The sequence below is a fragment of the Meleagris gallopavo genome, chromosome 15 (genome assembly GCF_905368555.1).
Source record: "Meleagris gallopavo chromosome 15, MGAL_WU_HG_1.1, whole genome shotgun sequence".
NCBI classification, from domain to species: domain Eukaryota; kingdom Metazoa; phylum Chordata; class Aves; order Galliformes; family Phasianidae; genus Meleagris; species Meleagris gallopavo.
In genome coordinates this window covers 7,652-289,151 of record NC_139418.1, presented here as the reverse complement: position 1 = coordinate 289,151, position 281,500 = coordinate 7,652, and the positions used below count along the sequence as shown (strand labels likewise).

Here is a 281,500-nt window from a genome sequence, read left to right as displayed (position 1 = left end):
CTTTGCAGGTGGATTAGCACCTTTGATGTACCATGCTGCTCACACGTATCACAAAAACGCAGATTCTGTGCATACTGTTTTCAGTTTGGCAGAGATGTCAAAATGTCCTCACCACCAGTAATTAGATACACATCCATGCAGGTCTCCTTTACAGGGCTAGAATTGTGTTGACTCCAAAAGAGGTACCTAGAATACCAAGTCTGCTAAGGGGCTTTCTGGGGGAGCTGCAGGGCTTGCCCTGGCTGCTTGCTCTCTCAGAGAGATGGAGAAACCAGAGATTGGTAACAAATGAGCTCTGGGGAGCTGAGCTTTGCGGGGATGCTGATCTCATAGGAGGCAGTAAGTTTAAAGCCACCAGAAAGAAGTGGATATTTTCAAAAGCATAACAGTGAAATTTGTTTCTCCGAAGTGTAGAATTTTTGTTTGCCAAAATGGACAGGTTAAAAAAAACACTTGCCAGTACACAAAGCATTATGCTTCTATCTGCACCATTTGCCTGTGTTAGTCAAAGATTGCAGATGCAGAAAGACTTAAGATTTTAAGAAATGTGCTTCTTATGTATAAACCTTCCCTCCCACCCTGTGTCTGTGTTTGTATGTGGCTCTCTACATCATAGAATCGTAGAATGGCTTAGGTTGAAGATGACTGAGCTCCAGCCCCTTACTGTGGGCAGGGTTGACAATCACTGGATGAGGCTGCCTGGGGCACATATGTGTGCATGTACACACTGTATTCGTTACATACTCATATTTGTTACATACTCATAGTTCAGCTTTATTTATTTTTTTCTCCCTTCTTCTCAGCCCTTAAGGGAGCCAGAATGTGGCCTCCTGGGGCACAGTAAGCTGCCTGCTTACAAATCCTGCCCTTCTGTTAGGATAGGGTAATTAGTGTTTGCTCGGCAGCACGGAACAAAAGTTCAAGGAGAGCTTAGGGAAATGTAATGGTATATTAGCAAGCTTATCTCTTAAAAAGTAGTTGGGGGGGGGGGAGGGGGAAGAGAAAGAATAGGGTTGTGTGCATCTGAAGAAAACGGTAAAACTCGTGATGTCTTGGTACAGCAGCAGCAGTCAGGGCACGTGCTTAATGGCATCTGAGAGTTCTGAGTTTGTTGGATTTAGTGCTAAGCTCAAGTTTCACATCAAGCAAGGCTACAGCACAGCCCTGGCTCTACCTGCTGGGACTTCCTGGTGTGCTGTGAACACCAATGGCTTCACTTGACATGCTGGCCTCTTTCTTTACAGCTTTGTCTTCAAAGTGCTTATTGGGAAACCTACAATTATGACTCCTGATGCAAACTCTCAGCAGTTAGTCCTGGTTGCAGCTTCCATGGAATTTAGGGTGAGAGCCCACAGCAATGCATGATAATACACTTGAGTAGGAGCTCAAGTATGTCTCTGAAAGGTATCTGCTTAATGATTTAAGGCTCTGCCTTGCTAACACATACCCTGGTGAGTGAATAGGGCTATTAGGCATGTAAATTTGTGTGTGGGTTCATGAAAATGGAGGAAAAGTAAATATTATCTTGCAATTTGAAATGGGCAAATAGAGAAGAGTAACCAGTAATGGAAGCGGGGATGAGGAAAATGTATTCCAGAAAATGTACCTTGGACAAATTCCCTTGCAGGAACGTGACTGCTGGAGCTTGGTAGTGATGGCTACAGCCAGCTGGGCCCTGGGGGCATCACGGTCTGAGTGCTACCCCAGAATGCTGCATGTGTTTCCAGGGTGCCAGGCTGCATGTGGGAGCAAGCTGTAGGGCTGTGGGCCACAGCAGGCTTCCCCTGGGCCTCCGCTGCTGTTGCAAACACACAAAGCCACGAGGGCAACTGCTGTCCTGCTTCGTGCAGCCATAGAATTGCAGGCCCCTGCTCTGAGCACAGGGGCAGCTCTGTGTTCCCATGGCTGGCTTGGCCATGGGGCACCAAGTGGTGCCATGCTGGTATCTCCCTGCTTCTACTCACACATACTTGCTCCAGCCTTGTTCTTCCGCTGGAACTTTCGTTTGGCCACTCGTTTGGGCTGTTTCTAAGTTAGTTGGACATTAGTGGTCTTTGTGAACCAGTTCTCTAGTGTGTTGCACCTGAGTGAGCTGTAGGACATGCTGCCTGCCTTTGACCTGGTTTGTGAAGGGAGAACTTCCTTGCTGTGTGGTTGGGGGAGCTACTGAAACCAGGAAGGCACCTTAGCACAGGGCACTGGGGTCACTTATGTTTCTCAAGCAGAAAGAGGTCTCAGGAACCTTGTGTACGGGATGTCTTGCTCAGTCATGCTATTTGGAGGCTAACTGAAGTTGCATCATTGTGGTGGCAGCCTTGTCTTCTGATGGCTGTGACTTGAGTAATGCAATGGATAGTTTTTATGAACTTCAAGTCCCTGAAGTGTTTTTAATGTTGCTTTTTGAATGAGAGTGAGCCCAGGGTCCTGATTGTTTGTGACTGCTTAATGGATTGGTTGCAGAGAGCTGGAAGGAGCAGGTGATGTGCTGGGTTATGCAGTCATCAGGAAACTCTTCATACACAGCCTTGTTCCAGGGTGAACCTGGATGCTAGTAACAGTTAGCAGACACGTAATGTTCTGTTCCTGAATGAAGCACTCTTCTGCTGGAGATGAGGCTACCTAGTGTGTGTCCTGGATGGGCTGCTTTTCTGTACGCTTTTCTGTTTTAATATTGACAGAAACATGAAGTAATCGCTTTTAAACATCCCCTAAAAGCAGTTTAGTCATGAGGGGAAGCAGGAGGCATTTTCTTGATAGTAGCAGATTTCTTTGTGTGATTGGCTAATGTGTGACTGGAAATGGGCAAGCCTCTCTCCTTGCTGCTGTGAACTGATGTCACTTAAAAGAAACCACTTCAACTCAAGCTCTGTCCCTGTGATGGGGTTAAAAATCAGTTTGCTGGTTGAGCAGGTGCTCTCAGGTCTGTTATGTCAAACTCTGGTCCACTGGAGAGCAGTCTGAAATGGAGTCTGTATGCTGGGGTGAAAGCAAACCAACTCTTCTGTTTGTTTTCCTTTTTCTACAGGACAGATTCTGCATCCCAAATGAACTACGAAAATCCTCCACCTTACCCTGGCCCAGGCCCGTCGGCCCCTTACCCACCCTATGCCCCACAGCCGGGTGGCCCTCCTGGCCCCTACCCCGGCTATCCACCCGGGCCCACGGGGCCGTACCCACCAGGCCAGCCAGGCTATCAAGGTTATCCGCAGTATGGATGGCAAAATGCACCTCCGCCTCCAGGACCAGTGTATGCAGATGGGCCTAAAAACACAGGTATGCCTAGCAGCAGTGGTGCAGGGTGATTGTGACCCTTTCCATCTTACAGATGCATGACCTTGAAGTAGTGTGGTTACCAGCTTTTGGTGGAGATGGAAACCTGTTTGAGGGAGGTATTCTGATTATATCTTGTTTTACTGCTATCTTTTGCTGCCAAGCCTCTAATAGTTCTCTGATTCTTTGAAGATACTGCTGAAGGTTCTTTATGCTGATCCCTCCAGAGAATCGTTGCACTGACATTATTGTACACGCATTTTGCTGGCTCTAGGTTTCCCACAACTCTTCTGCCTGTCTTTGGATTGATAAAAGTTTAGCTGAAGGCTGTAAAGCTAGAGCTGTTGATATTCAAATGTGCAGTACTTAATCAATTAACATCTGTCCATTTTCTTGAGCCTAGACATAGCTGTCCAAGTTATCTTGTATGCCATTGAAATAATTCCTGGATTTCTGTGTGTTTTGCTGAAGCTATAATTTTTTTTGTTGTTGTTTTCCCTTTTTTGGGGGAGGAGGGGATGTGCAGAACAAAACCAGCAGGTTTCTAGATAAGGGAAGGAGGACAATGTAACTTACCTTGGTAGGTAGCTGGTCCTTCTGTGTGCCACTTCCTCTCAATATAGCATGTTGATTTAATGTGGATGCTTGTAGCTCTCTTGGGGCTCACTGCAGTGCCTGGTGCAGGCTTGAATTGTCAGAGTAGGGCCACGAAGACAAAGAAGGGACTGCATCATCTTTTGTATGAGGAGAGGCTGGAGGAGCTGGGACCCTTCAGCCTGGGGAAAAGAAGGCTCAGGGAGATCTCCTCAGTGCCTGTAAGTTTCTGAAGGGAGGTGCTGAGAGAATGGGTCTAGGCTCTGTCATAGCAGCTCTACTGTCTGGTTTCATCAGTGATAATGGTTCTAATCCAGGCACCATCTATACCTTTGCTGCAGTGGATACTACAGACAGGCCTGAGCTGCTGAGAAGAGCCTTAAGTACCTACAGCTGCCTTGGGATGCTGGAGGATGCGGCCAGAGCTGCTGACATGTCTGCTCTGTGGGAATGGGTGTGGGCATCTCAGAAGTGCTGTCCAGGCAGCTACGGTTGAGGTGGGAGCTGCCCTCAGGAAGAATAGACAGAGGCTCTGCGTGTGCTGGAGGTGTCTGTTGTGGTCACAGGAGGTCTAACTCAGGAGTGGAAAGAAAACTAACACTTATGTCAAACCTAAGTCAGTTCAGGTACTGCTGATGTAAAGACTGGGGCTGATAGAGTGGGAATTGGAGCTGATGTCAGCTGGTGGATTGTCAGGGCTCAGAAAATTCCTCTGAAGCCTTCTCTGCTATGTGAGGCTGTCCTTAGCTGTTATTTATTGAGGTCGTTCTCCATGTATTGTCCCACACCACTGGGGCTGTGTGTGCTACTACTTGAAGCCTTCTCAGGATTGGAGTCCATATGCTTCTGCTGTGTTTTTGAGACAACTGTCTTCTCTGCCCTGCTACTTTACCTCTGTGTGATACTCTGACTGAACAGTGCACTGCAACAAAGTATGTTCAAGGCCCTTGTTATATGGGAAACTGGAACTTGAGATAGTTCCAAGTAGTTTTTCCGCTGTGGTGAATCCAGAGTCGACACACATAGGTAGACAGACTGAACTGTGAAGAGATATTTTCAAGAACCTGTTTTTTCAGCGTTCTTGATTATTGGCCTCAGTGATGACGGCATGTACTCAGCTTTCTCTACAGAAGTTTCCTTCTCCAATGGTCTGCGTCAGACTGAGGAGGCAGCAGCATGGAGATGCTTCCTACTGCTGCTGCCACATGTACTTGAAGTGTAACCAGGATTTTCCCTGGGAAATGCACCTTGTTTGCAGTGGCTAAGAGCCATGTCTGGGTGCGTTCTCAGGGAAAAACTTCCTAGTCTCCCAAGCAGAAAACTTGCTTTGCTTACTGCAAGTAGCACTTTGCTGCTATAGTCACAGAGGGATGCTCTGGCAGGAGCTGCAGGGGGAGGTGTCCTGTTGCTTTGGCAGATCTGCTGCTTTGAATGCTGAAAGGATCCTGTATCAGACTCAGTCAGGAAACTGCACTGAAAACTATTTTGTTCAGGTCTCTCTCTGACTCAGGCACCTTTTGACCAGCACAAAAAACTGTCTGGGAAGTTGCAGAGGACCAGCAGTGAAATATTTGTCCAGCAAGAGCCAAGGCTTATGCTGCAGAAGGCACAGTTTTGTGCTAAACTTCAGCAAACACAGCTGCTGTTCTGCATGTTAACCCACAAACCAATCATCTAGGAGATTTTGTTTCAGAATTGGCTTCCTGTAGTCATGTGGTCTCTAGGATAAACTTGGAAGTTGGTGTCTTGTGTTGCTTTTCCTGAATTAAATGTAATCATATAATGGCTGAGACCTCTGGAGGTCATCGAGTCCCTCCCCCTTGTAGTAGGTTTGGCTGAGACAGAGGTATCAGCCTTTGTGGAAACTCGCAATGCTGTGCTTTGGGTATGTGAGAAAAGTGACAGCACAGTAATGCTGGTGCAGAGCAGTGCTTGCACTGAGTCAGGGGCAGTTCTGCTCCTTGAGCCACCCTGTCAGCGTGGTGCTGGGAGGCAGCGCTGACCTAAACTGGCCAAAGGGAAGTTCCACGCCTTATGGTGTCACCATCAGTAATAAAAGCTGGGGAGGAGGAAGGAGAGAGGGCTGTTTGGAGTGCTGGTGCTTTTTTCCTAACAGTTGCACACAAGAGTCCTGCTTCACTGGCAGTGGTGAATGTCTGCCTGCTGTTGGAAGCAGTGAATGAGTTCTTTGTGTCCCACTCGAGCATGCAGCTATTGCTTTACCCAGCAAACTGCCTGTATCTACACCAGGAGTTCTCACCTGTACCTTTGCAGTTCTCTCCCCCACCCCATCTGGGGACAGTAAGCAAGCAGCCGTGTGCTGCGGGCTGCTGCTGGCTGATACACAGCAGCTCTGCTTGAGTAGGGCGTCCCATGGCAAGGTACAAAGATGTTGCAATTAAAAGGCTTTAATGACAACAAGCCGCAAAAATGTAAGGCTGCTACCCTCCATTAAGTTCTTATTGCTGACTCATGACTGACATTAAACAAAAGCAGGACTAAGTGTGTTTTGCATCCAGAGTTTTCCATACAATTCCTAGCACCTGTATGCATGCTGCCTGTGTCTCCTGTAATGTGTTAACCTCCCATATTATAAGGAAGGAGCACGTCATTTTGTATCTGGGGGTGATATCCAGATGTCAAAAAGGCAGACTTCACAGTAACTGCTATGGTCACTGAGTATTTTGCTGAGTTACCAAAGAAAAACAAAAGCAAATTGTAGAAGAGATGTCAAGAGTGAGGATGAAACTTTCAGACAAGATTGTACAAAAAAGAGTGATGGGGGAGTTGTTGTTTTTATGCCTCATGTGTAGGTAAGCAGATGCACAGAGTTGGATTAGAGAACCTTCTAAGCTGAGGAGCTCACAGTTCAGATTGCATATCAACAGCAGAATTTATCAGTAGGTTTGTGAAGGTAAGAGGAACTTCTGAGTTTGTTGCTCTTGATGCAGTAAACGTGCCTGAAGAAGTGATTCTGAAAAAGCCTTTAAGATTGAATATTTGTGAGAGAGAAGTTTCACTGGAGCCTTCTGCTTATTTTTAACCACTTGTAAATATAAATATAAACCCCACAAACTAAGTTCATGTCAGTGAGGATTTTTTAAATAAAAATAAGCCTTTTACTTTTAACTAGGAGCCAAGTATTTCTAGCATGTGGGATGCGTGTGCACTCTTCAGCATATTTTTGTTTCCCTAAAACATGCAGGAGCCCCACATGCTGGAGCAGTGCACTTTGGTTTCTGGAGCAAAGCAGTCATGCTGTGTATCACAGTATTGACACATTTTTTTTTTGCTTGATTTTTGCTTCTTCCTGGCACTGCTTTCATCAAAGTGTGGTTTTATTGCATGTGTCGCTGTTGTAACTCTCAGCACTTTGTGGTTCTGTGTGTTCCACAGAGCAGGCAAAAAAAAAAAATAAAATGAAGGGCAATTCCTCAGTGGAATACATTGTTTGCTTATGTAAAAGAACATTTATAAAGGTGTAAAATGAAGTCAAGGCTATAACCCTTTTTTTTTTTTTTTTTTTTTTCTTCTGCCAAATCTCCTCCTCTTCCTTGATTCCTCTCCTGAGCCCCCGTTGTTCTTCTTCCCAACCAGCCCATCAAACACAAGGCAGACCTATGTTCTGTGAAAGCTTCATAGAAGTCTTCTGAGAGAGTTCTCGGTGGGGCTTCCCTTAATGGCTGCCTCCAGCAGCATATCATATAGAACTGATAGCCTGAAAAAAGCTTTTTCAGATTTTTAAGATTTTTAAAGATCCATTACACTGATGCTGTAAATCTGAACCTCTTATGGCAAAAACTGTCACTGTAACTGAATCAAGAGGTTGCAGGCTGGTCTGGTGTGGTGTGATGTGGCTGCTCAGCTCCAGCAGTGTTCCCAGGCAGGTCTCAGGAGGGCTGCTGTGTGCTATTTTGCCACCTGAGTGCACATTCTGCTCCCCTACCTGAGTTTTCTTAAGCTACTCTAAATCATATGCTAGGATTCACTTATTTACACTGAGAACTAGGAAACCTGTTCTGCTTAATGTTCATGCTTAAAGGTATTGTACTGTGTGGGCTGTGTGGGTAGGCTCTTCTGCTGTGCTGATGTGGAGAAGCAGTCAATTATCCAGCTTCAGTGGATCCACAGGCAGAAATAATAACTGTCGAGGCACTTTGAATCTGGATGTTTTCCTTCTGGTATTCATATGTAGGCTATCACATATACATGCTGTCAGAATCAGATGGTAAAGCAGCATTTCTGTGGTGGCAGTCTCCAATGGAACACCTGTGTCACTCAAGGGCTCATGGTTGGCTTGGCTTTTGGATGGGACCTACACAACTTGATTTCTAGCTGTAGAGGTGCTTTTGGACTTCTGGAGCAGCCGTCCTATCCTATTTCCCCACCAGTATTTTAATTGCAGCATTAATTCAGTGTCAGCCAGTGCATGGGAACGGGCGATGACCAGCAGGTGTTTCTAGTTAGAGGTGTGGTGTAGTACTATTATTGATGATGTGCTTTAAAAAGAAGCATAATAGGGCAAAGTACGAATGACATCCTTTGTTCATAGCTGTGAAGGCACTGTTTGATGTTAGCCATTTGCTCAGCTCTCATCTTTTTACTTGTTTTCCCCATTGATCCATAATGCTGTGTTGGGTGTAGGAGCCAGGCTCTGGCAGCAGCCCACCTTCCTGCTGGCAAACAGAGCTCAGCACTGCATTTCACCTATTGCATACACAGGGAAATAGGATTTCTGCAAGTTGATGAGCAGCAGTGGTGCTTGGGACTATAAGAGCAGCAGGCTCAGTGATGTAGCCTGCCTCCTAATGTTTGGCCAGCTGCAAGAGCATACAGGCCAAATTGTGCGTTCTTCCTCTTTGCTTGTCTCAGTGCTGAGAGGAAGGAGCTGCAGTTTCTCCAGCTCACCCTCCAGATGCCTTTCGGTTCCGTCATCCCCAGAATAAGTTTCCTTAGAAGGCAATGTGAGCAGCTCCTCAGGCTTTCTCTCTGCATCCATCATAGAATGGCCTGGGTTGAAAAGGCCCACAGTGTTCATCTGGTTCCAACCCCCTGCTACGTGCAGGTTGCCAACCAGCAGCCCGGGCTGCCCAGAGCCACATCCAGCCTGGCCTTGAATGCCTCCAGGGATGGGGCATCCACAACCTCCTTGGGCAACTTGTTCCAGTGCCTCACCACCCTCTGGGTGGAAAAACTTCCTCCTAATTTCTAACCTAAACCTCCCCTGTCTCAGTTTAAAACCATTCCTCCTTGTCCTATCACCATCCACCGTTGTAAACAGCCATTCCCCTTCCACGTTATATGCTCCCTTCAAGAACTGGAAGGCTGCAATCAGGTCTCCTTGTAGCCTTCTGTTCTCCAAGCTAAACAAGCCCGGTTCCCTCAACCTTTGCTCATAGGAGAGCTGCTTCAGCCCTCTGATCATCTTGGTGCCCTCCTTTGGACCCGCTCCCAGAGCTCCACGTCCTTCCTGCACTGGGGGCCCCAGGCCTGGACGCAGCGCTGCAGATGGGGCCTCAAAGAGCCAAGTAGAGGGGGACAATCAGCTCCCTCTCCCTGCTGGCCACCCCTTTTTTCATGCAGCCCAGAACAGAGTCTGCCTTCCGGGCTGCAAGCGCACACTGCTGGCTCATGTCCAGCTTTTCGTCTACCACGACCCCCAAGTCCTTCTCTGCAGGGCTGCTCTTAAGGAGATCTTCCCCCAGTTTGTATAAATACCTGGGATTGCCCAAACCCAATTGCAGCACCCTGCACTTGGCCTTATTGAACCTCATTAGGTTTTCATGGGCCCACTTCTCCAGCCTGTCCAGGTCCCTCTGGATGGCTTCCCTTCCCTCCAATGGATCGACTGCGCCGCTCAGCTTGGTGACATCTGCAAACTTGCTGAGGGGGCACTCGATGCCATTGTCTGTCATTGATGAAGATGTTGAAGAGCACCAGTCCCAAGACCGACCCCTGAGGGGCACCGCTTGTGACACCTGCAGATGTACAAAGGCTTTGCAGAAGTCCAGGTAGATGACATCCACCACCCTTCCCCCGTCCACCGAAGCCGTCACTCCATCACAGAGGGGCACCAGATTGGCACGATCTGCCCTTGGTGAAGCCATGCTGGCTGTCTCCAATCACCTCTTTGTCTCGTATGCGCCTTAACATAGCTTCTAGGAAGATCTGCTCCATGATTTTCCCAGGCACAGAAGTGAGGCTCACCAGCCTGCAGTTCCCTGGGTCTTCCTTTCTCCCTTTCTTAAAAATGGGATAACGTTTCCCTTTTTCCAGTCACCGGGGACTTCACCAGACAGCCATGATTTTTCAAATACGATAGAGAGCAGCTCGGCAACCACACCAGCCATCTCTTTCAGAACCCTGGGATGGATATCATCCAGCCCCATGGACTTAAGCATGTTCAATTTCACGAGGAGGGCTCTGACTTGTTCCACTGTCACAGTGGGACAGAAACCACTTCCCACACCCTCACTTAAAGGCTCACGGTCTTGGCAGACACGGGAAGCCTGACCACTTGTGAAGACTAAGGCAAAGCACTCACTGAGCACCTCAGCTTTTTCTATGTCTGACGAAGCCAGCTCCCCATTACCTTTCATCCGAGGGGGAACACTCTCCTTGGCCTGTCTTCTCCTGCCCATGTACCTGCAGAGCCCCTTCTGGTTATCTTTCACATCCCTCATCAAGTTCAGCTCCATCTGTGCCTTGGCTTTCCTAATCCTATCTCTACGCGCATGGACAACAGCCCTGTATTCCTCCCAGGATACACAAGCCTGCTTCCACTTTCTATACATTTCCCTCTTTTCTCTCAGTTTAAGCTGCGGGTCCTTGCACAGCCACCACGGTCGCCTGCCTCCCCTGCTCGACTTCTTCTGCTGGGGGATGAAGAGCCGTGCGCTCTCAGAAGGGTGTCCTTAAAAAGCTGCCAGCTCTGCTCTGTGCCCATGCCCTTAAGAACAGTTTCCCAGGGGATCCCACTCAGCAGTTCCTTGAGCAGCCAGAAGTTTGCTCTCCTAAAGCACAGGGTCCTAACTCTGCTTTCTGGCAGGCCCGCATTCCTCAAGATCACAGGCCCCACCAAGGCACGGTCACTGCAGCCCAGGCCGCCTCCAGTCTTAACCTCTCTGATGCTCTGCATTAGTGAACACCAGGCCTAGTGAGGCTTCACCTCGGGTTGGTCCATTGACTACCTGGACCAGGAAGTTGTCCTCAACAGCCTCTCCAGGAATCTCCTGGATTGTCTGCCATCCGCCACACTGCTATCCCAGCAGCTATCGGGTGGCTGAAATCCCCCATCAGGAAAAGAGCCCGCGAGCACCACACCTCCCGCAGCTGAAGCAAGAAGGTCTCATCAACAGGCTCCTCCTGACCAGGTGGCCTGTAGCAGACCCCAGCCACCACATGCCCTCTGTGGACTGATCCTTGATTTTTACCCACAAGCTCTTGACCTGATCCTGGCTGTTCCTCAGACACAGCCCTTCACAATTCATCTGCTTCCTAACATAGAGGGAAACTCCGTCACCCCTCCTACCATCCCTTCTGTCCCATCCAAGCAGGCTGCTGTGGTTCTCAGTTTAACTGTTGCTGTGCCTTCCAGCCCTGTCTCCAGACAGATGGTATCCTGGCAAAAAATGGTCAGTTGCGATCTGTTGGCAGGTGTTCTGGTCTCTGCTTCTCTTAGAGCAGTGTGCTTTGAAAGTCAATGTCGTCTCTCCCCCAGCCCTGCTGTGTGATGCCTCTTCCAAGTGCCCATAACACCCCTGGCACAAGCTGCTTGCTGGCATGCAGTGCTGTCCTGGGGCTGATGGCTGAGCTGCTCCAACCTGAACCGCAGCTCCAGGCCAGAACTTGGTTAAATGGGGATGGTTTTCAATGACAGTGGTAGCCCAAGCAGGAACGTGCTGTTCTTACCTCTGCAATTGGTGTGCTGGAAAATTCATCCTGGCTTTGACTACATTAGGATTTCTCAATGAAAATAAACGTTAGAAGGAGTTCTCAACTTATGTAGGTGTGGGAGATGTCTCTGTGTCAGTATTTATTGGAATCTGGCAGAAAACTACAGGGTCTGAAGCCCAGATTTGTTGTACCTTTGAACTGGGGGTGGAGGTTTTTTTTTTTTGTTTTTTGTTTGTTTGTTTGCTTTTAATATTTATTTTATTTTTATCTGAACTTCCTGAGTGCATTCTGTGTGACAAGTCTGTGGTGCTTTGGGGAGCTGGTTGGTGCCTGCTGGCCTCCTGCAGAGCCTGGATACCTGCTGCCAAAATAGTACTCTGCTCCTGGGTGGTACCTGTAGCCCTGCTTGTCAGAGCTGTGGAACCCTTCCTGGTGCAGTGTGGTTCCAGTGGGTTCTCGCTTGGTGTGCTGTGTAGTCATTGTCCTGCAGTGTGTGGCCTGTGCAGCTCCCTGACAGCTCAACCAGCAGCTCTCAGGGTGACTGCAAGGAGTTTTTAGGTTTGCAGGAAGGAGGAGAGACTTTCCTGTTCTGGTGGATGTGGTCACCTGGTGGGGCGAGCTTGCAGTGATGTGGGGATGTGTCACTGTGCTCAGTAGCTCACGCAGTACTTGACATGTGCTCAAGGAGCAGAGCTGCTTGGGCTCAGAGCTGGGGTCTGGGAAACTTTCTTGAGCATTCTGCAACTTTGGAAGCTTTTTGGCTTGAAAATTATATTTCCATCTGACTCTGACAGATGTTGAGTCTGCTAGGGCATTGCTTGATATCGGAATATGATGAAGGTAAAGAGAGCACATATACAGTGAAAGCCTGTGGTCAGGATGGAGCTGGGGGATCAGGGAATGTGATGTGACAGGCATGGAGCTGTTGAGCACGTGTCCACAGAAAAGGAGCACAGAAAGGAGGAGAATGCCGAAAGGTGCTCTGTGCCCAAGGAGCTGCTGGACATCATGTATGTGCCCCAGCTCTGCCCAGGAGGCCTCGTAGGCATGGGAGGAGGTGTGGGGTGGAATAGAGCCCTGGTTGAGCCACGTGCCAGTTCTGACTGGAGGCCTAGGACCCATTTCCCAGGGTGCAGCCCCTTCTTCTGTGCTTGGTGCCAGCATGGGATTTTCTGCAGGATATGCTGCAGCCTGGGAGCTCTGGTTGGGTCTTCCTTACTATGGAGCGCGCATCCTAAGGGGTGGCCCAGGAACATGGGATTTCTGGTCACTGCCCCCTCTGCATCCCTGGCTGCTGGTAGTGCCCCTGTGCTAACCTCCTCTGTTCTGTCTCCGTCTGGAATGGAAGGACTTTGAGAAGACTTCAGTACCAATGTGCTGAAGGCTTATGCGGACGCACAGACAGTAATGATGAGCTGCAGCCAGTGATTAGCCATCAGAAATCAGTTAAAATAGTGTTGCTTTTCACTGACTGTCTGAACAAGCAAAAATAAAGCTCTTGGTGCAGAAGCAGCTTGTGACAAAGCTGCTTTAATCACAAATCTTATTGGTCCATTTTCTACCGAATGTTTTCTTTTCCCAGAGGAGAAAACAGTGGCACTAATGAATGCTTCTGCTCCGAGCAGCTGTTGCTATGGCAAGCAGCTGTGCAGATAGTGTTGGAGATTTGCAATCTGCAGCAGCAGTGGTCAGTAACTGCTGGTTGACACTTCCTCTTGGAGCGCTCCCGGCGTCGCCTGGTGCGTGCAGCAGCTCAGGGCTGAGCGGTCTGCATTGCAGCCGTGGCTGGAGCTGAAGAAGCAGCACCTCAGTTCTCCCTGGCAGCCGTGCTCATGGTTGCCTGAAATGGGGTTTGCTGAGTGCCCGGGTGCTGTGCCGGAAATACCTCAACAAGGGCTGGGGCCTCAGGGGCATGCGGCAGCGTCTGTAAGGGCTCGTGGTCCTCCCGGCTCTCCAAGGGGCTCTACGTGCTGGTGAGTTGGCACCTTAGCAGAGCGGCAGTGTCTGCGGCAGCAAGGTCTGGGTGTGTTAGCACAGCTTGTGTCACCACACCTCAGTACATGTAGGTTCCCTGAAGCGCTGGGGTAAGGAGCACCAGAGCTTAAGGTCACGGTTTTGGTTTATGCCAAACTGGGTGAAAAGCACTGCTGGCACCTTTCCGTTCTGGAGCTAATGATTAACGTATCAATGAGGTATGAGCAGAAAGAAAGTGTGTGTGCTTAAGATAAAGGAGACTGTACATGAAATAACAAGGTATTGTAGTATTTGTTCTAAAAACAGAGTGGGAGGTATTTGCATTGGGCTACGCAGACTGGTACTGCATGATTACAGGGAGCGCTGCCACTTCGGGCAAGCATGATTCATCGTGATCTGCAGTCGCTGATTAGAAGATAGGAGGTTCTGCTCAGTTCTTACTTGGTCCCATCCCATTCTACAGAGAGCAGTAGAAATGGAAAAATTTGAGCCTTTGAAAATCAGACAACCCCCTAGAAAAGAACGGAAAAAAAACAACTTCAGTGCCTCTGAAAACAGTCACTTCTGTCTGTGCTGTCAGTTGGACCTCCATGAGTCCCAGAGCACTCATGGGCTTATAAGTGGGAAGGACTTTGGTGCTGTGTGGGAGATCCTTGGGTGTCTGACCTTGGGCAATTATTATTGGGCATGAAGGGGCTCATGAAGTCCCATAAGGTGTGCCACAGCCAGCTGGCTGAAGCTGGGAGGCATTCCACTTTCTGACATAAAGCATATAGAAACAGCTGGTCCCTAGCTGACATTTTTGGGGTTCGGTTTTTGTCAGCAGTTCTTGCAGCAGCAGACCTGCTCCCTGCTAAGAGGCAGAGTAATAGGAGTGCTGGGAAGCCACTGGCTGATGTCATCCGGGAGGGCATCAATTGGCTTGTGTCACTAACGTCCTGGTTTGGGTATGGGTTTGTTACACTGCCTTGTGAGTACCCTGCTTATAGATGATCTTATGCATTGAAAGTAGCACCAATGCACAGTCCTGGAGGAGCGAGGCTATAAGGCATGCTTCTGCCTTTCTTTCTTTCTTTCACTGTGTCTTAGTGCTTTGAAGCTGATGTTCAGCTGCTCAGTGCCCAAAATCATTGAACTGGTATTTCTAGCTCAGTGAGAGACTTTGCTGGGAATGGTTTATCTACTCTTCTGTTGAACTGTTTTTTGCTCCATGCATGTTGACAGCTGCAAGTGAATAATGAGCCAGCCTTTACCCAAAGAGTGAGCCCTGCTCCCAGCTGGTTGCTGAGAAAAAGCTCCTTAACATCAGTGCATACAGCATGGTTGAAGTCTCTCCAGCTGCCCACCTGCTGCCAGCTTTATGCCCACCACTCCAGCAGCTGCCAGAGCTGACTTGCAGGGATGGGAGCAGAGAGGTACTGACCTACTTGTGCTGAGCAACAGCATCCATCTAGGGTTGCCAACACATCCTCCTGCCCTGTGTGCAGTGCAGATCTGGTTGTCTCGGTGCAGCATGGCCCTCTGCTCTGGGTACGTCACCCATCCTGCTCTGAAGCAGGAGAGCTTGAGCTGCACTGTGCAGCATGCCAGCCTCCAGCACTGCCTCTGCTCGCAGCAGTAGGAGCTGCTTCAGGAGCTTCACAAGCAGCCTGGGAGACGTGGCTGCAGGTTCCAAGAGACGGCAGGAGCTGAGGACTGTCCTTTTCCATGGGGTTTTCCTTTCTGGCAAGGAGCTCTTGCCCTTCCTATGTGCCCTTCAGCAGGCAGCGTGTGCTGCTCAAAAATGGCATGTCATCTTTTTGTACTGGGTTGCTTGATAAGTGTTTTGTCTTTGCTCACTGTAATGGAACCCTTCTCAGAGGAAACAAAGGCACCAAAAGTTCAGACCTTGTGAATCTGCCACGGGGAAAAAAAAAAAAAAAGAAAAAAGCTTGAAGGCTTTTCCCAGCGTGAAACTCAGCTCCTTCCTTCAGTCCCTCCAAGCTGAACTTGTTCAGCTGCTCTCCTTACTGAATGGCTTGGTCCTGCGGCAGTGTCAATACAAAGGCACTGTGTGGAGCAGGGTTCACCACCATCACAGCTCTTAGGCCAGGCCTTTAGAGGGGATGTGCATGTGGTCCACCCTTTTAAAGGAGTGGAAGAGGGTTCCTGGAGAAGGCCCGGGGTGCTGGGCTCAGGTGTCCTTGCCCTGGTTCTGCTCTGTGCTGCAGTGGAGGGGGCTGCCTACCCCTGGCAGCACAGCCCCAGCCCCACGTGCAGCCTCCCCTCGCTGGGCCCACGGCTGCACGCTGCCTGGGCACCTCACCCTGAGGGACAGAGGTGTGTGCGTGAGCTCCGCAGGGGTGGGCAGGATCACAGGCAGGCACTGTTCCTGGAGGAGCACGGCACTTGGCACATCATGCCAGCACAGCACATGGCTGCCTCAAGAAGAAATGTGCTTTCACCCTGCCATTGCTGGGCCAAGAGCACCTTTTGGTGGAACTGGATGCTCATATGTAGCTGTAAAGTCATGGAAAGAGGAGCAGAATGGACCGTAGTGCTTTGGCTGAGATGTGTGGGGGCTCTGCTGGAGCTTGGCTGTGCTGTGTCTGCATGGCAGGAGATGCTTCCTCTGTTATTGCATCTGGTGAGAGGGGGGATGCCTGAGGCTGGGGCCTGAGGCTGTACCCTGAGGGTAAATATCTGGGATTTTTTCCTGGGTTCTGCTGCTCTGTGCCCCACCTGTGAAGTACAGTGGTAGCAAGATGGAGTATCACCAGGCTGACAAGGCGCACCTTTTCCTGCCCAGACCTCTGCTTGTCAGCTCCATGTGTTCAGCCACCTGGAGTGCTGGCTGCCTGTATGTTTCATGCAGAACATAACAAACAGACTCAAGAAGTTATGTGCCTGCCTTCAAATTGTGCTGTGGTTTCAGGCGTGATCTCCAAGCTCAGTGAAGAGGAACCGAAAGGAAACAACCTGACTTAATGTTTCCAGTAAAGACAAATGCAAGTGCCCTATAACTATGCAAATTGGTGTCCTCTGGTCCTTGTCAACTTGTACTAAAATCGTATTTTAAATTTCTTTTCTTTTTTTTTTTTTTTAATTTCTGCTTGTGTATGAAAGTGACCCAGTGACAAGGAACCCACCTGCATTTTTTTTGAAGTCTTCTTACTCCATTCCTAGGGCTTTTGCCTCCTTGTATGAGTGGAGGTGGCAAAGTTCTGTGATGGATTCACTGCAGGGCACAGCTGAGTGCAGCAGTGAGGCTGGTGGCACCTCTGAGAAAATGCACTTAAGGCAGCTCCTGCTGCTCTCAGCACTGTTTGCTGGGAGCACTGACACAGCCACCTGCTCCATCCCCCTTCATAACAACCGATACGGAAACGAACAGGACCAGAGCACTTCAAGTGCATGCAGGATGGGGATTGAGCAAGCCACGTTCAGAGTGCAGTTGCAGGGCTACAGTCTTGTTGACATGCAGTGATTTAACACTGATGGGCAGCTAAGGACCACCATACCACTCTGACTCCCCCTCTTCAGAAGGTGGAAAATATAATGGAAAAAAGGCTCATAGGTTAAGATAAGGACAGGGAGTTCACTGACCAGTTATTGCCATAGGAAAAGCAGACTCAGCATAAGGGAGATTAATGTAATTATTGCCTATTGATAACAGACTAGAGCAGTGTGAACTAAAAGCAAACTAAAACACCTTACTCCCATCCACAATCTTCTACCTCTTCTTCTGAGTAGTGCAGAAGAATCAGGAGGGGGGTTGTGGGCAGCCCAGAACACTTAAGTCTCTACCAATTTCTCTGCCCCTGCTGCACATGGACATCTGCTCTGCACGGTGCCTGTGGGCTGCAGGGGACAGCCTGCTCTGCCGTGGCCACCTCTGCTCTGTGCCCTGCAGCACATCCTGCCCTCCTCCTGCCCTGACCTGTGTGTCTGCAGGGCTGTTTCCCCCACATTTCCCATTCCCTCTTCCTCAAATACCACTGCTCAGAAGTCTTTTTCCCTTCCTTAAGTCTGCCTTCCCCAGTCTCACTCATGCTGCAGCTCTGGCAGTGTCTGGTCCCTCTGGGAGCAGCAAGAGCTCTGCTCTGACGTGTGGCAGTGCTGGGCTCTGCAGCCCCCCACTACCAAACATTGCCATGGTGCTCACGGGGACGTGGTGGGGTGGCTGCTGTGGCTGAGGCTGGTGCGTTGCCATGGAAGGACGGGGACTCTTTAGGAAGGACAGGCTGCAAAAGTGGAAGTTTCCCTTTATGTGAGAGAACAGGTGAAGTGCATGGAGGTCTGCCTGGACATGGGATGAACAGCCAGACAAGAGTTTATGGGTTAGGACTAAAGGGAAAATAGAGATAGGTGACATTATAGCGGGTGTCTACTATGAGTCACCTGACTGCGTAAAACAAGCTGATGAGGCCCTCTATTGACAGATAGGAGCAGCCTCATGTTCACCAGCTCTGCTCCTTGTGGGGACTTCAACCACTCCAATACCTGCTGGAAGAAGCAAGCAATCCGGTTCCTGAAATGCACTAATGATAAGGTCCTTCTCCAGATGACAGGAGCCGATGGGGAGAGATGATCTGATGGATGGCAGCTGCCATGTTCCTAACATGTTCCTAACATGTTTTGTTAGGAACATAAAGGTCAAATGCAGCCTTGGTTACAGTGACTGTGAGATGATGGAGTTCATGTTCCTTAGATCAGGGAGAGTGGTGCACAGTAAACTCACAACCCTGGGTGTCTGGGTAGCAGACTTGGGCCTCTTTGAGGATCTGCTTAGAAGAGTCTGCTTGGATAAGGCCATAGAAGGAAGAGGGACCCAAGAAAGCTGGTTCATGTTTGAGGGTCACCTTCTCCAAGCTCAAAAGTGATCCATCCCTAAGAATAGGAAGAAGTGCCAGGAAGGCTACACAGATGAACAAAGAGTCATAGAAGAAAGAACGAAGAACCTGGGAGGAACAATGAGACACTGTCTGAGCACCCAGGGATGAAGTTAGGAAAGCTAAAGCCCTAACAGAGATGAATCTGGACAGGGATATCGAGAAGGGCTCCTCCAAGAACATCATAATGAAAGGAAGAGTAAGGAAAATATTGTGTCCCCATGCAGAGAGCCCTGGGCAGGCCAGAGCCATGGGCTGCCACAAACCTCCTGCAGCTCAGGAAGGGGGAGGGCAGAGCCCTGCCCTGGGGGAAACAAGCCCAGGCCCCAGGACACGGTGGGGCACCCCGCTGGAAGCAGCCTGGCAGGAAAGGCCTGGGGGTGCGGGAGGACCCTGAGGTGAATACAAGTCAACAGTGTGCCTGTGCTGCAAAGGCCAGCGGTGTCCTGGGCTGCCTTAGGCCTGGTGTTGCCAGCAGGGGAGGGAGGTGGTCCTGCCCCTCTGCTCAGCTCTTGTGAGGCCACAGTTGGAGAGCTGGCTCCAGTTTTGGGCTCCGCAGGACAGATGTGAAGCTACTGGAGAGAGGCTAACGAACGGCCGTGAGGGTGATGAAGGGCTGGAGCACTTCCCCTATACGGAAAGTCTGAGAGATGGGATGGTTGATCCTGGAAAAGAGATGGCTCCGAGGGATCTCATCACTGTCTATAAACACCTGAAGGCAGGTTCAGAGAGGACAGAGCCAGGACAAGAGACAGTGGGCACAAACAGAAGGTTCCTTCTGGCTACTGTAGAACACTTCTGTACTGCAAAGGCAAGTTCGGTACTGGCACAGGTTGGCCAGAGGCTGCAGTGTTCTCCTTGGAGCTATGCAGAAGCTGCCTATGTGTGGCCCTGGGCACCTGACCAGAGTTTCCCTGCCTGAGCCGAGGATGGAGCAGATGGAGCTGGAGGTCCCTGCTGGCCACAGCCACCTGTGGCTCTGTAGGGATAGGGAAGCACCCCCAGCTCCCCATTTGCACAAGCAGTTACACAGCTTGCACCTCCTGGCAGGAGCAGGGGAAGGTGCAGGGAGGCTGAAGAGCAAAGTGAAGGGGGAACTGCTGTGTGGTGACAGCAGCTGCCCTTCACCATCGGTGTCTCTGAGCAGGGAAGAGGAGGCAGAGGGGTCAGTGATAATGAGCTGGGGAGAGGGAGGAAAGGTGTTGGGTTTATGTTTGTCTTTCTCATTACCCAGATTTACTTTAATTGATGTTCAATTAATTTTTCCTATCCCTGTTTCTGAGCTGGAGGCTCCTCCCAAGCCTTGGCTCCCTGCCACAGAACGATGTAGGCCACCTCTGGGTGCCGGGGCCATTTGCGCATCGACTGACGGCTCTTCTGTCCCTGCAGTGTACGTCGTGGAGGAAAGGCGGAGGGACGACTCGGGTGAGAGCGCCTGCCTGACGGCATGCTGGACCGCACTCTGCTGCTGCTGCCTCTGGGACATGCTGACCTGAGCCACCAGAGCCGCCATACCTCTTACGAGTGCTATGCAGTCTCCCCACTCCTTTCCTGACTCCTTTCTGTTACTGTAATCAACGCTCTGCTTTGCACAGCCAAGAGTTCCTGTCTGTCAGTCCTAGCGCCTTGTTGGGGTGGGGGGGGGTGCACTCCTTCATTTTAGTAAAGGAAAATCCCTTTTTAACATTTCTAAAACTTTTGTTGTAACTTTGAAGAATGTGCTCATGGTGTATTTCAGCCAAAGGCATTCTGATGAAATGTGTATTTATCAGTTGAAATTTTCCTAGTCCTAGAAATGAAGATATACGCAATAATTAAAGCCAACAGTTGATTTTATTCGCTAAGTCCCAATTGTTTCAATAAATCTGTCCCGTAGAGGGTGTGCTTTCCCCATCGCTGTCTCTTCTCAGCCTCCTGCGTGCTCTGACTGCAGTGCAGCAATGCTGGACTCGGCTTCGAGCAGTTCTGCTGCAGAAATATGTGCCTCTGCCCCTTGCTGGGGCCTGGCATACGGTGTCTGGCACTGCTGCTCCCAGCATCTGTGGGGTTTCTGCAGAAATCTCTTGCATAAGCTGTGGCAGCACAGTGAAAGCAGCCAGGGTGGGAAGGAGGAGGATGGAGTGCCTGCTTCTGACAGCAGGGCTGCCCCATCAAGCCCTCTGCTTCCTCAGGGCCACTCCTGCTATGGGATGCTAAGAGGGTGAAGATAATTTTGGAAGGGCCCCTGCTGGGACCTGGGACCCTCGGACAGGTCCTGGAAAGACAGAGAGCTGAGAGGAGGCAGCACCTGCAGCTCCTGGCTGTGTGCTGATCCATCATGTGCTCCATCGTGGCACTGCTGCAGAGTCTTGGCTGCAGTAGGGGTAAATAAGTGGGTAAGAAACAAAGGATTAATGTAGTGCTAAGAAGCTGCCTGATATGATGGGGAGAAATCGGGCTGACAGTGCTAGAGAAGAGAGGGCTTCATCAGGACTGCAGCAAGCAGGTCAGAGCCTTCCCTTGTGTTGTGCCGGGCCAGCACTGGGCCTGGGCACTGGGGAGAAGCTCAACCCCAGCTCTGTGCAGAGCTCCCCTGCCCAGACCAGGTCTGCTCTGTGCCCAGGGTCAACACAGATGAGCACCTGAACAAGGGTGCTCATGATGCACCCACCCCATCACATCTGTGTGGGGCTGCCAAGCAGCACACCAGTAGCCAGCTGATGCTCGCGGGCAGCAGTGCTGGATGTGGGCTGGAGGTGGGATGCAGCAGACACAAATGCACACACACGTATGCACAGACACCAACAGGAGTGGCCCATACCACACACAAGTGCCAGCAGCAGCACTGGGCTGTCTCACACTTACTGCACAGGGTGGACGGCCAGTGCCCAGCCATGGTGCTAAGGCAGGCAGCGTTATGCCTGTCAAGTGCAGCTCAGCCACTGTGACATCCCAACAAGCTGCTGGTGGGAAACCACTGAAAAATCCCATTAACAGCAGCCAGGAGTAGGGAGAAGTGGGAGGCGCTGGTGCAAGCTTGCTTTGATTACAGTGTCCACCAATGGGGGAGCAAGCAAAGTAGGATGTCCCCAAGGGCACCCACCCCAACTCCTGCCCCTCCTTTATTCCTCAAAACTCAGCAAGGAAGGCAGCTGCCATATGACAGGGGCAGCCGGCAGACACAACGAGCCAACATGGGCTTTGCAGCAGGGTTTATTAGATCTGCCAGGTAACATCCATCACAGCACAGCTGTCAGCATCACCCAGAGAGCAGCACAGGTCCACCCATGGCCCAACAGGAACTCTCATCTACTGCGCTCTCCGGGCCATCAGCATCTCCCTAATGTTATCTTCTGCTTCCTTCACGCTCCGCTCCAGGTAGGACTTCTTCTGCTGCAAGGCAGAAACCCAGGGAAGAGTTGATGTCTGGCCTGGCACCGGCAGCAGTAAGCATATCCAGGGCAGAGCCCCAGCACTGCTGGGGGTGCAGGACGCGGTGCTTCCCCAGGAGGGAAGTCATTCCCAGATGCATTCTGGAAGTGTCAGCATTTTGCCTTTCTGGCTGGGCAGTGGTCACATACACTGAATTTTGTTCCCTCTGAAACCTCCTCAGAGTTGCTCGGCTGCATCAACAGCAGAGCTACAAAGGGTCTGCTAAATTAACTGCAGCAATAAAGAAAAGGAAATGAGATCCCATCATGTTTGGAGCCCAGAGGTAAATTTATGTACCACAACTTGTGCTGTCATCAGAGCCACTGAAACCCCTTCACACTTGGGTTAAGAAGGTTCTTTCCCAGCTGGGCATCCTCAGAAACCAGACCCTCCTTTCTATCTGCTGCGTGTTCAGAAATCCCCTGCTGTCACCACAGAACGTGTGTGTTTCTTTAATCATCTCTCATTATCCCAGGCTTGCCAGGGAAGCAGACCGAAGCTGTGCATCCTAAGATAGGAATTCAACAGGCAGCATTTTTTCCTGCTAGTCTGGGTTCTCCTAGGTGACTGGAAAATCTGCACTTGGCTCTCCTGACTATTTTCTCTGGGTCTCCAAACAACAGACACAACAGTCTCTCATGGGTGCCAGGCCTGCAGAATGCAATTCTGTCCCCATGCTGTCCCAGAGCTGCCCCTGGTGCAGGGCACGCCAGTGCCTGATGCTTTAGCAGAGCCCACTGGAAACCACTGTGGGCCATGAACACAAGGCAGCCCTGCCCATGGCTCAAGGGCTGTCCCCATGAACGCAGTGCAGCCCCATACTGGAGGGCACCAGCAGGGTGATCCTTACCACCACAGGAGGTGGGCCTCAGCCTGGGGCATCACAGAACCATTTGTGTTGGAAGGGACCCCCAAAGACCATCCAGTTCATCCCCTGCAGTGCACAGGGACACCCACAGCTCCATCAGTGCTCACAGCCCATCCGATCTGACCTTGGCTGTCTGCAGCGACTGGGCACTGCCACCTCTCTGGGTACCCTGTGCCAGTGCCTCCCTGCCCGTACTGTAATGAACTTTTTCCTTATATCTGTCTAAATCTTCTAGTTTGAAACCATTTCCCCTTGTCCTAACACAGCAGTCCCTGCTAAAGAGTCTGTCCCCTTCCTTCTTACAGCCCCTTCAAATACTGAAAGGCCGCTCTCAGTTCCCCCAGAGCCTTCTCTTCTCCATCTGCACAGCCTCAGCTCTCAGTCTATCCTCCTAGGGAGGTGTTCCATCCCTCCTCTGGACATGCTCCAACAGCTCCATGTCTCTCCTGTGCTAAGGACTCCCTGACTGGATGCAGCACTCCAGGTCAGGTCTCACAGTGCAGAGCAGAGGGGCAGATCCCCTCCCTCGCCCTGCTGGCCACACTGCTTTGGATGCACCCAGGGCATGGTTTGCTCCCTGGGCTGCAAGGGCACATCTCCATTGAACCACTTCCCAATCACAGGCAGAGGAACCCAGTACGATATGAATGACCTCCAAATTCCACTGGCACTAAGAAGAGCTGCACTGCTCCCAGCACTTCCCAGGTACAGGAGGGTGCTGTTAGGGGCACTCACCGCCAGCGTCACTTCTCTGGAGCAGAGCAGCAGCAGGGCTCAGGTATAGTGTGGGTACTGGGTGATGTGGCCACCAGAAGCTGGTGCTGGCCTGTGCTCATGGCACCTAGCTGCTGGTGGAAGGCCAGGTGGGCTGGACATGTGCCAAGGGACAGTGACTGTCAGCAGCAAAGGGTGATAAAAAATGCCAAGTGGGTGCTCTGCTGATGGTCTCAACACTGTGAGAATGCTGGGTGCTGGGGTGTGTGACATAGAAGCAAACCCATTCACACATGGTGCAGTCCTGCTGCCATCCGCACTCCCATAGATGACCCACTGCAACTCTTCCATACACCCGCCTGAAATTCCCATCCCGTGAGGACATCCCTTCCGCTCCCATTTCTGAACACTGAAGAACTTTCATTTAAACAGTAAAGGTTGTTAACAACAGCTAGGGCTAGGGGGTACAGTAAAGGGCTCCTTGTCTCCCTGATGTGGTCCCAGACACGTGGGATGCCTCTTTGCCTCTTTCTACAAGAGCTGCTTTTCAGGAAACTGCTGGGAGGCGGCCCAGCGTGGGTCCCTGCTCAGATGCCTTGCCGGCGCTGATGCACAAGCAGGGCAGGACATCCCCAGCCACCGCTGTTCCCATGCTGCTCTGCATGATGCTGAGGGACTTCACGTCTGGGGACAGGAACTCCAGCCCCTCCTCCCCAGGCATGAGGGGCTTGGGCAGGGACCAGGCTCGGCACACTGCTGCTGTGAGGACGGTGCCCATGTGGATCCTTATGCAGCGTTGTGCTGCTGGGGACACTGGCAGCTCTGAGCAGGCCAGGATTTGTATTTCCAAGATGTGTGGCAGAAGCAAAGTGTTCCTTCCTGTGGAGCTGTAGCATGGCTTCTGCTTAGGTAACTACAGGAGAGGGAGCAGGAACTTGCACTGATCCCCTTCTCACCACAATTACCGGGGTCTAGACAGGAAACTCAGCGTGTCTGATGCTCTTTCCCAGGGAGCAGTGCTGTGAGCCAGTGGGGCTGACACATCCCCACCCATCCAGGCCGCTCTGTGGGGCTGGCAGCACAGCTCTGAAGTCATCCTTGAGCCCGTTCCAGCCTGCTGGGCTGCTGGTAGCCACTAGCTGTGCAAGGAATGCCCTCTGCGGCCTCCCAGACTCCACCTCTGCAATTCCTGCACCTGATATTGCCTGGCATTAAAGGAATGATGGAACTGCACACTTGGAGGCATTAAATGCATTGGCTTTTTGGAAGCACTTTCTCCAGCTCGGCTCTCTGTCAGCTGCTCTCCGCTCCCAAAGATTCAGAACACTGCCTTGCTGCTGTGATCACCATTTCTAGCATCTCTCACGCAGGGAGGAATAACCTGAGGCTACAGCCTCAGAAGAAGCCTTTGCTGCAGGAGGAGCAGGAGGCAGCCCAGAAGGCAATTGAATGCACTCAGAGACATAACAGGATTTGCAGCAACAAATTTCCAAAAGGGCAGCATGCTCAATACTGAATACTGAAAAGCATACTGAAATCCAACCAGCTGCCTTGCTCCTGAACAGGACAAACTCCTGCACCTGCACCTCAGAGGCTGTCACCCATCAGATTCCATCTCAGCCACTCCTTGCAGAGACAGCCGCATCAACTCCTCCTACTCAGCTGCTCCCCTGCACAGGAAGGGCACTGCCACCCACGCTGGAACATGTGAGACAGCCCTGCTGCCACTGCAGTTAGCAAGGCCCAGGCTATGTGGAGAGCAGTTGACAGAGAGCAGAGTTGGAGAAAGCCAGTGCAGTTAATGCTTCCAAGTGTGCAGTTTCATAATTTCTTTACACTAATTCTATAGCCAACAAGTTCTCTTTCCCAGCCAGGAAACTGGCAGCAAAGTAAACCACAGACTTGCTGATGTCTCCAAAAGCTAGCCCTAAAAAATATTTTTACTTAAATCTGCCTTCTGGAACCACTAACAGCTCCCTGGCACCAAGAAAGAGGGTCAGAACCCACAGCCAAGATCTGCTCTCCAGACAGCAGAACACATCCCTCCTACTCCTGAAGCTGTTTGCAGGGTCAGTCCTCCCTGCATCTCTCAGTACCCCTGCAGCCATGCTGGGGCTCTCCTGGGCTGCCCCCAGGCCTGGCCCTGCTCACTCCAGCCCTCCAGTTCTTGGGAGCCTTCCCCATCTCAAGGCACTCCTGCAGCCCTCCTAGACTCTGTGTATGGGGCAAGCGGCAGGAATGGCACATGCCAACCTGGCACAATGCACCCAGTGCCTGGAGCATCAGAATGCCCAGCCTTGGTTGGGAGTTGGAGGAGATAGCACCCTCAAGGCTCCACTCACTGCACCACAGGGGCAGGTCTGTGCCCAGGTGCTTGTGCACACAATGAAAGCAATGCCCTAAGTACTTCCAGTTGTCACTACCCTGTGTCACAGCTTGAACTTTGCTCCCTGTTGCAGGTAACCTCCCACAATCTGCTCCCTGATCAGCTCCACACTATGTGCTCTCAGCAGCTGCTGCGGAAATTCTGGATTTAGTGCAAATACACCTGCAGGTCACAGCTCTGAGAAACAGCCACTGTGGTTAGCAGATGTAGGCAGTGACCTCCTGACACTGCATAAACCTCCCACCTCCACTGCTATTGCATCACGTTGAGAGCAGCAGCCAGGCTTTGTCCACGATGACACATCCAGACTGTGCATTCCTCTCAGATTAAAGAGCCAGCATCCACAGATTCCACAGCAAGAAAAAAAACATTCATCAGCTCCTTGTGGATCAGATTCAGATGATCAAAGCACCATATTCACACAGCACTATGTTTGGGGCATTTGGACTGCACTATGCCTAGAACTCACAAGTGCTACTCTTTTTCAAACAGCAGCTTATCATTCAATTTCTGCTTTTTTTGCTCTTTAAATTTTACTTCTGTCTCCTTACCTCAGCTTGTAAATTAGTGGCCTGCAGCCAGAAGTATGAGGTGCCTAAACTCAAACATCTCCCAGCAAATTGAAGGATCTAGCAATGGAATGATATTGGACAATCCAAAGCTCTGAGCAGTGGGTGACACACCAGAAGGCTGCGCTGCCATGCAGTGGGATCTGGACAGGCTGAAAGTTGGGTGGGGAGAAAAATTATGAGGTTCACCAAGGACAAGTATGGCCCTACACTAGTACAGGTTAGGGGTTGAGCTGTTGCAGAGGAGTTCTGCAGAGAAGGACCCGGTGTTCTGGTAGCCAACAGGGGGCCATGAGCCAGCAGTGTGCCCTTGTGACCAAGAAGGCCAATGGTATCCTGGAGTACATTAGAAAGAACGTGGCAGGCAGGACAAGGAAGGTGATCCTCCCCCTCTACTCTGCCCTGAGGAGGCCACATCTGGAGCACTGTGTCCAGTTCTGGGCTCTCCAGTTGAAAAGAGATGGAGAGCTGCTGGAGAAAGCCCAGCAGAGGGCCACATGATGATCAGGGTCTCAGCAAGAAGAGGAGGCTGAGGAGGGATCTTATCAGAGTTTATAAACATCTAAAGGGCGGGGGCAGGCTCTTTTCAGTGGTGCCCAGCAACGGGACAAGGGGCAATGGGCTCAAACTGAAAGGCAGAAGTTCCACCTGGACAGGAGAAAGAACTTCTTTGAGAATGACAGAGCACTGGGACAGGCAGCCCAGAGCGGTGATGGAGTCTCCTTCACTGGAGAGACTCAGAACCCACTGGATGCTCTCCTGTATAACCCACTGTCAGGAGCCCGCTTTAGGTCAGAAGATGAGCTCCAGAGGCCTTTTCCAACACACATGGCTCTGTGGATGTGCATTCTCACATTGTTTTTTTGTTGTTGTTGTTGTTTTTTATTATTTTTTTTACACTCCTTTCCTACAACTCCCAACGTGTGAGGATGATGCATGCTTAGGTCCCTACCAGAGCCCTCTGTGGCACACCCCTCCCACACACAGAAGATTGCTGTGGAAGAATGCCCTGGAGTCTTCAGACATGATGCAGTGCCTCAAATAGGTGCCCTGATATAACTCATCTTGTGACAGTCTCAATAAACGTGCTAGCTTAGTTTCACTATCCCTAAAGTTAAATCAGGTCATTTTTGGCATTCCTAGCGGTCTCTGTGTGCACACTCTTTGGGAAAGTGATAAGCAAATCCCATGATAGAGCAGGGAATGCACCCTCAGCTGCAGAAAGTCCTTCTCCAGAGGAACATGGGCTGTCGTAGGATTAGGCCACAGCACACAACTCTCCTGCCCAGGGTCTCACTGTGCCCAATGAGATTTCCACTTGAAACTCCTCCATGGTAAGGAGGATCTCCTGAACAGCACTCAGCCATTCTGCAGCAGGAGACACAAACAGTCCATGGGCAGCACAGGGGGCAGCCCCATGCCTCCCCGGCCTCACGCTGCAGCGTGGTGTGGCATACTGACACCAGGAATGACACAGCAACCACCAAATATTTAGATGCACTTCAGACTTTCCAAGCAGCAGGGCTATTGCTCTCAGGAAGTTGTCTGTAGTTTGCTTAAGAGTGAACTGCAATAGGAAAGGACCATAGCTGGTTCCTGACGACAGCCACTGACAGCAGCATGATGATGCCACCCACCAAGGAGGAGAAGCAATGATTCATGTCCTTGGGTTTTCCCTCACTTATTCTTTCCACAAGGCAATGGGGACACTCAATCACTTTCAAGCCATCTGAACTAGAGAGAGGCAGCACAGTCTGCCTCAGTTAGGAAGGAGATCTAGAATCATAGAACTGTTTGTGTTGGAAGGGACCTCCAGAGGCCGTCCAGTCCAAGCCCTGCAGTGCACAGGGACACCACAGCTCCATCAGTGCCCACAGCCCATCCCGTCTGACCCTGGCTGCCTGCAGGGACGGGGCACCGCCACCTCTCTGTGCACCCCGTGCCTCACCGCTCTCAGTATAAAAAACTGTTTCCTTATAGCTAATCTAAGTCTCCCCTCTTTTAGTTTGAAACCATTTCCCTCATCTTGTCACAGCAGTCCCTGCTAAGAAGTCTGTCCCCTTCCTTCTTACAGCCCCTTCAGATACTAGAAGTCCACTTTCACCTTCCCTTCTCCATCCACACAGCCCCAGCTCTCAGCCTGTCCTCACAGGGAGGTGCTCCATCCTGGGAGCATTTTTGGACCATCCTCTGGATGTGCTCCAACAGCTCCATGTCTCTCCTGTGCTGAGCACTCCGTATCCGGATTCAGCACTGCAGGTGAGGTCTCACAGCACAGAGCAGAGGAGCAGATCCTCTCCCTCGTCCTGCTGGCTGCCGCTTTGGATGTGCCCAGGGTATGGTTTGCTCTCTGGGTTGCAAGGGCACAGTGGTGGCTCATGTCCAACTACCATCCAGCAGTCCCCCAAAGTCCTTCTTAGCAGGGCTGTGCTCTATCCTTTTGTCCCCCAACTTGTACTGATAGCAAAGAGTGCTGGCACCAAGGTACCGACTGTGCACTCAGCTTTGTTGAACTTTGTGAGGTTCACCTGGGCCCACTGCTCAGCTTAAGAAATACTGGTGCAAACCTGCCCCCATCCTGTGCTGGTCCTACCTACTGCACTGCCAACAGGGCTTCCAACATCATCTCTGCAGTGCTTGGAGGTGCATGTGCTGCAGGAAAGCATTCACCATTTCCCAGTGTGGTACCAAGGGAGGCAGCTCTCCAAGAGAAGGGGCAAGGTAACGGGCAGGGGAACAAATCTGCCAAGGAGCCTTCTGCAACTGAGCCAAGGCACACCACACATAACTGTCACACCAGCCACACGGCAGCACGTTTAATTAGAGGTGGAGACCAGTGCTTTCTGTGACCGGGAAATGATGGATTGTTCCAGTGAACTTGTGCACCCTACCCCAGTGGTGGCTACCAGGGAAAGCTGATGAGAACGTTTCAGTAGGTGGCAGCAGAAATATATTTGCAGTGTAGACTCCTATTGGAACACTCCTTCTTGGAAAAAAACATCCTTCTAGAGGACAGCTCTCAGAAATGTTGCTTGAAGCCCGATACCACACTCCTGGCAGCCTCACAACAGTAGTCACGTCATATACAGAGAACTGGGGAAGAAACTCACCCCAGAGCTGAAATCCCCACATTCAGCCTGGGAGGAAATGTGCTTCTTGCAAAACATGGTAAGTTCCTTCACTCAGTGCTTCAGTTTCTACATTCCTGCAGAGCCAGCGCAGCAGATGAGAGCACCTGCTAGCACCACGGCTGTTGTAAAAACCAAACCACATCTCCATCTAGCTCTTACAGTTCGGGCCCGAGGAGGCTATTTTTGAAGAAAAACTACATCTGTAGAGGTAGAAGACTCAGAAAGTCAGCAACCAGAAGAAATGAATGCCTGACTAGCCAGCCCTCCCCCAGCCAATGCCCGTGGGCTCATGGGCAAAAGGGAGAACACGGCCACGTCTCCCCAGGAGCATGCTTTCGGGCAGAGCAGTGCAGCGACCCGATGCAGCACGAGGCCAGCAGGAAGTCGTGACAGCCTCCCGCATACCTGGTGAGCAAGGTGTGGCTCCACAAAGCTGACTCAGGGCTGGGTCAGGCCTCCCACACGCATCAGCACGCTTTCCAAATAATCGCTTCCTGTTCTCTCTGGGCGAGACAGAAGAGATGGGGGCGGCAGGTACGTGTAATCCCCCTGCCCAGAGCCCTGGAATCACCAGGCACAAAGGGCAGCAAGGAGCGACTGCTTGGGGCCGGGTGACTCAGGCAGGCACAGCGGCGCTGGGTCTGTGACTAACTATTACTCATGCAAGGAGGAATTTGGAGAGGGACCCACATCCAGCACCGCTCGTTGCTTTGGTTATTTCCACAGCCCTAAGTACAAAGAAGAGCTTTGACAATGAATCAGACCCTGGTTTAAAATGACAAAGAAAGACTTATCAGTTTGGTGCTCAAATGATTTCAACGTATTTGTAAGAGCAGCTCAATGCTAAGCAGAGGAAACAAGAAACATTTTCAGACCCTGATGACAAAATGCATGCTCCTGGACAGACATTTAGACAGCGGAAGAAGTGTTTTTTTTTATTAGTGCATAATGTTCTTCACTTTCCCCTGACTGACAAAGGAATGCCAAAGCACTGCTTTGAAAAGCTTTTTCCATTAGATTTGTGTGTCAGATCAAAACCAAAAATCCCAAAGTAAGCTCTGGGATAAAACTTATTTTGAAAGTGTCTCTGTAACAAAGTTCTGAAGGATTTTAAAGGAAGCAATCAACATATTATTATCCTGCCTTTATAATCTACAATTATCCAACAAAAAAATAAAGGCAGGAATAGCAGAGAGAAAAAAAAGCTGTCAAATCCCAGTTCCCCCTTCGTGAGGCCTTTGCCCTTTCATCTAGTTTGTGTGCTTACTTTGCAGTCATGTCGTGCAATGAAGGGTAACACAATTACTAATTAGCTCATTCCTTGCAAAATTTGGGAAGGTTGAAAACTTTGTGCTGTGAATGACTGCTGCAAATGAAAACTCCAGTCCTGTGTGCATCATACACACGACACTATAAATTCAGGTCGTTCTACCCAAATGAGCATCACCTACAATCATGCTTCACAGAAATGGGATGAGGAGCTTTCATAAGCCATTCTGCATCTGAACTGGTGGGAGATCCTTTCTGAGAGCTGGGAATTCCCTTTAAATGTGATTATTTTCCTTCTCCTCCTTCTGTGAGGTTAAAACTTGGCATTTTGCAACTGGTGACTTCTGCACTACTTAACATATGACCAACTTGTTAAGCAAGTTTCAGAGCAGAGCACATATCTATCTGATCTTTATCTAACAAATCTAGCATAGAGATGTGGACCAGTATAAAAAAAATACAATTTCTTCCTTGCAATTACTGAAAAGTATTTGTTCCCTTGTAAAGCTACAGGACACGAACTGCACACAACCAATTTTCATTTACCTGAGAGTGAAATTATGTGATCTGGATAGAAGGAAAACAGCACAAAATACATGTAAGGTAGGCTGTAAGAAAGCAACCCTCTTACTGCCTTCTTCACTTTTCACAAACAACCTTTAAGATGGACTGTGAAGCTTTAAAGAAAGAAGTCATCAGATCCATCCAGAGCCTTGGAAGCAAGGGGTAAGCATGCTGCTCAGGCTTCCGCCAGCAGAGTCAATCCAAGGGACAGAAAGAACTAGAGCAGCATTACCCATACCCAATATTTACCTTAAATTTGTATGGCACCAATCCAGCGTCAGAGGACTTCTCCATTAAGAAGGTTCTGTCCCAAGAGCATTAGCTCCAACACTCTCAACCTTTTCATCATTATAAAATATTTAAGGTTTGTTTTGTTCATTATTCAGGGTATTTCCCTTTTCAAAGGAGAAGAAAAGTTCTCCTCTGCTATAAGACAGCTAGACCTACAGGAAAAAAAACAAATGAGCTTCAGTATTGCCTTCTTCACAACAAGCCTGCTGGTGGAGAACAGATGCATGCCAACAGCTCTGCCTATGCTCTGCTCTCCTATGGGAGCTGTGGATGCCCCCATGCTGATAACAAGCTACCTCTGGAAGCTTTCATCCTGGGCCCAAGGCCTCTTCAAGGCCAGGGAGAGCTAATGAAGCTCCTGAGCATAATTCAAGCCGCTGGATGAGCAACAAAGACAGAAGCGTGACAGCCTTCCTTGGAGGAGATGAGGCCATAATGCCATAAAGACTGAGACCAAGACAGAGTCTGACATCTTCTATATGCATACTTAGGGCTGTCCTTAGAAGCCAGGGGCTGCCGTGACAACACATTTAAATCATGTCCTGAGCACATGGATATATGCCAGCAATGCAGTGGAGAAAAACTCTTCCAAAGTAAAATCTGCTCTAGGCTAAATCATAGAGGGCTATTCTTCAAGCTTTCCCCCTACAAGCCAAATACAAGCATTCTTTATTTTCCCCTGTTTATTTAAGAAGCACACCACACATTCCTAGGCGCTGGCCTATCCATTCCAACTATGGGATGAGATCTCCTGTGCTGCAAATCTCAGGAAGAAATTGGCCAAACAACTGCTACCTTCTGCTGGTCGCCAGTGGTCTGCAGGACATCCCACACATCTCAAGAGACTTGTTTGCACATCATTAAAGCTACCCTCTGAATTGGCCTCCACATGGACAGTTTCAGCACAAAAACCAAAGGATTGTCCAGAGAACTGCCACAGAGTAGGCCATGCCTACACTGAGAGTACAAAGCACCAGCTCTCAGACTCTGGCACTGCTCCCCAGACACACCTCACCCGCTTCAGCCTTAGCTGCCCCAGGGAAGGAAAACTGTCCTGTGGCAGCCAGCAGACACCCTGCTTGCTCAGCAAGAACAGGGGTGCAGCCATCGCACCACAGAGTTGCAGTGAGGCCGTTCCAAAGCCCCCAGAAAGCATCACAGAACGGACAGCTGGAGTGCGAGCAGGTTCATGTGCAGACAAACCAGGGAAGACCCACTGCTACATCTGACATCCAAGCATCTCAAAGTACCACAATTCAGTGGCATCTTAGCTTGAGCATGATGCAGCCCTGCCAAACCTGACCAGTCTTTAAACAAAAGGCAGTTTTTTTCCCCAATCATGAACAAGGGTTAAGAAGCTTTCTGCGTGGGATGGGACAACTGAACACTGCACTTAGACTCAGAAATTCTTTTGGGGTCCCTACACTTGGGTATGCCTTCCCTCATATTATTTTCAACTTCAGACAGAAAGAGAAGAAACCAACCTACCCTTTGGCCCCATAGCATTAAACATTCAGACTTTATGTACAAGTGCATAAAGAACTGCATGGGATATAGGTGCGCAGCGATGCCCTGGGCAGAGCTCAAAATCAAATCCAATTCCCCAAGAAAGCTGCAGGTTACTTTTGCCCTTTGCAAGAAGGAGCTAAATTCAGTGGCACAGTCAACAACATGGCCCAGCACAGCCTCCCCCTTATTTGTTATTTTTAGAAATTTAGTCTGACAACGCCTGACGACTAAACTGAATAATTTAAGCTGAATATAGCAGGAGAGAGAAGGATTATCAGATATTATCAGAGAAAACACACAGCAATAATCGCTTTCTCCACCCCTAATGAAGAATCAATTTTCCATGTCTTTGTAGTATCAGAGTTTGTTCTTTTTAAAATGCCACATTTAAAAACAGAATCCATCTAGCCCTACAATGGAAACGGATAACATTTCCTGAAACAAAGCATTGTTCCACCCCTCACATATCATGTTTCCTTAAAAACAAGGGAAGAAAAACATTACTTGGTTTTTCTCTTAATATTGCACAAACATTGCTGAGCTAAAAAGAGTCAGTGCTCATCCCTTTAGAATGCTTTCAAAATAGATTTACACATACCCTTTGCACTGTGAAACACAACAAGAATTTGATATTATCAGGACTGGAAAAATCCAATAGCTACGCTTAGGCAGGATGCTTCCCATGTGATGGCATGGACTCATACACTCAGCCTCTGTAAGAGCCACGAAGGTTTTGGTAAGCTTCACTGGCACAGCCTGTAAGCAAACGTGCATTTTGTAAGCAAGCCTAAACAGTCTCTTTGGATTCCAAGGATTACACACAAAGTGTGAAGTTAAGTTTGCTAAATGCATGCATATACACATTTACATCTCCTTTAAAAGAAGGATAAAACTATTTTGTGTGCTGACAGACTATGTCTGCCTCCTTGTTTGTACATATCTACACCCTTTTGGGTTTTCAGAGCCATGCTCACATAGTTCCACTCACAGAGGACATGGAGTGCATATTCCAGCAAAGCTTTATTTTCACAGCCCTGTACAAAGCCAGCCCTAGCTGTCCTCACTGTTTTGCTGTGTGGTGAGCAGCAGGGACAACCAGGCTAGCAGTGTCACAGCCCACTCCTGATGCTGAAACAATGCAGGTCTTCAACAACAGGCAAACACAACAGAGGGGAGTAAAGGAAAGAGAATAACTGCAATCATTGTCAGAGGATAGAGAAACAAAACTTCTGAAAGAAGAGGCAAAACCCCTTCCTGCTTTCAAAGTTCATTTTGACAACTGTGAGTGTCAGGAAACCCAGCTCACACCTCCAAAGCAGATGAAAGCCCACATTTTCACAAACTGCCAGAGCTCAGGAGTTCTCCTTGCTGTACAGCTGAGAAGAATTCAGCTGTGAACCCAAACTTTATGCTGCACTCCTCTAGAATTGGACTGAGCTACCACTGACAGCATATCTGAAATTCAGGTTTGTATCAAAAATGAACATTTCATTGTACCTTGGCAACAGCTCTGTAACTGCACTGTGCAATTGCCTCCAGCTCATGCTGTGAGAGCAACTAAGTGAGTCGCACTCGATAACAGAGGGTTACTCTGCTTAATTCAATTGTGCAAAGTGTAGTAAGGTATTACTTATGATGAATAATAAGGTAGTTAATGTGAAAAATAGCTTTAATTTTTTTTTTCCAGTTTTAACAACTGATGAAGGGATATTTTAACCTGGTTGTCTTGGTGTTATATTTATTTTACAAGGATGTAGTGGGAGCACAAGGTCACAAAACTTCACATTCTTTTCTCCTGTCACAACTTGTTTTCAGAAGGGCAAAATCCTCTACTCCCATAAGTGGACTCAGGTATTTCCCTTGAAAATCTTACTTTTCAGCAACTGTCAATCTAATCCTCTTCCTTAGGGAATCTCAAGTCCAAGGAATATCCTTCACACGAAACTGCCAGACATCTGGAAACCAGTTAAAAGGTGGACTTGAATGTTCATTTAAAAGAAACTGTCAAATGTTTCAGCAATGTGAGCCTTACTTTCTATAGTTAAACAGAAAAACAATCAACGTGGCAACCACCTCCCCAGTCCTTCCACCTTTTGAGACAATTGCTGGGAACTGCAATTCAGTGGCCATAACCATAGACCTGAGGCAACAGGGAGCTACAAAACAGTAAAAACACATCTGTGAAGCAACCACCTCCAAGGCTGAGTGCAAGGATGGCAAAGGTTATAATCTGGGGGGGTGAATTCCATCCATTCCGCTGAAGTCAGCAATCTGAAAGTTCAGGAGGTAAGATTATTCTCCATCAGGAACAGGAATAAACTGAGATGCACAGCTGAAGGTTACAGTAGCCAAAACTGTCAAACACACTCCAATCAGTTCCAAATGCAGGCACACTGCAATGAAGTTCCATAACTTCTATAACTTTTTGCTCAAGGCCACTGTTTTCAGGGATGGTCCCAGAGTAGCCAGGATACAATCACATTTAACCATGTAAGCATAAAAAGGACTGTGCCCTGTCTGCACGAATACTAGCTGACATATACAGCCTATCCATGGAGTACTTACTTTCCCTGCGTAGAAAAGTTTCTGGTGGCCAGATACACAAAACCCCTTATTACCTGATACAGAAAATATGGCAGGTAACACAACCTGCAAGTTCCCATGGTAAAATGTGTTTTAAGAAGAAATTAAAAAAAAAACACAACTTGACTTTTGCTGTAGTGTAAGTGGGAAACAATAGAGACTGCACAGTCCTGTCTGAACACTACTTCCTATTGCTGCTTGTCCCTGCTTTCCTGGTCTGCACACTCACCTTCTCCAAAACATTAACAGATTAGTTAATGAGTAAATTCAATCTTTCCTTGTTGTCATTCCCAAAAGCTAAGGAACACGGTTATGTATTAATTCTATTTCAGGAGCATTAAGAAAAAAAAATACTAATGGCCTTTGAAGAAGTCCAAGAAATCTAAACACCTTCTCCAAAGAACTGTAAAGTGTACACGGGGCCACTAGAAGATACTCAAGATTCAGACGATAGCTTGTTCAAACAGCTAGAACTTGCATGGACACTACTTTGTGTGTCTCAGGTATTCTTCTCTGCCTCAATCAGCACTCCCTCCATAGGAACACAGGAGTACTCTGATTACATCATTACAGTCCATCCTCTCTAGGATCCAGCCTTCAACAGCAGCCATAAGTCAGCCATAAGTAGATGTCTAGGGCAGAGTTTAAGAACAGGGTAAGCATATATGGTACTTCCTCCTAATACTTTCCCAGATTCCAGACATTTTTAGCTCACAGGCTTCCTGAATAGGATGCAATTTCTACATATTTGGAAATGCTCGATGGATTTCTCTTCCTTGAATTTATGCAATTATCCTGCCCCAACATAAACTTTTAATACTCAGAGCAAAGAGCTTCCCATCATTTATCTGCTGCAAGTAACCTCTAAACATCCTCTAAATACTTTTAAAGCTAGCTCCTACTAATTTCACTTGAACCCCACACATCCAGTTTTCATATCAGGACACAGAAAGAACAATCAGTCCCTACCTGCTTTCTTAACATTCATGAAGTTCGTAGACCTAGCAAAGAAACCAAGGCACACAAATTACTTGCAACAGCCCTCATGTTCCTCTGCAGTTATAATCCTTGAGAATGTATCACATAAAAATAAGCGATGTAACAAACAGTACCTTGTTGACCTTCAAAGTTCTGTTTTCATCACCTTTACTGGCCAAAAACTTACCTCTAATTCCTTAATTTTCTCTTCTGCTATTCTCTGCTTCTCTAAAAGCTGATTATGAATGACTCCTTTAGACTGAAGAATAAACCTACAAGCAAAAAAGAGACAAAATCTGTTGAATTTTGCTTAAAAAAAAAAAATCTAGCCATTGTACACTTAGCTGCACACCAAGTTAAACTGCAATGACCTCTGAGAAATATTCATTCTCATCCATGTTCTAGACAGAGACAGAAGAACAAACCATGATGGATTGCCCAAGAGGCTCAGAAAAATCAGCTGGAAAACACTTGCTGCCCACTACTAAAAATTCATTGTTATTTAATGCCTTCAAATAAAAATTTCCACTGTTAAAGGCTCCACATTTCCTTTCCATTCATCAACTCTGAAACATTTACCAATCTTCCACCTTTAGATCTATCTTAACATTCAAAAAAATACATACAGGAGGCCGGATGGCAAACAACACAACAGCAGAACTGTCATGTCACCAGTCTGGCCTCCCAGGTTTGCTTGCTGATTTCATCCATTATAATGCAGGAAGAAAATAAATGCTCACAGGTTGCCCTCTACAATTCAGTGTCCTGGATATTCCAAAAGCAATTCTGGAACACACCCAGCAAAGGAAGTCCTTCTTATCAAATAACATTCAAAGAGATCTTCAGCAATGACAGCATAATAGTATGGAAATGCAGTCAAGGAGGATTCTTTCAATGGTTAAAAGTCACACATCACTGCAAGCTAAGCAAACCTGTACCATGGAAACAGAGGCCACACGCACACTACTCTACAAGGCCAAGTGCTTCCAGAGGACACAGGGAGCCATGTCCACCTGCCTTTAAGTTTTCACAGCTCCTGCTGCTCCGGGCTTGGCTTTAACATGCACCTCACTGAACTCCAAATTTGCTTGTTTTCTAAATTCTGAGTTGTTTGTTTCGTTTTTTTTGTTTGTTTGTTTTTGTTTTTGTTTTGTTTTAAACAGGGTAGGAAACTGTTGTTTAACTGAAATTGCGGCCACCGGTTTCCATTTTTCTGTTTATTTGTTTTTTTTAATTGCACAAGGGCTTTGAAAGATGCCTCTATAAATTTTCGGTGTTCTGTAAGCCAGCATGTAAAAGCCACCAACCTGCTCAGAAGAATCAACACCAATCAAAGCAGCTCACAAGCACATGGCTCTGAAATCCCACAAATAAGTAAAGAACAACTAAGCTCAGACGAATGTTAGGAACCTTCCTTAGTTGCCTCTCATCCTTCCAGACACAAGGAACGAACAAGACACACATCAGCCCCTTCCCTTCTTAGAAAGTCCCCCAGGGGATTTAGAAGGAGTCTCCGTGGGTCATACCAATGAGGTCAAGGTCTGCCCCAGCACTATAGAGCGTCTGGGACAACGCCATGCTGCCAGGTGACAGGAGCACGTGCTTGGACAGTTACCGTGAACAGCTTCAGACAGTGCAGAATCAGAATGCATTCCTCGCCTACTGCAACGAAGCCTGCAACCAATGTGCAGTGCCATCTCCAATGACAAATGATATTATTAACAGGTTTGCTCAGGGCCTGCAAGATGTTCTTTAAGCACAGATGGAATCCACTCCGCTTGGCTTGAAATTCAGCCTACTCTGCACCAGCAACACAACAGCCAAAATGAAAACTATGTGCCAGATCCATTCCTGAAATGCATTGGAATGGAACTGTGGTTAATTACAGCAGACTGTAAATTAAGACTCTTCAGTGCTGCTATTAGCTGTGCTTAGCAATCACTTCCTCCTCCTCTCCTTCCTTTCCCTTGTTCCACTCCACCTTGTCTTTTCTACAGGAATTTCTGCTAGGTCTTCTACTTTGGAGTTCTCTCAAATCTTTCCTCATTCTTTTCCAGTCTCAACTAGAATCATCTTGGCTGTCATACTCATCCCTATTCTTTACAACACAGCACACTCATGCTCTCTCCTCCCTCAACTCCCCACTTAAGGCAGCGATTGCATTTCCAGCTCCCAGCACACACCATCCTACAGACAGAACACGAGGATCTTGTTCAGCTCTTTGAAAGTCCCATCCACAACCACCCTTCTGTCAGAAGCAAACCCTGCAGCCAGGCAGATGGGAGATGCTTTTCAGAATAATCACTGCATCATCACATCAATGCTCCTACACTGCATCTGCATACTGGATAAAAGAAACATGGAAAGAAATATGAGATTTCACATCCCCCACGTGTTTTGGGATGAAGACAACATTGTGCTTCGCTCCTGCAGAAGCTGTCATTAGTGAAAAAAGCAAAGCTGCAAGGTGTGGCCTCAGAATTTCCTGCCACAAGGTCATCAAGCCCTCAAAATAATGCTCACAGGTACTGCCCCACATCTGTCCAAGGCCACATTCTCAAAGCTGAAGCTGCAAAGCCGTATCCACAATTAAACATTTAAGTCTATGGCTTCACTTTCCAATGTAGTGAAGACTGAAAAGCTTTAAGCTTCGGATACACACCTCACAAACACCTCAGCCAAAGTTTTTACCTTAGGAAGTAGCATGGCTTAAGAAGTAACTGAAATAGCATGGAATTTCTGTTCAGTAGGTAAGAAGTGCCACAGGGCACTGTAATTAAGTGAGCTACATCACTGAAAGGCTTCCTGCACAGACCACTCTGCCTGGCCCATCCGAAGAGGCTCCACACTCATACCTTGGGCACAAACTGTTAAGTATGGGCATTCCACAGAAGACAACTAGCACAACTCTTGCAGATAGCCGCAGCCAGCCATGTCCTGCAGAAATTAAGCTCTTCTTGCTTACATACAGACACTTTGCAGCACATACCAGCAGGCCTGCCAGACATGAAACCTATGCTATCCAACGTGAAACACTGATTCAGAATGACAGTGTCACTGAATGCTTTAATTACAAAACTTAACAAATAAACACCCCACGTGAGCTTTTTTGCTGCTGTTAAAAAATACCAGAAATGCCCTATCACTGGATGGGGCCCTGGGCAGCCTGCTCTGGTGGTTGGCAACCCTGCCTGTGGCAGAGGAGTTGAAAAGCAATGATCTTTAAGGCCTTTCCAACCCAAGCCATTCCATGCTTTGGATCAAAACAAACAGATTTGTCCAGTCAAAGTTGCTCACTCATTTAAAAGGGAACAGCAGCATCAGAGCAGAATATGCCCTATTCCAGATGCTTAGCAGTTTACCCAGTACTTACATACACAAAGCTACAAAAGAAAAGTGACAGAGGACTGGGGTCCTTGAGGACAGCAATGACCAGCCAGCTCTGGGCTGCCAACAAGAACAGCTCTAGAACACAGCCACGTATTTTTGAACCGGCAGCATCTACGTGGCCTGACATCCCAGCAACTGCAGGTTCTTAAAGAGCAACATGAGGAATAGAAATAGAGCATAAGGGAACTGAAAGAGAAACCTCACTTTAAATATTCCCAATTGCTTCTGTTCTTTTCCTTGCAGTTCTCTGCTAGCTCCACAACAGGTTTTTTGTTTCTCTAAGACAGAGCAAGTGATTTATAATACTGAGTTGCTTGCTTCCTTATGAAGAGATCTTTTCCTCCAATTTTGAATTTCTAAATCTCATGCCCCACTTGGTCAGTATTTACATAGCACTCGCTCATACTCTGGCCAAAATGGTCTTCAGGCTCCAGTTACACTGTTCAGTGATGCTGTTAACTTCATCTGCCACACATACACACCCATCAAGCGATGTTCATACTATGTAAGTAATTCCATGACTCAGTTTGTTTGCACCAAAATGTACTGTTGACTTTAAAACACAGTATTAGATATTGAAATATTCATCTGTTAATGAATGAGGTTATGGAGATGTTTATTCAGCACACACCAGCCTTCACTATGACATAGAACGTATTAAAGTTATTAGATGTGGAGTAACAGTGATGTTCATGGCAAAGGTTTTCCATTAACAACATTTCCAATTACTTGCAACCTTAGTCAGCTTCAGCTTTCTTGTCTGGAACTCCTGGTGGTGGGCACCTGGCCCAACGGTGAGCACCTCCCCCCTTCTGCTCTGCTTAGGTAACAGTTCAGGTATTTCTGAGGGAGGACAGAAGGTGGCAGTCCACAGGTGCAAGTTTTTGGAGAGGCATTTTTAGAGGTAGGAAAGCTCTGAAACTATTTTAATTAATGGCAGATCCAGAAATCCACTTGTTCTGGCTTCCAGCTCACAGACATGGTGATTACAACATCAGCTTTAAAGCCCCCTTTGGATTTGGGAAACTCTTTGTATCCTAGTGTAAGTTTAATGCAGAAAATTGTCAACTTTGTACAAATTCATAGTATTATTTTACCATACTTGTATTTCTAGAGGAATCTAACATGCCTTGTTGTAGCACAGCTCAGTTGTTTGTACATAATACCCTTCTCCTTGAAGCCAAGCATTTTCATTAGACGACTCCATGAGAAAAGTTGGACTAAGCCCAGTCATGCCCTTATCTATTTAAAGATGCTTTTTAATTCTGAACTTGCACTGCTGTTCAAGCTCTGAGCATACTCAGTAAGGGATTAATGCATTTTAAGTACTGTTCAAAGCCAATTGGAATAGAGGCTTCCAATGAGCTGATCCCAAGCAATCTAGCTTGATTGAGCAGGAGCCGGCTGTTCACAATTGCAAGCACCCAGAAGTCTCCTTTTGCTCTCCCAGGGTCTGCATCTGCTTCTACAAATAATTCCTTGATTCCTTATTCCACAACAACATGCAGCTCATAACAGGCACTGATGGACCGCAGCAAATTCCAGTTTAGCCACCCTAGATGAGTTAGCCAGTTCCAAACAAGACAAGCAAGCAATATTAAAAAAGGAAAACTATGACTAATTATAGTCTGTGCTGCCACCCTTCACGTCCAAGGGTTTTGCATTTTTCAGTCTGATTTTGCATTTCCCATTCACCATATCATAACCTTTAAGCAGAGCTCACGTGGGTCAAGGTGGTTGAGGCTTTTCCTCCATTTGCCATTATTTCAGCAGCCCCTCATCTCACTGGGTCACCCAATATAGCTCAGTGTAGCTGCCCTCCTCCTCCCTGCCAGAGCAGCACATACCTTACAGCAAAACAAGTCCTGCAGCTTATATTGGGAGGGTTATATATGAACACACTCTAGAAGCAGCCATTTATAGTTCACGTGTCATTTTACCACTGCACCCAGAGCAGTGCACCCGCGTGAGCCTGGCGACATGGGGAGGGGGGTTAGCAGCATGGGCAGCATGCCAAAAGGAGTCTTATGTAGGCCACAACAAGGGGAACTTTTACTCAGATGAACATTAGTAAGCCATAAACCTATTTACCTTAAGGAGCTAAAGGAAAAGAAGAGCAACGCCAAGCTGTGGCTGCCTCTGAGCTGCTGAGCCTGCCCAGCGCTCACAGCCACCTTGCTGCAAGATGATGTTCTGCTCTGATCCCCAGGCTGTATGCTCATGCAAACTGCATTCATTTTTTTTTTTTTTGGGGGGGGGGGAAGGGGGTGGAGCTGAGATCTGTCAATAGCTACAGGGTATTACATTACCTCAAACGAAGATAGTAACACAGCTTGCAAGCAGCAGTTTCTGCATTGCCAGACACTTAACTAGATGGTAGAATTATACCATTGTTCATATTTGGTTCTTTTAAAAAACTGAAATTGGGAATATATCTTTGAGTGTGCATTAAATATAGCACAACCCAAAATAACAAACCAGTACCGTAGTACCGTGGTCAGCTTTTAAAGGACTTCATCCATTCTTTTTGAAGGCTCAAGAGAGATAAATGGAATTAAAGGAAAAAAAAAAAAAAAAAAAAGAAAGCAACCAACTCCTTCTCATTATACAGGAATGGAGAACATCTGAGATTCAAACCATGTGTGGTAAACAGCACGAGCATGACAGACTGCAGCTTGTGGAGGTGAAAACTCCACCAATGGTTTTCCCTCATTACAACCCTGGTTTTGTGACTTTATCTTCTAGGTTTGTTTTATAGTCATTTTTTGTTTGTTTGTTTTGCTATGCAGCAATGATGCCCTATAGCTTGTTGAAGCAAAAGCTCAAGCTAGCACAGAATTTCAAACAATTTTTTCTGCAGTGTATTTTCCACTAATCTTCAAAGTTGGAAACTGCAGGAAATAGAAACAATTCCCCCGGTTAACCAATCCTAAATACGTTTCTATTTAAAAAAAAAAAAAAAAAAGTTATTCTACTGGTAAAACTTCAGTGATCTGAAAAGTGAGGCTTGTATTAGTAAATAAATAAATAAATAAATAAATAATCAATCAAACAAACAAGTGACATGGACGTACTGCTATATTCTGACATGCAAACTTCTGCTCGATAGCAGCTCTTCATGAAAAGCTTTCACAGGAAAATAAGAAAGTCAAGATGCATCTCTCTTGAAAAGCAAATTCATCTTCAGATGCAGGGGAAAAAAAATCTCTCTCTCCTCCCGGTCTACCCAAACCAGAAGTGAAAACATGGGCAGAAACAGAATAAACCACTGAAATGCTGAAGTGAGAAGGAAGACCCAGCTATCAATTCATGGTTCTTAAATAAAACAGCCTTCACTCCTGCATGCCATGAATCCCACTATAAAAACAACAGAACATCAAAGAAACCAAAACAGCAAGCATCACAGAAGTGGGTGTAAGATAACTGTTTCAGTCAGAAAAAGTCAAGCATTACATTCACACAGAGATATTTCTGGTGCTAGATTTACATTAGTTAGCCCCACTCACTGTTTTCTCCTAATCATTAGAATATACTTTTTTTGAATTAACATTCAGTCTTTTTTTGGTCCAGAAACGCTGTTTTGGAAAAATTCTTCCTTCCTAGAAAGCCTTTCACTCCTTCCCTCCCCCTGCTCCATCTCCAACTGGCTGAAACATTCCATCAATTCAGCAAATAGTTCTGCAGAAAACAAGAATAAAAATTCAAGACAGTATTTACAGAATTTCTGAGTTAAGGACTTTGCTTCGTAGCACTGCAGAACAGTAGGGTGGGGAGGGCCTTTACAGCCCCCCAGCTCAGGGCCCGTCCATGGCCTGGGGCAGCACAGCTGCAGCACACACTGCTGCCTCAACCTCACATCCAGCTTCTCACCCACCAGAACCTCTAAGTCCCTCTCTGCAGGGCTGCTCTCAAGAAGTTCTTCTCCCAGTAGCAGTGTCTCTTGCTGTGTCTCTGTACTAAACTTATGTAAAATACAATCTCATTGCACATCACTGGCTCCCTACTAGTTTACTTTACTGTTTTAACATAGGCCTCCTCCTCTCCAATGTTAAGCAAGACTAGAAACGTAGGTCAGAGCACATTCAGACCTCGACTTCCTGTGTGTATTAAGACAACTGCAAACAAATTTTATATGCATATCAGACTGGGACCCGGTTCTGGGCATCTTCACCCACCAGCTGTGGGCCCAAAACGTTGGGCTACTTCATCATAGTTAGCGATAACACATTCAGAATAGCATTCCCAGGTTCACAGGGATACACAGGGACTCTTTGGTCCACTACTTTGGCCATTCTCACTTGCCAGAGGAAAGCCAAATTCAAGTCCATACACTAAAAAGGAGAAACAGTGCTATAGTCTAAAAGAAAGGCTATCATGCTGAGTATTTTCCCTGGGCATCCAGCCTTTGATTTCATTGTTTCCCATAGGGAATGGAGGAAAAGGCTCAAAGTGCAGTACTTGAAATCCACTAGATGTTAATGTTCCTTGGTACATCAAAATACCAAGCTGACATTTAATGTGCAAAAGTAAGACAGTCAAGATCCATGACTTTTGAAGCCATCTGGCACAGCACACCACTAAAGCTTCCACTTGGATAACACCCTCAATAACAGGCTCTAACTTTTGGTAGCCCCTCAGTGGTCAGGCAGTTGGTCTTGATGAGCTTTGTAGGCCCCTTCCAGCCATAGTAAACCATTCCATTCCCCAAAACATTTCATACTTCTGTAGTATGTATTCAAAGATAACTCTGTAGCACATCAGCAATAAACTGATGGCATCTTCCAAGAGACCCAGGATTTCACCTTTCTGGAGGTGCTCTTCTACAGCCCTTGCTCCACACAGCAGTCTGACATCCAAATTGTTGACCTGCAAATACAGAAGTGCTTGAAAGCTCTGGCACTTGTATTACAGAACATTGCCTCTGGACCACAGCAGATTGAACTGTCTGTTCTTAGTTATGATGGCACTCTGTACAAACGGTTTGTCTCAGTTCCAACTCTTACCTTCTAAGTTTAGATTTCATCCCCTTTAAGGTAGCCTATTCCTCTGTACTGCCGTGGTAGAAGACCAGGAAAATGCTAGGGATAGAGAACAAGCAAACTGAACTAATTTGTTTGAATGCCATATCCAGGACCCAAAGCAAATATGTGCTTAAAGAGAGTTAGAAATTTCCAGACAAAGGAGACAAACATCACATAAAAACTGCATCAATTGGCTCACCAACCTTCTATCACAGTCTCACAAGGTAGGTGGGAGCGTGCAACAAACATGTTCATTTCCAAGCAGGGCTGAATAAAACATACTTTTTAAGACAGCTACTATTTTTAAGGTTTTTTTTTTTTCTGTTGATTATGTATTTGAGTATTTGACAAACACTGACTTATCTGACATGTCCATTTCACACCTGTTTTCTGTTTAAAGCTGATTTATTTATGCGAAGAAATACAGCTAGAACTAAGCAGATATTCATCTTGCATGCAAGTCACAGAAATCTTTTCTTCTATGAAGTTTCAGTATTTCATGGAGAAATTAAACGGAGCAGTAGGGCAGGAGAGCTATAACTGGACCAAGATATCCAGGAGACTGCAAGTGAGCAGCCCAGGGCAGCAGGCACATATCAAGAACTAAATGGGAGAGTGGGAAAGAAGAGAGTGTTCAAGACATCAAGAGATGCAAAGCTAGAATGGAAGTCTATGCTCACCTGAACACCCTCTCTTTCTGATCCTGAACAGAATTCAGCAATACAAAGTCCAGGATCCCACTATTGCCAGCAGTTAACTATGAGAACCACTGACCAAACACACCCTTCTCTTGCACTACACATCAGCCAACAAGAGGATGGCAAACAACTGCTGCCACTGACTGCACTGCTCGAGCCACAGAAACATGTAAAGGCTCAGACCAGATTACCTGGCACCTCATTTTGATTTCTGCTCTCTGTGACAGCTCCCAGAAGACAGCCTATGACTACTATACCCACATTCACCCATAACATGGTAAAGAGCACTGTTCAGACTGCAACAATATGAAGAAGTGAAAAAAAAAAAAAAAAAAAAAGTCAGGACAAAGCCACAGTGAAACGAAGGGAGTGACATAGAACCCAACCACTGATGGTGCCCTGTAGGCTTTTGTTCCACGTGAACACGTCTTGTTCAACACACCGTAAAAACAGTGGTCCAACAGCAAGCAGCTGGACACAAATTCGGTTTTCTTCTACTTCACTGGACACTCCAGACTTTATGAAGAAAATGAAACCTTCACTTTTTCAATAGCAAGATAAGTGAACTTCATACTTATGATGGCCAGAGGTAGACAGCAAGACACGCTTGCTTTGGGATCCAGTTAAGTATCACAGCACCTGTCAGCTTCTCAGCAGCTGGGGTTCAGCACTGAACCTGCACAAAGCCTTACAAAGGCTATGAGTAATAGGGGCCACTTGGATTTCACAGGCTGACCTATAGATAGTAACCAAACCATAAATACAAAGCCCTGCCTGTTCTTCAGTTCTTACTGAGTTTTGGAAACGTGAGCGGGACACAAAGGATGGCTACCACATTCTGCAGTGATCTGTCCTCAGAGAACCAAACATTCACAGAACAAAACAAACAAAAATCAGCTCTTGCTGCTGTATCAAAAAATACACTATTGGAAAATCTTCAGAAACGTTTACAATTATTTGTGTGTTTATTTAGAAGCAAAATCCAGAATCACACTAAAAAACAGGAGTGCATTTAAACCCAATAAATGCTCAAAAACCTTGGATCCTCTCTCAGCTTTCATTCACACATAGTTCTGCCAAAAAAATCTGAGTTGCTTGAAAGAAAAAAAAATCTGTTATTACAGCCATCTCCACAGAAATAGCATATACTTTTATGTTCAAGGTTTTCTGTGAATGCTACAGTATATGCTTGATTTTTACTTCTACAACAAATGAGAGAACATTAATGATAAAGCAACACCAAAACAAAATGGAACATCTATTTTGGCATGGCGTGAAAAACTGCAGTGGTCTCACTATGCCTAGCATAAGCCCCTGATGTTTTTCTTTGGTAAATAAGAAGCTGGTCCAGGTCATCATTCAAAGGAATGTGAAGAGAAAGGTCTGAAGTATTCAGACAGAATTCTGAAGCTTAAGCTTTCGGCATAGTTCTCAAAGCAGCATGATGATATCAGTTCACAAGTAGCTTAAGCAGGAGTCCACCACAGTGGTAGTTGTCTCAGGCTACGTAACAAGCCTTTCAAAGAGCCTGAAGTAAGAAAATAAAAATGTATTTGGCACGATGCCGCTACTCAGATGATATCAGAGTCTAACAGATATATACAGTACATAGCAATTCATCATCTTATACTATGTGGCACTGACGATTCTTGTGTTAAACCAAAATTAGCTATAGTAAATGTTTAGAAACAATAAATGGACTTCCACACTTGCCAGTGGTGCAGGGAAAGCCTCTCAGGCAAGAAGCAGGCTCAGGGCTCAGAGCAGAAACCACATAATTCTTTTCAAGTAGTGCAGAAGCAAGCATGGAACTAGGCAGACTTCTTCCCAGGATGCATCACACCATCACATTCCTCAAACATTACATTTTCACAAAGTCCTGGAGTAGCTTATTCTACAGAATTTTACGCACTGCTCCCATGCACACAGCATGTATTGGAATCATAGAACAGTTTGGGTTGGAAGAGACCTCAAAGATCACCTAGTTCTAGTCCCCATGCTGCAGGCAGAGTTGTCGACCACTACATCAAGCACTAGATCAGGCTACCCAGGTCCTCATCCAATCCGGCCTTCAACACCTCCAGGGACAGTATCCAGTATCCACAGCCTCTGTGAGAGCCTGTACCAGCACCTCACCATCCTCTCTATGAAAAACTTTCCCTTGACATCTAACCTAAATATCTCCTCCTTTAGTTTAAAACAATCTCCTCTTGTCCTATCACTATCTAACTGCATAAAAAGTTTATTTTCCTCCTATTTACAATTTCCCTTTAAATACTGGATTGGTCATAATAGGGTCCCCTTTCTTTTCCTCAGGCTGAACAAGCCTAGATTTCTCAGTCTGTCTTCACTGGAGGTGCTCCAGTCCTTTGAGCATCTTTATGGCTCTCCTCTGGACCGTCTCCAAAAGCTCCACATCTGTTCTAGTTGGGAGCCCCAGGCCTGAACACAGCACTCCACATGGGGCCTCATGACGGCAGAGCAGAGGGGGATAATCACCTCTCTAAAAAGGCAGAAGTTGAATGCAGGAACAGAAGCACCAATCCCACTTTAAATAATTCAGCTATTCAAACAAGCTGTCAGAACATCACCAGTCATCAGAGCTAACACTGATGAAAACACTCATCTTTTCTGGATAGCCGAAACCCACTACATCTCCAACACTATTTACAGAAAACACCTTTATCTCTTTTGGTCACATGAGATGATGCTAAACTACACGACAGAGGTCATAAGTGTTGGACGCATCATAACATCCCTTTGGTGGCTGAAATCTCCTATCTGTACAAGCCAATTATGCCAACAAATTAAAAATTCCACTCCATCAAACAAAAATTACGCAGCCAGAATAACTGTAATGGCCACTCTCTTTGGTCTCTAGGGGAATATAAGATGCCAAACTGCCTTTGGATTTTAATTCCTGCACAAACACAACTTCAGCCAACTTTACCAAATGCCCAGATTTCAGCCAGAAATTCTCTACAAAGGGCTGGAGTGGGCTCTGGTAAGAGCCTTGTGTCCCTGGTGTGAATTCACTATGCTGGTGAACGATACCAAGCATACCCAAATGCAACTACCAGTTTGCAAGGCAGACTTATGCCCCACAGCCAGAACAGGCATAGCTCACAGAAATGCTGCATCAGCTAATGAAGAAGAAGGAAAAAAAAAAGGTAAAACAAATCAGTGAATTAGTAGTATGGAGAGCACAAGCACTCTTAACCTGAGTTTGCATAGTGACTAGCACACCAAAACCCACAAAGAGTATAGACTACAAAAATTTGAACACTAATATCATGCAGATAGTATTTTTCTGATGGCAGCTCTACCATCACTGAGGAGCAGAGGTCTGAACCACCTGACTGATCATGTGAAGGTAAGCAAGAGAACAATCCCAAAAAGACTGCACACTCCAGCAGTTGGGCTAAAAGTAGGACAGTACTTTTCAGCTAGCACAAAAACACAATCTCATTCACAAGCAATGTTATTTTACCATGAAGGCCAATACACTCATGCTTTCAAAGAATCTTGAGGAATTATTTCATACTGAAGAAGTATACCCTGCTTTAAGATTAAAAACAAACAAACAAACAAAAAACAACAACAACAAAAACACTAAAGAAAAATTGTTGATTCCAGAATCTACTCTTAGTTTGTCATTTCTGTGAAAAAAACAACCAGCCTACCGCCTGCCTGGGTCACATCAGCTATCTCCTGTAAGAGATCAAAATCTATTTCCTTTCAGAATCACCAGCATCTCCACACAAACCCAAGTTCACCTGCTTGGAAAAGCTTAACTTTTCTGTGTGGAGACACACCACACTGGTCCAAAGAAGACTGACACACTGAGCATCCCCATCAGAATCACAGAACAGCTTCAGTTAGAGAGGACCTAGTGACCGTTGAGCTCCAATACTCTGCTGCGGGCAGGGCTGCCAACTACTAGATCAGTCTGTCCAGAATGAACCCAGGCACAGCTTCGTTTTCCCATTGGTCTCACCTAAGAACTGCCAGTGAAGTACAGTCCACACACCACTCCTGGCTTCCCAGCCTACCAGCTCCCTAAGACTCACCCTACAGATCGTGTGATGACCCAAATCAGGTCTGTGAACTCACTGCATCAGCAGGCCAAACCAGGTACAGGTCTGCTGCAGCACAAAGGAGAGTGGGGGCAGGGAGATGCAATCACCCCTGCGGGCAGCAATCAGATCAGATTCAGCCTTTTATAAAACCACATCCCTGAATAAGTGTAATCATCGCTGTTGCCCAAATCACAACACAAGAGAAAAAACACACACAGGAGGTTAGTGATCCACGTAACAAGTCAGCATACAAGTCAGACTGGAAGCCAGTTTGCACGCTGCTCTTCACGAGGCTGCTGCAGTCAGAGCTGCGCTGCCAAACTTAACCAAAGCATCTCACTGCAGGTGCGAGGTGTGACAACAGCGCCGGGACGGGGCGCGGAGCCGCTACTCACATCCTGCCCACGCCCTCGTACATGCGGGTCTCGTCCACCAGCGTCATGATCTCGGTATCGGTGAGGTGCGCGTGCTTCTTGGTCTTGCTCAGCTGCTCGATCTGGATGTCGGCCAGCTTCACCTTCTGCTGCGTGTCGATCACCTTGGCCTGCAGCTCCGTGAAGGCCTGCGGGGGCAGAGCGGCACATCGAGGGGCCGCGGCCGGGCCGGGTGCCGAAGGGCGGGTGGGGCGAGGCCGAGCCAGCCCAGACCGCGGGGAGAGAGTGAAGAGGGGGCCGGGAGGGGGCGGAGACGGGAGCGGCGGCCCGAGAGACCCGTCGGACAGAGCCGGACGCCCGTTACCTTCTTCAGCTCCAAGTCCACGGGCGCCGCCATCTTCCCCTCGCTCGGCGCCTGCGCGGTGGAAGGGCGGGGCGAGGCGGGGCGGGGCGGGGCGGGAGGAAATGCGGCCGGAAATGCGACGGGATCATAGAATCACAGAACGGCTTGGGTTGGAAGGGACCCCAAGGACCATCGAGTTCCAACCCCCCGCCGCAGGCAGGGCCACGGATCTGCACGTTTAACACCAGCCCAGGCCGCCCAGGGCCCCATCCAACCTGGCCTTGAACGCCTCCAGGGATGGATGGGGCATCCACAGTCTGTGTGCAGCTGTGCCAGCACCTTGCTCTGTGTGAAGAACATCCACTCTAAACCTTCCCTCCTTGAGCTTAAAACCATTCCCCCTTGTCCTATCGCTATCCACCCGAGCAGAAAGTTGATTCCCCTCCTGTTTATAATCCCCTTTACAATACCGGAAGGCTGCAATGAGGTCTCCTCACAGCCTTCTCTTCTCCACGTGAGTTGAGTCCAGCTCCCTCTGCCTAACTTCATAGGAGAGGCGCTCAGCCCTCAGAGCATTCCACGAATCGTCCTCCTCTGGAAGGAATGGAACTGCTTGTGGGGCTGTGGCTATTCCCAAAGGGAGAAAGCAAGGACAGCTTTCGATGTTTCTCCTTAGCTGCCTCCCTCGGAAGTGCAGACTGAGCTGTGCTCCTGGAGTATCGCAGCTCTTCTGCTACCACCCGCTGCTGCTGCCAGGGCAGTGGTACGGATTGCAGCTTGAGGTGCTCTGCGCAGGCAGCGGCACTTGGTTATCAAACAGGCTGCTGTAACACATTGTGTAGGTTTGGGTTTGTTTTTTCTTGTTTGTTTTTAAATTAAATCCAAAGCTGAGATTTTGCTTTCCTGTGAGCCTCACTCTGGAGAACAGCCAGTGCTCATGGAGGAGGAGGTATGCTGCAGGTCGCAGGGCTCTGTGCTGGGGCACAAAGAGTGCCAGCAGGGACGGAGCACCTGAGGGAGGCAGGCTGGGTGACAGGGCTCAGTACCTTGCTCCAGGCCCCTGCCTGTAATCCCGGGTCCATGGCTGGGGGAGCAGGGGCAGGCACCCAGGGGCCTTGATGTGACCTCACCACTGAGCCCCTTTGTGGGAATACTGGTGTGCGGCCAGGGCAAGGCCTAGCTGCCAAAGTAAGAGGCCTGAGTGATCACAAGGCTCCTGCAGAATTGCCTACAGGCCTCTGCTGCATGGCTCACCTTCCCTGCACCGTGCCTGGGGCTCAGCAGGATCCAGTGGTGGCACAGATGGTGACAGAAATGCTGCTATGGTGCCACAGTGCAGCCAGAGCTGCTCCATGGGGCCTCATCCCTGACCTTTCTGGGTATCCACAGGACTCTTATCCTTTCCCAGCCCAGAGGCAGAGACAGCCATCTTCCCACTCTACACTTTTGAATGTTCCCATTTCCTGTTCTGTTAGATTACCATCCCTGATATCTGGACATCCCTGCTTGTCCCACAGACCAAGGTGCAGGCCTGCATGGCAGACATGTAGAGGGCAGCAGGGCTCTGGGCAGAATAGCAATGATGACATGGCCCCATGGCCCTCAGAGCTACCACCACAGGGAGCACCTCCTCTACTCCCAGTCTCATCTACATGAGGCAGGTCCAGGGCTGGGACACTGTCCCTCAGCTTGCTGCCCCTAGACAGCGCCTGCCCCATCACAGATGGGATCGCAGCAGCAGTCATGCATCCCTTGTGCTTCCCTCCTCTTTGTGCGGAGCACTCTGAGCCTGCTCATCCCTAGTCAGCAATTTTTGCTGTTCATCTAGCTGGGGTTTGCAAAGGCTTTCACCCACACTCCTGCACCTCCTCCTCACGCCTTCCCATACAGAGAAAAATCAACACAAAAATTCCAGTCGTATACAGAAAAACATTCCAGCTAGGCTATTTTCAATGGTGCCAGCCTGGGTCAAGCAGAGCTGCCTGGAGTAGCAGGACAGTGCTCTGGGCTGGAGCCAGGTGCAAGAGCAGTGCAGGGAGGCTGAGGTGCAGCAAGGTGAGGTATAACAAAAGGGCCTCCTGCTCAGTAGCTGAAGATGTTAGTTATTTAACAGACATTGAAAAGGTCCAAGTTGGGAATCTCATTAAACCAGCATTAGGCTTTGTGCAAGGCAGAGCTAGTAACTTGGCTTCCTGCAGTTGCCAGGGGCTTTTGCTCTCCAGATGATAATGCACATGGATACACCCTGTTAAGAACCCACTTCCCATCTGCCACAACTGTCCTGGGAAGCTCTGCAGAGCCCAGGTATTGCTTCATTCCCCCTGCCCACACCCAGTTTTGCCTTACCAGAGATTTGAACTTGTAAATCACTTCCTAAGCAACCCACAATCCCTTCCCCAGGTAGCAGCTGAGCACAGAGATTATTCCATGCATTGCTGGAGCTAAGTTTGGGCTAAACTTGTCCAAAACACAAACCCTTTGCAGACTACTTACTGCCCTTACTTTAACAATGCCCAACATTGTAGGGGCATGAACAGAAAGACATAACTTAGCATTCCCTTTTGGAAATTAAAGTTTGATATCTACAAAAGCAAAACGGCCTGGAGGAAAGCAGATTTTCTGCAGTGGGATAGCCATTTTTTGTCTGCTTCACATCTCTCCGCTCCTCCCATACAAGGCCAAGGAAGAAGACATACAGTAAATCGGGGAATCATTTATACAGCAGAATCAGAAATGGGCTCTGAATCACAATCCAAAATGCTGAGTGACTACAGCCCTCAGTGCACCCAGCAGCTCCTGCAGAGCAGCTACGACTTCCAACTCAGCATCTCCAGCCAAATGCTGACTAAAAACTACTACGAATTCCTGCCTGCATTGAATTTAGATTAGAGTGTCTGAACTTAATGAGGCTTTGCTTCATCTGCAGGTACCCAAGAATCACACCCATTCACGAGCCAGCAAGATATATGTGGGGCTGACACAGCTGCAGGCTCCAAGGGGCAGGGCAGACCACACCCCAACTCCTCATAACCCACCCCCTCTGTGGGGTACTGCAGCAGGAGCTGCCCTGCTGCACCCCAAGGCCAGCAGGCTTGAGATCTGTGCTACGTCCCGCAGATGCTCCTGGGTGGTTTTAGTACCCCACCGGAATGGGCAAGTTGTTACCTGCAGCCTTTGGAGACCTGACTCATCTCACATCTTAAATCAACAACTCAAGTGTTTGTTACAAAGTTATTTATTAGAATATTACATTGCACTTAAAAAATAAAGGAGGTCTGACCCACGCAAGGATCATCTTGGCTTACACAAAGGGTGCAGAGACAGACCTCCAATAAATATAAATAGTATGTACAATTTATCTAAAATAAATATATAATTTAAAAGGAACATTCTCTTGTTAAATAGCTGTTACCCTCCCACCCCTCCTGTGCCTACGGAAGCCTCGAGCCTGCTCTCCAAGCCTTTCACAGTTTGTTCCCCTGCATGCACTGCGGTGGGCGGCCCCAAGTCGCTGGAGAGCCCCACGCGGCCGGCTCTGCTCAGAGCCTGCCCGAGAGCATTGCTCCCAGCCTCCTCCACCTGGAGGTCGCCGAAGCTCCCTGCAGTGGCACCGCTGCCTGGCAAGCCCCAAAGCGGCTCCGTCCTGCTGTGCTGCAGGGTCCCAGGGACGGGGCTAGCTCTGCGGCTCACATCTTCCAGGAGGTAGAACTGCATCAGTGCCAAGCCCTGAAATACAGCATCAAAGAAACGGTCACAGCCTGGCTATGCACTTAGTGCTTCATCTAACACATAGGATTTGGAGCAGAGCTGAGGCAGGCTGGTGGCACCCCAGCACCCGGTGATCACTGCCACATAGGAAGAGCACACCCAGCCACAGTGACAGAGAAACGCCATGGGGCACTCCCATGCCCAGCTGCAAGGCATTAAGTTGGAACAAGTAATGAGCAAAGAACAAGGGGGAGGGAAAAGGAAGCTTTTTATATATGTATATAAATAGAGGCAATATCTAAGGAGGGGAAATGACTCAGAGGATCAGACAGGGTACAGAACAAATTGTGGGGGGGCAGCGGGGAAGGCAGGGAAAGCAGTTTCACTACTGCTAAATGTCACCAAACCATGCAGCAACAGGCCCAAGGAGGGACGTAAAGAAGGCGGCAATAGAATCATAGAACCCTTAGAATTGAAGGACCCTCTGAAGGCCATCTAGTCTAACTGCAATGCATGGGGACATCCACAGCTCCATCAGTTTGCCCAGGGTCTGATCCAGACTTGTCTTGACAGTCTCCAGGGACGGGGCATCAACCACGTCACTGGGCACCACCATCACTGTAAAAGATGTTTTCCTTATATCTAACCTAAATCTCCCCTCTCTGAGCTTGAAGTCATTTTCCCTTGTTCTATCACCACAGACCCTGCTAAACAGACTGTCCCCTATTTTACTGTAGCTCCCTTTTAGATAATGAAAGGTCAGGAATATCAAAAGAAAGGGGTTTGAATGAGAAGCAAAGATGGCTGGGCCCAAGCAGGACAGCCTAGGCTCTCAGGCTACCAAACACATCAAGCTCATGCCTGGCTCTAGCACAGGATCACACAGTGGTCCCAGCCAGCAAAACAAGCAGAGCTCCCAGCACGCAGCAGTACCCCAGCCCCACCGCAGCCCCATGTCCAGCAAGGGCTCACCTCACCAGCACCTGGCATCTTCAGTGATTCACAGTGATGCCCAGCTTTATTTTTTCTTCATTTTCTACATCATAGACACCCCTCTTGTGACACCTGTGAGGCCAAGCAGAGATTCTCAGAGAATGGAGCAGCCGCCCCCACCACTCCTACATGCAGCCTTCCTGGGGACATGGCTCCAGCAGCACAGCCCCATTCCACCCACCTGAACATCAACAAGGCTGTGATGATGACAAGGCACAGCGAGGACAGGACCACTGCAACAACAGCGAGCGCTGTGGTGTGGTCATACGTGCTTGGGGGATGCTCTACAGGCAGCAAGAGGCCATGGCATCTCTCTCCATGATATCCTGGCTGGCATCTGGGGGGAAAAGAACAGATTTTAAGAATGGTGGTGGCCAAGCAGTGGGATGTTGGGTCCCTTACACCTAAGCACAAAGAAAGCTGCCTCTGTTCAGCCCTTGCTAGCACCCTACCCATTCCCCACAGACCCTACCCTGAACTTTCAGATCTGGTGGCACCACTGCCTGCTGATACTGGAAAGTTCTGCTGCTTCTGCATCCATATCCCAAGCATCACGTGAAGACTCTTGGCAAGGTCAGTTTAAGTCTCAGAGGGACAGAGAGTAGGGACACAGGAGAACCCAGCAGGCTGCCATAAGCAGGTTTCTGGAGCACACAGCAGTGGGCTGTGTGAGTCAGGTTGCAGCATGTGGGAGAAGAAAGCCTAGGGCTCAGTGCTTTGCTTGGAGCAAGGTTTCCCCTGCTCTTAGCCAACAGGCAGGTGGGAGGTTGCTCACATACCAGAAATAATGATCCTCGTCAGAGCTGTGGGGCAGCCACCCAAGCCCTCCCTGTGAGCCAAGGCATGCCAGTGTGACCAGCTGGATGCACCCAGCACCCACCCAGCACCACCAATGCTGTGCAGTGCCAAGCAGCAACATCAGCTCCTCCCTACATCCAGCTGTGCTGCCTGGGGCACAGCACCAGGGCCTCTTAACACCACTGCATGCCAACACTCCCACTCATGCAGTATAGCTGGGCACCGTGCCTCCAGCACTCCACCCAGCAGTACCCAGCCTCAGCCCCAGGATCTGCCAGAGGGAACAGACATTAAGAAGAGCCTGAGACAGAGTTGGCATAACTGAAACCAGCTGTGATTTGTGTGCTCCAGCCACCAAGAGCACTGGCCAGGCAAGCAGCCACAATCTGACACCAGTCACAGACATGAGGCCTTGTTACAGAAGGGATGGGGCTGTTTTTCCTAAGGACATCCCAGAGGTGGGCTGATGCCAGCACCAAGGGTGGAATATCCCTAACATCTGCATATCTCTATATGTCCCCCTTTGGCCTCTGGAACTAAGGGAACACCTGCTAGGAAGACAATGTGGTTGTCCCAGCCCCATGTGCATTGGCGCTGCTGCCTGCCTCACAGCGGAACAAGAGCCCCAGCTGATCCTGGAGCAGTCCTGAGAGCCCTGTTGAAGGGCCCAACAACAACTTTCTGATGGTCTCCAGGCACAGAACTCCAAGCTGTGCAGGCCCTGATCCCCACAAACCACCAGGCGTGAGAGCTGCTGGGCACTGTAAGCCAGGGAACTATTATCTTCCCTGGGCTCCAAGCTGGGTGGCTCAGGGGATTGATAGCAAAGAACAAAGCCTCTTATATCCGCCAGCTCAACCTCTGCCCACGTCAGCAGGGATCAGGCGCACACCCTTGGCCACCTCCTGAGGCAGCAGTGCTGGGTCAGGTGCCCAGGCAGTGAGCAAACTATTTCTCCTCTCTGCTTGCCTCCTCCAATTCCTGCTCTCCACCTGCACCCCCCCCCCCACAGGGTGCGAGAGAGAACACACACACCCTTGTTCAGACACAGTCCCATCCCTCAGGGCTAGAGGGCCATCAGCACACAGCTTTGTCAGAGCATCTCCCAAGAAGCTGCCTCCATCCCGTCCGCTTAGGCGCTCAGTGACTTCTCTGGGCCTAACTACAGCTGAAGGGAAGTCAACTTCCAGGCATCTGCCAGTAACTTGGCCCCCACAGCGATTTTGCCTCCTCCAAACTCCACAGCCTCTGCTGAGCTCAGCAAGAGCTGATGGACTGACACCCTGCAGGCAAGGGGTGCTGGAGCTTCCACCCTAAGGACAGATGGATTTTGGCAAAGCCATGGTTGCTTGAAGGAGCAAATCCAGGCCAAAATTTCTCAGTGTTCTTCCAGCTGCACAGTGTGCAGAGAGGACACGGAGTCAGAGCAATCCCTGCACAAATGGGGAACAAGCACTAAAAATATCCCGTGCTCTTCCTTTGCGCTGCCTGGAGAATTCAAGGAACAATGACAAGGCTTCCCCGGCATGCAGCACTCACTCACATGCAGGATGGAGCACCCAGCTCTCTGATGTATTTGCATTCACCATGAATGCAGAAATCCTTGTACTTCCGCAGGCATGGGTCTCTCTTCTTCCCCAAGCCTTTTCCTTTTCTTCTTTTATTCCCATTCCCCTTCTTCTTGGGAGTAACTGGGCCTTGAGGCTTTGACAGGAAGGCAACTGAAAAACAATTTCAAAAGGAGAAAACATCGGTCACCTCAGTTTGTCATTTAAAGACAAGGCAAAGCAGCAAAGCCTCAGTGGCTGTGGCCAACTCAAGCCTGGCATTTGTGCAGCCTTTTGTTTTGTCTGCCCCCAAGCAGAGGTTTTTCCATCTTTCCAGTTTTTCACAAATATCATGGCCTTTCTGATTCATACAAATAATTCTAAAGGAAATAAAGGAGCAAGTAATCAAGAAACCAGGGTAAAAACAGAGCTTTATGCATCTCAAATGTTGCCATTATGCCCACCAGTTTCCACTGAACACAGACACACACACACACACACACACACACACACACACACACACAAATTGCTAATTGAGCCGTTATCTGGCTTTTATTTCCCTAGCCTTTTATAAGAGTCCATTCATGGCCCTGAGGGATGCTCCTTCCTGTGGTTACAACCATGCTTGCACACAGGACAAGAGCAGGATTAAAAGGGCAAAGCCAGGTCAATTTTTGGTTTTGCAAAACCAAGCAAACAGCAAAGGAAGCATTCCTATGAACTGTAGAGGTATTCTTTAATAGCAGGGCAGAAGCTGGTGGGGTTTGGTCTGAGGCCAGCTCCCTGCCAGGCTGATGGGAACTGGAGCACTAAGTTCCTTGCACACTCCCTACAGACACGGGGCAAACCAGCAACATACTAGAATAACTTAAGATGAGCAGGTGCCGGAGTAAGCCCCTCAGGCAGCCTCGCAGGCTGCCGATAACAGAGGGCACTCACTGCTTAGACAGGGACTGCTCAACTCTCCCTGAGCACTCTGAGTACTCAGTAACCACAGTGACACTGTGGAAACAGGAGCTGAGCGCTGTGCTAGCTGGGGAGGGGACACAGGGCAGCGGGCAGTACATCAAACCAGCTGGTTCCATGCTCCTGCCCAGCAGATCCCTCACACAGCAAGCCCTCGGCAAGCTCCTCCTCCCCACGCATGAGCCTCTGGTGCTGCAGAACTCCATCTGCACGTCTAGGAAGTCATTGCGCAACTTCAACATCCTTCAAGGATGAAGAAGGAAACTGATACACCAGGAAACCAGGGCTTGGAGAAACCCCCAAGCGCAAGGGAGGTACCAGGCTGCAGGCAGCTCTTCTAGGGCAAGGGTTGTCCTCTCACCTCCAGACACCCCACTGAGGGCCTCTGCTGTCATCATTCCCATCCCAGGGCTCTGCCCTGTGTTGGAAGTCAGAGGTGGAAAAACTGCTCCAGCCTAGGCATGTAGGGGGATACCAACAGCATCCTTGGTGTTTTGGGTCCAGGGGGGCTGCAGCAGGGGGTTGGAAGGGAACTTCAACATCGCGCAGACTTGTTTGCTCAATTTGAGGTGCTGAGGGAGCGCTCCACAAGGCTACTGCTGCCCTCAGAGCCACCAGCACTGGTGGGATGCGTGGAAGAGACCACCTCACTGCCCCTCACTTCCACACTGCCCCCCCGGGGGTAGGGGGAGATCCCCCAGAGCTTCCCAGGGCCGGGTCTCCTACGGGAGGGGGCTTTGCTCAGCTCGGCAGAGCTCACACTCAGCAGAGGGCAGAAAATCGACGAGGAGGGAACAGGGCAGAGCAAGGTGAGGGTGACCCACGCGGGGTTGAGCGCACACCGCCATGTGCCGGGTTACCGAGCTCCGGGCCGGGCAGACGCGGCTCCCCTCATCCGCACGCAGCCCCCGGGACGCTCCCCGCCCCCAACCCGGGGAGAGGAGCGGAACGCGGCCGCTCGGAGCGCTCTACAGCGGGAGGCGCCCCCGCCACCCCGGCCGAGACTCTGCGCTGACGAACCGGGGGCATAAAAAGCAGCCGCGCGTGGGCGGCGGTGAGTCACGGCGGTCCCCCGCCGCCGGGGTCGCGCTCGGGAAAGCGGCTCCGGCCCGCCGACCCGGGGCTGCCCCGGCACGGCTCTCCCCTCCCGGGCCGAGCTCGGGCCGCCACTCGCCTCACCCGGGAGCGCTCGAGACCTCCGGCACGGAGCGAAGGGCCGCCGGAGCCCGACGCGCAGCCCCGAATGCCCCCGACGGCGCTCCGCGGCCGCCGCCAGATCCGCCCTCCACTCCGGCCGAGGCCCCGCCGGCAGCTCCGCTGGGCCCCCCGGGAATCCCTCGAGACCGAAGTCCCCCCCTCGCTCCCTCTCCCGCTGCCCACGCGTACCTCTCGGCAGTTCGCTCAGCGCGTCCCCCGAGGCCGCTCCGCCGCTCTCCTTCTCCGCGGTGCCCTCCAGCAGCGGGGCCGTGGCCGGGACCGACGCCACGCCGCCGTCTTCGTGCAGCAGCACCTCGTTGTAAAGCGCCTCGCCGTGCGGACCGTCGCGGCCGAACCCGCCTAATGCCGCCGAGCACACTGCGGGGGGCGAGGCGCGGTGAGATAGGATGAGATGGGACCGAACGCACCGCACCCCTCGCCCGCTCCCGGGACCCCCTGAAGCCGGATCCCAAGCTCCGCACCTGCCATCAGCAGCGCGTGGATCAGCACCGCCCGCCCGTCCATGGCCGGGCACAGCGTCCCGGCAGCCGCACAGCTCAGCCCCGCTCCGCAGCAACTCTTCGCCCGCACGGCCCCGCCGCGGGTAGAAGGCGGTGGGGCGGGGCCGGGCGGGGCTGGGGGCCGCCCCTCCTCCGGGAAGGGCTGCTCCGCGGGGCCGCCTCCGTCGGGGTTTGCTGCGGTGCGAGGAGCCGCAGGATGCTCACTGGAGCCTAATACTATCGTGGAAAGCGGTCTGGAGAGGAGCGGGGCTCCGCTAAGCGCCGCCCGCGAGGTGTTGGAAGCAGAACACAACGGCACGAAACTGAAACCTCCTCCTTGGCACTGGCACTGGGGCTGGCAAGCATTAGAGGACTAGCGATAGGACGAGAGGTGAAGGCCTCACGTTGCACCAGGGAACGCTCAGGTTGGATATTAGGAAACATTTTTTTGCAGAAAGCATGGTGATGCACTGGCACAGGCTGCCCAGGGAGGTGGTGCAGTCACCATCCCTGAAGGAATTCCAGAAACATGGAGATGTGTCACTGAGGGATGTGGTCAGTGGGCACGGTGGGGACTGGTCAATGGCTGAACTCAGTGATCTTAGCAGTCTTTTCCAACCTTTGTGATTCTATGATTCAGCTGTGTGACTCTTTCCCTGTTACCACTCAGTGTCTATGGGAGACAGCTCTGCATGCCAGCCTGCAGAGGTAATGGAGAGGACATAAATGGAGAGTATGCAAATGGCCACGGAGAGGCTGAAGGGGCTGGAGCACCTCTCCTATGGGACAGGCTGAGAGGGCTGTAGTGTTCAGCCTAGAGGAGGCCCAGGGGATATCTTATCAGTGCCCATAAATACTTATAGGAGTGCATACAGAGGACAGAGCCAGGCTCCTCTCAGTGTGTCCAGTGTCTGAACAGGAGGCAAAGAGCACACAGTGCAACACAGGCGCTTGCCTCTGACTGTCTGGCAGCACTGCTGTGCTGTGCAGGTGGCAGAGCGCTGGCACAGCGACTGGAGATGCTGTGGGGTCTCCTCCTGGGAGATCGCTGAAGCTGAATGGATGCTGAACACTCTGCTCTAGGTGGCCCTGCTGGGGCCTGGCTGGGCCAGATGAACCCAGAGGTCCCCACCAGCCTCAGCTCCCTGTGACTCCATGGAGCCACCTCTGTGCCTGGATGCTGGGGCCATTAACCATGTGGACCTGTGGCTTCCCCAAATGATGTGGCATGTCAGCAGGTTGCCTTGGCTACTGGCCCCATTGCTCCAGCAGTCTGTGTCCTCTACCACCCTGAGAACCACTTTGGGTTGTGTTGTGTTTGGCATTACTTTCATCCAAGGTGACAGGCCAGAAAACACTGGTGATGCCAAACACTTGGCAAGTGCAGTGGTAGGCATCATTCCAGGTCGCATTTGGCATGGCCACTTGCCCTGCACTGTTCTTGGTGGTAGCTCAAATTCTCAGGCCCAAAACCCTGATGCCAGTTTCGGTTTCACACAGCACAGCAGCAGCATGATTAAATATTCCTGTGATTGTTGTTGTCTCCAAGCAATACTGCAGGATTTGGTAACCCCCTGGCTCACACCCTCTGCTTTGCTCAGACCTGACTTATGAATTGTTTGCTGGATGGTTTTCCTTCCGGCTCCTCTGGGCATCACCAGCCTTTAAGAATTTGGCACAAAGGCAGCACAGGCAAGACGAGTGTGTTACTGCACGGCAGCTCCTGCCGTGCTGACCCTCCAAGTGACAGCACCTCCACCACTCCCGCACCTCCCTCCCCAGTCATGTCTCTGCCTCAGGAAGGAATTTTCTCCCCTGCCCATTCCCTGTCACCAGAATCTTCTAGGACGACCTTGTGCAGCTGAGGCATACAGGAGGAGGTGCATTTGAATTACCTGGCAGAGTGCAAAGGCAGCGCCGAGGTCAGCAGAGGTGCCGCTGTGCCCTTGGAAGTGGCTTTTGCTCCAGGTGGCCCACGCAGCCGAATGGGGCACTTGCTGGGCCTGGCAGGACAAGAGTGCTCCCAGGTGCTATTCCTGGCCCTGGGCTAGTTCCAGTGTCCTTGCAAACACTTTTCCCTCTGCACTGCTCTTCAACCGCTCTTTTCTCTATCTGATGTGTGAAAAGATCTTTTGCAGACAGAGGGAAATGGCTGAAAAAACTGGCTGTTCCGGAGGAACCACAGCAGCGGCCAAGCTCAAAGATACATCAAATACATTGAGTACACACTCTGGGAAAGATAAAGAAGTTTACAGTTCCCTTTTGGTTCCTTGCAGCCCCATATTGAATACAGCAAATCCGGAGGCAAAACCACTTGTGCATTCCACGCTTCCGCTTCCCTGGGGCTGCTCTGGGAAGGTCCAGATGAGGCAGGCACCACGCTGGGAGCAGCTCCATGGCCTCCGCTGTGCTCGTGCCCAGGTGCCAGCCTGGTCCCACTCTGCAGCCAGCAGCCCCTCAGCCTGGCAGCCCTTCAGCCCCGCTGGCAGCTGCACACCGCCCAGCTGTGCGCCCTGGCACACTCCTTAGGAAAACGCCGTTATCGCAGAGCAAACAGCGCGGCTGTACGCAGAGTGCAGCTCGGGTGGCAACGCGGGTGACTGAGTTCAGCCCCGAGGGCAGCGCTCAGCTCCCTGAGACGTGGCAATCGAGCCGTGGCAGACGGAGAAACGGGAGAAAAGGGCCAGCACTAAAACAAGGGCAAAGTGGGGGTGGACAGACGGGGGCGCGGCACACAGCAGGCGGGTAGGACGGCTGCACGGGGATCCTGGCGGAGCGGGGGTCCGCTGCCCCCGGGCCACCCGCGCCCAAGCTCCTGCCGCGCCCAGGAGCGCCCCGCGGCGCCCGCTGGCAGCCGGCTCCCCCCGGGCTCCCTCCTGCGGTCTCTCGCGGCCATCGCAGCCTTCAGCTCCGCCGCCTCTGCCCGACTCCTTCCGGCAGCTCCAGGGCACGGCTTGAGCGCCGAGGGTACCGAGATGTCCATGCCAGCTTTGCCCCCGCAGGGTACCGAGATGTCCATGCCAGCTTTGCCCCCGCAGTGTACCGAGATGTCCATGCCAGCTTTGCCCCCGCAGTGACGTGTGCTGCTCCCTTCTCTGTGACTGTGGCAGGAAGGATCCTGGTGGGGTGGCACCATTCAGCACCTGCTGGTTGTTGGGGGCTGGGAGGAGCGGTGGGGTGCAGGCACAGAGCAGGGCAGGGGCGCTGGGCAGCTCTGGTTGTAGCCTTGGGATAAGCAGGGTTGATGGGGAGGGGTCCCATCTCGTCAGGGTGGGACTGAGTGCCTCATGGAGAAGTGGGCTGACCTTTCACTGCAACCTGGGGAGGGCAGAGGGAAGACTGAACAGCACATAGAATCATAGAAGCATCAGAGTTAGAAAAGGCCTCTGAGATCACCAAGTCCAACCGTCAGCCTGTCCCCACCATGCCCACTAACCACGTTCCCAACGCCATGTCTACATGTTTCTGGAACACCTCCCTGCACAGCCCGTGCCAATGCATTATCGCTCCTTCAGAGAACAAATGTTTCCTGACACCCAACCTGAACATCCCCAGCAGAACATGAGGCCATCACGTCTCATCCTGTCTCTTTTACCTGGGAGTGGAAACTGGTACCTTGCTACAACCTCCTATCATGGAGCTGCAAGGAGCAATGAGGTCTTCCCTGATCCTCCTCCAGTCTGAACAACCCTGGCTTCCTCAGTCGCTGCCCACAGGACTTGAGCTCCACATGTGAGAAGAGCTCCTGTCCTGCTCAGCACGGGGGGGCCTGGCACATCCCAGGGCTTCATGGGACCAGAGCCATGTCCCAGTCTCACCCCCAGCTCCAAGCCCATTGAGCCTGAGCTGCATATCTCAGCACACTTCAACCCACTGTGTTCCCCTTTGGCACAAGGGCCAAAGTTTATGGCCACCCGTGCTGCCCTGAAACGTGACATCTGCCACACTGGTGCCTGGCTCTGTGCCACCCTGCTCCCATCAGTGGCTGCTGCACAGGCCAGCCGGCTGCTTCCAGTACAAACAGCCTGTGTTTGCTGGAGTGTTTGTGCTGCATGTTGTGGTATTTGCACTCTATACAGTGAGGCTGTTTGTTTGCAAAGAGTCAAGGTAGCAAAACCTGGTGGTGACACAGTCTGTGCAAGCAGGGCCATGTGTTGTGGCAACACAGCACACTCATCTCCATCCCGTTTGGCCTGCTGGTGTGGGCATCCCTTGGTGCTCTCAGCCCTACTCTGGCTGGGGTCACCCAGGCTGCCAGCTGCAGGCTGCTGGTGGGGCTGGGGGTGGCAGCCAGAGAGGCTCCTTGCTGCCCCGGGGTTGCTGTCTCCTGTTGGCCCCTTCAACCCCACTCCAGATTCCCTTAGTGGTGACATGTTCCTCCCAGTCATGCATCCCCATGGTCCCAAGGGGGGACACCATGCCACATCCCCTTCCCTCAGCATTGCTGCTGCAGGGCCATGCATTTCCCATCCCGTGCACTGATGCTGCCATCAGAGATCCACTCTTGGCCTTGCCATGTGCTCTCCAAAGCCCTGTGAGGTTTGAGAGGGCTCAAAGCCACACTGCTTCTTCCTAGAGCATAAAAGCAGGTTGTGATTGGCCTCAGGGGTAGGTGCAGGTGCGGGATGTGACATTTAGCTGGGAGACTCACATCTCATCCTCTCTGCCGTAGTCACAGAATGATGGCATCGTGCTCATGTCCCTTGCAGTGAGCTAGGTGAGTAGTGATGGGCTGTGCCACCTATCAGCCCAGGATTAGTGCAGCTGGTGGCAGAGCTGGGGTTCCCCAGTCTTTTGCCCACATGGACAGCTGGAGTAGTGGGAGCCACTGATATCAAGGTCTTCAGGGCTGGCCACTGTGTTTGATAACACTGTTTGGGGTTTGGCTCCTGGCTGTTGGTCTGCGGCCAGTTTGAACTTGCTCATAACTTTTATAAGGGTGTGATGAGTGAGGTGCTGTGAGTACTGGCAGCTGCAGAAAGCAAGTGCCCAGAGGCGCATGTGGCTCCTGGCTGCTCTGCACAATGAGAGCCGAAGTGCCTGGGCCGGCCAGCATGGCTCCAGCTGTGCAGCCTGGGCAGGGAGACTCTGCAACCTGCAGCTCTGAGCTTTTCCATACAGCAGTCAGCCATAGCATCTTCTCACCGAGCATCTCCTCGACAGCTGAGCGCATCAGTGCCATCCTGCAGCAGGAAGAGGTGGGGGACCGAAAGTGGCCACCACTGTTCATCCAGCTCAATGAGCTATTCAGCACTGCATCAGGCCTGGCATGGAGAGAGACAGCTAGGTAGGCAGTGGGCAGCGGACAGGGCCTGGTGGCAAAGTGGGAGTGCGGGGGGAAGCCTGTAAGTATTCTGCTGGGGATGACCCAGGAGTGCCCTACACTGTGAGAATGCTCGGTTTGCTTTGCTGCCTCTAGTGCCCGCATGTGCCTTCCAGGAAACTCTTGTTCCTGATTTTGAATGACTCATTTCATGTGAAAGCTTCTGCCCCCTGTGAGGGCATTGTGTCAGGCTGGGTGCAAATGGTCACACTGTCTTTTCACAGCATTCACGTAATTCTCTTAGTTCTGCTTCTGCATTCACTGACTCTCCAAGTCCTTGGCAGCAAGCCAGTTGTGGGAGTGCATCACTGTCTGGCTGGGCAGAACTGAAAGCACTGTGCTCTGGGAAATGGGCAAAGAGGACATCATGGGAAAGCTGGGCAGAAGGATGTGCTCTGCAGGACATTTGCGTCAGAGGTGAAGCCTGGGTGCAGTGTGAGCAGTCAGCGGTGCTGGGCAGCTCTTCCTCAGGGCAGGGGATGCATCCTTCCCACAAACCACTGGTGGGAAAGGAGGTGCACCGCTCACCTCAGGGAGGTGGGGCACTGCAGGTGTGAGAGGTCTGTGGCCATGATCTCAGTGCATGTACCTTGAAGCCCTGGGAGATAGTTTGGTTTCTTTTCCAGAGCAAGCAAGAGCAGCCTGTAAAAAAGGCTTGGCCAGGGGTAGCACTCCCAGTGTGGAGCTGGGCTGCAGTGGGAATGCAGCAGCAGAGCCTGAAAATGGCTTAGATGCTCAGGGCAGCAGGAGTCAGAAGCAGCCTGGGGGCAGAGCTGAGTGCCAGGAGGGCAGGTGGAGCATGGGGAGGGCAATGAGGTCCTGGGCAGGGGTATAGGAGAGCCAGGCCCATCCCAGGTCTGGTGTGGGGCGGGAGCATGGTTGGGAAATGCCACCTCATCATGCTGTCCCTGAGCAGCTCGACAGCGATGCCTGAAGGAGACTCGGAGATATGTGCTAGCAGTTCCCATACAGCAGTGGGCCCGCCACAGAGTCCTGCAGGACTGGAGCCATGTGTCTGAATGCTGGGGCTCTCCCAGCACCTGGCCCTGCTCTCCCAGTGCAGCTGTGCTCCGGGCAATGCCCTGAGGCCTGGCAGCAGGCTGCTCTGGGCTCTGCCCTGAGGGGTGGTCAGTACTGCCCTGTGGGTGCTGCTGGGCACACTTGCCCTGTGCTGCATGCCAGTGGACAAAGGGAAGCTCTGTGTGTGCTGCTCTGCAAGGATTTGGCACAGCCTGACCATGACAAACTGCTCCAGACACTTCTCTTCTGACTGCCAGCAAGCACTGCTGGCCATGGGGCTGGGTGGAATCCCTCCAGCCAGGGGAGCAGAGCAAGGTGTGGAGCTGCAGGGCCCTGTGCCCAAGCCAAACTTAGGGATCTGTTTTCCTGCTGCTGAGCACAGAACACCTGAGCAGACATTCCCTGCTCCTGACTGCGCTTCTTCCTTGGCAGGTGGATTAAATTTGAGGAGAAGGTGGAAGACGGAGGGGAGCGCTGGAGCACACCTCATGTCCCAGTACTTCACCTGCACAGCCTCTTTGAGCTGAGGACGTGTCTGCAGGAGGGGACAGTGCTGCTGGATCTAGATGCCCACAGTTTCAAGGAAATAATTGGTACATGGGTAATGCAGATAAATGGGGTGGGATGCTCCCAGAACAGGAGCCAGCCCACCAGGAGATCCCTAGACAAACCAGTGACAGAGGGTACCTGGATCTACCAGCAAAGAGGGCTTTCCCCAGAAGAGCTCCATGGCTGGGCAGATCTGGGGCTGAGCACTGCCCTGTGTTGCAGAAAAAGTACTGTCTGCACAGCCTGATGTATGGGATCCTGAGCTGCAGGACTGCCTGGCAACTTTGCTGCTTTGCCAGCCGCTGCACCGAACCACCACGGCCCCGCTGCGTGTGCTCACAGAGCTCAGCCTTTCTCCCTGCAGAGGTACACCTGGCAACACAGCAGGGGCCGGCATGCTGCTGCTGCCCCTGGGACATGTACCATGCTTTTGCTTGTGCATACATTTTGCTGCTTTTTCTGTTTCTTTGCAGGGAAGGCCAAATCCTGCCCTGAGCCCAGAACCCAGTTCTCAGAAACTCCTCTCAAGGAGCAGGTATGGTAGGAAGGGCTGGGCAGATGGATTAATGGTCTATGGGAGAAATAGTTTTTCCAAGAAATGCATCAGTTTCTTGGTCTCAGACCTTAAATGAGCTGAAAAGTTCTGTCTACAAATGGCACTGAAAGGTTTTACAGGTCAGGACCTGTGTCTGTCACTGCAGGACACAGTCTCCGTGATGTGTTCTCACTAGGGGAGGCAGAGAGCCCCAGGCCAGAGGGCCCAGAGGGAGGTGGCCCGGGAGGGGGTATGGGGGGGGTGAGGGGGCATGGTGTAGGTAGTGAGGTTGGAATCTGAAGTTTGGTCTCAGTTGGCTGTCCCACATCGACCTGACTTTCCACGTCCTTTCAGCTGAGAAACCAATTTAAGAAGAAGCTTCTGCCAGGGGCCGAAGTAGCCAGCGTTATGGTCGGGGAAGTCGACTTCCTGAAGAAGCCATTTCCCGTCTTCCTTCGCTTAAGAGAGGCTGTGACCCTTGGCTCACTGGCCGAAGTTGCCCTCCCCAGCAGGTAACTGGAGCACAGCCAGCGGCCTTGTAGCCCTTTCTGCAGTCAATGTCCCCGCTGCCTCCTGCATCCCTTAAGCTCTGTGCCTTGGTGCACAGAACAGCCATGGGGGTAGAAAGACCTTACCTGGTAAAAGCAAAGGAAAAGACACCCAAAGCCACGTACAGAGCCTGCATGCAGTCCCAGAACTTCTACTCACTGCCTCCCCTCCTGCGTCCTGCAGCACCTCAGGGGCACTCAACATTGCAGTGGGGATACATTGAGAGCAGTGTCAGCCACTGGGGCACAGACCCAGTGCTGCCCCTATATGGGCTCTGCATTCATCCTCCTCCCTATGGGCCTCTGAATGCATTCCACTTACTCCTTGGGAGCATCAGTGATCAAGGCTGGAAAGAGATGCAGATTTCTAGGACTCTCGCTCTCTCTTGCCAAGCTGCCCTGTGGGGGTGCTTTCCAGAGCTTTTGTCCTGGGCAATGTCAGCAGGGAGGGTGAGGAACAGGGACGGGAGATTGTTTTTACATGGTATCATTTGAAGCTGTAACAAGAAAATGTCAGCGTGACTCTGAAGTGAGGACGAGGACTTCCTTAGGAAGCACCCTGAGGAGGGGTAGGGATCAGGACGGACACTGCCGCCTCCTGGTCATTCGGGCCAGAGCGCCCGTGATGAGCACGCACGGAACCGAGCATTCACTTCTACACTCTCCTTAAAGGGAAATGTATGGCTTTGGGGTCGAGACAGACCCATGTGGAGTCTTGCTGAGTGTCTTTATTTGGCTGACAGCAACTGTTTTTCGTGTGTTTTCCGAATGGCCCTTTTTCCTCTCGAAATGGAAATGGGATGGAAGGAGAGCTCGTCCCTGCCCATCCCCATATCCTCAGTGCCATTCCCCTTTGCCTGCCACTCCAAGGTACAGTCAGAATTCTGGGGCTATCTCCCACTCAGATCCATCTTTTGGATATTAACTCTTTAGTTTTCCCATAGTCCTGATGCATGTACATAGGTGGTTCCAAAAGTGATGCCTCCTATTTTTTTCCATTGAAAATACAGCAGATACAAAGAGCACAATAACACAGCTTGATAGATTCTCAGCTATAGAACACTGTTTTCCAACACAGTCACCACCATTAGCCAATTTGTGCAGATGAACCCACCCACTCCCCATATGCTTAGCAGACTGCCTGCAGAGCACCTGCTCTCCAAAGGAGCTCCCTTAGAGAAGCTGCTGGTACTGCAATGTTCATGGGTTGCTGTCTTGTCTGCAGGTTTCTTTTCATTCTGTTGGGCCCTCAAGCCAAAGTGAAAGCCTACCATGAGATTGGAAGGGCTATGGCCACATTGCTGACAGATGAGGTGAGCCTAACACAGCAGCTGTCCTGAGCACACAGCAGCAGAATGGCTGAGGATGCCAAGGCTCCTCTTCTCTGCAGGCTGCAGCAGAAGCAGCCAAGGACAGGATGGGCTGGCAGCCTTCCTGGCCCAGGATAAGAAATATGGGTGGTTATAAATTCTAAGCACATCCATTGCAATGGACTGGATGGGTGCCTTCCTCAGTGGTATTTACGTACTGGGAGAAAGGCTGAATGCAGGAGTTTGAGGCTAATCCACTGCATCTCACTACAGCTCTTCCAAAGGATTGCATGGCAGGCTAAGCACCAACAAGACCTCATTGCAGGGATTGATGAGTTTCTGGATGAACTGACTGTGCTTCCTCCTGGAAAATGGGACCTCAGTGACCGAATTCCTCCAACACGCTGCCTGTCATCCCCAAACAAGAGGTATCCTGGAGGGAGGGCACCCACAGCCTTTGGTGGCTCCTGTGGAGGGTCCCAGTTGGAGACCTCTGCTGCAAGCCTGTGATGCTGAAATCATAGAATCATAGAGTGGTTTAGGTTGGAAGGCACCTTTAGGAAATCTGGGTCTCAATGGAGGTGAAGCTACCTAGGAGCCAGCCTTTGTCAGTGAAGTATTTCTGGCCAAGCCCCTTTGCAGCTCCAGCTGATGCAGACCACAGCTATGGTCCTGGTGCTGTTAGTTCTGCAGTCCCACTTGGCTCTTGCCAGTGAGGGAGTGGCAAAACCATCCCATGCAGTGTTCAAGCAAGAGCTGCTGGGAACACAGGGCCTCAGCACCTTCCAGCAGGACACCTCCTGCTCTGCCCAGCTCTCTTTCATAACTAGTCTGTAAAAAGTTGGTTCAGGGGCTGACCTGCCAGCTGGTGGAGATATCTTGTCCTCATCCCACCCCACCTCATTGCCAGCGAATACAGAAGGTCCCCCCAGCCCTGTTCCCTTTCCATTCTCCCTGTCCCTGATAGCATCTTCTTGATGCATCGATGTCCTGAGGGGTCTGGTCTGTAGCCCTCCTGCTCAGTCTCCCCTGGCTCTGCCTCAGGATCTCCATGCACCTGCGGGAATGGAAATCTCACTGCAACGGGAACACAACTGCTGCCAAGGACAGGCTTAGCCTGGCCCACCTGCATACCAGTGAGGAGCTGGAGAGGACAGGAAGGTCAGTGCATGCAGATGGGTAATGGAGCAGGGTAAGGCCTTGTCTGCTATATCAATCCTGGCTTCACTGGGCAGATCACTACTGCCAGGGCCACCTCCTCCAACCAGCACTGGCCAATGATTCCAAGGGAGAGAGGACTTTGCTCTCTGGTGATGGCCATGGCCAGCTGGAGGGTGCTAGAGCCCTGCTGCCTCTTCTCTCTGGGCTGCTGCAGACTCTTTGGGGGGCTGATCCGAGACATCCGAAGGAAGGCACATTGGTATCGCAGTGATTTCTCTGATGCCATGCACATCCAGTGCCTCTCAGCAGTTCTCTACATCTACCTGGCAACGGTCACCAATGCCATCACCTTTGGGGGCATGCTGGGGGATGCAACGGCCAACATGCAGGTCAGTGTGCCTTGGGGGTGCCAAGTTGGGTATGGGCTGTGATGTAGAACAGTGGGGTATGTGAGGGTTTGCCTGCACTCCTCAGGGCAGGGCTGCCTGGGGAGTGCCACATGGAGCTCCCTGCTCATGCTCTGCTCACGCACGCTGCAAGGCATCCTGCAGCACTGCTCTCCATTGGCAGTCCCAGAGCACTGGCTGGGCCTGAGCAACTGTAGTGCTCAAACTCATCCCTGCTGCCCAGAGCCCTGGTGTCCAGCCAGGATCCTGCACTCTGTTCTGCAGGGGTCTGAAGGAAGGCAGCTGCTCTGAGCATGGCCTGCAGGCACAGGCATGGCTGGCTGTGTGCTAGGGTGCCAAGCATTCCCCTGAGCAGGCTTTGGGAAGCTGTGGCCCCTGGTGTAGCCCTGCTTCTGCAGCTCTATGCCTGAGCCACATTAGGACCTGGGCCCACCATTGGGCTGGCTTTGGTGACAGCCCGAGTGTGAAGTGCTGGGGTGACTCCTGGAGCAGTGGCTGGCCTCTCAGCCACCTCTCAGACTCCTTCCTCCCTCCTTCAGTTCAACATACTGACATCACTTGTGGTTGGGATGATGTCACCTGTAGTCAGGGTGACAGGTCCTGCTGCTGCAGCCCCAGGCTGCCTGTTTCATCTTGCTGTGGCAACAGCTCTGAGTGCTTGGAGCAGAGCAGGGTCCCACAGGTTCTCCCCGAGCAGAATCACCTCACATCTGTAGCCAGTGCCAGGTCCACATGCCCTTTGTCCCCTCCCTCCTGCCTGTGGGGCTGTCACCCTGGTACCTCTCCTTCTGCTGGCTCCATCAGGCTGACAGCACCTGAGCACTGTCCCCCTGGCCCCAGTGCTCACCTGATCCTGGCATCCCATCCTTCTGCATTGCAGGGTGTACTGGAGAGCTTCCTGGGCACTGCCTTCACTGGCTCCATCTTCTGCCTCTTCTCCGGCCAGCCTCTGACCATCTTGAGCAGCACCGGCCCAGTTCTGGTCTTTGAGCGTCTCCTCTTCTCCTTCAGCGAGTAAGAACTGCATGAGGGCATCTCCCCAGGTGGCAGCCCTCAGCTGCACCATTCGTGGGCTGGGCACAGGCTGCCTTCACATGGCTGAGTGCCACAGTAAGGGTCTGGGCCACTTTCCTCGCTAGGGACTACGGTCTGGACTACCTGGAGTTTCGCCTTTGGATTGGGCTCTGGGTGGCCTTTTTCGGCTTGGTTTTGGTGGCCACTGAAGCGAGTCACCTGGTGCAGTACTTCACCCGCTTCACTGAGGAAGGCTTCTGTGCCCTCATCAGCCTGATCTTCATCTATGACTCTCTTAAGAAGATGCTGAGCCTGGCAGAAGCCTTCCCCATCAACTGGCACTACCGGGCTGATGATGTGACCTTGTACAGCTGCACCTGCAATTTATCCGTCCCAGGTGAATGCAAGCTGCTGTCACAGCTCCTGCCCACACACTCAGCATGGCCCCTGGGCCAAGTCCCTGCACAATGCTGGCAGGTGGGGAGCTGGGCTGTGCTCACAGGGCTGTGCCTTCATAGGGACAGAGCTGCAGCATAGCAGCTTCAGTGCCACCTGCTGTGCATTGGTCTCCACACCTCTATCAGAGTGGCACAGGGGAGATGAAGGATATGGGCATGGCAGGAGGTGGTGGTCCCAGGCACAACAGGAGCTAACTGTGGCCCCAAGGAGCACTACAGTCCCTGAGAATGATGAGGGATGTCTAGTTCAAGAATGCCTCACAGCCCGAGAGGAAGGAGGCTGCTCAACTCTACCCTTCCCTGCCCATCCATATTGGCACCTGGTGCTCCCATGGCCCTGGGCATCCCCACAGCTTGCCTAGGTGTAGGCAAAAGGGTAAGCAGTAAGTTGCATGGAAATGTCACCTCGTCCTGCCCTTGTACCAGTCGGAGTCAGACCTTTCCCAGTGGGATACAAGAACTACCTTCCTGCCACTATCTACCCTGCACCAGGGACTCCTGCTGAGCCTTTTTATGCTGCAGGGCTGGTGTCAGGACAGGAGCACCATCTGTATCCCTGGTCACCTGGGATGGAGCACCCTGACGAGCACAGCCCAGCTCCCAATGCCTGGTGCAGGCATCTGGTCTGTTGCTCGTGTCCCCAGGTATACTCTGTCCCCGGCCTGTGACCCCAGGTCAGGCTGCTCCCAAAGGCTTATCCCTTTTTTGGGAGTGGCACTGTCTGTCCCTCTTTGCCCCCTGGCTCAGGCAGGGACAGGGACCTGCAGCAGCCCGGGGCTGTGCTTCTGGAGCCTTGGCAGTTCGGGAGTGGGGTGAGCTGCAGTTCAGCTCCTGCAGTGTGGGGACAGAAGATGTGGGGCACTGGAGAGCTCAGCAGACCATGCAGCACCTCAACTGACTTTCTCTATAGTCTATAATCTGCTCTATAATTCAGAGGGTTTTTCATGGAGTCTGAACAAGATGTGTCTCTGCTTCCATGGTGATCACCGTGTCTGCAGGACCACTGTGGCAGTGGAGCCATGGCACTGTGCACCTGAAGCACCAGTGCTAGGCAGAGCTTGCTGCTGCTTTTGACTGTTAGCGTGCTGATGCTTCAGCCAAGCCCTTTCCAAGCCTTTATGATCCCAAAGGCACAACTTTAGGCTGGAAAATTTCACCTTGAAGGACTACAGCTTGGCCAACTTCAGGACAGCTGTTAATGGGCAGTAGGAATTGCTGAAGAAGAACTATTTTAGCACAACAACAAGGAGACAACAGTGAAGAACTGTGAAGGGTGTGAGGAAGACTTGCAAAAGTCTGCGAGAGGCTGGGCCACGGATGCATCCTGGAAACCTTGACTCTGGCATCACCCCTGGCCTGGTGCTTGCCCAGAGTATCCAGCTGCAGGCCGGGCTGTCCTGCTGCCTGGTGTCATTCTCATGCCTCAGGAGTCCCACAGGGCCCCACCTGGGTAGCCAAGCCAGCTTAGAACTCCTGGGAATATTCTGGGGACAGGGTACTGGCTGCTTGGTGCCCAGCTCTGCAGTCCCATGGCTCCTGGGGCACCAACTCCCTCCATTGCCTTGCAGGACACGTCACAGCAGGCAACAACACACTGTATCCTCCACCTACAGCCCTGCAGCAGGTACAGACCCTTCTCCTGGGAGGGGACACAGAGCACCAGGCTGCTCACACTGGCCCTTTGGCTCCAGTGCCACATCCCTGGCTTATTTCCCACCTTCACCCTTCCCACATCCCACAGCCTCCTGCAGTCTGGGCCGCACTGAGCCGGGCCCAGTGCCTGGGCCGAGGAGGCCACCTCCTGGGGAACAGCTGCCCGTATGTGCCTGACATTGCCCTTCTGTCCTTCCTCCTCTTTGGAGGCACCTTCCTCTGCTGCACCACGCTCAAGCACTTCAAGAGCAGCCGCTACTTCCCCACGGGGGTGAGTGCCCCCCCGCCTCTCGCTGGGGCTGACCCTGGGGTGTTTCTGGGGCGGTGTGGATGGTCCCTCTGCCACAGCTGCCTGGGAATGGTCCCTGGCCAGTGCGGGTGAAAACCTCCCTGTCTGTGGCATTGCAGTTTCGGAAGCTGGTGAGTGACTTCTCCATCATCCTGGCCATCCTCATCTTCTGTGCCATTGATGCGGCTCTTGGTCTGGAGACTCCCAAGCTCCTGGTTCCCAGCGAGCTGAAGGTGACCAACAGATAGGGAACAAGGGGCAATATCAAAGAGCAGCTGGCTCAGCAGCAAGCCTCACACTGTTTGCGTGGCTGGGCAGGGGCTGCTGTGGCTTATATGAGGCCTCCAGCGCAGCCTGGAGGAAGGAGGATTTGTAGGAGTACCGAGCCTTTGCTTGAACTTGCCTGCTCTTGGCTAGCCTGGGCGCATCCCACACACTCTATGGGTGTGTGAGGGCTCGCCCTTGCCAGCAGGAGGCTGCCAGTTCATCTTCCAGGCTTGTGAACTGTCTCCAGCATTGCCTCACTCATCATGGAGGTCTTGGAGAAGAGAGGAGACAGCAGGCTTCCTGGAAGGGCTGGTGTCTGACCTACTTGTCCTCAGCCCAGCCAGACCCAGTGCAATGTGAGGAGAGCTGGCCAGCACTGCAAGCACTGACGTGCCAAGCTCGCTCAGGCTTAGATGGCAAGCCTGGCAATGCTCAGCTCTGTAGGATTTGCTTTGCAGTGCCTCTGGGAGCTTGCCTCCTCACCTCTCCCCATAAACAGCCTGGCTGTGTCTGGCTCCCCAGCCCGCCTTCCCCAAATCCCACTGTGCTGCCAGGCTGGTGTACTCTGGCTGAATGTCGCAAGCTTTGCTGGTGAGCAGGCCTGCATTGTCTGCAGAACCTGCCCCACACTGCTGCTGTCTTTGCCATCGATGTGGTCTGGATAGAAACGCACAGTGGACTTGTTGGCATGACTGTCCTGCAGTCCTTCAGCCCTATGTTACTGCCCCACTGCATACAAGGGGTTGGGCCACAGACAATCCTGTGGTCTGTAAATGGCCTGGCCTGGTCCTGCTTACGCAGGACAACCTTACACTGTAACTCATGCTGGAGCAGGAGTTGTGAGCTCAAGCCTGGACTTGGGCTCCCCACCCTGGGTGTGGAGAGGGATTGTCAGAGCAAAGGATCACACTCTGCTTCTTCCATGAACTGGGTTATAGTCCATATGTGCTGCTACCTGCTTGGGCACTGCAATATCCCCTCTTCCACCCACTGCTCAAATGTTCCCCCTATAGCTTACCCAGGCGGGCCTGTGCTGTTCTAGGTGTGCCCAGCTCCCAGCACCAGCTCATGGTGCCCAGGAATAAGCTCTGCTGCAGTGGGTGTCCTTGCAGGCTACTGGGTGAGCCTGGAAGCTCCCAAGGAAGGAGCATCCAAGGGCATCCATGTTGATCCAGCTTTCGTGCCCATGAGCTGGTCACTTCACTCTGCTATGCTGCAGGCCCTGTAGGCATACGTTGGCTGGCATGATCTTTCTGCCTTCTGCAGCCCACAAATCCCATGAGGGGCTGGATTGTCTTCCCCTTTGGAGCCAACCCCTGGTGGATCTGCCTGGCAGCTGTGGTGCCTGCCATCCTTGTCACCATCCTCATTTTCATGGACCAGCAGATCACAGCTGTCATTCTTAACCGCAAGGAGTACAAGCTGCAGGTGAGCAGAGCCAAGGGGTGGAATGGTGCCAGCAGGGTGCAGGCTACAGATGGGGAACACTGCTCTACCCTGTGTGTGAGCTCTTGCTTGGGCCAGGCTGGGCAGACAGGGGAGAGCTGGCATTGGCAGTGCCAATGTCTTGCTGTATTGACTCCTGTAGAGGCGCAACCCTTGCCAGGCAGGTGGGACTTGCTGTTTTGGGGGTGTCAGCCTTCCCACCGGCTCTAGGGATGCCCCTGAGCCTCTCCCTCTGCGGCATCCCCCCCATGCCTCCATCATCCACTGCAGGAAGGGCTGTGGATAGGACTTGGTGGGGGACAGCGGGAATAGGACATTGCTGGGACAAGCCAGCTGTAGGCTGCAGACATCCTCAGGGCTGGGCAGCATTGTGGCTGATCACCAAGAGAGTGCAAATATTAGGTTGTAGGCTGGCCCTTGGGTGTTTTTTACTCCATCTGAAGATTTATGATATTTACAAATGCTCTCAGATACATGCAGGACCTGGCAGGGCTCCCGCCACACATCTGCCCAGGACATATGGCTCATCCTGTCACTGTGAGCTCTGGGGCATGTGGCTCCGCAGGGCTGAGGGACAATGCTCACGGCATAGTCAGGCAAGATGCCACTCCCTGGCCTTGCCATGTGCTCATCCTTGGCTTCCTAATACATCCACCCCCCGCCCTGATGGTCAGCAGTAGCCCAGGGCCTGCTGTCTTCTGAGACAGTGTCCTGTTCCCATCATGCTGGGAGGGCCTCCCTGTGCTGCCATGGCCCATAGCTCATTCCCAGCCTCGGTGCTTCCCTCTTTGCAGAAAGGGGCAGGCTTTCACCTGGACTTCCTCTGCGTCTCACTCCTGATGATTGTCACCTCTGTGATGGGCCTCCCCTGGTACGTGTCGGCCACTGTCATCTCCCTGGCACACATGGAGAGCCTTAGGAAGGAGAGCACTGCCTCAGCTCCAGGCGAGCAGCCCGAGTTCCTGGGTATCAGGTAGGGCCTGAGCTCTGCCACATAGTGAGCTGCTCCCCATCTGGCCTGAGCCTCTACTCTGGGGAACTCCTGCACCTCTCCTGCCCACAGCAGTGGCACCAGGGGACAGGCTGCTGCCCATGCAGGCTGATGGGGGCTGTGGGTGCCTGGGAGAGCCTGGACACTCCTGAGATGCCTGCACTGCTGCCCACAGGGAGCAGAGGTTGACCGGCCTGGTGGTCTTCATCCTGACAGGAGTCTCTGTCTTCATGGCACCCATTCTCAAGGTATGGAAATTGGCTACTGGTGTTGGCCTCAGGGTGTCTTTGCCTCCTTTCTGAAGTGGGCAGGGTGCACTACAACTTAAGAGTGGTTCCCAACCCCACTGCTCCTCCAGCTGCAGCACAGAGAGCCACCTAACAAGGAGTACTGCACTGTTTGGGAAGGGATCTGGAGAAGGGCAGAAGGATTGGCTCAATTGCTGCAAGGTGACCCCAGCAGCTGGCTCACAGTTTTCCCCGAGGAGTCAGTCCTGTCCCCTGCAACCTCCTGTCCCATCACCAGAGCAGTGCCAGCACTTAACCCAGCACTGCAATGAGAGTGGCAGAGCTCCTGGCTCTGCTTCTTGCCATACCTGGGTCACTTGAAAGTGGGGTCCCTTCTCCTCTAGTGTCATCTCTGTCCCCAGTCCTGAGGATGGCAGAGAAACTAGAGACCAAAACTTCCTGCTCCTCCCGTTACAGTGGATGGTGAGATGCAGAGCTGAGGCTGCCTGTGGGACTTCTGCTTGGAGCCTGGCCAACGGGGCTGTGCAAATATTTTGTGATAGCACCAGGACCAGCAGCTGCCTCCCAGCTTGGGCAGGTGGTGCATCTCAAGTGGCTGTCTTCATGCCAGAGAAGCTGGCCAAATCCTAAGCATTTCTCACCCAATCCAGTGGGAGCAGAAGGTGATGTCCCTTGCCTGACAAGGCCTGGGAGGAAAAACAGAACATGCTGAGCAACATGATGGCAGGAATCTGGCTGGATACTGGGGAAATGTGCTTGTGAAAGAGGAGTTAGACTAGAAAGCAGCCCAGAGGTGGCAGGACCTGGATGTGAGGGCAATCTGGCCGTGACATCTGTCACCCCATTGATCACCAGAGTTGATTCAGCTGATCTCACTGGCTAGACAGGAGCTAGGCCGACCTGCTGACATAGTCTACCTAGACTTCAAGAAAGCCTTCGACACTGTCTCCCACAGTATTTTCCTGTACAAGCTGGCAGCCCATGGCTTGGACAATTACACTCTTTTCTGGGTAAAGAACTGGCTGGAGGCTGGGCCCAGAGAGTGGTGGTGAATGGAGCTAAATCCAGCTGGCAGCTGTCAGAAGTGGTGTTCCCCAGAGATCGGTACTGGGGCCTGTCCTGATCAGTATGATGACCTGGATGAGGGCACTGAGTGCACCCTCAGAAAGTTTGCAGATGGCACCGAGTTGGCAGGAAGCATCATTCTGCCTGGGGGTAGGAAGGGATCTGGACAGGCTGATCGCTGGGCTCAGGCCAGTGGGATGAAGTTGAACAAGACCAAGGGCCAGTCCTGCACTTGGCCACAACAGCCCCAGGCAATGCTATAGGCTTGGAGCACAGTGGCTGGAAGACTGTGTGGAAGAAATGGACCTGGGAGTGTTGGTTGACGCTGAGCTGAACAGCAGTGTGTTCCAGGTGCCCAGGTGGTCAAGGAGGCCAATGGCCAGTAGTGCAGCCAGCAGGAGCAGGGAAGTAATCATCCCCCTGTACTCAGCTCTGGTGAGGCTACACCTCAAGTACTGCGTTCAGTTTTGGGTCCCTCACTACAAGGAAGACATCGAGGCTCTGGAACGTGTCCAGAGAAGGGCAACAAAGCTGGTGAGGGGTCTGGAGCACAGGCCTTATGAGGAGAGGCTGAGGGAATGGGAGTTGTTCATCCTGGAGAAGAGGAGGCTCAGGGGTGACCTTATTGCTCTCTACAGCTATCTGAAGGGAAGTTGTGGTGAGGTGGGGGTTGGCCTGTTCTCCCATGTATCTAGCAATAGGACTAGAGGGAATGACCTCAAATTGTGCCAGGGGAGGTTCAGGTTGGATGTTGGGAAATACTTCTCCAAGAGAGTGGTCTGTTGCTGGAATGGGCTGTGCAGGGAGTGGGAGGAATCTCTGTCTCTGGAAGTGTTCAAGAAGTGTTTAGATGTTGTACTGAGGGACGTGGTTTAGTGGGAAGTATTGGTGATAGGTGGATGGTTGGACTGGATGACCTTGGAGATCTTTTCCAACGTTGGTGATTCTGTGATTCTATGACCTTCCATCTGCCCTGCAACTCCCGTGCCTCCAGGGGACAGCTTGGTGTGCTGTTTCACAGAGCTGCCTGCTGTCTGCAGCTAGGCCATGGCCCTTCAGTCACCCATCCCAGGTCAAAGCCTGCATTTGCTTTGCCAGTCACCCCACTATTTATAAATCCAGTGCCGTACGACCCACCTCCAAGTGCCTATGTGCTTTATCTCCAGCCTGGGTTACTCCCAGCTAGAAAATGGGGCAAGCATCTCAGAACTTCCATCCCCTCTCTGAAGATGGTGATGTCCGTGCATCAGTTCCCATCATAGACAGGAACAGTTGTAATGCCCTTGGAGCCACAGATAAGCAAAAAACACAAGAAATGAAATTGTGCTATTCAAAGAGAAGAAAACAAACACTGCAACTGTATATACGGACTGGGGACATAGCTTAGAGAGTGCAAATTGCACCCTGCTGAAGCCTCACCTGGTGTTTTGCAGTATATCCCAATGCCGGTGCTGTATGGGGTCTTTCTGCACATGGGAGTGGCAGCTCTGAACAGCATCCAGGTGAGTGGGGATGCAAAGAGCATGCCTCTGGATTGTATTGGGATACTTCTGGGTATTAGGGAGGAAGAGGTTTGCTAAATACCAGCTCACACTGTGCAGTATGGCTCAATACCTTGAATTTGGACCTAAGATCGGGCAGAGGGAAGGAGTGGTGTCTGGGTTGCTGGGGAGCATGAATTACTCCTGCACTGGTGGATCAGGTGGTCTGAGTGAAACAGAGGGACCAATGGGTGGCCCAGAGCAACTCCTCACTGATTTGCCTACTCTGCCCTACTCCTGCTAAACCCTGGGCAGGGACAATCCCAATCCATGCTCCAGAAATATCTACCTCTTTTTTCTTTTCTTTTTTTCCTAAACATCTGTCTGGAAAGAGCTCCTCTGGCCATAGCCAGAGGCCATAGCCCCACGTTCTGTAGAACTGTTCAGATCAACTCCCCTGCAACAGATCCCATAAGCAGCCCTGGCGACAGCATGGAGTGTTGGGGCAGAGGGCTTGGCCTGCCTTGGGGGCAGTCACTGCCACCCCTCTGTGCTAAGGGGTGGTCACAGCAGGGAGGTGGGTGACAGCTGACTGCAAGTGTGTAAGCATCCTTTCTCTGTGCTGTGTTTGACAAGCCTGTCTTCCTCTCCCTGTAGTTCATGGATCGAGTGAGGTTGCTTCTGATGCCTGCAAAACACCAGCCAGATCACCTCTACCTCCGCCATGTGCCACTGCGCCGGGTGCACCTCTTCACCTTCATCCAGCTGCTGTGCCTGGCCATGCTCTGGGTCATCAAGTCCACCATGGCTGCCATTGTTTTCCCAGTGATGGTAGGATGTCTCTTGTAACCAGGCTGGTTAAAACCCACGGACCTGCACCCACATGGGAAGCATCATGCTGCCAGTCCCCTGGCCCAAGCCCCGTGCATTGCACAGTGCTGACTTATGCTCTGCCCTGACCCCAGCTGCTGGCCCTGGTGGGGATCCGGAAGGCACTTGAGTGCATCTTCTCCCTGCATGACCTGAGCTGGCTGGATAACATTATGCCTGCAGCAGCCAGGAAGGAGGCAGATGGGAAACTGCACAGGAAGCAGGAGAAGCAGGAAAGCAACGCTGATGAAGACGTAGGTGATATCCTGGGAGCTGTGCTCTTTTGCAGCTATCCCCGAGGACTCTGCGGTGCAGGGGCTGCACCTGGCCAGGGCATGCAGCTCAGGCAGCAGTGTCTGCCTGCCCAGAGATGCAAGAACAGCCAACAGCCCCAGCACAAGGTGCCAAATCCAGATGGAATGGCACCAGAGCTGCGGTGCTTTCATCTAGGGAGTGGCTGTGGGAGTGGGGACAGCAGCGGAGCTGGCAGGCTGGGCCACGGGCTCCGCTCAGCCCGTGCCGTGGTGTAGCCTGGCAGCAGGCTGAGCAGCTCAGGAGCATGGCTGCCGGAGGGTGACCGGGAGCGCTGCCAACCGCATTGCCCCCTCGCTTCTCCTCCAGTCTGAGCTGATGCATCACCAGGGACGAGAGATCAACATCTCCGTGAATTAGGGCTGTGGCTGGGACGAGGCACAAGCAGAGCATCCTGGACCAGGCCTGCTGCTTGCCTCCCGCTCAGCTCCGACACGAGGCCCGCTGGCAGGCGCTTATTGCCTCCGCGTTGCAGCAGGGCCCAAACCTCTGCTTGCTCCGCTTTGTGCCGAGCCCCGTGCCCCGGCTGTGGGGCTCCGATCCCGGCCTGGCTCTCGGCCTGCAGGCCCCGCGGCACGTCGGTGGATTGCAGAATCACAGAAACACCGAGGTTGGAAAAGACCTACAAGATCATCCAGTCCAACCATCCACCTATCAGCAATAGTTCTCGCTAAAATTGCAGGACTCGCGCGGATAATGAAGATAATTGGCATTCGAATAAACGGTGCTTTGACCCTGGGCCGTTCTCTCGGCTCCTCCTTCCGGAGGGAAAACCGCTCTGGCCCGCGCCCGCTCCGCCCGCCACGCGCTGGCCACGTGGCCGCGCGGGCGTCTCACCGGCAGGGCCGCAGGTGACGTGAGTGGCAGCGTGCGGGGCCAATCGCGCGCTCGCTGGGGGCGGGGGGGCGGGCCGCTCACGTCCGGGTTACGCGCATTGAAGGGCAGCGCCGCGCGCCAGTGGGCGCTCGAGGCAGGGGAGGCGGTGTCGGCTTCTGCGCTGACGGAGCCCTTCAGAGGGCGGTGAAGGGGAGGGGAGGGGCTATGCCGCGGCAAGAGCCAATCGGGCGGCGTCAGACAGCGCGTGTCGTGAGCGACGGGTCTTCTAGGCAACCAGAATCTCGGATTCTCGTATTATTGTTGTTAGACAGCTCGGAGGCCCAATCGGCGCCCGAAACTCAGGCGGGACGCGTGACTGGCGTTCGGGGTAGCCAATCGGCTCCAGGAAAGTTCAGGAAGAGAAGCCAGGGAAGCGGGGCGGGGCAGGGGGCTCAAACCGCCTCGGCGTGTGCTCTCAAGGCAGCATGCTGGGAACGCCTGACGTTGCTCGGAGTGGCGGCTGCGCGGCCCAATAGCGCGCGGCCGTGGGGCGCCCCCAGCCAATGGGCGCGGGCAGCACGGCGGGTGGGCGGCGCGGCGGCGCGGCCGGGTAGGGTGTGAGAAGTTAGTGGCGCTGCTGCGGTGCCGTGAGGGACGGCGACGGCTGGGCTCTGCGAGCGGTGGCGGCCCCCGATCAGCGCGATGCTCACGGACGGCACCGCCGCCCCCCTCGGCGACGAGGAGATCGACTCGGTCGCTCCCCGCGCGCCGCCCGCCGCCGAGCCGCCCGCCGCGGCCGGGCCCTCCCCACTGGGGCTGCGGGCCGTGCGCCTCTTCGGGGAGGCCGGGCCCGGCGGTCCCGGAGGCCCCGGCGCGCCCGCGGCCGGTGAGGCCGCCCTCGACTTCAAGCTGGCGGCCGCCGTGCTGCGGAGCGGGGGCGGCGGCGGCGGCTCCGGCAGCGACGAGGACGAGGTGTCCGAGGTGAGCGCTTCGCGGCCGAGCCCGGCCGCCGCTTCCTGACTGAGCCGGCCTCCCGCCGCGTCCGGCCGTCGCCGCCGGCCCCGGCCGCCCCACGCCGCCCCGCCCGGCGCTGGGGGTCGCGGCCCGCGCCTTTCCCCGGCGCTGCGCCCGGCCGGGCCGCACCGCGGCCGTAGGCGTGAGCGGCCGCACCGGAGCTGCGGGGGCGGGGTCCCGGCGCCCAGTACGGGGCCTTCCGCCGGGGACGGGAGACGGGGCAGAGGGGTCGGCGCCGCTGCCGCCGCGGGTGGGCCCGGGCGTTCCGCTCCGCTCCGGGCCGGCCGGGCCCTGCGCTCGCGGCCTCCTCTCGGCGTGCGGAGGGTGGGCGCGGGCCGACCTCTGGGAGCGGTTTCCACTTAGAGCCGTGTTCCGAGCACTAGGTGAGGTTCTCCCGCGAGCAGAGGGCATCTCTTCTGCTGCGGGAACGGAATGAAGTCTCCAGCCCCCAGTATTGTCGCGCTGGGCTCTGGGGGGGGGGAAATCCACGGTTCCCAGACTGCTGAATTCCCGGTAGGTGCGGCTCTGTGGAATAGAAGTGGTCTTTGCCCAACGTCCTCGTTCTGGAAGAAATGGAAGAGGGTAATTGAGGTGTTTCCCTTTGATCTGCCAAACCTGTGGAGGGCTCCAAGGGAAGGGTGTGTGGGAGGGACTGGAGCCCCATCCCGGCCCAATTGGAGCATTTTGGCCCTTGAAACTTGCATCTGGGACTGCTTTGTGTAACCTAGGAGGAGATGGCCTCATCTGCTGCTGCTGCCCACTTGTTGCACACCAAAGGGTGAATCTGACTACCTTTGTTGTCAGTTAAAAAGAAGGGCTAGGATCTGAGCCAGTGCTGTAGCACTTAATGTTCTTTTAGTGGGAGTTGGGGAAAAGTGGCCATCACTTGGAAGCATGTTGTAGCTTCAGTGTTTTGTGCCTCTGTGTGCTTCTGCAGGATGAGGATGATGATAGCCAGTGCAATATGAGGGCCAGGAGTGGGTACTTTAGTGTGCACGTTTCTTTGGAGGAAATAGAAGAAGAGGAGTCTACATCTTTCCTCGTATGTCTAAATTTTTTCCCTTCCATTGTTCATCTTTTGTCCAGCTGAGGTCTGAATTAAAAAGTGATTAGACTGACGGAGACTCACATTTCTGCTTTGCTTGTGGGTTGACGCAGGACACATAACTATGCTCAAAATCTAATGATCAAGCAGATAAAACTCACCTGAGATGAATGTTCCATAGCAGTCTGCTGTTGTGAGCACGAGGTTGTACAAGATTACATGTTGAGCAGCCTTCCTCTTTTGGAAAGGTGGTAGGCCTGTCGGGAATGAATAGGACGTGAGTAACTCAGGAGGTTCCTCTGCCTGGGATGTCTTTTGTCTCTCCTGGCTCATATGTTAATGTATCCTTGAAAGTGCAACACTAGTTAAAGAACCTGGAAAATGTTGTGGAATGGACTATGTAACAATGTTTGTGGCCCTCCTTGCATGATGGAAATGGTGGAGCTCTGCTATTCTGTTTCAGCTCACCCTATTATTTAAAGGATGTGAATATTGAGCTCAGGTGTTCATAAGCACTCAATTGGTCTTTTGAGGAACAGCAAGCTTTAAGATAGGAGGTTAGCATTGAAGGAAAAAAAAAGTTTCACAGACAGCTGATAAACTAAAATCGTTTGTTTGAAAAATCTGAGAAGAGCACTTTTTGAAACGTATCATCAAAATTAACTTGAAGTTAAAGCGCTTGGAGATTTCCAGAGCGCAGTTAGAGGAGTTGGGCCAATTTCTGAGACTGAACTTCCTTAGGGGATTCTTGGGTTTTGTGTCTCTGATTGTGGGGAGCAATGTGTAGGAGAGACATGGGTGGGAAAGATATGCCCTTGAGTCTATCCAGCCTTGGTAGGTTATGGAACATGGTTGTAAGGGCCAGAAGTGAATTTTCCATTTGCTTTTCTGAGTGTGAGAACTCAAGAAGCACCTGTTGCCAACATGTTGTGGGCTTTTTAGGGTTTTGACTTTTTGCCTTTTTTTGTCCTGGTTGTTTTGTTTTTGAACAAAGATGAGACAACTGAACTATTGGGATGGAACACTGCAGTTCTTGAGTAGGGCTGCTTTGAAAACCCAGTGACTGTTTGGACTGTGGTTTCATGTCATGAGTCACTGATCTGGGTGTATGTCTTCAGCTGCTTCCACTGTGTGAAATTAGTGGGAATGAGAAGGGAGAATGAAATAAATAATGGGAGCGTTTGCTATGGGGCTCTAATCTGTGCTCTTTTCTCTACTTTCAAAGCTATGAAAATCATGGTGCAGTGTTCTGTAGGCTGTGCCGTGTCTGTGCATTGGTATTTGGCTTTTGTTTTTTTTGTATTAGTCTGAGTATAATATGCTAAAGTAATTAGATTCCGTTAAAATGGCAGATCAAGTAGAAAAAAGTCATCAGAGAATTTCAGGAAGATGAACCTAATGAAATTTTTATCTAGAGAAGGTAAAGAGCAATAAATGTGTTTTAGCTTAACTTTTCAGAAGATGTACTGTATTTCTTACACTCGGTTTTCACGTAGTTTTGGTGAGAGTGCTGTGTCCCTGTTTTTACAGGTGAAGCCAGTGAGGAGTGGGTGCTGTGTTTATCATGTGTTGCAAAATGGGGAGGAAGGATGGAGCTTTCTGGTGTCCCAGATCAGTGCCTGCTTGCGAGAGGCACCAGGCAGCTGCTTGGGAAAGCAGAGGCTGGACTGGGTGCTGTATGATTGAACTGTGAGAGGTCTGTAAGGAGAAATTCAAATGGAGTATTTTCTAGAATTACCAGTTAAAATTATCACATGCAAACAGAAACAATTGCAAGCTGAAGCATGCCTTTGGCCATGGAAAGAGGAGGCCAGGAGGCTTTCTACTGCTCCTGTGTAGAATAGAAGGGAAGCCGTGGTTCTCTAGGTGCTTGGAGAGACTTTCAGTTGTATTCTAAGCAGCAGAGAGGCTCTGGCCTCGGTGCTTGGGAAGCAGTTTGGGATTTGGATGCAGCTGGCTACTCGCTTGGAGTGAAATTTTGTTGCATCCTTGAGTGCATTCTTACCAGGCCTTGTGAATTCTGCTGGCACTTAACAGTGGTGCCAAAGGCGTGAGTGCAAAGCAGGCTCTGTGATACTGGTTGTGGAGCCTGTAGGTCAGGATGAAGGCATGCTGTCAGGGCAGTGATTAATAGTGCACGTATGTGGAATCCATAGGGTCCTCAGTGGTGGAGGACTTCTGGCCGGAGGGCATGCAGACTTTTACCAAACTCTGTCTTGGAAGAAAACTGGGCCATAGACATGTGGAGTTGAAGCAAGTGATAAATATGGCACTGTTAGTGCTTTCAAGATCGTGTGGTTTGCTGATCTGTTGTGAATCGAGTATGGGAAGCCAGCTGTGCTGACAAATATTCTGAAGGATCTTGGAGCTCTGTTCAGTACATGGCCTTTGGGGACGAGCGTGTAAGTGCAGCAAGTGCCCCGTCTGCTCCTCAGGGCTCAGCTGCCCCATGGCAACCAGAGCTCACCGGCCCTCGACCGTGGAGCCAGCTCACATCTTGGGCTCTCTCCCCAGAGCAGCCCGCCTGCCTCCTCCAGCTTGCCTTACTTAAGCCTCTACCTATTGCATAAGCCTCTGGGGATATTTACACAAAGCATAATTAAAAATCAGACATAACATAACTCCTACAATGGGCAGAATTATTAGTTGAATGGTGTGCACTCCAGATCGGTTCAGAACTTGGGGATTTTGTCTGGGGCTTAAGTCATTTTTTCCACAAATTCTAGGTATTCGAACTTTAAAAGAATTTTTTTGGGGGTGTTCAAGATAAATACTTTGTTTTAAATTGGTAACGTAATCTATTAAAGTTATTGCTACATCAGTGAACCCTATTAACATGGCACTGCTTAAATGGTCTAAACAATGTATCTCTGACTTGAGGTCAATTGAATGCTTACAAATTTCAGATTTATTGTATTATTTAAAATAACAAAAGTAGCATTTTCTGAACCATAAGGAATAGGAATTCAGAAAGTTGATGCAAATGAAGTTAGACCAGGCAGAAAAGGCTTTCCTTTTTCCTCTGAAAATTTATCAGTTGTTGTTTTTTAGAACGAAATGGAAAACCTTCTGAAATTATTAATTGTTAGAAAGCATGGAGGGATAACAGGGTTAGATTTCTCAAAGTATTCAGAGGCTTCATAATGCCGATAGCCATTTAATAGTGTATTCACTCCTGCTCAACCTGATTAGAATCACAGAATATCCTGAGTTTGAGGGGACCCCTAAGGATGATGGAGTCCAACTTCTGGCTCTATGCAGGAATGCGTGAAAACCAGACCACAGGAGAGCATTGTCCAGATGCTTCTTGAACCCTACAAGTTCGGTGCCATGTTCGCAGCCCTAGGAGCCCAGTCCATGCCCACTGCCCTCTGGTGCAGAGCCTTCTCCAGATTTTCTGACCATCCTCCGTTACAGCCCTGTGTCAACCCCTTGGGTGCTGGTTCTTGGGAAGTCCTGGTAGTTGTCGCAGTTACTTTGGCAGTCTGACCTGTGGTAGCCAGAACCAATCTGTTGACTTGTAGTTAATACTTTCTTTTCAATAACACTTAAAAATGAAATGATTTCTAACAGTTCTTGCAGTATTCTGGTTTCCCTTCAGTGCACCTTGACCCAGTTAACTACATGACCTAAGATAAATGTCAGCAACCTTTTTAATGATAGCTATAGAAAATAAATATGTGAAACACTACTATATAATTACGTAAATATGCAGTGCATCCCCTTGTGAAGACTTACCAAAATTTAGCAGAACGTCTGTATCTAGTTACAGATTTGCACCTGGGTGTGAATTACTAGTTACTGTCCGGGGAGAAGGATCCATTTGGGCATTAGTGAAAAACGAGACTACAGCTGGCAAATGAGAAGACTTGAAGTGGGGCCACCCAACTGCTCTCCCTTGAAATTGTCATTGAGATGCTCTCTCCTCACTCCTGTCCTCATCTCAGAAGATTCTGAGATAGAGCTGTGAAGGCAGCAGTGTGATGCTGCTGCAACATTGTCCTGTGTTTAGAGGTCAAGCCATCCTTGTGACGTTCAGTTAAGAAAAGAGTAGGTGTGGAGGGAAGGGAAATAGGCGCTCCTTCTGCGCATGCACATGGCCTGACCTTTACGCCTAGGAGCAGCTACGTTACTGGCTTGGCATGTTTGGTGAGGGAGTTCAGAACTGGGTTTTAGCCCCTGCAGGTGAGAAGGCTGTGTGGCTTTGATCTTAGTAGGTCATTTTGAGTTCTTGTAACATATGTGAAGATACTTCACATTAGGCTGTTGTTGGAAGGGAGCAGAAGTGACTCTCCGTTTGAAACTGAGGAACTGACAGGCAAATAAGGCTCATTTCTAAATCATAACTTCATGAAGCAGGTAAAATAACTTCATATGTTTGAGGACTATTTGCAGAACTCAGTGTGTAAGTTAAGTTCCAAAGCTGAAGCTTTAGTAACCTGCTTCATTTTTGCCTGCGTGGATCCCTATGGGTGGACAAAAGCTCAAGTGCACTGTTGCAGATGCTGTCTGAAGTCTTTTTTAAAGCTCATCCTCCCAGCTGAGATGTCTGTTACCATAACTTGAACAAAACACTGATTTCTGAACTGTTATGTGAGTTTAGGAATTTTTTGAAAAGTTTTGGCTTGAGAGACTATTTTTAATGGAAACTTTTTCATTGATACCTCATGACCAGGGTCTTCTGTGATTAAAGTAAAGATTAGTTTAACTTCTAAATGATAAAAATACTGTTTTCTATAGCCATGGTATAATACCACACTGCCTCTGAATTAGAGAAGAATAGTGGATAGAGGTGAATTAATATTTGGATTTATAGATTCATTTCGTTAGAGTAGCATGCTTGTCTGAGCTATAACCTTTTGGTGCATGTCAGTAATAGATAGCTCTTTATTCTGTGTTTATTTTTTCTCCCTCTGGCAACTAGCTCTCCCTATTTGTTGTGGAGGTTTCATTTTGGGTGTTGTCAGAGGGATGCTGAGCAAGTGAATTCTATGGAAGAAATGCACCATATTGGAGGATATTGTCTTCCTTTTACTCTTGCACCTCGTTACTTAATGTTAGTTGAGAAAGTATTGACTTTTTTTTTTAATTCTTAGGGATATTTTCAATAGAAATACTCAAAAACTTCCTCATTTTTATTACAGTGTTCTGCATCTTCTGTTCAGATGTGTATAGAAAGCATCATTATAAAAAATGAAATAAGAGGATTGGTCCTGTACTGAATCCTCCCTCTCTCAATTGCTTTTCATGGGCTGAGACCACTTATTTTTTGCCCTTCTCTTTTAGGAGGGAGTTATGCAGCTTGTTTTTCAAACTTCTTTTTATCTTCAGCTCTTCCAGAGCACCCCTACCCTGCAGCAGTGCCCTACACTGGGTGACGTTGCCCACGGTTGAGTTACTGCGTTGTGTCTGTTGGAGGAGTAGGTGGGAATGAACACGGGTGGCTGGCTGTTCCCACCAGGAGGGATTTGGAAAGTTACTGAGCTGTGCCAGTCTATAGGAGAGGTGATTCACTGTTTGTCAAGTAAAAATTGATGTTTTACTGCATGATGAACCGTGTGCCAGCTGAAAAGTCCCTCTGAATTTTTCTGGGTGTTTTTTTTTTTTTTTTTTTTTTTTCTCTCTGTACTAAGCTTCAACCAGATCCATGAGTTATTCTCGTTTGCCTTCAGTAAAACAGGGACTACTAATTAATTAAGTGTTTCCTCCAGGAAAATCCCTAACCCTGTTGAACTCTTCCCTTTTCAAATTCATGAATAAAATAATGATCTTACATGGCTAGTAGGTGGTAAATCCACTGTGTGATCCAAGTGAAAGGAGGAGATGAGCTGCTGGGGCTGAGGGTCTGTCTGATGTCATGGCATCCTTGGAGTTCACTGCTCTGCGTGTGTGTGCTTTCAGTGTGACAAGATAGTGTGGAGAAAGGGTGTCCATGAAATGGCCACTTAACATCTTGGAATTGTTAGTTTAAGGTCAGTACTGTATATGGAATGCACACGCTTTACTTGTTTTTCTGAAATAGTTACATTTCAAAGCCCTTTTACTGCCGCCTGTAGAGTTTTCAGTGGAGTGTACTTTAGATGTATGGGATCTGTGCTGTGTTGTTCAGTATGCTGGGTGTTTTGAACGGCTCTCTGATGGGTCGGTAGTTACGTGATGGTTTTTGCTGGTTTTGCAGCAGCAGGGCACCCACAAACTCATTAATACAGGCCTTGGAAAATGTCTGCCACTAACTTCAGCTCTGCGAACGGAGGAAAGGCCAGTGTGAATTTCAGTTTTATATGAGCCTGTAGGTAACTTAACGTTTAGTTATTTTAAATGTTGAGACTCCTCTCTCTCTGAAAGAGAGATTGTGGGAATGGATTATCAAATTATTAGACCAGGGTGTATTCGTGGGATCCGTACGTATGATTTTTGAGTGCTGGATCACTGTGCCTCTCTGGAGTGATGGCAGACCTGGAAAAGTCATCTACACTTTAATTAAGCTTGTGTGTTGATATATGTAAGATGTTTCTTGAAGAGATGGCTCAGAACACTTGCTGTCTCAATGGGTGTGAGCTTTTACATCAGAATCATAGAATCACATAAACAAATTGAATTTGTTTCCCTCACTTGATTTGATTCCAGACACTAAAACATTTGAGCAAGGAAGCCCTGGCTATGCTGAAACCAGAAACCTGCTTTAGATTGTAGTCAGTCAGAATATTGAGTTACACCGTTGTTTCTTGGGCTGAGATGTAGGGAAAGAAGAGGGGCTGTTGCTACAAGACTATTTTTCTAATAGGTGCTTATCTGTTATAGCAGTAGATAAAATTGAACACTGAAAACATGACTTAGAGTAGGTTGAAACATGAAAACAAGTAGTGCTTAGTATAAGTTCTCATTTCAGATAGTAAGATCTGCTTGTCTCCATTTGGTCTTTGGTATGAAGACTGTACATGTCATTAATAGGCTGTTGGTTTAGTGTGAATTTTGAATGGCTGTTGGTTTCAGTTCTGTAAATGGTGGCTCCTAATTGCAAAAGGAGATTCTTCTGTGAATTAGGAAAACTTATTCATAATTCTGTTTCTTTTTACAGACATTGACTATGTGGTTGCTTTTTTTTTTTTTTTTTTTGAAGTGACTGAAAAGAGCAGCACTTTCTGTAATAAAATTCTTTTAACATTGCCTGCCTTCTACCAAGAGGATGCAACCATGGAACAGTGGCTATAGTTGTATGTTGGGTCAGCTGTTTTAATGAAAATGAATTGCAGATTTCTTGTTTGTGGACAATTTTGTCCAGAGGCTTACAGATGATATGTGAGACAGTGTAGTCCGTAGTATCTAAAGCTACTTAAATTGGCGTGGTGTAAACTAGTGCCTGTGGATTGCTTAAGAGAGATATTGGGTAAGCGGTTAGATTTGCCTGAATCTTTTGACGGACACTTGATCATGAATCCTGCTTTTGCATTTTCTATTAGTATTAACACAAGGAAATGGAAACCCTAAGATGATTAATCTCTGACATGGGAGAGTAGTCCCACACAACCTTAACTTTTATTTGTTCCTTTATCTGCGTGTTTCAGATACTAGCTGAATCTGTGAGAATTGCTTAGCTCCTTGAGGTGCTGGGCTTGAGGTCCTTGGCTAGAGCTGACTTGCTGGAGAGGAGCTGCTTAGGGGTGTTGGGTCTGCCTTGCTGCTGGAGCACCTTAGGCCTCCTCTGTGGCCACAGGTGAATGCCAACTTCATTTGGTATGTGTCAGCATTAGACTGCACCACACAGTTTTATGTGCAAATGTCTGACTTCAGGACCAGGACTTTGTGTCTGATGTGGTAGTATTGTGTCCACCCTTGTGTTACCTTTGTAGCAGCATTTGCAAAATGAATTGCTATTCTGAAATAAGATTAGGGCCCAGCTCTCATAGCTGCTTGTGTCATTATTGAATAACTGCTGAATATATATTGGAATAGAGGCTGTCTTTCAGATAATCCAGATGGAGTTTAGTCAACTTTTTATTGTAGTTGGAGCTAAATGGATTTGAGCCATCTGATTTGCTGTCAGCAAAAGCAACTCTTTGCAGAGCTCAGGCGGTGTGCAGATACTAACAGCTCCCCTGAAATTGGGATCAGACAGTTCCGAGGGTTGTAGCCTCAGGAGGAGCTAACATGATTTGGTAGCTTGCTCTCCGCAGAAGGGAGATGTTCCAGCTCCTAGAACACTGCCTTTGTAAGCTGGAAATTCAGTAGAGTGGTAGAAAACTATCAGCTCCCTTTTTTCCCCGAGTTTTCTGCTACTTCATTGTTAATTCATATCATGAGGATGTTTGATATCTGCCTCACTTGTCGTAGGATGAGCAGTAACTGGAAATGATGCTTCAGCCATGCTGGGCATTCTCTGCTGATGTGGTGATAGCTCCAAGTACACGGTAACTGCTGAGTGCTGGCAGTAGCCCTACTAAGCACGAGATCCAGAACTGGAAGATGTGTGGTGATTAGTAGATTTTAGTGACTTAAATTTTCTTGAGCTGTTTTAAATTGAAGAAACAGCCTTCAGAATTTACAGTTCAAACCTTAACAGAGATGGTGTATCTCCATAATTATGGCTGAATTGTCATTTACGTTGTTTAAATGATGTACTGACTCTGAAGTCTTCTTTCCCTTAGTTTTGAAGTGCCAAGGGAAGGTTGTATACTGAGATCCCCCGGGAAGTTTTGTGGAAATGTCTGTGTTCCTGTATGCTTTTCTGTCTTTTAACCCTTCTCTTGAGAATGGAATACTAGTGCCAAGATTATACCTCAGTATAGGTGTAAGAATATTTGACTGATATTGTTGAGTTTTGAGGGATCGGTGTTGAGAAGTACTGCTTATAGCAGAGCTAAGTGAGGCCTGGTGCTGTGTGAGGTCTGCCCCAGGACTGGGAATGAGGCTCCCAGTGCCAGCCTTGCAGTCTCCTTGGGCTGATTATTTTCAGTAATTTTGAAGCTGACATTCTTTAAATGTGGAATTCAAAGGTGTTTTATGTCAAATTTGAATACAAACTAATTCACTAATGTTGTGGCATCTGCTGTCTTACCAGTACTCCCAGGGTCTTTAAGTAGGAATGATGATAAGGTAGTAGTCAGATACTGGTGTTCAGTGCGATAAAGAACATGGCAATGTGAATGGAGGGGTAGGATTTATTAAACAAAACCACAGTATATTCCTAGTTTGATTCCTATACAATGCTGTATGTCTTAATTATGGAATGGAAATAGTTTAAATGTAGATGGTTCACTTCCGTGAACTTTCAGCCTGAGATACAGGCTTTCCAAAATAAGCTGGGTCCCTGTGTACATCAAGATATATTTGAGACACATCCAAATGGAACTGGTATAGAAATAACTAGGAAGGGTAACCCAATTCAGAAACTGGGTAGTCGTTTATTGGCATTGTGATGTTGCTTAAGGGTCTGCAGCCCTGTAGGCACTCCAGGTGCAAGGCATGGAGGCCTGGCTCCACAAAGGATTCATTGCTCACTGCGTATGTGGGAAACTCAAGTTCTGGGAAGTGATTTCCTAGCAGCTTTGTCCTACCTATTGACTCTCTTTGTCAAGATGCTCTTCCAAAAGCAGTGGTTTGGCACGCAGGAAAGCAGGAGATGTAGTGAGCAGTCCTTGTGGCTGCCCTTGTGTGCCAGAGAAGGGATGGTGCGGGTGCGGCCGCAGCGGGAGGCATTCCCATCACCAGTCCGTCCTGTCAGGAGCAAGCTGGTGGGAGCAGTCCAAGCTATTCTGGGAAAATACTGCTTTTGTCAGTAACCTGCAACAAAAATAATAATAATAATTTCAATGCAGCACCAAAAAGATCGGTCTAGACTTGAAAACAGAAATGTGCCTAACCTTATATGCCTTTGCCAATCTTAGAAGAATGGCTAGTGTTATTTTTGATGTTAGCACTTGCCAAGTTGCCTTTACGTACCCCTGACCCAAGGTGAACTCACTTGCGGTATTAATGTATAAATACTGTTGGAGCTGAATCCAGATAGCTGTGAATGTGGCTGGGGGGGGGAGGACCTGTGGTGTAACTGGATCTGCAGAGCTGAGGGATTGCTGCAGCCTTTGGCAGGATGTCAGACAAGCCCTTCGTTCTCCTGGGTGAGGTGCAGTGCTGCAGCGGTGCTCAGGTCCCACACAGTGTGTTGGGAGTGTTACTGGGAATCATTCCTGCTCATAATTAGTTTGGGAATTGGAATGATATCTTGAGTACATGTATTCCTGATGAGCCTTACCAAGTAAGATGCTTATCAACTGCAACTTGCAAAATAATCCAAAAACAGCACAGTGACCAGTGATTCTTTCACTTTGCTACAGATCTGTTTAGGGCAGAGTACCTAAATTTGCAGTGTGAGCACTGTATTAAAGTGAAATCTACTTGTTTTTTTTTTTTTTTTTTGTAATGTATTTGGTATTGTTTGATTGTTACGTGATCATTGCAGGTTGCTTTCATTCACAAGTGACATCTTGTTGATGAGGGCATTTCTTACTCTGCTGTTAGTGAGAAGGTATTCATCCCCTATCTGTGTGAGAGACTACAGCTGCAGAAATGTCAGATGTTCTGACTTGAAAATGCATTGAAACTTCTGAAAGATTGGCAATGGCACGAATGCTTTATCATGTCATGTGTTGAATTTCTGTTTTCAGAGTCAAGTTATGTTTGTATTCTGGATATGTTACTAAACATTTACTAAAAAAAATCAGAACAAAAGCTAACAGTGATGCTGGTATGAGCTTTGCGTAGGGTGCTGTCAGGCTGTGCAGAGGCTGAAGGGTAAGCATGTCAGAGGCTGAAGGGTAAGCATGTCAGAAGGCAGTCTGAAAGTTTCTGGAGTATTTGTTGTTCTGACGTGTGGTCGTATTTTCATGCCTTTTGGTACATTTTCAAAAGGAGAGGAGGTTACTATTATGTTCAGCAGTATAATTGAAAAAGGGAAAAAAACGCAGTGCAGTACAGCTGCTTATATGGGCTTCTCTGCTGTGTACAATGAGCAGTCACTTGGATACATGGTGGTATTTTTCTACCCATCAGTAGGTCATATGTGTTGTGGCAGCAGGAATAATATTTCTGGTGAAGTGAGGAAGCAGAGTTCCCTGTGTGGTCTTAGGGAGAATAATGAAATACCTTGAAGTGCTCCTGTGGATAATTGTCAATTTTTCCCCAAGATATCTTTGCTTCAGACCTTATTCCAGCAGGGAGTCCTTATATGAGCCACATGAACATAATCCACATGTGAATTCTGCAGAGGGGAGTTTTAGTGCAGGGATACACGTCATGGATCAGCAGTGTGCATGTGCAGCCCAGAAGGCCAATGGTATCCTGGTTTCCATGAGCAGAGGGGGTGGCAGCAGGGAAAGAGACAGGGTTGTCCACGTGTGGGATCCCCAGCACAGGAAAGATGTGGAACTGTTGGAGAGTGTCTGGAGGAGGGCCACAAAGATGATCCAGGGCTGGAGCACCTCTCCTAGAAAGACAGACTGAAGGAACTGGCCTTCTTCAGCCTGGAAAAGAGAAGGTTGCAGGATGGCCTTGTTGCAGCCTTCCACTATTTTAAGTAAGCTTAGAAATGTGAGGGAAAACCAATTTTTATGTGGATAGATAGTGATAGGACAAGGGGAAATGGTTTTAAACTAAAGGAAGAGATGTTTAGATTAGATGTCGGGGGGGAATGTTAACTGAGAGGGTGCTGAGGTGTTGGAACAGGTTGCTCGGAGAGGTTGTGGATGCCCTGTCCTTGGAAGTGTTTAAGGCCAGGATGGATGGGGTCCTGGGTAATCTGTTCTAGCACCCAGTGTAGTGGCTGACAACCCCGCCTGTGGCAGGAGGGCTGGAACCTGATGATCCTTGGAGATCCCTTCCAACCCAAGCCATTCTGTGGTTTCTATGATTTCATTCTATGATTTTTATGATTTTTTGCTGTCTATCGTAAGTAGATCTTCTTGCTTTGCAGTAAAAATGTTTATCACCGGTTCAGGTCATTAATTTTCTGCTTTTCTCCCCTCTTGGCTCTTAATTAACACTTGACCATTCTCTTTGTTTTAAGACTTTTGTGTCTTGTCTGGGATTAACTTAGGAGTCTTGCTGCTTAAAGTCACAGCCTGCTGTCTGACCTTTAATGTTTGTGTGTGGGCATACAACGTACAGTACCTGTAATTTAGGCAACATCTGCAGATGTGGGACTAACAATCTGTATTCCTGAAAGCTACTCTTACCACCTCCTTCACTGTACCTCATTGTATTCACATGGGAACATTGCATTGCACTGGGCACCTGCTGATTGGGGATAATGTTACAGGATGTTTACGTATTAACAAGGGAGAGACATTAACTCAGGTGATCTTGAATAGCAGTGTTGCATGTAGCTTTCCAGACTCATGAACACCCTTCATGCAATGGAGCATTTTACTGAGCTTGTTATTGGGCCTGAGTTGATTTTTGAAGCATGTTTCCTGAAGTGTTGTGTGATAGCACTGAATGTGGTGGTTGCTTACTGCTGATATGAAAGAGATAGTTGAAAGAATTAGGGGAAAACAGAGGAAGGAAGATGGGATTGGGATGCGAAGTGAGAAAGGACAGCAACATGTATGTCTCATTTCTGGTGGATACTGAAGACACCAGTAGTGTTGAATGGATAATTATGGAATAATGTCCCTGTTTTTATTTAAAAATATTGCTGAAAATAGAAGGAGTTTTGTCTGCACTTGAGACAGATTCTGAAATGTAGTTCTGTTCTCATTAAAGTATGAGTCAGGTATCCTCCTTGTTTACGCTGGCAAGCTGTCCTAAAACTACACTGTGTTATGTTGAGTAATTCCACGAGCTTGTGTTTTGAGATCACATGGACCAGTAGTGGGACAGCATTATTGCTGCTTCGTTGGAATACCTGCTTGCTTAATTATTCTACGTATCTGATCTGGTCTAGGAAACGTTGATGACTGGAGCAATATTAAGTGCCAGTGTGGAAACAATTGTTCTGGTTTCAATTGTCATTGACTATCCTGTTTCTACTCAAGGATTCTTCATTTGAAGAAAATCCTTGTGCTACATTAGTTGAAATAATATTTTAGAAGGGAACTGAAAGGTATTTTGGGAAATCATTAGGTCCATCCCTGGCTTTCAGAAAGGTTCAGCTGTACTGAAGTCATTACTGGTGGCTGTTTTCTGTAATAACAAAGTGCATTTCTGCTAACAAAGGTGCCACAGCTCCTTGTGGCAGTCTGTTCTGGTGGTCAACTGTGCAAACATCCGTAACGTTTATTTTCAGTATTTAATCTGAGTTGGTCTTGCTGTAGTTTCAGCTCTTGCCAGTTATTATTTTTAGGATAAGCTATTTTTCATGCAGAGTTTTTATTTTAGCATTTCATCTACCTTTCTAGTGAGTTGACCAGATAACTTCTAAGGTTCTATCTAATAATTTGTACGCTTAAAGTATTATATTACAGTTAAATTCCTTTATGTATTTTGTAATTTCTAGATTTGTTATAAAATGTGAAAAATGGTAAAACTGTTTATCTAACTTGTCAAACAGGTTGAATCATTTATTTTGGACCAAGAAGATCTTGATAACCCTGTACTTAAAACCACATCAGAGTTGTTCTTATCGAGCGCTGCAGAAGGTGCGGACTTGAGAGCTGTGGATCCAGAAACACAAGCAAGACTAGAAGCCTTACTGGAGGCAGCAGGTACTTTATTTGTGTAGTATTTTACTTTTTTTCTGAAACTAACTTGCACGCAGGCCTGGCAACCTGTAAATTTTGACCCCAGTGAAGTCCAGAAACTTACTGTGATGATGCGAAGCTGAGCATAACAATAAGCTCATAATTCTTACAGGTGCAGAGGGTTTCTTTGTTCACTGTTTCTGTATGCATAAGGTTAGAAAGGTTCATTTGAATGAAGTGGTATTTCACTGACCAGGTGATTACATGTGTACCAGAGGGAGGGTTACAGAGGAGAGAAGGGAAGGAAACAGATTTGCTAAAAACAGTATCTTTCTTTGTGCTGCTTTGTTCAATATATAACAATTAATGAATTACTCCCGAAATTTACGGATGAAATAGTAGTTACTGTTTGAGTTTCACAAAATTCTGTTTTGATTCTGTAGGTCTGTGATATGGATTTTGAAAAATACAGATTTAATGCTCCTGTTGCAGAAACAGACTAGATAAAAACAGTGCCACTTACTTATATTTGTTTCTTCTATGGTAGAGCTTGACTAATGAAGTCTTTCCAAATTTTGAGTCACAGATATTTGCAGTGAAATTGGAAATGACTTGTCTTTCCAAAACTGAAGGACAAAAAGTAGTAAAAACCCTGCTTTGAAACAAATCCCATTTGATCGTTATGCATATATATTCAGAATACTTTGACCAACCTTGGGAAATAGATAAAGTAGTATTTGTTTGCAAGTGTTTAGGCATAAAGCTATCTACAGTAGTCTTAAGGAACTTTAGGATAAGGAAACAAAGGGAGCAAGGGATTTGCTTTGCATTTTGAATGTGAAAAGAATTATATACCTTTTTGTCAGCAGAAAATTACAGCACCTTAATTAAAGGTGGACCTCTAAAATTAATCAAACTGGGTGTAACTGTTGTGGCTCAAACTTTGCTTTGCAGGGAAGATAGAATATATCTGGGATTTTCTGGACACTAAAGAATATTTGTGTAATGGATCCCTTTTTTCATTTAATGAAAATCAGTTGCAGTTCCTCTCGGGTACCTGATGGCTGATGTATCCTCAAACCTACTGCTAGCTTTATGAATTGTCAGTGGAGATAGCTGATGGCTAGTGTAGTAAACACATACCTCATCTACCCTCACATCTTACTCTAAGGTTACATCTAAGTTTGCAGTGTTCAAAATGATTTCACTTTTTTTGACACACACACACACACACACACACACACACACACACACACTGTATCATTGCTTTTTGTTATATCTGGGAGACTGCTTCCTTTAGGTTTCTAGATAGCAGTTTGCTGCTTGTCCACAGGATTAGATGATTCATTTTTAATCTGAGAGTCCCATGCTTTGATTTCCTATAATACTCAGAGATGTAGACAGTGGACAGAACAGAAAAGTAAACTTGTTGGAGGGCTTTTTGTGGGCTTCATCTCCTTCTGAAACAGGACAAAATTCATGTCATTTGATCAGTTGATACGTGTGTGAGGTTGAAAGACCAAAAGCACTCATGAAGAAGTCCACCAGTTAAGGATTTCTTGTCTGTACCACTGTGAATTTGAACACTGAAAATATCTGAACACTAAAAATATTGAAAGAAAACACTGAGGGCCTAGTAGCTTATTGATTAAAAGCTGTACATTGAAGGTGATTGGAAAATAAGCCTGTGCTTCTGGGATATGTTTTAGATGTTTTCGCAGGGGTTTGCACTGATCTGGGTAATTTAGCTGAAAATACCCTTCCAAGTCTTAAGTAAGGTGTTTAGGCACAACAAACCAAACAGCTTACTGCTGTGATTTTGTTTTACAATTTGACAGTGACGGCAATTTCTCTTGTCACTTTAGTGACATTTTAGTCATTTTATTTTCCTACAGTAAGTATAGCTTGTAAAAACAAAACAAACAAACAACAACAACAACAACAAAAACAAGACAGCACTGCTGCTGGAACAGGTAGTTTAGTTCCAGTTTGTCTGATGTTGTTTCCAGGGTCCTTGGCTTTCATTGCTGTGATTCCTCTCTCCTGTGTGAGGCTTATCCCAACTTGCAACAGGGAGAACAGGTGGTCGTGCATACGATGTCTCAGATTTGAGTGTTTTTCAGATGCAGGGCTCATGGCTGTGGCCTTAGGATCTTAAGTTTTGACTTGCAAAGCTAGTTCTGCTTATTCTTCCAGAATTTCTTAATGCTCAGATTTCATGTGAATGTTGGTTGTTAATTCTGAGAAGTAAGTAGCAACTGCAGCCAGACAAAATATTCGTTTTCAAGGCACTTACACAGGAGTTTAGTTTTTTTCCCCCCCCCAACCATTCCATGCTTCTTACTACAACTTGTGTGCAGTTCTTGTAGCTGTTTTGATTTGAGAACTGATTAGCCTGTGTATGGAGATGTAGAGGTCTTATTTGGTTGAGCTGCCTAAAAGTCTTTCTATGTATTGTATTTACCTATCCTAATGGCTTTGTTTATTTCTTCAGTTTCTCTTTTCAAGATGACTTAACTTCTGAAAACACATAATATTTTGAGTGGCAACAGCTTTAACTACAACTTTAGTTTGTAGTGTGAGGGCTATGTTTAATTCCCCTTTGTTAAAACAAAGCAGCAAATGCAGCATGCATGCATGCAGACAATCAGCAGTTCCTTACATTTGCTAGGGACTCCAAAAACCTGATTCATTAGCTTCAATTTCAACAATGAAGCTTCCTTTTGTATTCTGCTTGAGCAAAGCGTAGGCACTTTGTTAATGAAAATCCATCTTTAAAGAAAAATTTTTTGAGAAACAAACTCGACGTGCTAGCTTTCAATTCTGAATTCTGAAAGAGACCTTACTGTTCTAAAGTTGTATGTTGTTCTCATTTTCAGGAAAAGCAACTGAATCCAGTTGTTTGGGAAGCCCTTCTAAACAAGCCAAGGGTTCTGAGTGTATGCAGTTTTGATTGCTACTAGCAAGGAAAGGATTTATAGCTAGAGTGAACCTATGGAAAGAGATCACTGGAGATGTTTCAGTTTTTCAGACTGTTATTGATTCTTTGTATTCTTATGCTGGATTCGTGTTCTGAAACATTCAGCTCCACTGCTAATTAGGGCAATGTTGATCTCTTAAAATAGTATTTCAGCTCTAAAAAATAAAGCTGCTTTTGTGGACTTTCAGTGAGGTTGCATATTAAATTTCTTTTTTTAGAGATGATAGTTGGCAGCTGGGTGATGAAAGCTCTTTGATGCTGTGAATGAATGGGTTTAACGTTGGTGCAGGAGTCCTTTACCCTCTCTAATCCATCCTGCTACCTTAGAAGGAACAGAGCTTCTGCTTTTGGTGGATTCCTCAGTGGTCCCTAGGCATGTTTTCTTAGGAGGGCAAACTAATCCCTAGAATAAGAGCTGGGGAATATTTGGCAGATAAAAGCTGGTTTGTGTTCTGGTTCCTCCTTTTATAGGTATCAGGACTGGAAAATGGCTTGCTTACATAGTGCAGTGCTCTCAAGAGGAGTACAAGTTTGTCCTTAAAGAGAAGGATACTGGTTGAGTAGAAGTCCTGATTGCCTGTTTGTTGTATCTTGCACCTGAAATGTGGAGTACCATGGGAAGCTTTAAAACATCAAAATGCCAATCCCTGCAGTTGAAGTACTCCATGCATAGTGTTTCAGTATGGCATTGCTGAGCCTTTTGGTAAGCAACATAGAATGCTCCTGAACAGTTTTGTACCTTGAGTAACATGTTTCCTATTGTTCTGAATTTTCTCAAAAAAGAGATACGGAAGAAAGTGGTAAATATATATATGTGTATATATATATATATATTTTCCTAGCGTTAAGAGTGCTTTCTATTCCTGAGAGTTATCAGAACTCAACTAGTTGTATTCAAAGAGTCAAAACTAACTACCCCTTGCCATCTTGGTGTTCACTTGGCACATACTCTTCACACCAGGGTGGCTCTGGGATCCTGGCTGCAGGTACACTGGCGCTTCTGATGTAGGACTTGTGAGTACAGGTTTGCTCAGGGCTTGTAATAGGCTTGTGTTGGAAAATGGCTTGTTCCAAAGGAGGCCATGAAGGTGATGGAAATGTCTATCCTGTGGAGAAAGACTGAGGGAGCTGGACTTCTTCAGCCTGAAGAAGAGAAGACTCTGGGGCGACCTCATTGTGGCCTTCCTCATATGGTCAAAGTGAAATGTTTTTTTTCTTGTGTGTCTTTTTCCCCACAAATGTCTGTTAAGACAACGGTGTGCCCTCACAAGAGGCACACAGTGCAACACAGGCGATTGCCTCTGACTGGCAGCACTGCTGTGCTGTGCAGGTGGCAGAGCGCTGGCACAGCGACTGGAGATGCTGTGGGGTCTCCTCCTGGGAGATCGCTGAAGCTGAATGGATGCTGAACGCCCTCCTCTGGGTGGCTCTGCTGGGGCCTGGCTGGGCCAGATGGACCCAGAGGTCCCCACCAGCCTCAGCCATGCTGTAGTTCTCTAGGACATTAGTAGTTGATTTGGAAATGGGAGCTTGAAGCTTCTGTTTGAAAAGCCAGTAGGATGAAAGGGAAGGAGGTGAGGGAAGCAGGTTGTATGTTCTGGAATTGGGGGCAGCAAAAAGTGGAAGTAATTGCCAACTTAGTGGAAATATAAAACACAGGTCAAAATGTGAATGGGCCTGGACAAAATCTGTCTGCTTTAGGATAAACTGAAATGGTAGAGTGAGATTCAGCAACTGTGTAATTGAATGCTTTCCAGCATCTATATATATCTGTATACCCACTAGTTATACTATCAGCCGAAACGGCGTTTTGTGATGTGAACAGAAGCATTCAATATTCACTAACATCACTTTTTCCAGTAAAATGGATTTAAAGAAGAAAAAGCTTTTCCTCCAACATTAGAGGACCTGAATGTGACTGAATGGATTTATGATCCAGCACTATGGCAGAGAGATTTAAAAGATTTGTGGCCTGGTTTCATCCTGCATCTGTGTCACTTTGGGAAGCATTGGAGACTGAGGGGGGTACATTCTCTGATCTTTTTTATAGTAAAAGATTTATATTTGAACCTGGTGTTTCTTTTCTGGGGGTTGATGAGTAACTTATCTGTGATTTTAAATGGAGGTGTGCCTCTCATACATTAGAAGCTTAACCTCTAAGGGTTATCTAAGTTCCATCCCAAACTGTAGAAGCTACAAATTGGGAGCTGCAGGAGATGTGTAAGATTCATTCATGTTTATCAATGTACTGACTGCAAATATATGCTTGTAGAATGTAGTGAATACCTTTCTGGATTTATTTCAGTATTATTGATTTAAAAAAAAAAATGGAGTTATTATTCGGGGAATCTAAGAGAGGAGTGCTGGAACTGGAGCAAAGATTAAGCCTTACTGTTGAGTCATGTCAGTAACAAATATGAAGCATGTTCAGGCTCCCTCAGCACAGCAAAAGCCTCTCCTTGGTTTGAGTCACTGTTCTTACTGAATGGTTGTTTTTAAACCAAGGAAGCCTTTTTACCTCAATTTGCTCAATTTGAAATACTCGTGTTACATGGACGTGGTATATATATATCAAATAAGCAAAACAATTTTCATCAGTAGGCTTCGTTCTAGGATAGAAGTCAGGGCTGTGCTACTACTTAAATCATCAGTGTTTAGTAACTGGAATACTTTTTGAGATATTGGCACATTACAGTGACTTGCTCATTTTCTTTCTTCACTACCTAAAGATTCAGAATGGGAAGGAATATATGGTACGTGAAACCTACAGATGTGTTGTGCTTTTGAATACGTTGGATAAACTATCTGAGTTTTGTGCATGTAATTAATATTATATTTTGCTAAAATTTTGCATGATTGAAATACTTTTTTTCTAATCTTAGTCATTTGGATTAGAAAAAGTTGAGTCTAATCCTGCTTTTGAATAATTAACTTCCATACCTGAAAAGCATTTTAAGTGTACAGACTTCTCATTTATGTGGTTCTTTTTCAGGTGGATTTTGTTGTGAAGAGCAGTTTAATTTTAACACTTAAAAACTGATCCTTCTAGGTATCAACAGTTCTCAGATCAAATATGATAACTTAGCAGTGTTTTTGGAATTCTTTTCTTTGATAGAGATGATTCCAAGATTTTAACTTGCCCTCAACAGGATATGGTGGTAGGGTAAGACCAGACAATCACTACTCAATTTCTTTAGTTAGCTGCTTGAGTGTCAGTGGTCAGTGCTAATTAGGTAGTGCTTTGTTACTACACTGTAAACAGTTAATGCAATTCTTATTTTTGCAAGGTTTTTTTTTTTTTTTTTTTTTTTGAGTCCTAGATTTTTTTTTTTAATTAACTCAACTTTTCCTTTGTTTTATTACTGCTGTGTTTTATTTTTTCTATAAGCTGGATTCTTCTGCAAGGCAAATACCCCTTCAATCTCCTCTTATAATACAGGGATATTTCTGATCAAAAGCCTTTTCCAATTTGTGTTATTTCTGGGATGTGTTAGCTTAGTGCTTCAAGTAGCCTCAGCCAGAGCTCAAAAGCAGGGACAGTTCAGGCAGGAGAAAATAGCCAGTGCTCTACTGACAGTTCTCCTTGGTGTGTGGATTGAATTGGAGTTCAGCCTGTACTGAATGGAAATCCTGTGTGTGCTTCCTTCACTAGTCAGGGGGAAATGCCCTGTTCAGGCTGTGTAATGGGGAAAAGCTTATGCTGGGCCTTGTGTGGCTGCAAGCTTAGGCCTAAGTGTTAGGTTCTGCAGCTAGTGTTGGAGCGCTGGGGGTCTGCTGAGGCGGCTGGTAATGCTTTCTGGTTGCTGCCCATATGTTGATGAAGTGCAGAGAAACACAAATTTTTGTCATCTTTAGTTTTATTCTTGTTACAGCTAGAAAATAAGGATAGTGGGTAGCAATATGGCGTAGTTGTATGGCCTTGTGAACCCTTAAACTCATCTTGATGAGGCTTTTTTGCTAATCATTTAGAGTAGAAGGATGTGTTCTTTCTTGAACATGGATCATGGGAAAATAGATTACTCGGATTCTTTCCAAAGGGAGTAGCATCCAGATTTTGATTATCCTGTACTCTGTAATCTACTGTGGCATTCCTACAGATCTTATTTGCAGAATGTTTTGTTGTATAGGATGCGTTTAATGACAATACACTGAGAGGCTGTAGATGATTGTATTGTAGGGAGATTTTATGAACAGTTTCTCAAATGTTTGTTTTGGACTGGTTATGAGTGTTGTTCCCCAAGGGTCAGTACTGGGGCCTGTCCTGTTCTGTATCTTTACTGATGACCTGAACGAGGGCATGCACCTTCAGTAAGTTTGCAGATGACACTGAGTTGGCAGGAGGTGTTGATCTGCCTGGGGAGAGGTAGGAAGGTCCTACAGAGGGATCTGGACAGGCTGATCGCTGGGCTCAGGCCAGTGGGATGAAATTGAACAAGACCAAGGGCCAGTCCTGCACTTGGCCACAACAGCCCCAGGCAATGCTATAGGCTTGGAGCACAGTGGCTGGAAGACTGTGTGGAAGAAATGGACCTGGGAGTGTTGGTTGATGCTGAGCTGAACAGCAGTGTGTTCCAGGTGGCCAAGGAGGCCAATGGCCAGTAGTGCAGCCAGCAGGAGCAGGGAAGTAATCATCCCCCTGTACTCAGCTCTGGTGAGGCTACACCTCAAGTACTGCGTTCAGTTTTGGGTCCCTCACTACAAGGAAGACATCGAGGCTCTGGAACGTGTCCAGAGAAGGGCAACAAAGCTGGTGAGGGGTCTGGAGCACAGGCCTTATGAGGAGAGGCTGAGGGAATGGGAGTTGTTCATCCTGGAGAAGAGGAGGTTCAGGGGTGACCTTATTGCTCTCTACAGCTGTCTGAAGGGAGGTTGTGGTGAGGTGGGGGTTGGCCTGTTCTCCCATGTATCTAGCAATAGGACTAGAGGGAATGACCTCAAATTGTGCCAGGGGAGGTTCAGGTTGGATGTTGGGAAATACTTCATCTCCAAAAGAATGGTCTGGCACTGGAACAGACTGTGCAGGGAGGTGGTGGAGTCTCTGTCTCTGGAAGTGTTCAAGAAGTGTTTAGATGTTGTACTGAGGGACGTGGTTTAGTGGGAAATATTGGTGATAGGTGGATGGTTGGACTGGATGACCTTGGAGATCTTTTCCAACCTTGGTGATTTTTTGAAACATGGAATTATACACAAGTTAGTGCTATACATCATTAGACTGATTATATGGGCTTTTTTTAATAGGTAGGGTAGTTGGCCACCCCTGATAATACTTGAATATTTTCACTTGCTTTAGCATACTGAGTGAGTGGCTGGAAGTCCATGGCTTCTGGGATAAGCTGCTACTGACATAGGCCTTCTAGGGGTCTCTTGGTTCTTCGCTCGAAAACATACAGTTGTTTGAAGTCGTTTTTGTTCCATGTAGTTGCTGACTTATACCAGAGCCAATTTCTGGTTGATGGGAGCATTTACTATCCATTTGGACTTAGTTTCTCACTGAATGCTAGAAATTTGGAATGCATGTGGGATATTTACTTACAAATTGCCTTCAAAGTTTATTTGAAGTCTCTTCCTGCATTGTGCTTGTGCTTAGAGATTGCATCTTGCTGTTAATCTCCATAGGACGGTGATCCTTTTGCTCCATAACCCATAGGTTTGCTATAGATCAGTATGGAATTCCATGCTTTGCTCCTTCTACCATCAAACAGGTGAAGATGTCTGGAAAGTAGTGGGCACAGGTGATGGGTTAATGGTAGGACTAGATGTTCTTAGTGGTCTTTTCTAATTTTAGTGATTCTGTGAAAGTAACTTGTTTTTCAAAAGTCAGAAGACCTCAGACAGATAAGATATAATATTTGGCTTAGAATGTTAGCAGTCAAGAATAGGAATTCTAGGAACCTTCTACAGTGTGAATAGATATTACTGTTTTCCTGTAGTTTCTCTTGGGACTTGTCAGGGGTAGGTGGCTGTCTTTTCCTTGTGCTTTTTACATTTCATAGCAGACTTTGGTTTCCATGTTCCTTGTTTCCATGTTTCAGCAGTAGTCTTAGTTTTTTGAGGTGTATTTTCTGTGTTTTTGGAGGCAGGCACTTGAAATGAGGCAGTGCTAACTCTTATTTATCATGAGGCACTGAAAGAAAAATCAGGGATTAAAGAATAGATGCCTGTTGTTCGCTTTGGTGTATTTCTGTAAAGTAACAAACCTTGTTCTTTCATATTGACTGGCGTGAAGTAGAGAATTTGAGACCTGGCATCTAGAAGTTATGATGGTTTTTGCTTCTGGCTCATTAATGAAGTTGCTGCTTTTATTGCATTACAGGTAGGTATTGTAAGTGCTGCAATCAAAATAAATTCCCCAAGAAGGATTTGGGGCTTTAAAGTACTTTTAAAGCACTCTGAAGTAATTTGATTTTCTTTCCTCAGTGTCTGGTCTGGATACTGTCTTTGAGTACAAGTTTGTCAAAACTGTTGCCCACAGCTCTGAATTTGGAGCCGTTCTGCCCTGATTCTAGCTGGGATGCTCAGGAGCTGGTAGCAGTGCCTGTGTGCTCATTTAGTGCTGTGCCCTGTCAGGACCTGGCTGAGCTCATGGCTGCAGGGCTGTGGGCAGGTGACTGCTTGGCTCTGTGGCAGATGTGCTGAGTCTGCCTTTTGGCCTCTGTCCATTTAAAGCTGAACAAAGCCACACAGACAATGCAACTTGCAGTCGGTGTATTCTCTTAGCTAATCACAGTGGTATTGTCAAGTATGGTACAGCCAGAAATGTGTTTGTGTATATGAATGTGCTTCAGTACTTGCTGGTGCATGGTCCTGAAAAAGATGTTGCTGGACCTTGCAGGAGGCAGCTGTATAGGGAAGAGAAGGCTCAGTATGGAAAAGGCTGTAGGCAGCCAGGAGTCAACGGCTGCCGTGGCAGATCTTTCTGGATGTGCTGCAGGTTTTAATGTTAAGGCTGGGGAAAAACAAAAAATAAACAAGTAGACCCAAACAAATAAACAGCAAATAGGCCATTGAAAAAAGAAATTCAAATAGGAAGTGAAAGCCTCCTATTTAATATACAATATCTCCTGTTTACTCTTGGCTCCAGAGCAAATTCATGTCCCTGGCAAAGTAGGAGTTTGTAAACACTTCTGTGCTAACTAAAGCTAGGTACTAAAGCTAACTAAAGTACATAACTAAAGTTTATGTACTGAAGGAAAGCTGGCAAGATACTGTGAGTTTTTGATAGAACTCAGAATCTTTTTTCCCTAAATATAGGGAAAAACAATAGGGATGCTTAGTAAGACATTAGACCTTCACAGTGTGATAGTAGGAAAAAAAATTCTGCTTTGTGGCTTTCAGCAGCTGTAGTCAGGTTGAATTCCAGCTGCCCCAGAGTTAGACCAACTTTTTTTTTTTCTGACTCTTTCCTATTACAGTTCTTACCATCAGTTTTTGGAGGTTGCATTTTTTGTTGATCTGGACTTCTACTTTTGCTGTTAAGTGATTATATGCAAACAGAAGCTTTCTCTTTCTCCAAGCCCAAATTCAAATGTCTCTATGGACATTTGATTTGGCTTGGAATCTAAAACTCGAATAGTGAGTTTGAAAGTAATCTTCACATGCTACACATAGAAAAGATCTAGTTTTACTTCCAAAGTCAGGCTTTTTGGAGACAGTTAGTTTCTTTTTCCTGCAAAAAAATCTTGGGACTGTAGAGAATGCTTCTTTCTTACCTTCCATCTTGTTGCCTGTTCAGCATGTTAGCTGAGTAGATGCTTTGGCCAGCAGGGATACTGTGGGATTAATGTTAAAAGCTAGCAGTTACATGTCAATTGAATTCTAGCTATTGGTGGTCGATAGAGATTGAGAATTTCTGTCTTTCTGTCTGAGAATTCCTGTATAATAGCTTTCAGCACTTACTAAATATTTTTTGCCTTAATTGGTTGTAGTATTTCATAGTTGTGAGATAGGTACTCATCAGATACTGAACCAAAGCTTTAAATATTTTTTAAAAGAAAAAAAATTGAATACTTCAGACCAATCTAGAACAAGTGTATTCTTATTTTTGCTTATTTGCTAGAAGAAATATAATTGCTTTCTGATACTTAAATGCAATTCTTCAGGCTTTGTGTTGGTTTGCTTTCCTTAAAGCGATTTGGTCATTGAACTACTGTTTAGTTGGGAAGGTAAACTTACTGTGTTATTACTTTTCTCCTAATAGTAGTTGCTTCTCTGAAAAAGAGGTGATCTGAGGGTGGATACCTGTCCAGGCACTTATCTACAGTGAGATGGGTGAAAGCCATTTGTTCTGTGAGACATTTCTGCCTTCTGTGCTTATTGCTGGAGCATCCACCTCTGCATTGCCAAAGGAGCATCTGCAGCTTCTGTGCAGTTGCATGTTTTGTTATTTGCTTCAGCAGCGCTGAAGGACTTGTGATGCTTTGCAAGAACACATGTAGCAGGGCTCCAGCTGTGGGGAAAAAAGCCTTCTGGAGAAGAGGTTGCAGTTCGTAAAGAGCAAGAGTTACTAACAGATGTCAGAGAAAACTGTTTTCTGTATGAGCATCTGTCTGTAAAGTATTCAGGTGTGAATTTTGCATCTGGTAAGTACAGAAAATGGTTTATAAAGTAGATCTCTGACTAATGTAGGAATAGCACGTGATACTTCTGTGTTAACTACACAAAAAGGAAGCAAGTGCATTTGGTTGCTTGTTCAGTATGATTTTATGCACATGCAGATCTGTGGTGAGCATGTCTGGATGTCTGGGTTCCCATAATGAATCGGAAGCATCAAAAATTGTATCTGGTAGGTTGTCTCATTGTACTTGAATTAATGTTTCTTTGATAGGGCTAAAACGAGGAAAGCCTTGAAAGATGAAGTTGTATTTCTTTTTACAAAGGTAAAAGAAATAATAATAATAATAATAATAGAATATCTAGCTGTTTGGACATTTCAGAATGACCACTGCAGAATGATGGTAGCTGAGGTGACGTAGTGGCTATTTGCTGTCACCGTCAAGCAGGAATCCTTCAGTTTCTACATAGTTTTCTCTCATGGCTTCTGGTGTTTGCTAGGCCACTTAGCAGTCACATTCACCTTGGAGTTCACATTCAACTTGTTATTCTGGCAGACAGCTCTGTGCAGAAAAATGTTGAAACCTTACCTGCAGGAAAGTGTCTTAAATGAGAAAATTATGAGAAACACAAGTATTTTCCAGGGGCGTTTTTTGGGAAGGAGTTGGGAGGAGTGTAAAGCTTCTATGAGTTTGTTAGCTGTAGTCTAAATATTTCACTGCTAGGTGATAAAAATGTCTGTGGTTACAATTGAGATGTTCTTTTTTCTCCTGCCGAATGGGCTTTTTTCTCCACTTTACTCCTGCTCTTCCTTCTCTCTTTCCCCAGTCAAGCCAAATCGACTTTTACAAAGCTTTTGTGATTTTTGAGGGCATCTTTCAGACATGCCAGGATTTTAAATAGTAGTGCTGTCATTGTCTGGTTTACGCGTTCGTTTACGCGTTCGTTTACGCGTTCGGCACAACTTCAAGTTTCTTTGCACTGCACTAAGGAGCTCTTCTGCCACCCGTAGCAGCTCCTTTTGTCACAGGAACTCTTAAGTCAGTTCAACTATTTGCAGGAGAATTCTTTTAGTACCATTTGGAAGGTAGCAAAGGCTTACTTGAGTTAAGCAAGGTCTTCCTACTGTCAGTTGGATTGCCTCTGGTGCCTAAGTTTGTTATCCTTATCCTCTTTTGTCCTGTGTTTCTGGTACTATTCATGGGGAAGACTACTCTTTCTTCTATAAAGATATTGCGCTTGAGAAAACTTGAAGCTGTTCTGTAGCTGTGTGGGATTGCAGAGCCCATGATGGAGTCTGACAGTTGTGCAGTGCAGGCTGCAGAAGACTAGCTCTTCTAGAGAGACCTGCTGGAGGACTGCTTGCTGTTGCTCTGTGCTGGCTGGCCACAGGCTGCCTTGGGTCTGATGGACCAGCTGGGCAGGCACCAGCTGCTCAAGTGCATCCTGAAAGTGCCATGTTCAGCTAATCCCCTTGGATCAGCTCTGAGATGTGTGGAATATACATTGCTTCCCTGAAGGTGCCTGAAACATTTGCCTGGGTAGAGATACAGCACTGTTGTGAAGCAGTGCTTCTGTGAAGGTTAGGATACTAAAAAACACTGTTAATCCTCAACTACAGCAGTGTGAAGAACCGAAACTTTAGGAAGGTTTGTGGCCAGCTTTGGCTGTGCGTGTGGGGTGATCAGATAAAAACTTCAATCTTTTTTTTTTTTTTTTTTGCGTATCTGTTTTGTTTGCAGGAATCCCATGAGACCGTAAAAGCTCAGTCTGTCTCAGTTGATTTCTGAATTGAGGTTTACTGAGTATGCTAGTGGTGTTCTGCTCATCCACAATGTCATGTCAGAACGATGCATTTACCTTGCCACATGATTGGTTTCGAGCAAAAGTGCTGAACTTCTCTCATCATCTCAGGAAGATCCTGGGAAAACTTATGCTTAAGCATAAGTCTTGTATCTAGTTCCATATGAAAGAAAGCCTTTTAGCTGAGAAATTTTGCTGTGAGGAAATGAGAATGGTTTCTTGCTGAAGTCTCTTCTGTCTGGAGTTTCTCTGAAATCTAGAGCTTGCAAGAGGGGAACAAATAGTGAATGGAAGATTTTATACCTTAGATACACTTACCTCTTCTAGAGACTAGGATCTTGCTGATGTGTGACTTTTGAGCTATCATGACTTTGGGGCGTGGTTTAAATATTTATTCACTTGATTTGATCTTAGAAAGACTTTGGGGGCAGGAGAGACTTGCATTGAAGGAGAAGAATGTTATCTTTCAGTGAGCTCTGAAAATACAAGGCATGAAAAGAAGGCATTTAACAGGGAAAAATAATAAGGTGTTGCACAACCATCTCTGATGGTTGGCATTTTTGAATATGTGCCATTGTGCTACAGAAAGCTGTGAATGTCAAACACTGTAGGTTTTGGTTTAGCCATTTTCATAGGGTCCTTATCAATTTTGTGACTCAGTAGAGTGCTAGTGAGACTTTAATAACATGAAAATTTGAGTTAATCTTGCACATAAATGATCACAAATGTGGAGAATCTTCTGGAGAATGCTTTTAGTTTTCAAAGGATGGGAGGAGCCTAGAAAGTCTGATTATTGCATGAGATGTTTTAAACGCCTGGGTGAATGACACGAGAACAAATAGCTATTAAGTGGACTCAAAAGCAAACAAATTGGAGATCAGATGACTGAGCATTACAGCATAGTCATCCTAAATCACAGTATAGTAAAACCTGAGCGGTTATTTAGATGATACTATAAACCTGTAAAAGGGAAGTAAATGAATGGGTGTCTGAGTAGCAGCATCCTGCTGTTCCCTTGTGTTGTATCTAGCCTAACACACCTGCTCTGGTGTCCTCTGGGATCCCAGTGATTGTCACCCATGGAAACAATACCTTGGGGCAGGAGCTCTGCAGTTGTTCCATTTGTCTTCATAGGATGCAAGACTTAGATCTGTGCTGTGATGTGTTTCTCGTAGTTTCAGAAATCCTGTGCATGAATGCATCATGGAGACAATAGCCAAGCAGATGTTATGATTGTCTTATCTCATCCTGATTAGATCCAGTTGTTTCTTCTCTTAGGCAGTAAGTAGATCAAAGACAAGTGCAGTTAGCCTACAAGATCAAGGCAGTCAGTTCTTTGCACTAGGGTCACCTGGGTGTATATTTCTGAAGCAAGTCTCTCATTCTTTTCCTGCTTGATGCAGAGAGGTTAATTCTGTCTAGATAGCCAGACTACTGGAATGATTTGTCTGTCCAGTTCAGTTTCAGATATTTAGGTAACTTTTTTTTTTCCTCAGGTCCTTTGCTGCCAGCAGAGGTGTTCAGTTCCCTTCATGAAAGCCTTCAAAGTAGAAGAAAACTGTTGTACTGGTTCTTGAATGCAAATATACTCCTTGAAGCCTTTGCTTGGGGATCATTTCTCTAAATCCTGTGGATTTCTCTCCTTCCACTTCCATTTTGCTCAATGAGGCAGTCCTAGTTATTTGGTTATAATAGTCCTAGATATGCTGTTGGTGCTGGGCTGTGAGTTAGTAATTCCCTTCCTTTCCTTGGGCAATATGCTGTAAGCAGATGCATGCATGGTGCCACCAGTGCAAATTTTGTCATGTTGGTGTGCTTGTTGCACCTGTTATGGTCTCTTTCATGCTGGCAGGGGAGGGATTCTTGGCTATTCCAGCAACCTGGAGTGGGAATGCTCTAAGCCAACACTTAGCAGCTCTTTAACAGCGATGTGGGTTATGTGACAAAGTGTCTCCTGTGCTGGTATAAGTTGTTTCAGGGTACCAAAGTTTGGCAAGTCTTGGTTCTTGGATTGCTTGGAAAATTATTGAATGCTTTCACACTGGGGAAACACATCATCTGGAGACAGTATTCAAAACTTTCAAAGTGTGATATCAGTATTTATACTGTAATAGTTGCAAGCTGGCTTGTGCAAAACATGGTTTAAATCAGTTGTGCACATCCCAAATTGCAAATCTTCAGAGATGTAAGATGCATATTTTCCCCGTGTTTTATATCTAATTTGACTCTGTTTAACCACTAAGGAATTGAAAAGTTACTGATTCGTCACTGGTGAAGGTAGCTAATCTATAAACCAGTAATTGTTTTCTTTCTCTACCACATGAAAATGTTTTTTGTACTATACCTCTGCTTTTCCCTTAATGCTGTTTTCACATTAGTGTAGGCAAATCTGGGCTCTGCATATGCTGCAGTGGCAATTGCAGTGGTGTTTAAAGATAAAATGAACTGAGCTTCAGTTCTTCACTGTGTTCCAGTCTGTGAGGGGCTGTGTGTAATAAAACCAGTGTGGAATAAACTGTGCAGCTGTACAATAACTTTATATCAGACATGCAAATGAATGAGATAAATAGCTGCTTATGGTGATTGATATTCTGTATTGCCCTTCAGATTTAGTCTAGTAGCCAAGAAACTGTCTAAAACAAATGACTTGTTACCAAAATTCGCCAAGTCTGTGTTTCTACTCTGTAGTGCTTTGGTACCATAGACGTGACATTATTTTTCAAGTATGCTTAAAAAATCGGAAATTTTATTTCATATTTGTATCTGGAGGTGTGCAGTTAAGAATACTAAATTAGAGGGAGATCAAGCTAATTTATACATATATATTTTTTTCTTGCTCTTAGAAATAATGCGTTGGAAGCAAGTCCAATTCATTTTCAGTGGAGTTGCATGTGCGAAGTAGAAAACTCTTCATGTGTAGATAACCTAAAGCCAAGACTGTGAGATAATACCTGCTTTCCATACTTGGGTGGGGGTTTGACCCCTGGCCTTGTCTTTAGTCCCCTTAGAGATTTTAATTTGTGTTTTATTCTTCAAAGGTATGAGTTGAGAGTTTTCAGTGGGTGTTTAAACTGCCAGTTGAAAATAGTTTTATTGCTACCTTATTACAGTTAAAAATGTTCAGGTAGTAGACAAGTGTTAACTGCTAGTGTTACATAGCTAATTTTCTGGCATGTTTGCAATGATTTTTAACTAATAGTGCATGTGGCTGAAATCTAAAATAGTGTCTTTGCATTTTTTTTGTGTGACTTTCATACTAACCTCACTGAATGAACGTGCACTGAAGGAATTGGTAAATTGTCCACTGCCGATGGTAAAGCCTTCGCAGATCCTGAGGTTCTCCGGAGACTGACGTCCTCTGTCAGCTGTGCACTGGATGAAGCTGCTGCTGCACTGACGCGGATGAGGGCAGAGAACAATCACAATGCAGGGCAGGTGGACAAGTATGTATTGATCTCTCCTTGGTTTCTGAATGCTAGAATGTAAGTTGATATTTCTCATTTCAAATTCAGTTTTTACAGTTAGTCCTCAATAACGTATATGCTGTACTAGCAGATAAACTGAAGGTTTAGCTACTGCCATATCAGGTTTTTAGCTTTAGAAGTGGAAGTCAAGTGTGATTTGGTTGATTAGAGGACGTGCTGCTATTCCTGTGTGCTAGGTGGTCAAATTCTTTATTTTGAAAAATTGGTTAGACTTATCCATGTAGAAGAGCTGGTGATAGTTCTCTGCTTACTGCTTTATGTTTTGGTGGAAACTAAGGAATCTAGTTCATAATATTATCTTCCAGCTTACACTTAAAGGGTAGCAGTTTGCCCAGCAATCTTGCTCAAGGAACTTGGGAGAAAAAGAAGCTATATACCTAGTAACTCTTCAGAGGCAATAATTAATGAGGACAAATGACTGTAGAAATGAGAATTTATCCTAAGTATCTGAAAGCTTTCCTCTCCATTTCAAAGTGCTGTTAGGGGTCCTGGAGTATTTTCTACTCTGACAAATGAATAGAAGTTGTTCTTAACAGTTTAGGATAATGTGCTTGCGTGTACAGCTGAACTTGAAATCTCGGATCAGAAATTCAAAGTATTTTTTCTGTAGATTTAGTTTTCAATTATTTTTGTCAAAATACTGAAGTTATACCGCAAATAGTAACAGTGGTAAGGAAGTTTGGCTTACAGCAATATTGAGCATTAGTGGTTACTGTGGATTATTCACTTTTTGGCTTTCTCTCTACTAGAAACTTACCTCTGTAGCCATGGTTTGCCACAGTCATAGCCTGTGATCTATCTGGCATTCCACCAAAGAGTGAATAAAACATCAATGAGTGTTTACCTCTGTGTTTTGCACACACTGCACATTACCTAGTTTTGAGCACTCTTCTCTGTATGTAGCTTATATGAGAGCTTGAATGAGTTAGCAAGTGTGAACATGAGGAAGGTCTTTATTTCCATTTCACCAGTGAAAATAACGTATATGTGAACTTTTCTCTTAAAAAAGCATCTGCAGGCTGTATTTTCTAGGACGATGTCTTGAGCCCTTAGGACTTCTTCCGCGCATAAGAAAACTACCCCTATTGCGGCTCTTTTGTGCTTATTCTGTGGTAAATGATTTTCCAGTCGCAGTTTGGCAGAAGCATGCTCGGATGGGGATGTAAATGCTGTCCGGAAGCTGCTGGATGAAGGAAGAAGTGTAAATGAACATACTGAAGAAGGGGAGAGTCTCCTTTGCTTGGCCTGTTCAGCTGGATATTATGAATTGGCACAAGTAAGTAAAAAATACAGTCACAACTAAACCTTTGTGAAACATTGTTAAAGGGGTTTCTTCAATATTTGAATGCCTTAACTATCATGATTGAAACAGTTTTTATAATCCAAAACGAGTAGTAGTTAATACCACTTAATGTGAGCACACAGGTATTGGTTGTCTTTTTAATATAAAATGCCATCAGCATTGAATTAATTTGGGTTAATATCTGGCTTTTATACATGGGTATTCAAGAGCAGAATTTGTCTTTTTGGCTTAAGTGACGATTCCCAGAAAGTGACCGGCTTCATGTTTATTGTGCTGACAGCTGTATGGGGGAGAACTGTTTACCTGTAAGTTTGACCTAATGTGGGCTGTAGTCATTAATACAAACTTACAGTATATCTGCTGTCATTTTGGCTATGAACTGCTTTATGACATTTGAAAATGTCAGTACTGTACTGAACTTAATGTTGATATTAACAGATATGAATAAATGTAGAAAATAAGTGTTACCTTAAGCAGAGTACAGGTGGGTAATTACATGTGGTCCTGAGAAGTACCATTGTGTTTCACTGCTATGGGTATTTTAATTTAAGGGGATGTCATGACTGACTGGGGAATCAGTGTCAAGCTCCACTGAACTAGAATCAAAATGTCAGTGCTAGAATTTATTCATTCTAATAGTGAACTTTTTTTCCTTAGGTGCTATTAGCAATGCATGCAAATGTTGAAGATCGAGGGAATAAAGGAGACATAACTCCCTTAATGGCAGCTGCTAGCGGAGGCTATGTAGATATTGTTAAACTTCTCCTTGTTCATTGTGCAGATGTCAATGCTCAGTCTTCAACAGGTAACAAACTGAAAAAATGAACAAAACTAGAGCATAATCCAGGTGTTTCTGTTCTGAACGTGTTTTTTGCTGGTATTTTAACTTGAAGTACGCACAGCAGGAATGACTAAGATATAGGCTAGATACATACTGGACTTGGTTAATAATGGCCAGATGAGGCTCTAATGATGGCTTTCAACATTAACTGTAACAGAAAGCACTGTTCCCTGGAGGTCTACTGTGGTATTAAATGACCAGAAAGATGCATCGAGTTCAGTTTTTCTCATTTGTACAATCCAGAGTTGTCTTCTTACTGGATATACCTGATCAAGACCAGTTATTTTGGTCTGTCGCATTTTACCAAAGTAGAACAGTTCTTTAAGAATTGAGTGTTGTCCACATTGCTGATGCTTGACCACAACCTGACTAACCTTGCTGAGAGTATTAACCTGCATTTTAATTTTTCTAAAATGGAATTAATTATTTTTAAGTAGGTAACATTCATTTTTTCTTGATATCTAGTTGTATTAAGTGGAACGTCTTAGAATTGTCAGTAAAATTTAAAATGTGAGCCAGCATTTTCAGAATCAGAGTTTTAAATTGTAATAGTTTATAGTTTATTCTTATCCACCCAGTAGAAGCTTTTTAAAGGATTGCTGGGTGCCATCTTAAAACAAACAAACAAAAAACCCCAAAAATAACACCAACACAAAAAGCAGAGCAAAACCCCAGCAAAACAAAACAAAAACTAAAAAAAAAAACCTCACACAGAAAAAGATCAATGATTAATTTTCTCTTTTTATGTGTTGAAGTAGGAAACTTTGATCTTGACAATCAAAGAAAAAAATGCTTATTTTGAGTATTATGTGTTAAAACTCTCATAACTGTGTTGAAGATATTGGCTGAAGTAACTTTATTGTGACATAAGAGGCTGCCCTGGTGGTGTACTTGTTTTTTCAGGGTTTTTAAAACTAACTTCATTTTGTGTATTAGGAGTGGGAAATGGAGAGGACTTACATGTAACTTCTTCTTCTCTGCAGGGAACACAGCGCTCACTTATGCTTGTGCTGGGGGCTTTGTTGACATAGTGAAGGTGCTATTGAAAGCAGGTGCTAATATAGAAGACCATAATGAGAATGGGCATACCCCCTTAATGGAAGCAGCCAGTGCAGGTCATGTTGAGGTTGCAAGAGTATTGCTGGAGTATGGTGCAGGAATCAATACTCATTCCAACGAGTTCAAAGAAAGTGCACTTACACTTGCATGCTATAAAGGTATTGTCTCGTATATTGTTTTGTGTTTTTCTTGACAAAAATTATTTCTGGGTTTTACCTAGCTAAAACTTCCAACCGAACTTTTGATCCAGTACTTTCTTAACTGTTTAAAATTGATGTCAGGAAATATTCTTCCTTGGTGTAGTGGTCTGCTTGTATTCAAATGTGGTGGACATATGTGGCATGCTGGAGCTGAAATCTTGTGAATGGCTATGTCCAAACTTGTGCTTTGACGCAGCACCACTTTCTTTCCCTCCACTACTGCATTCACCATTTCATTCAGATTCTCCTCCCAACTACCTGCAAGTTTTGAAAACATCTCTACTAGTTGTTTGGAAAATATTGTTAGATTGGATGTTCTGTAATAACTGGTGGGAGTAAAATGCTAGTATTATTACCGAATGCTCTTTCTGCAGTGTAATTTTGGAGGATGTTTTTGAATTGCGTATTATGACCTCTTGTGGACTTAATTTCTTTTGCAGTTCAAAGTTTTTACATAAAATAACTTAGTGCCACAGTAATCAAAAGGACTACCAAGCAAATTATTTTCTTTCAAAGGAAAGCAAACTAAAAACCATAACATTTTCATCAATTGTTTTCCCCTAATAGAAGCTGTAAGCATGCGGATTATTGTCAAAGTAATTTACATTTTGCCTCTGCAGTTAGAATTGGAGGATACAAGTTATTTGTAATCCATCAGAAGGCCTGGATCTGATTCCATCATGGATGTCCTGCAGCATGTACTAGCAGGCTCATTATGAGAATTTTCAATAATACATTTTTGGATGTGTTTGAAGGAATTTTCCTGTTTCTCTCATTGTAAACATAATAGGAGTGATGTAATGCAATATCTTCCTTGACTGGGGATTTCCTGTGTCATCTTTGGCAAGACAATTAAGCTGCATTGTTTTCCTATGAATTTGTGTAAAGCAAAAGCTGGTTTTGAAGGATAAGATAAAATGTATAATTTGTTAGGGACACATTCTAGGACAACAAAAACCATAATAGATTTGAGTTAAAAACAGGTTTTGCTGAAGGTTTTTTTTAAAATAGTGTCACATATGTGCACATTATATCATACTGTGTTCCTCAAATTCTCAGAAATATTCCCAAGAGCTGTGAATAAAAAACTTGAAGCTCAGATCTACATGGGCCTGTTTTTGAAGATAGATAGCTCCCCTCTCAAAACTTGTGCTGCTTTGGAAAACTTAAATGATATGTCTGTATTCTGTTGAATGAGGAACTACATAGTCTTTTGTAACTTGAAGTCACAAGGAAATGTTTCTACTGTATAAATTAGAGGTCTATTTTAATTTCATAGTTAATGTCATTGAAAAAGACTTTGAAAAAGTCTTATGGCTGACGATTCTCCGTTACTCATCAGAAGACTTAGTGGGCTTATGACTTGTCACTACTAATAGTAAGCTATGAGAATCTACAGTATTTTATTATCATATTGTTTGTAGTACTAAAGGTTTTTGCAGTTAAATGTTTACTTATTTTTATCTATTTCATTTGAAGGCCATTTAGATATGGTTCGTTTTTTGCTTGAAGCCGGAGCTGATCAAGAACATAAAACAGATGAGATGCACACAGCGTTAATGGAGGCCTGCATGGTAAATAGCCTTTATCTGTACTGCTTCTTCTTCAGTGAGAGAGAAATAGAGCAGATGATAAAAATAAATGAAATGAGTTTTTGATAACAATCCAGTTTGGGTCTGGAAGTGAGTGTTTCAGTTCCTGCTGTAACCACAGAGTCATAGAAGCATGGGGACTTGAAGGGACCACTGGAGATCATCTCCAGACCAACCCCCTGCTAAAGCAGGTTCCCTAGAGGAGGTTGCACAGGAAAGCATCCGGTCAGGTCTCTGAATATCTCCAGAGAAAATGTAGTTTTGACCGCATCTCTGGGCAGCTCGTCCCAGGGCTCTGTCACCCTCAAGAGGTCCTTATGTGAAGTGTAGGGATAAGTAGTTCGCAATGCCATTGGGTATTAGTTTGAGACCAAGTCACTGTGTCTTTTGCAGTGTAAAAGAGCTAGTTTCCTGTCTTTGTCTTTATAAATTAGACCTCAGAGATCATCGTGGTGTATGCCTTCCAGAAGTGCATTGAACTGAATGACTAATGCATTGCACTTATCATTTCACCAGTACAGGAAACAAGTGTGTTGCATGTAGACACAGTTTGTTCTAGGCTTCTGTAACTGGTGCTGTGAGTTTTTCCTTTGCAAATTGAAGAAAACAGAAGAAAATCAGTTCTTAGTTCCTTGTTTTCATAGGTAGCATAGAGAATGGTGGAAGAAAGTTTTCTTTCAGTAGGCTACAACCTTTAGAGAAAGTGCAGTATTCCAGTAGTCTTCAGTTGATCCTACTGCTCTCAGTTCTACTGCAGCTGTGAGATGATGAGGCCAGTGACCAAGGTCAGCTTATAGTGTCTTGTGTTGAAGCCTTCTGCTGATAATGCACTGGATGTATGGTGGTGTCACCTAAAGGAGACTGCAGCATTTAGATATGATCACTTCTTTGCTTTCATTGTGATAGTCTAAGCAGTGGGTTGACTTGAAGGCTCTCAATAGTCTCTCTTGCAAGATAAGCTGTGTGGATGGCCTACATATTGTAATTTTTGAGTGTTTCAGACTAGTTTGCATCACAGTATGTGTATTTAACCTTTAAAAGCAATAGGGAGTGAACTGACCCTTTTGAAGTCCTGATTCCAAGCCTTAGTGATGAAATTTATTCCTTGCTGTTTTCTTATAGCTATATTTGTAGAGAAGGGAGCCATTCTGGCAAATTGCTGTGATTTATGCCAGTCTCCACGGTTTTTTAAGCGGTGGGTTCTGTAAAGAAATACAGAAACTGATTTCAGGAAACTGAAGTGTCTGGTTTTTGTTCAGCAGTTATATTGTAAGTGCCTCTGAGTTATGGTACTATGTTTTTTTAAAGTTGGCATGCTATACCTAAGGTAGTATCTTTAGTTAGAAGGGTTTGTTGCTGGCTTTTGGGCAGCTTCTGCAAGAACAACAGCCTATCCTTAGTTGATAGACTTGGTTGCTCTTAATGTTACGTACTCCCTGCTTCATGGTTGACTTAATAAAGGCAAGCACTATCAGGAGTTGTCCTGTTTGATATCCATCTTTCCCCCTTTTGTATCACTGTCTTAGTGGTTTGAGTTACTGACTAACAATTCTGATGAGATCAGAATGGGTAAGTAGTAGTTCACCTGAGGTTACTGTTTTTAATGGATAAGTTCCTTAGTTCTGAGAATAGGGAGTAGTTACGAGTAAGAATTCCACTTCACAATTCTGCCAACGCGTTTAAATTTGGGCAGAGATGTATTCTAAAATCTTTTTTGCCCTTTAATGTAGTCCAACTTTTCTTCCAAGAAAACGATATATATACATATACTTTTTACCACTGAAATTGGCCCTTTTCTTAATTTTCATTGGAAGTATTTTCTTAATTCTGTACGAAGACCTGTCAGCAGATGTTGGGGGTTAGTTTGAAGAAATAATCCTGGTTTGAGGCCAAACTCCAGGAGAACCACTGTGTCAGGACACAGATTTGTTAGCATTGTGAATTCATCAGATCTGTCTGACAATTTTTCTTTCCTTCCAGAAGAATATAATTTCTTTGGATGGTAAATAGAGTGATCGAGGTGATACACCTACTACCTATGCATCCGCAAGGCAGCAAGTATCTCTGAGATACACAAACAGCATGCCTCAATTCAAATTTCTCACTTTGAAGTTCCATTTTTGTCCTTAAGTTTTGTCCTTCTGTTATTTGTTTATGCTCAGGAAAGATCTAGTCTGAAATGTTCCTAGGATCTATTCAGAGGACTCCTGTATCTCACTGAGCACTGCTTTCATTACTTGGGTCTTTTATCAGCATTGTTCATAATCAGTTTCAGTTTACCAATTTCTTTACTCAGTGTTCCAAAAGTTTGGGTCCCATTTCAACAAATAATGTGAGAGGAAAAAGCTATAAGGATGTTTCTTGTTTCCAGATGCCAAAACTTATTTGCATTTGCCAATTCTCAAAAGTATTGTGGCTTTTTACAAACCACACCTTTAAAACATAAATTTTTGCTCTTCCAAGGAACTTTGAGAAGTTTAATAATAGTTTCTTGAGAAGCTAACAGCTACATTTATATATTTTGATTGGTAAGTCTCAGACTGATATGGCAGTCCTAATCCTCTTTGTTCTGTGGCAAAGATCAGTTCACTGTAGGGTACTTTTCTCTATCCTTTAAGATTTATTCCAGCCTTTCCTACTCCTTTTTAACCACTTAGATGTAACCCACTTCAGTTCTTCTGCAGGTATATTTCCAGGATACAGAAACTGCCAATTGGAGGGTTTTTTTGGTCTGTAGAAGCTATGAAACAACTATAAAGAGAAAAATATTTTTTTTTCCACTGCTTGTCTTGAGGTTTAGTCATGCAGTAGGTTTATTTGTGGAACTTGTTTGTTATCGACATTACTTTTGTGCCACGGGTATTTTTCTGGGTATTTAACGATGTTTTACCTCACAACTCTTCCTTATCCTTCCCGAGAAAAAAAGGAGGAAAAAAAAAAATCTAGCTTTCTTTTGTTGTCCATTTAAATGTAAAATAAGTGTAGGTGAAAATCTAAATGTCAGTTTAATCCAAATGTGTAATAGTTGTCATAAACTGAACCATCATAAATAAGACTCATCAATCATTTTTAGACTTAATGCAGTGGTAGTTACAACTACTGTATTAAATGGCTTTGATAGTTTCTGATTTTCATCTCTTTTTTGTAGGATGGACATGTGGAAGTAGCACGCTTACTTTTAGACAGTGGTGCTCAAGTGAATATGCCTGCGGATTCATTTGAATCTCCCCTCACCCTGGCTGCTTGTGGTGGACATGTGGAGTTAGCAGCTCTTCTTATAGAAAGGGGAGCTAACCTGGAGGAAGTGAATGATGAAGGCTATACTCCTCTAATGGAAGCTGCACGTGAAGGCCATGAGGAGATGGTGGCATTGTTACTGGCACAAGGTGAGAGCACTGTTTCTTTAACATTCATTATGGAGCATGTGGTATTGACTGTTCCCTGTTAAGTACTGTGCACAAATTCCTTACCTTAATATGTGGCTGTCACTGCTTGTTGCTGTAACTGTAGAGTAAAGCTGGAACACCTAAGCTGCAGAGGTAATGAGCTTTCACCTTTCTATGCTGTCTCTGGTCAGCTAGAATAACAACTGTTTTGTTTCCCAGGGGCAAATATAAATGCACAGACTGAAGAAACGCAGGAGACAGCTCTTACTCTGGCATGTTGTGGTGGGTTTTCTGAAGTAGCTGACTTCCTCATTAAGGCAGGAGCTGATATAGAACTTGGTTGCTCAACGCCTTTGATGGAAGCTGCTCAAGAGGGTCATCTTGAACTGGTGAAATACTTGTTGGCAGCAGGTATGTGTACAGTACAAATCCTTAGCTCACAGATATTGTGGAATAGATGTTCCATATGATTTAAAAGATATCTAGGCTCAATGACAGGTAATGTTACATAAAACTATCCTCAGATATTTAAAAGAACAAACAACAATGCAATTTCTCCTGTGAGGACAGATGAGAGTTGGGGCTGCTCAGTCTGGAAAAAAAAGAGGGCTCTGGGAGACCTGAGTATGGCCTTTTGGACTCCTTAGTAGGGTCTGTTGTGGTAGGATAAGGGGAAATAGTTTCAAACTTAGAAGAAGGGGGATTTAGACTGGGTAATTATTAAAAATTAAAAAAAAATTATGTTAAGAGTTTTGAAGCACCTAGTTGCCCAGAGACAGAGATGCTCTGTCCCTGGAGACATTTGTGGTCAGGCTGGATGGGGCGCTGAGCACCTTAGAGCTGTGAGTACCACTGTTCACTGCAGAGGAGTTGGATCAGCTAGCCTTTGAGGTCCCTTCCAACTCAAATGATTCTACTCAATGGTATGTTCTGCCTTAATATTGTATGATACTGTTAAGAGGAACATGCCTTATGGAATACTGGTTAATAATGCATCTCTAAAAAATACCAATGCTCGTTAGGAAAATTGTTTCCAGCATTTAGGGCAAAATTTTAATATAAATAATGCTTGTATTTATATGGGACTCCTGTGTTGATTGAGTGAAACTATCTACATACAAATAAACTCTCTGAATAAGCAGTGCATTTGAAATTGCACTTTGGTAAAAGACGCAGAAGGAAAATTTCTGGAATGTGCTAAACTTCTTAATTATAAAGAATTCTAAAATTCAAATGAGTTTTATAGGGGCATAATGATGATATCAGTTTAAAGCTGGTGGAGGCTGAAGTACAATAATTAAAAAGGAGCTGCATTTTGGAAATCTTCCTTGTAATGGCAAATAATTTATTTGATCGCTCTTTTCTAAGTATATGCATAAAATTTGCTGGATTGTAATTCTAAAAAGTAATGCTCAATGCTCACCAAAGGGCAGTAAATCACAGCTGTGTTTCTGTGCAATAATATCAGCAGTGATACCAGTTGCTAGCTCTCTTGAAGCTCTCCTTACACTGCACTTACACTGATAGTGTAGAAGTTAATAGAGAAGCTTTGTTTTGGCATCAGTTAGTTTCTAAACACCTCTCACACTGAAAGTAAGAAATTGGGTAATAGCATTCACCTTTTTAGAGGAACAGTGCATAATTTTCAAGTAGCTGATAAGTATGTGAAGCTATTCTAATTATTTCACTAAGATGGTTTTAAAGAAAATTATTTTAAAGAGCAGGGAAGGAATGAAATTTGTAGAAGTATGCAATCGTATTTCACTGGATAAGCATTAAATGTGGAGTCCTTGGCATGCAACTACCTGTCAGATGGATAGTCTGGACAACCATCTGGATTCAGTGTTTGTAGGTAGAACTGACATTTCTAGTGCTGTAGTGGAAGAATTAGGAGCAAGTGAGCATGAAGGTTTAAGTGCTTAGATTGTCTGTCAAGCCTGTTTTAAGCCTTGTCTTGTCCCATCTTCTCAGAGTATTTTCACTGTGAGAACAATTTTTTAACTGTAAGAGTGATAACTGTGGGCTGTGAAAGCTGTTGGCCGTTGGGATGTAGCTGCTGTCATGGATAAATAGCATCTCGATTTTTGTGTTTGTCTGAAATACTTGGTAAGGTGATGTCCAGGAAGGAAAAAATAATATTGATATTGTGTTTCTAGGAGCTAATGTTCATGCCACCACAGCAACAGGAGATACAGCATTGACCTACGCATGTGAAAATGGACATACTGATGTGGCGGATGTGTTGCTTCAAGCTGGTGCTGATTTGGTAAGGTTTCTGCTACATCTTGTGAAGAAAAATCTTTGGTTTCAGACTTAATGTCAAAGCTTGTGTGCTTGTAGAGCAGAAAGAGGATTCCAAAAATTGGAATCCTATATGGGCGTAAAAAGAGGTAAGAAAACTTTTGAGAAGTCTGCGTATTCTGCGTGTTCTAAAAAGTAGAAATTTTTATTAACTAGTGATCTACTAGTGAAAAATCTTAGCTGTCACATATGTGACAGTTAATTTCAGTACGTTCCCTGCATTACCTTTGCTTCTCATGCAACTTATCTTTTCCTAAACTTCTTGCGATTTACATTTTTTGTTCCACGGCTGTGAAATTAAAATGTTTTATTACTAGGAGTTATCAATACTCTCTTGCTAATTTCTAAGTCTTTTTGATATATATTTTTTTGTCATAGCTTTCAAAATTTATTTAAGAAGTACCTCTAAAATGACTTGCATAGTATGGTGTCTTTTATTTGATCCAGGAGTCTTTTATATTTTTCTGTATATTGCTTTCATAGTGTTTTTGTTCTGTGATACTTTCAACCATTAACTAAATTCTTTTTTTTTTTTTTTGTCCAGTTGTTTCCACTTTTTTGTGCTGTAGTGCTTAATTTAATGCTTAAAACTGCTTCTCCACCAGCTACAGGTGTTTTTTTGACTTTAAGTAGGAAATAGCAAACGATACCTTAGTGTACTAAAGGAGCTCAGGAGCCGGAACTATTCTCCTTTTCTTTTTCCACAGTCTGCTTTTGTGTTGGTTTGTTTTTGTTGTTCTTTGTTTTGTCTTGGTGTCTTTCATTATTCAGAGTTCACACTGATAAATAAATGAATGCTATGACTGTTAATTAATAATAGTTTTGCTCTTCTTTGTGAAGAGTCTTCTTTCTGGCCCTACTAATTTATCTGCAGGAGAGTTCTAGTTCATAATTATCTGTTCCCACCAGGGAGGAAGGATATGTTAGTTGTGTAGGTACAGGGAAGGCTGGGGCTGGGGGGAGGCTAGCACACCTCCTGTGCTTTGCTCAGTTCAGTGTTAGTTACCAAGTGGTAACCACTTTAGTAGATAGATTTTCTTTGGTTTTACTGCAGGTTTAAAGAATACATCAGTTCTTGTTGAAAGATGTAGTCTGTGACAGTGAGCACAACTGCAAAGCTTAAAGCAAAGTAACATAGATCAGTGTGTGTAAGCTTTAAAAAGATGCAGTGATTGCTGCTTAAATGTTACTTAAATTATTGTAAATTGTAAATAACTCTATTTTTTTCATCTCGCTGCTCCTGTGAGTGGGTTATATGGACCGGTGTTATGCAGCACCTCGGTGTGGTTGGTATTGCTGAGAATACTCAAGCCTTTCTAACCAGAATGTCTTTTTACTGCATTTTAACTATTTATAATCAAAATGAAAAGCTGTCAAGAGTTACAGTAAGAAATTAAGAATTGCTGTTGGTGGTAATTGGCTGTAGCCTATCCAAATAGTTGCTTATTATTGGAGTGTTGATTTGCATGTGAAGACTTGCCATGTAGTCTCCTACTTTTTGAATTCTCACATTAAGTAACAGTTGTAAACTTAAAACCAAATTAGCATAGATATATTAAGCTTCAGTAATTCTATCTTGAGATGGAGGGAAGATGTGTGTCAACAGCCATGTGGTGAAGCTACAGTCATATCTAAATGGTAAAGATTAAAAACTGCTTAGAACTGAAGAACTGCAGAGATACTTACAGTGGATGCTTCAAGTTTTGAAGTTTCTTTCAATTCTCTGCATTGCTTTGCTTTTTTAGAAGCTGTATACTCTTTTGAATAAATTTGTTCTGTTTGTAATGGTTCTGAGATAGGTTTTTATAAGCATGTGTTACCTTGTGGCTGGAATATGAAATACCTTCTTTGGCAGCAGTGTAGATTATTATTATTCTAGATTTCAATGTTTATTTGTGATGTCTTAAATTAGATGATTTCACCTGGATGTTGCAGGATGTCTGCCGTGGAGCAGGAAACTGCACACAGATCTGGACTGTTGTTGCTGTCTATCTTCAATTTGTCTAGTTAATTTTGCTTTATTTTTGTTGTTTGTATACTGCAGGTGAAAATACATTTTCAGTTGCATTTCTTTGCTTTTTCATGCTGCGACTGTAGTAGTTCCTGAGATGGCTTTCATTAATTCATTGTTCACCAGAGTCCAGTTTTTCTCTGGGGTTTATATCACAGATGCTGGGGATATTGGGATACTGATCTTGTGTTCCTTTTTGAGGAAAGTGTTGATTATGCCTGTATAGTAAAACAAAGCAAGGTTGAGGGCTGGTGTTGGAACGGTAGGAGGGAGGGCTGTCACTGAACCCATCTGCATTGTGTCACACTGGACCTGGGGATTTGTTCACTTTGGGCTGCACCTCCATGTCTGTGTGGTTTTGGGTTGTGAGTGCAATGGACACCCCTGGGCTGTGGGGTGAGGTTTTGAAGTTCTTCATGGTACAGAGACCTTGGAGGTCTGTGGACACTGCCTTTGACATCGTGTAATCCAAACTGCCCATTGGAAATAGTCTCTGATGGACCCCATCATTCAGAACAGGGCCAGACCTGTGCCAGGGTGGCTGCTAAGGAAGAAACAGTGCGAAAATTGTGGATCCCAGGCCCGAGCTCATTTCCTAGCCCTGTTTTATTTACCCATAGGAGTGTATGAACGTTGAGTTTTGTTATTAAAACTTTTTGTTTCGTGAGCCTTCTGCATTCAGTGCGTTATTTCACACCAGGAAGGCTCCTCACCACTGTTGAGACCTTTTCTCTGGTTCTAGATTGAGGAAAGAAGGTTGCTTATCTCCTTCCTCCCTCCTCTTGAATTAAAAGGACAGTAAATGCTGGCCATCAAGATCTGTTACAATCACTTCTCCCATTTCTTCCCAGTTCAGAACTTCTACCTCTGCTTGAAGACCTCAAATTTGTTTTAGTTTCTCAAGCCTCTTCTTAGTTGCTAAGAGGCTAGAACTGTGTGGGATTCAAGGTAGAGGCTTTGGGGTTGCTGTTCTGAGGAGGATCCTCTTTTAGGACTGTGCTGATCACATTGGTAGAAAGCAGATAATGTTTTTCAGGCAGCTTCCTCTACTGTGCTTACAAAAAGCAGAAGTCTTCCAACCTTGCTGAAGTCATGCACCCCAGCTTTTTAACTGACTTCTGTGTGTTACTCATCTCTAGTGGTGTTTTATCAATCTGGAAGTAGAATCCTGAGCCAAAATTCAAGCGATTCTAGTTAGCAGTAGAGCCTTGTTGAATTGAGAGTAACTGTTATCGCTATGTCTTGACATAAGATATATATGCTTCTTGAAAGCTGAAAGCTCTTGCTTTCCAGGATCACATCCTCTGGCCTAGGTATCAAATATTAATTTGATTAAATCCAGGAACCAATTAAGATTTTGTGAGGGCTATGATAGCTTAGTTAAGCAAAGCAGCTTTATAGGTAGCACAGGAACTAAAAGAAAATGATGTCTGAGATTAATGTTCTTTGGTATTGTGGTTAATTTTCCCTTAAAACTTAATGATGGGAAATAGTATTAGAAGTTACCAGTGTTACCAGTTGTCTTTATCTGTCTTCTGCAGAGCTGTTCACTCATGTAGGATATTTTGACATGACTAATCATTAATGGACTGACTTCTTACCAATTACTTTCATGCTTTTCTGATGGAGTTCTTAAAGGGATGTCTAGCATGTCCATAAAGGAACAAAGTAGGCTTGTGGAAATGTGTAGGCTTGCCAAACTAATTTTGCTACACCATGTTAATGTATCCATCTTGAAATTTGTTTGCTTTTCCCGAGAATAGGAGTGATTTCTCATAAGGCATATCTGAAGACTTCAGCCTATGATTCCATCCCTATATAAGTTGCATTCTGATTCCTTTATTTGCCAGTGGCATTAAAGACTTTTGGGTCTGAATTTTTGCCACAGGACAGAATGTAAATTATATTTGGCTACAGATTTCTTGACAGGACAAAATGCCTACTTGAGATTTTATGATTATTAGGAGTAAAACTTTGGAAATTAGAACTCTGAAATATGATTAATTAAAACACTTCATTTAAGAATACTATGGCTTATTAGCTTTACTGGAAAAAAAAAAAATAAAATACAGAGTTGAGTGTCTATGGATAAGGGTCAGGGGGAAGGCCTCTAGGGGTGACATCTTGGTGGGGGTCTGTTACAGACCGCCTAATCAGGATGAAGAGTTGGACGAAGCATTCTTTGAGCAGCTTGTGGAAGTCGTGCAATCGCCAGCACTCGTTCTCATGGGAGACTTCAACTTCCCTGATATATGTTGGAAATATAATACAGCATATTATATGAATATATATATTCATATACATATATATATATATATATATGTATGTATGTATATATATATGTGTGTGTATGTGTGTATATATATGTATATATATGTATGTATACACACACATACACACACACAAACACACACACACACACACACACACACACACACACATACACACACACACACACACACACATACACACACACACACACACACACACACATACACACACACACACACACACACACACACATATACATATGAAGCAGTCCAAGAATTTTCTAGAGTGTGTGGAAGATAGCTTCCTTATACAGCTGGTAGGAGAGCCTACCAGGGGTGGTGCCCTGCTAGACTTGGATTTTGCTAACAGAGAAGAACTGGTGAGAGAAATGAAGGTTGGGGACCGTCTTGGGCAGAGCGGCCATGGAACTGTAGAATTCTCTGTTCTTGGAGACATCAAAAGAGTGACCAGCAAAACTACTTTCTTGAACTTCCAGAGGGCGGATTTTGACCTGTTCAGGACGCTTGTAGTGCGGATCCCTTGGGAGTCACTTCTTAAGGGTAAAGGGGTCCAGGAAGCCTGGACACTCCTCAAGAAGGAAACCTTAAGGCACAAGAACAGGCTGTCCCTGAGTGCCGTAAGGCGAGTAAGGCGAGCTGTAGGGGTAGACAGCTGGTGTGGATGAGCAAGGAGCTATTGTTGAGACTGGAAGAAAAAGAGAGTCTGTGTCCTCTGGAAGAAGGGACAGGTTGCTTGGGGAGATTACAAGGAAGTAGCTAAGGTATGCAGGGATGAAGTTAGGAGGATAAAAGCCCAGCTTGAACGCAGATTGGCCACTGCCATAAAAGAGAATAAGAAATCCTTTTACAAATACATCAATGATAGGAGAAGAGCCAAGGAGAATTTTCATCCTATACTTGATGTAGCAGGGAATGTGACCACTAAGGATAAGGAAAAGGCTGAGGTCCTTAATGCCTTCTTCACATCTACCTTTATTAGGCAGATCAGTCATCCTCTGGGCACCTTATGCTGTGATCTGGAAGTCTGGGATGCTATGCAGAATATACCCCCTGTGATTGAGGTGGAGACAGTCAGAGAGCTCCTCCTCCATTTGGACTGTCACAAATCCGTAGGACCGGGTGGGCTTCATGGTAGGGTGCTGAGGGAGCTGGCGGGGGTGATTGCTGAGCTGCTCTCGGCCATCTATCAGCGCTCCTGGTTATCTGGAGAGGTCCCAGAGGACTGGAGGCTGGCTGATGCGACCCCCATCTACAAGAAGGGCCGTAAGGAGGATCCGGGGCACTACAGGCCTGTTAGCCTGATCTCGGTACCGGGGAAAGTAATGGAGCAAATCATCTTGGGTGAGATTGCACGGCATGAGCGTGGTGTCCAGGGCATCAGGCCCAGCCAGCACAGGTTCATGAAAGGCAGATCGTGCCTGACCAACCTAATCTTCTACGACTGGGTGACCAGCCTGGTAGATGAGGGAAAGGCTGCCGATGTAGTCTACCTGGACTTCAGCAAAGCCTTTGACACAGTCTCTCACAGGCTTCTTCTGGGGAAACTGGCTGCCCATGGTCTGGACAGGTATACACTCCTTTGGATAAGGAACTGGCTAGAGGGCTGTGCGCAGCAGGTAGTGGTTAATGGAGTGAAGTCCAGCTGGCAACCTGTTACAAGTGGTGTCCCCCAGGGGTCGGTACTGGGGCCCGTCTTGTTTAATATCTTCATTGATGACCTAGATGAGGGGATTGAGTGCACCCTCAGTAAGTTTGCAGATGACACCAAGTTGGGAGGTGGTGTTGAGGGCAGGGAGGCCCTTCAGAGGGATCTAGATAAGCTGGATCGCTGGGCTGAGGTGAATGGGATGAGGTTCAACAAGGCCAAGTACCGAGTCCTGCACTTTGGCTACAACAACCCCAAGCAGTGTTGTAGGCTTGAGGATGAGTGGCTGGATGACTGAGGAAGAGGAAAAGAGGAAAGAGACCTGGGGGTGTTGGTTGATGCTCAGCCGAACATGAGCCAGCAGTGTGCCCAGGTGGCCAAGAGGGCCAATGGCATCCTGGCCTGCATCAGAAATAGTGTGGCCAGCAGGAGCAGGGAGGTGATCATCCCTCTGTACTCAGCTCCGGTGAGGCTGCACCTCAAGTACTGCGTTCAGTTTTGGGTCCCTCACTACAAGGAAGACATCGAGGCTTTGGAACGTGTCCAGAGAAGGGCAACAAAGCTGGTGAGGGTCTGGAGCACAGGCCTTATGAGGAGAGGCTGAGGGAGCTGGGATTGTTCATCCTGGAGAAGAGGAGGCTCAGGGGAGACCTCACTGCACTCTGCAACTTTCTGAAGGGAGGCTGTGGGGAAGAGGGGTTTGGCCTCTTCTCCCAGGAGAAATGGCTGCAAGTTGTACCAAAGGAGGTTTAGGTTAGATATAAGGAAGAACTTTTTCTCTCAGAGAGTGGTCAGGCTGCCCAGGGAGGTGGTGGAGTCGCTGTCCCTGCCAGTGTTCAGGAGGCGTCTGGATGAGGAGCTACGCGATATGGTTTAGTGCTTGTGGAGGCAGTGGTGATGGGAGGGCGGTTTGACCAAGTGATCTTGTAGGTCCTTTCCAACCTTGTGATTCTATGATTCTATGTTAATAATACTGTGGCTTATTAGCTTCATTGGGAAAAAAAAAAAAAAAAAAAAAGAAAACCAACTAAACAATATTACAGTAATAGTTATTTGCTCGTATGACATGAATTCCTGAAATCTCAAAGCTGAGAAATGTTTTTAATATGGGTGATGTAACTTTTTCCTTAGTGCACTAGCAGGTATCTTACGCAGGCTCTGAGCTGAAGGGAAGACATGCAGGTTCCCTCAGGAACTGTGCTAAGATCTGTTAAGGTCAGAAAGATACTTGGTGATGCTTAATGAGGTGTGATATCCTGCTTTTAAGTACTGTGAACTTGTGATTCCTGTCTCCACTTTAAAAACAAGACAGCTCTTGACAAAGTCATTGCATCTTTGCTTCTTCCAGAATAGCTGGAAACAAAACAAATGTTCTTTTTTGGACTGTGAGAAGATCCCAGCTTTTCAGAGCTGTGAAATACAGGAAGGAGTTTTGAGTTAGGATTTACTGATCTTGACTGCCTTGCAGGTTTACTTGAGACTCTCTTACACTGGGGAGTTGATCAGTGATGGAGATTTTCTTTCTGCTACAAGAAATATGGGCACTTTAATGCTGAAGTTGAGAATGGGAGAGAAGCTCTGAGGGCAGCTTCATCTTTTCATGCTTGTTGTTGTAGTGTATTTTTTAAAATTGTGTACAGTTTCTTAAGACTACACCTGGCACTCCTGTAACTCCACTTGCAAAAAAAAAAAAAAAAAGCATGCTGAATTACCCCTTGACCCTTCCCTTACAACAGAAATATTTTTACAGATTCTCTTGTCATTGTAGGGAGTTACTTTGCCTTTACCTGATCACAAGTTAACATCACTTACTCTAATGTGTCTCGTTAATTAGAAACTCACTTTCCTATATGTGTGTGACACACTGTATTTGCTGTAGTGTAAGTAAGGTAGCATTTAAATATCTACAAGAATAGCCAATACAAGGATTTGAAAGAAACCATAATAGAAATAGCTATATTTTTGTTAGAGTGAGGGATGAGTTTCTATACTGATCCTTGAACCATCATTGGAATGTCAGGGATTTTAAGTCTCTGCCTGGCCTTCAGTCTTCTAAAAATAAAGGGAAAGGCAGTAAGGACTCAGTAAGCCTTTTTTTTTTCTTTCCCATCCCGTTAACACCTTTTTAATGCTGTATTTTGTAATTTCTGGGTGGTGTAAAATACAGTGAAATACTTACATTTGTCAGTAGTGAACAAAAAGGCATTTTGTGTTTAACTAGATGCTATGCATAATCTGTGCTATCTTCATGAATGGCTTGCAGTAGAAGTCTCAACTGGTGAGGGCTGCTTGCTTGGATTTATCTTTGTGCTTGTCCAGCAAAGCAGAGTATTCTGCTGGTGGACCTGTTCCATTAAATTTCACATTCCAGGTCTTCATGACCAAGAATGACATTTATTTGTAGAACAAGAGCCGTGAGTTCTTCTTTTTCCTTCCGCAGGACAAGCAGGAGGACTTAAAGAAGACTGTTTTGGAGGGCATAGAGACGGGCAAGCATCAGGTGAGGTTGGCCTTTGATGCTTGTAAGCTGCAGCTTCAGGATACATGCTGAAGAGATAAGCATGGCTTTAAGGCATTTAAATTTCTTAAATTCTTCTCAAGACTTGCTGCGTAGACTAGAAATGCCTTCTTTGTGCTGCATTTTCTTCTTTTGTTGGGTTTTCTGAAATGAAACCCTGTTTAAAAAAAAATCAGAAGTATCTCAAACTTCATGTACATGTAGCAGGTTATCTCGTTGACTCTATTAGCTCATATAGCTGTGATAAACTTATTGCAATGTTTGTTTTCGCTCTTCAGATATTTTCTTTGAACTAGAGGCCTAGTTGAGTTCTTACCTGCCTGAGTCACTGGTTTGCTTTGTGCCTTCAGGAGGTTGTCTGGGGCAATTAGGTTGGTGGTAACTGGTATACTGTCCTATCAAAAGATAGGAGTTAAATCTTGAAAATTAGTGGTATATAAATGAGAACTGTACTAGTTGGTGGCTATCATCACTAATTTTGTGTAAATTATTTTGCTTAAAATAACAAATTTAGCCATTAGTTGTTGAATATCCTCTTAGGAGTTCACTATTCACTAAGGGAGGACACTGTGGACTAGAGGCTTGTCAAAAAACTGGAGAGAGCAGTGGGGCTTTACTTCAAAAAGTAATTTTGTTCTGAATCTCTTAAATAATGTTACATTGGAAGCAAACTCAGGAAAAGTATCCCAGTGAATACTTGCAAACCAAAGAGAGTAGTTTAATAAAATTATATAAAAAAATTATATTAAAATGTAGCTAATCTAGGAAGTGAATAGAATGGGACTTGAAGTCAAGAATAAAAGCATTATCACTGATAGTTATTAGGTGCTTTTGATGGCATTGCTTTTGCTCTGCTCTCTGAAGTATTGATTTGTCTAGAAGGGAAATACTTATTACTATCTGGATCATCATCTACTTTTAGAGTTCCATCAAAAAAGGTGCAAGTAATGTAAACTCTTTGGGGAATTCTCTCATGTTCCCCTCTCTTCCTATGTGATATCCAAGCCTACGGAAAATTACACTCAAGCTTTCCTTCTGTTTGGATTGATCTAGCCATTCTCTTCATGGTGTAGTCTCCCGCTTTTCTGGTCAGGGCTGGCATAGGTGAGTTTTTTTTTTTTATACCTCTTTCCAGTATGCTAATTACAGAATTACTCAGGAGTTGGTCAGTGATGAATATGCGTGAAGATGCAGAATATTGTGATGACTGCTGTGGTGTAGATAGCAGAGAAAGCTGTCCTTGGTGATAAGTTCTTTGCTAGTTCTTGCCCTGACAGAATGAGTGTTTGCACTTCCTCCTTGTATGAGCAGAAAATACAAATACAGCAAGGAGGATGTGGGATGTTGTTGGACAACTTTTTTGTTCCCTATCCTGATCTTGATCAAGTTTCTACTGCAGCATGAAAAAAGTTTTGAAATTTTTGGTTATTTCAGCTGAAAGAAAGGATGCAAGTAGACAAAGACAGTGCATTGCCTTAACTTTTGATTTTGGTTTGTTCTAAATGTTTAAGTTGGTGCTAATCTATTGGCCTTTATAGAGCTAAGTATAGTGTTGCAGTTATAGAATTAACTTTTTTTAAGAAGTGAAAAAAGCATTTCTATCTTCTGATATAGTATTTTTCATAACTTTGGAAAATTTATAGCAGATGGGCACACAAATGTTTTAGCTTAGCTGGACTGAAGATGTGTATCATAGAGATGATCTGAGGCAGTGCAACTTTTCCAAAATCATACCTGGCCAATCTGGTGACCTGTAATGGAGTGACAGAATCGGTGGACAAAGGAAGGGCAACTAATTTTTATCTACTTGGCCTGTCTGCAAGATCTTTGACGTGGTCCTATACTGCTTTCTTACCACTAAATTGGAGAGAGATGGATTTGGAAGATGGGTAAATTTGATGGATGATTGTAGCCAAAGAGTTGAAGTCTATAGCTCTATGTCCCAAGTAGAAGCCAGTGACAAGTAGTGTCCCCCAGGGGTCTATCAATGACATAGACAGTGGGATCAAGTGTACTCTCAGCTGATGATGCTAAACTGAGCAGCGCAGTTGATACAACTGAGAAAAAGGGGATCTGTATCCTGGGCTGCATCAAAGGAGGTGTGGCCATCAGGGCGAGAAAGGTGGTTGTCCTCCTCTCTTCTGCCCTCAAGAGGCCCCATCTGAGGTACAGTATCCAGGCCTGGGGTCCCCAGCACAAGAAAAACATGGAGCTGCTGGAGCAGGTCCAGAGGAGGGCCCTGGGGATGCTCAGAAGGCTGGAGCACCTCTCTCATGAGGAAAGGCTGAGGCAGCTGGGCTTGTTTGGCTTAAAGAAGAGAAGGCTTCAGGGGGACCTTGTTGTGGCCTTCTAGTACTTGCGGGGAACTTATAAGCAGGAGAGAAACTTTTAATGTGGTCTAATAGTGGTAAGAGAGAGGGGCTTTAAACTATGCGTAAAACGGAGGAGATTTAGGTTAGATGTTAGGAGGAAATTCTTTACTCAGAGGGAGGTGGCACATTAACATGGGCTGTCTGGAGAACTTGTGGGGCCTATTCTCCACACACTGCAACAACATAAAGCTATTGGGATAGTTTTTTCAAAACTAATGCAGCAATTTGTGGTTTAGTGGAAGTGGTTACCGTTCTTAGTGTGTTCCCAAGATGCTCATCAGAGCACTCACTCTTCCTGTGCTTTCTCCTTGAGAATAGATGTACATAAATGTATATACTATCAAAAAGTGATGGCATTAATAAGGTATGATTGGGAAGCAAGAGATGTTTTTCTCTGCTAAGGCAGGTCTTATATATGATACAGAGCATGATCAAATTTTTATTTGAGTTGAATATCTGATTGCAACTCATAGAATCATAAAGTTACTCAAGTTGGAAAAGTCCAACCTCAGCCTAACCATACTAACCTAACATCCCACCACTAAATCATGTCCCTGAGCACCACATCAAAATGGTTTTAAAACCACCTTCCTGGGGAGCCAATTCCAGTGCTTAACAATCCTTTCTGTAAAGAAGTTCTTCCTGATATCCAAGCGAAACCTCCCCTGGCACAACTTCAGGCCATTTCCCCTTGTCCTCTCACCTGTCACCAGTGAGAAGAGACCAACCCCGCTCTGCTGCATTCACCTTTCAGCTATTTGAAGAAAGCAATAAGATCTCTCCTCAGCCTCCTCTTCTCCAGACCAAACAGCCCCAGTTCCTTCAGTCTCTCCTCATAGGCCATATTCTCCAAGCCCTTCCCCAGCCTTGTTGCCCTTCTTTGGACCTGCTCCAGCACCTCCATGTCCTTCCTGTAGTGGTGCCCAAAACTGAACGCAGTACTGGAGATGAGGCCTCACTAGTGCTGAGTACAGGGCAGGATGACTTCCCCAATCCTGCTCACCACACCATTCCTGATATAAGGCAGGATGCCATTGGCCTTCTTGGCCACCTGGGCACACTGCTGGCTCATAGTCAGTCGCGTGTCCATCAACACACCAAGGTCCCTTTCCATCAGGCAGCTTTCCAACCACTCCTCCTCAAGCCTGTAGGGCTGCCTGTGGTTGTTGTGACAAAAAATGCAGGACCTGACATTTGGCCCTGTTGAAACTCATGCAGTTTACATTGGCCCATCAATCCAATCTATTCAGGTCTTCTGTAGTACCTTTTTCCCCTCTGGCAGATCAGCACTCCCTCCCGACTTGGTGTTGTCTGCAAACTTACTGAGGCTGCAGTCAATTCCCTTGTCAAGATCATTAATAAAGATGTTAAATATCTTTCATTTGAAAGTTTGCAAGTAATGTATTCCAACTGAAAATGGAGTTGCAAATATATTGAAAAATTGGTGATTTTTTTAAAATCCGGAAACCTATTCTAAAATTCTTTTATCAAGACTGAAAGTAAGGCTGTATGTTTTTCCTCTGATCACAGGACTTTGTTTAGCCATATGTATTAAAATGTGTAAAACTTTTTGCCGTAACGTAAGTTTGCCATAATTTAAATTTCATTTGTAATGCTGCTGTGTTTAAAGGATAGCACAGATCAGTTGATTTATCACCTTGAGGACACATGTTTAATTCATTTAAATGAGCAATCAAATCACCAAAAATGCTAAATCTGTGAGCCGTTCTTCATCTTCCAGGATCTGGCACAAATTTTCCTTTGGATTCCATTGATTTAATTTCACGAAGTGTGAAATCTTTTTAGCTTTTTACCCTGACTTAGCCACCTCACTTCAGAAAAGTAAATGATGTTTCCGTAATCAGTATCCATATTTTTAAGGAACCCCAGGAACTGGCGATGATTCAGTCCTTCCTTGTCTTATTACATTTATAACTTTAACAATTCCCACAACATTATCCATTTTTAAAGCTTTCATGCATAAGTTTTCTCAGGGTAGGATGACTACATCCGTGACTACATCCTACCCTGGTTTTTCATCAAATACGAGTTGCTGGTAGCAATTGTGCCATTTTCTATGCATTTTTGTAAGTCCCTTTTGACCAGCCGTCACCAGGCCCATCAGTAGCTGTACCGGATGTGTTGACTGAAATTCAAGAAAATTCCTTTCATGTCATTTTTACTGCCATTTTTTTCAGTGGCGTTATGTTCTATTATTCTACATTTAGAAGTCTTGTTGATTGGTTGTTTTTCTGGCAATTTTGTTTTGTTGGATATTTATTCTTCTGGATAGCCTCTGCTAGGCTCTCTTTTCCCTTTGAAGTTTGCACCTCATGTTCCTTTGAGGTCTCTTTTCCAGCTTATGAAGTGTACAAACAGAAAGATAACTTAAGGTGCAGGTTTGCCATCAGTGCAAGCTATGTATCAAAGGACATGCAGACTCTTCGGAAAACTAAGTAGTTAATCTGTTCTGTCAAATATATTCTTGTCCTTTTATATTTGTAAATAGCAATATAACTCCCTGTCAGTTCCAAATGTTAACTTTCACACTTTGGATGTGTGTGCTATTCTAGGTTTAAATTATGTATTTAGAGTTTGGCTTCTTGGATTTTTAAATTAAAAAGGAAAACAACATAAAACCCCAAATTTTCTATTGTTTTTGTTGTATTATCAACCAGACTGAATAAGAAGAGTGCAAATTCAGACTCCCAAGAAGATAGTATTCTCTTACTTTATTGCAATGGAATAGTTGGTATGTGTTAGTCAGCATTCTTTGCAGTATTGATCATGTCTACCTAACAGGCAGATTTTCTGACTCTAATTTCTCTAATACAGCTGTCTTGAACCACATCTTTCCAGTTGTCAGAAGCTTTTTAAAAATCAGAAAATTTTGGTTATGTCTGTCCTTCTTTGTTATTTTGTGCCATCTGTGAAGCTGAAGTCATCCTTTTGTCACTCTTGAGTTTTCTTTTCAAGTTCTTTTATTCAGAGACTTTGTGTCCTGAAATGAAGGATCCATCAAAAAAAAGCAACAGAGGCAATTGTCCAACTTTTATTGCTAATCATGTTCAGCATGTCATAAAAAGGTTTTCTGCAGTTTGGACATTATTTCAATTCTGAAGTCTCATATGCTGCATCAGTTCTCAGAACTGCTACGTAATGGTTACTTCACAGTGTTCACTGATAAGTGTCTGTTCATCTCTGAGGAAGAAATGAGATGTTAGTGTTCTCAAGTGTGTTATGTGTTCAAATGCTAAAATAAAAACAGATATATACACAGGGAAACTTCCTTGTATGACGAACAGTAGAGATGCAGTCCTTATACATTTTGGCAATGTGCTTCAGTAGTTAAGGTATCAGGAAAATTTAATTCCAGTCAGTTAAGAAGATAGGTGGATCTTCTTCAGAGACTGATGGTTCTGGTCCCAACACAAGGTCATTTGTGAGCTGAAACAACATTAGAGTTTTATCCATTTACACAACACTGTTATTTCTCTTTTACAACAGGAACATGAATCTGAAGGGGGGAGAACCCCACTAATGAAGGCTGCACGAGCTGGTCATTTATGCACTGTGCAATTCCTTATTAGCAAAGGTAAAACATTAGTTTAAGAAATTGGTATTAAAACTTAAAATATAAAATGCCAGTTAAAATAAATTCAGTATTTGTCATCATGTAGGTTAGTCTTATGTATATATGAGCCCTTGTTAGGCTGTTAGGGATTTTCTGAATTTCGTTTTGTATATGATAAACTCGAATCACAGAATATTTTGCTGTGTTTGTTTTTTTTTTTTTTCCCAACTCCTTTGTATAGATCAAGAAGTAGTTTTGGAGTATGGCAAATATATTCAGGTTCACAAAAAAAAGCCAAAGTAAAGAATACCCACACTCCCCCAGAAAAAAACAAACCATCACCCTCAAGGTACTGTCTGGAACAACAGAAAAAACACGATGCAGTAGTACTGATAAGTGGTTAGAATGAGTGCCTTTTAGTACACCTTCTCTTATCACTTAGGAGGCCCACTATTACTGTGTCATTTCTATGTTGTTGAGATAGTGACAGTTCTGTATACAAGCTGCTAGTTTATTTAAAATCTCTTGCTTTTACCCCAGAAGTATGTATGAATTTAGATGATTGGAAGAAAAATGTTATCCTTATTCCAGAAAATATTCCAGCACTTGTTGATATTTTAGTAAAAAAAAATCCTTGTGTTTAATTCTCGGATTTTTTTTTTTCCCTTTGCAGGTGCCAACGTCAATAGGGCTACAGCTAATAATGACCACACAGTGGTGTCTCTGGCATGTGCAGGAGGCCACTTGGCAGTTGTTGAGCTCCTTTTGGCTCATGGTGCAGATCCTACTCATCGACTCAAGGTATTCACTTGAAAGTGCTTGTTTATTCTGGGTACTGCATGTACTACAACAACCATGTGGTTGATCTAGCGTATTAAAAAATGCGCAATTTTAAATGGACTAATTCATGTTTTGCATGGAGTAGAGCGGAATCCATCTTCTGACTTATTTCCAATTTCTCAATTCAGGATGGTTCAACAATGCTCATTGAAGCTGCCAAAGGAGGACATACAAATGTTGTTTCTTACTTGCTGGATTACCCAAACAATGTTTTGCCAGTTCCTTCAGCAGACTTGTCTCAACTCACACCTCCATCTCAGGATCAGACTCAGGTATTTTAAACACCACAATGAATGTTTCAAATAAAAGTTTCCTTTGGAGGAGGAAAAGACTGTATGTTTGAAAATAGCAGTGTGAGAAAGTTGATTGGAATTGTCTGCAGTGCATGAACTGCCTTGTATTCTGCTCCTTAAGCAGGCTAGTTCCAAACCTAATATCTCAGAATTGTATTGTTTTGTTTCTGTTTGCTAAGTATTTTGTTTTATAGCTCTGAACCACTATGATAATGCCTCTTAAGTTTTCCTGCTGGTTCTGGTTATTATATGAAAGAGACTGTACTGTGTAAATTTATTACTCACCATGTTGTTTGAGAGGTACCTTCCCAATGTAGTTAGCTGATTAAAAAGCTAAAAATGTTAACAAGTTTTACAGCCTATACCATCCAGGGCTTTAGTAAAGAATCATACAGCTATTGTGAATATCATGTCAGTTAGATTAGGTTTGGAGTGGTTATACCAAGAAATAATAGGACATAGATGTTTCAGGAACAGTAGAGTGGAAGTCTACTGTAGAAAACTACCTTTGTGTTATTGCTTCATGATTGTGTCAGTTGAAGAGTTTTTTAATTTGATTGCGTGTGGTTTTATTTTAAGGTTCCACGTGTTCCAGTGCATACACTTGCTATGGTTGTACCTCCCCAGGAACCTGACAGAACCCCTCAAGAGAACTCTCCACCTCTTGTGGGAGTGGTGAAAGGTTAGTATGCAGCCGTTCAGAAAATAAATGTAGTTTGGAAAGTGTTAGACTAGGGGATATTATCTGAGTGTTTATGCATATCATAGTCTGCTCCAGTAATTCCTGAACACCTGTAATGAAGATATGATTTGAATATAAAAGCATTTTATGTATTGAGTAGTTGTTACTAATTTTCTTGTATATTATCATGTAATAGCACTGGTTACTGGGCATGCTTATTCTCTTTTTTTTTGGAAGATGATTTCCGTAGTGCAGACCCGTAAACTCTAGGTATGCTTTTGAATATTGATAATTTAGAATAGTTACTGTTATCCATGAACTTGAAAGATTAACTTATTCCTGTTTTTAAAGTAGCAGTGCAAACATGTTGGCACTGTAAAATGCCAATGCAGATCTACTTACCAGAGGACGAGTTTTCTTCTTTTATAATAGTATCCTTGTAAATAATTAGGGCTTTTGCTTTGAATGTGCTTAAACTTACTGGTTAAAACTTATTTGCAGTCATTAAATGGCAAAACTGTGCCATCCAGTTACAGATTGTTTTAGAAATCTTTGCTTCTAAGCAAGCTCAGAAAGTGAAGCACATTGTTAAGTGGAAAGTTACAACTTCAAATGATTTACTTTTTGAATTCTGCTTTGGAGTTTGAGGAAATTAAATGCTACAGCAGTCAAAGCTCTTACATAGCTTTATTTAATTTGTTTATTCTGAAAGCGTTCAAGGATTTCCTAAAACAAGCAAACAACAATGCCAGGGGCACAAGTGACTAGCAGGGAGGAAAAAAAAAGTGTACCTAATGTTTCAGTATAACCTTGATTTTTCTCTATGCATATATGCTCTGTGTGTAACTGTGTGTGTGTAAATACAGTCACTGTGTAGGATGTGCAATACTGCTATTTCGGACCAAAAGAATGTAAGAATGTGCCACTTCTGGTTTAAATAATGCAGCAAAAACTATGTGCTTACATGTGCCCTTGAAATTAATTAATTTTTAGTACTACTAAGTAGACTAGTGTTCTGGAAACGCAGCTTATGATGCACCAGAGTCAAAGAGAGAGCAGTTGATTGTGTCAGAAGACTGAAGTTATAAATTTCAAGTCTGTTATTTAATCAAATTGAGATGCAGGTAGTTCATGTAGCTTAAGAAATAGAACTCATTAAAAAAAAAAAAAGAAACAAGAGATGTCAATTCATATTTTAGGCATGTTTTTAGCAGTACTATCTTGTTGAAACCGTTACCAAGAGATCTAATAGTTGTCAATATTTCAGTATATGCTTTGTGTGTGTCAGCCAAAGTAGTCTGTGATGAGTTACAAGAGGTACAGAGATTTGAAATGTGCCATTGGGCTAATTAAGAGCTTTGTGTCTGAAGTTATTCTGCCCCTAAAATCTTTAGGGAAAAGTCGGTATTTCTGCATTAAATGCTGTGTGGTCATTATAATCATAGCCCTTTGTTATTCTAACTGTAATTGAGAACTTGATACTTGCTGAATTTCTGCTCTTATCTTCAGACACACACCAGGCTTTATTAGACTTCACTGTTAGACTTGGGAGTGGAAAGATAAAAGAGGGTGTAAATAAAAGAATTTTCAGTAATTCCACGGGGGGAAAAAAATTAAGTTCTCATGTAACAGTTACTTATTTTGGAGAAGACAAATTCCTTGCCTGTGGAGTTAGAAACAGTCTCCTAAGGTTTTTCTGTAGACTTGCCTCTGTGGAGGAAGGAGAGGAACACCTGTTTTTTTAACCTCAGCTTGGTCTTTGTTAGGTGTTTTGATGAGTTTTGCAAAAAATATAGTATTAACAAGTCATTTCCTAAAGAGTTATTGGGAAGTCAGGTGTAAAACTAGAAACACTTGTGTATTATCATTATGGGTTAAATATGCCGTGAGGCTTTCCAAGAACTTACGATGTAATTTTGATTGACAGTTATCCTTACTCTAGTGAGAAGGCTTACAGAATAGTTGCCATGGAGTGTTCTGGCAAATGATTTGATTTCAATGTTTAGCAACTGAAAAGAAAATGATTTCTAAGAGTGGATCTAGAGAGGCAGATCAGGGTAATATACAAAGGTGGGTAACCTGGTATTTATGAGGAAGTCAAAGCAGCAGCAGGATTTTAGTTCATGTAACTTGACTCATGTAATATGGAAAGGTTGTTGTTAGCGTGCTTCTAGCTTGTGGCTAGCACGTCCATGTGAGAGGGGAATGGTGCTGTAGTTTTGCTTGCCTTGTGTCTCTCTGTTTTTGTCCTCTCTTGAATGCAGTCTGAATTGCTCAGCAGAAAGCAGTAATTTTGGTGCAGCTCCACTAGGATAGCGTTCCCACTAGAAAGAGGAGCGCAGTATTTCTGTGATGACAGAATGGCAGATCTCTCCTGCTGCTTGCAGTCCGGACAGGTGGGGAGCAGTGTGCAGGGCAGCAGCACAACTCCCAGGAGCGGATCTCTGTGCCTAGCGCCAGCCACTCTGCAGCCACCGATGCTTCCTCCCTCCTGCTCTCCAGCTCTGGCACTGGGCAGCTTGGCCTCCTGCAAGGCAAATGGAGTAGAGTGGGTGACTAAAGAACCCTTTATGAACTGTTCCACCTGGCACTGTCTGATCCTCACTGGCTTAATTCTTTTCCTGTTAGGAAAGGTTGCTCTTCACATACAGTCCCTTACAAACATACTGTGATGCTCAGAAATGGTGTGTGTCATTTTCACGTGGCTGTGAGAGCTGCTAAGCCCACTTACTGGAAGCTGTGAATATTTTCAGGCTGGGTTTGGAATTTTAGGTGCACCTTTAAAGTTTTGTTGTTTACCTCAAATTGTGGGCCATTCCAGTGTATAAAATCCTTGAAAAGAATGCTGTTACATTTCCCTGAGAAAATAGTCTCTGTAGTATTGTTGCCACTATAGTTTTGCATAGCTTGTAAAAGCAAGCTCCTGTTAAAGAGTGGGACCCAAAGCTCCCAGTGACTTATGGTTCTGCACTGCCCTGCCTTCGTCTTTCATAGAATGTGCTTGGTGAGTACTGTGCCTCACACCCACAACCTGTTTTTAGAACATCACTGAAAAGCAATGCACTAGTGAAATAAAGGGATGCTTAGGGACTCCGTGGAGAGCAGCACTATTGTTTTCTTAGTTAAAATATTTGAGCTGAAGGAAGATATTTTTAAATGTGTTGATTTTTTTTTTTTTGGAAGACAGAGCTGTCAGTGGTCTTAAGTGTTGTTTTTTTTTTTTCTCCCCAGCTTTCTTGTACTTCATAGCTAATTTGAAATCCTAGTTACAAAATAACTAATTGGCCATAAATGATAGTCAAAAGGCATCAACATGCTGACATTCAACTTCTCTGCTGTTGTTTTTAAGCAGAATTTAGAAGAATTTAGGCAGAATGCTTTTCTGAAATTAAAAGAAGGAAATACTGTTTGCTAACTTCACTACTATTTTTAGTTGACTTATATACTTGATACTCTTTCATATGACTTCAGCAGTTCAGGCAGATGGTAGAAACCATGCAGATGTCCCCAAGATCACACATTTATTAAAAATATTTTTACAAAGGTTTGTGAAATTCTGTTCCTTGGAAGCTTCAGTTGTCTGCCAGCCGCCTCCTAATTTAATTACATTGTATTAATTTTCCATTTAGATTTCATCAAGCCCATAAAAAACAAAAACAAAAAACCCTACAAAACAAACAAACAAAAAACCCACCACCACCACCTTTGGAAGAAGACAAGAAGACTAAGGTTGGAAGGTAACCAAAGCTTATAAAGTCAAAAGTTGAGTGGAGGTTGATTAGATTGTGGTTTGATTTCAACCATGTAATCATTGCACCTAGTTCCCGAAAGTTGTCTGTAGAAACGGCTGCAGAAGTGACAGGCAAAAATGCTACATGATTTTCAAGAGGAATGTAGTGGAATAGAAACTCACTTCACTTCAATGCTCAGCACTCCTTGAATCATCCTGTTCTTATAGAAGAATTAAATAAATCTTTCCTTTCCCAGTTGCATAATATTTTACTTTGTGTATGTGGGTTGGCTTCTTATTTCTCTGTGGTCTTGGAACTGAGGTTTTTTTTCCTGTATGAATTACAGTAGTTAAATGCAGAATATTCTTGCAAATTCAATACTGAGCTCATTCTATTCCTGTTGAAACTGACTACAAATCTAATTCTAAAATTCAGTTTAAAAACAAACAGGGCCTGAACACTCATTTTTTTTCATGCTGAAGTGCAAGAATAATAGTAGACAATTTTTTTTTTTTAATTCTAGGTTATACTATCAGGAAGATCAGTACAGATTTGTATACTAGATATTAGCTTCAGTGAAGAAAGTGAAGTATTTGAATGTGCATCACAATTGAACTTTTTTTCTTGTTGTCACTTTTATATGCCAGGAAAACAGTTTAGAATTTAACTGTTTGTGTTTTGATCTACTTGTTTACAACTCTTGAAATGAGGGACCTGTCAACAAACCCCAGAATTTCATCTAATAAAAAGTAAAGCAAAGTGAAACTATTGCTGGTGGCGGCCAAGATGAAAACCACTATGGTGAAATGCAGGAGTAATTAGCAATTGCATTGACAGAAACTTCCTGAAGTGCATAGTGGATTATAAAAACAAACTTCTGCTCTTCATGTTCTTCTGGAAACAGTTTAAAGATCAAGTAGTGATTTTCTTCAGCTTAGGTGCTTGCTTAGAAATGCTTTGTCAGTATGTCTGTCTTTACCAGTTTATCAGCAGTGCTTTTAGTGTAGAAACTAGGCTTTGCTTGTGTGAGAGAGTTGTATGTCTACCTCGTGTCCTGGACACTTCCTTTAACTTGCAGAAGACAGAAGTGTCTGCCTGTGCTATTACTGTAAATGACAAGGGGATTAGCAAGTCTAGGTGGCACAGCTAATAACAGACTGATTAGAAGTCAGTTAGAGTGGCTCTGTGTAGGTTCATTCTGGACAGATTGCACTTTTTCTTGTGCTGATCAATTACCTGTGAAAGGACAAATCAGTTACTTTCTTGGAAAAGTAAGCTATCATGTAGACTAGGTGGCAGGACTAGAAGAGTTCCTAGAGAATCTTGAGCACTAGGAAGGAGATACAGTATCTGGCTTGTTCACTGGCATCAGCCCTATGAAGAAAGGTTGTGTTAGGAGATTTTATAGTCCTCAGCTCTCCTAAGCAATTAAGCATAAAGGCTGTTTTTCTGAACTCTTGATCACAACGTCAAAGACCCTTAAATATTCCTTGCTGCCAGAAGTCAGTTTAGAAAACAAAACAAACGATAAAAACCCCATATATTAGAGTTGCTAGTGATGTTCTCCACTTTATGTTATTGGATGTTCAAGAGTTCAGAGATGGAGTTTGGAGCATGCTCACATGGATGAATAGTGCTGTGAATCAGTTTAGGTACCTAGAGGATTCTCTACAACGTGCTGAATGAACACAGTAGACATGTAAGAAACTTCAAATTCACATTTCTGTAGGAATTCAGAAAATAATGGGAGGCCGTATTGTACAGAGGAGGTCTTACTTGAGTGGTGAATGTTAGTCAAAAAACAGCTGTGAAAAGAGAGGGGTGTGAAGCAGCAAGCAAGTGGGTGACTGCAGAAGTGATGGTAAAGGCTAAACTGATAAGGTTAGGGTCCAGAACCTGTGGAAATACGGAGCAACAAAGAGGTGCTACAAATAAATGGATGCTACTGATCACAAAGTAAATTAGGGAGGGACTGTTTTCTTCCTCTGTTGCATGTGCCCATAACCGCCCTGGATCTTCTGTCAGCTGAATGATTCTCTTTCCCATAACTTTGCCTGATAGCTGGTAGTGGTTGTACAGCTGCATCTGGGCTTTCACTGTATTCATTTTGTACCAAAAGGGTCTTCTAAAAGAAGTCAAAATAATTGATGTGGAAACCAGATGGGCTGCTTAGTATTCCTGGGTTTAGTCTTGTATTAGATTGGTTTTATAGATTTATATTACACTAACATATATACATATTTATATATAAAATAAATATATATGTATATAAACATATCTATTTTATATATGTAAGTTGAAGTAATTATGGCCTGGCCTGACTGGATTTTTAATTCCTGCCTGCGTTTAAGTATTTCAAAAGCAAGGGTATAAAATAGTGTCTTGTTCAAAAGTATACACTAAAATGGGCACAGTGTTTTTCAGGATGTAAAGAGTACGTAGAAGAGATTTGAGTAAAACCAGGAAATCACTGCCTTTCAATACTTCCAGTATTCCCCAGTGCTTACACTTTCAAAGCTGCCAATAGCATCCTCTCCAGCTCTGGCTTAAACAGGTTGTTATGATGAGAATGTCAAGTTCAGCAAATGCTTTTTCCAATTCCTCACACTGTTCCTTTATCCCCAAGATTATAGATGCAAGCATTTTCTGGTATAGAAATGGTGATTTAGAACCCATAAGGCAGCCCCGCTGACTAATTGGAAGCTGATTAAAGTACACATCTGCACCTTTTTTGGAATTGAAGAGCCTAGATGTTCACTTATGTTCTGTCCATATCTGTGTGCAGTCTGCCCAGCAGTCTGCTGTAGGCTCTCCTGATTTTTCTAAATTCTGTTTACAAAAGCTGTCTGAACTGTCAGCGCCTGTTCCAGATGTGGGACACTGTCAGGATAGTTGGCTTCTCATGAGACCAGCTCTGTGTCTCTTGCTCAACACAGACTGGAAATGCCCAGTCATTATATAGGATGGCTTTGGCTCTCCAGTTGCTCTTGGTTTTTTTAGTAAGATATTTTCCTATGACAACAAGGCTTGTTTTTTCACTCAGGTGGGAACGAGTTGAGCGGGATAGTATTGATACTTCATAATTTGGGGGCTCATTGAACTGCAGCTTTTCTTTCCTGTGGAGTGAAGGAGGCTGTCCAGAACTGTCAGAAGTCATGGGGATGCTTTGTGTTATGATGAAGATGGTACATACAGTAATCTTAGGAACGACTGTTAGAAGAGTAGTGTGAAGCATTCCCTTCTCAGCTGTGTCTTAAGTTACACTTACTAAAATGTTTTTGCTAATTAAGAGAACTTGTGGTAGAACAGCGTAAGTTTCAAAGCACCAACTAACTCCTTCTATTATTAGAATCTAACACAAATGTAGAAGAACGTTTTACATAATTTTAGTGAGTTAAATGTTTTTGATGGTGGTCTCAAATCGTATTTTATCATATTTAAATCTCAGCTTTTAAAACAAAAAGATAGCTATGTAAAGCTACAAGTGCTACAGAGCCAAAGAGCCAAAAGCTAATAATAGTCTTGACCTGAGTATTCACCAGTTAGTCCACCAAGTCAGTTATTGTTGAACTTCACTTTCTTTATTCTCTCCAGAGAGATTCTCTTCGAATTCAGGATTCAGAGACAAAGCAGCAGAAAAGTTTTGAATATGTGTTAAGCTGGAAGTACTGATTTTTCAGTACATGGCAGTGACACAGAGTAACTAAATGGGAAAATGTTCAGTGAGGGGATCTGTCTCAGTATACCTAGTATTTTGGTATTTAGCAAACATATAGCTTTTGGTATGCTGAGGTTAGATAGTGAGGTGTTGCTTTCACTTCAGAGATACTGTTTGGTGAAAGTATTCAGCATAGAGTTGGTTCAACTCTATTTTATTACTTTTTCTTTCTCTTTATAACAAAATCCTCACACCTGTTTGTTTATTCAATTAATTAGAGGGAAAAAGTGCAGTGTATGTGGCTTGTTTTTTCAGAGCAGTGTAAAATGGAATCAGTTGTAAATTAAAATTTTGGTGAAAGAAGATCCAGAGAAAAATAAATTGGTGTTTTAGGAATTTAATCCTTCCAGAGCTTTTGGAACTTCATTTTTGGATCCAGACCTCCACATTACTGTGTAATTTTTAGGTAACTACTTTCTTAGGTAGTTCCCTTCATGCTGAGATGTGAGTCTGCTTTGTAAATGTTCAAGATGTTTGCTTTTTAAAGCAGCATATATTACTGTTTTAGGTATAGCAAATGAGTGTTACTGCAGAAAGTCATTTGGTCAAGCTAAATCTTTCAGATTTGTAATGGAACTATCTTTAACTGAAGTAATAATTAAAATGTAAGCACTGAAGTGTTAGCAAGATCTGGCTGCTGCTATGTCAGACTTCCGTGACAGCAGCCTGTGCTGCATGGAGGCAGTGCCTTGTGAGCACTGATAGAAGCAGTGCTCTGGCATGGTATGTTGTTGGAATGAAGGTTTTTGAGCCCTAATAGTGAGCAGAATTGCTCATTTGTTAATGGGGAGAGGGAGGCAGGGAAGGTGCCAATTTTCTGTTGAGCTTTCAAAGGTGTGCCAAAGCTTTAAAATGCATTTGCATATATTTAGTTTGCACTGGCTGTATTTTGTTTGTAATGTGAAGGTGGAACACTACAACCTTTTGGTAAACTAGTTCAAAATACTACTCTTACTGTAGAGCCAGTTTTCTCTCAAAAGTAGAGTGCTTTTGCTTGTAACTTTGCTGTTGGAAGTTAGCTTCTAGAAAATAGACTTAGTTTAATTTGCTCTGCACACCAGAACAACATTAAGAACTTAACAGATTGTTTTTAACTGCCTTGCTCTTGCTGATTTTACTTCCAAGATGCACTGTCATGTGCGTCAGATATCATAAAGATTCCTTATTCCTGAAGATTAAAGCAGCTGTGTTCAAGGGAATGTTAGAATCCATACTAAAAATTCCAGCTATTTGCTTTGCTTTGTCCTTTCTGTTTTAATGTAGAGCATAGGGTTTTACCTTACTATGGTTTGAAGGATGTGCGGTGTTAGTTTTAAACATTTTTTTTTTTTTTTTTTTTTGGTGGGTGAAAGGGGGAGGTTTGGGGTATCTTCAGCATGGCATTTTTTCAAACATTTTTCATGTGCTTAGGTGCATCCAAGCAGAAGTCAAGTTCCCTGCAGGTAGCAGATAAGGACCTACTGCCACCTTTTCACCCATACCAGCCTTTGGAATGCATAGTAGAAGAGACTGAAGGCAAGCTGAATGAACTTGGACAGAGAATTAGTGCTATTGAAAAAGCACAACTTAAGTCATTGGAATTAATTCAAGGTGAACCTTTAAATAAAGATAAAATTGAAGAACTTAAAAAGAACAGAGAAGAACAAGTACAGAAGAAGAAGAAAATATTGAAGGAGCTACAGAAGGTGGAAAGGCAGTTGCAGATGAAAACACAACAGCAGTTTACCAAAGAATATTTGGAGACCAAAGGTCAGACAGACACACCACTTCCCCTACAGCAGCAGTGCCCACTTACCGGGGTCTTCCCAGAAGTGGAAGCTGATAAGGGTCTGCCAGAGGATAACTTTTCAGAGTTACCTCAGGTTGACACAATCTTGTCAAAAGATGATGAGCAACAACATTCTCCACCACCTGCTGAACAAATAGAATTTGTCCCTATCCAGCCTTTGCCAGCATCGCAATGTAATTTTTCTGGTAATTTAGGTTATAATGGGACAGAGTCTCTTGAACTTCAGAAAGCAATAGGTAATCAGCAGAATGTAGGACAGCAGCAGCAAATTGCTGGGCAGGGACTGTTAGTTCAAGAACCAGACGGATTAATGGTTGCCACTCCAGCACAGACGCTTACCGACACTCTTGATGACCTAATAGCAGGTGGGTTAAGAAATATACCTATGTTTGCATTAATTTGTGTGCTCAGTTTCCCTTTTCTCCTTCCCTCCAAAAATACCTTGAGGTTTTCCAGTTTGGGAGTACTTGCTTATGCATAAAGTTCCTGATTAGTACTATTAATCCTAATAGTGACTTCCAGTTCTAACACACTTTTTTAACAAAACAAACAAACAAAAAATCTCTTCTCCTGTACTGGAGACCTGTTACAGCCTCTGGCATTATCTTTTTCCATGCTACTTTAAAAAGCCTAATTGTGATTAATAGTGCCCACTAGGAAACTTAAAGATGTGATGGTTTTTTTTTTTTGTCCTCTGTAGAATTTTTTTATGCAGGCTTATAACCACAGTGAATATATTCAGTTTATTAGCCCATCTCTAAAAAAAATACTTTCACTGGTATTTACAAACGTATTCTTCTTCTTTCTGCTGGAAGTGTTGCTACAATTTAAACGCAATCTGGAATCCATGCACAATCATTTAATTCTGTAGTGGCTTGTGTTTTAAGAATACATTTCAACTGTGGTTGTTATGCAGGAATATTTACTTATTACATATAACATAGCAAAAAAAAAAAGTGTCCTATTATCTAGATGAAAAGGAAAAATCAAAGTATTCTTCCGCTTGTATGTGATGGTATGAAGAGGAATTGAAGTTCCCACGCATTAGGTTGTGAGTTTCATTGTGAAATAGAGATACCATTTTTGTTGACTTCATTTCATGTATTTGACTAGGATTTGTGTTTACTGCTGGAGGTGCGCAGGGCATAGCTGGTGTTGTTTGGTCTGTAGTAGGTTGTTTCTTTCTTTATATATATATATATATACACGCATATATATACGCATATATATATATATATATATATTTTTTTTTTTAAACTTTTCACCTTGTCTCTGTCCCTCAGCCCTTACTTTCCTGTCTTGTTTTCCCCTCTTCATAGTTACTGCCCTGTCCCCGAAGTTTGTTTCAAGGTTTTAGAACTGTGTGGTACGACTTTTCTGGTAACAAGTCCTGTGAGCTTTTAGAATGGCAATAACCAGAAATGAGATCATGCAAGTTGAGGCTCACTGCAGCTTTGCAGCCTTCCTTGGAAACTCAGTCGATCCAACAGCTGTGATGTAGCTCCCTTCATCTAGGCGTTTTTAGTTCAAATGCATCTTTTTGTTTTTAGAGTATCTGGTCTAGTTCCCTGCTGTTCTAGGGTGTTCTTGGGAGTAGTAGTCAGGCTTTTTAAAAAAAAAAAAAAAAGGCAATTGGATCATTCTGAAATAATATTTCTCAAGATTTGGAACTGCAGTGTGCAAGAAAGAGAACTTTAAAGATTCAAATAATCATCAAGGACTCAATCATTGAAATAGTTACTGTTTTGAAGAGTTGAACATATCTAGCAGAAGGCCGTGCACTATGTACCTATTGAAGTTTATCAGCTGTGTGTTATATACTAAATAGTCAGTGTACCTAAAATGAAAAATTGCTGTAATCAACTCTTCTAACTTTGTTTTAGGCTGGTAACGGACTTGTCGAGAATTTTGCCAATCTACTCTTTGAAAAAATTCACGTTGTCTTTTAATTCACTGGTAACATAAGAAATGAAATAAACTCAACTGTATGCTATTTGTAGAGGGGGGAAATCTCAGGCAGAAAGAGATGTTTTTTCTTAATGAAAAAATGTTTGAATAGAAGTATCTTGACTGTAAGACCTTTCAGAGTAAACGTGCTGCTGCTTTTTGGTTTTCTGATTTGCTTGCTGTTTTTGCAGAATAAACCTAATCTTGTTTCAGAACTCGGTGCACGTACCACACGCTCCTAAAATTATTCAAAATTTTTATTTTTTCATTTTATCATTTTTATAGAAATGCGACTGAAGGAAACATTAGCTGTCCCAATTGCAGATGCATCTGCAAAAATTACTGCTACTGCTTTACTTCGTTCCAAAATTCAGAAACTTGTTTAATTAAAAATAAAAACAAAAACAAAAAAAACCTTTCAATAACATTGAGAGAGATTTAGATAATTCTGTTCAATTTAAATCCCAGGCATAGGTTAAATCATCATCTTTCTAAATTTAAATTTGTCTATTTAAAAACAAACTGTAAATCAAACAAATCTTCCAAATTCTTTGATCTGTGTTTGAAAGAGACCCGATCTTTTCCCACAAATTTATGTTAGTGATTAATTTGGTAAGGAAATAATGAGCAATAAAAAACAAAAAGCCTGACTTCTTTTAAAAGCAAGCTATAGACACTGGTTAAAATTATTATGAAAGGGGCTTAACTGTTTGGTGCACGGAAGACTGCTCTTTTCTCTCTGACTCGAATTTGATTTGCCTGTGAAGTATCTCCCTTGATTGCAGTATTGCTGGTGGATCTACTGGGGCTGTGCAGCCTGGAGAAGAGAAGGCTGCGAGGTGACTTGAGAATTCATTATCTAAAAGGGAGCTGCAGGAAAGATGGGGACAGACGCTCAGACTCTTTAGCAGAGTCTGTGGTGATAGAACAAGGGGAAATGGCTTCAAGCTCAGGGAGGGGGATTTAGGTTAGATGTAAGGAAAACGTCTTTTACAGCGATGGTGGTGAGGCACAGGTGCCGCATGGTGTATGTCGTGGATACCCCGTCCATGGCTGGTTCAGGCCCTGGGCAACCTGATGAAGCTTGAATGTCCCTGTGCATTGCAGGGGAGTTGGACTAGACAGCCTCCAGAGGTTCCTTCCAACTCTCAGGATTCTATGATCTACGTTAATGGTGGTGACACTTGATTTGGAAGAAATAATAATTTTATTGAGTATCCGGTTTGTATTAAGTCTGCTTTAGAGGAAGAGAGATGTTAAATCAGCTTTTGCCTGATGCACTGAAATAACTGTTATTGTTGCTCTTACCCGCGGCAATGGAAAAAAAGCAGTTTTTTCCAGGCTTCAGGTCAGACTGGTTCTAGGGGATGCCTTACATTTCTACAGAATCTTTATTTTGCCACATAGCTTTCTTGTGACAGCATACACAAATGGAGTATCTTGTCTCCTGCATCACGTCAGCTAACAGAATAACTGGTAGGAGATGAGATGGTTGATGGTAAGGTACGAAGTGTTGAAAATCTCGGTGGCAATCAGAATCACTAGTAGGTAACCTGAGTCCCTTCTTTCACAAAGCTGCTCAGCCTGCACCCGAGCTGTGCGGAAGTAACTGAATAATGTCTGTAAAGTCATGTAAAACCTTAAAATGAAGCAACTCTTTTTTTGCTATAATGGAATTTAGATGTCATAAAGGAAAACTTTACAATGAATGCCTAATTTGGTCTTTGAAGGTGTGACATGCAGTCAAAATTTAAATCTGATTTACAAAAAAAAATAATAAATTGACACGGTACAGTTTAGGGTGGGAAAGCAATAAATTTGGATCACATCTTCCAGTATAAAAGCACAATTTTCACTTCAATTTTCATTATTCAGTACAAGTTTGGGTTCTTGTGCATTTCTCCTTGCATTATTGCAGCTTCATTGCTGTTCATACTGCACGTTTACCTCAGTAAATTTCTTAGATTGCTGTATGTGTATTGGTACTTTCTTTTTTTATTATTTTTTTAGGACATTCAAGGTGAGGCTCTTTCTTTGATGTTGCTGTGTTTTGTATGTAGTTAAAATGTTTTTATTCCTGTCTTGCTCTGCTGATTTTTGCCAGGGGTTAGCATTTCTGTGTGCTTCTGGCTGCCTCTCCTCCAGGGAGTTGGGGTTCATCTACAGAAATTCCAGATGTTTTAAGACACTTAAATTGTATTTGGTTCTGAAATTCTGGTTGTGGTTGGTTATATAGAATTGGAATATTCTAAGGGAGCTGTTTTAAAGGTGTGACCTATGGGTTACTTTTTTTAGGATTGCTTCTGGAGTATAACTAGTTACTAGGGTTAGCTGGAGTGAGAGAGAGTGACTCATAGTACATGACACGATTACCCCTGTGCAAAAGCCTCTGCACAGTAACATGTTATTTAAAAGCTCCTAGGGAAGACTGAAAGCAGAAAGACTGTTCTGTCATGAAAACAGGTTGTTTTCTTTGTCATGAAAACCAGTGTCTTTGAGGAAAGCAGGACTGAAATACAAATCCAGTATTCATGGACGTGCATAATAGTTCTACAAATTCTGGGTGCACTGCAGCTGTGGCTGCATCCAGAAGCTGTTTGCTTAAGGTTCTGTCAATGTCTGAGGAGTTGTACCAAGACATAATACTAAGTTCTGTTTGTTTTGCTTTTGCTTCTTCTGATAATTTTTTCATAACTTTGGGAAATAACCATCAGTGTCTTCGGAGATTTGTCTTAGGCTTCACCATGATGCAAAGAAAGTTTTCTCTTTGGAAAACTGCAGGCACATCTTAAAATATGGGGAGATTGGATTTTGCCATTTGTCATTTAAAGTTTAAACCTGGTATAGAATATATATTTTTTAAAAGTATCTACAGAAAAATCCACGACATATGTCACAAAGTTTTATCGATGTAAGTTACACATTGTGAAAAGTGATTTTAACTTATTTTTTTAATCAGTGCCTGACTCTTACCTTGTTTATTGGCATCTTTTTCTTGTGGAAAGATGAAATATCTGTTTTGTTGGAAATAAACTGCATTTTTTAAAAGCTTTTGTCTTAAAGATGAAAGCAGCACATTTTTTCTAGTCCACTAAAAACCCTGCAGTGTCACTTGGAGTCACTGAAAGTGATCTTATGGCTGATCACTTGTTTTGTATTCTCCTAACGGTCTTTCCATAAGCGCTGCCATCCATCCTTGCCTCTGCTCCTTGAGCTCCTGTGCCGTGCACTGTGTGGCTGTTGGGACAGTGATGCTCATTACTGAGACCAGAGTAACTGCTGTTATCTGGGCCAGGTACGGTGTTGCTGCTACTTGGGAAGACCACACTTTAGCTGTTGGTGTTGTAAATGCAACTTGCTAAAAGTTAGCCGTTGGAAAGTTCCTTGCAGTTTCCCTGTTGCCTTTCAGACAGACCCTGCCTGGCTGATTATGTGAAGCCTGATGGGCCTGGTGCCAGGCAGGGCAGGGGACAGGTACTGCTTCATCTCTGGCAAAAGACTGCATTCACAAGTAGAATGACATCCTCTGCTGGGATGGGTTTTGGAAGGCTGGTACCCCCTGTGTGATGATAAGAGGGGGTGTTCTTGAGGAACAGGCTCTGGAATGGGCATCTGCCCAGACTCAGTTAACTCATTTCACACAGAGGTTTGCAAAGAAAACTCGCAATGAAGTTTCCAACATAATACTTCCAGCTTAAAATCTGTATATCCTGTAATTCTGGTTGTTCATTGAACTAAATCATCTGTATGAAACGGGAGGCAGAAGTGCTCAGCTGTGTCTGACTGCAGAACACAGACCCCACTGACTCTTCCATTAAGACATCTTCAAGCTTGTCAGACATTCTAAGGAAGTGTAAATTAACTTAGGGAAAAAGAAATCCTGTAATTTTGTGGATACAGTAGTTAAGAGGAGAGGGTTAACTACTGTCTACTGTAGAAATCTTCTTACCTTGTATTTTTAAAAAGGTGATATATAGGGACAGTTTGTGTTTCTGTTGCCTTTGGTCTATTCTCTCACATTTGCTCTTACTGTTGCTATGTAAAGTGAAGTGCTTAAAGCACATACCTATATCAAGCACATGGTGAGAATTGAAAGTATACAAGAAATACTTTGACACTTTCAGTTATGGCCATGAAAAGTAGAGAACTCTTTGAATCCATCAGCGTCAGTGAATGGATTCCATTAAGGAATCTTCAGGTGGAATCAGCAGGGTGTCTCTGCACACACCTCCGTATTACTAGCCACGCACATCTGTAGCTACAGGAATTGAAAGCATTGATTTGATCTCTTTCTTGACTTAAAGTGAAATTAGTCCTTTATGGATGATACGGTGTTTTGTATTTTGAAAGGAATAGTCTTCAGAAATCTGAGTAATATCTGAATGCACATCAGTGTGTTGAGGGGGAAAATAATCATATTACGTGAATTTTTTTCTCATCTGCTTCTCTAAGTGGTAATCCATGGTAAGCAGATGAAGTGTGGGAACTTTGAAACTTAAAACACAAATCTGATTTCTTCATGAAGGCTGTAAGGTGAAGCAAAAGTCAATTTGGCCTTCAGATAAGAATACTCTGTTGTTGAAATGTGGTGGCCCAATGCTAATGCTTGTTTACAACTGTAGACCAAGGAGAGCACTTTAGTGACTTCTGGAAAATGCAGTGGAAAACTGTCACCTCAAAGTCTGTATGTCCCACCCCCTGTTCATTCATTCATCCATCCATGTGCTATTGCTCTCTCCCCAGCTAAACTGACCCACCTAAAACTTGCTCCTATCTGTATTTCCTTTGTCACATACAGTCAAATACGAGTAGGCTTCATTAGTGGTATTAGTCACGTTGAAGATTTCTCTGAGATCTTTCCATCTGCACTGTTTATGTTTATGAATAATTGCCAGTGTGTGTGTTGTTAATGGCATTGGGAAGGCTGAACTATTTAATCACAGCTGTACTGAAAGGTTTGTAGGCAATACATAGATTTGAGTTAACCCTTCACCTCCCCTTGTCACTTGAAGTATTTGGACAAAAGCAAGACTCTGCTGCTTATTTCTTACCTGAAGTTAATGTTCTCCATAAGTTGCTTGCTTCAGGAATACTGCAATGCATTACATACTTAGAAATAATTAAAACTAATTAAATATTCAATCTCAAAAGACTGCACAGTGTAGGAACTGGCATTCCAGCAGTAAAAGTTACTTGTTAAATACAGCTGTTTTGCAGGACTTTTTGTAGAGTGCATCAATAGTTGGTGCATTAGACCTTCCTGGCAAGTGACCCCAGCTGAGATGAGAGCCTTTGGTTTGAGTTCCCCTCAGATGCTTTCACTGGTTTAACAAGGGCAGACTAAGGCCTTATCCCCATGCATACGTATTGCAGGGGTCATCTCTGCTTGATCTGTTCAGTTTTTACATTACTTATTTTAAAGGTAAGAGCTGAAAAGCCTGTTTCTCAAGTTCTTAATTATTTTTTAAATTTAAGAATTAAGTTGCACTACCAAAATACTTGTGTCCCTGAACTGAGATGTACCTTCAGGATGAAATCTTTCAAAGGCTATGACCAATCAGAAATAAATCCTAGGGAGCACATGGCTTTCAACTTTCTTTTCCTTCCCCTCTCCCCTCCCTCCAACTCTCTCTTCTGCCTTTCTTTAGTTGTTGTAGCTCACAGGTGTAAGTGGCTGTCAACTCTTCCTGCTTTAAAAACTTTCTCTGAAAACCTTCCAGTGAAAAAGTTCTGAATTCCAGATTGATACTTCATTTTTGAATGTTAGGTTTGTATTTTGTTGATAAATTATTCATCTGCTTAGATTTAGTGTATGATTCATCATTAGTGGTGAAGATAGAATTTTAAAAGAGTAACTAAATTTCATAATTTATAATGTTTCTAATGTGACTAATAAAATTATTTTTCTAAGTTAACACAGTTTGGAGATAATACTTATTTAATTGCTGAAAAACTTCTTTAAGCAAGATACCAACATGTTTGTTATTAGAAACTCTTAATTTGTTTTCCTCCATTTCTGTTTTGGCTTCGGAGTGTTGCAGTTTTACAGGACTAAATCTTTCTCATATAAAATGTAGAATCTCTAAGAGTGGGCTAATAATGCATTGTTGCTTTCCAGCTGTGAATAGCAGAGTGCCCAGCAGCTCCACTGGCTCCTTGCACACTACAGAATCCCCTACTCCTGAGCCCTGCTCACAGGCATCAAGCAACGTGGTGTCACAGTCAGTGCTCCCTATGTATCCTTCAGTTGACATCGATGCTCATGTGAGTAATTTCAATTAGCTCTGACTAGATTTTCTTTTTGATAAGTTCTGAAAAGAAAAATAATAATCTAGTAGCATTAAAAATACTAAAGTTCTCTTAAAGTATCTTTTGAATATTTTCTTCTTTCTCAACCATGCAGACTGAAAGCAATCACGACACCGCTCTGACCCTTGCATGTGCAGGAGGTCACGAAGAACTTGTTTCTGTACTAATTGCACGTGGTGCCAATATTGAACACAGAGATAAGAAGGGTAAGCTGAAATAGTAAAAGTTTGCTTTAGAACTACAACTACATGATGTTTCAAATAGAGATTTGGGAGCTTTTGCTCTGAAAGTGTACAAAGCTTGCGGAGATGTAGAGTTCTAGGACGTATGTGGAAATGTATACACCACGTAGTGATACTGTACGGCTTTCTATCCATATTTTTGAAATGAAGTTCATCTATCTGAATGGCATATTTCTGAAATACAAAGCACTTCTATCGTTACAGTTAATCCACCACAAAATACCTTAGTATCCTGGGTAGAGTTTCTAGTTTGCTCAGGGATGTGATTTAGTGGTGGGCTGTTAGAGTGATACGGTCAGGTTGCAGTTGGACTTGATGATCTTGAAGGTCTTTTCCAACCTCTGCAATTCTGTGATTCTATGATTGGAGTAAATATCGAATCTCAGCTGACAAGGCTAATGGTGGAGTAGGAATCAGGCTGCCTATCATGTCATTCCCAATAGTCACATTCTGCAAAATCTTATCCCTTGGAGCTGAGAGAACAGAATCATTCATGTTTCTCTCCCCAGAGGTCACGCTAGCCACTGGAAATAAGCAATGTGCGCAGTGAATGTGTATTATCTTCTTGGAACTTCAATAGGAATTAAGTGGAAAGCAGTGACTTGTCTAAAGACTTGAACTGGTCAGAGCTTAATCCATATTGGTCAGTGCAGTACTGTTCATGTTGTTGTTTTTTTTTTTTTGATGAACCTTTAAATGTAGCTGGCAGGAGTCATGCCTTATATGTCTCCAAGTGTCAGGGTCAGGAGGGGGCTAGGAGAGTGTCTGATAGTGTTGGGCATTACTCAGAAAATACTCAATCCAAGAAAGACATAGCTGAGCAATAAAAATCACTGTAAATTGCATATTTCTGTTTAAAATTTTGAGATATTCCAGTTTATTTTTAACATGATCTTTTTTTACTAGGTTTTACGCCTTTGATTCTTGCTGCAACTGCTGGACACATTGGTGTAGTGGAAATTCTTTTAGACAAAGGTGGGGATATAGAAGCGCAATCTGAGCGCACAAAGGATACTCCGCTTTCTTTGGCATGCTCTGGTGGACGCCAAGAGGTACAGACATATTTGTCCTTGATGAATTTGACTTTTTTGGTAGTTTTTTTTATGTACAAGTTGTTTTTTTTTATTTTGATAGTGTAGTAAATCTTTTTTTTTTCTAAAAGCTTTTTTTAAGTTGAATAAGTGCAGGTAGTTTTAGTCTCCTCCCAAGAGGAAAGGGCATTTATTTTCTACATTGGTCCTTTCAGGTTGTTGATTTGCTGTTGGCCCGGGGAGCAAACAAAGAGCATAGGAATGTGTCTGACTATACACCATTAAGCCTCGCTGCATCTGGTGGATATGTCAATATCATCAAGATTCTTCTCAATGCTGGGGCAGAAATTAATTCAAGGTAACATACCTCAGATGAACCATATGTGGGACAGATGTTTTGTTGTTGTCTTTAACTCTACTGAGTCATATATTGGAATGTGTAGTTCTTTCAGAGCTCCTTTTAGCCTTTCTACAGTATTGATGTTATTATTTATGTTAGCGTTACCTTAATTAATGCTTTTAAGTTACCTTTAACTACCACAGACAAACTTCATCTGCCTTAGATATAAGTGTTAAGCAATGCTGTAGTCTGCAAATCTGTTCCTTCTCTCTCCTTATCTTCTCCTTATCTTTCTTATCCTTCTGTGACCTGGAAGTCAAATGCAGTTTTCAGTAGAACCGAGCAAAGGAGCCAGCCAAAGCCCAGGGCAGCTATTTGTACTTGTTTGAAAACTTTCAACAGAAGGACCAAATATATTTTAGCTATTTCTCTCAAACCTCCTCTTTATTAGTTGTAGGAAAAGTAATGTTCTTTCAGTCACTAGAAAAACTTTAACTGTATCTGCATCTTAGAAGCATGTGTTCCTGAATCAGATGCAGCCTTGATTATATGTAGATCAATACTTGTGTGTTCTTCAGCTATTTGAGCATCTAAAAGCTGAAAGACATTTTACTTGTTCATAGATTTTAGTTAGCTATCTGTTGCATGTGGTTACTCTGCTGGTTTCTGATAAGCAATTCAAAATTGCTGGAATTACAGGCAAGTGGCTGTGTTTGTATATATTAATGTTCATTTTTGGCTTCCCATGAAACATTTTGTTCCTCTTAGATACACCTGCATTTCTCAGAGCATTCACTAGTTCTGGGAACTGCAGTTTGTTTCTTTCTCACTAGGACTGGGAGTAAGCTAGGTATTTCTCCTCTGATGTTGGCTGCTATGAATGGCCACGTACCTGCCGTGAAGCTGTTGCTCGATATGGGTTCTGATATTAATGCCCAGATTGAGACCAATCGGAACACAGCCCTCACCTTGGCCTGCTTCCAAGGCCGAGCAGAGGTGGTCAGTCTGCTGTTGGACAGGAAGGCCAATGTTGAGCACAGGGCAAAAGTGAGTATTTGAACTGCTTTTCCATATAATTTACTTCAACAAGTGCGTTTCTCTCAGAAGTTATTTCTTCAAATTATCCTATTACTCTTCTAGCATTCATCCTTCTCTTTTTCAGTGGTTCAGAGGCAAATTAGAAGTGAAGGGAGGTGAATGTTTAACAGTATGTTTTTGTTTTCTTTAAAGGTATTTGAACACACTGTGTGCTGATGAAAAATTAAATTTTAGAATCTGCGTTGCCCCTCTTGATATGCAAATCTTAATGCAGGAGAGAAGAATCTGAGGATTTATTGAATGTTCTGAAATTTTTTTGTTTGCTTTGTTTAAGAATACTGCAAGCCTTAAGGAAGATGCATTGTTTGCATTGGGGAAAAGCTGATTGTTTCTTCCAATTTAATAATGAAACAGATTGCCTCTGTAGTACTGGGAAACTTTGCAGGTTTAAGATTGGTACTGATATTCGCCAACAGTCATAAAAACGTCTAGACTGGAAGAGAGTTGTGCTGCTATAGCGATGCTCATTTATCACAGATTGCTTTGTCCACATGAACAGGAGTAATACAATCAAACCTTATAAAGCTTTTATGTTAGTCTAGAACCAATGGCTTCGGTATTGTGACTCTCTGCACCTCTGAAACACTCCATAGGTTCCACGTGTTGTCACTCTGGGTCAGCTTTGTTTCTCCTGCAATAAAACAAGCTTAAATCTTGTGTGGACTGCCAGACCAATTTCCCAAGCATAGAAGAATGTTTGGTAACTCCTAAGGCTGCTGAAGTAATTGCTGTCTGCCTGCTTCTGGAATGACGGAAAAAGGGATATGGATAAAAGCCAGCTCTTCTGGCTTTGGTTGGGCATGTTGGGAGCTAGTATTAATTTAATGGTCTGGTCAGGCAACTGAGTTCACTCAACATCAGCCTCAGTACTGAGGAAGGATAGATATAAAGCGTGTAAAACCAGTCTGGGGACATTTTCATAGGAACAGTTGTCTTCATTTGGATCTGTTCTAATCTTTCGTTTAGAGATTCTTTTGAAAACTTTTGTTTTTGCTGTTGAGATGGGTATGCAGTGGTAGTCAGTAGTTTGTCAAAGTTTGTATAAATGCAGTGCCAAGAGTTTTTTGAGACTGCTTCAGGTTAGGCTCCTTAACTTAGATATAAGCAGCTAAGTAAACAAATCTGATTTCTGTGTGTGGCAATTGTATATAGTTTATTCAAAGTATATTGTATGAATTTCACATCATGTAATTCCTTCTCTTTGCACAGACTGGTCTCACGCCGCTGATGGAAGCTGCTTCAGGAGGATATGCAGAGGTTGGAAGGGTTCTCCTTGATAAAGGAGCAGATGTTAATGCTCCACCTGTGCCTTCCTCAAGAGATACCGCTTTAACAATTGCAGCAGATAAGGGTCACTACAAGTTCTGTGAGCTGCTGATTAATCGGTAAATTATTTTTTTTCAATAGCAGGCCATGTATTCTGTAGCTATGTTCCTCTGTGGCAAGGGTACTCTTGTTCATGCTGCTTCTTGCATCTTAGAGCAAAGGGAATGGGAATCTTTGGAAGTAGCATGTTGCATCTGCTCCCTACTCTTTCAGTGTTACCATGGAGTATCCTGCTACTCCAGTATTAATTAAGCTCAGCAGACAGCTGAGATCAGAGGTAAGCAAACAGTGTCTGATTTGGCAGCTTTGCGTATTAATCCAGAAATTTCCATGATCGTTGTCCCTCTGTCACTTATGAGGCAAAGCCTGGAAATAACTCTTGGCTCTTCAAGCGTAACCCTACATGCAACTAAGATCTCAAGGGGCTGTTCTGTTGTGTGGATAGTCACAATGTTAATGACAAGGTAAGGGGAGCTTAGATTGCTAGCTGTGTAACTGTGATGCAGTAGTCTGCATTTAATGGGCCTTTGTTGCTGGGAAGCGAGAGGGAGGGAGTCTTAATCCTTGTGTTACTGTGATTTAAAGAGCAGATTTCAAGGACACAATTTCTCTAGCCACTAGGTTTCAATAATTAAAGTTGTGTATCTAATTGTATTCTGATATTTTGTTATCCTATCTTTACTCATGTCTTATTTGATTACACTTGTACTCTTTTAGAGGAGCGCATATTGATGTTCGTAACAAGAAAGGAAATACACCTCTTTGGTTGGCAGCTAATGGTGGTCACTATGATGTAGTTCAGTTGCTTGTGCAGGCAGGAGCAGATGTGGATGCAGCAGATAATCGGAAAATAACACCTCTCATGTCAGCATTCCGTAAGGTAGGACGCTAAGTTGGTTGTATGATTCAGTGTAAAATGTTTTCAAAAGAGAATTTCTCATTTGGTCTTAAATCTGGTTGATTTTTGGAAGAATCAACACAACAAAATTTCTGTTTTCATAAAATGTCTGCTTTAAAGTAAATCACAATCTGTGAATCCTCTAAAGAGAAGAACTAAAATGTATATCACACTGAACTCATTTTGGAGAGATGAAAACTGTCTATAAAACAAGTTAACTAACTCTGCAGAGAATTTATTAACTTTAATAAAATGTCAAACAAGTCTAGAGCTTTTCAGACAAATGAAACTACTAAGTATGCCATTACTGTCCTTCCACTGCTTGCTGATAATTACCTAGCCAACATTTAGCTGTTGTCTGTGTGGCTGCACAGTTACCCATGAGGTAGTGGATCCAGCAGCAGTTTGCTAGGATAATATTCAGGTGGCTCAATTTGTCAATCAGACTTGCGTTGCGTTAGCTCTGTGGAGTTGGCTGGCAAGAAAGTGAGCTGGGGGTGACAGATGGGGTTTAAACAGAGTGGTCTTGACTGCTAAAAATGTGAACAGACAGCTCTGCCTTTGAGCCCAGTTAGCTGCTCACGTTTAAAATGAAATATAAATGTACTGGACAAACATTAACCACTTTTCATTTCAAATAGTAGTTTACTAAAAATGTTTTTGTATATTTTCGGTCTTTTGTACTGAACCAAGAGATACCAAATTTGTATTTTGATGATGAATGTTATCAGTTGCATACCAGAGACCAGGATTTTCTTTGATGTTCTAGGGCCATGTGAAGGTAGTTCAGTTCCTAGTGAAAGAAGTTAACCAGTTTCCATCGGACATTGAATGCATGCGATATATAGCGACTATAACTGACAAGGTGAGTGTAACTGTGAGGGAAAAGTCCCTGTATATTATTTTCAGCAAAAGTATGTATGGGAAATTCTCAGTTATTCAGAAAGTGAATATGTATGTTTGATTCAGAGTGCTTTTTTCATATCTTTTTAATATGAAACTTAAAATTAGCATTTAGAGTCTGAACTATTTTGTATGTTAACAAATGCATGTTTTGTAGAGCAAGCATCTCTCCCTTAATTCTAGTCTATTACAGATGTAATAAAGTTTTGCATTCCAGGACCTGTTGAAAAAGTGTCACCAGTGTGTGGAAACAATTGTGAAAGCTAAAGACCAGCAGGCTGCAGAGGCAAATAAGAATGCAACTATATTGCTGAAGGAGCTAGACCTGGAAAAAGTGAGTGGAGAACTGTGGCCATCTAGCTTAATGCCTAAAACTGTGATTTAGGGGCAGTATTTCTTCACGTTGTGACTGTATCTACTTTCCGTAAGAGTACATACTGAGGATATAGAACTGTTACTTCTAGCTAGACACTCAACTGTCCTTTTTATTGTGACTAGTTGCTTTCTTGCATTACTTCAGCACAGATAAAGAGCCTGAATAAGGGAGATCTTCAGTCTCAGTGGTGTCATGCATAGTATGTTGTACATAGTGTGAAACGTAGTCCATAACTGTTTAATGGGCCAGTGCTCAGTTTTACAAACTACACAAAAAAGAAGCTGCCACATGAGCTAAAGTGAACTGAAAAGGTGGTGTGGGAAGTGAAGCGTTTCCTCACTGAGAATACTAAGTGTCCCAGACTACTGCAGAGAAGTGATCTGCAATGAACATTCTAAGTGAAGGCTCTTGGAATTGTTGATGAACAACTCATACAGTGTTTAATCAAAGAGGGAAGATTTGGACAAGTTTTGTGTGTGTTTTCATCTTCCAGGTTGTGAACTCATGAACAGTCTGTCAGTTGCTATGCAAAGCTACATTATAGTACTGCTGTTGTGACTAATCTCATACTAAAAAATGTGGTTGAAATGAGAAAGTGAGACCAGTTAATTCTGTAATGTACTGTAGGATAGTTTTTAAAGTCAAAACTGTTAATCTCATCAATACTTTTGCAACATTGTTTTTGTTAAAGGACTGAGATAATGAGGGATCTTACTGGCTTTTTCAGTAAAATTGTTTTTATAGTGTCTCTCACTTGGTTGTATTTATTGTTGTTCTTTGGAAATTTTTGGAACCACTCAGTCCTGTTGTTTCATAATGTCTGTTGGGTTTCTGCATAATGCTTCAGTTTGTGACAAAATCATCCTAGTTCACCATGCTCCCTTCTCTTTTATCCCCTGCCCCAATTTGTAGGAGAGATTGGAATTACAATTTAGTCTTTGTGATCATATTTAAATATGAATCCTTTTCTTCTACATAGTCAAGAGAGGAAAGCAGAAAACAAGCTCTTGCAGCTAAGAGGGAGAAAAGAAAGGAAAAGAGAAAGAAGAAGAAAGAGGAACAAAAAAGAAAACAAGAAGAAGATGAAGAAAATAAGCCTAAAGAAACTCTAGAACTACACGAAGATGATGATGAGGAAGAAAATGATGATGAAGGTAAAGAATGAGTATTTAAATGTGAAAAATGCAGTTCTGGAGTTGCCTTTTTAAAAGCACCTAGGTAAGGTAATCTGTTAGTACCAAAGCAGCCAGCTTACTATGATGATGTTGTATAGTTTCTGCCCTGGTTCTTACCTGCTGTTAAAGTGTGAAAGTGCTGTGTTGATGGTAAATCTTTGTTTCTTCTTTGTTCCCAGAACTTCTTCCTTCTCGGTTATTTTACAACTGCATATAGTGGAAATAGACTTGACAGCTCAGCAAGAGCATAATCTCGGTTGAAGTGTCCTCAGTCGGAGGCATTGATTTATATATTTTGTTTTTTTTTTTTTTTCCAGCGGAGCAAGAAGTTCCTATAGAGCCTCCTAGCGCAACTACTACAACTACAATTGGGATTTCTGCAACTTCAGCTACTTTCACCAATGCCTTTGGGAAGAAGAGAGCTAATGTGGTGACTACTCCCAGCACAAATAGAAAAAATAAGAAAAATAAAACAAAAGAGACTCCTCAGAATATGCAGATAATTTTGCCAGATCAGCATATATCTCTAGCACAGCAGAAAGCAGATAAGAATAAAATAAATGGAGAGCCAAGAGGTGGTGGTGCAAGTGGAAATAGTGATTCAGATAATTTGGATAGCACAGACTGCAATAGTGAAAGTAGCAGTGGAGGTAAAAGTCAGGAGCTGAACTTCACGATGGATACAAATTCCTCTGAGCGGCGCTATGCCTCATTGCTTATTCCTTCTCAGGAAGAAAAAACGAGCACTTCAGCTTCAAAAACACCAACAAGGTGAGACTTCAGTGTTATTTCCCTATTTCTTTAGTGTTTTGCCTGTGCTGATGTAAATTTTCTGTAGCTCGGGCATTACACCAGCTAGAGCATTCTTGTGATCAGAGAGAGTGAGCTTGCTTGCTTGTTAAATTACGTTGTCTGGTTTGTTGAATGCAGCTTTGTCAAAACACTAGAGATAAAATTCTTGTTATTGCTGACTAGTTTAAACTACTCTAGCAGAACAGACAGTTAAGTCTCTGCTCTCTTTTAATAACTATGCTAAACTCTGAACTTACTAGAGTAGATTTTAGAGTAAACTCGTAGGGAATTTAAAAAGTAAAAGCCAGTCTTATTTATAATATAATCACAAGTTGTCATTACCCTGTGATTGTTTTCTGATTTCATCATTAACTCCTTTGAATTGCCTTCTTTTTTTTTTTTTTTTTTTTTAAGGAGGGAAGAGGCTGATGACTCTGAGCATTTCACCTGCCAGGTTGATGGCCAGTTTGATTTAACCTTGTCAAGCCAGAGGTGAGAGTCAAAAGCATTCAGTGAATGTACAGGGCAATACTAATGACTTGGGAGATCACTGAGTTGCCAGGAAGGAGCTAATAACTAGCAGAAACACCAGTTTCTGAATAGGATCATTATTCAAAACCAATAAGCTTAAATAATCTCTAAATTTGTAGTCTTTGCTGAGAAATTTGCCTCTGCTAACTTTACTTATATGGAGATCAGATTCATACTACTTATATTTTTTTTCCCAGGTGTTAAGAGAGGTAGAGGCTATAGGGACTGATCTGCAGGACACATGGCTACCTTCAACAAGAATGCAGACCTGGCATCAAAAAGCATAGCAAGCAAGAGGGCTGTTGGCTGGGAGGGGGGAAGATAAGTTGGGCTCTCACCTTTGTGGAATTTTTTGTTGTTTTTTTTTTCTCTCCTCCAGAATTAAAATTGTCAGCCATTATGGTTATGAGGAAGGGGGAAGAGTTCCCTAAAATTTTTAGGAATGTCAGAAATTGGATTGTCTATATATCCTGTTTTATGAACATAAACCGAGTTTTGCCTTGGACCTCTCCTACAAATGCCTTGGAATCCTATATGACCCACTAACGTAGAGATAACTAACTAAATATGTCAAACTCCTTAAATTGAAGAAAGGTAGTTCTTCTGTCAGATAGAAGTATACCTAACCCTAAACCATGACAGTAATGAGTAGGGCTGATGTGTTTTATAACTTCTGCAGGTGCTCTTTATTTTTCTGCACTAAGCAGTCTTTCTGAAAAGTTTCTAAATTTTCTTCTCTTGAATTTCTTTTCTTTTTCAGCATAGACTTGTTGATGATAATGCTGTTGTAATTGAAACATTTTCTAAATATGTCTTAGATTTGTTATATTTTGTTATATTCGTTATACCAAATCACTTTATAAGTCATTCATTGAAGACTAGCCCTACGTTTTACAGATTGCCTCTGTTTCAGTGCTGGACGTGAACCTGAGCACCCAGAAACACTCTTTTTACATTCATGTAGATAAGTTAGCCTACAAGAGCTTACCTGTTCCTCTCTTTCTGTCTCATCCAGACTTTACTCTGTTGTGTGTTGGCAGTCTATTGCTACGGTTGTGTTAGTACAGGTTTTGCATACACACTTTCATGTTGACTTCAACGGGAGTAAAATATCCTGAAATCTGTGTGCCACACAGTTACCTGTTCATAAAACGGGGGGAGCGGGAGGGTAGAGGCAGAAGCACTTACCTACTGTTTACCTATTTATAGGGGATCTCTAAATAGAGATGAAAAATGAAGACATTTTCTAGTACCTAGTAAGAAAGGAACATTTTTATAAAAGTATTTTTTCTTAAAAACCTATTAAAAAGGAGAGTGCATAATCCGGGTGTAACTTAAATGGCTGTGTAACACACTTATTATAAAGTATTTTATAGATTACGCCCTTAGTGCTCCTAATATTACTTGATTCAGTTTAGCACTCCATTTTGGAAGGAATGCCATGGACTAAAATGTAAGAAATTATTTAAGTCAGCCAACAGTTCTTCTAAGTAGGGTGGGAAATAAAAAAAGGATGAAAGCAGCTCATGCTGGAAGTTCTGAGGTCCAGAAATGAATGCTCTTATGCTCTCAGTTTTCTTCTATAATTTGTAATCGGCACGCTTCTGTTCCCAGACTTGATGGTGAAGGTAATTCAAATTCTTTGTCAACTGCTTACAAGCCTGTTTCCCTGCCTCTGACCTCTCCAAATGTAAAGCTGAATCTGACCAGTCCAAAAAGAGGCCAGAAAAGAGAAGAAGGCTGGAAAGAAGTAGTTAGAAGGTAAAGAATTTAATTCTATGTTTAAGAAATATGTTTCAACATTTTTACGTGTAAATTATACTCAAATGTAGAATTCCATCAGGTTCATAAAATTATTCCACTGTAAAAATTAGAAAAAAAAATCCATTCTTTTTGTCTTGCAGTGCTGTGAAAACAAATTATAATCCTAATTTGCAGTAACCCCTCACTAATTTAACATGATATGAACATTTTATTTGGCATAAGGGTTTTCTTTACATGTGTTGTTGTTGAAGTAAAAGATAAGCTAAAAGTTAAGGTATATCTTAAGATACAGAAGGAGGAGGGAACAAATGGCAGCAAAAAAGCTCCTAGCGTGGATGACTGCTTGCAATGAAAGTGGAGTAGATGTTGGCAAAGTAGAAGACAGGTGGATGATCACTTTCATTACATTTTGAGTGGTTACCTTGATTGCTAATTCCAATGAAAATTTTGTGACCTTAATTCAGTGTTGGAAAACCTTTAAATCTAATTGTACTTCTGTAAAGCACCCTCCCTTTGAAAATATTCTGGTCTTTTTTTTTACTGTCTAGCTAATAACCACTCAATCTCATCTGCAATCATTATTATGTCTACTACTTTTAACTAGTAACAAACATCTGGCTGTCCTATTTTGCTCCCTTTATTGAAAAGGAATGCAGCATGAGCATACAAGTGTCCCATGTTCAGGTGTGCTTATAATGCCCTGCTGCTTTTCTGTTCTGCAATGGTATAACTGTATGTGCTCATTCTAGAAAATTTTAGGCTGTGTGCACCACAGTTGTACAGAGGAAGCTACAAACTTTATAATAACTTAAAAAAAAAAAAAAAAAGGCAATTTAATCTGAAAACTTAAACGTATGAACCCTTAGAAAGTTGGCTCAGCCTTCTGCCTTTTGTTGCATTTACAATATGTTCTCTGCTGTGACATGTCCTTGCCAAATGTATAGTCACAGACTGCCCGCCACTTGGTGAGTCATGCAGGTGTGAAACTGTTGCAGGGGCAGCTGACTTGTCCAGCACTGCACACAGACCCTGCTATTGACCCTGGAGCTGCTCCATCTCTCCTCCTGGGTCTCTTGAGAATTGCTTTTTTGGGTGCTGTCTGCTGTTCAGATAGAGATGCTAGCGTTCAAGAAACAGCATCTAAAACCTGAGATTTCCTAGTCCTTAGGGGATCAGGTCTTGTCACAAAGACTATACATAAATGTTTTGTACCCATGTTTGCCGTGCCCTGATGATTGGCAAAGCATTCATCCAGCCAAAGAGCTGTTTGGCGACTGTAGCTTTGTACAGAATGCCTGGGAGCTGCATGCATTCATCTTCTAAGTCTCTCCCAGTCTCTACAGCAGGAATTTTTCTCCTCCCCTCTCTCTCTGAGTATCCCGCTGTGGCTAGAAGGGATCAGAGAAGTAACCAATGAAAACATCCCTTCTACCCTTGACAGGCAAGTAGGCAGAGTTTTGAAAGACCCTCCCCCTAGCAACACTCTGCAGCCAACACCAATTGAGCAATTTCAGCTGCAGAGAGGAGGGCGCTGCTGTTCAGGAGCAAAAAGGTACTGTTTGGGGTACTTAAGGTAAAAACCACTGAGATTTGTGGGTAGGGAGGGAAGTGGCAGTGGGTGATGGGTGGGAGGGATCCTGGGTGCTGGGGCAAGCTCTTTTGGTGGAGGAATTTCTTGGCTGATGGTGGCATTGGGGTTCCTTGTTGGCAGAGTTGAAAGGACATCAAAGGGACAGCTGGAATCCTTAGTGTAATGGGATATTCTCAAGTTAAGTGATACTGGGAGCTCTGGTTTGGGGAGGGAGCAATAGAGTTGTCTGGCTTGAGCAAGGAGCCTTTGGGGTGGGTGGAGAGACAAAGACCCAAAGCATAAAATTGCCTTGGGATGAGAGCTTGGTGCATAATCTGAGTGCCTGAGGATCAAGTTACTTGAAATTCTCAGAGTGAAATAGCTGAATGAAGCTTGCAGTCTTTTCAAGGGGTTTATGGTGATCTGTACAATGTTCAGAGGTGCTTGAACTGTGGTTTCTGAAACCTCTTTGAATCCCCTCTAATTGTTCAGTGTTGAACTACTATTGCACATCACTAGTAAGCTGGAAAGCACTGTATGGGCTTGAGAGGTCCAACCTTTAAAGCCTACTTTGGGGATAGAGGTGGCCCAGAGAGACCTTGGCTGGGGTCTGGATGCAAGCATAGATCGTGTTCAAAGACTCCTCAGTGCTGCATGCCTGCACTGACCCACCAACACCATGTAAATTAGAAAAATGCTAAAATGACTTATTTCACTGAACGTATGCGTTGCAGTGTTGTGGCCTAAAAGTGAGCCTGTTCCTGAAAAAAATCTGTCCTGCCTTCATAGTGGCTTCCAGCAGCTCATTGAATTGCAGAACTGCATGGTTTGGTAGTCTGATATCCACTGTTGTGTAGTGTCACCTGTTAAACTTTAAGATCTTTTGTAGTGTCTTTGAGGTCTGAGAGAAATGGATACTAAAAGGGTTGTGAATGCATGTGGTACACAGAGCTCATCACTGGGAAGATCATGGAAAACCGCCTTCTACTAGTTATGAATGACCAAAGTAGCTAAGCCGTGGCCTTCTGTATTTGAAGCAGTGCTACTTAAGTAAATGTAGGTCAATAAGCTAAGAATTTATCTTCGAAGATACACGCACAAGATAAGATAAAATTGGAAAATATTTCTGATGCATACATGAGGCATATTTGTGATACAGCAGTGGTGGTAGAAATGCTTCTGAGGAATCCTTGTTAGGTGCTGAAGATGATAAATAATACGAGGTTGGGGATTTTTAGAGAGGCTCCAAAGGGTGAACAAAATATCAGCAGAAAACCATTTGCTACCCTGAAACATAAGTATATTATTTCAGCCACATGTGAGACAATGAGGCTTTTTTTTATGTGCTTACTGTTTAAATACATTTGATGGATTTATGATCTTTGTGATATAGGTCAAAGAAGTTATCTGTCCCAGCTTCTGTCGTGTCTAGAATAATGGGAAGAGGTGGCTGCAACATCACAGCAATTCAAGATGTCACTGGTGCCCATATTGATGTTGATAAACAAAAAGATAAGAATGGAGAAAGAATGATCACTATAAGGTACAGTTTTTAGAAATGAAACTCTAACTCAGAAATGTAATTTATCAAGAACTTCTCTTTCTTGGACATACTCAGTTTCTTGGTTATAAAATAGAACTTCTAATACTGCTGCCAAGATATGCTGGTGGTCTGCTTGTTCAAAGTTACTTCTTGACTATGGCTATCTTAAGGATTAATTTAATGGAGCAAAACTGTTGTAGACTTGCAGATCAATATCAAGTTGGGGCTACAGAATGTTGCACAAAATGGAGTTTCCTTTCATTAAAGGTAAATATATTTGTGTTTAACCTAGGGGTGGTATGGAGTCAACACGATACGCAGTGCAACTCATCAATGCCCTTATTCAAGATCCTGCCAAGGAACTGGAAGACTTGATTCCTAAAACTCATATAAGAACACCTGCCTCGAGTAACAAATCAATCCATGCAAACTTCTCATCTGGAGTTAGTACAGCATCTGCTTCAAACAAAAACTCCTTTCCTCTCGGAGCACCACCTCTTGTCACATCGCAGTCATCGACTCTGTCTACTTTCCAGCCTACTAACAAACTAAACAAGAATGTCCCAGCAAATGTGCGTTCATCTTTTCCAGTGTCTCTTCCTCTAGCTTATTCTCATCCTCATTTTGCCTTGCTGGCTGCCCAAACTATGCAACAGATCCGGCACCCTCGCTTACCTATGGCCCAATTTGGAGGAACCTTTTCACCTTCACCAAACACTTGGGGACCATTCCCAGTGAGACCAGTTAACCCTGGCAGCACAAATAGCTCTCCAAAACATAATAGTTCAAGTCGTGTAGGTAGTCAGAATGGAAATATTTTACAGACAGAGTCTCCCGGATTAGCTACTTCTAGTTGTCCCATTACTGTCTCTTCAGTAGTTGCTTCCACCCAGCCATTATGTGCAACAAGTAATCGGACTCCCTCTTCAGTCAGAAAGCAGTTGTTTGCCTGTGTTCCGAAGACAAGTGCTGCAGCAACAGCAATCTCAACTGTGACAAATACATGTAGCACTCTGCCTTCAGTTTCCTCTGCGCCTCCAAACAATGGGCAAGTTTCTGCAGCATTTCTGCCCTCTACTGCTCCACAAATGCAGCATTCTGCACTTAAAGCAGATTCTTTCTCAGCTGTCTCAGCACCCAAAGAGCAAGTGTCAACACCAGACCAGCCTGTTGGAAATACATGCACACCATCTTCTGTTGCAGGTAGTTCCAGTATGTCAACTAGCAGCAATTCAGGAGTCCCTGAAGCTCACCCATCTAGCAGCCCTGCACCTCTAACGAACACCCAAGATGAAATACTAACAGCCAGCATGTCAGAAATGAGCCCTTCTATGCCTATTTCTTCCAGCTCAGAAACCGCTCCTTTAAGCTTAGCGTCACCCAGATCGGTTGTTGCAGATAATCAGGACAACAGTAACTTACCTCAAGTAGCTGTACCAGCACCTCGAGTTACTCACAGGATGCAGTCCAGAGGTTCTTTCTATTCAGTGGTACCAAATGCAAACCTTCATCAAGATCCTCAGTCTATTTTTGTTACAAATCAAGTTCCCTTAACACCTTCTCAAGGTCCACCTGCTGCAGTGCAGCTTTCGTCAGCCATGAACGTTATGAACGGTTCTCAGATGCACATTAACCCAGCAAATAAGTCATTGCCTCCTACTTTTGGGCCAGCAACTCTCTTCAATCACTTCAGTAGTCTTTTTGATAGCAACCAGGTGCCCTCTAACCAAGGATGGGGAGACTGTCCGCTTTCCACCCGAGCAGCAGCTGACCCATCTTTCACTGTTCAGTCTACCTTTCTGAATAACTCCGTGCTAGGACATGTGGAGAACGTGCATCCTGATAACTCCAAGGCTCCTGGTTTCAGACCACCTTCACAGCGAGTTTCTACAAGTCCTGTAGGTAAGTCACTAAGATCATGTACTGGACAGAATTTTTTTTTCTGCAACACTTCTGTTGCTTGAGATCATTTGAGAAATAATTTACAAATTATGGTTATGGAATCCTAGATGACCTATTTTCATCCATTTCTTTTTTCTCCAGTTCTTCTAGGATATTGGTTGTTGGGAATGTTGTAGACATTGTGTTGTTTGCCCTAAGAGGGAGGAATGTGTCTCCCTCTTTGTAGAATTTAGAGTAGCTTTGATTTTTAGTTTTTGAGCTGGAGTATAATATGTTGTTAGGTGATACTAAACCTGAAACAGCCAAGCCAGAACTTTGAACAGATTCAACCTAGCAGCAGGAGTGACAGCATGTAGTCATTTAATATTTTCACTGTATGATATTTCAGATGGACTATGAAAGAGTACCCTGTATTTTTTTTTGTGTGACCTGATCCTGTAGGCTGAAGGGTGATTTTGCTGTGTTTTTCTAGGATTTTGATAAGCTAACGTGCTTTAGGAAACTGGTGTGCTTCTGCATGGTGTGTTATTAAGAAGCAATTGTTGTTCAGGTGTGAAGTATAGTAGTTCAAGCTTACAAGTCTTTAATTGAAGTGAGCTAGAAATACTCACAGTGAAAACACTGCCTGAGAGATTATTATCATTTTAGTGATGATGATAATGCAGGTGCCTGGCTGCATTCATTTGGCTGGAAGGAACTCAGAGGTCCCCACTGCTACTCCATTCTCCCCTTTTTTCTTGCTGAAGTGTATTTATGGTGCCTTGCAGCTGGACAGCTGGAGAAGCTTGCTTTAAAGTTGTCTTCCACACCACATGGTGGTGTTAGATGATTCAGCTGATGTTTCAGGACTTGAATACTGAATTTGGACACTTCTCCTTCAGTCTGGAAGTCAAACTGAAGAAGGGGGCATTGGAAAGATGTGGTGAAGAAAAGGGTTTTTAGTATTCCCATTCATTCAGTGGATTTAAAACATTTGGGGTTTCAGATCACTTCTCTCAGACCAGGTTTAACCACTATCGAGATATTTGTTATGACTGTAGTATTCTCAGGCGTTTAATTTGCGCTGCATAACTGCACTGCAACGCACGTACCCAGACTACTTATACCATGTCCATTCCCAGTGCAGTAAGCAGAACCAGTTGTAACTGAGACTTCAGGGGGGTAAAGTAACTGGGTCTTGCTCATCAGATGTCTGCCAACAAAGGAGCTGGCAGACTCTCCTCGGTAGACTTCAGAAACTGTGGCTCACTGGAATACCCTGCTCTGGGGAAGGAAGGTTATGTCAGATTCTGACTGAAGCAGTTTACTGATTTTTGTAGGGTTCTCTGCTGGCTCACAATGTCATTCTAATTAAAGCTATTTTTGATCGCCCTTATTTCAGAATCTACTTTTTTTTCTGTCACATGGAAGGAGAAGGGACTTGTGGGAGCTGAGGGAGAAGGAGGTGATGGAAGTTGTGATGGTGAGGAAAGAAGTGAAGGCAGGAGGCTGGAGGCTCTCCAACACCTTGACCCTTAGGCCAGAAGTGTGGTCTTCCAATCTGCCTGCCCCTTCTCTCAGTGGGGTTTCACAGATGAATAGGCCTTTCCAGTAGGCTGAGCCCTTGAGGTGGGATGAATTGGGACTGTTTTGATGTTTTTCTTAAGTTTTAGTGGCAGGTTTTGTGTGATTTCAAAGAGCGCTTGCATGTACTTTGGCCTCAAGCAGTGTTATGGAGCGGTTTGGGCCTTGCTTGGTAATTCAGTATGCCTTCATACGTTGAGAGTGGATAGTAATGGTCATAAAAACAGATACAGTCCTCTAATCTCTGGCTGTGACTCTACACTTGATAGAGTAGGAGGTTTCTTTTATGCCTGTCTTGTACAGCTGGGCTATAGGAAATCTTTCTGCAGATCAGCATTTCTTAGCAATCGCCTCTAAGCTGCTGTGGTAAAGATGTAGCCTAATCTGATTATGTGCTACAACAGTTTTTTCTTAAGTGTCACTTTAATGTAGAGTTTATGTTCTCTATTCTTGGGTAAAAGCTGTTGCAACTTGAGTTGTCTCTGATTTCACCAGTTTGTTTGAGGCATCCTTACTGCTTGTGGATCTGTTCTGGGAATGGCCTTTTTTTCCATGTATGCCTTCAGAGCTCTTGTCTTAGCAGCTTGCAGATTTTTGGCAGAGCCTGATTGTTAGGAGAGATTTTAGGATGACCAGAAGTCTGCTTTTTCCTCTACATTTTTAATAAGGGGTTTGAGAACTTACTTGTGTTAAAAGTTACTGCAAACTTGGTATAAGCCATCTGAAAAAGCAGTGCATGACCATGAATGTGCAGGAGGTGACTGAGCTCCCTATGTTGCATGGATTCACCAATATTGCTGCTGATTCTCTAAAGCTGGAGTTAGCCCTTGTAGTTAAGTGATTTCTGCAGGGAAAGTCTGGGGGCTTTGGTGAACTAAATTTTGAGCAGATTTGTATGATGCTGATGCACCAGTCTCTTAAAGCCCAGAAATGCTTTTTGAGCATAATATGGTGTCTGACTTCTAAATGTAAAGTATAGTATTGCAAATTGTTTTAGTGTTAAAACATCTGCTTTCACTGACGAATACATACATACATTCCAGCCAGCTGGAAGCTAGTCTTTGATGTGCAGTGGCATCCATGGCCATAGAGGCCTTCTGACTGCTTCTGATGTACTGTCATACAAGGAAGGATAGCAGGAGCATCCCATTGGTAGTTTGTGGCAGGTGTGTGGGAAGGGCCCTTGGCTGGAGATGCTGCAGTCTGTTTCTGGCAAGGAGTGTGCTGGGGGAGACCCACTGCCCTAGGAGGGAATGATCTGAGCAGTGTGTGCCAGCAGCCTGCACAGCCTCAGCAGCTTCTTAGAGTCGTGCAGTCTAGGCTGTGGTTGTTGATGCTGTGGCAGACCTGGAAGAGTGTATCTCCAGAGTAGGGGCTCCTTCTAATCCCTCCATATTCTGTTGGTGGTGGTGATTTACCTTTGTATTTCTCCTTCTCTGTAACAGAGACTTTAAACAAATCTTTTGGGCATGGCTAGTGATAAAAACACTACCTCTAAAAGCAGCGAGTCATTTCTGCTAATGTGAGCAGGCTGGATCTGATGCTTCTGGAAGCAGGAAATTAAGGTCATTTGGTTGATATATTTTTATTCTTCATTCAATAATGAGGAAAAGACATGGCTTTTGGTAGTATATCCAAGGGATGAAAGGTGTGTCTGTAGTTTATGACCTAAGCTGTTCCCTGTCACCAGTGCTACTTTCAGAGTGTAAGCAGGGATGTAGTTTCAACCTTGCTCTGTGACAATACAGGCTGGTTCTGGTTGTGGTCAACTGGAAATGTTTCAGTGGTATTGAAACTAGTCTTGTTTAATAGGCCCTTGAAACTAAACCCACAACAGAGATTAATGTTTGGCCATGCTGTTGTGTTTTTTTTTTTTCTTTTTTTCTGGTAATGATGTGTGAAGAAAACTTTTTAAAGTATTTTGGAAAAGTGCTTAAAAGCTTGGACTTGTTCAAAAACTGTAATTTCTCTTGCTGATTCTTTTTTGTGGGACTTTAAACTCCATCTTTTCCCTCCTCTCATGCACTTCTGTAGGAAGCAGCCCCTCCTCTGCTTCACTGTGTATTGTCAGCCCTGTTTCTTTGGAGGCAGTGTGCTCTGACTGACCCGTATGTGAATGTAACTAGATGGCAGAACTGTGCTGCAGTGAGACTTCCTTGGTGCTTGATTCCCTCAGGGCTTTCACAGAACCCTGTATTCCTGTTTGGCTCTTTGGTAAAGAAAGATTTTTGCCACCTCCCAGTTTTCTTCTTGTAACTTCCGTTTCAATTCCTTTCAGTGACTGAAGAGATGGCTTTTTAAAAAAATTTGAGGCAAAAGCAGAGATCATACAGAAATGCCTTCTGTTGGTTTCTGTTTGAGGGAGAATTGTGCACCTGTAAAATTAACTTAGTGTATGCAGATACCCCTGAAGGTGATGAGATGATTTAATTAATTATATTGAAGTGCAAGCTCTCTCTAGGGCTTTGAAGCAGGCTCCCAAAGAGATATATTTAATGAAATTTATGTTTATTTCAGGCTTACCCTCTCTAGATCCATCCAACAGCTCTACAACTTCTTCTTCAGGTCCTTTGACAGGCTTTTCAGCAAACATGCAAGGAGCACGGGTTTACCTTCAAGGGCCAGCGCCTGTTGGGACTCCCAGCTTTAACAGACAGCATTTTTCACCACATCCTTGGACAAGCGCAACAAATTCATGTAGGAACTTCATGGGTCTGTCTTAGTTAACTGTAAATTCTTAGCTATTGTCTTCAGTAGATTTGTAACTTGAGGGGAAATTAGACAGTTATGAATACAGTGCTTTCTAATTCAGCAGTTGTGAGGATGCCATGCCAATCCCACTTTACTGTTTTGTTTCTTAACAAGTAAAATGCCACTAATCCTGGTAGCATTTCCAAAGGCTATTTGGGAAAAAAAAATTGGTCACTGTAGGTTCTAAAAGGAGAAGGCATGAAGCTGTGGGGGAGTGGGAGTGGAGGTGATTATAGCAAGTTAACGATTCCCCTCTAAATGAGTGTAATGTTAGGGGAACATGTTACGTTTATCACTGTGTGAAGTTATAATTCCTTTTTCTTTTTGTTTTTATTATTTATTTTATAAAGTTGGCATTCTGGAATTTTCTTGTGACATAGAGGTTTCTGACTAATGGGAAGAACATGGAAGTAGCTTTACAGAAAATGTGGGTCTTCGATTTAGAGTCTTAAATGGAGAGACTTTTCACGTCACTGCATGCAACTTCATTGCAACTCTGAGCTTAAGAAGCAAAATGTTTAAATGAGTGCTCAAAAGAAGTTGGATTTCTCAGAAACAGTAATGGTTCTGAAGTTGGTGAAAGTTGTGTTCTTATGTTACATGTTTGGCTTTGAGAAGCTGTCTTTTAATTTCTCTTTGCTGGAGGTGGTAGATTCCAAAACCAGGCTGCTTTGATATTTATGGTATCTTGGCTGATTTTTTTCATATCTTCCTGAAACTCTTCCATGTTTCTTATTCTTTCTTGTGGTTATTTTAGATGTACTTCTAGGTAATGAGACTATCACAGTTCTGGCAGGTGAAAGCATTTGTGCTAATGTTCGTTCTAGAGTTAAAGTAAGATTTAAACAGAAGTTCTGTGAAAGACTGAAGAATGTTTTAGAGGAAAAAAAGCTGTTAAAACCCTTTTATCATTTGCCTTGAGATAGCATTGAGGGGATAGAAAGGGTAGCATTTACTATCACTAATTTCTGTGGGTTTTTTTGTGTGATTAAGCAAAATAAATTTTTTTTTCAGCAGGTGAATCTCCTATTCCATCAGTTTCCTCAGGATCATCTTCACCCCTTTCAGCTGCTTCTGCACCTTCTAACTTGAGCCAGCCAAAAACGGGTAACACGAATCAAGATCGAAAGGTACCCCCCCCCATTGGGACAGAAAGACTTGCTAGAATTCGACAGGGAGGATCTGTCACTCCTACACCCTTAGGAACCAACTTTACAGCTCCGGTTGGTCACAGTGGTATTTGGTCATTTGGAGTTAACAGCGTATCTGGTAAGTCTATTTTTCATGGTCTGGAATAGCTTGAAGAAACTTGTGGGGCCTTTTGAAAACAGTACATTTGAAAAGGAAGTTGGAGAGGGAAAGAGAGAGGTGGATATAGCGTATCCTAGAAGGAAAACTAATAGCAAATGGTGTAATTTTCAGTTACATTTGCAATGCAGATGTTGTGATTTTTGCTCCTAACAGAGATGATTCTCATTCAATCTAGATCATCTCTATGAGTACACTTGTAAACCCTGATAAGTTTTCAAAAACATTACATTAAAATCTATTGAGAATTGTAACCATAAACAACTTGTACTTACTTAGGGAGTCCATCTCCGGTTCTGAACCTTGGCATTGAAGGATAATTGCTTTCCTCCAGGTTTTTAAGCTTGTTGTTTGCAGACACTTTAAAAGCTGTGGTGCAGCTAATGCATCCAGAAATGCATAGTTGTGAATGCTGATTTTACATTGTTCCTTTGGATTTGTGGAGGTGCATGAAGCTGTACACAAGCTCTAGAGTATCTTCAGTCAAATCTAATAGTCCATTTTCAATCTTGTTCTTTCCAGAAGGCTTGTCAGGTTGGTCTCAGCCTGTAATGGGAAACCATCCGATGCATCAGCAGTTGTCAGACCCAGGCACGTTTTCTCAGAATCAGCCAATGGAGAGAGATGATTCTGGAATAGTGGCTCCCTCAAACATTTTCCATCAACCCATGCCAAACAGTTTTGTGGATTTTTCTAAAGTAAGTCACAGAGGGATGAATTTGGGCTGTTGAATGACAAATTACTTTTTTATTTGAAGGATGATTTGTGCAGTTCAAGCCTAACAGATTGGGTTTATGATGCTGCTTCTCTGTGATTGGTTTGGAAAATAACTGGAAAATTTGAATAATGTGGGAGTTTCACTGTACTAGTAGACATAGGAGTCTGTAGCATTGATTCTGAGAGATAAGTTTATTCTATGTGCAAGTGTATTTTCTGTTTTGCTGGTTTACAGTGTATGTCTGTGCTTCTTCTATCCCTTCTTGCTGTAACACCTAGATCCACTTTCGTCCTTGGACTGTCTTACTGACTAGAAAGGATGCTCAAGCCCAGAGGCACACTTAAACAAAATCAGAATTTGTGGATTTGCAGATGTTCCCCTGTTCAGGCACTGGATGCCTTCATCAGTCTTTACTTTCTCAGAGACCCAGTCACTTGGAAATGATAGCGAAAGGCTGGCTGAGCTCTAGAGCCTGATTAAAGATAGAAACCACGTTTGTTTGAATGCCACAGGCCTTTCTTAAGGAAGTGAAAGGATGAGAAAAACACTTGCAAGTCTGCTCCTTGTGTATTAACACTGCAAAATAGCTGGAGGCAAACCAGCATAGCCAAGCCATAATCAGCTCAGCCTCTGGAGAAATGTCCAGTGCTATGGGCTTGACAGTGAAACGGCTTTTGTAGTGTGTTTCAGAAGTAGCTGTGGTATGGTTATCTTTGCTACTAGTAACTGGTTCCCTGGTGCTTGTGTTTTCCCTTCAGGGCCTACCCATCTCCATGTATGGAGGCACTCTCATACCCTCACACCCTCAGCTAGCGGATGGCCCGGGAGGCCCTCTCTTTAATGGGCTTCATACTCCAGATCCAGCCTGGAATCCCATGATCAAAGTTGTCCAAAATTCAACAGAATGTACTGATGCTCAGCAGGTAGTGTGGTTATGTTTTTCCGTCTTTGTTTCTATGGGGCTTTTTATGGTGTTATGCTTTGTTTTGCTTTTTTTTTTTTTTACTAGATGTCATTTTCTCCTTGTTCTTTGATACCAGAATGGAGATTGTGTGGGTTTTTTTGTTTTTTTTTTTTCCACTCATAGCATGTGTTTAATACATATACTGGCATCAGTGTGGAAACTTTCAGGTAAAATGGTGAGAATTTCAAGAATGCTCAACAGGGTAACAGCTCTTGTTGTAAGAGGCAGGGTTCACACTCATGCTTGTTATCTTGCAGGTTGTCAGTCAAAACCAGGCCAGAGCTGAAGACAGCTCCCAGTGCTTGGAGAGTGGTTATATTTTAGGGGAAGCCGTAAGCTTACCCTCTAGTTGTTAAATTGTCTGTTAAAGGAACCTTTATTTGTTTTCATAATAGATTTGTCTTTCTATTTCTTGCTATAGATTTGGCCTGGCACCTGGGCACCTCACATTGGAAACATGCATCTCAAGTACGTCAATTGATTTTAGGGGGTTTATCCTTTTTTAGCCTTGTTTGGGAAACCTTATGATTTGAAGAACCCCGGGGATTTTTTTTATGTGGGCTGTGTAACAATGAAAACTTGATTGCCCATTGTATAAGAACAAATTGATTTACCTATACAATTGATTCCATTCTCCAGTTAGTTTAGCCATTCTGAACTTAAAAATCAGATAAAATCAATGCTTTTGGCTAAACTACTAAATGCTATTGGTATGCAGGAGAGAACTAGATAATTATGATTTCAACCTGCTAGGGTGGTAAATAAGTGTATAATTGTTTACACTTAAAAGGAAAAGCTGAGTAAATTTAATGTCATCTAGTGGCTCTACTTTCTGTAGCCTGTATTAATGTGAAATATTTACCTGAATATTCAATAAAAGGTGAACAGTATTTATAGATTGCGTGTGAGAATTTTGAAGAGGGATGTGTATTGTCATTGGTAGCTGCCATGCCTAGCGATGCATCTTTTCACAGTCACATCATCAGCATGTGGTTGTAGTCAGGGTTTGGGGAAAGAGGGGAGAGGGTTTTGTGCAGTTATTTGTGATGCAAAGTTTGCTGGGTCCTTCCTCTGCCAGTCTTGGTGTTTTGGGGTGTGGTGCTTTTCTTTTTCTTTCTTGTGGCCATGGCAACTTTTCTGGCTTAGTTTTGTTTCCTCTAGTGCTGTTTTTCCAGATGTGTTGACTGAGGTGTAGTTCAGGGACTGACTTGACACCTTGGCAACCAGTGGTGTCTAAATTTGCCATAGATAAATCAGTGTCTCGTAGAAAAATCCAGGGCTTCTTCACGTCATTCTCCTATTGCCCCAAAGCAAATATTAAGAAAGCAGACTACTTTCTACTAGAGAAAAGATGTCATTGTGCAATTTCAAGTTTTCTGTAACCCCTTAAATCTGGTAAATGCTCCTCATGCCTTTTCTATGAGGAAGGAAGAGGATTTTTGCATACAACAAACAAGACAAACCCTCATTCTGCACCCAGCCTGATTCTGGTGTTGGCCTGCACCAGAGGCGTTCCACTTTCTACTTTCATACAATGCTCATTTCTGCTTTTGCTCAGTGATGATGTAGTAACTACACTGAATACTTAGTCTTATTTCTCAAGCAGGTAAATACAGTGCACAAAGTTCAGTATAGTGGACCATTTTTGATGGTCTCTTAGACCAGAAGGGCAGATGGAAACTTCCTTACCTTTCTTCTTCCTCCTCCTGACCATTCCTTACCATACAACATCAGATTTTCTCCAGGAGGAGCATGAGGAAGGAACAGCCAAAAGAGAGGATTCAGTGTTAATTTGCATGGAGTGAACTCTTGAAATAATGTAATGGTGTTCTCTGTCCCAGTTACTCCTGAGTGTTCAGGAATATTAAAAATATGAAATGCACAAGTAGTATCCGAGTATGATAGGCAAATAAACATCAGAAACAACACCGGATGTGTTCAGATGTTCTATCTAGTATTCAAGAAAGAAATGATCTTACACCCTGATAACACAAATACCAAAGGAGAAATGATTGTGGTGATAGTAATTGTATTAAAAGCTAATGGTGAAGGAAAAAAATGGCATTCTGGTGCAATAGCTTTCGTGCTGACTTAGCTGTCTGTTCTTGGTGACCCTTGGGGGACTTGTTTCAATTGTGACCTGGTGTACAGCACCCTGCTTAGGAGCTGGCCTCACTTTTGCATTAGTGAAGAGCTCTGCTGTAAGCACTGTCATTGATACCTTCTGCTGGCCATCAGACACTGCAAGAGAGGGCAGGAGAGGATGGCTGGCCAGACTGGCAGTGTGTGTGTGTGTGTGTGTGTGTGTGTGTGTGTGTGTGTGTGTGGCCGGTGTGATGGGGAGGTGAAGGGCCTCTTGGGGCTGCTGGCCTCCTGGACAAAAGCTGGGGTTTGTCTTGAGTAGGAGCAGTACCCTCCATCGCTGTGTCCTTGCCTGCTGCAGGCTGCCCCGAGCTGGTCCTGGTAAGCCTCAGGCAGCTGTACCTCTGCCTCACAGCATGGCTCTGGGTGGCACAGGGATGCTGTGGGAAAGCCCCAGTTCCATGCTTAGGCAGGCTTCCATCCATAGCTAGAGTGGAACAGGAAGCCTAGTATTTTGTTAATCAGAAGGCTGTAGCTGCTGCTGAGGCCATCACTGCCATCGTGCTGCCCGTGGGAGCAGGCAGAGGCCTTGTCTGGCATTTGAGGGTTCTGTTGCTGGGGAATGGGTTCCAGCAGGGAGCTCTGCTCCCAGGCATGGACAAGCTGTACTCTGGCACCCTGGCTTGCTGGAGCAGCACAGGATGCCAGCATAAAAGCTGCTCAGACCTGAAGTTTTTAGCCTCAGGAGCTGGTTGGTACAGCTCTCACCCGGGGTGCCCGAGTTGTGCCCTATTAACTGTCATCCAACTTCCCCCCCCCCCCCCCCCACAAAAAACAACTCACAGTAGCTGTCAAGCAGGCCCTTTTCTGAACAGGAGCCTGGTGACATCCCTGTGCTAGTCATGTTTGAGTTGAATGGCAGATGCTCACCCTGTGGCCACTGGCTCCATCAGCATGTGCCATCAGTAAGCTCGTTTTAGGGCTGTGAGAGCCAGGTCTGGAGCAGAGAGGGCTGCAGCGGGTGCCTGTGTGGGTTGTGCAGTGCCATTGTCCTGCTGCTCCCATGCAGGAGCTCTTGGCCACCCTGCTGGTGCCAGCTACACCTCTGTAGCTGTTGGAGCCTGGCACTAGAATTGGTGCTTTGTGCAACCCCCCCTCCTGCTGGGCCCTGGCTGCTCTGTGCGGGTGGTGGATGTGGCACAGAGGATGGTTTGGTCTCTGAGATTGCTGGCAGATAATTGCAGTGCAAGGTCTTCTTCCCCCCCCCCCCCCCCAAGCAGCACCCTGAGCAGCTGACAAGCCAGCAGTGTGCCACTGAACCCAGCACAGTGTACACGAGGATGGCTTGTGTGGCTGAGCTGAGAGGAGCTGGCCTCCCTAGGAAGCCCCTGGGGGATGCACTTTGTCTTTGCTGTTCAATAGATGAAGAGATGCATTTCAGAGCCAGCTGTGCCGCTGGGCAGGGCACAGGGCTCCTGGATGCAGGATACAAAAGCATCCTGGTGCAAAAGCCTGGGCAAAATCCTGAAGTACTCTTGGCAACACAGGGTGTACTGGGAGCAACCCCAACCTGAGCCCACTGTGGGGGCTGCTGCAGGGAACCCAGCATGAGGCTGCTTTCTGCCCTCACTTGTCCTGCTGCTTACTGTGCCTCCAGGGGGAAGGAATAATGTGGGCAGTGGCTGCTGAACAGGATGGGATTCAGTCTAGTGCCAGCAGGAAATTTCACCACTGTTCCAAACTCAGCTGTGGCTCTCAGCATAGCTGAGTGCCACTCCCTGCGCTGGGCTCGGGACAGAACTGTGGTGCACAGAAAAGGGGGCTGCCAGGGGACAGCAGTGCCTGACAGCCCCCTACTTTTGGCAGGTACCCACATCATCTACGGCCGCAAGTTCCTGCTGGAGTGCAAGAATTCGCCCGGGGCCAGGACCCTTCCCTGCTGCCTGCCCCAGATCCCCGGTGTCACCTCCCTGGCCCAGTCCAGCCTCGTCAAGCTGGAGGAGCACAAGGAGCAGAATGAGAGTGAAGAAGCCATGCCAGGTGAGCAGACCAGGTGGGTGGTACAGCCCCTGCCTAAGGGAGGACCAGGCTAATAGTGCCTGGGGCACCAGGGCTCCTGCCTGGCCAAAGGGGCAAGGGTGGGAGATTGCAGTTCAGCCTTGGGCTGTGTTCCAGCCACTTGCCTGCATGTTCTCCTAACCCATGTCTGTATCCATCCATACCCTTACAGATCAAGACCAGTTTGAGATGGACAACTGAGTTTCCAGCTTCATGTCTCCAGGCCGTGGCTGGGCCTGTTCCTGGGCCTTGTGGAGGTGCTGGCACTGTGACCAGCTGGCTGCAGCCCTCTCTGATGCTGGGGATGAATGTGTGACACCTCAGGCTCTAGCACAACTAGTTGGTGCAACTGCCTCGGAGCTCATGCTTGATTAATAAACACCATGAAACCCCTTTGCTGAACTGGTAGATCTCTCCATTGGTCCTCAGTGCATCAGGGAGGGAGGCTTAGAGAATCTGAGCAGCGCTAGGTGACTTTTCAGAATGCAGAAGTACCTCCCTCTTGCAAAGGAGATTCTGCACATGAATGTAGGAATTCAGGGTTATATCAGCAACAGCTCCAAGTACCTCAGAAGTGCAGGCTCACATCTGGGCACAGCCCATTGTACACCCCTGCTGATGCTGCCACTCATCTCCCTCACTGTCCCAGCTGTGGTTGGGGCAGTGCTGGCAGGTACAGGATGGAGTGGCGGGGCAGGGGCTGCTTGCTCTACAGCATCCGTGGAGCACTTGGCCTGGAGTGTCATGATAGTTTTACACCAACTCTGAAGCTGCCTGGAGTGGTTCCCCTCTCCCAATGCGCCCTGCAGCTGACCAGGGCTCTGGCTCTGCTGCAGCAGCTCTCCCCTGTGTTGCCAAATGTGAGGCTGGAGGGTGCCAGTGGGGCAGGGACGAGCAATGCTGCTGTCACAGCCAGCTGCAGCGCAGCCTCAGTGCTACAGGGTGGAACCGCTTCACAGCCTGCAACCCACAGCTGAGGCTGCTGCAGCTCTCTCAGCAGCTCTGTACCCGGAGAAAAAAGCTGGGGACAGATTAGCGCTGTTTATTTAGCATCACCGAGATGTTGCAGTGATTAAAATTCCCCTTTTCTGAGAGAGAAGTGAGAAGGCAAAAGCGTCGCCCGGGTGCCGAGGTCTCCTCCTCCTCCCACCAGCCCGCTCAGTCCGCAGCCCCGGGCGGTGCGGGCACCTCCTGGCCGGACCCGGCTGCGTTGCCGTCCTCGCCCGGCTCGGCCGCGGGTAGGTTCCTGCACTCGGCGATCAGCCGCTTGACGCCCACCAGCCACAGGCTCACCTCATTCACGTGGTCCACCATCAGCGAGCGGTGGATCTCGTCGGCCGCGTCCCAGCGGCGCCGCTCCAGCTCTGCCGCGAAGAGGAACCCGTCGGCGTCCCGCGGCCGCTCCGCGCGACTCCGCTCCGGGCGCCCCCGCCCTCACCTCGCACCAGGAGGGCCATCCTCCTCCTCACGGGGGCCGACAGCTTCCCCCGGGCCCACGCGTCCCCGAGCACCGTCAGTCGCCGCCCGATGTCATCGCACACTTGTTTCTGAAAGCAGCGGTACGCGCTGGGCGGGGCTCCGCCGGCGGACGGCCCCGGGGAGGGACGGCGCCGAGAACAGCCGCGAGCGGAGAGCGGCGAGGCCTCACCTGCACGGCGGGGCGGCATGCGGACAGCGCCTCCCGCAGCGGGGCCAGCACGGCATCGGCGGGAACCTCCCCATCCGCGGCGCCGCCCTCCTCGCCCGGCGCGGGGCTAGGGGCGCCGCGGGGGCTCGGGGCGGGGCCGGGAGGACCCGACGGCGGCGCTCCCGGCGCCGCGGGGGGGCGGTCCGGAGGGGCACCTGCAGGGAACAGAGAGGCGCGGGGCGCTCAGGGCCGGGGCCGCCCGCGGGGCCGACGTCGCCGCCGCCGCACGGGAGCGCCGCGGCCCCACCCCTCCCGGCTGTGCGGCACTGACCTGCGGGGGGGCCCTGCGGAGCGCTCGGCACCCGACGACTGAGCGGGGTCCGCCCGGGGCCCGCGCCCCGCGCCTGCAGCCCGTAGGAGAACTGCGGAGGGTCGTTCCAGCCGCGCTGCGTGTTCCCTGCAGGAGGGAGCGGAGGCCGCAGTGAGAGACAGCTCGGCGCGCCTCCGTCACCCCGCTCCCTCCGCCGCCCCCGCCCCGGAAGCGCATCCCCCCCGCGCCGCGGCCCTCACCCGGCTTCACGTAGAGCTCCGCCATGGCGCCACGTCACCGCGCCGCGCCCCTCCCGCCCGGCGCCACGGCGGGGCGGAACCGAGGGCGGAGCGAAGCGGAGGCGGAGCTGGCTGCGGAGCTTTATTGGCGGGCGGCGGAGGGACGCGGTCCGGCCGTGCCCGCAGCCCCGCGTTAGGGCAGGTGTAGCAGCGCGTGCCGCTGGCGGAACGCCTCCAGCAGCGACAGCACCCCGCGCTTCCGCGGACCGGGCCCCGCCGCGCCGCCGCTGCCCCCGCCCGCCTTCGCCCCCTCGGCGGCAGCGCGCTTCGCCTTCGGCCCCGGCGCGGCGGCCACGAGGCACTTCTGGTACTGCACCTGCGGGGATGTGGGCGGCGTGGCGGCGGGCGGCTCCCGATCCGCTTCCTGGTCGCCCCGCGCCGTCCCGCTCACCATGCAGGCTGCCTGCACCGCCTCCGAGATGGTGCCCGCGTCGGGCTCACACCAGAACGCCGCACATTGGAAGCGCCGCCCGGTGTCGGCGATCAGCGCGAAGGTGTGCGCGTCGCGGCCCACGCCGAGGAAAGTGACGTAGCGCACCTCGCACTGCCACACATGCGCCCCGTCCTCCTCCTGCGGGCGCCGCGCCGGTCCCGCCCCGACCTCGCCGCGCTCCCCCCGGCCCCGCCCCGGCCCCACCTGCGCCCGCCGCACTCGCACGGCCGTGTCGGACACATAAACGTGGGCGGGCGTCCAGCTGTGCCGCTCGGGGCCTGCCAGCAGCTGCTCGATGGCGGCGTTCAGCACGTCCATCCCTGCGGGGAGAGGCGCGCGGTGCTCCCCGCCCGCTGCGGGGCTGCGGCGGGGCTGCGGCGGGGCGGCCTTACCCATTGCCCTGGGCACGGGCCGGCTGCCGATGTACAACGCCTCGTAGTGCCGGGGCGGCCTCCCTACGGCGTCCTGGACGTCCGCTGCTGGGACACGAGCGGTGAGCGGGACCCCCGCCCCAGCCCGGTCCCCGAGTCCCCCCGGGGCGCGTGCGGTACCTGTACGCAGGGACCACGTGGCCGCGGAGATGGGGTCCAGCGCGGCGCTGCGCGGTGAAAGCCCGCTGCCCGCTGCTGCGCGCTCCGCCACGATCTGCCGGGAACGGCAATCTGGTTCGCGCGGGGCCCGGCGCACCCGGGGCGGCCCGACGAGAGAGATCCGCGGAGCGCACCTGGGAGCACATCCCGTGCAGCGCCTTGGCGATACCCTTGGCGGGCACGTTGCAGCGGAAGACGTGGCACTTGAGCACGCAGGTGTCCTTGTCGCTCGCCACGAAGGCGAAGTCCCTGCGAGGCCGCGGAGGACTGAGCTTAGCCCCGGCAGAGGCGGCGCTCCGCTCGGCTCCGCACAGCTTTAACTGCCATTACCTGTCCCTGTGCGCGGCGTGGCGGTGGGGGGAAGAGTGGGGCGGTCAGTTCGTGCCTGGGCCCCCCGGGGCAGAGCGACGGAGCTGCGGCGCACCCACGGCCCCGCCCCGCGCCCGGCACCTGCCCTTGTTGCAGCCGACGCCCCAGACGCGGATGTTGAGGATGGGCTGGCAGTGGATGAGGCTGTGGTCCAGAGGGTCCACCAGACTCATGGTGTCCTTCTTCAGGATCATCACCAGGTCCTGGCCCTGCGGGAGCCGAGGACATCCTTACCTGGTAGCAGCCCCGCCGCATGTGTCCCATGTCCCAGAACTACTGCCCTGTGCCCGGCCCAGAACTACGCCGAGGGTGGGAACAGCCCTGTCCCGCAGCACTGCACTCCGCGGAGCGCAGCGGCGGGACCTCCGTGTGGCTCACCTCTCCCCAGCTGTCTGCAGAGTCTCGGCCCTGGCTGTTGGAGAGCTGCTGGATGCAGTTGTTGACGGCAATGCTGCTCTTGCCGGGCGCTAGGGCCTCCTCGGGGATCTCCACCCAGCCCAGCGAACGCACAGCAAAGCACTGAACAGAGAGATGGTGAGCCTCCCTGCTGGGCTGGCATAGCCCTATCCTGTACCTCTCTCTGTGCTTATATGGCCAGCCCTGCTCCCACCCTGGTGCCTGTCAGCTGCTGCCACCTCTCTCCTGTGCCATTCCTGGCAGCCGGTAAGTGGCAGTGCAGGGAGCCCTCAGGCTGTGCGTGTGCAGGGAAGTGCCTTGATGCATTACCTTGGAGCTGGGCTCTGCACCACACTGTTGGAAGTCATCTCCCTGCCATGTCAGCGAGGTCCTGTGAAGGGATGGGATGAGGTGGGGAGGGGTAAGCTCCTGCTCAGCATTTCTGACCTTGACTGCCCCAAGGAGCAGCAGAACACCCCCACACCACTGTCTCAGCAGCATCCCACCATGGTGCCAGCTCAAACTTCTGGCCTCAGTATGTGGGACCCTGAGTTTCCCCGGCCACAAGCCAGCAGAGCACAGGGGCAACCTTACCTCCTGGTCAGTGAGGCCATGGGGCTGGGAACAGGCCTGGCTTTTGATGTGTGCTTCACCACAGAAGCCTGGCAGTCCTGAGAGAGAAGAGGGGTTGTCAGAAGAGCATATATCTGCAGAAGCACCTGTAGGTGGTCTCCCTTCTGGGACAGCAATCTCAGCTCATGGATAGCCTGGCAGAGTGGCTGGGGTGGGGACACTGTGGGGCTTCCTGAAGTCCTTCAAGGGACTTAACCCTGGCTAGGAATGGTCTGAGCAAGGCTTTGGGGTGACAGTGTCCTGCTACAGTGGGAGGCTGCACAAAGTACCCAGAGACTTCTGTTTGCACACTGGTTGTTGGGATCCAGCACCAGCCCTTCCTTCCCTGCCCATGTCCTATACCGTTTCCTGGAGTGTTTCCTCTCCATCAGCCTCCAGACATCCTCCTGGGTTGCTAGAGTGAGCAGGGCGCTGCCACTGTGTTGTGCCCGTGGGCACGTGCCAGTAGTAGGTGCCCAGGGAATCATGGATTTTTCTCCAGCCAGGAGGAAGGTCAGGGTCCGTCTCCAGGCTCTGGTCACTCCAGAGGTTGTCTATGCAGAGACAGGGTGAGACAAGGGAGAAAGCTCCCACAGCTGCTCCCAGCTGCAGGGAGCAGTAAGCAATAAACTTGGATGGGGAAAGGGTTGCGCAGTGGCCTCTGGGCTGCAGCCTGGTGCCCCAGCATAGAACAGGGGAGTGCTGAGCAGGATGGTTTGCAGAGATGCCAGAGCGGCTGCAGCAGCAGCAGACCCGTGTGCCACGGTCAGTACAGGCAGTTGCCTCATTGGCAGCCTGAGAGATGAGATGGCCCCACCAGGGAGGCACCGAGCTGGGGTGCCCAGGCATGGCCCAGGGACATCCCCAGCATCGCACAGCTCCCAGCTCTCTGCCAGCAGTGCAGTATATGCCAGGACAGGCTTCCTCCCAGCATGGCCAGGGAAGGGCAACGGCCCTCTCCTGCAAGCCCCTGGAGAGATCGAGAGAACAAGCTCACGGTGCGGATAAGTAACAGGATCTGCTCCCGGGTCTGCAGCTAAAAATACAGAGGTCATCGTGCCCCCTGCGTTGCTTGTCCCCCGGAGTGGTGCTGCCAGGAAGGACGGGCGCCGTGCCATCCGCCAGTGACGGCGCTCCGGCTGCCATTGGCCAGGCCGAGCCTCCCGCTGGACCGCGAACGCTCCCAGCGCGGGACCCCGTCCGCTATCGGGGTTCCTCAGCACCCCCTGTCTGAGCTCGGTTCGGCAGCGCTCCGACGCGCCGTTCCTCCGCACCCGCCTCGCGGGGGCCTAGCCCGTCTCTGCGGCCCCTACATCGCGGCGGGGGGAGGGAGGGCGGAGGGCGGTGGTTCCGCGGCTCCCAGCGCCGTTCGGAGCGCGCGGCTCCCCACCCGCCCTTGGGAAAGAAGGCTCCGCCGCCCCCCCCTCTTCCCCCGCCCGCAAAGGAAGAGGCCTCCGGGCAGCGCCCCCCGGCCCGGGACGAGCGCCGCGGGTTCAGCACCGCGGACAGCGGCCGCCGCCTCTCGGCCCCGCGCGCCCCGCCCCCCCGCTCCCTCGGCGCCCCCCGGCCGCCCCCCGCGCGGCTGACCGTCGCAGTTGACGAGGATGATGGCCAGCATGTAGTCCTTGCCCAGCATGGCCCCGGCTGCCTCCTCGAGCTGCCGCTCCCGTAGGTGCGGCCCGAGCGCCGGCTGCGGCTGGGGCGGGCGCGGGGACGCCGTGGGCCGCAGAGGGAGCCCGAGCGCAGGGATGGGGCGGCGGGGGCGGGGCGGGACGGGCGGCGGCGGTGCCCGGCTGCGGGCGGGGACGTTTGGACGTGGGAAGGGCGAATGCGGGTGCGGGTGATGGGGAACGGCGCCGTGTGCGAGGGAGGTGCTGCAGCGGCTTTTGGAAATGCGAGGCGGCGTTTCGGTGTGTGGCATGGTTACTCCATTTAAGTGTGTGTGGAAGGAGCGTTTCCAGGTGCGAGAAAGGGGATGTGTGAGTGTGAGTGGGGGTATCTGGGAACAGGATTGGAAGATTTGAGTGTGGTAGTGGGTTCAGATCGGCTTTATTCTGCTCTGTGTGCCCTTAGGTTCGTTCCTCTCCCCTCCATGCACCCTTTACATTTTCTCCGCTCCCCTTCCTCTCTCACAGATCTCCTCTTCTCCCCCTTCCTCCCCCCCCATCTGTTCTTACTCTGCATTCATTGTCTCATGCATGCTCAGATCCTCCCTGCTCAGAGGGAAACGGGAAGAATTTGAACATCACTGAAAAATAACTGCCTGTGGTTCAATCCCTTCCAGGCAGTGCTGAGGATACCTGGATGTGGATGCTCGCCACATTCCCCTTGTCACCAGGGGTCTGGAGCTTTGTGTCCCTAGTTTGATACTTCTGTTTTCTGTGCTGTCTTGAGTAGGCAGTTCTAGCTGATGCTATCCGGGGACAAAAGCTTCCCTGCCTCAGCTGTACACTTTGATTTCCCTAATGGATCACATCATGTGCTGTTACAGACAATTCTCCCAAAGGTCTAGGTGCCTTTAGGTTCCCGATAAGGAACATTGCTTGTGAAATGTCCCCAGCCAGATGTAGCCCTGTGAATTACAACCCTTGGAGTCCAACCATTCAGCCAATACGTCACAGAGCGCAGCATGAACCTGTTCAGCTCACCACTGGCCATGTGACAGATCCTTATTTTTCTGTGTCTGTGAGTGAACCTGCCTTTGGGGTCTCCATTTTAGAGGTCTGTCAGGCTCTTTGCCTGACACAAAACCCACTCCCAGCCCCAAATGAAGAAGAGACATACCCTTAGCAATGGAAAAACATACTTTTTTGATATACGTGGAGTGGAAAAGAGGGCTGCTGCCTCTGGGGAGATCCAGACTCTGTGAGGTGGGATAATTAATAAGCAGCCATTGTGCTGCTTATTCACAAATTTGGGAATAAAGCAAATGAGGCCAAATGAGCAGGATTGTCTTTCCATTATCTTGGGTGGTAAATAATACCGTAAGAATCTTAATCTGTCATTACTTACATGACTTTGATATTTTGATACATATGTATGTATTTATTTATTTATTCAGATTTTTTGGACTTTTCTTGTATATTAAATCACAGGACTGTCTGAAAGTGCATTAGGCTGGGACCTGTTTTCAGTTCCGTGAAGAGCTGCGTGCACATGGCAGGGATCCTGGCAGTGAGGGTACTGGAGGATGGCCTTACTGCTATGTAAAATATCCTCATGAGAGTGAGCAGAGAGGGAGATGACTGTCTCTGCTCTCTGGCGGCCAGTGATAGATTGCAAAGGAATGAGTTAAAGCTGTATCATTAGAAACTCAGATTGGATACTCAGAAAAAACAAAAGTCTTGCTGAAAGGTGGTCAGCCATGGTCCCAAGCCTGTCAATGTTCAAAAAACTGCTGGGCGGTGCTTTTAGATACATGGTTTAATTCTTTGATGGATCTGTGTGGACTCAAGTGTTCAGCTCCTTGTGGATCCCTCCAACTCAGGATATTCTATGATTCTATGATTTCTGACAGTGGGGTATGCTCACATTGTCGTGCTATGCAGCACAGTGCACCCCAAATTAGCATGGCTTGGATATGGCCCTCATTATGTTGGATGCATCCTTTGCATCTGTTTTGGTTTCATGTAGCAAGGTTCTGGTAAGAGGTCATAGCAGGATAGGCACCTGTGAGCAGAGCTCAAAAGCTACCCCTTGTTAGAAAAGAGGCCATTCCAGCCAGCTTGAAAAAGGACATGCCACTGGTTTGCACTGTTTGCACCCCATTGAATGGACATGGAGATGGTGAATTTTGAACTGTGGGAATCTCATTTTGTGAAGGACTGCATCCCATGGAAGGGACCTGGTGCTGAAGCAGAAGAGGAACCTGAGGATGAAGGAGAGACAGAGGCAAAATGTTTTGGACTGACCACATCCCACATCTCCATTCCCCAACAGAACTTACAGTGATGCTTTTATTACTGTCTGCAGCAGGCAGTGCTGCGTGGCTCTGGGACTCAGCAGCAGCAAAGGCCAGCTGCCCAAGAGAGCCTGGGGAAGATTTTTCTTTATACACATGAAGCAGCTTTCCCTTCTCCTCACAGAAATGCATGGCACATCTACTAATTCTGTAAATCACTATTTTCTGGTTGTCACTCTGACAAAAATGGGATATGGGTTTGGTTTGAATTGTGCTTGAGAAAGAAATAGGATGGCAGGCATGTACCACTGATGAGGATAAAACAAATCGAAAAAAAAATTATCGTCTCAGGAAGTGGAAATAGCCTGGGGAAAAAAAATTATTGAAGAGAATATAAGAAAAACCATCATCTCTTGTCTGTCTCAGAAGGAAGATGGATATTAATGGTGTCTATTGTATATTATTTGAAGTGGTTGCATTATCCAGTTGTGTCCTACGCTTCTTAAGACTCTATGGTATATAAAAAAAATTTGATTTCTACCCAAAAGAAAGTCTCTCTCTCTCTGAGAAACTTCCTCTGCAGGACATCTTTTTTTTTATCCCCATTAATTTAAATTTGTTGAAGCTTTGCTGGAATTTGAGTTGACTGCTAACTCTTGGACTCACTCCTAAACTCTGCAACACTCCCCCCCCCCCCTTCTAGGGTATTATGAATATATACATATATATACTTTTCAATATCTTTACTGATGACTGAATGAGGGCACTGAGTGCACCCTCAGTAATTTGCAAATGACACCGAGTTGGCAGGAAGCATCATTCTGCCTTGGGGTAGGAAGGGATCTGGACAGGCTGATCGCTGGGCTCAGGCCAGTGGAATGAAGTTGAACAAGACCAAGGGCCAGTCCTGCACTTGGCCACAACAACCCCAGGCAATGCTATAGGCTTGGAGCATAGTGCCTGGAAGACTGTGTGGAAGAAATGGACCTGGGAGTGTTGGTTGAACATGAGCCAGCAATGTGCCCAGGTCGCCAAGGAGGTCAATGGCATCCTGGCTTGTGTCAGAAATAGCACAGGGGCATGAGATGGTAATCCCCCTGTACTCAGCTCAAGCGCTGTGTTCAGTGTTGGGCCCCTCACTACAAGAAAGACATCGAGGCCCTGGAGTGTGTCCAGAGAAGGGCAACAAAGCTGGTGAGGGGTCTGGAGTGCAAGTCTGATTGGGAGTGGCTGAAGGAACTGGGATTGTTCAGTCTGAAGGAGGCTCAGGGGGGAGACCTTATTGCTCTTTATAACTACCTGAAGGGAGGTTATGGTGAGCTGGGGGTCGGCCTCTTCTATCGTGTCACAGGACAAGAAGAAATGGCCTCAAATTGTGCCAGGGGAGCTTCAGTCTGGATGTTGGGAAATACTACTTTTCCAAAAGAATGGTTGGTGCTGGAACGGGAGTTGGGCTGCCCAGGGAGGGGGTGGAGACTCCAAACCTGGAATTGTTCTGGGAATGTTTAGATGTTGTGTTGAGAGATGTGGTTTAGTGAGAGCTACTGGTGATAGGCAGACAGTTGGACTGGGTGATCTGAAAGGTCATTTCTAACTTTGGTGATTCTATGATTCTATGATATGAATAAAAAAAATGTGATGTGATGTGAGGACTTCCTTTTCCACCTGGTCAGCTGACAGTGCAGAATGGCTCAGAGATTTTTCTGCTTCTGTTTGTTTGATTCATTGCCCTTGACTCCTTTTATACTGTATAATCTCACAATCCTTTACCACTTCTAGTAAATTAGTTTCCCTTTATCTCTATTGAACTATAATCTCTTCTTTCCACTTCTCCACTGGCTTCATGAGAAAGAAAGAGGTGGGGAATGAAGGTCCCCCTGAACATGGGGTAAATACCTTTCAAAGCCATGAAAAATCCTTTGCAAGTAACTGATAAAGCAAGCATCAGTAGTTTCCAACTTACTAGTGTTTAAAAGGCTTCATGAAGCAGTGGTATATTTGTTGATGCAGTGGTAAGGAAAAAGGAATAACAAGCAAGTATGCATAAAAGTAGTTATTTCTTTTTAATAATGGATTTCTCATAATTGATTTCAAACATCCAAAAACTTTACACAGGCTCACCAAGAAGCATTCTTTCTTCAAAAAGCCCAGCAGAAAAGACTCCTATGATGAGCTCTGTAACACCAAAATGTAAACAAACTAAAGTTTGTTTAAACTAAGAGTAGCAGGAATTTCTGCTACTCTTGAAAAAAAGTCTGTCATTTTTAGACAAAATGCCATCCTTTTGGTGAACTTTGCCCATTATACGCTCATTATAAAACCAAGCAACACCTCCATGCCAAAAGTTCTCCACTTCCATGGGCTGTGACCCCTCATTTAGTGTGCACTCTGAAGTTTTTAGCTTAGGCTTTTAAAAGCAAAGCGATACAACCCACAACAAAGGTGTACCATGATGATAGTCACTCAAGCTCCACCTGTAGAATAAGAAGTAGTATAACAATGGCTGAAGAGAGGGAGGAAGATGAGGGAAGCAACCATTGCAGGGAAGTTGGGAGAACACCTCTGCCTCCTGGGATCAAGCGGCCAGCGGAGCCTCTCTTCCCCCAGCAGAGACACCTGCAGGGTGAGGGGCACACGCTCACTTATGCTCAGTGCTGCCCCAGGAAAACTCAGACATCTCCATAGAGCTGTTATCTATCTTAGCGTGCTCATGGCCGGGCTGTGCTGCTCACAGCTCTGCACGTGCTTTGCAGACAGTGCATTTGTGGGCAGCGCAAAGGATTGGTGCATCCATTGCTTTGATAAACTCCAGTGTTCACTGATAGAGCTGTGGGAGTTCTGACTGAGTGCAGTGAGATGAATAGCGAGGAGGTCACGCAGCAGCTCATGGAATGTTGCTCGGCAAATCAGGCCGTGTGCTCTTTGTGAGTCCATAATCATGACAGTTTATTGATTGACAGCAATAGAAAAAGACTTGGATGCTGAGTTGGGCGGCACTTGCAGTGCTGCCCTGTAATGCTGTGCACTGCAGCCTCTGCCTTCTGATGCTCTTCTCAGTTCTTCAGCTGCAGCTTCTGCATCATCTCCACAAGGCTGTTCACTGTGGAGGTCTGGAAAGAAACAAAGCAAGTGTAGAGATAGGACAGAAACAATCTAGGGAGATCTCATTAAGAAAGTCTGATCACTAAACTTCCAAAATGGCCCCATGCAGAACAGCATGTTCCTGCCATTCAGGTCACTGGAATTACTTCCCAGAACACGCTGCCTATGATAAGATTCATGCTCTGCTGTGGGAATGCAGTTTCAAAGGTTGCAGTGCCAGACATGGCAAGCTTCTTGATCACAGCAAAACCCTCTGGCCATTACTAACAGCGCCCTTCTCAAGTGAGAGAAAGGCATCCAAGCTCCCCTAGGCAGCCCTCACTGACAGTGTGATTTCCTCAAACACACAGCTGGGTGTTTTCCGACTATACTGCTTCCCTCAGGACTCTTTTGTCATCTGACAGATGGAGGCAATGAGAACAACAAGAGAGAGTGTGTCTGTGCTCACCAGGTACTCACCTCTGCACGTGCAGTGGCAGCTCTCAGAGAAGCCTTCATCATTTCCACTCTCCTCTTTTTTTGTCCTGGTCTTCTTCTTTTTCTTCTTACTATGAAGTAAGAAAAAAGATAATTCCATTTTGAAATTGGACTAAGAAGCCATTCTCAGTGAATGACATTTCCAGTGGGACGCGCAGAAGACCATCATGGAATGAATGGAAAAAGACGGGGTTACATATTCTAGCACCTCACTGCCTTTGGACTTTGTAGCCTTCAACTCCTTTCTGCTCTGCAGAGAAGGAAAAAGCAAAGCCAACCCCAAGCAAACTCAATGTCTCGCCAAGAGCAGCAGCTCAGCACAGTGGTACTGCAGCACCTTCTTACCACTTGGCTTGGAGCTCCGCGCTGTGGCAAGCCCAGGCTGTGCTGCTAGAGCTGGCACGCTGTCTCCGCTCTGATGCATCCTCAGAGCCTTCTCCCCATTGCACTCACTCCTCACTCTTTTGTAGGCAGGCAGCTGCTCTGTTGCTTGTTTTGCTCCTTCCAAGTCCTTGCGCTTTCTTTCAGGCAGGATCTTGGAGAGGGAGCAGAGGTTCACTGCAGGGGAAGGTCTTCTCCCTTCACTGGGACCTGCTCTGCTAAGAAGCCCTCCAACCTGTACATGAGCTTTGGATTCAATTCTTAGATGAGCTCTTTCAGAATAGACTTCTTGTACTGCATTCACGTGTCTCTCTCCATTTGACTCAGCACCTCTCACTGTCGCCATCAAGAAGGGAAAAGCAACAGGATTTAAAGAGAGTCCAGAACTGCTTTCGTTCTACAAAATAGGCCACAGTACTCAAAAATCTCATCTTGGGCATTTATGGTTATGGATCTTAGGATCTTGTATCAACTATGGGTTTCCAGTACAAATCAGAACAGGGATTAAGACCCCAAGCAACATGCAATGAGAACAATCCCAGAAAGAACAGACAAAAGCCTAACTACAAAGACAGGGCACCAAACCCAGATGCCTGCTGTGTGTCTGTACCTCTCTTTGGTGCTCTGCCACATTCCATGCTCCTCCCGTGCCTTTCCACGGGGCAGTGCTCCAGTGGAAGGCTGCTCGCATCAGCTTCTGGCAGAAAGGAAACAAGAAAGACATGAAGAGAGTCTCTTTGGAGGAACATTTTAGCACAGCCAACCACAAACTTCTGGTCTTCAAGTGTAATTTCTTCAATTTGCCTTTCTGCTGCTACAATGGTGTGCCATTTCTGCAGTCAGCACAGATCTGCAGTGCCCTTTCTTCTCTCCTCCATCACACACAGCTCTTCATGCAGCCCTATTTAGAGGCAGGTACCCACACCACAGCTCACAAGAGCTTCTTACCTGTGGAGGCTTTCCGTTTCCCCCCATGTCCAGCACCATTCCACGGACACGCAGGCTCCATCCCTGCAACAACAGATCGAGTGTTGATTTCACAGACACCAGGAGCAGCACTGTCCTGTTAGCCCACATCCACCCTCCAAAAACCAAAAGACACTGTTCTACAGCCAGAACAAAAACTGATGTTTAAACTGCCATGAGCTTACACAAAGCATTACTGCTCTCATTCCTGCTCAGATGGCAGCAGAGGAACCCTGGTCTGCCTGACAGCTCTGCATTCTGCAGAGCAAAACTGCATCAGCAAACAAAACACTATCAGCTGCAAAAGTTGAGACATGGATTTTTTGTCCCTAAAGGGAATTCACTCAGCTCTGAGCACCACCACTTATACACATAATTCTGTCTCACTGCTGCCATCAGCTGTCGCTGTTGGCCTCTCCAATGCTTCCACCATGGTTACTTGACATCCCTACAGCACTTCACCCACTCAGAAGTAATAGTTAAAATGCATTCTTCCATACTTCACGACAGAAGACTGAAGACACTCACTTTTGCATGGTGCTAAGGATGGTCCATCCCCATTGTGTACCTTTGTGAACTGCAAAGCACTGTTGGATCTCTGGCAGCCTGCTGGCTGCTGCCTCCAAACACGGGGAACCACACTGCGCTGCTTCTGAGGAGAGAAAGGAAGAAATGTTGGTGGGAATGGGCAGCCAAGGTTTCTTGAGAGATGCAGCATTCCAGATTGTGCCAGAGATGGGATATCAGAGTGCTGAGACATTAGTTATCACTAAAAGAAACATTTGGGGGCGTATTCACAACATCTGCACAAGCTGCAATTTCTGGGCATATCCAGCTTTCTTATTGTTCATGTGGAGAAGATGCTCTCAGACATCACTTCGTGGGGCTAAACCAACACATCCGCAAAACGCCAGCATTATTCTGAGGGAAACAGTGCCTTCAGGTGCCACAGGTCAGTCCATGCAAAATGACTGTGCACAACCTTAGCTCTTCACCACCATTTCTTCCCCACCCTTTACTACTGCAGGCAGCTAGAACAGACTTCTCAGAAGAAACCCAGGGCAGCAGGGACCTGGCAAACCACAACCAGGTGCAGCTGGCAGGAGGGCAGCGCCCGCTCTTTGCTCCCACCCTGCCCCAGCAGGTTAAGGAGCCTGGCAAAACTGTCCTGTTGCTGCACATGCAGGATCCAACCAGTTACTGAAGTAATAAAAGACCAGTAGGGCTCCCCATACTTCACTCCTTCCCCTTAAAAATGAGAAAAAGGAAGAAAACCCAAGGAAAAGAAATCCAGCCCTACCTTTCCACATGCAGAGCGGGAACAGGAACAGCAGCCGTGTCCTTGCTGAGACATGGTGGGGAATGTCTCAGGGGAAGCTCAAGTTCTCACTGCCCTCTCCACACGGATTTCCCTCACTCGTGGAAAGACCTGGCTTCGCTCTTTTTCAGACTGCCTTGCTCCCGAAATCTCCTTTTGGGTAGAAACCCTGCAGAAAGTATCAGCAAGTGAGAAATCACGAGAAAGAAACATTTTTCCCAGCTTTCTTCTGTCATGCCAATTAGTCTCTCAAGGAGGGCAACGTCTGGAAATCAGCTGTCTGCAAGCACTGCCCAACTCTAACTCCAGGTTGTGTCTAACTGCCATGACTTGTGTCAGCAACTGCTCTTCTCCATCTCCTCAATAGCTCTGCACATAGTTGGTGTTGCTGTCGTGAAGAAAACTCCCTTTGTCTTCTGCCCCTAACTCTCAGTCAGGGTTTTTGACAAACCTTCAGCTCTGGCTTGTCCAGGCATAGTGGTAGCCCTTCTCCCTCCCAGCGCACGCACCAGTGCACTGCTGTGCCATACGGTCAGTACAGCAGTGACAACAGGCAGCATCCACCAGCCCCCCCCCCACCTCCAGCCGGGACGAAGGCTGATGCCACGTGCCCACCTTCCTGCACAGCGCTCACAGCTGTGACACTCACTGGTGGCAGCCAGGGCCCCATGCACACAATGCTTGGGATGTCTCAGTGTGTGGGGATATCAGCAGACAGTCTGTGTCCCAGCTGAGTGCCTGCTGGGTATGGCACATCCAGTGATCACTGGGACAGTGAGGCACAAGTTGTGCTCTGTGCAGTTGGTGCTCTACTTTCTTTTTAGTGTCTGACATAAAGGTGGGGGCCCACCAGCAGTTATCTAGGGGAGTGATGATGTTTCATCCCCACTGAAATGTGGGATGGAATCCCTACAAGAACCTATTTCCCCTGGAAACAGTTGTGTGGAGGGGCACTGCTGGAGCTGGGAATTCCTCCCCTGCCTAGCTTTTCTTCTGAGACACCTCCCAGCAACCACCCAGCACCAAATCCAGCTCACTGTTCAGCCTGGTCAGCCTAAGCTGTGTCAGCTCACACACACACTGCAGTGGTGCTACCGATGGGCTCTCACAGGGTGATTTGTACCCTGGAAGGCCCAGAGCTCAGTCTCTGTGTGCAGCACGCTCACCAGAGCACCAGCTCTGCTCACCAGCTGCGGCACAAACGCTCCCACCCCGGTGATGACTATGACCTCAGTGAGTGCCTGCATCACTTCTGTGCCTTCATCATAAGAAGGAAATGGACATCTCCGAGATCCAAATTCTAAGAAATCAACACCAGGGTCACTCAATGGGGTTATCTGAAATAAAATGACAGAGATATTAAGATGACTCTTGTGCAGCCAGCTTGGATCACATTCTCACTCAGGCACCTCACAGTCAGACCCAGGAGATGTTCCCCTCTGGCTGCCTCCAGCTTGAAGGATTTGGGTTTCCAAGAATCAGCATGCATTTGTATGAGCCAGCCTGCTGAGTCTGAAGGAGATAAACAAGTCTTTCTTGGGAAGCCAGCTCGGCAGAGACAGCACCGCTCTGTTCTTGGGCTGTGGTGCTCCATGGCCAGATGCTGCTCCAGTGCTGGGGATGGATTTCCTCCTGGGCACCCACATGTGCTCTGACTCTCCTGCAGGTTTCTGTGGGGTTTTTGGCTTCCTGATGGGGAGCTGGATGTTTATGCTGCATTTGGCTTACAGAAAGCTTTACTCGTCTCATTTCCGCTCAGATGGCAGCAAATGAACCCCAGTCTGCCTGACAGCTCTGCACTCTGCAGAGCAAAGGTGCATCAGCAAATAAAACACTATCAGGTGCAAAAGTTGAGAAACATATTGTTTGACTGTAGGAATTCATTCAGCTCTAAGCACCACCATTTAATATGTAATCCTGAAAGGTGAGCTCTAATCCTTACTCCCTAACACTTGAACATCTTGCAAATGAAGCCCTTGTTTCTGTGTTCTGACCTCTTCTCTTCAACCCATCTCCTAACTCTTAATTTTTGGCATTTATCAGGGCATGGATGGTGAAGTTTTTGAGGGGACGTGTTTTTCAAGTAATGTGTACAAATGTGGTGTCTGATCAGCTTGATGCCACAAGGCAGACTTATTTGGGATTGCTGAGATAATTGTGATGAGTCAGCTTTATCATGTCTACCCAAGAAGCTGAAAGGCCAGCAGCAGGCGCGTATCTTTGAAGTTGATGTTGTTGTTCCTTCTGTCTCATCAGCTGACAGGCCACAAGAAGGATAATGGATGGAGATTCCATGAGGAGGTGATTTCCAACATGATGGAGTTTACCATGGTAGTGGAGAACCACAGGAAAGAGGAAAATGGCAACAAAGTGCAGCTTGAAATATGTGGACTGGGCACGTGGAGGAAGAGATATCACTGGAGGAATAGTGCAGTGGCTTCACTCCAAGTTTAGATCACACTATGTCTTTCTCAAGGAGCATTTGGTGAAAGTTGAGAGAGATCAGTGAAATGACTGAAATGCCAGGGTCAGATAAAAGTGGGGAGGAGAGGTGGGTGTCCGCAGACTGCAGGGAAATAGGGGGCAGTCTGGGGCAGTATAGCAAAGCCTGCAGAGAATAAGGCAGAGTGCTGGTGAGGATGGAAGGCCCCATCAGCAACAAGGTCTTTGTCCCCTTGACTATGGTTTGTGAGGGGATGTACTGTGCTCATGGCAATAGGGCCACCTGCATCCCTGTGCAGAGGCTGAAAGGTGTCATGCCATTGTCCTCCACGTAGCATTGCACACAGACGATCCCACTGACCCCAGGAATAGCTCTGAGCCAGAACCAGCTTTCTCGCAAATACATCATCTCTTCCGCCCATTTGCTCCAAGAAACACACTTCTCTCACACATACGTGAACGCTTCCCCCCAAAACAAGACATTTGCTCTCCGAAATACCAGCAATCTTACACATACCTCCCATTTTCTAACACAAATACTACTTGACACTCCTCAATACCACACTTACTCCCAGCAACAGGGCATTTTCTCCCCAAAATACCAGTTTCTGCCCCCAAAGGAGGACATTTTCCCTCCAAAACAAGACATTTGCTCCCAGAAATACCAGCACTCATATACATACCTCACATTTCATCCCAATCAGACTACTTGACGCTCCCCACTGTCACACTTGCGCCAGTGAAGATGGCATCTTCTCCCACAGAGACCAGTTGGCTCCCAAATAGACCACCTTTTCTCCCACATAGACCAGGTTTCTCCCAAAGATGTGCCATAGACCCCCAGAAATACCAGCTGATTTTTCAAAATATAGCATTTTTTTTCCCCAAAAGACCAGCTTTCTCACCAACAGATGTCATTTTCCAACCAAGGGTGCTACTATCTCCCAGAAAGAGCACGTTTCTGGCAAGTACCTCCCACTTGCTCTCCAAAATACTACTTGACACTCCTCAAGAGGACATTTGCTCCCATACACACCCTACTTGCTCCCCAAAGGACCAGTTCTCACACCAAAAATGCCACACGTGCTCTCCAAGACAAGACACTCTTTCCCCACAATGGCCCACTTTTCCCCCACACACACGTCCTTTTCTCCCAGAAATACCACCTTTCCCTTGGAAATTGGACCTTTTCTTCCCAAAATACTACATGACAATACCAAATCGGACACTTGCAACAAAGAAGAGGACAATTTCTCCCCAAAATACCACTTTTCTCCCATCCATGGGACATTTTCTCCACATTGCATGACAGTTCTGGCAAGAAGTACTAGATTTCTTCTCCACATCGGGCGTTTTCTTCCCTCAATAGGACATTTGCTCCCAGAAATACCGGCACTCTTAGAAGTACCTCCCACTTCCTCCCAAATAGACTACACGACACTCCTCATTATGATACTTACTCTCAGACTTTGGGGCATTTGATTTCAGAAATACCGTTTGTATCCCAAAGAGATGGCATTTTCCCTCAGAAACACCACTTTCCTCACCAATATGTGGCACCTTCGACCAGAAATACCATTTCTGTCCCGCAAATGGGGGCATTTTCTCCCAGAAACATCAGCTTGCTCACAGGTAGGTGACCTTTTCCCCCCAAAAATAAGACATTTTCTCCCAGAAATGCCCCTTTGCTTCGGAATGCCTCCCATTTCCTCCCTCATAGACTACATGACACTCCGCACGATGACATTTGCTCCCACAAATAGGGCATTGGATCACTCAGAGACCATTTCTATCCCAAATACAGGCCATTTGCTCCCACAAATACCACTCCTCTCACAAATGCGCGACATTTTCATCCACCAACACCAACACGACTTGAGTCCCCCAAAGCTCTCATCTTCCACCAAAAAGCAATGACATTTGCTCCCACATTTACCACTTTGCTAAGAACTAGGCCACTCATTCGCCCGCAAATACCTTTTCTTTCCCAACAAGATGGGAAATAATTTTAATTAAAAAAAAATAAAATAAAATATTCATGAAATAATTTCATCTCTGTGGGAGAAAACAAAAATTTCTTGGAGAAAATGTCTTTTTTTAGGAGAAGGAGGGTATTTCTGATGTGAAATGACATCTCTTTTGCAGGGAACCTCTTTTTCTTGTTGTAAATAGACTGGTATTTCTGGATGGTAATGTGATATTTCTGATTCATTTGATTTTTGTGATTGTAAGGTGGACGTCATGGGAATTGCACTCGAATACGTATTGTCAGTACAAATGAAGCTCAATGCACTACTTGCGCAGCGACTATGTCCCAGATTCCAGCCACTGAGAACTCGGAGAAGCGGTCCATCGCGAGTGGCGCTTTCTACGCATGAGGGCGAAGTAGTGCAATTCCAATGCCGAGAACGTCCAAATTCAGTCTATTACAATACACGCAATCTGGTAGGCTTTTTTACCGAATGAAGGAATGATGCGTCTATACTTTTATTTCGAGAGACATTTCATTCTAGTGTGGATCTCCACTGCTACACATCTGCATTCAGAGAGGAAAAGAGTGGAAGGGAAAACCCTCTCTAATAAGGCATTTGCAAGTTCGAGGAGCGACAGATGTAGTGCGTTTCAGAAAGTGGGGACAGATCCTTTCAGGACTGCGGAAAAAAGGCCCCACTCGCAGGTAGTGCAGGAGGATGAATTTGCAGTTGTCGCCATCGGAATCGCACTCCTTCGCTCTCACGCGTAGAAAGCGGCATTCGCGCTGAACCGCTCCGGAGACTTTGCCGTAGCTGGCCGAGAAATCGCGTTTCTCCCCGAATGCCGCTTTCAGCCGTCAGCAGCGGTCTCGTGTTTCTCGCTTGCCGAGAACGGGCCACTTCAGCCGGCTGCTTTTCTCCGACGAGTGAGCGGGCTCCTGTGCGCACATCGGAAAGGAGCGGTTTGCACTTCGCCTTGGCTACATGCAGAATGCACTACGCCTACCTCTGAATACTATGTCTCTGCCTTTATTTCGAGCCACAATTCATTAGAGTGAGGTTTTCCACTGCTACACATCTGCTTTCAGAGAGGAAAAGAGTGGAAGGGAAAACCCTCTCTAATAAGGCATTTGCAAGTTCGAGGAGCGACAGCTGTAGTGCTCTCAGGGTGCGTGACAGAAAGTGGGGAGAGATCCTTTCAGGACTTCGGAAAAAACCCCCACTCGCAGGTAGTGCAGGAGGCATCGGACTTGCACTCCTTCGCTCTCACGCGTAGAAAGCGGCATTCGCGCTGAACCGCTCCGGAGACTTTGCCGTAGCTGGCCGAGAAATCGCGCTTCTCCCCGAACACCGCTTTCAGCCGCCAGCAGCGGACTCTTGTTTCTCGCTTGCCGAGAACGGGCCACTTCAGCCGGCTGCTTTTCTCCGACGAGTGAGCGGGCTCCTGTGCGCACATTGGAAAGGAGCGGTTTGCACTTCGCCTTGGCTACATGCAGAATGCACTACGCCTACCTCTGAATACTATGTCTCTGCCTTTATTTCGAGCCACAATTCATTCTAGTCAGGTTTTCCACTACTATACATCTGCTTTCAGAGAGGAAAAGAGTGGAAGGGAAAACCCTCACTAAAAAGACACCTTGAAGTTCGAGGAGCGACAGCTGTAGTGCTCTCAGGGAGTGCGTTTCAGAAAGTGGGGAGAGATCCTTTCAGGACTGCGGAGAAAAACCCCACTCGCAGGTAGTGCAGGAGGCTGAATTTGCAGTTGTCGGCATCGGAATCGCACTCCTTCGCTCTCACGCGTAGAAAGCGGCATTCGCGCTGAACCGCTCCGGAGACTTTGCCGTAGCTGGCCGAGAAATCACGCTACTCCCCGAACACCGCTTTCAGCCGTCAGCAGCGGTCTCGTGTTTCTCGCTTGCCGAGAACGGGCCACTTCAGCCGGCTGCTTTTCTCCGACGAGTGAGCGGGCTCCTGTGCGCACATCGGAAAGGAGCGGTTTGCACTTCGCCTTGGCTACATGCAGAATGCACTACGCCTACCTCTGAATACTATGTCTCTGCCTTTATTTCGAACCACAATTCGTTCTAGTGAGGTTTGCCACTGCTAGACATCTGCATTCAGAGAGGAAAAGAGTGGAAGGAAAACCCTCTCCAATAAGGCATTTGGAAGTTCGAGGAGCGACAGCTGTAGTGCTCTCAGGGAGAGCGTGACAGAAAGTGGGGAGAAATCCTTTCAGGACTGCGGAGAAAAACCCCCACTCGCAGGTAGTGCAGGAGGCATCGGACTTGCACTCCTTCGCTCTCACGCGTAGAAAGCGGCATTCGCGCTGAACCGCTCCGGAGACTTTGCCGTAGCTGGCCGAGAAATCGCGCTTCTCCCCGAACGCCGCTTTCAGCCGTCAGCAGCGGTCAGCAGTGTTTCTCGCTTGCCGAGAACGGGCCACTTCAGCCGGCTGCTTTTCTCCGACGAGTGAGCGGGCTCCTGTGCGCACATCGGAAAGGAGCGGTTTGCACTTCGCCTTGGCTACATGCAGAATGCACTACGCCTACTCTGAATACTATGTCTCTGCCTTTATTTCGAGCCACAATTCATTAGAGTGAGGTTTCCACTGCTACACATCTGCATTCAGAGAGGAAAAGAGTGGAAGGGAAAACCCTCTCTAATAAGGCATTTGCAAGTTCGAGGAGCGACAGCTGTAGTGCTCTCAGAGAGAGCGTGACGGAAAGTGGGGAGAGATCCTTTCAGGACTGCGGAGAAAAAACCCCCACTCGCAGGTAGTGCAGGAGGCTGAATTCGCACTTGTCGGCATCGGACTCGCACTCCTTCGCTCTCACGCGTAGAAAGCGGCATTCGCGCTGAACCGCTCCGGAGACTTTGCCGTAGCTGGCCGAGAAATCGCGCTTCTCCCCGAACGCCGCTTTCAGCCGTCAGCAGCGGTCTCGTGTTTCTCGCTTGCCGAGAACGGGCCACTTCAGCCGGCTGCTTTTCTCCGACGAGTGAGCGGGCTCCTGTGCGCACATCGGAAAGGAGCGGTTTGCACTTCGCCTTGGCTACATGCAGAATGCACTACGCCTAGCTCTGAATACTATGTCTCTGCCTTTATTTCGAGCCACAATTCATGCTAGTGAGGTTTCCACTGCTACACATCTGCATTCAGAGAGGAAAAGAGTGGAAGGGAAAACCCTCTCTAATCAGGCATTTGCAAGTTCGAGGAGCGACCGATGTAGTGGTCGCAGAGAGAGCGTGACGGAAAGTGGGGAGAGATCCTTTCAGGACTTCGGAGAAAAAACTCACGCGTAGAAAGCGGCATTCGCGCTGAACCGCTCCGAAGACTTTGCCGTAGCTGGCCGAGAAATCGCGCTTCTCCCCGAACACCGCTTTCAGCCGTCAGCAGCGGTCTCAGTGTTTCTCGCTTGCCGAGAACGGGCCACTTCAGCCGGCTGCTTTTCTCCGACGAGTGAGCGGGCTCCTGTGCGCACATCGGAAAGGAGCGGTTTGCACTTCGCCTTGGCTACATGCAGAATGCACTACGCCTACCTCTGAATACTATGTCTCTGCCTTTATTTCGAGCCACAATTCATTAAGTGAGGTTTCCACTGCTACACATCTGCATTCAGAGAGGAAAAGAGTGGAAGGGAAAACCCTCTCTAATAAGGCATTGCAAGTTCGAGGAGCGACCTGTAGTGCTCTCAGGAGAGCGTGACAGAAAGTGGGGAGAGATCCTTTCAGGACTTCGGAGAAAAACCCCCACTCGCAGGTAGTGCAGGAGCATCGGAATCGCACTCCTTCGCTCTCACGCGTAGAAAGCGGCATTCGCGCTGAACCGCTCCGGAGATTTGCCGTAGCTGGCCGAGAAATCGCGCTTCTCCCGAACGCCGCTTTCAGCCGTCAGCAGCGGTCTCGTGTTTCTCGCTTGCCGAGAACGGGCCACTTCAGCCGGCTGCTTTTCTCCGACGAGTGAGCGGGCTCCTGTGCGCACATCGGAAAGGAGCGGTTTGCACTTCGCCTTGGCTACATGCAGAATGCACTACGCCTACCTCTGAATACTATGTCTCTGCCTTTATTTCGAGCCACAATTCATTCTAGTGAGGTTTTCCACTGCTATACATCTGCTTTCAGAGAGGAAAAGAGTGGAAGGGAAAACCAGCTCTAATAAGGCATTTGCAAGTTCGAGGAGCGACAGATGTAGTGCTCTCAGGGAGCGTTTCAGAAAGTGGGGAGAGATCCTTTCAGGACTGCGGAGAAAAAAACCCCCACTCGCAGGTAGTGCAGGAGGCTGAATTCGCACTTGTCGGCATCGGACTTGCACTCCTTCGCTCTCACGCGTAGAAAGCGGCATTCGCGCTGAACCGCTCCGGAGACTTTGCCGTAGCTGGCCGAGAAATCGCGCTTCTCCCCGAACACCGCTTTCAGCCGTCAGCAGCGGTCACGTGTTTCTCGCTTGCCGAGAACGGGCCACTTCAGCCGGCTGCTTTTCTCCGACGAGTGAGCGGGCTCCTGTGCGCACATCGGAAAGGAGCGGTTTGCACTTCGCCTTGGCTACATGCAGAATGCACTACGCCTACCTCTGAATACTATGTCTCTGCCTTTATTTCGAGCCACAATTCATGCTAGTGAGGTTTCCACTGCTACACATCTGCATTCAGAGAGGAAAAGAGTGGAAGGGAAAACCCTCTCTAATAAGACACCTCGAAGTTCGAGGAGCGACAAATGTAGTGGTCTCAGAGAGAGCGTGACGAAAGTGGGGAGAGATCCTTTCAGGACTTCGGAGAAAAAAACCCCACTCGCAGGTAGTGCAGGAGGCTGAATTCGCAGTTGTCGGCATCGGAATCGCACTCCTTCGCTCTCACGCGTAGAAAGCGGCATTCGCGCTGAACCGCTCCGGAGACTTTGCCGTAGCTGGCCGAGAAATCGCGTTTCTCCCCGAACTCCGCTTTGAGCCGTCAGCAGCGGTCTCGTGTTTCTCGCTTGCCGAGAACGGGCAACTTCAGCCGGCTGCTTTTCTCCGACGAGTGAGCGGGCTCCTGTGCGCACATCGGAAAGGAGCGGTTTGCACTTCGCCTTGGCTACATGCAGAATGCACTACGCCTACCTCTGAATACTATGTCTCTGTCTTTATTTCGAGCGACAATTCATTCTAGTGAGGTTTCCACGGCTACACATCTGCATTCAGAGAGGAAAAGAGTGGAAGGGAAAACCCTCTCTAATAAGGCATTTGCAAGTTCGAGGAGCGACAGATGTAGTGCTCTCAGGGAGAGCGTTTCAGAAAGTGGGGAGAGATCCTTTCAGGACTGCGGAGAAAAAAAACCCCACTCGCAGGTAGTGCAGGAGGCTGAATTCGGACTTGTCGGCATCGGAATCGCACTCCTTCGCTCTCACGCGTAGAAAGCGGCATTCGCGCTGAACCGCTCCGGAGACTTTGCCGTAGCTGGCCGAGAAATCGCGCTTCTCCCCGAACGCCGCTTTCAGCCGTCAGCAGCGGTCTCGTGTTTCTCGCTTGCCGAGAACGGGCCACTTCAGCCGGCTGCTTTTCTCCGACGAGTGAGCGGGCTCCTGTGCGCACATCGGAAAGGAGCGGTTTGCACTTCGCCTTGGCTACATGCAGAATGCACTACGCCTACCTCTGAATACTATGTCTCTGCCTTTATTTCGAGCCACAATTCATTAGAGTGAGGTTTTCCACTGCTACACATCTGCTTTCAGAGAGGAAAAGAGTGGAAGGGAAAACCCTCTCTAATAGGCATTTGCAAGTTCGAGGAGCGACCGATGTAGTGCTCTCAGGGAGTGCGTGACAGAAAGTGGGGAGAGATCCTTTCAGGACTGCGGAGAAAAAAACCCCCACTCGCAGGTAGTGCAGGAGGCTGAATTCGCACTTGTCGGCATCGGAATCGCACTCCTTCGCTCTCACGCGTAGAAAGCGGCATTCGCGCTGAACCGCTCCGGAGACTTTGCCGTAGCTGGCCGAGAAATCGCGTTTCTCCCCGAACTCCGCTTTCAGCCGTCAGCAGCGGTCTCTTGTTTCTCGCTTGCCGAGAACGGGCCACTTCAGCCGGCTGCTTTTCTCCGACGAGTGAGCGGGCTCCTGTGCGCACATCGGAAAGGAGCGGTTTGCACTTCGCCTTGGCTACATGCAGAATGCACTACGCCTACCTCTGAATACTATGTCTCTGCCTTTATTTCGAGCCACAATTCATTCTAGTGAGGTTTTCCACTGCTACACATCTGCTTTCAGAGAGGAAAAGAGTGGAAGGGAAAACCCTCTAATAAGGCATTTGCAAGTTCGAGGAGCGACAGATGTAGTGCTCTCAGGGAGAGCGTTACAGAAAGTGGGGAGAGATCCTTTCAGGACTTGCGGAGAAAAAAACCCCCACTCGCAGGTAGTGCAGGAGGCTGAATTCGCAGTTGTCGGCATCGGACTCGCACTCCTTCGCTCTCACGCGTAGAAAGCGGCATTCGCGCTGAACCGCTCCGGAGACTTTGCCGTAGCTGGCCGAGAAATCGCGCTTCTCCCCGAACGCCGCTTTCAGCCGTCAGCAGCGGTCACGTGTTTCTCGCTTGCCGAGAACGGGCCACTTCAGCCGGCTGCTTTTCTCCGACGAGTGAGCGGGCTCCTGTGCGCACATCGGAAAGGAGCGGTTTGCACTTCGCCTTGGCTACATGCAGAATGCACTACGCCTACCTCTGAATACTATGTCTCTGCCTTTATTTCGAGCCACAATTCATTAGTGAGGTTTTCCACTGCTACACATCTGCATTCAGAGAGGAAAAGAGTGGAAGGGAAAACCCTCTCTAATAAGGCATTTGCAAGTTCGAGGAGCGACAGATGTAGTGCTCTCAGGGAGAGCGTGACAGAAAGTGGGGAGAGATCCTTTCAGGACTTGCGGAGAAAAAAAACCCCCACTCGCAGGTAGTGCAGGAGGCTGAATTCGCACTTGTCGGCATCGGACTTGCACTCCTTCGCTCTCACGCGTAGAAAGCGGCATTCGCGCTGAACCGCTCCGGAGACTTTGCCGTAGCTGGCCGAGAAATCACGCTTCTCCCCGAACACCGCTTTCAGCCGTCAGCAGCGGTCCAGTGTTTCTCGCTTGCCGAGAACGGGCCACTTCAGCCGGCTGCTTTTCTCCGACGAGTGAGCGGGCTCCTGTGCGCACATCGGAAAGGAGCGGTTTGCACTTCGCCTTGGCTACATGCAGAATGCACTACGCCTACCTCTGAATACTATGTCTCTGCCTTTATTTCGAGCCACAATTCATTCTAGTGAGGTTTTCCACTGCTACACATCTGCTTTCAGAGAGGAAAAGAGTGGAAGGGAAAACCCTCTCTAATAAGGCATTTGCAAGTTCGAGGAGCGACAGATGTAGTGCTCTCAGGGAGAGCGTGACAGAAAGTGGGGAGAAATCCTTTCAGGACTGCGGAGAAAAAAACCCCCACTCGCAGGTAGTGCAGGAGGCTGAATTCGCAGTTGTCGGCATCGGAATCGCACTCCTTCGCTCTCACGCGTAGAAAGCGGCATTCGCGCTGAACCGCTCCGGAGACTTTGCCGTAGCTGGCCGAGAAATCGCGCTTCTCCCCGAACGCCGCTTTCAGCCGTCAGCAGCGGTCTCGTGTTTCTCGCTTGCCGAGAACGGGCCACTTCAGCCGGCTGCTTTTCTCCGACGAGTGAGCGGGCTCCTGTGCGCACATCGGAAAGGAGCGGTTTGCACTTCGCCTTGGCTACATGCAGAATGCACTACGCCTACCTCTGAATACTATGTCTCTGCCTTTATTTCGAGCCACAATTCATTAGAGTGAGGTTTCCACTGCTACACATCTGCATTCAGAGAGGAAAAGAGTGGAAGGGAAAACCCTCTCTAATAAGGCATTTGCAAGTTCGAGGAGCGACCGATGTAGTGGTCTCAGAGAGAGCGTGACGGAAAGTGGGGAGAGATCCTTTCAGGACTTCGGAGAAAAAACTCCCCACTCGCAGGTAGTGCAGGAGGCTGAATTCGCACTTGTCGGCATCGGAATCGCACTCCTTCGCTCTCACGCGTAGAAAGCGGCATTCGCGCTGAACCGCTCCGGAGACTTTGCCGTAGCTGGCCGAGAAATCGCGCTTCTCCCCGAACACCGCTTTCAGCCGTCAGCAGCGGTCTCTTGTTTCTCGCTTGCCGAGAACGGGCCACTTCAGCCGGCTGCTTTTCTCCGACGAGTGAGCGGGCTCCTGTGCGCACATCGGAAAGGAGCGGTTTGCACTTCGCCTTGGCTACATGCAGAATGCACTACGCCTACCTCTGAATACTATGTCTCTGCCTTTATTTCGAGCCACAATTCATTCTAGTGAGGTTTTCCACTACTATACATCTGCTTTCAGAGAGGAAAAGAGTGGAAGGGAAAACCCTCTCTAATAAGGCATTTGCAAGTTCGAGGAGCGACAGATGTAGTGCTCTCAGGGAGAGCGTGACAGAAAGTGGGGAGAGATCCTTTCAGGACTTCGGAGAAAAAAACCCCACTCGCAGGTAGTGCAGGAGGCTGAATTCGCACTTGTCGGCATCGGAATCGCACTCCTTCGCTCTCACGCGTAGAAAGCGGCATTCGCGCTGAACCGCTCCGGAGACTTTGCCGTAGCTGGCCGAGAAATCGCGCTTCTCCCCGAACGCCGCTTTCAGCCGTCAGCAGCGGTCTCGTGTTTCTCGCTTGCCGAGAACGGGCCACTTCAGCCGGCTGCTTTTCTCCGACGAGTGAGCGGGCTCCTGTGCGCACATCGGAAAGGAGCGGTTTGCACTTCGCCTTGGCTACATGCAGAATGCACTACGCCTACCTCTGAATACTATGTCTCTGCCTTTATTTCGAGCCACAATTCATTCTAGTCAGGTTTTCCACTACTATACATCTGCTTTCAGAGAGGAAAAGAGTGGAAGGGAAAACCCTCACTAATAAGACACCTGGAAGTTCGAGGAGCGACAGACGTAGTGCTCTCAGGGAGTGCGTGACAGAAAGTGGGGAGAGATCCTTTCAGGACTGCGGAGAAAAAAACCCCACTCGCAGGTAGTGCAGGAGGCTGAATCGTCGCACTCGGCATCGGAATCGCACTCCTTCGCTCTCACGCGTAGAAAGCGGCATTCGCGCTGAACCGCTCCGGAGACTTTGCCGTAGCTGGCCGAGAAATCGCGCTTCTCCCCGAACGCCGCTTTCAGCCGTCAGCAGCGGTCACGTGTTTCTCGCTTGCCGAGAACGGGCCACTTCAGCCGGCTGCTTTTCTCCGACGAGTGAGCGGGCTCCTGTGCGCACATCGGAAAGGAGCGGTTTGCACTTCGCCTTGGCTACATGCAGAATGCACTACGCCTACCTCTGAATACTATGTCTCTGCCTTTATTTCGAGCCACAATTCATTCTAGTGAGGTTTTCCACTGCTACACATCTGCATTCAGAGAGGAAAAGAGTGGAAGGGAAAACCTCTCTAATAAGGCATCTGCAAGTTCGAGGAGCGACAGATGCAGTGCTCTCAGGGAGAGCGTTCAGAAAGTGGGGAGAGATCCTTTCAGGACTTGCGGAGAAAAAAAACCCCCACTCGCAGGTAGTGCAGGAGGCTGAATTCGCACTTGTCGGCATCGGACTCGCACTCCTTCGCTCTCACGCGTAGAAAGCGGCATTCGCGCTGAACCGCTCCGGAGACTTTGCCGTAGCTGGCCGAGAAATCGCGCTTCTCCCCGAAAGCCGCTTTCAGCCGTCAGCAGCGGTCTCGTGTTTCTCGCTTGCCGAGAACGGGCCACTTCAGCCGGCTGCTTTTCTCCGACGAGTGAGCGGGCTCCTGTGCGCACATCGGAAAGGAGCGGTTTGCACTTCGCCTTGGCTACATGCAGAATGCACTACGCCTACCTCTGAATACTATGTCTCTGCCTTTATTTCGAGCCACAATTCATTCTAGTGAGGTTTCCACTGCTACACATCTGCATTCAGAGAGGAAAAGAGTGGAAGGGAAAACCCTCTCTAATAAGACACTTGCAAGTTCGAGGAGCGACACATGTAGTGCTCTCAGAGAGAGCGTGACGGAAAGTGGGGAGAGATCCTTTCAGGACTTCGGAGAAAAAACCCCCACTCGCAGGTAGTGCAGGAGGCTGAATTCGCACTTGTCGGCATCGGAATCGCACTCCTTCGCTCTCACGCGTAGAAAGCGGCATTCGCGCTGAACCGCTCCGGAGACTTTGCCGTAGCTGGCCGAGAAATCGCGCTTCTCCCCGAACGCCGCTTTCAGCCGTCAGCAGCGGTCTCGTGTTTCTCGCTTGCCGAGAACGGGCCACTTCAGCCGGCTGCTTTCCTCCGACGAGTGAGCGGGCTCCTGTGCGCACTTCGGAAAGGAGCGGTTTGCACTTCGCCTTGGCTACATGCAGAATGCACTACGCCTACCTCTGAATACTATGTCTCTGCCTTTATTTCGAGCCACAATTCATCCTAGTGAGGTATCCACTGCTACACATCTGCATTCAGAGAGGAAAAGAGTGGAAGAGAAAACCCTCTCCAATAAGGCATTTTCTAGTTCGAGGAGAGACAGATGTAATGCTCTAAGGGAGCACGTGACAAAAAGTGGGGAGTGATCCTTTCAGGACTGCGGAGAAAAAAACCCCACTCGCAGGTAGTGCAGGAGGCTGAATTCGCACTTGTCGGCATCGGACTCGCACTCCTTCGCTCTCACGCGTAGAAAGCGGCATTCGCGCTGAACCGCTCCGGAGACTTTGCCGTAGCTGGCCGAGAAATCGCGTTTCTCCCCGAACGCCGCTTTCAGCCGTCAGCAGCGGTCTCGTGTTTCTCGCTTGCCGAGAACGGGCCACTTCAGCCGGCTGCTTTTCTCCGACGAGTGAGCGGGCTCCTGTGCGCACATCGGAAAGGAGCGGTTTGCACTTCGCCTTGGCTACATGCAGAATGCACTACGCCTACCTCTGAATACTATGTCTCTGCCTTTATTTCGAGCCACAATTCATTCTAGTCAGGTTTTCCACTACTATACATCTGCTTTCAGAGAGGAAAAGAGTGGAAGGGAAAACCCTCTCTAATAAGACACCTGCAAGTTCGAGGAGCGACAGATGTAGTGCTCTCAGGGAGAGCGTGACGAAAGTGGGGAGAGATCCTTTCAGGACTTCGGAGAAAAAAACCCCCACTCGCAGGTAGTGCAGGAGGCTGAATTCGCACTTGTCGGCATCGGACTTGCACTCCTTCGCTCTCACGCGTAGAAAGCGGCATTCGCGCTGAACCGCTCCGGAGACTTTGCCGTAGCTGGCCGAGAAATCGCGCTTCTCCCCGAACTCCGCTTTCAGCCGTCAGCAGCGGTCTCGTGTTTCTCGCTTGCCGAGAACGGGCCACTTCAGCCGGCTGCTTTTCTCCGACGAGTGAGCGGGCTCCTGTGCGCACATCGGAAAGGAGCGGTTTGCACTTCGCCTTGGCTACATGCAGAATGCACTACGCCTACCTCTGAATACTATGTCTCTGCCTTTATTTCGAGCCACAATTCATTCTAGTCAGGTTTTCCACTGCTACACATCTGCATTCAGAGAGGAAAAGAGTGGAAGGGAAAACCCTCTCTAATAAGGCATTGAAGTTCGAGGAGCGACAGATGTAGTGCTCTCAGGGAGAGCGTGACAGAAAGTGGGGAGAGATCCTTTCAGGACTTCGGAGAAAAAAACCCCCACTCGCAGGTAGTGCAGGAGGCTGAATTCGCACTTGTCGGCATCGGAATCGCACTCCTTCGCTCTCACGCGTAGAAAGCGGCATTCGCGCTGAACCGCTCCGGAGACTTTGCCGTAGCTGGCCGAGAAATCGCGCTTCTCCCCGAACACCGCTTTCAGCCGTCAGCAGCGGTCCAGTGTTTCTCGCTTGCCGAGAACGGGCCACTTCAGCCGGCTGCTTTTCTCCGACGAGTGAGCGGGCTCCTGTGCGCACATCGGAAAGGAGCGGTTTGCACTTCGCCTTGGCTACATGCAGAATGCACTACGCCTACCTCTGAATACTATGTCTCTGCCTTTATTTCGAGCCACAATTCATTCTAGTGAGGTTTTCCACTGCTACACATCTGCTTTCAGAGAGGAAAAGAGTGGAAGGGAAAACACTCTCTAATAAGGCATTTGCAAGTTCGAGGAGCGACAGATGTAGTGCTCTCAGGGAGAGCGTTACAGAAAGTGGGGAGAGATCCTTTCAGGACTGCGGAGAAAAAAACCCCCACTCGCAGGTAGTGCAGGAGGCTGAATTCGCACTTGTCGGCATCGGAATCGCACTCCTTCGCTCTCACGCGTAGAAAGCGGCATTCGCGCTGAACCGCTCCGGAGACTTTGCCGTAGCTGGCCGAGAAATCGCGCTTCTCCCCGAACGCCGCTTTCAGCCGTCAGCAGCGGTCTCGTGTTTCTCGCTTGCCGAGAACGGGCCACTTCAGCCGGCTGCTTTTCTCCGACGAGTGAGCGGGCTCCTGTGCGCACATCGGAAAGGAGCGGTTTGCACTTCGCCTTGGCTACATGCAGAATGCACTACGCCTACCTCTGAATACTATGTCTCTGCCTTTATTTCGAGCCACAATTCATTCTAGTCAGGTTTTCCACTACTATACATCTGCTTTCAGAGAGGAAAAGAGTGGAAGGGAAAACCCTCTCTAATAAGGCATTTGCAAGTTCGAGGAGCGACAGCTGTAGTGCTCTCAGGGAGTGCGTGACAGAAAGTGGGGAGAGATCCTTTCAGGACTGCGGAGAAAAAACCCCCACTCGCAGGTAGTGCAGGAGGCTGAATTTGCACTTGTCGGCATCGGACTCGCACTCCTTCGCTCTCACGCGTAGAAAGCGGCATTCGCGCTGAACCGCTCCGGAGACTTTGCCGTAGCTGGCCGAGAAATCGCGCTTCTCCCCGAATGCCGCTTTCAGCCGTCAGCAGCGGTCACGTGTTTCTCGCTTGCCGAGAACGGGCCACTTCAGCCGGCTGCTTTTCTCCGACGAGTGAGCGGGCTCCTGTGCGCACATCGGAAAGGAGCGGTTTGCACTTCGCCTTGGCTACATGCAGAATGCACTACGCCTACCTCTGAATACTATGTCTCTGCCTTTATTTCGAGCCACAATTCGTCCCAGTGAGGTATGACACTGCTAGACATCTGCATTCAGAGAGGAAAAGAGTGGAAGGGAAAACCCTCTCCAATAAGGCATTTGCAAGTTCGAGGAGCGACAGATGTAGTGCTCTCAGGGAGAGCGTGACAGAAAGTGGGGAGAGATCCTTTCAGGACTGCGGAGAAAAAACCCCCACTCGCAGGTAGTGCAGGAGGCTGAATTCGCACTTGTCGGCATCGGACTTGCAGTAGTGCAGGAGGCTGAATTCGCACTTGTCGGCATCGGACTCGCACTCCTTCGCTCTCACGCGTAGAAAGCGGCATTCGCGCTGAACCGCTCCGGAGACTTTGCCGTAGCTGGCCGAGAAATCGCGCTTCTCCCCGAACACCGCTTTCAGCCGTCAGCAGCGGTCACGTGTTTCTCGCTTGCCGAGAACGGGCCACTTCAGCCGGCTGCTTTTCTCCGACGAGTGAGCGGGCTCCTGTGCGCACATCGGAAAGGAGCGGTTTGCACTTCGCCTTGGCTACATGCAGAATGCACTACGCCTACCTCTGAATACTATGTCTCTGCCTTTATTTCGAGCCACAATTCATTAGAGTGAGGTTTCCACTGCTACACATCTGCATTCAGACAGGAAAAGAGTGGAAGGGAAAACCCTCTCTAATAAGGCATTTGCAAGTTCGAGGAGCGACCGATGTAGTGGTCTCAGAGAGAGCGTGACGGAAAGTGGGGAGAGATCCTTTCAGGACTTCGGAGAAAAAACCCCCACTCGCAGGTAGTGCAGGAGGCTGAATTCGCACTTGTCGGCATCGGAATCGCACTCCTTCGCTCTCACGCGTAGAAAGCGGCATTCGCGCTGAACCGCTCCGGAGACTTTGCCGTAGCTGGCCGAGAAATCGCGCTTCTCCCCGAACGCCGCTTTCAGCCGTCAGCAGCGGTCTCGTGTTTCTCGCTTGCCGAGAACGGGCCACTTCAGCCGGCTGCTTTTCTCCGACGAGTGAGCGGGCTCCTGTGCGCACATCGGAAAGGAGCGGTTTGCACTTCGCCTTGGCTACATGCAGAATGCACTACGCCTACCTCTGAATACTATGTCTCTGCCTTTATTTCGAGCCACAATTCATTCTAGTGAGGTTTTCCACTGCTACACATCTGCATTCAGAGAGGAAAAGAGTGGAAGGGAAAACCCTCTCTAATAAGGCATTTGCAAGTTCGAGGAGCGACAACTGTAGTGCTCTCAGGGAGAGCGTGACAGAAAGTGGGGAGAAATCCTTTCAGGACTGCGGAGAAAAAAACCCCACTCGCAGGTAGTGCAGGAGGCTGAATTCGCACTTGTCGGCATCGGAATCGCACTCCTTCGCTCTCACGCGTAGAAAGCGGCATTCGCGCTGAACCGCTCCGGAGACTTTGCCGTAGCTGGCCGAGAAATCGCGCTTCTCCCCGAACACCGCTTTCAGCCGTCAGCAGCGGTCTCGTGTTTCTCGCTTGCCGAGAACGGGCCACTTCAGCCGGCTGCTTTTCTCCGACGAGTGAGCGGGCTCCTGTGCGCACATCGGAAAGGAGCGGTTTGCACTTCGCCTTGGCTACATGCAGAATGCACTACGCCTACCTCTGAATACTATGTCTCTGCCTTTATTTCGAGCCACAATTCATTCTAGTGAGGTTTTCCACTGCTACACATCTGCATTCAGAGAGGAAAAGTGTGGAAGGGAAAACCCTCTCTAATAAGGCATTTGCAAGTTCGAGGAGCGACAGATGTAGTGCTCTCAGGGAGAGCGTTACAGAAAGTGGGGAGAGATCCTTTCAGGACTGCGGAGAAAAAAACCCCCACTCGCAGGTAGTGCAGGAGGCTGAATTCGCACTTGTCGGCATCGGAATCGCACTCCTTCGCTCTCACGCGTAGAAAGCGGCATTCGCGCTGAACCGCTCCGGAGACTTTGCCGTAGCTGGCCGAGAAATCGCGCTTCTCCCCGAATGCCGCTTTCAGCCGTCAGCAGCGGTCTCGTGTTTCTCGCTTGCCGAGAACGGGCCACTTCAGCCGGCTGCTTTTCTCCGACGAGTGAGCGGGCTCCTGTGCGCACATCGGAAAGGAGCGGTTTGCACTTCGCCTTGGCTACATGCAGAATGCACTACGCCTACCTCTGAATACTATGTCTCTGCCTTTATTTCGAGCCACAATTCATTCTAGTGAGGTTTTCCACTGCTATACATCTGCTTTCAGAGAGGAAAAGAGTGGAAGGGAAAACCACTCTAATAAGGCATTTGCAAGTTCGAGGAGCGACAGATGTAGTGCTCTCAGGGAGAGCGTTTCAGAAAGTGGGGAGAGATCCTTTCAGGACTGCGGAGAAAAAAACCCCCACTCGCAGGTAGTGCAGGAGGCTGACTTGGCATCGGAATCGCACTCCTTCGCTCTCACGCGTAGAAAGCGGCATTCGCGCTGAACCGCTCCGGAGACTTTGCCGTAGCTGGCCGTGAAATCGCGTCTCCCGAACGCCGCTTTCAGCCGTCAGCAGCGGTCTCGTGTTTCTCGCTTGCCGAGAACGGGCCACTTCAGCCGGCTGCTTTTCTCCGACGAGTGAGCGGGCTCCTGTGCGCACATCGGAAAGGAGCGGTTTGCACTTAGCCTTGCCTACGTGCAGAATGCACTACGCCTACCTCTGAATACTATGTCTCTGCCTTTATTTCGAGCCACAATTCATTCTAGTGAGGTTTTCCACTGCTATACATCTGCTTTCAGAGAGGAAAAGAGTGGAAGGGAAAACAAGCTCTAATAAGGCATTTGCAAGTTCGAGGAGCGACAGATGCAGTGCTCTCAGGGAGAGCGTTTCAGAAAGTGGGGAGAGATCCTTTCAGGACTGCGGAGAAAAAAACCCCCACTCGCAGGTAGTGCAGGAGGCTGAATTCGCACTTGTCGGCATCGGACTCGCACTCCTTCGCTCTCACGCGTAGAAAGCGGCATTCGCGCTGAACCGCTCCGGAGACTTTGCCGTAGCTGGCCGAGAAATCACGCTTCTCCCCGAACACCGCTTTCAGCCGTCAGCAGCGGTCACGTGTTTCTCGCTTGCCGAGAACGGGCCACTTCAGCCGGCTGCTTTTCTCCGACGAGTGAGCGGGCTCCTGTGCGCACATCGGAAAGGAGCGGTTTGCACTTCGCCTTGGCTACATGCAGAATGCACTACGCCTACCTCTGAATACTATGTCTCTGCCTTTATTTCGAGCCACAATTCATTGTAGTGAGGTTTTCCACTGCTACACATCTGCATTCAGAGAGGAAAAGAGTGGAAGGGAAAACCCTCTCTAATAAGGCATTGCAAGTTCGAGGAGCGACAGATGTAGTGCTCTCAGGAGAGCGTGACGGAAAGTGGGGAGAGATCCTTTCAGGACTGCGGAGAAAAAACCCCACTCGCAGGTAGTGCAGGAGGGCATCGGAATCGCACTCCTTCGCTCTCACGCGTAGAAAGCGGCATTCGCGCTGAACCGCTCCGGAGACTTTGCCGTAGCTGGCCGAGAAATCGCGCTTCTCCCCGAACACCGCTTTCAGCCGTCAGCAGCGGTCTCGTGTTTCTCGCTTGCCGAGAACGGGCCACTTCAGCCGGCTGCTTTTCTCCGACGAGTGAGCGGGCTCCTGTGCGCACATCGGAAAGGAGCGGTTTGCACTTCGCCTTGGCTACATGCAGAATGCACTACGCCTACCTCTGAATACTATGTCTCTGCCTTTATTTCGAGCCACAATTCATTCTAGTCAGGTTTTCCACTACTATACATCTGCTTTCAGAGAGGAAAAGAGTGGAAGGGAAAACCCTCTCTAATAAGGCATTTGCAAGTTCGAGGAGCGACAGATGTAGTGCTCTCAGGGAGAGCGTTTCAGAAAGTGGGGAGAGATCCTTTCAGGACTGCGGAGAAAAAACCCCCCACTCGCAGGTAGTGCAGGAGGCTATCGGACTTCGCACTCCTTCGCTCTCACGCGTAGAAAGCGGCATTCGCGCTGAACCGCTCCGGAGACTTTGCCGTAGCTGGCCGAGAAATCGCGCTTCTCCCCGAACGCCGCTTTCAGCCGTCAGCAGCGGTCTCTTGTTTCTCGCTTGCCGAGAACGGGCCACTTCAGCCGGCTGCTTTTCTCCGACGAGTGAGCGGGCTCCTGTGCGCACATCGGAAAGGAGCGGTTTGCACTTCGCCTTGGCTACATGCAGAATGCACTACGCCTACCTCTGAATACTATGTCTCTGCCTTTATTTCGAGCCACAATTCATGCTAGTGAGGTTTCCACTGCTACACATCTGCATTCAGAGAGGAAAAGAGTGGAAGGGAAAACCCTCTCTAATAGGCATTTCAAGTTCGAGGAGCGACAGATGTAGTGCTCTCAGGGAGAGCGTGACAGAAAGTGGGGAGAGATCCTTTCAGGACGCGGAGAAAAAAACCCCCACTCGCAGGTAGTGCAGGAGGCTGAATTCGCACTTGTCGGCATCGGAATCGCACTCCTTCGCTCTCACGCGTAGAAAGCGGCATTCGCGCTGAACCGCTCCGGAGACTTTGCCGTAGCTGGCCGAGAAATCGCGTTTCTCCCCGAACGCCGCTTTCAGCCGTCAGCAGCGGTCTCGTGTTTCTCGCTTGCCGAGAACGGGCCACTTCAGCCGGCTGCTTTTCTCCGACGAGTGAGCGGGCTCCTGTGCGCACATCGGAAAGGAGCGGTTTGCACTTCGCCTTGGCTACATGCAGAATGCACTACGCCTACCTCTGAATACTATGTCTCTGCCTTTATTTCGAGCCACAATTCATTTAGTGAGGTTTCCACTGCTACACATCTGCTTTCAGAGAGGAAAAGAGTGGAAGGGAAAACCCTCTCTAAAGCACTGGAAGTTCGAGGAGCGACAGATGTAGTGCTCTCAGGGAGAGCGTTTCAGAAAGTGGGGAGAGATCCTTTCAGGACTGCGGAGAAAAAACCCCACTCGCAGGTAGTGCAGGAGGCATGAATTGCACTCCTTCGCTCTCACGCGTAGAAAGCGGCATTCGCGCTGAACCGCTCCGGAGACTTTGCCGTAGCTGGCCGAGAAATCGCGCTTCTCCCCGAACCGCTTTCAGCCGTCAGCAGCGGTCGCGTGTTTCTCGCTTGCCGAGAACGGGCCACTTCAGCCGGCTGCTTTTCTCCGACGAGTGAGCGGGCTCCTGTGCGCACATCGGAAAGGAGCGGTTTGCACTTCGCCTTGGCTACATGCAGAATGCACTACGCCTACCTCTGAATACTATGTCTCTGCCTTTATTTCGAGCCACAATTCATTCTGTGAGGTTTCCACTGCTACACATCTGCTTTCAGAGAGGAAAAGAGTGGAAGGGAAAACCCTCTCTAATAGGCATTTGGAAGTTCGAGGAGCGACAGATGTAGTGCTCTCAGGGAGAGCGTTTCAGAAAGTGGGGAGAGATCCTTTCAGGACTCGGAGAAAAAAACCCACTCGCAGGTAGTGCAGGAGGCATCGGAATCGCACTCCTTCGCTCTCACGCGTAGAAAGCGGCATTCGCGCTGAACCGCTCCGGAGACTTTGCCGTAGCTGGCCGAGAAATCGCGCTTCTCCCCGAACGCCGCTTTCAGCCGTCAGCAGCGGTCTCTTGTTTCTCGCTTGCCGAGAACGGGCCACTTCAGCCGGCTGCTTTTCTCCGACGAGTGAGCGGGCTCCTGTGCGCACATCGGAAAGGAGCGGTTTGCACTTCGCCTTGGCTACATGCAGAATGCACTACGCCTACCTCTGAATACTATGTCTCTGCCTTTATTTCGAGCCACAATTCATTCTAGTGAGGTTTTCCACGGCTACACATCTGCATTCAGAGAGGAAAAGAGTGGAAGGGAAAACCCTCTCTAATAAGGACACCTGGAAGTTCGAGGAGCGACAGATGTAGTGCTCTCAGGGAGAGCGTTTCAGAAAGAGGGGAGAGATCCTTTCTGGATTGCGGAGAAAAAAACCCCCACTCGCAGGTAGTGCAGGAGGCTGAATTCGCAGTTGTCGGCATCGGAATCGCACTCCTTCGCTCTCACGCGCAGAAAGCGGCATTCGCGCTGAACCGCGCCGGAGACTTTGCCGTAGCTGGCCGAGAAATCGCGCTTCTCCCCGAATGCCGCTTTCTACCGTCAGCAGCGGTCTCGTGTTTCTCGCTTGCCGAGAACGGGCCACTTCAGCCGGCTGCTTTTCTCCGACGAGTGAGCGGGCTCCTGTGCGCACATCGGAAAGGAGCGGTTTGCACTTCGCCTTGGCTACATGCAGAATGCACTACGCCTACCTCTGAATACTATGTCTCTGCCTTTATTTCGAGCCACAATTCATTCTAGTGAGGTTTTCCACTGCTATACATCTGCTTTCAGAGAGGAAAAGAGTGGAAGGGAAAACCCTCTCTAATAAGGCATTTGCAAGTTCGAGGAGCGACAGATGTAGTGCTCTCAGGGAGAGCGTTTCAGAAAGTGGGGAGAGATCCTTTCAGGACTGCGGAGAAAAAAACCCCCACTCGCAGGTAGTGCAGGAGGCTGAATTCGCATTGTCGGCATCGGAATCGCACTCCTTCGCTCTCACGCGTAGAAAGCGGCATTCGCGCTGAACCGCTCCGGAGACTTTGCCGTAGCTGGCCGAGAAATTGCGCTTCTCCCCGAATGCCGCTTTCAGCCGTCAGCAGCGGTCACGTGTTTCTCGCTTGCCGAGAACGGGCCACTTCAGCCGGCTGCTTTTCTCCGACGAGTGAGCGGGCTCCTGTGCGCACATCGGAAAGGAGCGGTTTGCACTTCGCCTTGGCTACATGCAGAATGCACTACGCCTACCTCTGAATACTATGTCTCTGCCTTTATTTCGAGCCACAATTCATTCTAGTGAGGTTTTCCACTGCTACACATCTGCATTCAGAGAGGAAAAGAGTGGAAGGGAAAACACGCTCTAATAAGGCATTTGCAAGTTCGAGGAGCGACAGATGTAGTGCTCTCAGGGAGAGCGTTTCAGAAAGTGGGGAGAGATCCTTTCAGGACTGCGGAGAAAAAAACCCCCACTCGCAGGTAGTGCAGGAGGCATCGGACTTGCACTCCTTCGCTCTCACGCGTAGAAAGCGGCATTCGCGCTGAACCGCTCCGGAGACTTTGCCGTAGCTGGCCGAGAAATCGCGCTTCTCCCCGAACGCCGCTTTCAGCCGTCAGCAGCGGTCACGTGTTTCTCGCTTGCCGAGAACGGGCCACTTCAGCCGGCTGCTTTTCTCCGACGAGTGAGCGGGCTCCTGTGCGCACATCGGAAAGGAGCGGTTTGCACTTCGCCTTGGCTACATGCAGAATGCACTACGCCTACCTCTGAATACTATGTCTCTGCCTTTATTTCGAGCCACAATTCATTCTAGTGAGGTTTCCACTGCTACACATCTGCATTCAGAGAGGAAAAGAGTGGAAGGGAAAACCCTCTCTAATAAGACACTTGGAAGTTCGAGGGGCTACAAATGTAGTGGTCTCAGAGAGAGCGTGACGGAAAGTGGGGAGAGATCCTTTCAGGACTGCGGAGAAAAAAACCCCCACTCGCAGGTAGTGCAGGAGGCATCGGAATCGCACTCCTTCGCTCTCACGCGTAGAAAGCGGCATTCGCGCTGAACCGCTCCGGAGACTTTGCCGTAGCTGGCCGAGAAATCGCGCTTCTCCCCGAACACCGCTTTCAGCCGTCAGCAGCGGTCTCGTGTTTCTTGCTTGCCGAGAACGGGCCACTTCAGCCGGCTGCTTTTCTCCGACGAGTGAGCGGGCTCCTGTGCGCACATCGGAAAGGAGCGGTTTGCACTTCGCCTTGGCTACATGCAGAATGCACTACGCCTACCTCTGAATACTATGTCTCTGCCTTTATTTCGAGCCACAATTCATTCTAGTCAGGTTTTCCACTACTATACATCTGCTTTCAGAGAGGAAAAGAGTGGAAGGGAAAACCCTCTCTAATAAGGCATTTGCAAGTTCGAGGAGCGACCGATGTAGTGCTCTCAGGGAGAGCGTTTCAGAAAGTGGGGAGAGATCCTTTCAGGACTTCGGAGAAAAAAACCCCCACTCGCAGGTAGTGCAGGAGGCATCGGACTTGCACTCCTTCGCTCTCACGCGTAGAAAGCGGCATTCGCGCTGAACCGCTCCGGAGACTTTGCCGTAGCTGGCTGAGAAATCGCGCTTCTCCCCGAACTCCGCTTTCAGCAGCCAGCAGCGGTCTCGTGTTTCTCGCTTGCCGAGAACGCGCCACTTCAGCCGGCTGCTTTTCTCCGACGAGTGAGCGGGCTCCTGTGCGCACATCGGAAAGGAGCGGTTTGCACTTCGCCTTGGCTACATGCAGAATGCACTACGCCTACCTCTGAATACTATGTCTCTGCCTTTATTTCGAGCCACAATTCATTCTAGTCAGGTTTTCCACTACTATACATCTGCTTTCAGAGAGGAAAAGAGTGGAAGGGAAAACCCTCTCTAATAAGGCATTTGCAAGTTCGAGGAGCGACAGCTGTAGTGCTCTCAGGGAGTGCGTGACAGAAAGTGGGGAGAGATCCTTTCAGGACTGCGGAGAAAAAACCCCCACTCGCAGGTAGTGCAGGAGGCTGAATTTGCACTTGTCGGCATCGGACTCGCACTCCTTCGCTCTCACGCGTAGAAAGCGGCATTCGCGCTGAACCGCTCCGGAGACTTTGCCGTAGCTGGCCGAGAAATCGCGCTTTCTCCCCGAACTCCGCTTTGAGCTGTCAGCAGCTGTCTCGTGTTTCTTCCTTGCCGAGAACGGGCAACTTCAGCCGGCTGCTTTTCTCCGACGAGTGAGCGGGCTCCTGTGCACTGATCGGAAAGGAGCGGTTTGCACTTCGCCTTGGCTACATGTAGAATGCACTCCGCCTACCTCTGAATACTATGTCTCTGTCTTTATTTCGTGCGACAATTCATTCTAGTGAGGTTTCCACGGCTACACATCTGCATTCAGAGAGGAAAAGTGTGGAAGGGAGAACCAGCTCTAATAGGACACCTGGAAGTTCGAGGAGCGACAGATGTAGTGCTCTCAGGGAGAGCGTTTCAAAAAGAGGGGAGAGATCCTTTCAGGACTGCGGAGAAAAAACCCCCCACTCGCAGGTAGTGCAGGAGGCTGAGCATCGGAATCGCACTCCTTCACTCTCACACTCAGAAAGCGGCATTCGCGCTGAACCGCTCCGGAGACTTTGCCGGAGCTGGCCGAGAAATCGCGTTTCTCCCCGAACGCCGCTTTCAGCCGTCAGCAGCGGTCTCGTGTTTCTCGCTAGCCGAGAACGAGCCACTTCAGCCGGCTGCTTTTCTTCGACGAGTGAGCGGGCTCCTGTGCGCACATCGGAAAGGAGAGGTTTGCACTTCGCCTTGGCTACATGGAGAATGCACTGCGCCTACCTCTGAATACCATGTCTCTGCCTTTATTTCGAGGCACAATTCGTCCCTGCGAGGTTGTCCACTACTATACGTCTGCATTCAGAGAGGAAAAGAGTGGAAGGGAAAACCCTCTCTAATAAGACACCTGGAAGTTCGAGGAGCGACAGATGTAGTGCTCTCAGAGAGAGCTTTCAGAATGAGGGCAGAGATCCTTTCAGGACTTCGGAGAAAAGACCCCCCACTCGCAGGTAGTGCAGGAGGCATCGGAATCGCACTCCTTCGCTCTCATGCGCAGAAAGCGGCATTCGTGCTGAACCGCTCCGGAGACTTTGCCGTAGCTGGCCGAGAAAACGAGCTTATCACCGAATGCCGCTTTCTGCCGTCAGCAGCGGTCTCGTGTTTCTCGCTTGCCGAGAACGGGCAACTTCAGCCGGCTGCTTTTCTCCGACGAGTGATCGGGCTCCTGTGCGCTGATCGGAAAGGAGCGGTTTGCACTTCGCCTTGGCTACATGCAGAATACACTACGCCTACCTCTGAATACTATGTCTCTGCCTTTATTTCGAGCCACAATTCATTCTAGTGAGGTTTCCACTGATACACATCTGCATTCAGAGAGGAAAAGAGTGGGAAGGAAAACCCTCTCTAATAGGACACCTGGAAGTTCGAGGAGCGACAGATGTAGTGCTCTCAGGGAGAGCGTTTCAGAAAGAGGGGAGAGATCCTTTCAGGACTGCGGAGAAAAAAACCCCCACTCGCAGGTAGTGCAGGACGCTGAATTCGCAGTTGTCGGTATCGGAATCGCACTCCTTCGCTCTCACGCGCAGAAAGCAGCATTCGCGCTGAACCGCGCCGGAGACTTTGCCGTAGCTGGCCGAGAAATCGCGCTTCTCCCCGAATGCCGCTTTCTACCGTCAGCAGCGGTCTCGTGTTTCTCGCTTGCCGAGAACGGGCCACTTCAGCCGGCTGCTTTTCTCCGACGAGTGAGCGGGCTCCTGTGCGCACATCGGAAAGGAGCGGTTTGCACTTCGCCTTGGCTACATGCAGAATGCACTGCGCCTACCTCTGAATACTATGTCTCTGCCTTTATTTCGTGGCACAATTCGTCCCTGCGAGGTTGTCCACTGCTATACGTCTGCATTCAGAGAGGAAAAGAGTGGAAGGGAAAACCCTCTCTAATAAGACACCTGGAAGTTCGAGGAGCGACAGATGTAGTGCTCTCAGAGAGAGCGTTTCAGAAAGTGGGGAGAGATCCTTTCAGGACTTCGGAGAAAAACCCCCCCACTCGCAGGTAGTGCAGGACGGCATCGGAATCGCACTCCTTCGCTCTCATGCGCAGAAAGCGGCATTCGCGCTGAACCGCTCCGGAGACTTTGCCGTAGCTGGCCGAGAAAACGCGTTTATCCCCGAACTCGCTTTCTGCCGTCAGCAGCGGTCTCGTGTTTCTCGCTTGCCGAGAACGGGCCACTTCAGCCGGCTGCTTTTCTCCGACGAGTGAGCGGGCTCCTGTGCGCTGATCGGAAAGGAGCGGTTTGCACTTCGCCTTGGCTACATGCAGAATACACTACGCCTACCTCTGAATACTATGTCTCTGCCTTTATTTCGAGCCACAATTCATTCTAGTGAGGTTTCCACGGATACACATCTGCATTCAGAGAGGAAAAGAGTGGAAGAGAAAACCCTCTCTAATAGGACACCTGGAAGTTCGAGGAGCGACAGATGTAGTGCTCTCAGGGAGAGCGTTTCAGAAAGAGGGGAGAGATCCTTTCAGGACTGCGGAGAAAAAAAACCCCACTCGCAGGTAGTGCAGGACGCTGAATTCGCAGTTGTCGGCATCGGAATCGCACTCCTTCGCTCTCACGCGCAGAAAGCAGCATTCGCGCTGAACCGCGCCGGAGACTTTGCCGTAGCTGGCCGAGAAATCGCGCTTCTCCCCGAATGCCGCTTTCTACCGTCAGCAGCGGTCTCGTGTTTCTCGCTTGCCGAGAACGGGCCACTTCAGCCGGCTGCTTTTCTCCGACGAGTGAGTGGGCTCCTGTGCGCACATCGGAAAGGAGCGGTTTGCACTTCGCCTTGGTTACATGCAGATTGCACTACGACTAGCTCTGAATACTATGTCTCTGCCTATATTTCGTGGCACAATTCGTCCTAGCGGGTTTCTCCACTGCTATACGTCTGCATTCAGAGAGGAAAAGAGTGGAAGGGAAAACCCTCTCTAATAAGGCACTGGAAGTTCGAGGAGCGACAGATGTAGTGCTCTCAGGGAGAGCGTTTCAGAAAGTGGGGAGAGATCCTTTCAGGACTTCGGAGAAAAAAACCCCCACTCGCAGGTAGTGCAGGAGGCATCGGAATCGCACTCCTTCGCTCTCACGCGCAGAAAGCGGCATTCGCGCTGAACCGCTCCGGAGACTTTGCCGTAGCTGGCCGAGAAATCGCGTTTCTCCCCGAACTCCGCTTTGAGCCGTCAGCAGCGGTCTCGTGTTTCTCGCTTGCCGAGAACGGGCCACTTCAGCCGGCTGCTTTTCTCCGACGAGTGAGCAGGCTCCTGTGCGCACATCGGAAAGGAGCGGTTTGCACTTCGCCTTGGCTACATGCAGAATGCACTACGCCTACCTCTGAATACTATGTCTCTGCCTTTATTTCGAGCCACAATTCATTCTAGGTAGGTTTTCACGGTTACACATCTGCTTTCAGAGAGGAAAAGAGTGGAAGGGAAAACACTCTCTAATAGGACATTGGAAGTTCGAGGAGCGACAGATTGAGTGCTCTCAGGGAGAGCGTTTCAGAAAGTGGGGAGAGATCCTTTCTGGACTGCGGAGAAAAAAAACCCCACTCGCAGGTAGTGCAGGAGGCATCGGACTTGCACTCCTTCGCTCTCACGTGTAGAAAGCGGCATTCGCGCTGAACCGCGCCGGAGACTTTGCCGTAGCTGGCCGAGAAATCGCGCTTCTCCCCGAATCGCGCTTTCAGCCGTCAGCAGCGGTCGCGTGTTTCTCGCTTGCCGAGAACGGGCCACTTCAGCCGGCTGCTTTTCTCCGACGAGTGAGCGGGCTCCTGTGCGCACATCGGAAAGGAGCGGTTTGCACTTCGCCTTGGCTACATGCAGAATGCACTACGCCTACCTCTGAATACTATGTCTCTGCCTTTATTTCGAGCCACAATTCATTAGAGTGAGGTTTTCCACTGCTACACATCTGCATTCAGAGAGGAAAAGAGTGGAAGGGAAAACCCTCTCTAATCAGGACATTTGCAAGTTCGAGGAGCGACAGCTGTAGTGCTCTCAGGGTGTGCGTGACAGAAAGTGGGGAGAGATCCTTTCAGGACTTCGGAGAAAAAACCCCCACTCGCAGGTAGTTCAGGAGGATGAATTCGCATTGTCGGCATCGGAATCGCACTCCTTCGCTCTCACGCGTAGAAAGCGGCATTCGCGCTGAACCGCTCCGGAGACTTTGCCGTAGCTGGCCGAGAAATCGCTTTCTCCCCGAACACCGCTTTCAGCCGTCAGCAGCGGGCTCATGTTTCTCGCTTGCCGAGAACGGGCCACTTCAGCCGGCTGCTTTTCTCCGACGAGTGAGCGGGCTCCTGTGCGCACATCGGAAAGGAGCGGTTTGCACTTCGCCTTGGCTACATGCAGAATGCACTACGCCTACCTCTGAATACTATGTCTCTGCCTTTATTTCGAGCCACAATTCATTCTAGTCAGGTTTTCCACTGCTACACATCTGCTTTCAGAGAGGAAAAGAGTGGAAGGGAAAACAAGCTCTAATAAGGCATTTGCAAGTTCGAGGAGCGACCGATGCAGTGCTCTCAGGGAGAGCGTTTCAGAAAGTGGGGAGAGATCCTTTCAGGACTGCGGAGAAAAAAACCCCCACTCGCAGGTAGTGCAGGAGGCATCGGACTTGCACTCCTTCGCTCTCACGCGTAGAAAGCGGCATTCGCGCTGAACCTCTCCGGAGACTTTGCCGTAGCTGGCCGAGAAATCGGGCTTCTCCCCGAACGCCGCTTTCAGCCGTCAGCAGCGGTCACGTGATTCTCGCTTGCCGACAACGGGCCACTTCAGCCGGCTGCTTTTCTCCGACGAGTGAGCGGGCTCCTGTGCGCACATCGGAAAGGAGCGGTTTGCACTTCGCCTTGGCTACATGCAGAATGCACTACGCCTACCTCTGAATACTATGTCTCTGCCTTTATTTCGAGCCACAATTCATTAGAGTGAGGTTTTCCACTGCTACGCATCTGCTTTCAGAGAGGAAAAGAGTGGAAGGGAAAACCCTCACTAAAAAGACACCTGGAAGTTCGAGGAGCGACAGCTGTAGTGCTCTCAGGGAGTGCGTGACAGAAAGTGGGGAGAGATCCTTTCAGGACTGCGGAGAAAAAACCCCCACTCGCAGGTAGTGCAGGAGGCTGAATTTGCACTTGTCGGCATCGGACTCGCACTCCTTCGCTCTCACGCGTAGAAAGCGGCATTCGCGCTGAACCGCTCCGGAGATTTTGCCGTAGCTGGCCGAGAAATCACGCTTCTCCCCGAACACCGCTTTCAGCCGTCAGCAGCAGTCACGTGTTTCTCGCTTGCCGAGAACGGGCCACTTCAGCCGGCTGCTTTTCTCCGACGAGTGAGCGGGCTCCTGTGCGCACAACGGAAAGGAGCGGTTTGCACTTCGCCTTGGCTACATGCAGAATGCACTACGCCTACCTCTGAATACTATGTCTCTGCCTTTATTTCGAGCCACAATTCATTCTAGTCAGGTTTCACTGCTACACATCTGCATTCAGAGAGGAAAAGAGTGGGAGGGAAAACCCTCTCTACGGCATTGTTCGAGGAGCGACAGATGTAGTGCTCTCAGGGAGAGGGTTTCAGAAAGTGGGGAGAGATCCTTTCAGGACTGCGGAGAAAAACCCACTCGCAGGTAGTGCAGGAGTCGGACTTCGCATCTTGTCGTGTAGAAAGCGGATTCGCACTCCTTCGCTCTCACGCGTAGAAAGCGGCATTCGCGCTGAACCGCTCCGGAGACTTTGCCGTAGTTGGCCGAGAAATCGCGTTCCGAACGCTTCGGAGCAGCGGTCTCGTGTTTCTCGCTTGCCGAGAACGGGCCACTTCAGCCGGCTGCTTTTCTCCGACGAGTGAGCGGGCTCCTGTGCGCACATCGGAAAGGAGCGGTTTGCACTTCGCCTTGGCTACATGCAGAATGCACTACGCCTACCTCTGAATACTATGTCTCTGCCTTTATTTGGAGCCACAATTCATTCTAGTGGTTTTCCACTGTTACACATCTGCATTCAGAGAGGAAAAGAGTGGAAGGGAAAACCCTCTCTAATAAGACACCTGGAAGTTCGAGGAGCGACAGATGTAGTGCTCTCAGGGAGAGCGTTTCAGAAAGTGGGGAGAGATCCTTTCTGGATTGGAAAAAAACCCCCACTCGCAGGTAGTGGCGGCTGAATTCGCATGTCGGCATCGGAATCGCACTCCTACGCTCTCACGCGGAAAGCGGCATTCGCGCTGAACCGCTCCGGAGACTTTGCCGTAGCTGGCCGAGAAATCGCGTTCCGAATGCCGCTTTCAGCCGTCAGCAGCGGTCTCGTGTTTCTCGCTTGCCGAGAACGGGCCACTTCAGCCGGCTGCTTTTCTCCGACGAGTGAGCGGGCTCCTGTGCGCACATCGGAAAGGAGCGGTTTGCACTTCGCCTTGGCTACATGCAGAATGCACTACGCCTACCTCTGAATACTATGTCTCTGCCTTTATTTCGAGCCACAATTCATTAGTGAGGTTTTCCACTGCTACACATCTGCTTTCAGAGAGGAAAAGAGTGGAAGGGAAAACCCTCTCTAATAGGCATTTGCAAGTTCGAGGAGCGACAGATGTAGTGCTCTCAGGGAGAGCGTACAGAAAGTGGGGAGATCCTTTCAGGACTGCGGAGAAAAACCCACTCGCAGGTAGTTCAGGAGGCTGAATTCGCACTTGTCGGCATCGGAATCGCTCAGTCTCACGCGTAGAAAGCGGCATTCGCGCTGAACCGCTCCGGAGACTTTGCCGTAGCTGGCCGAGAAATCGCGTTCTCCCCGAACTCCGCTTTCAGCCGTCAGCAGCGGTCTCGTGTTTCTCGCTTGCCGAGAACGGGCCACTTCAGCCGGCTGCTTTTCTCCGACGAGTGAGCGGGCTCCTGTGCGCACATCGGAAAGGAGCGGTTTGCACTTCGCCTTGGCTACATGCAGAATGCACTACGCCTACCTCTGAATACTATGTCTCTGCCTTTATTTCGAGCCACAATTCATTCTGTGAGGTTTTCCTGCTACACATCTGCATTCAGAGAGGAAAAGAGTGGAAGGGAAAACCCTCTCTAATAGGCTTGGAAGTTCGAGGAGCGACGTGATGTAGTGCTCTCAGGGAGAGCGTTTCAGAAAGTGGGGAGAGATCCTTTCAGGACTGCGGAGAAAAACCCACTCGCAGGTAGTGCAGGAGGATCGGACTCGCACTCCTTCGCTCTCACGCGTAGAAAGCGGCATTCGCGCTGAACCTCTCCGGAGACTTTGCCGTAGCTGGCCGAGAAATCGGGCTTCTCCCGAACGCCGCTTTCAGCCGTCAGCAGCGGTCACGTGTTCCTCGCTTGCCGAGAACGGGCCACTTCAGCCGGCTGCTTTTCTCCGACGAGTGAGCGGGCTCCTGTGCGCACATCGGAAAGGAGCGGTTTGCACTTCGCCTTGGCTACATGCAGAATGCACTACGCCTACCTCTGAATACTATGTCTCTGCCTTTATTTCGAGCCACAATTCATTCTAGTGAGGTTTCCACTGTTACACATCTGCATTCAGAGAGGAAAAGAGTGGAAGGGAAAAACCTCTCTAATAAGGACACCTGGAAGTTCGAGGGGCGACAGATGTAGTGCTCTCAGGGAGAGCGTTTCAGAAAGTGGGGAGAGATCCTTTCAGGACTTGCGGAGAAAAAAAACCCCACTCGCAGGTAGTGCAGGAGGCTGAATTCGCAGTTGTCGGCATCGGAATCGCACTCCTTCGCTCTCACGCGTAGAAAGCGGCATTCGCGCTGAACCGCTCCGGAGACTTTGCCGTAGCTGGCCGAGAAATCGCGCTTCTCCCCGAACGCGCTTTCAGCCGTCAGCAGCGGTCTCGTGATTCTCGCTTGCCGAGAACGGGCCACTTCAGCCGGCTGCTTTTCTCCGACGAGTGAGCGGGCTCCTGTGCGCACATCGGAAAGGAGCGGTTTGCACTTCGCCTTGGCTACATGCAGAATGCACTACGCCTACCTCTGAATACTATGTCTCTGCCTTTATTTCGAGCCACAATTCATTCTAGTGAGGTTTTCCACTGCTATACATCTGCTTTCAGAGAGGAAAAGAGTGGAAGGGAAAACCCTCACTAAAAAGACACCTGGAAGTTCGAGGAGCGACAGCTGTAGTGCTCTCAGGGAGTGCGTGACAGAAAGTGGGGAGAGATCCTTTCAGGACTGCGGAGAAAAAAACCCCCACTCGCAGGTAGTGCAGGAGGCTGAATTTGCACTTGTCGGCATCGGACTCGCACTCCTTCGCTCTCACGCGTAGAAAGCGGCATTCGCGCTGAACCGCTCCGGAGATTTTGCCGTAGCTGGCCGAGAAATCACGCTTCTCCCCGAACACCGCTTTCAGCCGTCAGCAGCAGTCACGTGTTTCTCGCTTGCCGAGAACGGGCCACTTCAGCCGGCTGCTTTTCTCCCACGAGTGAGCGGGCTCCTGTGCGCACATCGGAAAGGAGCGGTTTGCACTTCGCCTTGGCTACATGCAGAATGCACTACGCCTACCTCTGAATACTATGTCTCTGCCTTTATTTCGAGCCACAATTCATTCTAGTGAGGTTTCCACTGCTACACATCTGCATTCAGAGAGGAAAAGAGTGGAAGGGAAAACCCTCTCTAATAAGACACTTCGAAGTTCGAGGGGCGACAGATGTAGTGCTCTCAGAGAGAGCGTTGACGGAAAGTGGGGAGAGATCCTTTCAGGACTTCGGAGAAAAAACTCCCCACTCGCAGGTAGTGCAGGAGGCATCGGACTTGCACTCCTTCGCTCTCACGCGTAGAAAGCGGCATTCGCGCTGAACCGCTCCGGAGACTTTGCCGTAGCTGGCCGAGAAATCGCGCTTCTCCCCGAACACCGCTTTCAGCCGTCAGCAGCGGTCTCTTGTTTCTCGCTTGCCGAGAACGGGCCACTTCAGCCGGCTGCTTTTCTCCGACGAGTGAGCGGGCTCCTGTGCGCACATCGGAAAGGAGCGGTTTGCACTTCGCCTTGGCTACATGCAGAATGCACTACGCCTACCTCTGAATACTATGTCTCTGCCTTTATTTCGAGCCACAATTCATTCTAGTGAGGTTTTCCACTGCTACACATCTGCATTCAGAGAGGAAAAGAGTGGAAGGGAAAACCCGCTCTAAAAAGACACCTGGAAGTTCGAGGAGCGACAGATGTAGTGCTCTCAGGGAGAGCGTGTCAGAAAGTGGGAGAGATCCTTTCAGGACTGCGGAGAAAAAACACCCACTCGCAGGTAGTGCAGGAGGCTGAATTCGCACTTGTCGGCATCGGAATCGCACTCCTTCGCTCTCACGCGCAGAAAGCGGCATTCGCGCTGAACCGCTCCGGAGACTTTGCCGTAGCTGGCCGAGAAATCGCGCTTCTCCCCGAATGCCGCTTTCACCGTCAGCAGCGGTCGCGTGTTTCTCGCTTGCCGAGAACGGGCCACTTCAGCCGGCTGCTTTTCTCCGACGAGTGAGCGGGCTCCTGTGCGCACATCGGAAAGGAGCGGTTTGCACTTCGCCTTGGCTACATGCAGAATGCACTACGCCTACCTCTGAATACTATGTCTCTGCCTTTATTTCGAGCCACAATTCATTCTAGTGAGGTTTTCCACTGCTACACATCTGCTTTCAGAGAGGAAAAGAGTGGAAGGGAAAACCCTCTCTAATCAGGCATTTGCAAGTTCGAGGAGCGACCGATGTAGTGCTCTCAGGGTGTGCGTGACAGAAAGTGGGGAGAGATCCTTTCAGGACTGCGCAGAAAAAACCCCCCACTCGCAGGTAGTTCAGGACGCTGAATTCGCATTTGTCGGCATCGGAATCGCACTCCTTCACTCTCACGCGTAGAAAGCGGCATTCGCGCTGAACCGCTCCGGAGACTTTGCCGTAGCTGGCCGAGAAATCGCGTTTCTCCCCGAACTCCGCTTTCAGCCGTCAGCAGCGGTCTCGTGTTTCTCGCTTGCCGAGAACGGGCCACTTCAGCCGGCTGCTTTTCTCCGACGAGTGAGCGGGCTCCTGTGCGCACATCGGAAAGGAGCGGTTTGCACTTCGCCTTGGCTACATGCAGAATGCACTACGCCTACCTCTGAATACTATGTCTCTGCCTTTATTTCGAGCCACAATTCATTCTAGTCAGGTTTTCCACTGCTACACATCTGCTTTCAGAGAGGAAAAGAGTGGAAGGGAAAACACGCTCTAATAAGGCATTTGCAAGTTCGAGGAGCGACCGATGCAGTGCTCTCAGGGAGAGCGTTTCAGAAAGTGGGAGAGATCCTTTCAGGACTGCGGAGAAAAAAACCCCACTCGCAGGTAGTGCAGGAGGCATCGGACTCGCACTCCTTCGCTCTCACGCGTAGAAAGCGGCATTCGCGCTGAACCTCTCCGGAGACTTTGCCGTAGCTGGCCGAGAAATCGCGCTTCTCCCCGAACGCCGCTTTCAGCCGTCAGCAGCGGTCACGTGATTCTCGCTTGCCGAGAACGGGCCACTTCAGCCGGCTGCTTTTCTCCGACGAGTGAGCGGGCTCCTGTGCGCACATCGGAAAGGAGCGGTTTGCACTTCGCCTTGGCTACATGCAGAATGCACTACGCCTACCTCTGAATACTATGTCTCTGCCTTTATTTCGAGCCACAATTCATTAGAGTGAGGTTTTCCACTGCTACGATCTGCTTTCAGAGAGGAAAAGAGTGGAAGGGAAAACCCTCACTAAAAAGACACCTGGAAGTTCGAGGAGCGACAGCTGTAGTGCTCTCAGGGAGTGCGTGACAGAAAGTGGGGAGAGATCCTTTCAGGACTGCGGAGAAAAAACCCCCACTCGCAGGTAGTGCAGGAGGCTGAATTTGCAGTTGTCGGCATCGGACTCGCACTCCTTCGCTCTCACGCGTAGAAAGCGGCATTCGCGCTGAACCGCTCCGGAGATTTTGCCGTAGCTGGCCGAGAAATCACGCTTCTCCCCGAACACGCTTTCAGCCGTCAGCAGCAGCAGCGTGTTTCTCGCTTGCCGAGAACGGGCCACTTCAGCCGGCTGCTTTTCTCCGACGAGTGAGCGGGCTCCTGTGCGCACATCGGAAAGGAGCGGTTTGCACTTCGCCTTGGCTACATGCAGAATGCACTACGCCTACCTCTGAATACTATGTCTCTGCCTTTATTTCGAGCCACAATTCATTAGAGTGAGGTTTTCCACTGCTACACATCTGCTTTCAGAGAGGAAAAGAGTGGAAGGGAAAACCCTCTCTAAAAAGACACTTGGAAGTTCGAGGAGCGACAGCTGTAGTGCTCTCAGGGAGAGCGTTTCAGAAAGTGGGGAGAGATCCTTTCAGGACTGCGGAGAAAAAAACCCCCACTCGCAGGTAGTGCAGGAGGCTGAATTTGCAGTTGTCGGCATCGGACTCGCACTCCTTCGCTCTCACGCGTAGAAAGCGGCATTCGCGCTGAACCGCTCCGGAGACTTTGCCGTAGCTGGCCGAGAAATCACGCTTCTCCCCGAACACCGCTTTCAGCCGTCAGCAGCGGTCACGTGTTTCTCGCTTGCCGAGAACGGGCCACTTCAGCCGGCTGCTTTTCTCCCACGAGTGAGCGGGCTCCTGTGCGCACATCGGAAAGGAGCGGTTTGCACTTCGCCTTGGCTACATGCAGAATGCACTACGCCTACCTCTGAATACTATGTCTCTGCCTTTATTTCGAGCCACAATTCATTGTAGTGAGGTTTTCCACTGCTACACATCTGCATTCAGAGAGGAAAAGAGTGGAAGGGAAAACCCTCTCTAATAAGACATTTGCAAGTTCGAGGAGCGACAGATGTAGTGCTCTCAGAGAGAGCGTTTCAGAAAGTGGGGAGAGATCCTTTCAGGACTGCGGAGAAAAAACCCCACTCGCAGGTAGTGCAGGAGGCATCGGACTTGCACTCCTTCGCTCTCACGCGTAGAAAGCGGCATTCGCGCTGAACCTCTCCGGAGACTTTGCCGTAGCTGGCCGAGAAATCGCGCTTCTCCCCGAACACCGCTTTCAGCCGTCAGCAGCGGTCTCGTGTTTCTCGCTTGCCGAGAACGGGCCACTTCAGCCGGCTGCTTTTCTCCGACGAGTGAGCGGGCTCCTGTGCGCACATCGGAAAGGAGCGGTTTGCACTTCGCCTTGGCTACATGCAGAATGCACTACGCCTACCTCTGAATACTATGTCTCTGCCTTTATTTCGAGCCACAATTCATTCTAGTCAGGTTTTCCACTACTATACATCTGCTTTCAGAGAGGAAAAGAGTGGAAGGGAAAACCCTCACTAAAAAGACACCTGGAAGTTCGAGGAGCGACAGCTGTAGTGCTCTCAGGGAGTGCGTGACAGAAAGTGGGGAGAGATCCTTTCAGGACTGCGGAGAAAAAACCCCCACTCGCAGGTAGTGCAGGAGGCTGAATTTGCACTTGTCGGCATCGGACTCGCACTCCTTCGCTCTCACGCGTAGAAAGCGGCATTCGCGCTGAACCGCTCCGGAGACTTTGCCGTAGCTGGCCGAGAAATCGCGCTTCTCCCCGAACACCGCTTTCAGCCGTCAGCAGCGGTCACGTGTTTCTCGCTTGCCGAGAACGGGCCACTTCAGCCGGCTGCTTTTCTCCGACGAGTGAGCGGGCTCCTGTGCGCACATCGGAAAGGAGCGGTTTGCACTTCGCCTTGGCTACATGCAGAATGCACTACGCCTACCTCTGAATACTATGTCTCTGCCTTTATTTCGAGCCACAATTCATTGCTAGTGAGGTTTTCCACTGCTACACATCTGCATTCAGAGAGGAAAAGAGTGGAAGGGAAAACCCTCTCTAATAAGGCATTTGCAAGTTCGAGGAGCGACCGATGTAGTGCTCTCAGGGAGAGCGTGAGGAAAGTGGGAGAGATCCTTTCAGGACTGCGGAGAAAAAACTCCCCACTCGCAGGTAGTGCAGGAGGCATCGGAATCGCACTCCTTCGCTCTCACGCGTAGAAAGCGGCATTCGCGCTGAACCGCTCCGGAGACTTTGCCGTAGCTGGCCGAGAAATCGCGCTTCTCCCCGAACGCCGCTTTCAGCCGTCAGCAGCGGTCTCGTGTTTCTCGCTTGCCGAGAACGGGCCACTTCAGCCGGCTGCTTTTCTCCGACGAGTGAGCGGGCTCCTGTGCGCACATCGGAAAGGAGCGGTTTGCACTTCGCCTTGGCTACATGGAGAATGCACTGCGCCTACCTCTGAATACTATGTCTCTGTCTTTATTTCGTGCGACAATTCATTCTAGTGAGGTTTCCACTGCTATACATCTGCATTCAGAGAGGAAAAGAGTGGAAGGGAAAACCCTCTCTAATAGGACACCTGGAAGTTCGAGGAGCGACAGATGTAGTGCTCTCAGGGAGAGCGTTTCAGAAGAGGGAGAGATCCTTTCAGGACTTCGGAGAAAAGACCCCCACTCGCAGGTAGTGCAGGAGGCTGAGCATCGGAATCGCACTCCTTCGCTCTCACGCGCAGAAAGCGGCATTCGCGCTGAACCGCTCCGGAGACTTTGCCGTAGCTGGCCGAGAAATCGCGTTTCTCCCCGAATGCCGCTTTAGCCGTCAGCAGCGGTCTCGTGTTTCTCGCTTGCCGTGAACGGGCAACTTCAGCCGGCTGCTTTTCTCCGACGAGTGAGCGGGCTCCTGTGCGCACATCGGAAAGGAGCGGTTTGCACTTCGCCTTGGCTACATGCAGAATGCACTCGCCTACCTCTGAATACTATGTCTCTGTCTTTATTTCGTGCGACAATTCTTCTAGTGAGGTTCTCCACTGCTACACATCTGCATTCAGAGAGGAAAAGAGTGGAAGGGAAAACCATCTCTAATAGGACACCTGGAAGTTCGAGGAGCGACAGATGTAGTGCTCTCAGGGAGAGCGTTTCAGAAAGAGGGGAGAGATCCTTTCAGGACTTCGGAGAAAAAACTCCCACTCGCAGGTAGTGCAGGAGGCTGAATTCGCAGTTGTCGGTATCGGAATCGCACTCCTTCGCTCTCACGCGCAGAAAGCGGCATTCGCGCTGAACCGCTCCGGAGACTTTGCCGTAGCTGGCCGAGAAATCGCGTTTCTCCCGAATGCCGCTTTCAGCCGTCAGCAGCGGTCTCGTGTTTCTCGCTAGCCGAGAACGAGCCACTTCAGCCGGCTGCTTTTCTTCGACGAGTGAGCGGGCTCCTGTGCGCTGATCGGAAAGGAGCGGTTTGCACTTCGCCTTGGCTACATGCAGAATGCACTCCGCCTACCTCTGAATACTATGTCTCTGCCTTTATTTCGTGCGACAATTCATTCTAGTGAGGTTTCCACGGCTACACATCTGCATTCAGAGAGGAAAAGAGTGGAAGGGAGAACCCTCTCTAATAAGGTATTTGCAAGTTCGAGGAGCGACAGCTGTAGTGCTCTCAGGGAGAGCTTTCAGAAAGGGAGAGATCCTTTCTGGATTGCGGAGAAAAAAACCCCACTCGCAGGTAGTGCAGGAGGCTGAATTCGCAGTTGTCGGCATCGGAATCGCTCTCCTGAAAGCGGCATTCGCGCTGAACCGCTCCGGAGACTTTGCCGAGCTGGCCGAGAATTTTTTCCCCGAGCGCTTAGCTGTCAGCAGCGGTCTCGTGTTTCTCGCTAGCCGAGAACGGGCCACTTCAGCCGGCTGCTTTTCTCCGACGAGTGAGCGGGCTCCTGTGCGCACATCGGAAAGGAGCGGTTTGCACTTCGCCTTGACTACATGCAGAGTTCACTACGCCTACCTCTGAATACTGTGTCTCTGCTTATTTCGTCAATTCTGAGGTTCTGCTACACATCTGCATTCAGAGAGGAAAAGAGTGGAAGGGAAAACCCTCTCTAATAAGGCATGGAAGTTCGAGGAGCGACAGATGTAGTGCTCTCAGGGAGAGCGTTTCAGAAGGAGAGTCTTTCAGGATTGCGGAAAAACCCCCACTCGCAGGTAGTGCAGGAGGCTGAATTCGCAGTTGTCGGCATCGGAATCGCACTCCTTCACTCTCGCACTCTCCCTCACCTAAGCGGCATTCGCGCTGAACCGCTCCGGAGACTTTGCCGAGCTGGCCGAGAAATCGCGTTTCCGAAAGCCGCTTCAGCCGTCAGCAGCGGTCTCGTGTTTCTCGCTTGCCGAGAACGGGCCACTTCAGCCGGCTGCTTTTCTCCGACGAGTGAGCGGGCTCCTGTGCGCACATCGGAAAGGAGCGGTTTGCACTTCGCCTTGGCTACATGCAGAATGCACTGCGCCTACCTCTGAATACTATGTCTCTGCCTTTATTTCGAGGCACAATTCGTCCCTGCGAGGTTGTCCACTGCTATACGTCTGCATTCAGAGAGGAAAAGAGTGGAAGGGAAAACACTCTCTAATAAGACACTGGAAGTTCGAGGAGCGACAGATGTAGTGCTCTCAGAGAGAGCTTTCAGAATGAGGGCAGAGATCCTTTCAGGACTTCGGAGAAAAGACCCCCCACTCGCAGGTAGTGCAGGAGGCATCGGAATCGCACTCCTTCGCTCTCATGCGCAGAAAGCGGCATTCGTGCTGAACCGCTCCGGAGACTTTGCCGTAGCCGGCCGAGAAAACGAGCTTATCACCGAATGCCGCTTTCTGCCGTCAGCAGCGGTCTCGTGTTTCTCGCTTGCCGAGAACGGGCAACTTCAGCCGGCTGCTTTTCTCCGACGAGTGAGTGGGCTCCTGTGCGCACATCGGAAAGGAGCGGCTTGCACTTCGCCTTGGCTACATGCAGAATGCACTACGCCTACCTCTGAATACTATGTCTCTCCCTATATTTCGACGCACAATTCGTCCCTGCGCGGTTTCCACTGCTATACGTCTGCATTCAGAGAGGAAAAGAGTGGAAGGGAAAACCCTCTCTAATAAGACACCTGGAAGTTCGAGGAGCGACAGATGTAGTGCTCTCAGAGAGAGCGTGACGGGAAGTGTGGAGAGATCCTTTCAGGACTTCGGAGAAAAAACCCTCCACTCGCAGGTAGTGCAGGAGGCTGAATTCGCAGTTGTCGGTATCGGAATCGCACTCCTTCGCTCTCACGCGCAGAAAGCGGCATTCGCGCTGAACCGCTCCGGAGACTTTGCCGGAGCTGGCCGAGAAATCACGCTTTTCCCGAAAGCCGCTTTGAGCTGTCAGCAGCGGTCTCGTGTTTCTTGCTTGCCGAGAACGGGCAACTTCAGCCGGCTGCTTTTCTCCGACGAGTGAGCGCGCTCCTGTGCGCTGATCGGAAAGGAGCGGTTTGCACTTCGCCTTGGCTACATGCAGAATGCACTCCGCCTACCTCTGAATACTATGTCTCTGCCTTTATTTCGTGCGACAATTAATTCTAGTGAGGTTTCCACTGCTATACTTCTGCATTCAGAGAGGAAAAGAGTGGAAGGGAAAACCCTCTCTAATAAGACACCTGGAAGTTGGAGGAGCGACAGATGTAGTGCTCTCAGGGAGAGCGTTTCAGAAAGAGGGAGAGATCCTTTCAGGATTTCGGAAAAAAGACACCCCACTCGCAGGTAGTGCAGGACGCTGAATTCGCAGTTGTCGGTATCGGAATCGCACTCCTTCGCTCTCACGCGCAGAAAGCGGCATTCGCGCTGAACCGCTCCGGAGACTTTGCCGTAGCTGGCCGAGAAATCACGCTTTTCCCCGAAAGCCGCTTTGAGCTGTCAGCAGCGGTCTCGTGTTTCTTGCTTGCCGAGAACGGGCCACTTCAGCCGGCTGCTTTTCTCCGACGAGTGAGTGGGCTCCTGTGCGCACATCGGAAAGGAGCGGTTTGCACTTCGCCTTGGCTACATGCAGATTGCACACGACTAGCTCTGAATACTATGTCTCTGCCTATATTTCGTGGCACAATTCGTCCCTGCGCGGTTCTCCACTGCTATACGTCTGCATTCAGAGAGGAAAAGAGTGGAAGGGAAAACCCTCTCTAATAAGACACCTGGAAGTTGGAGGAGCGCCAGCTGTAGTGCTCTCAGGGAGAGCGTGACGGAAAGTGGGGAGAGATACTTTCAGGACTTCGGAGAAAAAAACCCCCACTCGCAGGTAGTGCAGGAGGTTGAATTCGCAGTTGTCGGCATCGGAATCGCACTCCTTCGCTCTCACGCGCAGAAAGCGGCATTCGCGCTGAACCGCTCCGGAGACTTTGCCGGAGCTGGCCGAGAAATCGCGTTTCTCCCCGAACGCCGCTTTGAGCTGTCAGCAGCGGTCTCGTGTTTCTCGCTTGCCGAGAACGGCCACTTCAGCCGGCTGCTTTTCTCCGACGAGTGAGCGGGCTCCTGTGCGCATATCGGAAAGGAGCGGTTTGCACTTCGCCTTGGCTACATGCAGATTGCACTACGCCTACCTCTGAATACTATGTCTCTGCCTTTATTTCGTAGCCACAATTCGTCCCTGCGAGGTTCTCCACTGCTATACGTCTGCATTCAGAGAGGAAAAGAGTGGAAGGGAAAACCCTCTCTAATAAGACACCTGGAAGTTGGAGGAGCGACAGCTGTAGTGCTCTCAGGGAGAGCGTGACGGAAAGTGGGGAGAGATCCTTTCAGGACTTCGGAGAAAAAAACCCCACTCGCAGGTAGTGCAGGAGGCTGAATTCGCAGTTGTCGGCATCGGAATCGCACTCCTTCGCTCTCACGCGTAGAAAGAGGCATTCGCGCTGAACCGCTCCGGAGACTTTGCCGTAGCTGGCCGAGAAATCGCGTTTCTCCCCGAACTGCCGCTTTGAGCTGTCAGCAGCTGTCTCGTGTTTCTTCCTTGCCGAGAACGGGCCACTTCAGCCGGCTGCTTTTCTCCGACGAGTGAGCGGGCTCCTGTGCGCTGATCGGAAAGGAGCGGTTTGCACTTCGCCTTGGCTACATGCAGAATGCACTCCGCCTACCTCTGAATACTATGTCTCTGCCTTTATTTCGAGCCACAATTCATTCTAGTGAGGTTTCCACTGCTACACATCTGCATTCAGAGAGGAAAAGAGTGGAAGGGAGAACCCTCTCTAATAGGACACCTGGAAGTTCGAGGAGCGACAGATGTAGTGCTCTCAGGGAGAGCGTTTCAGAAAGAGGGAGAGATCCTTTCAGGACTGCGGAGAAAAAACCCCCCACTCGCAGGTAGTGCAGGAGCATCGGAATCGCACTCCTTCACTCTCACACTCAGAAAGCGGCATTCGCGCTGAACCGCTCCGGAGACTTTGCCGGAGCTGGCCGAGAAATCGCGTTTCTCCCGAACGCCGCTTTCAGCCGTCAGCAGCGGTCTCGTGTTTCTCGCTAGCCGAGAACGAGCCACTTCAGCCGGCTGCTTTTCTTCGACGAGTGAGCGGGCTCCTGTGCGCATATCGGAAAGGAGCGGTTTGCACTTCGCCTTGGCTACATGGAGAATGCACTGCGCCTACCTCTGAATACCATGTCTCTGCCTTTATTTCGAGGGACAATTCGTCCCTGCGAGGTTGTCCACTGCTATACGTCTGCATTCAGAGAGGAAAAGAGTGGAAGGGAAAACCCTCTCTAATAAGACACCTGGAAGTTCGAGGAGCGACAGATGTAGTGCTCTCAGGGAGAGCGTTTCAGAAGAGGGAGAGATCCTTTCAGGACTTCGGAAAAAACCCCCCACTCGCAGGTAGTGCAGGAGGCATCGGAATCGCACTCCTTCGCTCTCATGCGCAGAAAGCGGCATTCGTGCTGAACCGCTCCGGAGACTTTGCCGTAGCTGGCCGAGAAACGCTTTCACCGAATGCCGCTTTTAGCCGTCAGCAGCGGTCTCGTGTTTCTCGCTTGCCGAGAACGGGCAACTTCAGCCGGCTGCTTTTCTCCGACGAGTGATCGGGCTCCTGTGCGCTGATCGGAAAGGAGCGGTTTGCACTTCGCCTTGGCTACATGCAGAATGCACTACGCCTACCTCTGAATACTATGTCTCTGCCTTTATTTCGAGCCACAATTCATTCTAGTGAGGTTTCCACTGATACACATCTGCATTCAGAGAGGAAAAGAGTGGAAGGGAAAACCCTCTCTAATAAGACACCTGGAAGTTCGAGGAGCGACAGATGTAGTGCTCTCAGGGAGAGCGTTTCAGAAAGAGGGAGAGATCCTTTCAGGACTTCGGAGAAAAAACCCCCACTCGCAGGTAGTGCAGGAGGCTGAATTCGCAGTTGTCGGTATCGGAATCGCACTCCTTCGCTCTCACGCGCAGAAAGCGGCATTCGCGCTGAACCGCTCCGGAGACTTTGCCGTAGCTGGCCGAGAAATCGCGCTTTCCCCGAATGCCGCTTTCTACCGTCAGCAGCGGTCTCGTGTTTCTTGCTTGCCGAGAACGGGCAACTTCAGCCGGCTGCTTTTCTCCGACGAGTGAGCGGGCTCCTGTGCGCTGATCGGAAAGGAGCGGTTTGCACTTCGCCTTGGCTACATGCAGAATGCACTCCGCCTACCTCTGAATACTATGTCTCTGCCTTTCTTTCGTGCGACAATTAATCTAGGAGGTTTCCACTGCTATACATCTGCATTCAGAGAGGAAAAGAGTGGAAGGGAAAACCCTCTCTAATAGGACACCTGGAAGTTGGAGGAGCGACAGATGTAGTGCTCTCAGGGAGAGCGTTTCAGAAAGAGGGAGAGATCCTTTCAGGATTTCGGAAAAAAAAAAAAACCCCCACTCGCAGGTAGTGCAGGAGGTTGAATTCGCAGTTGTCGGCATCGGAATCGCACTCCTTCGCTCTCACGCGCAGAAAGCGGCATTCGCGCTGAACCGCTCCGGAGACTTTGCCGTAGCTGGCCGAGAAATCGCGTTTCTCCCCGAACGCCGCTTTCAGCCGTCAGCAGCGGTCTCGTGTTTCTCGCTAGCCGAGAACGAGCCACTTCAGCCGGCTGCTTTTCTTCGACGAGTGAGCGGGCTCCTGTGCGCACATCGGAAAGGAGCGGTTTGCACTTCGCCTTGGCTACATGCAGAATGCACTCCGCCTACCTCTGAATACTATGTCTCTGTCTTTATTTCGTGCGACAATTCATTCTAGTGAGGTTGCCACGGCTACACATCTGCATTCAGAGAGGAAAAGAGTGGAAGGGAGAACCCTCTCTAATAAGGTATTTGCAAGTTCGAGGAGCGACAGCTGTAGTGCTCTCAGGGAGAGCGTTTCAGAAAGTGAGGAGTTATCCTTTCTGGATTGCGGAGAAAAAAACCCCCACTCGCAGGTAGTGCAGGAGGCTGAATTTGCAGTTGTCGGCATCGGACTCGCACTCCTTCGCTCTCACGCGTAGAAAGCGGCATTCGCGCTGAACCGCTCCGGAGACTTTGCCGTAGCTGGCCGAGAAATCACGCTTCTCCCCGAACACCGCTTTCAGCCGTCAGCAGCGGTCACGTGTTTCTCGCTTGCCGAGAACGGGCCACTTCAGCCGGCTGCTTTTCTCCGACGAGTGAGCGGGCTCCTGTGCGCACATCGGAAAGGAGCGGTTTGCACTTCGCCTTGGCTACATGGAGAATGCACTGCGCCTACCTCTGAATACTATGTCTCTGCCTTTATTTCGAGGCACAATTCGTCCCTGCGAGGTTGTCCACTGCTATACGTCTGCATTCAGAGAGGAAAAGAGTGGAAGGGAAAACACTCTCTAATAAGACACCTGGAAGTTCGAGGAGCGACAGATGTAGTGCTCTCAGAGAGAGCTTTCAGAATGAGGGCAGAGATCCTTTCAGGACTTCGGAGAAAAGACCCCCCACTCGCAGGTAGTGCAGGAGGCATCGGAATCGCACTCCTTCGCTCTCATGCGCAGAAAGCGGCATTCGTGCTGAACCGCTCCGGAGACTTTGCCGTAGCCGGCCGAGAAAACGAGCTTATCACCGAATGCCGCTTTCTGCCGTCAGCAGCGGTCTCGTGTTTCTCGCTTGCCGAGAACGGGCAACTTCAGTCGACTGCTTTTCTCCGACGAGTGAGCGGGCTCCTGTGCGCACATCGGAAAGGAGCGGTTTGCACTTCGCCTTGGCTACATGCAGAATACACTACGCCTACCTCTGAATACTATGTCTCTGCCTTTATTTCGAGCCACAATTCATTCTAGTGAGGTTTCCACTGATACACATCTGCATTCAGAGAGGAAAAGAGTGGAAGAGAAAACCCTCTCTAATAGGACACCTGGAAGTTCGAGGAGCGACAGATGTAGTGCTCTCAGGGAGAGCGTTTCAGAAAGAGGGGAGAGATCCTTTCAGGACTTCGGAGAAAAAACCCCCCACTCGCAGGTAGTGCAGGACGCTGAATTCGCAGTTGTCGGTATCGGAATCGCACTCCTTCGCTCTCACGCGCAGAAAGCAGCATTCGCGCTGAACCGCGCCGGAGACTTTGCCGTAGCTGGCCGAGAAATCGCGCTTCTCCCCGAATGCCGCTTTCTACCGTCAGCAGCGGTCTCGTGTTTCTCGCTTGCCGAGAACGGGCCACTTCAGCCGGCTGCTTTTCTCCGACGAGTGAGTGGGCTCCTGTGCGCACATCGGAAAGGAGCGGTTTGCACTTCGCCTTGGCTACATGCAGATTGCTCACGACTAGCTCTGGATACTATGTCTCTGTCTTTATTTCGTGCGACAATTCATCTACTGAGGTTTCCACTGCTACAAATCTGCTTTCAGACAGGAAAAGAGTGGAAGGGAAAACCCTCTCTAATAAGACACCTGGAAGTTTGAGGAGCGACAGACGTAGTGCTCTCAGGGAGAGCGTGACGGAAAGTGTGGAGAGATCCTTTCAGGACTTCGGAAAAAACCCCCCACTCGCAGGTAGTGCAGGAGGCTGAATTCGCAGTTGTCGGTATCGGAATCGCACTCCTTCGCTCTCACGCGCAGAAAGCGGCATTCGCGCTGAAACGCTCCGGAGACTTTGCCAGAGCTGGCCGAGAAATCACGCTTTTCCCCGAAAGCCGCTTTGAGCTGTCAGCAGCGGTCTCGTGTTTCTCGCTTGCCGAGAACGGGCAACTTCAGCCGGCTGCTTTTCTCCGACGAGTGAGCGGGCTCCTGTGCGCACATCGGAAAGGAGCGGTTTGCACTTTGCCTTGGCTACATGCAGATTGCACAAGACTAGCTCTGAATACTATGTCTCTGCCTATATTTCGACGCACAATTCGTCCCTGCGCGGTTCTCCACTGCTATACGTCTGCATTCAGAGAGGAAAAGAGTGGAAGGGAAAACCCTCTCTAATAAGACACCTGGAAGTTTGAGGAGCGACAGATGTAGTGCTCTCAGGAAGAGCGTGACGGGAAGTGTGGAGAGATCCTTTCAGGACTTCGGAGAAAAACCCTCCCACTCGCAGGTAGTGCAGGAGGCTGAATTCGCAGTTGTCGGCATCGGAATCGCACTCCTTCACTCTCACGCGTAGAAAGCGGCATTCGCGCTGAAACGCTCCGGAGACTTTGCCAGAGCTGGCCGAGAAATCTTGTTCCTCCCGAATGCAGCTTTTAGCTGTCAGCAGCGGTCTCGTGACTCTCGCTAGCCGAGAACGAGCCAATTCAGCCGACTGCTTTTCACCGACGAGTGAGCGGGCTCCTGTGCGCACATCGGAAAGGAGCGGTTTGCTCTTCGCCTTGGCTACATGCAGATTGCACACGACTAGCTCTGAATACTATGTGTCTGCCTTTATTTCGTGCGACAATTCATTCTAGAGAGGTTTTCCACAGCTACACATCTGCATTCAGAGAGGAAAAGAGTGGAAGGGAGAACCCTCTCTAATCAGGCATTTGCAAGTTCGAGGAGCGACAGATGTAGTGCTCTCAGGGAGAGCGTTTCAGAAAGTGAGGAGTTATCCTCTCTGGATTGCGGAGAAAAAAACCCCCACTCGCAGGTAGTGCAGGAGGCTGAATTCGCAGTTGTCGGCATCGGAATCGCACTCCTTCGCTCTCATGCCCTGAAAGCGGCATTCGCGCTGAACCGCTCCGGAGACTTTGCCGGAGCTGGCCGGGAAAACGCGCTTCTCCCCGAATGCCGCTTTCTACCGTCAGCAGCGGTCTCGTGTTTCTCGCTTGCCGAGAACGGGCCACTTCAGCCGGCTGCTTTTCTCCGACGAGTGAGCGGGCTCCTGTGCGCACATCGGAAAGGAGCGGTTTGCACTTCGCCTTGGCTACATGCAGATTGCACACGCCTAGCTCTGAATACTATGTCTCTGCCTTTATTTCGTAGCCACAATTCGTCCCTGCGAGGTTTCCACTGCTATACGTCTGCATTCAGAGAGGAAAAGAGTGGAAGGGAAAACCCTCTCTAATAAGACACCTGGAAGTTCGAGGAGCGACAGATGTAGTGCTCTCAGGGAGAGCGTTTCAGAAAGTGGGGAGAGATCCTTTCAGGACTTCGGAGAAAAAAACCCCCACTCGCAGGTAGTGCAGGAGGCTGAATTCGCAGTTGTCGGCATCGGAATCGCACTCCTTCGCTCTCACGCGCAGAAAGCGGCATTCGCGCTGAACCGCTCCGGAGACTTTGCCGTAGCTGGCCGAGAAATCGCGTTTCTCCCCGAACTGCCGCTTTCAGCCGTCAGCAGCGGTCTCGTGTTTCTCGCTAGCCGAGAACGGCCACTTCAGCCGGCTGCTTTTCTCCGACGAGTGAGCGGGCTCCTGTGCGCTCATCGGAAAGGAGCGGTTTGCACTTCGCCTTGGCTACATGCAGAATGCACTACGCCTACCTCTGAATACTATGTCTCTGCCTTTATTTCGAGCGACAATTCATTCTAGTGAGGTTTCCACTGCTACACATCTGCATTCAGAGAGGAAAAGAGTGGAAGGGAAAACCCTCTCTAATAAGGACACCTGGAAGTTCGAGGAGCGACAGATGTAGTGCTCTCAGGGAGAGCGTTTCAGAAAGAGGGAGAGATCCTTTCAGGACTTCGGAGAAAAACCCCCCACTCGCAGGTAGTGCAGGAGGCTGAATGCATCGGAATCGCACTCCTTCGCTCTCACGCGCAGAAAGCGGCATTCGCGCTGAACCGCTCCGGAGACTTTGCCGGAGCTGGCCGAGAAATCGCTTTCTCCCGAACGCCGCTTTCAGCCGTCAGCAGCGGTCTCGTGTTTCTCGCTTGCCGAGAACGGGCCACTTCAGCCGGCTGCTTTTCTCCGACGAGTGAGCGGGCTCCTGTGCGCACTATCGGAAAGGAGCGGTTTGCACTTCGCCTTGGCTACATGCAGAATGCACCGCTACCTCTGAATACTATGTCTCTGCCTTTATTTCGAGGCACAATTCGTCCTGCGGGGGTTTCCACTGCTATACATCTGCATTCAGAGAGGAAAAGAGTGGAAGGGAAAACCCTCTCTAATAAGACACCTGGAAGTTGGAGGAGCGACAGATGTAGTGCTCTCAGGGAGAGCGTGACGGAAAGTGGGGAGAGATACTTTCAGGACTTCGGAGAAAAAAACCCCCACTCGCAGGTAGTGCAGGAGGTTGAATTCGCAGTTGTCGGCATCGGAATCGCACTCCTTCGCTCTCACGCGCAGAAAGCGGCATTCGCGCTGAACCGCTCCGGAGACTTTGCCGTAGCTGGCCGAGAAATCGCGTTTCTCCCGAATGCCGCTTTAGCGTCAGCAGCGGTCTCGTGTTTCTCGCTAGCCGAGAACGGGCCACTTCAGCCGGCTGCTTTTCTCCGACGAGTGAGCGGGCTCCTGTGCGCACATCGGAAAGGAGCGGTTTGCACTTCGCCTTGGCTACATGGAGAATGCACTGCGCCTACCTCTGAATACTATGTCTCTGCCTTTATTTCGAGGCACAATTCGTCCCTGCGAGGTTGTCCACTGCTACACATCTGCATTCAGAGAGGAAAAGAGTGGAAGGGAAAACCCTCTCTAATAAGACACCTGGAAGTTCGAGGAGCGACAGATGTAGTGCTCTCAGGGAGAGCGTTTCAGAAGAGGGAGAGATCCTTTCAGGACTTGCGGAGAAAAAACCCCCACTCGCAGGTAGTGCAGGAGGCTGAATTCGCAGTTGTCGGCATCGGAATCGCACTCCTTCGCTCTCACGCGTAGAAAGCGGCATTCGCGCTGAACCGCTCCGGAGACTTTGCCGTAGCTGGCCGAGAAATCGCTTTCTCCCCGAATGCCGCTTTCAGCCGTCAGCAGCGGTCTCGTGTTTCTCGCTAGCCGAGAACGAGCCACTTCAGCCGGCTGCTTTTCTCCGACGAGTGAGCGGGCTCCTGTGCGCACATCGGAAAGGAGCGGTTTGCACTTCGCCTTGGCTACATGCAGAATGCACCGCTACCTCTGAATACTATGTCTCTGTCTTTATTTCGTGCGACAATTCATTCTAGAGGTTTCCACTGCTACACATCTGCATTCAGAGAGGAAAAGAGTGGAAGGGAGAACCCTCTCTAATAAGGCATTTGCAAGTTCGAGGAGCGACAGCTGTAGTGCTCTCAGGGAGAGCTTTCAGAAAGTGAGGAGTTATCCTTTCTGGATTGCGGAGAAAAAAACCCCCACTCGCAGGTAGTGCAGGAGGCTGAATTCGCAGTTGTCGGCATCGGAATCGCACTCCTTCGCTCTCACGCGTAGAAAGCGGCATTCGCGCTGAACCGCTCCGGAGACTTTGCCGTAGCTGGCCGAGAAATCACGCTTCTCCCCGAATACCGCTTTCAGCCGTCAGCAGCGGTCTCGTGTTTCTCGCTTGCCGAGAACGGGCCACTTCAGCCGGCTGCTTTTCTCCGACGAGTGAGCGGGCTCCTGTGCGCACATCGGAAAGGAGCGGTTTGCACTTCGCCTTGGCTACATGGAGAATGCACTGCGCTACCTCTGAATACTATGTCTCTGCCTTTATTTCGAGGCACAATTCGTCCCTGCGAGGTTTCCACTGCTATACGTCTGCATTCAGAGAGGAAAAGAGTGGAAGGGAAAACCCTCTCTAATAAGACACCTGGAAGTTCGAGGAGCGACAGATGTAGTGCTCTCAGAGAGAGCTTTCAGAATGAGGGCAGAGATCCTTTCAGGACTTCGGAGAAAAAAACCCCACTCGCAGGTAGTGCAGGAGGCATCGGAATCGCACTCCTTCGCTCTCATGCGCAGAAAGCGGCATTCGTGCTGAACCGCTCCGGAGACTTTGCCGTAGCCGGCCGAGAAATCGAGCATATCACCGAATGCCGCTTTCTGCCGTCAGCAGCGGTCTCGTGTTTCTCGCTTGCCGAGAACGGGCCACTTCAGTCGGCTGCTTTTCTCCGACGAGTGAGCGGGCTCCTGTGCGCTGATCGGAAAGGAGCGGTTTGCACTTCGCCTTGGCTACATGCAGAATACACTACGCTACCTCTGAATACTATGTCTCTGCCTTTATTTCGAGCCACAATTCATTCTAGTGAGGTTTCCACTGATACACATCTGCATTCAGAGAGGAAAAGAGTGGAAGAGAAAACCCTCTCTAATAGGACACCTGGAAGTTCGAGGAGCGACAGATGTAGTGCTCTCAGGGAGAGCGTTTCAGAAAGAGGGGAGAGATCCTTTCAGGACTTCGGAGAAAAACCCCCACTCGCAGGTAGTGCAGGACGCTGAATTCGCACTTGTCGGTATCGGAATCGCACTCCTTCGCTCTCACGCGCAGAAAGCAGCATTCGCGCTGAACCGCGCCGGAGACTTTGCCGTAGCTGGCCGAGAAATCGCGCTTCTCCCCGAATGCCGCTTTCTACCGTCAGCAGCGGTCTCGTGTTTCTCGCTTGCCGAGAACGGGCCACTTCAGCCGGCTGCTTTTCTCCGACGAGTGAGTGGGCTCCTGTGCGCACATCGTAAAGGAGCGGTTTGCACTTCGCCTTGGCTACATGCAGATTGCACACGACTAGCTCTGAATACTATGTCTCTGCCTATATTTCGACGCACAATTCATCCCTGCCCGGTTCTCCACTGCTATACGTCTGCATTCAGAGAGAAAAAGAGTGGAAGGGAAAACCCTCTCTAATAAGACACCTGGAAGTTGGAGGAGCGCCAGCTGTAGTGCTCTCAGGGAGAGCGTTTCAGAAAGTGGGGAGAGATCCTTTCAGGACTTCGGAGAAAAAAACCCCCACTCGCAGGTAGTGCAGGAGGCTGAATTCGCAGTTGTCGGTATCGGAATCGCACTCCTTCGCTCTCACGCGCAGAAAGCGGCATTCGCGCTGAACCGCTCCGGAGACTTTGCCGTAGCTGGCCGAGAAATCGCGTTTCTCCCCGAACTCCGCTTTGAGCTGTCAGCAGCGGTCTCGTGTTTCTTGCTTGCCGAGAACGGGCCACTTCAGCCGGCTGTTTTTCTCCGACGAGTGAGCGGGCTCCTGTGCGCTGATCGGAAAGGAGCGGTTTGCACTTCGCCTTGGCTACATGCAGAATGCACTCCGCCTACCTCTGAATACTATGTCTCTGTCTTTATTTCGTGCGACAATTCATTCTAGTGAGGTTTCCACTGCTACACATCTGCATTCAGAGAGGAAAAGAGTGGAAGGGAAAACCCTCTCTAATAGGACACCTGGAAGTTCGAGGAGCGACAGATGTAGTGCTCTCAGGGAGAGCGTTTCAGAAAGAGTGGAGAGATCCTTTCAGGACTGCGGAAAAAAACCCCCCACTCGCAGGTAGTGCAGGAGGCTGAATTCGCAGTTGTCGTCATCGGAATCGCACTCCTTCGCTCTCACGCGCAGAAAGCGGCATTCGCGCTGAACCGCTCCGGAGACTTTGCCGTAGCTGGCCGAGAAATCACGCTTTTCCCCGAAAGCCGCTTTGAGCTGTCAGCAGCGGTCTCGTGTTTCTTGCTTGCCGAGAACGGGCCACTTCAGCCGGCTGCTTTTCTCCGACGAGTGAGCGGGCTCCTGTGCGCGCATCGGAAAGGAGCGGTTTGCACTTCGCCTTGGCTACATGCAGAATGCACTCGCCTACCTCTGAATACTATGTCTCTGCCTTTATTTCGTGCGACAATTCATTCTAGGAGGTTTCCACTGCTATACATCTGCATTCAGAGAGGAAAAGAGTGGAAGGGAAAACCCTCTCTAATAGGACACCTGGAAGTTCGAGGAGCGACAGATGTAGTGCTCTCAGGGAGAGCGTTTCAGAAAGAGGGAGAGATCCTTTCAGGATTTCGGAAAAAAAACCCCACTCGCAGGTAGTGCAGCAGGCTGAATTCGCAGTTGTCGGCATCGGAATCGCACTCCTTCGCTCTCACGCGCAAAAAGAGGCATTCGCGCTGAACCGCTCCGGAGACTTTGCCGTAGCTGGCCGAGAAATCACGTTTTCCCCGAACGCCGCTTTGAGCCGTCAGCAGCGGTCTCGTGTTTCTCGCTTGCCGAGAACGGGCCACTTCAGCCGGCTGCTTTTCTCCGACGAGTGAGCGGGCTCCTGTGCGCTGATCGGAAAGGAGCGGTTTGCACTTCGCCTTGGCTACATGCAGAATGCACTCCGCCTACCTCTGAATACTATGTCTCTGTCTTTATTTCGTGCGACAATTCATTCTAGTGAGGTTTCCACGGCTACACATCTGCATTCAGAGAGGAAAAGTGTGGAAGGGAGAACCATCTCTAATAGGACACCTGGAAGTTCGAGGAGCGACAGATGTAGTGCTCTCAGGGAGAGCGTTTCAGAAAGGGGGAGAGATCCTTTCAGGACTGCGAAAAACCCCTCGCAGGTAGTGCAGGAAGCTGAATTCGCACTTGTCGGCATCGGAATCGCACTCCTTCGCTCTCACGCGCAGAAAGCGGCATTCGCGCTGAACCGCTCCGGAGACTTTGCCGTAGCTGGCCGAGAAATCACGCTTTTCCCCGAAAGCCGCTTTGAGCCGTCAGCAGCGGTCTCGTGTTTCTTGCTTGCCGAGAACGGGCCACTTCAGCCGGCTGCTTTTCTCCGACGAGTGAGTGGGCTCCTGTGCGCACATCGGAAAGGAGCGGTTTGCACTTTGCCTTGGCTACATGCAGATTGCACAAGACTAGCTCTGAATACTATGTCTCTGCCTATATTTCGACGCACAATTCGTCCCTGCGCGGTTCTCCACTGCTATACGTCTGCATTCAGAGAGGAAAAGAGTGGAAGGGAAAACCCTCTCTAATAAGACACCTGGAAGTTGGAGGAGCGACAGATGTAGTGCTCTCAGGAAGAGCGTGACGGAAAGTGTGGAGAGATCCTTTCAGGACTTCGGAGAAAAACCCTCCCACTCGCAGGTAGTGCAGGACGCTGAATTCGCAGTTGTCGGTATCGGAATCGCACTCCTTCGCTCTCACGCGCAGAAAGCGGCATTCGCGCTGAACCGCTCCGGAGACTTTGCCGTAGCTGGCCGAGAAATCGAGCTTATCACCGAATGCCGCTTTCTGCCGTCAGCAGCGGTCTCGTGTTTCTCGCTTGCCGAGAACGGGCAACTTCAGCCGGCTGCTTTTCTCCGACGAGTGATCGGGCTCCTGTGCGCTGATCGGAAAGGAGCGGTTTGCACTTCGCCTTGGCTACATGCAGAATACACTACGCCTACCTCTGAATACTATGTCTCTGCCTTTATTTCGAGCCACAATTCATTCTAGTGAGGTTTCCACTGCTACACATCTGCATTCAGAGAGGAAAAGAGTGGAAGGGAAAACCCTCACTAAAAAGACACCTGGAAGTTCGAGGAGCGACAGATGTAGTGCTCTCAGGAAGAGCGTTTCAGAAAGAGGGGAGAGATCCTTTCAGGACTTCGGAGAAAAAACCCCCACTCGCAGGTAGTGCAGGAGGCTGAATTCGCAGTTGTCGGTATCGGAATCGCACTCCTTCGCTCTCACGCGCAGAAAGCGGCATTCGCGCTGAACCGCTCCGGAGACTTTGCCGTAGCTGGCCGAGAAATCGCGTTTCTCCCCGAACTCCGCTTTGAGCTGTCAGCAGCGGTCTCGTGTTTCTTGCTTGCCGAGAACGGGCAACTTCAGCCGGCTGCTTTTCTCCGACGAGTGAGCGGGCTCCTTTGCGCTGATCGGAAAGGAGCGGTTTGCACTTCGCCTTGGCTACATGTAGAATGCACTCGCCTACCTCTGAATACTATGTCTCTGTCTTTATTTCGTGCGACAATTAATTCTAGTGAGGTTTCCACTGCTATACTTCTGCATTCAGAGAGGAAAAGAGTGGAAGGGAAAACCCTCTCTAATAGGACACCTGGAAGTTGGAGGAGCGACAGATGTAGTGCTCTCAGGGAGAGCGTTTCAGAAAGAGGGAGAGATCCTTTCAGGATTTCGGAAAAAAGACCCCCACTCGCAGGTAGTGCAGGACGCTGAATTCGCAGTTGTCGGTATCGGAATCGCACTCCTTCGCTCTCACGCGCAGAAAGCAGCATTCGCGCTGAACCGCTCCGGAGACTTTGCCGTAGCTGGCCGAGAAATCACGCTTTTCCCCGAACGCCGCTTTGAGCTGTCAGCAGCGGTCTCGTGTTTCTTGCTTGTGGCAAACGGCCACTTCAGCCGTCTGCTTTTCTCCGACGAGTGAGCGGGCTCCTGTGCGCTGATCGGAAAGGAGCGGTTTGCACTTTGCCTTGGCTACATGCAGATTGCACACGACTAGCTCTGAATACTATGTCTCTGCCTATATTTCGTAGCACAATTCGTCCCTGCGCGGTTCTCCACTGCTATACGTCTGCATTCAGAGAGGAAAAGAGTGGAAGGGAAAACCCTCTCTAATAGGACACCTGGAAGTTGGAGGAGCGACAGCTGTAGTGCTCTCAGGGAGAGCGTGACGGAAAGTGGGGAGAGATCCTTTCAGGACTTCGGAGAAAAAAAACCCCACTCGCAGGTAGTGCAGGAGGTTGAATTCGCAGTTGTCGGCATCGGAATCGCACTCCTTCGCTCTCACGCGTAAAAAGAGGCATTCGCGCTGATCCGCTCCGGAGACTTTGCCGTAGCTGGCCGAGAAATCGCGTTTCTCCCCGAACGCCGCTTTCAGCCGTCAGCAGCGGTCTCGTGTTTCTCGCTAGCCGAGAACGAGCCACTTCAGCCGGCTGCTTTTCTCCGACGAGTGAGCGGGCTCCTGTGCGCACATCGGAAAGGAGCGGTTTGCACTTCGCCTTGGCTACATGCAGAATGCACTCCGCCTACCTCTGAATACTATGTCTCTGTCTTTATTTCGTGCGACAATTCATTCTAGTGAGGTTTCCACGGCTACACATCTGCATTCAGAGAGGAAAAGTGTGGAAGGGAGAACCAGCTCTAATAGGACACCTGGAAGTTCGAGGAGCGACAGATGTAGTGCTCTCAGGGAGAGCGTTTCAAAAAGAGGGGAGAGATCCTTTCAGGACTGCGGAGAAAAAACCCCCACTCGCAGGTAGTGCAGGAGGCTGAATTCGCACTTGTCGGCATCGGAATCGCACTCCTTCACTCTCACACTCAGAAAGCGGCATTCGCGCTGAACCGCTCCGGAGACTTTGCCGGAGCTGGCCGAGAAATCGCGTTTCTCCCCGAACGCCGCTTTCAGCCGTCAGCAGCGGTCTCGTGTTTCTCGCTAGCCGAGAACGAGCCACTTCAGCCGGCTGCTTTTCTTCGACGAGTGAGCGGGCTCCTGTGCGCAAATCGGAAAGGAGCGGTTTGCACTTCGCCTTGGCTACATGGAGAATGCACTGCGCCTACCTCTGAATACCATGTCTCTGCCCTTATTTCGAGGGACAATTCGTCCCTGCGAGGTTGTCCACTGCTATACGTCTGCATTCAGAGAGGAAAAGAGTGGAAGGGAAAACCCTCTCTAATAAGACACCTGGAAGTTCGAGGAGCGACAGATGTAGTGCTCTCAGGGAGAGCGTTTCAGAAAGAGGGGAGAGATCCTTTCAGGACTTCGGAGAAAAGACCCCCCCACTCGCAGGTAGTGCAGGAGGCATCGGAATCGCACTCCTTCGCTCTCATGCCTGAAAGCGGCATTCGCGCTGAACCGCTCCGGAGACTTTGCCGTAGCTGGCCGAGAAAACGAGCTTATCACCGAATGCCGCTTTCTGTTTCTTGCTTGCCGAGAACGGGCAACTTCAGCCGGCTGCTTTTCTCCGACGAGTGAGCGGGCTCCTGTGCGCACATCGGAAAGGAGCGGTTTGCACTTCGCCTTGGCTACATGGAGAATGCACTGCGCCTACCTCTGAATACCATGTCTCTGCCTTTATTTCGAGGCACAATTCGTCCCTGCGAGGTTGTCCACTGCTATACGTCTGCATTCAGAGAGGAAAGGAGTGGAAGGGAAAACCCTCTCTAATAAGACACCTGGAAGTTCGAGGAGCGACAGATGTAGTGCTCTCAGGGAGAGCGTTTCAGAAAGAGGGGAGAGATCCTTTCAGGACTGCGGAGAAAAAACCCCCCACTCGCAGGTAGTGCAGGAGGCTGAATTCGCACTTGTCGGTATCGGAATCGCGCTCCTTCGCTCTCACGCGCAGAAAGCGGCATTCGCGCTGAACCGCTCCGGAGACTTTGCCGTAGCTGGCCGAGAAATCGCGTTTCTCCCCGAACGCCGCTTTCAGCCGTCAGCAGCGGTCTCGTGTTTCTCGCTAGCCGAGAACGAGCCACTTCAGCCGGCTGCTTTTCTTCGACGAGTGAGCGGGCTCCTGTGCGCACATCGGAAAGGAGCGGTTTGCACTTCGCCTTGGCTACATGCAGAATGCACTCCGCCTACCTCTGAATACTATGTCTCTGTCTTTATTTCGTGCGACAATTCATTCTAGTGAGGTTGCCACGGCTACACATCTGCATTCAGAGAGGAAAAGAGTGGAAGGGAGAACCCTCTCTAATAAGGTATTTGCAAGTTTGAGGAGCGACAGCTGTAGTGCTCTCAGGGAGAGCTTTCAGAAAGTGAGGAGTTATCCTTTCTGGATTGCGGAGAAAAAAACCCCCACTCGCAGGTAGTGCAGGAGGCTGAATTTGCAGTTGTCGGCATCGGACTCGTACTCCTTCGCTCTCACGCGTAGAAAGCGGCATTCGCGCTGAACCGCTCCGGAGACTTTGCCGTAGCTGGCCGAGAAATCACGCTTCTCCCCGAACACCGCTTTCAGCCGTCAGCAGCGGTCACGTGTTTCTCGCTTGCCGAGAACGGGCCACTTCAGCCGGCTGCTTTTCTCCGACGAGTGAGCGGGCTCCTGTGCGCACATCGGAAAGGAGCGGTTTGCACTTCGCCTTGGCTACATGGAGAATGCACTGCGCCTACCTCTGAATACTATGTCTCTGCCTTTATTTCGAGGCACAATTCGTCCCTGCGAGGTTCTCCACTGCTATACGTCTGCATTCAGAGAGGAAAAGAGTGGAAGGGAAAACCCTCTCTAATAAGACACCTGGAAGTTCGAGGAGCGACAGATGTAGTGCTCTCAGAGAGAGCTTTCAGAATGAGGGCAGAGATCCTTTCAGGACTTCGGAGAAAAAAAACCCCACTCGCAGGTAGTGCAGGAGGCTGAATTCGCACTTGTCGGCATCGGAATCGCACTCCTTCGCTCTCATGCGCAGAAAGCGGCATTCGTGCTGAACCGCTCCGGAGACTTTGCCGTAGCCGGCCGAGAAAACGAGCATATCACCGAATGCCGCTTTCTGCCGTCAGCAGCGGTCTCGTGTTTCTCGCTTGCCGAGAACGGGCAACTTCAGTCGGCTGCTTTTCTCCGACGAGTGAGCGGGCTCCTGTGCGCTGATCGGAAAGGAGCGGTTTGCACTTCGCCTTGGCTACATGCAGAATACACTACGCCTACCTCTGAATACTATGTCTCTGCCTTTATTTCGAGCCACAATTCATTCTAGTGAGGTTTCCACTGCTACACATCTGCATTCAGAGAGGAAAAGAGTGGAAGGGAAAACCCTCTCTAATAGGACACCTGGAAGTTCGAGGAGCGACAGATGTAGTGCTCTCAGGGAGAGCGTTCCAGAAAGAGGGGAGAGATCCTTTCAGGACTGCGGAGAAAAAACCCCCCACTCGCAGGTAGTGCAGGAGGCTGAATTCGCACTTGTCGGTATCGGAATCGCACTCCTTCGCTCTCACGCGCAGAAAGCAGCATTCGCGCTGAACCGCGCCGGAGACTTTGCCGTAGCTGGCCGAGAAATCACGCTTCTCCCCGAATGCCGCTTTCTACCGTCAGCAGCGGTCTCGTTTTTCTCGCTTGCCGAGAACGGGCCACTTCAGCCGGCTGCTTTTCTCCGACGAGTGAGTGGGCTCCTGTGCGCACATCGGAAAGGAGCGGTTTGCACTTTGCCTTGGCTACATGCAGATTGCACAAGACTAGCTCTGAATACTATGTCTCTGCCTATATTTCGACGCACAATTCGTCCCTGCGCGGTTCTCCACTGCTATACGTCTGCATTCAGAGAGGAAAAGAGTGGAAGGGAAAACCCTCTCTAATAAGACACCTGGAAGTTGGAGGAGCGACAGATGTAGTGCTCTCAGGAAGAGCGTGACGGGAAGTGTGGAGAGATCCTTTCAGGACTTCGGAGAAAAACCCTCCCACTCGCAGGTAGTGCAGGAGGCTGAATTCGCAGTTGTCGGTATCGGAATCGCACTCCTTCGCTCTCACGCGCAGAAAGCGGCATTCGCGCTGAACCGCTCCGGAGACTTTGCCGTAGCTGGCCGAGAAATCACGCTTTTCCCCGAAAGCCGCTTTGAGCTGTCAGCAGCGGTCTCGTGTTTCTTGCTTGCCGAGAACGGGCAACTTCAGCCGGCTGCTTTTCTCCGACGAGTGAGCGGGCTCCTGTGCGCACATCGGAAAGGAGCGGTTTGCACTTCGCCTTGGCTACATGCAGAATACACTCCGCCTACCTCTGAATACTATGTCTCTGTCTTTCTTTCGTGCGACAATTAATTCTAGTGAGGTTTCCACTGCTACACATCTGCATTCAGAGAGGAAAAGAGTGGAAGGGAAAACCCTCTCTAATAGGACTTTGAAGTTCGAGGAGCGACAGATGTAGTGCTCTCAGGGAGAGCGTTTCAGAAAGTGAGGAGTTATCCTTTCAGGATTGCGGAAAAAAAGACACCCCACTCGCAGGTAGTGCAGGAGGCTGAATTCGCAGTTGTCGGTATCGGAATCGCACTCCTTCGCTCTCACGCGCAGAAAGCGGCATTCGCGCTGAACCGCTCCGGAGACTTTGCCGTAGCTGGCCGAGAAATCACGCTTTCTCCCCGAAAGCCGCTTTAGCCGTCAGCAGCGGTCTCGTGTTTCTCGCTTGCCGAGAACGGGCCACTTCAGCCGGCTGCTTTTCTCCGACGAGTGAGCGGGCTCCTGTGCGCAGATCGGAAAGGAGCAGTTTGCACTTCGCCTTGGCTACATGCAGAATACACTTCGCCTACCTCTGAATACTATGTCTCTGCCTTTATTTCGTGCCACAATTCATTCTAGTGAGGTTTGCCACGGCTACACATCTGCATTCAGAGAGGAAAAGAGTGGAATGGAAAACCCTCACTAATAAGGTATACCTGCAAGTTTGAGGAGCGACAGCTGTAGTGCTCTCAGGGAGAGCGTTTCAGAAAGATGGGAGAGATCCTTTCTGGATTGCGGAGAAAAAAACCCCCACTCGCAGGTAGTGCAGGAGGCTGAATTTGCAGTTGTCGGCATCGGACTCGTACTCCTTCGCTCTCACGCGTAGAAAGCGGCATTCGCGCTGAACCGCTCCGGAGACTTTGCCGTAGCTGGCCGAGAAATCACGCTTCTCCCCGAACACCGCTTTCAGCCGTCAGCAGCGGTCACGTGTTTCTCGCTTGCCGAGAACGGGCCACTTCAGCCGGCTGCTTTTCTCCGACGAGTGAGCGGGCTCCTGTGCGCTGATCGGAAAGGAGCGGTTTGCACTTCGCCTTGGCTACATGGAGAATGCACTGCGCCTACCTCTGAATACTATGTCTCTGCCTTTATTTCGAGGCACAATTCGTCCCTGCGAGGTTCTCCACTGCTATACGTCTGCATTCAGAGAGGAAAAGAGTGGAAGGGAAAACCCTCTCTAATAAGACACCTGGAAGTTCGAGGAGCGACAGATGTAGTGCTCTCAGAGAGAGCTTTCAGAATGAGGGCAGAGATCCTTTCAGGACTTCGGAGAAAAAAAACCCCACTCGCAGGTAGTGCAGGAGGCATCGGAATCGCACTCCTTCGCTCTCATGCGCAGAAAGCGGCATTCGTGCTGAACCGCTCCGGAGACTTTGCCGTAGCCGGCCGAGAAAACGAGCATATCACCGAATGCCGCTTTCTGCCGTCAGCAGCGGTCTCGTGTTTCTCGCTTGCCGAGAACGGGCAACTTCAGTCGGCTGCTTTTCTCCGACGAGTGAGCGGGCTCCTGTGCGCTGATCGGAAAGGAGCGGTTTGCACTTCGCCTTGGCTACATGCAGAATACACTACGCCTACCTCTGAATACTATGTCTCTGCCTTTATTTCGAGCCACAATTCATTCTAGTGAGGTTTCCACTGATACACATCTGCATTCAGAGAGGAAAAGAGTGGAAGAGAAAACCCTCTCTAATAGGACACCTGGAAGTTCGAGGAGCGACAGATGTAGTGCTCTCAGGGAAAGTGTGGAGGGATCCTTTCAGGACTTCGGAGAAAAAACCCCCACTCGCAGGTAGTGCAGGAGGCTGAATTCGCAGTTGTCGGTATCGGAATCGCACTCCTTCGCTCTCACGCGCAGAAAGCGGCATTCGCGCTGAACCGCTCCGGAGACTTTGCCGTAGCTGGCCGAGAAATCACGCTTTTCCCCGAAAGCCGCTTTGAGCTGTCAGCAGCGGTCTCGTGTTTCTTGCTTGCCGAGAACGGGCAACTTCAGCCGGCTGCTTTTCTCCGACGAGTGAGCGGGCTCCTGTGCGCACATCGGAAAGGAGCGGTTTGCACTTCGCCTTGGCTACATGTAGAATGCACTCCGCCTACCTCTGAATACTATGTCTCTGTCTTTCTTTCGTGCGACAATTAATTCTAGAGAGGTTTCCACTGCTATACTTCTGCATTCAGAGAGGAAAAGAGTGGAAGGGAAAACCCTCTCTAATAGGACACCTGGAAGTTGGAGGAGCGACAGATGTAGTGCTCTCAGGGAGAGCGTTTCAGAAAGAGGGAGAGATCCTTTCAGGATTTCGGAAAAAAGACACCCCACTCGCAGGTAGTGCAGGACGCTGAATTCGCAGTTGTCGGTATCGGAATCGCACTCCTTCGCTCTCACGCGCAGAAAGCGGCATTCGCGCTGAACCGCTCCGGAGACTTTGCCGTAGCTGGCCGAGAAATCACGCTTTTCCCCGAAAGCCGCTTTGAGCTGTCAGCAGCGGTCTCGTGTTTCTTGCTTGCCGAGAACGGGCCACTTCAGCCGGCTGCTTTTCTCCGACGAGTGAGTGGGCTCCTGTGCGCACATCGGAAAGGAGCAGTTTGCACTTCGCCTTGGCTACATGCAGAATACACTCCGCCTACCTCTGAATACTATGTCTCTGTCTTTATTTCGTGCGACAATTCATTCTAGTGAGGTTGCCACGGCTACACATCTGCATTCAGAGAGGAAAAGAGTGGAATGGAGAACCCTCTCTAATAAGGTATTTGCAAGTTTGAGGAGCGACAGCTGTAGTGCTCTCAGGGAGAGCGTTTCAGAAAGTGAGGAGTTATCCTTTCTGGATTGCGGAGAAAAAAACCCCCACTCGCAGGTAGTGCAGGAGGCTGAATTTGCAGTTGTCGGCATCGGACTCGTACTCCTTCGCTCTCACGCGTAGAAAGCGGCATTCGCGCTGAACCGCTCCGGAGACTTTGCCGTAGCTGGCCGAGAAATCACGCTTCTCCCCGAACACCGCTTTCAGCCGTCAGCAGCGGTCACGTGTTTCTTGCTTGCCGAGAACGGGCAACTTCAGCCGGCTGCTTTTCTCCGACGAGTGAGCGGGCTCCTCTGCGCTGATCGGAAAGGAGCGGTTTGCACTTCGCCTTGGCTACATGTAGAATGCACTCCGCCTACCTCTGAATACTATGTCTCTGCCTTTATTTCGAGCCACAATTCATTCTAGTGAGGTTTCCACGGCTACACATCTGCATTCAGAGAGGAAAAGAGTGGAAGGGAAAACCCTCTCTAATAAGACACCTGGAAGTTTGAGGAGCGACAGATGTAGTGCTCTCAGGAAGAGCGTGACGGGAAGTGTGGAGAGATCCTTTCAGGACTTCGGAGAAAAACCCTCCCACTCGCAGGTAGTGCAGGAGGCTGAATTCGCAGTTGTCGGCATCGGAATCGCACTCCTTCGCTCTCACGCGCAGAAAGCGGCATTCGCGCTGAACCGCTCCGGAGACTTTGCCGTAGCTGGCCGAGAAATCACGCTTTTCCCCGAAAGCCGCTTTGAGCTGTCAGCAGCGGTCTCGTGTTTCTTGCTTGCCGAGAACGGGCAACTTCAGCCGGCTGCTTTTCTCCGACGAGTGAGTGGGCTCCTGTGCGCACATCGGAAAGGAGCGGTTTGCACTTCGCCTTGGCTACATGCAGATTGCACACGACTAGCTCTGAATACTATGTCTCTGCCTATATTTCGTGGCACAATTCGTCCCTGCGCGGTTCTCCACTGCTATACGTCTGCATTCAGAGAGGAAAAGAGTGGAAGGGAAAACCCTCTCTAATAAGACACCTGGAAGTTCGAGGAGCGACAGATGTAGTGCTCTCAGGGAGAGCGTGACGGAAAGTGGGGAGAGATCCTTTCAGGACTTCGGAGAAAAAAACCCCCACTCGCAGGTAGTGCAGGAGGTTGAATTCGCAGTTATCGGCATCGGAATCGCACTCCTTCGCTCTCACGCGCAGAAAGCGGCATTCGCGCTGAACCGCTCCGGAGACTTTGCCGTAGCTGGCCGAGAAATCGCGTTTCTCCCCGAACGCCGCTTTCAGCCGTCAGCAGCGGTCTCGTGTTTCTCGCTAGCCGAGAACGGGCCACTTCAGCCGGCTGCTTTTCTCCGACGAGTGAGCGGGCTCCTGTGCGCACATCGGAAAGGAGCGGTTTGCACTTCGCCTTGGCTACATGGAAAATGCACTGCGCCTACCTCTGAATACTATGTCTCTGCCTTTATTTCGAGGCACAATTCGTCCCTGCGAGGTTGTCCACGGCTACACATCTGCATTCAGAGAGGAAAAGAGTGGAAGGGAAAACACTCTCTAATAAGACACCTGGAAGTTCGAGGAGCGACAGATGTAGTGCTCTCAGAGAGAGCGTTTCAGAATGAGGGCAGAGATCCTTTCAGGACTTCGGAGAAAAAACCCCCCACTCGCAGGTAGTGCAGGAGGCTGAATTCGCAGTTGTCGGCTTCGGAATCGCACTCCTTCACTCTCACGCGTAGAAAGCGGCATTCGCGCTGAAACGCTCCGGAGAATTTGCCAGAGCTGGCCGAGAAATCTTGTTCCTCCCGAATGCAGCTTTTAGCTGTCAGCAGCGGTCTCGTGACTCTCGCTAGCCGAGAACGAGCCAATTCAGCCGGCTGCTTTTCACCGACGAGTGAGCGGGCTCCTGTGCGCACATCGGAAAGGAGCGGTTTGCTCTTCGCCTTGGCTACATGCAGATTGCACACGACTAGCTCTGAATACTATGTGTCTGCCTTTATTTCGTGCGACAATTCATTCTAGAGAGGTTTTCCACTGCTACACATCTGCATTCAGAGAGGAAAAGAGTGGAAGGGAGAACCCTCTCTAATCAGGCATTTGCAAGTTCGAGGAGCGACAGCTGTAGTGCTCTCAGGGAGAGCGTTTCAGAAAGTGAGGAGTTATCCTTTCTGGATTGCGGAGAAAAAAACCCCCACTCGCAGGTAGTGCAGGAGGCTGAATTCGCAGTTGTCGGCATCGGAATCGCACTCCTTCGCTCTCATGCCCTGAAAGCGGCATTCGCGCTGAACCGCTCCGGAGACTTTGCCGGAGCTGGCCGGGAAAACGCGCTTCTCCCCGAATGCCGCTTTCTACCGTCAGCAGCGGTCTCGTGTTTCTCGCTAGCCGAGAACGAGCCACTTCAGCCGGTTGCTTTTCTCCGACGTGTGAGCGGGCTTCTGTGCGCACATCGGAAAGGAGCGGTTTGCACTTCGCCTTGGCTACATGCAGATTGCTCACGACTAGCTCTGGATACTATGTCTCTGTCTTTATTTCGTGCGACAATTCATCTACTGAGGTTTCCACTGCTACAAATCTGCTTTCAGACAGGAAAAGAGTGGAAGGGAAAACCCTCTCTAATAAGACACCTGGAAGTTTGAGGAGCGACAGACGTAGTGCTCTCAGGGAGAGCGTGACGGAAAGTGTGGAGGGATCCTTTCAGGACTTCGGAAAAAACCCCCCACTCGCAGGTAGTGCAGGAGGCTGAATTCGCAGTTGTCGGTATCGGAATCGCACTCCTTCGCTCTCACGCGCAGAAAGCGGCATTCGCGCTGAACCGCTCCGGAGACTTTGCCGTAGCTGGCCGAGAAATCACGCTTTTCCCCGAAAGCCGCTTTGAGCTGTCAGCAGCGGTCTCGTGTTTCTCGCTTGCCGAGAACGGGCAACTTCAGCCGGCTGCTTTTCTCCGACGAGTGAGCGGGCTCCTGTGCGCACATCGGAAAGGAGCGGTTTGCACTTCGCCTTGGCTACATGGAGAATGCACTGCGCCTACCTCTGAATACCATGTCTCTGCCTTTATTTCGAGGCACAATTCGTCCCTGCGAGGTTGTCCACTGCTATACGTCTGCATTCAGAGAGGAAAAGAGTGGAAGGGAAAACCCTCTCTAATAAGACACCTGGAAGTTCGAGGAGCGACAGATGTAGTGCTCTCAGAGAGAGCGTTTCAGAATGAGGGCAGAGATCCTTTCAGGACTTCGGAGAAAAGACCCCCCCTCGCAGGTAGTGCAGGAGGCTGAATTCGCACTTGTCGGTATCGGAATCGCACTCCTTCGCTCTCACGCGCAGAAAGCAGCATTCGCGCTGAACCGCGCCGGAGACTTTGCCGTAGCTGGCCGAGAAATCGCGCTTCTCCCCGAATGCCGCTTTCTACCGTCAGCAGCGGTCTCGTTTTTCTCGCTAGCCGAGAACGGGCCACTTCAGCCGGCTGCTTTTCTCCGACGAGTGAGTGGGCTCCTGTGCGCTGATCGGAAAGGAGCGGTTTGCACTTTGCCTTGGCTACATGCAGATTGCACAAGACTAGCTCTGAATACTATGTCTCTGCCTATATTTCGACGCACAATTCGTCCCTGCGCGGTTCTCCACTGCTATACGTCTGCATTCAGAGAGGAAAAGAGTGGAAGGGAAAACCCTCTCTAATAAGACACCTGGAAGTTGGAGGAGCGACAGATGTAGTGCTCTCAGGAAGAGCGTGACGGGAAGTGTGGAGAGATCCTTTCAGGACTTCGGAGAAAAACCCTCCCACTCGCAGGTAGTGCAGGAGGCTGAATTCGCAGTTGTCGGTATCGGAATCGCACTCCTTCACTCTCACACTCAGAAAGCGGCATTCGCGCTGAACCGCTCCGGAGACTTTGCCGGAGCTGGCCGAGAAATCACGCTTTTCCCCGAAAGCCGCTTTGAGCTGTCAGCAGCGGTCTCGTGTTTCTTCCTTGCCGAGAACGGGCCACTTCAGCCGGCTGCTTTTCTCCGACGAGTGAGCGCGCTCCTGTGCGCTGATCGGAAAGGAGCGGTTTGCACTTCGCCTTGGCTACATGCAGAATACACTCCGCCTACCTCTGAATACTATGTCTCTGCCTTTATTTCGTGCGACAATTAATTCTAGTGAGGTTTCCACTGCTATACTTCTGCATTCAGAGAGGAAAAGAGTGGAAGGGAAAACCCTCTCTAATAGGACACCTGGAAGTTGGAGGAGCGACAGATGAAGTGCTCTCAGGGAGAGCGTTTCAGAAAGAGGGAGAGATCCTTTCAGGATTTCGGAAAAAAGACACCCCACTCGCAGGTAGTGCAGGACGCTGAATTCGCAGTTGTCGGTATCGGAATCGCACTCCTTCGCTCTCACGCGTAGAAAGCAGCATTCGCGCTGAACCGCTCCGGAGACTTTGCCGTAGCTGGCCGAGAAATCACGCTTTTCCCCGAACGCCGCTTTGAGCTGTCAGCAGCGGTCTCGTGTTTCTTGCTTGTGGACAACAGGCCACTTCAGCCGTCTGCTTTTCTCCGACGAGTGAGCGGGCTCCTGTGCGCTGATCGGAAAGGAGCGGTTTGCACTTTGCCTTGGCTACATGCAGATTGCACACGACTAGCTCTGAATACTATGTCTCTGCCTATATTTCGTAGCCACAATTCGTCCCTGCGCGGTTCTCCACTGCTATACGTCTGCATTCAGAGAGGAAAAGAGTGGAAGGGAAAACCCTCTCTAATAGGACACCTGGAAGTTGGAGGAGCGACAGCTGTAGTGCTCTCAGGGAGAGCGTGACGGAAAGTGGGGAGAGATCCTTTCAGGACTGCGGAGAAAAAAAACCCCACTCGCAGGTAGTGCAGGAGGTTGAATTCGCAGTTGTCGGCATCGGAATCGCACTCCTTCGCTCTCACGCGTAAAAAGAGGCATTCGCGCTGATCCGCTCCGGAGACTTTGCCGTCGCTGGCCGAGAAATCGCGTTTCTCCCCGAACTCCGCTTTGAGCTGTCAGCAGCTGTCTCGTGTTTCTTCCTTGCCGAGAACGGGCAACTTCAGACGGCTGCTTTTCTCCGACGAGTGAGCGGGCTCCTGTGCACTGATCGGAAAGGAGCGGTTTGCACTTCGCCTTGTCTACATGCAGAATGCACTCCGCCTACCTCTGAATACTATGTCTCTGTCTTTATTTCGTGCGACAATTCATTCTAGTGAGGTTTCCACGGCTACACATCTGCATTCAGAGAGGAAAAGTGTGGAAGGGAGAACCAGCTCTAATAGGACACCTGGAAGTTCGAGGAGCGACAGATGTAGTGCTCTCAGGGAGAGCGTTTCAAAAAGAGGGGAGAGATCCTTTCAGGACTGCGGCGAAAAAACCCCCCACTCGCAGGTAGTGCAGGAGGCTGAGCATCGGAATCGCACTCCTTCACTCTCACGCGTAGAAAGCGGCATTCGCGCTGAACCGCTCCGGAGACTTTGCCGGAGCTGGCCGAGAAATCGCGTTTCTCCCCGAACGCCGCTTTCAGCCGTCAGCAGCGGTCTCGTGTTTCTCGCTAGCCGAGAACGAGCCACTTCAGCCGGCTGCTTTTCTTCGACGAGTGAGCGGGCTCCTGTGCGCATATCGGAAAGGAGCGGTTTGCACTTCGCCTTGGCTACATGGAGAATGCACTGCGCCTACCTCTGAATACCATGTCTCTGCCCTTATTTCGAGGCACAATTCGTCCCTGCGAGGTTGTCCACTGCTATACGTCTGCATTCAGAGAGGAAAAGAGTGGAAGGGAAAACCCTCACTAAAAAGACACCTGGAAGTTCGAGGAGCGACAGATGTAGTGCTCTCAGGGAGAGCGTTTCAGAAAGAGGGGAGAGATCCTTTCAGGACTTCGGAGAAAAAACCCCCCACTCGCAGGTAGTGCAGGACGCTGAATTCGCAGTTGTCGGTATCGGAATCGCACTCCTTCGCTCTCACGCGCAGAAAGCGGCATTCGCGCTGAACCGCTCCGGAGACTTTGCCATAGCTGGCCGAGAAATCGCGTTTCTCCCCGAACTCCGCTTTGAGCTGTCAGCAGCGGTCTCGTGTTTCTTTCTTGCCGAGAACGGGCAACTTCAGCCGGCTGCTTTTCTCCGACGAGTGAGCGGGCTCCTCTGCGCTGATCGGAAAGGAGCGGTTTGCACTTCGCCTTGGCTACATGTAGAATGCACTCCGCCTACCTCTGAATACTATGTCTCTGTCTTTATTTCGAGCCACAATTCATTCTAGTGAGGTTTCCACGGCTACAAATCTGCTTTCAGACAGGAAAAGAGTGGAAGGGAAAACCCTCTCTAATAAGACACCTGGAAGTTTGAGGAGCGACAGACGTAGTGCTCTCAGGGAGAGCGTGACGGAAAGTGGGGAGAGATCCTTTCAGGACTTCGGAAAAAAAAACCCCCCACTCGCAGGTAGTGCAGGAGGCTGAATTCGCAGTTGTCGGTATCGGAATCGCACTCCTTCGCTCTCACGCGCAGAAAGCGGCATTCGCGCTGAACCGCTCCGGAGACTTTGCCGTAGCTGGCCGAGAAATCCGCGTTTTCCCCGAAAGCCGCTTTGAGCTGTCAGCAGCGGTCTCGTGTTTCTTGCTTGCCGAGAACGGGCAACTTCAGCCGGCTGCTTTTCTCCGACGAGTGAGCGGGCTCCGGTGCGCACATCGGAAAGGAGCGGTTTGCACTTCGCCTTGGCTACACTGAAGCTCGCCTACCTCTGAATACTATGTCTCTGCCTTTATTTCGTGCGACATTCATTCTGGAGGTTTCCACTGCTACTCTGCATTCAGAGAGGAAAAAAGAGTGGAAGGGAAAACCCTCTCTAATAGGACACCTGGAAGTTCGAGGAGCGACAGATGTAGTGCTCTCAGGGAGAGCGTTTCAGAAAGGGGAGAGATCCTTTCAGGACTTCGGAGAAAAACCCCCACTCGCAGGTAGTGCAGGAGGCTGAAGCATCGGAATCGCACTCCTTCGCTCTCCTGAAAGCGGCATTCGCGCTGAACCGCTCCGGAGACTTTGCCGAGCTGGCCGAGAAATCGTTCTCCCCGAACCGCTTTCAGCCGTCAGCAGCGGTCGCGTGTTTCTCGCTTGCCGAGAACGGGCCACTTCAGCCGGCTGCTTTTCTCCGACGAGTGAGCGGGCTCCTGTGCGCTCATCGGAAAGGAGCGGTTTGCACTTCGCCTTGGCTACATGCAGAATGCATACGCCTACCTCTGAATACTATGTCTCTGCCTTTATTTCGAGCCACAATTCATTCTGGGGTTTCCACTGCTACCATCTGCATTCAGAGAGGAAAAGAGTGGAAGGGAAAACCCTCACTAAAAAGACACCTGGAAGTTCGAGGAGCGACAGATGTAGTGCTCTCAGGGAGAGCGTTTCAGAAAGAGGGGGAGATCCTTTCAGGATTCGGAGAAAAAAACCCCCACTCGCAGGTAGTGCAGGAGGCTGAATTCGCAGTTGTCGGTATCGGAATCGCACTCCTTCGCTCTCACGCGCAGAAAGCGGCATTCGCGCTGAACCGCTCCGGAGACTTTGCCTAGCTGGCCGAGAAATACGCGTTTTCCCGAACTCGCTTTGAGCTGTCAGCAGCGGTCTCGTGTTTCTTGCTTGCCGAGAACGGGACACTTCAGCCGGCTGCTTTTCTCCGACGAGTGAGCGGGCTCCTCGCGCTGATCGGAAAGGAGCGGTTTGCACTTCGCCTTGGCTACATTCAGAATGCACTCGCCTACCTCTGAATACTATGTCTCTGCTTTATTTCGAGCCACAATTCATTCAGTGAGGTTTCCACGGCTACAATCTGCATTCAGAGAGGAAAAGAGTGGAAGGGAAAACCTCTCTAATAAGACACCTGGAAGTTTGAGGAGCGACAGATGTAGTGCTCTCAGGGAGAGCGTGACGGAAAGTGTGGAGGTCCTTTCAGGATTCGGAAAAAACCCCCACTCGCAGGTAGTGCAGGAGGCTGAATTCGCAGTTGTCGGTATCGGAATCGCACTCCTTCGCTCTCACGCGCAGAAAGCGGCTTTCGCGCTGAACCGCTCCGGAGACTTTGCCGTAGCTGGCCGAGAAACCCGCTTTCTCCCCGAACGCCGCTTTCAGCCGTCAGCAGCGGTCTCGTGTTTCCCCGTTTCCGAGAACGGGAAACTTCAGCCGGCTGTTTTTCTCCGACGAGTGAGCGGGCTCCTGTGCGCACATGGGAAAGGAGCGGTTTGCACTTCGCCTTGGCTACATGCAGAATGCACTCCCCCTCCCTCTAAATACTATGTCTCTGCCTTTATTTGGGGCCAAAATTCATTCAGGGGGTTTTTCCAACGGTACACATCTGCATTCGAAGGGGAAAAGAGGGGAAAAAAAAACCCTCTCTAATGGCCCCCTGGAAGTTGGAGGAGCGAAAGAGGTAGTGCTCTCGGGGGGGGTTTTTCAAAAAGGGGAAAGACCCTTTCAGGATTCGGAAAAAAACCCCCCCTCGGAGGTAGTGCAGGAGGCTAAATTCGCATTTGCCCGGTTGGGAATCGCCCCCCTTCCCTCTCACGCGAGAAAGCGGCATTCGCGCTGAACCGCTCCGGGGAATTTGCCGTAGCTGGCCAAGAAACCGCGTTTTTCCCAAAACCCGTTTTTACCTCCCCGGGTCTGGTTTTTTTTCCTTTCCGAAAAGGGGCCAATTCCCCCGGCTGCTTTTCTCCGACGAGTGAGCGGGGTCCTGTCCGCACAGGGGAAAGGAGGGGTTTGCACTTCGCCTTGGCTACATGCAGAATGCACCGCCTACCTCTGAAAAATATTTCTCTGCCTTTATTTGGGGCAAAAATTCCCCCTTTGAGGTTCCCACTGCTAAAAACTTGCTTTCGGAGAGGAAAAAAGTGGAAAAAAAAACCCTTTCTAAAAAGACAGCTGGAATTTTGAGGAGCCACAGGGGTAGTGCCCTCGGGGAAAACTTTTTAAAAAAAGGGGGAATTTTTTTCAGGAGGGGGGAAAAAAAAAAAACCCCCCACTCGCAGGTAGTGCGGGGGGTTGAATTCGCTTTTGTCGGTTTGGGAATCGCCCTCCTTCGCTCTCCCCGGAAAAAAGGGGCCTTCCCGCTAACCCCCCCCGGAGACTTTCCCGGGGGGGGCCGAGAAATCGCGTTTTCCCCAAACCCGTTTTCAACCGTCAGCAGCGGTCTCGTGTTTCCCCTTTGCCGAGAACGGGCCCCTTTAACCGGCTGCTTTTTTCCGACGAGTGAGCGGGCCCCTGTCCCCCCTGGGGAAAGGAGCGGTTTGCATTTTCCCCGGGCTACATCCCAAATTAAACCGCCTCCCTAAAAATACTATGTCTCTCCCTTTTTTTGGTGCACAATTCATTCTGGGGAGGTTTCCACGGAAATCTGCATTAAGAGAGGAAAAAAGGGGAAGGGAAAACCCTCTCAAAAAGGACACCTGGAAGTTGGGGGAGCGACAGATGTAGTGCTCTCGGGGAGAGCGTTTCAGAAAGGGGGGGGAAAACCTTTCCGGAAAGGGGGGAAAAAAAACCCCCCACTGGGGGGTAGTGCAGGAGGCTGAATTCGCAGTTTTCGGCATCGGAATCCCACTCCTTCGCTCTCACCCAAAAAGGGGGATTCGCGCTAAACCGCCCCCGGGATTTTGCCGGAGCTGGCCGAGAAACCGCTTTTTTCCCCCCCCCCCCGTTTTTACCCGTCAGCGGCGGTCTCGGGTTTTTCGCTTCCCGAGGGGGGGCCAATTCAGGCGGCTGCTTTTCTCCGACGAGTGAGCGGGCTCCTGTCCGCACTTGGGAAAGGAGGGGTTTGCACTTCGCCTTGGCTAGGGGGAAAAGGGACCGCCTACCTCTGAATACTATGTTTTTGCCTTTATTTCGGGGGAAAATTCATTCTGGGAGGTTTTCCACTTTTTAAACATCTGCATTAAAAGGGGAAAAGAGGGGAAGGGAAAACCCCCCCAAAAAGGCAGCTGGAAGTTGGAGGAGCGACAGATGTAGTGCTCTCAGGGGGAGCGTTTTAAAAAAGGGGGGGAGACCCTTTTTGGATTGCGGAAAAAAAAACCCCCCCCACTCGCAGGTAGTGGAGGAGGCTGAAGGCCCTTTTTTGGGCATCGGAATTGCCCTCCTTCGCTCTCACGCCCAAAAAGCGGCATTGGCCCTAAAACCCCCCGGAGACTTTGCCAGCGGGGGGGGAAAAAATTTTTTTTCCCCCCGAACCCGCTTTTAGCTGTCAGCAGGGGTCTCGTTTTTCCCGCTTTCCCAGAAGGGGAAACTTCACCGGGTTGCTTTTCCCCGACGAGTGAGCGGGCTTTTGTGGGCCCATCGGAAAGGGGCGGTTTTCACTTCCCCTTGGCTAAAAGGGGTTTCCCCACCGCCTACCTCGGGTTACTATGCCTTTTCCTTTATTTCGAGCCCCAATTCATTCTAGGGGGTTTTCCCCGCTAAAATCTGTTTTCAAAGGGGAAAAGAGGGGAAGGGAAAACCCTCTCTAAAAAGGACCCCGGGAAATTTGAGGACCGACAAAAGTAGTGCTCTCGGGGAAAGCGTTTCGGAAAGGGGAGAGATCCTTTCGGGACTTGGGAAAAAAAACCCCCCACTCGCGGGTAGTGGGGGAGGCTGAATTCGCAGTTGTCGGCATCGGAATCGCACTCCTTCGCTCTCACGCGCAGAAAGCGGCATTCGCGCTAAACCGCTCCGGAGACTTTGCCGTAGCTGGCCGAGAAATCCCTTTCCCCAAAAGCGTTTTGACCGTCAGCAGCGGTCTCGTGTTTCTCGTTTTCCGAGAAGGGGCCACTTGGGCCGGCTGCTTTTCTACGACGAGTGAGCGGGCTCCTGTGCGCACATCGGAAAGGAGCGGTTTGCACTTCCCCTTGGCTACATGAAGAATGCACCGCCTACCTCTGTATACTATGTCTCTGCTTTATTTCGAGCAACAATTCATCCTAGGGTTTCCACTGTTACACATCTGCATTCAGAGAAAAAAAGAGGGGAAGGGAAAACCCTCTCTAATAAGACCCGGGAAGTTGGGGGAGCGACAGATGTAGTGCTCTAAAAGGGGGGAAGCTTTAAAAAGGGGAAGATCCTTTCAATTGGGAAAAAAACCCCCCACTCGCAGGTATGGGGATAAATTCGCAGTTGGGTTCGGAATCGCACCCTTCCTCTCACCCCAGAAAGCGGCATTCGCGCTAAAACCGCTCCGGAGATTTCCCGAGCGGGCCCAAAAATCTTTTTTTCCCCCCAAAAAGCGTTTTTTCGTCAGGGGGGTCTGTGTTTCCCTTTCCGGGAAACGGGCCATTACCCGGCTTTTTTTCCCGCGGTGGGGGGGCCTTTTCGCACATGGGAAAGGACTTTCCCCATTTTGCCTTGGTACAGAAAATCCCCGGCTACCTCTGAATACATGTCTCTGCCTTTTTTTCGGGACAATTCCCCTGGGGTTTTCCCCGCTAACCCTGTTCGGGGAAAAAAGAGTGGAAGGGAAAACCCTCTCTAATAAGAAATGGATTTTGAGGGCGACGTGTGTGCTCTCAGGAGAAGTTTTCGAAAGGGGGAAATCCTTTCGGGATTGGGGAGAAAAAACCCCCCTCGCAGGTAGTGCGGAGGCTGAATTGCATTGCGGATGGGAATCGCCCCTTCCCCCCGCGAGAAAGCGGCATTCGCGCTGAACCGCCCCGGGACTTTGCCAGGGGCCGGGAAAACCCCTTTTCCCCCAAAACCCGTTTTTAGCGTAAAAGGGGGTCCGGTTTCTCGCTCCCGGAAGGCCATTCAGCCGCTGTTTTTCCCCGACGAGTGGCGGGCTCCGTGCCATCGGAAAGGGCGGTTTGCCTTCCCTTGGCTCATGAAAATAAACCCGCTCCTCTAAATCTATGTTCGCCTTTTTTTTTCGGCAAAATTCATTCTAGGGGGGTTCCCACGGAAAAATCTGCTTTTAGAGGAAAAGAGTGGAAGGGGAAACCCCCTTCAAAAAGGATTTGAAGTTGAGGAGCGACGTGATGCTCTCAGGGAGAGCTTTCAAAAAGGGGGGAGATCCTTTCGGATTCGGAGAAAAAAACCCCACCGCAGGTAGTGCAGGAGGCTAAATTTGCTTTGTCGGTGGATCGACTCCTTGCTCCCCGGAAAGGGCTTGCGCTGAACCGCCCCGGAGATTTTCCCGAGCGGGCCGGGAAACCGTTCCCCCCAACCCGTTTACGTCAGCACGGTCTTGTTTTGTTTTCCGGAAGGGGCCTTTCACCCGGGTTTGTTTTTTCTCCGCGGTGGGGGGGCTCCTTGCCCCAATCGGAAAGGACTTTGCACTTCCCTTGGCTACATGAAATGCCCCCCCTACCTCGGAATACTATGTTCTCCCTTTATTTCGGAAAATTCCCCCTTGAGGTTTCCCAGCTAACTCTGTTTCAAAAGGGGAAAAGGGGAAAGGAAAACCCTTCTATAAGAACCGGGGAATTTTGGGGAGGACAGAGTATGCTTAAAGGCGTGGGGGGAATGGGGGAGAGATCCTTTCGGGACTTGGAAAAACCCCCCACTCCAGGTATGCGGGAGGCAATTCGGGGGAAATCGCATCCTTCCCCCTTCATCGAAAAAAACGGCATTCGGCGAACCCCCCCGGAGACTTTGCCGTAGGGCCCGGAAAACGTTTTCCCCCAAAAAGCGCTTTGGCGTAGCAGCGGTCTCGTTTTCTGCTTCCCCGAAAGGCAATTCGCGGCTGTTTTTTCCCCGCGGTGAGGGGCCCCTGTGCCCCAATCGGAAAGGGGGGTTTGCACTTCGCCTTGCTACTGGAATAAAACCCCCCTACCTCTGAATACTTTTCTCTCCCTTTTTTCGGGCACAATTCCCCTGGGGTTTCCATTATACTCTGCATTAGGGGGAAAAGGGGTGGAAGGGAAAACCCTCTTAAAAAGCCCCGGAATTCGGGGAGCGACAGATGTAGTGCTTCGGGGATTTCAAAAAGGGGGGAGAGACCCTTCGGTTTTGGGAAAAAAAAAACCCCCACTCGAGGTATGCGGGGAGGTTGAATTCGCTTTGGACGGAATCGATCCTTCGCTCTCACGCGCAAAAAAAGCGCATTCGGCTGAACCGCCCGGAGACTTTTCCCGTAGGGGCCGAAAAAATCCGTTCTCCCCAAAACGCTTTCACCGTCGCAGGGGTTCGTTTTTCGCCCGAAAGGGGGGGGGTTTTGGGGGGGCTTTTTCTCGACGAGTGAGGGGTCCGTGCGCACATGGGAAAGGAGCGGTTTCCCTTGCCTTGGCTAATGAATTGCCCCGCTACTCTGAATACTATTTCTGCCTTATTTCGAGCAAAATTTCCCCGCCCGGGTTTCCACGCAAAATTTCTCTTTCAGAGGGGAAAAGAGTGGAAGGGAAAACCTCTCTAAAGACACCTGGAAGTTGGAGGAGCGCAGTGTAGTGCTTCAGGGAATTTCGAATGGGGAGAGACCCCTTTCAGGTTTCGGGAAAAAACCCCCCCTCGCAGGTAGTGCAGGGGGTTGAATTTCGCTTGTCGGTTTCGGAATCGCACTCCTTCCTCTCACGGCAAAAGCGGCATTCGGCCAAAACGCTCCGGGGATTTGCCGGCTGCCGAGAAACCCGTTTCCCCAAAAGCGCTTTAGGTAGCAGGGGGTCTCGTGTTTCTCCTTCCCGAGAACGGCAATTTAGGGGCCCTTTTTCCCCGGGGTGAGGGGTCCTGTGCGAATCGGAAAGGAGGGGGTTTGCACTTGCCTTGGACATGAGATTCCCGACTACTCTAAATACATGTCTCTGCCTTATTTGGCCAATTCGTCCCTGCGGGTTTCCACTGCTATAGTCTGCATTCAGAGAGGAAAAAGGAGGGGAAAGGGGAAAAAACCCTCTCTAATACACCGGGAATTTTTGGGGGAGCGAAATTAGTGCTCTCAGGGAGACTTTTGGGGGGAAAGGGGGAAGATCTTTCGGATTTGGGAAAAAAAAAAACCCCCCGAGGTAGTGCGGAGGTGAATTTCGCATTGGGGATGGGAATCCCCCTCCTTCCTCCCCCGCGAGAAGGCATTCCGCTAAACCGCCCCGGGAGACTTTCCGAGGGCCGAGAAATCTTTTCTCCCAAGGCTTTTCGGTCGCAGGGGCCCTCGTGTTTCTCGCTACCCGAAAACGAGCCATTCAGCCGCTGTTTTTTTCCGACGAGTGAGGGGGTCCTGTCGCACATCGGAAAGGACGGTTTGACTTCCCCTTTGGGCTACTGCGATGCACCCGCTACTCTAAATACATGTTCTGTTTTTTTTCTGCGAAAATTCATTTGATTTTTCCAAAGGTAACATTTGCATTCAAGAGGAAAAGGGGGAAAGGGAAAACCCCCTCTAATAGATGAAGTGAGGAGCGACAGTTTTGTGCTCTGGGGGAAACCTTTAAAAAAGGGGAGATCCTTTCGGATTGGGAGAAAAAAAACCCCATCGCAGGTTGCAGGAGTGAATTTTGCTTTTCCTTCACCTTTTTCCCTTCAGGAAAGGGGCATTCGCGCAAAACCGTGGGGAACTTTCCCGGGAGCTGGCGGAAAAAAACCGTTTTCTCCCGAAGCCCGCTTTCACCGCAGCAGCGGCCCCGTGTTTCTCGCTGCCGAGAAGGCCCACTTCGCCGGTTTTTCTCCGACGTGTGAGGGGGCTTGTCCCCAAATCGGAAAGAGGGGGTTTGCACTTCCCCTTTGGTCATGAAAACCCTCGCCTCTCGGGAATACATTTCCCCCCCCTTTATTTCGGGCACAATTCCCCCTCGGTTTCATGTTTTAACTCTGTTTTCAAAAGGGGAAAAAAGATGGAAGGGAAAAACCCCCCAAAAAAGACACCTGGAGTTGAGGAGCGACAGGTAGTGCTCTCAGGAGGCGTTAAAAGGGGGGAGATTTTTCGGACTTGGGAAAAAAAACCCCCCACTCAGGCAGTAATTGCAGGGGATCGGAATCGCACCCTTCCTCCTCGCGCAGAAAAGCGGCATTCGGCTGAACCGCCCGGAGACTTTCAAAAGGGCCGAGAAACGATTTTCCCCGAACCGCTTTGGCTTAGCAGCGGTCTGTTTTCTCCTTCCAAAACGGGCAACTTCAGCCGGCTGCTTTTCCCCGCGAGTGAGCGGGCCCTTCGCATTGGGAAAGGACGGTTTGCACTTGCCTTGGCTACTGGAATCACTCGCCTACCTCTGAATACATGTCTTGCTTTTTTTCGACCCAAATTCTTTTTTGGAGTTTCCCGAAAATCTGCTTCAGGGGAAAAGGGGGAAGGGAAAACCCTCTCAATAGACACCGGGATTTTGGGAGCGACAGAGGTGCTCTGGGGAGAGCGTCGAAAGGGGAGGACCCTTTTCAGGATTTCGGAAAAAAACCCCCCATGCGGTAGTGCGGAGGCTGAATTCGCTTGTCGGTATCGGAATCGCACTCCTTCGCCTCACGCGCGAAAGACATTCGCGTAAACCGCCCGGAGACTTTTCCCGAGCGGGCCAAAATCCGTTTTCCCCCGAACCCTTTTTTACCGTCAGCAGGGGGTCTCGTTTCTGCTTCCGGGGAAACGGGCCACTTCAGCCGGCGTTTTTCCCCAGAGTGGGGGGGGCCCCTGTGCGCACATCAAAAAGGAGGGGGTTTGCTTTTGCCTTGGCTAATAAAATTGCAAGCTACTTGAATACTATGTCTTCCTTTTTTCGGCAAAATTTTCCCCCCTGGGGTTTCCACTGATTTATCTGCATTAGGGGAAAAAAGAGTGGAAGGGGAAAAAACCCTTCTAAAAAGACACCGGAATTTGGGAGGGCGCGGTGTGCTCCGGGGAAGGCTCGGGAATTTGGGGGAGGGACCCTTTTCAGGACTTGGAAAAAAAAAACCCCCCTCGCGGAGGCGGAGGTGAATTGCATTGTCGGTTTCAAAATCGACCCCTTCGCTCCACGCGCAAAGGGCATTCGCGCTAAAACCGCTCGGGAGCTTTCCCGTAGCGGGCCGAGAAATCCGCTTTTCCCCGAAGGCCGCTTTTGTCGCGCGGTCTCGTTTTTTTCCTTGCCGAAACGGGCAATAGCCCCTGCTTTTTCCCCCGAGTGGGGGCTCCTTGCCCCAAACGGAAAGGAGCGTTTGCACTTGGGCTTGGTACATGAGATGCCACGCTATCGAATACTATGTTCTGCTTTTTCGTGCACAATTTTTTGGGGTTCCCAGTAACTTGCATTCAAGAGGAAAAGAGGGAAGGGAAAACCCTCTTAAAAAAGGAAGGGAATTTGAGGGCGACAGTGTATGCTCTCAGGAAGCTGGGGGGAAAGTGGGGAGAACCTTTTTGGATTGGGAAAAAAAAAACCCCCACTCGCAGGTAGTGGGAGGTTGAATTGCATTGTCGGCATCAAAATGACTCCTTTCCCTTTTCCACGCGAAAAAAGGGCATTCCCTAAAACGCCCGGAGACTTTCCCGAGCGGGCCCGAGAAACCCCGTTTCTCCCGAACCCGCTTTACCCGTCAGCAGCGGTCGGTGTTTCTGCTGCCGAGAACGGGCCATTCCCGTGCTTTTCCCCGAGGGGTGAGGGGGCCCCTGTCGCACATCGGAAAGGAGCGGTTTGCCTTCGCCTTGGCTACAGGGAAAATTGCACCCCCTACCTGAATACTATTTCTGTTTTTATTTGGCACAATTCTTCTGGAGGTTTCCCACCCCAACTCGCATTCAAGAGGAAAAGGTGGAAGGGAAAAACCCTCCTAATAGGCAGGGAATTTCGAGGAGCACAGTGTAGTGCTCTCAGGAGACCTTTCAAAAAGAGGGAAATCTTTGGATTCGAGAAAAAACCCCCCCATTGAAGGGTATGCGGCCATGGGGAATCGCCTCCTTCCTCTCACCCGAACGGCATTCGGCTAAACCCCGCTCCGGAATTTCCCGGGAGCGGCCGGAAACGCCCTTTCCCCCGAACCCGCTTTCCCGTCAGCAGCGGTCTGGGTTTCTCGTGCGGAAGGCCACTTCGCCGGTGCTTTTTCGACGGTGAGGGGGGGCCTGTGGCAATCAAAAGGGAGGGTTTCACTTCGCCTTGGTACAGGGGAAAATCCTCCGCCTACCTCTGAATACATGTCTCTGCCTTTATTTCGGGCACAATTTCTTGGGGGTTTTCCCCTGTAACTCTGCTTCAGAAGGAAAAAAGGGGAAAGGAAAACCCTCCTAAAAGACACCTGGAATTTTAGGAGGCGAAGAGTGTGCCCGGGGAAGCTTTTCGAAGGG

The 281,500-nt window shown here is 48.2% G+C and overlaps 8 protein-coding genes across 28 annotated transcripts in view; 3 read left to right on the top strand and 5 right to left on the bottom strand.

Annotated features, from left to right (window-relative positions):
- The window catches only part of CYSTM1 (cysteine rich transmembrane module containing 1), a 25,302-nt gene extending 4,861 nt beyond the window's left edge, over positions 1-20,441 (top strand). The window contains exons 3-4 of the mRNA XM_085236923.1: positions 3,026-3,273; positions 19,995-20,441. Of these exons, the coding sequence (XP_085093049.1) occupies positions 3,026-3,273; positions 19,995-20,101 (355 nt within the window). The 3' untranslated portion in view covers positions 20,102-20,441. The remainder of the gene's footprint in view (positions 1-3,025; positions 3,274-19,994) is intronic.
- A 1,340-nt stretch (positions 20,442-21,781) lies between these two features.
- PFDN1 (prefoldin subunit 1) lies at positions 21,782-50,912 on the bottom strand. Of its 5 annotated transcripts, none has more exons than XM_085236343.1 (5): positions 50,805-50,912; positions 50,462-50,628; positions 37,066-37,150; positions 36,870-36,901; positions 21,782-21,977 (listed from the first exon to the last, which is right to left on the bottom strand). In XM_085236343.1, exons 1-4 carry the CDS (start codon positions 50,835-50,837, stop codon positions 36,878-36,880), a joined length of 309 nt encoding a protein of 102 aa, XP_085092469.1. In that variant the 5' UTR covers positions 50,838-50,912; the 3' UTR covers positions 21,782-21,977; positions 36,870-36,877. The 5 variants fall into 5 exon arrangements, with proteins under 5 accessions (XP_085092469.1, XP_085092467.1, XP_085092470.1 ...); XM_085236344.1 differs by lacking the exon at positions 21,782-21,977 and adding an exon at positions 34,969-35,272; XM_085236341.1 differs by lacking the exon at positions 36,870-36,901.
- A 3,090-nt stretch (positions 50,913-54,002) lies between these two features.
- HBEGF (heparin binding EGF like growth factor) lies at positions 54,003-60,638 on the bottom strand. The gene is made up of 6 exons (XM_085236773.1): positions 60,475-60,638; positions 60,182-60,370; positions 57,826-58,003; positions 55,666-55,821; positions 55,464-55,556; positions 54,003-54,509 (listed from the first exon to the last, which is right to left on the bottom strand). The coding sequence occupies exons 1-5, from the start codon at positions 60,515-60,517 to the stop codon at positions 55,484-55,486; spliced, it is 639 nt and encodes a 212-aa protein (XP_085092899.1). The 5' UTR covers positions 60,518-60,638; the 3' UTR covers positions 54,003-54,509; positions 55,464-55,483.
- A 4,854-nt stretch (positions 60,639-65,492) lies between these two features.
- SLC4A9 (solute carrier family 4 member 9) lies at positions 65,493-82,082 on the top strand. The gene is made up of 21 exons (XM_085236809.1): positions 65,493-65,779; positions 67,268-67,428; positions 67,607-67,750; positions 67,858-67,919; positions 68,274-68,431; positions 69,693-69,780; positions 70,051-70,205; positions 70,822-70,938; positions 71,153-71,327; positions 72,226-72,359; positions 72,485-72,756; positions 74,386-74,441; positions 74,559-74,741; positions 74,879-74,992; positions 76,293-76,454; positions 77,267-77,445; positions 77,639-77,711; positions 80,210-80,278; positions 80,915-81,088; positions 81,223-81,381; positions 81,749-82,082. The coding sequence occupies exons 1-21, from the start codon at positions 65,517-65,519 to the stop codon at positions 81,797-81,799; spliced, it is 2,949 nt and encodes a 982-aa protein (XP_085092935.1). The 5' UTR covers positions 65,493-65,516; the 3' UTR covers positions 81,800-82,082.
- A 741-nt stretch (positions 82,083-82,823) lies between these two features.
- On the top strand, positions 82,824-186,535 carry ANKHD1 (ankyrin repeat and KH domain containing 1). Of its 17 annotated transcripts, XM_085237000.1 has the most exons (40): positions 82,825-83,236; positions 97,858-98,011; positions 103,697-103,720; positions 114,640-114,763; positions 115,934-116,081; positions 116,766-116,913; positions 117,933-118,166; positions 119,688-119,782; positions 122,949-123,186; positions 123,406-123,597; positions 125,343-125,452; positions 133,875-133,934; positions 139,832-139,919; positions 140,572-140,699; positions 140,867-141,010; positions 141,611-141,713; positions 150,573-151,316; positions 159,017-159,162; positions 159,302-159,413; positions 160,356-160,501; positions 160,696-160,838; positions 161,654-161,867; positions 163,128-163,303; positions 163,962-164,124; positions 164,912-165,007; positions 165,263-165,379; positions 166,401-166,575; positions 166,914-167,367; positions 167,803-167,880; positions 169,534-169,680; positions 171,125-171,235; positions 172,647-172,796; positions 173,089-174,698; positions 178,779-178,973; positions 180,027-180,281; positions 180,843-181,018; positions 181,797-181,961; positions 182,424-182,470; positions 185,951-186,124; positions 186,315-186,535. In XM_085237000.1, the coding sequence occupies exons 1-39, from the start codon at positions 82,958-82,960 to the stop codon at positions 186,102-186,104; spliced, it is 8,043 nt and encodes a 2,680-aa protein (XP_085093126.1). In that variant the 5' UTR covers positions 82,825-82,957; the 3' UTR covers positions 186,105-186,124; positions 186,315-186,535. The 17 variants fall into 17 exon arrangements, with proteins under 17 accessions (XP_085093130.1, XP_085093132.1, XP_085093138.1 ...); XM_085237004.1 differs by lacking the exon at positions 103,697-103,720 and having other exon boundaries at positions 82,824-83,236; positions 114,607-114,763; positions 178,827-178,973; XM_085237003.1 differs by lacking the exon at positions 103,697-103,720.
- Positions 186,536-187,169: 634 nt separating this feature from the next.
- SRA1 (steroid receptor RNA activator 1) lies at positions 187,170-188,496 on the bottom strand. The gene is made up of 5 exons (XM_085237015.1): positions 188,340-188,496; positions 188,101-188,226; positions 187,791-187,984; positions 187,581-187,689; positions 187,170-187,506 (listed from the first exon to the last, which is right to left on the bottom strand). The coding sequence occupies exons 1-5, from the start codon at positions 188,362-188,364 to the stop codon at positions 187,301-187,303; spliced, it is 660 nt and encodes a 219-aa protein (XP_085093141.1). The 5' UTR covers positions 188,365-188,496; the 3' UTR covers positions 187,170-187,300.
- On the bottom strand, positions 188,448-192,550 carry APBB3 (amyloid beta precursor protein binding family B member 3). The gene is made up of 10 exons (XM_085237016.1): positions 192,366-192,550; positions 191,142-191,332; positions 190,761-190,837; positions 190,497-190,557; positions 190,149-190,289; positions 189,852-189,979; positions 189,732-189,737; positions 189,536-189,650; positions 189,363-189,456; positions 188,448-189,287 (listed from the first exon to the last, which is right to left on the bottom strand). The coding sequence occupies exons 1-10, from the start codon at positions 192,412-192,414 to the stop codon at positions 188,512-188,514; spliced, it is 1,638 nt and encodes a 545-aa protein (XP_085093142.1). The 5' UTR covers positions 192,415-192,550; the 3' UTR covers positions 188,448-188,511.
- A 5,182-nt stretch (positions 192,551-197,732) lies between these two features.
- LOC146543287 (zinc finger CCCH domain-containing protein 11A-like) lies at positions 197,733-200,323 on the bottom strand. The gene is made up of 5 exons (XM_085236922.1): positions 200,134-200,323; positions 199,588-199,650; positions 198,612-198,975; positions 198,241-198,325; positions 197,733-197,789 (listed from the first exon to the last, which is right to left on the bottom strand). Exons 1-5 carry the CDS (start codon positions 200,321-200,323, stop codon positions 197,733-197,735), a joined length of 759 nt encoding a protein of 252 aa, XP_085093048.1.
- Positions 200,324-281,500: the final 81,177 nt, after the last annotated feature.

Coding starts and splice junctions, on each gene's coding strand:
- LOC146543287 (XM_085236922.1), bottom strand. CDS start 200,323: ATGCTGCATCTCTCAAGAAACCTTGGCTGCCCATTCCCACCAACATTT. Junction 198,326..198,611: donor GCCACAGCGCGGAGCTCCAA/GCCAAGTGGTAA, acceptor CTTCATAGTAAG/AAGAAAAAGAAGAAGACCAG. Junction 197,790..198,240: donor CTGCCACTGCACGTGCAGAG/GTGAGTACCTGG, acceptor GTTTCTTTCCAG/ACCTCCACAGTGAACAGCCT.
- SLC4A9 (XM_085236809.1), top strand. CDS start 65,517: ATGAGAGCCGAAGTGCCTGGGCCGGCCAGCATGGCTCCAGCTGTGCAG. Junction 65,780..67,267: donor GCATGGAGAGAGACAGCTAG/GTAGGCAGTGGG, acceptor CTTCCTTGGCAG/GTGGATTAAATTTGAGGAGA. Junction 80,279..80,914: donor CAGCTCTGAACAGCATCCAG/GTGAGTGGGGAT, acceptor CTCTCCCTGTAG/TTCATGGATCGAGTGAGGTT.
- HBEGF (XM_085236773.1), bottom strand. CDS start 60,517: ATGGACGGGCGGGCGGTGCTGATCCACGCGCTGCTGATGGCAG. Junction 55,822..57,825: donor CTGGGTGCTCCATCCTGCAT/GTGAGTGAGTGC, acceptor TTTTCCCCCCAG/ATGCCAGCCAGGATATCATG. Junction 55,557..55,665: donor ACAGCCTTGTTGATGTTCAG/GTGGGTGGAATG, acceptor TTGGCCTCACAG/GTGTCACAAGAGGGGTGTCT.
- SRA1 (XM_085237015.1), bottom strand. CDS start 188,364: ATGGCGGAGCTCTACGTGAAGCCGG. Junction 188,227..188,339: donor GGAGCTCTACGTGAAGCCGG/GTGAGGGCCGCG, acceptor TCCCTCCTGCAG/GGAACACGCAGCGCGGCTGG. Junction 187,690..187,790: donor CATGCCGCCCCGCCGTGCAG/GTGAGGCCTCGC, acceptor CGCTGCTTTCAG/AAACAAGTGTGCGATGACAT.
- PFDN1 (XM_085236341.1), bottom strand. CDS start 50,837: ATGGCGGCGCCCGTGGACTTGGAGCTGAAGAAG. Junction 50,629..50,804: donor TGGACTTGGAGCTGAAGAAG/GTAACGGGCGTC, acceptor CTGCCCCCGCAG/GCCTTCACGGAGCTGCAGGC. Junction 21,978..37,065: donor AGAAAATTAAGGAATTAGAG/GTAAGTTTTTGG, acceptor TCTGCCTTGCAG/CAGAAGAAGTCCTACCTGGA.
- ANKHD1 (XM_085237012.1), top strand. CDS start 82,958: ATGCTCACGGACGGCACCGCCGCCCCCCTCGGCGACGAGGAGATCGAC. Junction 114,764..115,933: donor AATGCAGGGCAGGTGGACAA/GTATGTATTGAT, acceptor ATGATTTTCCAG/TCGCAGTTTGGCAGAAGCAT. Junction 186,125..186,314: donor GAGTGAAGAAGCCATGCCAG/GTGAGCAGACCA, acceptor ATACCCTTACAG/ATCAAGACCAGTTTGAGATG.
- APBB3 (XM_085237016.1), bottom strand. CDS start 192,414: ATGCTGGGCAAGGACTACATGCTGGCCATCATCCTCGTCAACTGCGAC. Junction 191,333..192,365: donor CATCCTCGTCAACTGCGACG/GTCAGCCGCGCG, acceptor GTCTCTGCATAG/ACAACCTCTGGAGTGACCAG. Junction 190,290..190,496: donor GTGCAGAGCCCAGCTCCAAG/GTAATGCATCAA, acceptor CTCTCTGTTCAG/TGCTTTGCTGTGCGTTCGCT.